Consider the following 288,358-nt stretch of genomic DNA (forward strand, 5'->3'; position numbering starts at 1 on the left):
CTGGTGGAGAACAGGAGTGACTAATGACCCGTGTATGGCTGTTGATTCAATCAATCAAGAAAAGGCTCTAACCATGCCAATACCTGGGTGAAACACACTCACACTCACACACACACACACACACACACACACACACACACACACACACTCACTTATTTGAGCCAGCCATTAAAACAATTGTTTGATTTGAAGTGCTCTATCGGAAACCACAGAGACGTACCACCACAGGTTGCCTGCGTCATTAACTTAAAAGTGGTTAAATGTCCCTGACATGCAAAACTAACCTTTGAAGTTTTGAAAAAAAAAAGCTTTTGTTTCATAAGACGCCAACCTCTGTATAAAAGACGAGATTAGTATATTTTCTCCACAGTCAATTAGTACTTCTAAGAGCTGGAAGGCATTTCCCGCTGCCATTACCAACTTTACTGCAGTGGAAATGAGAACTAAGTGTAGTTCTGGAGGCGTGCTTTTATGTCTGTACTGTCACAATAAACAATACATTAAGTGAGGAAACACAGAGAAGCCCAAACAGTCTTATGGCTATATATCGAGATCAACAATGCATTATTTAGTGAGTTAACTGCTGAGATTTGGGGTTCTTAAAAAATCTCATTTTCGCCCTCCTGCTGTTTTGAAAACTTAACATTTTCAGAAGCTCAAACATTGACACTAACACTGCCTGGTCTCTTTACACATCTCCACACTAAAAGCAACTGTGTAGTTTGCTTATAAATGACCTTACCCTTTACTACTGTTTCGGTTTCATCCTTTTTCTAGAAAAAAAACAAAGCTCATGCCTTCGTTTTGTTCCATTTACTGTGTTAACATGGCCATTGATAGTTTGACAATACCAAGATGAAGGCAATAAGAGATTACTGCACCTGCTGTGTAAACACTTTAACCAGATTAGCTCATTACAATTAAAGCTGACAGTGGAGTAATATCCTATTAAGACTTCCATTACTTATCAATATTTTTGAATTATCGCGGCATGTAATGTAATGTTGTGTGCATGCTTCACATACAGGGTCAGGTCACAGGTCACTGAGTGAACAGGGTGCACAGCAGTGGTAGAGATATAAGCTATTTCATTGACCCTAAAAACAGTCATACATTTTTCCTTCACTTTGCTTGTGGTGTCAATAAGAGGTTTCCTGTAGGCTACTTTAAAATGTTAACATGTTAAGTTATTGAACAAATAATTATGTTCTGGAGCGAAGTGAACTAGGACTCGTTTAGAGAGAATACAACAAGTACGGTAAAAGGGTTATTTCACAGCAGACATTTTAATGTCAATGAACAGCACAGTGACGTTATTAATGTTATTCACTGATAGCATGATGGCTCTGTTCTATTGAGGGTTTCAAGCCATGACAGAGAGTCAGCATGCACAATGCTCAGACCTGAAACAGTGGAATTCAGCAATCATTAAATCTATCATTCAAACTTGTGACATGACACAATGTCTTCAGTCATACAGGCCAATGGGTTCTAGTCAAAACACTCAACCTGACACTTCAGAATGTCTTTTTTGATTCAAGTTGATCGGGATAAAAAAAAAAAGAAAATATCTTTCACAAAATAAAGCTGCATACATTAAGTTCAATATATGCTAAGCCACCTATAACTGGGCTACACCTCATAATGCTACAGAGACTTCCTGTTTACACTATTATAATGTTTGCTTATAGCATAGCTTTTAATTGGATTACACATTGCTTATGTCTACCCGCTAAAAATGTTTGTATGGTGCAACTCGACTTTGTAAATACCTAGTTTGAAACTAGCACATTGCTTCAAAAGGACTCACCCATACCTACACCTTACTTGTTGATTTAGAAATAACTACTGCAGTCCATTCCTGATGAAACTGTGTCACTGTAAACCATGTCACCAGGTCTGTCTTACGTTACTCCGAGCTTTAGTGTTCAATTTCGATTTAATGCTTAGATCCAATTTGATTGTTTGGCTGTTTATTACTTCAAATGCAGCGAGCTGTGGTACAGATGTAAATATGGAGGCTACCAAATTTGCAAGCAGGTAACATTGAAAGATGAGTAGGAGGAGTGCCATGTCTTTAAATTTGGCTTTTTGCGGAGAGATGGTGGCTACTTCTGTCTGGAGGTGTTTGTCGATGCAGAGTTGGACCCAGGAGTGTCGTAAAAGCCACATAAATTCCGACACAAGTGTTTAGACTTGGGTCACATTGCAAACAAAAACAGACCTGTATCTCATTCACATGTAAGCCTCTCAAGGATGTTCCTCTCATGAGAGAGGCTTACATCTGAATGGAAAAGAAGTTCCTTTTCTTTAGCCAGAGAACTGTCAAGGGCTAAATAATAAATAAAGCCAAGAGCGGGGTTGGGATGTCACTGTAAGTGTGCGAGAAAACAGTCAATATGCAGAGAGAACATCTGAAGTGAATTGTAAACACTTACAAGCTATACTTGCATATATACTGCACACAAAGGATGTCATTATTGTATACCATCTGGAGGAATAATACACTCCAACATAACAAGTGGAGGCAGATACCTTGGCCTATAGGAGTAACTGCTCCGTCAACACTATACAGTCAGGGCCATAGCTGTGTGACTGACACAATTTTTCTTATTTTCCTCTTTACACAACTTTACACAGATTTGAAATGGTGCAGTCAATATGTGGTTGAAGTGCAGACTTTCAGCTTTTATTCAATGGATATAACAAAACTATTGCACTGATCATATAGGAATTACAACCATTTTTACACAGTCCCCCACATTTTCAGAGGCTCAAAAATAATTGGACAATTGTTTTACAAATGGTTTGATGGCCAGGTGTGGCCTGTTCCCTCATTATTTCATGACACATTAGGCAGATGAAAAGGTCTGGAGATGATTCAAAATGTTAAATTTGCATTTGGTAGCTGCTCCAGGGAACTCTCAGCATGAGGACCAAAAAAAGTTTTATGCAAGTCAAAGAGGCCATTAAAAGGCTGACAAACTACACAAACCTGGCAGGCAGATAGCAGAAACATTAGGATTGACCAAATCAACAGTTTGGTACATTCCTAAAAATAAAGAATGTAGTAGAAAGCTCTCCAACACCAAAAGGACCGGAAGACTACGTAGCAGAATTCTTTCTTTTCAGCCAAACTAATGGGACGACGCTTCTCAGTACAGATGAAAATTACCCCAAACATACTGTGAAAACAGCCCAAGAGCTTCTCAATGCAAAGGAATGGAATACTCTTCAATGGCCAAGTCAGTCACATGATCTCAACCCAAGTGAGCATGCTTTTAGTCTACTTCAGATAAAACTGAAGGCTGAAAGACCCACAAACACGCAGCAGCTGAAGGAGGCTGCAGTAAAGGCCTGGCAAAGCATCTCAAGGGAGGAAACTCAGCATTTGGTGGTGACTATGTGTGGAAGACGTCAGGCAATCATTGACTACAAGGCTGTTCCTCCAAGTATTAAAATGTATCATTATAGTCACTATTATGTTGGTTTGTCCAATTACTTCTGAACCTCTGAAAATGTGAGTGACTGTGTAAAAATGGTTGTAATTCCTAAACAGTTAATGCCATATTTGTGTTATATCCATTGAAATAAAGCAGAAAGTCTACACTTCAACCACATAATGAATGCTTTAAATCCATTGCAGTTGTGTAAATAAGCAACATTAGAAACATTGTTTCACAGTCCAAATACTGTGTATGCTATTGCTTATCAATATTGCTCCCAGAGGCTAACCGTGCATCATCAGCTAATTGAATCTGGACTTTAGGCAATGAACACATGCAGTCAATAAATACACCAATGGAAAAGTAGGTTTTATATTTTATTCCAAAACCTTCAAAATAAGTTTCAAGTTCAAGAAAGTAGAATAAGCTTAGACACAATGCAAAGCATCATATACAGACGGATAAAATACATTTTATATATTGCAGACAAGCCATGGTGGGTCTTACATATGTACAGTATGTATGTAAACTTGTATGTACAATCTTTTTTACATATACAAAAAGCCTTGTTTCTATTTTTCTTTGTATATATTTATATATATATATTTATATATATAGAGATTTTTCATATACTCCCCACTAGCATTTGTACTACAATAATGAAAAAGAAAAACATTTACATATATGTCAATCTGTTTTTTCTTTTTTATATTACAAATGTATTTTCATAAAAATATATCTCTGTACAAAAAAAGGTTTTTTATTCGTTAACATATTCTCTTTTCTGAGAGACACTTTCCTTCTATAGTTGCACACAGTCTGCTCCAGTCCATGTTTGTCCATTTCTTCACAGGTAGAAACCCTTTTGGTGTACAGCAAGACATTGACACTGAACTGTTGTCTTTTACTGTTTTGTTGTGGCGTTCAAGGGCCGTGTTGATTCTGCTTCAGCGCTATGATTTGGTGGGTTTTAGTCTTAATTCAAGGTTAGTTGAGAGATCTATTGGGCTGGTATGAAAGCATGTTCGGCAAAAGAAAAAAAGAAAACATGGGACCTTGAAATAACTTTGTAGCCATAACAAAAATACAGGAATGTAAAGTCTCCGGTAATAAAAAGCAGCTCTCTGTAAATATTCAATTGTATATAATAAATATAAATAAATTGGACATTCTGTTTTTTATCCCAAAGATGACACATCACTGCACACAGAGGAGCAGTTGTGGGAATACAGATATTGATCAAAGTATAAATGATACAGTCAGTGAAATGAAATACATTCAGCAGTTTTTCAGTAATAACTCCAGTGACCTGATCCTAAATCACGAAACTACTGGTTCACTCTCCATTTATAGAATAAAATGCATCTAAGCTCCAAAACTTAAAAAAAAACAACCTCTCCTTACCCTCTCCCCCATGCTCGAGTCCACTCGACACACTGTAATGGGCTGAATAGTGGAGGCAAATTGCATGGAATGGGCCTGAAAAACACAGCAGTATTTTTGGCTTAGTCGTAGCCGTCAATATGCGTTGACAATGGAAGATGGGAGATTACAAATAATAGTTGATGCACACAGCGTGACTGATGGATTGCTTGTTTTCCAATGCATGTACATCGCGATCTGCACTGCAAAGTGAGAGCACTATCTGCAGAAATAAATGGGAAGCTTTTGGTCTATTTCCTGACTGTGAAAGAATTCCATGAACCCGATGGGAACTCAAAGACCATCGCTGCGGTGTGTTTCATTATAGAGGAGCAGGAGAGAACTCAGAGCTGCGTCTGGCTGATAACGAAAATGAACCTCGTATGATCAGAGTTTCTGTCTTAAAGTATGCAAAGAGAACCAGGAAGTAGCCGGCTGCGATCAAGAAATATCTCTTCAAACTCTTAAAGCGCTGCTCCATCCAGAACTCACTGATCTTCATTTTCATATCACTGTACTGCACTCTCTTTAAGAAAACTTTCTGGACTAACCCAGATGGGTTAAAAAAAGATATGTAGCGCGCAAATTCCAATACTGCAAAATTAAAAGTATGAATTTTTTGAATGTTTTGTTCCCCATTAAAAAGTTTTCTAACTAGAAAAACTAAATGAATAATCAAGAACCGATTGAAACAATTCATCTTAATTTTGTAATTTTGCCTAATTCTAATTTGGTGAACTTTCAATTAATTATCAGCCAACATTGGTTGAAAAGGTGACTCAAAAACACTCACACTCATAGAATCCAAGACCTTAATCCTTGCATACACAGTACTAATAAGCACATTGCTCTTTTTGGAAAAGCAAAAAAGGAAGGAAATGTATGATCTTTTTCTGAAATGATCCTCAAAAGCTCAGTTCAAAAACACAGATGCAAAGTACATATGTGTGTCTGGGTTGTAGAGCTTGAGAGGATGACAACAACAGGAAAAACTGAAAAAAATAGATTAAATTAGATATATCTGACATACGAAACATTATAATCCCTCCAATTCTAGAAAGAAATGATGATGTTTGGAACTCCTGAACACCAAAATAGAGCAGCAGGTTCATCATATCAAGAGGGTGTACCAAGGCACTATAATGAATGTAAAGTGCTTATTGAAGACTGGAGGAGGGGAAAAATATTGAAAAGGTATGAATTTGGCCCTTTAAAACCATTTCTGAATTTCTTGAGACAAACAAAAACCCACTCATATTTGTGTGAGCGTATACTTATCTATTATGTTTCTCCAAATCTACAGTCTAAATTTAGTCAAATAGAATCAGTTCATTCTAGTCAGTGGGGGGCATCATGTCTTATTGCTCCAGTTAATCACATTTGTTTGTTTAAAACTCAACGCAGCTCAATAAAGTGATGGTTATAAGTGTGCTAAACGTTGCCAGGGGAGGAATGAACGGAAGGGGAAGACCACTTCAAAGTGGCCTTAACATAAACTAAATGGAACGTAATGAAGCGACTCTGCTGAAATATTTAGTGCAATTTCAGAACAAAAACAAATGAAATGCACAATGCAACCGCCACATCATACGACTATGAGTACCGAGTCACAATGCCTTCAAGATAATGACAGTGCAACTGCTCCTTTTCCCATGAAATCTCCAGGGTAATTCAATCGTTTCCTTTTCCATCAATTCTCGACCAGAGCAGGCAAGGGGCAATATTCTATCTTTACTGCAGAGATAAGCGAGAGCTTTAAAAGTAATACATTTGTAGCAAGCAATTACTGACCCACAGCAAAACTAATTGAAGGAACAATACAGTGATTGGTTTCGAAAGCCTGGATTTCTAAGGGAAATGATGTACTCGAGGTGACTTTAAAGACTGCTTTTGAAAACCTGTTGGTACAGTATGGAGGTTGACTTTGAATGTTACAGCCACTTTGTTGCATTTATATGTCAAATTAATAAAAATCAATGCAAGGCAAATTTCCCTCCCAGTTTCTAACACTTAAAAGGAAAGACTACATGGTGGAAAACTACGGATGTTTTCGACACTATGTAATTGATGGCCAGTCCTGCCGGTGATAATGGTAAGAGGAAGTCATGGTTCAATATGGGTTTGACAATGACGCATGGCGAAATTAAAGCAAATTGCATGTAATGGCTCAATTTTCTGAGATGAAATTCGAGCAATATCCACCTTACTCTGCATCCACAGGATACACGGGTATGGGGATAGTTAGTGAGTGGTAAATAGCCGGGAGCAGGGCGTTTGAAATCCTGGAGGTCGCCGTCCATCGACTCCATCGCTCATACACATATTCTACACACACTCACATTATAAGGGTCACAAAAGCATGAACGTTTTGAATGTTTCTTATTGGGCATGTCATACACCTGTTAAAAGGTAGAGTCCTGCTGTTGTAGCTATCGACAGTTCCCTCCTGTGTCTCACTTTCAAAACAATATTTCGGGATATCACTCCCCAGTTGCCACAGATTTGAGGCGTGTTATAGCATTAGAAGCATACAAACTGTTTTCTTATCATTTCAGATTTAATGCATGGGAGTAATCAGTATGCCTGCAGCTCCCCTGCTGTCACAGCTCTGAGGAAGCCGTCTGCAACAATTCCATGATGAGCGAAGACAAAATAGATCAACGCAACTGTTTTTCCGAAAAAGGACTGAGCTGTCAGAAGTTAACTTGGAGGAAACGACCTGCATGTAATCCAGGAGGAACATATCTCTGACTCATCCGTTCTTTAGGCTCAAGCGCCTTCAGTTGTACATTTTGAGGGAGTTCAAACATGGCCACACTTTGATCTTTGTTTTCTTAAGGCCAAGTTTAGGGAGCTCATACTGCATCTTGATCTCAGAAGAAAAGACAGCACCACCTTCAAGTTGCAGAAACACGTGATCCAGGATTAAACAGAAAGTCAAAAGTGGAGAATTCCCAAAGAAAATGTGCCACGTGTTTCCCTCAAACTTGCTTGGTGCTGTAGTTTTTTTCTGACTTTTGAAAACAATAAGAAATGTGGTCCCGAGGCGTTTACATATCCATGGAAATATACTGTATCGTAGTTGCCATGCCCACTTTGATCCAGCCAATGTCTTTTCCTCCTCAAGCGGCTCAGAGCGACAGTGGCAGGAAAGTTGTAACAGATGTTAACCTGAAGCAAATTTGAGAGTATTGCCTCTGGTTTAACATTTTGTTTTAGATGCATTGGTTAGAGAGGTGTTTTTTTCTTTCCACGCCTTCTTTTCAGTCTCTTGCAGACGTAAACATGGAAAGTGATTGCCCATGAACCACTACAAACAAAGAGAAGCAGATACAAGGTGGAAGTGGAGACTCACACTGCCTTTAGTGTTATCATATTCTCAGTGGATCTATACACTGTCAGCATTTTGTTCTGGTTAGCCTTTTGTTTTATCAATGTCCAGGGCACCCAGGTGGAGTGATAATCCTAAATAAAATAATTTTAGAAAGTCCTGTGTTTGGTGAAATCTTTGGGGCCAAAACAGACAGAAGATATTTTGGGTAGATTGCAGATGCCACACACACACACACACACACACACACCCTCTCTCACTGACATATTGACATAAATTCTCTCTACAACCTCAATAAGTGCATTTTTTTCAGTAGCACTAGCTACCGTTTAACCTGTCGTCTGGATACAGCTGCCTCCGCAAGCAGATTTCATTCCTGCTTTAAAAAAACTAAAAGTAATGATGCAATGAGTGTCTCCAACATGGCCTTCATAACTTTGTGATTTTTTTAACTCATCCACCGCCAGAGACTTGTGGCATCTGATCAAAACTTTGAACAGCCAAAGGAACAGACTGTTGGGGAATAACAGGGTTCCCAATTACTCATCACAGAAAGCAAGCAGTGTATACAAAGAGAACCAAAAAAAGCAAATGGAAAAACAGAGAGATTGAATCGAAACCGTCCAGACTGTCTCTCTCCGACTCATCCAGGCCAACATGTGGCTGTCCATCGTATAGTTAACTTGCACAGAGATCTTTGTCCGCTACAGGTCAATTTCCTGACTTAAAGTTGACCATAGAATTCCCTTTGGGTTTAGGCCGAGGGCGGTGAGAAAAGTCATCACAGCTTTGCTTCCAGCTTTACTCCTGCAGGCTGCAGTTTCAGAGTGAAGCTCTTCCTCAAAATGTGGAAAATGATGAAGAAACCATGTAAAGTTACAAAAAGCATTTTGTTGTTGGCCTTTGTTACAGTCCTTGTTCTCTCCACATTGTTTATCTTTTTTCTCGCCTCCTGCCGGTCAGAGCCTTTGCCGTTGGAGATGTTTCTTGAATGTATTACAGCAAATAAAATAATCTTTGTCTTGCCCTCTGCTCGAGGAACTATGGATGTCCTCTGTTGGCAGGCAAGCTAAGATGTGGTGCACTTCTCCTCCCCTAACTGAATCAAGGAGGAATGAATGGATGAAAGGGGCGTGTGGGAAAAGGACAAGCCAGGAGACAGTAGGAGAAAGGAGAGGAAAAGAGACAAATTAAAAGAAAATATACACGGAAAAGGAAAATGAAAGATAGTTAAAGAGATAGCAATAACCGAATAAATGGAGACAAAGATGAGGGAAATCACAAAGAAGAGAGAAGATAAAAAGATTAATATCATATTTTCATCAGAGTTCAAATTAAAATAAACACATGTTCTATCTCTTTTCAATAAAGCATAAACAAACCAAATGCAATTAATGAATGCAACAGAAATTAAAGATGCACTTTTCTATTCTCAGAAGACTCTAGAGGGACATGAAAGGTTTAGTTTGCAACTGTATTCTGAGAATCTGTGTCTTGTTGCTTGTGATTGACTCAAGCGAGCCTCAAGGTGATAACTTTCTCTATTTTCAGATGCCTGGTGCTCTAAGTTCTTACTTTATCATAAACCCACATGCCGTGGCGCCGTGTTTCATTCTTACCTCTGGAGGAAGCAGTTGCTATACAGCTGTGCACACTGTGCTGACTGTGAACTCTGTCTCATTGGCCAGGATGTCGGTGGGTTGGATGTTGCGGTCATACATCGGGTTCTCGAACGTAGCTCGTCCATTAGTGTTCTCATGGCCCACGTAACCATTGAAAGGGACTTTGGGTCTTCTCCTGAAATGAAACAAATCAATATATAAAACAATGAGATCAGTTCCCATAAGGGGTGGATACAGCAAGTATAAAGCAGAGATATGTGTAAAAATATGGATTAGGGCTGCAATCAACATGTATTTGATTATTTATTGATCCATTGATTCCTTTTCGAATAATTAATGAGTTATTAGTCTAGTTGGTGACATCTTTAAATATCTAGTTTTGCCTGACCAACGGTACAAAAAACTAAAAAACACTGAATCTGAAATGAAATAAAATGCCGAAAGAAATCTGCATATAATCGCATTTAAGAAGCTGGCACCAGCAAAGGCTTGTCATTTGTGCCAAATAAATGACTAATAATGAATTCACTATCAATATTTTGATAATCACGTTTTAGTTAATCGACTAATTGATTAATCAACTAATTATTCCAACACTAATATGGCTATACTGATTTGCATTTAGGGGAGAATTCCATGTGCAAATTGAGCTAGGTATTATACGTAGGTAGGTCACTCACTCACTCACTCACTCAGTGTGTGCAAATATGCATTAGTGGATTAAAATCATCCATATCAAGTTAATATATTCTGAAGGGTGAATGCAAATGAAATCAAGCACGATTCCTATCTGACAACAGCCAACTTTGCAGAGGAAAAATAAACCTTGACTTAGGATGCTTCCTTGTGAATACCAAGAGAAAAAGTAATGATATATTGTTGCTTGCGGATGAGGAGTATTGTGCAATAGCTCAATGGTATGAGCCTTACCTGTGTTTGTAGAGGTACAGAGCGAAGCCTGCAATGATCATGGCTATAAAAGGCACTAGGATGGCTGCCGCCACAGAACTGCTGTTGGATGCAAAGTTGTAGCCCGGGTTGACTTTGTTGGGATCTAAGCTCTCTGGAAGAAGAACAGATAAGATATTAAGCCCTTGTTTAAGCATCACTTCAGTAAAATACCACATTAGCAGTAGACATTATAATTATATCCCATGAATACAAGATTTAAAAGAAAAGAAAAGAAAACCATCCTCATCTTCTGCCAAGAACTTGTGATAAACATTTAAGGCAAATAAACAGTAACCAGAGTACAATCAAATTAATTCAATTGTAAAGGCTGAGGAGGTCTGCCAGGAAGGCTCCACTTATACATAAGAGACTGAGCAGATAAGTGATTTTTTATAAAAGTCTATTACTATACTTTATTTAAATCCCCCTCCCCCCCTCGGAATGTCCAATTTCATTATACTCGCAATGAGTCTTAATTACTGACATCAAACGGCAAACGCTATTAAGTCACTTTAGGTTCATTCTCCAATTTATGGAGGTGAGTGTGTCTGCAACAGCAACATTGGAGGAGTGACAGCCCACCTGTTTGCCACAGAATGCCAAAAAAGCTCCAATAAAGGACGAGTGACAAACAAGAAGGAATTAAATTAGTGGAATCTGTGGTGTTGCAAATCAACCCCTGCTGCATGAGCGCGACACACACACACACACACACACACACACACACACGCAAACAAACTGCACTCAAAAAAACAGGAAAACCTCGACAAATTGAGTAGGATTGTATCCCGAGACGTCCAACCCACCTCCCACTCGCTTTTCTCACTCACACACACACACACACACACACACACACACACACACACACACACACACACACACACACACACACACACACACACACACACACACACACACACACACACACATGAATGCCCTGGCACCGGCCCCAGCCCTCTGTATTAATAAAGAGCTGTTTGCTCAATCAGTGTGCTGTGGCAGGGAGAGGGGTGGGTGGAGGAGAGGGTTCTGCACCTGCTGTTCAAGCACCTCTCTCATTACAGCAGATTTTCACATCCACTTTCACTGTTCACACAACTTTCACCGTGCACACACTTAATCTGCGTTAGCACCAATTCCGAGTTGGTCAATTCCATATTAGTTCTATTTTTGTACCTACACTGCTGCTCGTGAGTCTGCTTTGCAGCCAATATGGAAGCCACTCCAATCTTGGTTTTGCTTTTTAAAAGCTGCCAAAATCTTGTAAAATATGTCAACCTCAAAAGCATTAGCAAAAAGAAAAGAGCAAAAGTATCATTATGAGCATTATCAGCTTGTCACAACTTGAACAGGGAATACATATGTGAATAATCTGAATATATATAATTTTAGCTCACGTTTACATGTTTTTTAGTTTTATCTCACAGAGCAGTTTTTGCCATTTCCTCCATGTATATAATCCCTACCTGAGTGCCTCAGGGATTTAGTGAGAGGCTAAGGCTGTCAAGGCCACAAGAAAAATGACAGCTTTTAATTAACCAACACTGATGGCTGACGGAGGGTTTCGTACTGGGAGAACACGGGTACATATTCATGCTAATGCATATCAGATCACACGGCAATCTTGTGTGTCCACTCAGGAGTGAGATTAAGTCCAACTTTTGGGATTTCATAAAAATTTAAAATTGATGATGAAGATGGAGATGAAATGATGTTTTAACGTTCAAAACTTTTTCCCGATCTCTCGCCACAAGACTGGCCTTGTTGCTGATTAGCAGCTAACTAATCAATTCAAATGTTTTCTTCATTCAAACAACCATGGTTGTTTTTAACTGCATTGTAACAGTGGGTGGCAGCAGTAAACCAATGTTGTCTTATAAGACGAATAAGAAGCAAATTCACTTTCTTTTTCCAAGTGTCAAAAAAACTGCATCTTTTTAAAATGCAACAATTATAATACACATCGTCAAGCAGTAGATGAGTAGAACCGTATATATTCTGTCTGTTTATGTTATATATCATATGTTTCTCTTTACCATGTGCCGTATACAGTTCAGGCAGAAGAATAGCGATTGATTGCAGTTGCAGGTGAATCAAACCATGACAATAACAAAATAATAAAATCATATACACAACTGCTTGACTGCAGCAGCCATCCAGAGTCAGGGTGTAAGCGTTCGCTGTAACCAAACTGTAGCGAGGAGGATCATATCGGTGGGATTTCTAGCTCACAAACATGAAGCAGAATTTTTGGATAGCTGCAGCCTTTTTGACATTTTCTTTCAATATCTATGACAGCATAGCTAAAGGAACCACAGAATGACACACAGCAAAGAATGGATGAGATGTACTGTATCAAAACGGCAGGATGAGCGGTGGCTTGATTTTGCGAAAGCTCTGCGAGTATCAACACACGACCCAACAACTCTTGAAGGAGAGGCTTTCTGTAGCTATGTTGTGTGTATAAGTGTAGTGTCTGCCGCTGGATGTCATTTTCTAACTATTAATCATGTTTTTGAACCGAGTTTGCCTCTTTATGCTGGATTTCACATCTGTGAAAGTACATAAATTATGATTCCAACACAGCAAATTAAAATATGTGAAAGCACTTGCAGCTCAACTTAACAACACACAACATATTTTAGAAGAAAGCTTTCTGTGATAGAAATCCAGAAAAACACAGACATACAGTCTTCCCCCAGGAGACAGCTTGGTCACAGTGGTTTCTAAAACCAAGTGGACAGCTTACTCACCCAGTCTTTGGAGACCAAATTGGCCAAAGCCTTTTCCTCTGACAAATCCCTGGTACACAAAGGAGTTGGATGAAGAGATGTAAGACACCTAGGGAGAGAGAGGAATAGAAGACAGACACTTTATGTCTCACATCCAGGCTTTACAAAGAAGAGTCTCATCAAAGTGTCAGCAGCTGGCGCGCACAGAAAATGAAATATCATGTCAAAGGAGCTTGAGAAGCGCTCTCCTAGCTGACATTTAATATGACGTTTTCTGCTCAAGAGCACAAACATAAACACACTCAGCCATGTTACACATTCTGCTAGCTTGTACGCACACACTCAAATGCTGAGAGGCTTGTGAAACATGCACGTAACACACACACACACACACACACACACACACACACACACACACACACACACACACACACACACACACAGTGACCTGCTTTTCTAAATTATATTTGGAGTGGGTGTGCATTAGAGGTGCCTGTGGTTGGGGGATAATACTGGAGAGAGGAGTGGAGGGGGTCTGTCGAGTCCTGATTACCAGGCAATGATTTAACTGACATTTTAATTAAAGAGAAAACTCTTGGTGGGCCCTCCATCTCCCCAGAGTGACACGGTTATATGTGGTCGTGCATATTTCACATAAAAGGTGTGTGTGTGTGTGTGTGTGATGGAACATCTTTGCAGTCACAAAGACAGGTCCTGTATTGAACCTGACCCTGGACTTGCACTTACATGTCCGTCCAGGGCCCAGTTGTCTTTTTTGAACTTGTTGACAAAGATCTCCACAGGGCCTCTGATGTGGTGGATCTGGAGCAGCAGCTGAGATTCCTCCTTCTTATACGTACCTAGAAGATAAAACATGTTCACAGTTAGTTTGGAGCAACTGCCAAACTGAAAGAGAGTATGTGTGTATGTCTACACACATACACAGGAATTCAAAAACTGAATCGCATCCTCCGATCAAGGCATCCACTTCCCCCATCATGTTAAGTTGACTCCTATCTGTGTCTGGCAGCCCTACTTTGTTATCTATGACAGGAAGTCTAACTGCAGTCCCAAATGCAACTTTAACTTTAATAGCAATACGAGCATCAACGTTGCAGCACACACCAGTAAATATCTAGATCAGGTTAATTTATTAGTTTAGTTGAACTTAAAAAACCTGTGAGCAAACAATGCATTTCCTATTGTGGCTTCCTCAAGTTTGCTAAATTCATTAGCACTGTGCTAGTGGGAATATCACAGAAAACAAATAAAACTTGCAACAATACCTTCAATCATGAATACATCTTTAATTTGCTAGAAGATGAAAGCATGATGCCAATTCAGCAAAAATGTATAATAAATGTATTTTAATTTAACGCATCTAACTACTTAATGAAGCAACATGTCACCCTGTGCAACAGCGCGGCTAACTGGCTAGCTCTATGGCACAGAGGAATAACATATCAGGCTTTGGCTACACTGGCAACACTTGCTGGTAGGATTCCTTTATGTTTTTTGTCTTTTTTGTATTCACATTTAGACAGCTATAGAGTATCATGATAAGTATCCTCTGCATAATTTAGGCTTTTTAGGCACAATAATAATGCCAGATTAAGAAATGCTAGCAAACGCGCTGGATTATTTATCCGAGACCGATTTGAAAGAAAGTGTAAATTGTGCAAATATGACAATTATCTGTTCATCTGCATTACTTTCACTGGAGAGTGGGGAAATTTGTAGCTGTAGAAAATTATTTTTACTACAATGTGATGAAGATTGATAGCGCCCAGATACGGAGGAGTGAAGTGTCCAAGCCGTTACGGATGCAAATCTGAGTCATAATGATCACAGCTGCACAGTGATTATGCGTCAGGGAAAAAAAATGTAATGTCTGCTGTTGTGTAACAGCAGCGATGATCTATTCCATGCAGGGACCACACATTTATTTTTTCCTCCTCCCTGGATCTTATCTGACATTGCTGTGTTTAAACCCAAACACAGTGAAGTCTGGTGTGTATGTGTGAGAATGCTTTCAAGGTCTTGACAGTGACTTCTGCTTTTGGTGTACCAACCAGCCAGTTTGAGCTCCACTCCGCTGTGGTCGATGAGTGTCCCGTTAACACGATTGCTGAAGGGCTCAAAAGCAGTGATGCTGAGCATAGCCGGCTGCTTCTTCCCCAGGTACTCATAGGATCCCCTCCAGAGAGAGTTCTTAGCAAATACACCACCTGGGACTGAAAGAGGAAAGGGGAGGATATAGAGACAACAAAGAAAAGTATGTTTTGTCAAAAACAAAGTTCAATGTGCCTACGTGACTTTACTGGATAGTATACCTTCAAGCTGAGTTGAGGAAATAATCATTGGAATCACATAACAGGTCGGGAGTGAATTTGGATACAAGTGCATTAAAGTATAGCAAAATGTAAGGCCCCCCCCATCCACAATACAGAAGTCAAATCTAAAACATTTTCAAATTCCCACGGAGAACCACAGACAAACCAAATGCATACAATAATTGAAACTAATATAAAGCATCTTAAAATATAACAAGGAAATGTCAAACCTGGTAATTTGGAGGGTGGCTCCTGCACTGTCCCCACTGGGCTCTTACCACTTGGGCGATTATCAGCTGAAAAACACAACAAAACAGAATTTACTCAAAAAATAAATAATCCCAGTTCATCCTGTGAACCGGTACCGGTGTATGCCTCAGGAAGTGAAAATGGAAGACACTTTCTCTTTAAACAGTCCTAAGGTAATTGCAGTCGGACAATGTTACCATCAGCACTTCCTTTCTACTTCCACGACTAATAAACCAAGTGATGGACAGAGTGGGGTCTGCCTGCGACGGGACTCGACTTGTGCCTCAAACAGCAGCCCGCTTGTCCCTGTGGGGCTTTTGTGAAGTCAGAGACGCAGTTTCACAGCTTCAAGGGAAGCGCTTTAATAATGCCTTACTGCTCACACGGGGCCATAGGACAACACCTCAGTAGTAAACATACACCCACACAGGCAAACAAGAGCGAAGAGGGCTTACATGCAACTACAAACAAAGACAGGTATACTGACGGTAGTTTATGAGCACAAAACATCACCTTGGATAAATGTAACAAACACAAACAAACACACACACTCCTGCAGCCTTGTGCTTTATTAGGTGCCAGTCTTTGAAGCTTCCCTTCCATCACTGCGCCCCCAGGCGCTGTTAATATCCTGAATGTGCTAAGGCTAGTTCTCTTTCTTTCCCTCAGTCTTAATGGCATGGCCTTAAAAAACACAAAAAACTTTATATTTCACCAACGGCTTGGCATGGGATCCATCACTCAGAGGTCCCACTGTTGTACGTCTTTCTCTTTCAGCTATTAGCATCCGTCTACCCTCGATAATTGTGTGTCGATGACTATTTTGTTCCTATATGTATTTAGGCCAATGCTAGAGGGTGTCTTAATGGCAGTCTATTTGTCTGCTAGACCTTGTTAACACTGCCTCACCATTTATAAGAGGTACTTCTGCAAACCTAATCAATGGGATGCATTGGCCTAATCAGGTTCTGCACCCTTGTTAATGTTTCAAAGTGTGTGTGTGTGTCTGTCTCTGTGCGTGTGTGTGTGCGTGTGTGTGTGTGTGAGATTGACTCTGTGTAATTACATGGAGTTCAATTGCGTGATGGATGAGCCGTCCTACCCTGGCATGTGTCTGAGAATAAGCAAGTGATAACACAGCTATTCGTCAACGTTAGCTCAATGCCCAATTTCCCAACCCACTTCAGTCCCCACTGAGTCCCAAATCAGCACAGACCTCAGTGGTTTCAAAAGAGACTGCTAATGGAAACTGCACATTATAAATATGAGGTGAAGTGTTTTAAGTGTTTAATACATCTGTATGGAAAAGTGGGTGGACAAGTGCACACATCTATAGTCCCATGAGGTTTGTTGAATGTGCTTGTTTGTGCCCATGTGCAAGGTCAGATGATAAATGACGTGTTAGCACTCACTCCACTCTTGTAAGTAGTATTGTAGATATTTAACAGCAGCAAAGGCAACAAGGGTGCACGTGTATGCATGTCTTTGCATTTTTATTATTGAGTATGCCTCAGTCTTTCCCTTATGGATGTAATATAACCATGTTTATACCTGCACAGAGAGGTGATTTCCCTGTCCAGCTCCCATCAGACCTGCAGGTCCGATGCTCTGATCCTCCGGCCAAGTAGAAGCCAGGCTGACATGTATAGATCAGTGTGTAGCCAAGGGATGGCAGTTCAATGGCTCGAACATCAGCCTGGGCTGGCAGGTCTGGCTGGCTGCAGTGGTGGGCTAGATAAAGAGAGGGAGAGAAGGATTAGAGTGACCAAAGAAGAAGAGGTTAAAGTTGGGTTGAGGAGATGAACAGGGAGAGGCTCTGATCAGAGGAGCAACAGATACGAATGCAAATATATATATATATATATATATATATATATATATATATATATATATATATATATATATATATATATATATACACATATATAGTGGAGGAGAAAAAAGTCAGCCCAGGTGGAGGTTTGGGGTCAAGGATGAATACAGGGGATATTTAGGCACCACATTTTTAGTAGTGCAAACTTTTACTCAATGTAAAGATTTCCACTTAACAATAAACATGCTTTTATGTTAAAATGAGCAGACTGTGTACTTACCAATGCACTCAGGTTGAAAACCACTCCAAGTGAGGTTGGGCAGACAAGTGCGAGTGATGGAGCGCTGAAGTAAGTAGCCCTTCCGACAGTTGAAGAACACAGTGCTGCTGATCTGTAAGAGGATACACGAGAGCATGTCAGGACTGGACTATGAGCATGCATATTATACATCACAGCAAGCAGATCCAGCACAAAGAAGAGGTGTTAGTTGTCAAAATCCATTGTTTTGGAGATTGTTAGTCCTAATGATTAGTATTTGTTGTTTTAAAATAACATTAAGTAATCAACTTCATTTCTACTTTATTGAAACTGTATTTAATTATTGTTGAAGCATTAAGCTGTGGAACAACACACCAGATGGCATCCTCCTTACACATTGTGTAGAAACAATTAATCAATCGGTTTTGAAAGAAGTACAGCACATACATATATAGCAAACAAAAAATACAAAACAACAACTGCCAGGCTTAAATGAAAATTGTTTTTTTGTTCAATATGAATTAAATGTCCTGAGTGACCACATATACACACCTGGTAGCCTTGACTGTTGTTCTGGTTTCCAAACAGAGGAGTGCCGGGGTCTCCACAGGTAGTGTGAGTGGGATCTGAAAAACACACACACAGCAGTTCTGTGATAACTGCTGTCACGTTAAAGCAGGTCCCATCTAATATACGCCACCCACAACAAATGGACATATCACCTTAGAGACACTGTCGGGGAAATTAATTTTTCACATATCTAGTGTGAAATACTGACTGTGGGAGTAAAGGCTAAACATTACTGTATCCACACTTACAGCACACCGACCCGAGTGAACATGCACAAAGACTTACATACACAAATCCTGCAAAAATATTTTGTGTTATCTTAACCCACTTTCTATCTGAGCAGCTTATAACATAATTACATTTTGTTTTTATTTATTCAGAATTGATTGAACCAAAAAAAGCCTAATTGAGATTAAAAATCTCCTTTACAAGAGTGTCAGGCCTTTTCAGCCCACACATGCTGTTCATCAGTCGAACATATTTTTTAAGAATGTGTTTCTTTAGATCTTCTTTCTCACAAAAGCGAATGTATTTTCTCACAAAAACAAATGTATTTTGCTCCATGAACTCCAGAGTTCGTGGAGCTTTTTGCATTCCGTTGCTCTTAAAAGTAACAGACTGGGTCACTATTTATAAAGGGGAACAGAAACATTGCTCATTTGAGTTTAGTGCAAAAATGTTAAAGAATGAATGGAAGATGTCATTCACAAGAGGTTTCCATCAGCTTCAAGTAGTCATTGGCAAATCTAGAAGTTAAACAAAAAGCCACAAGAGGCCAGTCTTTCCAGTGAAATTATAGCAACTAAGAGTTGTTTAAATATATTATGTAAAGCCATGCCAGTGGTAGCTAGGTACTGTAGATGTACAACACAGGTTATATTTCTAATTTATTACATCTCACTGAATCTATTCTTAACCTTCCCACATGGCAGGCATCATGGTTTTTCAACAGTAGATAAACAAAGAGGCTGATACATGATGAATATATGTGGTGGAGTTAATGATGACTTTTGGCTATAATGAATAGATGTTTAAACTAACCGTTATTGGGTCAAAGACTTGCTATGTGATTATGTTACAGCTCTTCAAATACCACAATGGACCTCAGGACTGACACAATACATTTTACGTTATTTGCAATTTGTTCCTGACCGCTATGTGATTTCCTTGAGTGCTTCTAACTACAGCCTCCAGATGTGTACCTTGTAACTCAAATGATATTGCTCTTCCTTGTTTCAGGAAGTATACTGCTAAAGATATTTTTATGACAGTCCTGGACAATATTTCTGATGACACATGGGTCAAGTTTATTAAAATGTTTTGCGCTCATGTTAAGCGCTGCTTACATGCAGGTAATAAATGGTGTCAGTTTCACAAATGTTTTGTGCTCATACGTGGGTCACAAACGCAGTGTTTGCTTGCGAGGAATTTATCTTGTAAATCGCAGTTTCATCCTGTAAATTTGGTGAAATGGGGGCCCCTGGTGCAGCCTTGACTGCACTGCCAGAACTACAGTTTCCACATTATGTCTACATCCATGGTAATTCTGAAATGCTAAGAGCTGGTTTAATTAATTACACTAATAAGAATGGAAGAGCAGAATCAATCTAGCTTTTTCGCTGGGTCAAATGCTTTTTGCATGCATTATTTTTTTGATTGCAAAAGGCAATCAGGATTACAAGGTAGAACATAATGGGGAATAATGCAAGTCAGCCAAGGGAAGGCCGTCTCTTACATTGAAACTAACGCAATATATGAAAATAAAGATATGTAGTACAACCACCATACCGATGTTGGAACATCATTGCTTTGATTATTACATCAATATGTTAGACGACACCGCAAATGGACAAACAATTGTCTTACCTATGCAAGAGGGTTGTGTGCCGCTCCAGGTGCCGTCATACTGACAATATCTCCTGGTGGAGCCCACCAGGAGAAGTGGAGCGTAGCAGGAGAAGGATACAGAGGAGAGATAAGTGAATCCTCGGTCCTCTCTCCTTCCCTGGGCCGGCATCCCGGGGTCTCCACAGAAAACAGCTGCAAAGATGAAGATGGAGGAAGAACAGAGAGAAACAGGGCAATATGAGCTGACCCACTAACCATGTTGGGTTTTAATTCAATGTCTTCCAAGGGGGGTGCAATGTTACACAAAGGACATGCATACATACTTGGGTGATAAAACTGTCAGAAAGACATACATGACATGTAATGTAATTTGGAATTTCCACGCTGTGCCACTTACGGAAACACTGGGGTTTCTCTCCACTCCAGTTGCCGTTGCCCTGGCACGTTAACACAGTGGGTAGGGACAGCTGGTAACCTTGGTTGCAGGAGTAACTGATGCTAGAGCCCCAGGCGAATTCTGTCCCGACAACCTGTCCATTTGGGATGATAGGTGGTGCACCGCATACGATCGCTACAAGGAGACAAAAAGGCATTGCAGGAAGTCATGGATTCTGCATATTGGATTAAATGATGTGATGCGTTCCAGTCAAGGTATTAATGTAATGACTGCTCCAGTAAGAACAATATATGCAAGATTCATTAGCTCCTTCCATAATCACTCCTTCCTTCCTAACCTATGCCATCGTCGAGATTTATCTCATCACATTCTCCACAACTTTACCTTTACAGTGAGGTTTGGTGCCATTCCAGGTACGGTCCTTGGTGCAGATAAGAGTCGAGGCCCGGTCGGCATCCATGTTGAAACCAGGAGAGCACTGAAAACTGACTGTGTGGTTGTAAATGAAATCATTGCCCAGCCTCACCCCGTTGGCTGGCACACCAGGGTCACCACAGTTGATTACTGCAGAAACAAATACAGAAATAAGATACAAATCGACAATGAAGACGGGCGTAGTGGAACACAAGGACCGAGATGCGGAGAGAGTTCGTTTGGATTCAAGAAAGAGAAGAAAAATCAATTGAGTAGTTGATACAGTTCGGTATTTCATCATGTCTGAGCCATGTTATTGCTTTTGATTGTACTTGGTAAAGCAGCAGATCAATATCACAAAGTTCACCTCACAAACACAATTTATCAATATTAAAAGCAACATAGTTGTTTGTCTTCACAGGTATTTAGCACTTACTTAATTTATGCAAAGGCACTTTTGGATTATATAGTTATTCTGTATATATGTTTAAAAACATGAATTACTTGGCAACTAGCCTTCAATCTTTATAACTCAAGAGTGTGACTTAATGTGTATTATCTGGACAAACTGTGCTTGAACTTCAATTATCTCCAGTTTAGAGCTGTTAGGGTGCAGAGAGACTAAATCATGTGATGGGTATCCCTCTTCAGTAGCTCCCTAAAGCTCCAAAACAAATCACATTTTTCTTTGATTATACGTTTACATCCTATCGGGAAAACAGTGTGATTGCATAACAACAGGAAGGTTTTCACTGTGTGACTCAGCAGCATCATTGCTCAGAGCCGCTGTAAATGTCTGAGAAAGGAAATCCAGGGCACGGGAGGACAACTTGCACTAAGTTGCCATGGGACAAAAAGGAATTATGAACTGCATATGACCAACATTGCAGCAAAATTCCCAGTAGGGTGAGGAAACTGAGCCTTTTGGAGGTATAGTGTCTCCCCTTGACTGAGCAAGCACTTACATTTCCCACCGGGCTGGTAAGAGTGTGTCGCCTGCAGCCATATTGTCTATCTAAGACTGTGAATCAAGTCACAATACCTACAGGGCGGCGATACAGTGAGATGAGTTCTCCTCTTGCATAACAATACTATAATACTAAGATTGTCAACAGCCACTGCTTCGGTACATGATACTAAAGGTGTCATTTTTCTTTTTAATGAATGTAAATTTAAGATATATTTAGTGAATTACAGCTAAAACGGAGAGGAGATTACGAGTAGCATCCCCGGTCAAATAAATCCTTTAGCATACAGTATACAAAACATTCAACTAGAAGTGGTCCTATTCACATATCCTTTCCTCAATAAAGTTGTTCTACCAAACTGCCTCAACATGTACCCTTTCACTCCTATGGATTACAGAGTTCTGAAATCCATCATGGGGCTGCTTGGGGTTTATCCACTCCATTCAGGAGAAACTGGTTCTCTTTGTGACCTCTATTTTCCGGGGTCTCTTGGCTCTGTATAGCAGCTGTGTATCTTTTGTGAGACATGATGATAAAGGGCTGTCAGTCAGGCCTGTGCCATTTGAGAGGGACCAATCCTCAAAAGCATTTTCCTTAAAATTGAGCCACACAAGTCATTCGTTATAAAAGAAAGTGTTGCAGTTACAAGAGATTGCACATCTTCCACGGTTTCCTGTTTCATAAACAATTGAACCTGCCTGCCAGCTTCCCTACACTATATTGATATGTATTGCAGTGGTATCAGACCTATTCACCATATTGCAACTACTGTTCAGGTACGAGGGTACGTTACACCCTGAACAGATCAGATCGCCAGACAGACAACCATTCACGCTCAGGTTAACATTAACACCTACGGGCAATTTACAGTAATCTAAGCTGCATGTATTTGCACCATGGAAACCGGAGAACTCCGACCAAACCCCCATCCAGTCCGGGATTGAACCTGGACCCCCTCTTTCTGTGAGGCGACAGTGCAAGCCACGGTGCATCTTCAACTAGGGCATGAATTTAATTAAAGACTGGACAAAAAGATAAGCACTATAGAGGCTCTTCCTCTGTAAGGGCTGTTAATTACCAGAGCACTCGGGCATGTTGCCGGTCCAGGACCCGTTAACAGTGCAGTGTCGGCTAAGCAGGCCGGTTGAGTAGTAGCCCTCTCTGCAAGCGTAAGTAATAGATCTGGAAAACGTTAGGCCATCGTGGATCAGGATCTGGGAATTACGTGGAGTTCCTGGGTTTCCACAGAAGATCACTAAAGACAAAAGAGAGAAAGAAAGGGTTTAGAGTTGGATTAGGTATTATTCATTTACAGACGAAAGCCGGATGGACCAGAGGAGAAAGTGTTAATTAGTAATCCGCGTGTGGGGTGTGGCATGGTGGAGAAAGATCGGGGTTGAGGGGAGTGTTGGCGAGCAAGGTTTAGTTTCTGAAAAAATACCCTTTACCATTGACTTTGATTTTATCCTGTTCGCCATATGTATGGGAATTGTACTTATTCAGTTAAACTAAATGTATGTACATTGGTTTTCTAATCCATTCCTGTTATATTACTTCATGTGTCTAAAATGCATTCTTATTTTCACTCTTATTTACTCTACACTCTTGTTTATTTTCCCTGTTCCTTCTGTTCTTCATCTGCCCACCCTACCACCACCCTCGTCTAATCCTCAGTCCTACTTCATAAGGAACTTGGCTATGATTGACACATCCTTTGCTCACAAAGTCCCTTGGTGTCTGTCCGGCCGCCAGCGATGGTTCTGTTCATTACAGTCTCCAGCTTGCCCCGGGCCCTCGGAGCCCCAAGGGCTTTGCCCTCCCGTAATGACCAGATGTGGCCTGGCCCTTGTAGTCTGTGCCAACCCGAGAACAGGTGGGCAACCTCAGCTAGTGGGCATACCACACACCAGAGAGGGAATGAGGCAAGGGAGAGAGGTGGTGGGTGGTGTGTAGGGGGTGTTAAGAGCACTAGTGAAAAACAGCCTGGCAGACAGAATGAAGCTTTAGGAAAAAACAAACTGTTTACCCGAATGAGGGATGAAAAATGGCTTTGTATTCATGGAGAGAGAGAGTAAGAAAAATAACAGGAAACATGAAATACAAAATAACTGCAAATAGAACTTTCCAACCTGAAGGTGGAAAACTGCAACTGCGAGTTTATGGGTGGTTTTATTATTTTAGTGTTGCTGGAGGATGAGTCAACACTTGGACACAATCTACCACCTGTTCATGCAGTATCAAAAACAAGCACCGAAATAACAACACGCAATATTAATACTTATAGAGTAGACTTTAAACCCAATATGAAAGGAAAATGGACAAGAAAGAATGACAGGCAACTAATTAGATGTTACAGCTGCAAGGACATTTTTGAAACACAAATAAACCATACATGCTATTGAAACTTGATTTGATTTAAAAGCCTCTTTCTATTTTACTCTTGCTACTGGATGCAAGATGTTTGACAGTAGAAAAAGAAGTGCACTCTATAGTTTTTTCCCACTGCGTGTAATTTCTTTATCCAGTCTCAGCAAAAATAATGGATAGTGTAGGGCCTTAAGACACAGATCGATTGGACGCACTCACTACACTTTCAGAGAATCTGCTTTTTCCGGTGTCAGCAGCAGACTGGATGCGATGTTGCACAAGGACAAAAAATTAAAAGCCTTATAAGGTTGAATCAATAAGAAAAACATTTTCTGTTATTTCTCCCATTTGTTCTCGCTCAATCGCTTTTTGCAAACACACACAAAACACATGCAAATGTGCAATGTGTCTTTCATTCAATTTGCAAAGTCAGAAGCTAATTACACAATCAGTGACAGTATAGATCTACAATCTATAGCTTAAAATGTAATGCAATTCAGTGGTGGGGCTTGTTGAGATCAGCTAGATGGGAAAAAACATTAAAATGTGGAGATGATGACTTGTAAATACTCAATAGCAAAGTAACCGCAATATCAAAAATATTCACAAAGGTCAAATTAAACTACAATTGAGGAATATGTCCACATACAATCTATGCATACAAATGCAGTTAATGCAATTAATCTTCAGAGAAAAAGATGACAAAAGGAAGTGTGACAAAGAGTAAACAAAAGAAAAGACAGCTTGAAAAAAATTAAAGTAACTGAAATATAATGTTGATGTCTTAAACATGTCCATAGTGCTTTAGTTGTTCATTGAACACTACATTCAACGTCAGTTACCGCACAATCCAAACTCAACAGCTGGCATATTTTATGTGGTATATATGGTCAGATATTGTGTTCATTCATTACGGCTCAGAAGAAGTCTGTCTAACCATCCATCCATTAATCTTTCAGCAGTTATCCAGGTTTAGGTTGCAGTGGTAGCAATTTAATCAGCAGCCCACACATGACTTTCCCCAGCGATGTCCTCCAGCTCCTCATAAGGAATCCCAAGGCGTTCCAAGGCCAGATGGGATATGTAATCCCTGCATAGTCTTCTGGGTCTGCTCTGGGGTCTCCAGTTGGACGTGTACAGAATACTCCCACAGTACGTAGGGGAAGACATCCCGATCAGATTTCTGAACGACTTCAACTGGTTGCTTTCAACGGAAAGAAGCAGCTTTTCTCCTTCAAGCTGTTCCGTGATATACAAGCCTCTCACCCTGACCCTAAAGGGTTGTAGTCTTTTGATCACTACCCGAAGCTCATAAAGCTCCTTTGCCAAAAAGTGAGAGTTGGAACCTGAATCGAGTGCTAAATTGAGAGCTTCGCCAAGACGCTCAGCTTTCTCTTCAACACAATTTAGCGGATGCCACTCCAATCTGCGTATTGATCTTATCTTACCCTCACTTTACCAGACGCTAACATACACTGCTCTGTTTTGGGGGAGAATACAGTACATATCATAAACATATTTCAGATAAGCTGTTCACCTTAAACGGTTGTACTCTTTTGGTCAATACGCACAGGCTTTGAGATACAACACGTGAACGTACTAGTATGCAGACACGGCTCCCCCTTAGGTTGCGCAAGGACTGGATCGCCAGGAACAATAATCTTAGTACCTAATATTCCCACAGCTACCAGCGCAGGACAACACATGCAAATTAGAGACAGAACCACCATTACCCTTCCAGCATCTGTGTGAGGGTGAAGGGATGAGAAGACAAGGTTGAAATCAATATTCATCCTCGAGAAGCAAATATCTGACGATTGGCCAGAGTCTCCTTCCAAGCACATAAAAAACCTTCTGAGCAGTGGGATCCTGATTGTGAAGCTGGGATCCATCGCTCCTTCTCTGTCCATGTTTGCCAGAGAAGAATAAATAAAATACTAGGGCTGAACGATTTGGGAAAATAATCTAATTGCGATTTTTTTTCCTCCAATATTGCAATTGCGATTTGATATACGATTTTTAATTTTTTTAATTTGATCCACTCTTTTCCCCAACAAAACATAATGAATGATTTAAATATGACCAACACAATATTAGATACATTTAGTGTAAAATGTTCTTTCCCATTGGCTGGGCCTATTTGTTAGAATTAAATAAAAAGAGGAGTGGGAGGAAATATGAATTTATTTAATCCCATCCACTTTCCACAACTCAACATAATTTATATATTTTTACACACGATAATTTACCAATGGAAGATGTAATCTGTGCCCAAAACACTGGAGCCTCGTCCATTCATTAAGCCGTGCAGCCAGCACCATATCTGTCGTGATGCAGACGTGTTTCTCCTCATTGAGATCCCGAGCTCCGAGGTTGAAATCTCCGTCAATAAAATGGACTGTAAGACTCTGGTAAGGCTCAGCTGTGCGGCTCGACCACACATCAGTAGTGGTAGCAAAAAAAGTCCAGCGTTGTAAGCTCCGTGGCGACTTTCTCTTTGCACTTTTTGTACAGCTCCGGTATGGCAGTCTGACTGAAATATGTACGGTGGGTATCCTGTACCGTTTATCAAGCGTTTTTATCAATGCCATGGACCCATGCTTGGTCACCGGGCTGAGAGGCATCATGTATTTGACTATGAACTCGGTTATTGCCCGAGTGATTTCCCCGCGTCATTGTGAATTACGTTCATATGGATTGACGCTTTCAAACATTTCAGTCAGTGATCCCTGTCTTGAGGTATTTGGCTTGTCTGGCGCTCTGGTGCTCAGCATCTTGGCCATACAACTGTCATACGTTGATTTGTGGTGTTTTTTTAAGTGCTGAAACAAGTTTGTAGTGTTACCCCGTGAAGTAGCAACAGGAGCGCGGCATGCTCTGCACATCACCTGACGCTGCGCAGCATCTTCTTTTTTGAAACCAGAACAGCACGTCGGTGGTTCCACACCACCGACGTGCTGTTCCTCTTCGAGACTAAAGTCTCAGCTGTGTCAGTTTCTGACTGTTCCGTGGAGCCAGAGGCCATTGCGCAACAGGTTAACGGGCCGCATGAAAAGTTGATGCAGCCGAGTTCTCCGCTCTTTCGCTCGCGTCACGTGATGACGTTGTAATCGCGCACGCTGCGGTTAGTAAATCTCGTTTTATCATATCGCAATATTATCGCAAATGCAATTAATCGTTCAGCCCTATGAAATACACACTTTAAGTACATTTATGTATTCCTTACCATGACACTCAGGTTGGGTGCCGAGCCAGGTCCCATTGGTCAGGCAAGTTCTCTCTGGAGAACCCTTCAGCACGTAGCCGGGCTCACAGCTAAAGCGGACCATAGTGCCAACTGTAAACTCTTCTCCCAGACGGATACCATGCACAGGAATCCCTGGATCCCCACACAGCCCAGTTGCCTCGCCTGGAAGGATAAAACAACAGCAAAATGCTGTGACATATGTAATGAAAAAAAAAAAAAACACTCATGTGGATACACACATTAGAAATGTACGCTCTACATTTGTGATGTAAAAAAAAAGACGGACAATAACAGACTGGACAATACCATTCCCCGACCTCTCTAAGGAGTGACTAGCCTCTCAAATACATTACACTTCATTAAATCTATTTGTTCAACATGCAGAAAATGTGCAATGAAATGGGATTTTTCATTCCATTGACCCAACATATATTTTGATACTTGCTTCATAATTCCATGTCCTCCATTCGAAAAACACACAAACCATTTAATACTGCTGCATGCTGCTCTCTCTCCTCATTTTACAAGGCGCTTATCAATATCGCTTCAATAGTGCATAGCTAAGAAAGTGCAAAAATGGTATAAAAAGGTTGTGCTCATTCTCCGTTGAGAGAATACTAGTAATCCTCAGAATTGATATGGATATCATGAATTTTGACATTAAACTATCAGCATGCTATGTTACTGTCGGTTTGTGGGTCTGGGCATCAGCTAGTTTGTGTGTTTCTGTCACTGTCTAGGTTCGTGGAAGTTTCTGTCACATCTTTGTAAATGCTTGTATTCACGTCCATGTACACTTGGCATCGGCGGACAGCTCTGTGGCTGTCCTCAGGTGTATTAGAGATACCAGGAGCTCTGAGGCAAATTGCCGTATGGAAAGAGAGAGAGAGAGTATAGGGGCTGATGTGTTTATAGTGCTTCATAACCCAGTAGAGGTGTGGACGCCCCTGTTACTCAGTGTAATATGAGCAGATTAAAACCGTTTTATAGAGGACATCTCTCTGCCCTTGAGGCCTATGGATCAGACAGGCAGTTCCATCTTTGGTCCACCTACTTTGCTCATTGCCTATGAACAGCTTCCACCCAAATACTTCTAGTGTGTGAAGCAATATTACATCTGAATAAAGCAAGGAGCTGGAAAGAGGATGAGACAATGGGCTCCACCTGCACATGTGCTGGTTCTTGTGGCTCAGGTTTGAAAGCTATCACAAAATGAGGCTATTTTTCAGTTTAATCTTTCCGACAGTCAATCTGGGTGTAGTTTTCCATACCGGAGCAGTGTGGTAGCGAGCCGCTCCACTGGCCGTCCAGCTGGCACATGCGCGTTGTGTTGCCGATGATGACACGCTGGCCGATGCAGCTGTAGCGGATGACTGAGCCTACTGTCCGACGGTCGCCGGAGATCTGGGCGTAGGGAGGCACGCTGGGGCGGTCGCACAACACCACTGTCCAATCAGAGCAGAGAGATGATCGACAGAGACAATGAACAAGTGGAACTACTCCGAAGGCAATGGTGAATAAGGGATGAATACACCACATATTGAAAAGATTAAGAAAAAACATACAGTGTAATAAATGTTGGCTGTTATTGGATTTGTTTGTTAGCACTAAATTTCAAAGCATCAGACCACATTATGTCAAAAAAAGTTTAGTCAGAAAACTTTATCACACTGACCCCGTTGAGAATAAAAATGCCAAATAAGATTTAATACTAGGAATTAAACCGAGCATTTTTTTACGGAAAATGCAAAACATTTCCAAATTTGCGCTCCTGATTTTATAGTAATCTTGTAATATCTTTTGGTTTTGAATGGTTTAAATAAGACAACAATAGTTATTTGAAGACTTACATTTAAGTTCAGAGAAACTGACATTTAATTGATTAATATATATATTAGTAATAATAAACATAAGGCACTAATCAGTAATGCTATTTGGGGACAAAAAAACACATTCAACAATTTTGCTTTACGGATATTTGTTTTGAATGATAAAACAATAATAATAACTGAGTGGACACAGTCATACTGTCCTCTTCTCCAGTAAATCAAAGGAATATGGAAATCATGCAGCCCCACCAACAACCAACCACTGAGGTACTCACACAGGCACTTGGGCAGGGAGCGGTCCCAGGTACCGTCCCCCTGACAGGAGATGGAGCTGGTGCCCAGCAGGTAGTAGCCCGGGTTACAGCGGTACGACACAGTGGTCTGGAAGCTGTAGCGATGCGGCCCGCTGGGCAGTATCTGCCTGATGCTGTTCTCTACATGACCCGGCTCTGTGCAGTTCACAACTGGAGAGAGGGATGCAACGGGTGGAAGAGAGTAAAATTAAATTAAAGAGAAATGCATCTTCTGTAAGCATTTGAGGCTCGAAGAAATTATTTCACAGGAAATTATTACTTAATTTTCTTTGACGACTAATGGGAAATGTTAATGGCAAGAAAGATGTGGCATGGTTTTGTTTGTGATATTATACCATATACTTTAATACGGTTAGATAACACTCACTCACACAGGGAACATGCCCATTTCATCAGCAGAGTTATTTTGCTTTTACTCTCTCTGTCCATTCCTTTCCTCATCTACTACTTCCACCCATCCAGCATCCATACATCCACTCCAATCCAAATGAAGTAGGAGGCAGACTCCGGAAATAAACATTTGCTTCATTAGAGCCAGTCTCCTGCTGGCCGCCGTGGTGCGGAGATGGTGATGGATGGGAAGCTCACAGGAGAAGAGGCACCATGTCAGTTTAGCACCAGATGGAGAGAGTTAGGGAAAGGGAGAATGAGGGATGAGCGAGGAGCGAAAGGCATCGAGGGGTGGGGGGGTGGGGTGCTGAACAGAGTTAGAGAGGAAGAGGCCCTGATGGTGCAGAATGTATTAGAATTCATGACAGAATGTCAGGCTACGACTTCTACCAGCACCAATCCATCTTGGAGAGCCTCAGAGACAAGAAACAAACCAAATCCTTACAATACCTCAACAAAATCAGAATCCAGTGAGTAACAGTTGCCTTCAAGTCTATACTGTGAACCACAACTAAGTATGCATCATGATGCCAAAACTCTAATGGCTTCTAAAACACTATCCATGCAGCCATTATGCCCCAGTTTGCCTCGCCAGTCTTGCCCCATGAGTGTGCCATTGCCACTGCCAAAATGAACACATTGTATGCTAATGTCCCTAAAAGCTTGCTCATTTTTATGCTCCAAAGTTGGCCAGCACAGCTAAATCACCCCCCCAAATACCTATTATAATGTATTCCTTCCAGCAGAGTGCTGACCCATGGTACCATCATTTACAACTTACCACATAATAAAGTGTTTTTGAAGCAGTGGAGTTGGTTCAGCACGAGACTTTCCAAGCTTGGAATTCAGCTTTGATTAAATGTGCTCGAGCATCATAGGCTCAAAAGCGATCCAACAGTCATCTAAAGCGACTGACTTCAGGTACATTTGTGTGTGTGGCCCAGTGGGCATGAAGAGAGGAAGTAAACGGATGAAAGGAACAGAAGAATAAAAGTGAGAGGAGACGATGGGCTGAGGTAATTCATCTCTGTCCCCCTCAGAAGTGGAGACCCCAGTCAACCTATCCTCCTCCTGGCCTCCTGCCAAGTAGCGGCCCTGTAAGTGGTGTGTCAGAGTTTGTTTTTTTCTGTCCTGTGACTCTAGCTTTTCATCGCTGAAAGACAAATAAACACACGAGTCATCCAAAGAAAGCAGTGTTGTGGCTCTGTTGCTGTGACTCAAATTGGTGGTGATTAGAGCTAGGCTGGGCCAGTGGTGCTCCCCTGCATAATTGATGGACCTACAGACTCATGTAGTTAAAATTTGGACCGTAGAAATCATTACTGTGTCTGACCGACTCCTACCCCACCCTTACCTTTTCCCCCGCCTTCTGTATCTATCCACTACTATATCTCCCTCGAAAAGAAAAGCCGATGGTTGGGCTTAGCTAAGGAGAGATGGATAAAGTGGATGTCATCCCAGCCTGCAGTGTTCCACTCAAAGGAGGAAGTACATGACAGGAGAGCGCATCTCACCAAATATGTCTGGAATGCTGTAATTAAGGTGATAAATCTGATTGACGAAATACCACTAAGCTACTTATGTCTCCACATAAACAGTGAGGATAATGTACCATCAAAACATACACACACTGCACCCTTACACACACAGCCTCACACAAAATGCAGCTCAGAGTCAGCATCTGCAGTGAAACAAGGCCAATGCTAAAATGACGCCACAACCACTGCAGACAGATTTAATGCATATATCTGCTTATATATGCAGCTTCCAAATGCACCTTTCTCTTTTCTTTTTTTTAACTGAAGAAGGATTCCTGTGAGACTTGCAACCTCCTCATCCCTTCATGAATGTCTTAAAAACTCAGTTCTCTCCTCATTTAAAACAAACTCATAACTCAAACTGTCACTGATTCTGTCACTGCCTTGTCACGTTCAGGGCCCGACCTTGCGAGCGGCCCCTTTCTGTGGCTGTCACAAAGCCCTCAGTTAGTGGGGGCTTAGAGACAGACGTGGGTGCCGAGACACATCGCTTGTCGCAAAAAAACACTGGCAAATTAAAAGTCCTTGCCTCGCTTCAAAGCAGAGCAGGGTACTTCTTATTCTGAGCAAAAGCCAGGATGCGGGTCTCATAAAGCTGCTGTCTTTCACACAAGCTCAAGGATCCTGTGATCGTTTTTGGTTGTCTGCATGCTTATTAACCAGATTTTCTTCACTGATAGACAGGTGAGCCTTAGGGTGTAACTGAGGTAGCTTGCGTAAGCGGAAATAACATCAAATGTAAATATGATCCGGAACCTCCACGGACCAAATGGTTGAGACCGCGGTAATTAAATAACCCAGGGTTCTCATGGCTTTTCATTTCAATTTCCCCTAATATGGGTCGTTTAAACTCCTTCTACCTCAGGATGTCTCTGCGCTTCATCTCCGCTCTCTCAATGATTGGGGTCATCTATGGTCACAGAACATATGACCTTGCACAATACAATAGGTAATTTAATACCTACCTTCACAGATGGATAAAAACACAAAACCATACCCCTACAGGCAAGTGTGTGGAAACGAGCATACGTTTTGAAAATGTCCTCACTCATTAGGTATGAAAAAAAAGCTAATGACAGTGATTCATTTAGCTCTCAAATTATACACAGCATGACACATGTAATAATGAACCAATGTGAAGGTTGCTTTACTACACCTATACAGTACTTATCTAGCTGTGCTGTGATCGTGTATTTGAACATTTAGATCGTAGTTGTACTTACAAAAGACTCTACTGCATCAAATGGTCGACAAAATCAGGTCCATATATTTCATCTGTGCTGGTTCTTGGTATTTATCCTTCTATTTATTGGCATATGAGGTTCTCCAAAAATCATACATTGACTGATGAGCTTTGGCATCTGTTTATGACTTACTTTTACACCTGGGGAGGGCGTTGCTCCACTGCCCATTGGCCTGGCAGGTAGATTTTCCAGCCCCCTGTATAACATATCCAGTGTTGCAGACAAAGCGCACAGCATCATTTAAGTTGAACTGGGTTCCTTGGGTCATACCGAAGGTAGGATTACCAGGGTGACCACATGTGATGGCTGTGAGAGTCCAAGGAGAAAGAAAATCATGGTTACACACTGCAGAGGAGTCTAATGAAATCTAAAGGTTTGATATCAAATAAATGAATATGGAAGGCCTGGATTAGAAAAAGTTCACAACAACAAAACTATACGGACACTACACTGAGGGTCGAATACACAAAAGAATTGCCCGGCTTTTGCGGGTGCAAAACCTGCACATAATACGACACAAAGAAACTTGTTATTTAACTTCATTAAAGGTCAGCTCAAAAATAAATTCAAATTTGTCTTGATTTGCAATGACGGTTCTATCTTTTGTGAATTGGACCTTGAGACGCAGCAGATAGCAGTTGCAAGTGATGCGCAATTCATGCTGCTATCAGCAGCCGCAATCCATTCTTTGTGAAGAATGGGTTGCCCGCTATTAAAATAATCCCGGCCCGCTATTAAAATAATCTTATCAATTAAATTGTTCTGTCGAGGAATACAGTGTATTATTTTGGAATAATGGTGGCTTTTAGAGTGAATTTTGGTTGTCGGTACAGACCTGGTATGAGCCTCCCTGGCTAATAAATGTCTGCAGTCATTACAAATCAATTATCAGCACAATTAAGACAAGAGTTTGCAACTCCAATGTGTTGTGATTTGTTTTTCTTTGCTAGATATCTTAGTATTCCTAGTGTATACTATTAGACTTAAGCCCTCCTCTGCTAATTTAAGTCTTTAACTATAGATAATACCACACATAGATTTACTCAAAAAGAACTGTTCTCTGCTGGCACTTACGGACACAGACAGGAGTACGTCCTGACCAGCGGTGATCCTGTTCACAGATTCGCACCGACACCCCAATGAGACGAAATCCTGGGTTACACTGGTACACAACGCTGCCTCGATAGTTATAATTCTCTCCATTGATCTGTCCATTCACGATGGGCTCCGGGGTGCCACAATGGCCAGCTATGGATGAGTGAAGAAGACCAGAGTAAAGGTCAGACATAAGTGTTTCTAATAATACTGCAAATGAGAAGATTTGATGAAGTTATACTCATATGTGGGTGCTGAGGAACTCACCTAGACACTGGACCTGTGTTCCACTCCAAAGCCCATTGGACATACACTCTCTTACCCGAGAGCCCACCAATGTATATCCTGTGTTGCAGGAGAAAATGGCAGTGGCTCCATACACAGTCAGTGTTCCAATCTTGTTGCCATTTGGCGGAGTCCCAAGGTCCCCGCAGGAGATGACTGAATAAGAAAACAATTTCATGCGTTACAACCCCACAGGGTCACAATACAATCAACAAGAATACTAATTTGTTTCGATTGGCTTTCATTCATTTGATTTTGGTTAGAAGATTAGTGCCTGTTTAGTTATCACAGTGGAATACCATACGTTTAGATGCAATTACTAATCATGCTTGGCAAATTACTTTTGAGGTACACAAGTTAACACAAGAAACTTGGAAAATTAGAGCATGGGAGGCGCACTATTACACTTACTGTCGCAGGCTGGCCGTGGATCTGGGTAGTTCCAGGTGCTGTTGGCCTGGCAGCGAATGACCCTTTGACCCCTGTAGTAATATCCAGGGTCACATATGATCATCATTATAGCCTCATATTGGTTTTGAGTACCATAGATCAGCCTCCATCTCCCATGTTCCACAGCAGAGTGGCCGATGTCAGGGCAGGTCACAGCTGGAAGGTCAGAGGAGAAACAAACATTATTAAATTAAACATTTATATGTGCTTGGTGCCAGTTACCTGTCGGGAATATTTGGGAATACCTTTGTTTGTTCTATTGATAATACTGCAAATACATAAACGGACAGTAAGAGGAATACTCACAAACACATCTGGGTGGTGCCTCAATGGGGCTCCACCTCCCAGATTCCTGACAGATCACTGAGGTGGCGACAGGCCCTGCAAGCCGAAATCCGGGATTACACTGGTACGTGGCCCTGGCTCCTAAAGAGAAGTCCTGCCCTCCAATACTGCCATTGATCGGAGGCACAGGCATTCCACACGACGTGACTAGAAGGGAACGAGGGGTGTGGCGGAAAGGTACAGTGGTTGGTAGAAGAAAAGCACAGGTAGCAAAGTGCATTTTAATAACCTTCTTTGTATGCAGAGGGTCTCGATCACAATAGGCTTTCTTTACAAACACACTGCCAGAGCCGGCAATGATGTGCAGTAAACATTAGCTCGGGTTGCCATCTGCACAATAGTAAACAATCAAGTCTAGAGAGAGCGCATGCAATTCATGTGGAGATTACACCTGGTGTGGACTTGACCAGGCATTGAATGGCAGCCCTGCTGCTCTCTTTTCACTACTATACTATTATTAACTCTGGTTGGAAACGACTCTGGAAGTAGAGCTTTTAGTTTTTATGCTTTTGTGATGGCATAGAAAAGGAAATCTGAACACAAATAGAGAATTTACTCAAATTAGCAATGAATAAAGTTAGTTCAACAGCATCTAAATCTAGTAAACATTAAAAATGGTATAAAGTAATACAAATAAAGTAACATTTTGTAACTTAAAAATATAAAAAATGTTTTAAATTAAAGTAGATACTTGCTCAATAGTCCCAAATAGCAATTACTTTATTTATAGTTTTTATTTCGTGAATTTGTTTCGTGTCAGTCTCAGTCTCAGTTGGTAACTGCTATTGTTCATTTCATCACCTAAAAAAATGACACGCAGATAACTGACCATACGACTGACATATCAAACAATTCAGCTCAGGTAAACCAAATATCATTAATCTGATGCAAAGTTATCTTCAGAGCAAATCTGAGGAATGGTGAAGTGAGCTTCCTTGAAGCATGCCTGAGGCTGAGGGTCTGTTGGTGATGGCACGTTGTCAGGCGAAATCACACTTTGATCCAAAGCAAATGGATCCAGTGATGTTTTAGTTTTTTTCAATCAACTTAAATCCGAATGACTGAATCTACTAAATACATTTGCCTCAAAAATGTGTACTTTAACTCAGCATGGCAATGAATGTTACAATCTTCTTTTCTTTGCACAGTTTTTAGATCCATTCCCTTACTTTTGAGAAGTGGAACTAAATGCTGAATGAGCTCAGTCGCAATGATAAATAAATTGACGAAAAGAAACTGAATAGAAGAAAATTCCTTGACATTATACATGTGAAATTATCCTGCACAGCTATTTATTTTATATCTTTCTAACTTAAATTCAGAAAAAAAAATATGAATTTAGCCTATCAAATCTGTTTTTCTCGTGACCTGCTGCTGTGACTTGGCCCTCCTCACCTTGGCAAAGTGGCACTGGTGCATTCCACTGGTAGATCCCCTGTGCAGTCCGGGTGCACGTGGCACTGCTCTGACCAATAAGCCGGAAGCCTTGGTCACAGCTGAAACGCAGGGTGCTGCCCAGTTTGGTGCCTGTAAGACTGTGCACTGAGCCATTTACAGGGTTGTTGTGAGGGCTACAGTAGGCCACTATGAAAAAAGACAAGAAATAGGTAAAGTTATAAATATGCATACCGATAAAATTGACAGGCATAACAATCCAATAATGGTGCAAGATGATGCAAGTTTTTATTGAGGAGGAGAAGGATTAATGCCCCTTCTTTAGCACAGAGCCCCGGGTCTCTTTTGCATCCGTCTTACATGCCTGACGTGGTAAAGGAGGATATATTAATATAAGCGCTACAATGCAATCTCTTAAAGGCAAAACCTGCAGACTAGAGAGAAGAGAAATTGATTAAAGGAAACTAATGATCTGCAAAGCGAAACAGGAGTTTGTCAGTGGCAGCAGAGGAGGATCATAAAAGTGATAGATACATAATAACGGGAACAAAGTATCTGTTTTTGTTTGTTGACTAAGTTGTTGGCTGCAAAAATCATGTTCAGCATCATCCCAAATTGTGCCAGCAACAGATCCACGAATTGCATTTTACAGATCTCGCAATGACATTACTACACACAAACAGTGCTGAAGAATAATTAAGAAGACACGTTGTGAAAACATTTAATATTGTGATGCAACAGGCTATGAGACTCATGGCTATGAGATTTGTGCTCATGGTGGGGAGAGATTAGAATGGAAGTGAAGCATGGACACAAAAGAGCGTATTATCCATTACGTTTGATCACAATGACCACATTGCAGTTCTATAAAAATAATGAAAATGGCCTCTCTTTCAAGTCAGCGGGCATTTTTAGCGCTATGCAATCAGACAGAACTCCCTTACAGCATAAAAACTTCAGCTTTGTCAAATTTATTCAGCATTTGGGAGATTTCTTGGGAGATGATACACAGTTGCTACCCTTCAAACTTTGGACATTAGGATAAGTCTGAAACATTTCACAAAGGATGTGCTCTCATTAATGCCGTCACAAAGGGAAGGAATATAACACCCACACACACAATGTTAAAATGCAATGATATTTAAAACGGCAATTGAGCAAATCCATTTTCCTTAGCAAGGCCTTCTCCTGTCAGTCACTGTGACTGGCGGCTCCCGAGCCACCCTTGAGTTCAATTCTTCACTTCTATCAGTGTCTAACTCATTCGCCCCTCTCTGTGTTCCTGGCTCCTTCCCTCTCTCTGCCTATTATAGTATACAGCTTGTCTCACTGCAATCAGCCCTGCAGCTCAGAGGAATAAGATCTACATTGGCAGGTGACTGGATTGGAATAGATAATAGAGAGGAGGCGAAAAAGGGAGGGAGGGGGTTGGTGATACAGAAAAAAAGGGAGGGACATATGAGCATAAGGAGATAGCAAGGAAGATTGTATCGATGGAACATATTAACCAAATGATGTGATAGAGGAACAGTGAGGGAAGCTATGGATGGAGAGAAGTAAAAGAAAACTGAGATGGCGGGCTGCTCGAGGAGATGTCTGCAAGTAGGTGATGAAAGACCGGCTCATGGAGAAAAAAAGATGGATTGATGAAGGACACAGCCGAATACATGAATCTGCCTGTGCCATCTGTTTATTTCCCCCGACCAAGGTAGTACAGAATGCAACTCCATATTGACCGTGGCAACGTGAGGGTTCTTAGCCATCACTTAGTCCGTCTGTCATTTAGTCTGCTAAGGCAAAATCCATCATGGCAAAAAGAGAAAAAAAGGGCAAAGAAACGACAGAACATCCGGTTGGGGAGACAGAGCTCCACTGAGAGGAGCGAGACGATTAGTCAATCTGGCTGAGTGGTGTTGATACAGAACGGAGGGAGCCTTTTAAATATTTACACAGTCATAATTCCGAGCCAGATATGCAGGTGCCGTAGCGACGACTCATTCTTGGGAACAGGACGGTACAGACGAATTATAAGCAACACATAAAAAAAACAACAACAGCGTTTACTAATTCCCAGGCCTGTGCTGCAGAGCAAGGAGAGCTGCAGATGCCTGCCGCCCCTGGTAGGTTGTCATGGAGATGGGTCATATTCATAGCAATTACAGCTACGTTGTTGGTCTTGTTGGCATAGAAGACTAAAGGCACCTCTGATGAGCTCTCACACGCAACAATGTCAAGAAGAAACAATGCTCTTCTGATAATCAAGTCTAAATGGACATTCATATAAAAAGTCTCTAACTTCAGGTGTGTGTGTGGGCGACTCACCCGAGTAGCGTATGCGGAAGCCTTTGTGGCTGGTCGTGTGATCAAAGGACCAGTGCAGGTAGACTTTGTTACTGGAGCTGGTGATGCTCAGTGGGTTAGAGTAGTTACCACTGAGGGTAATCAGAAGAGGGCTCTGTCTGGATGGGCCTGGATTGAGAAGGAAAAGAAGAGAAAAGACTATTATTAGGAAGAATTACATTTTTGAAAGTCTCATCACTGTGAATTATAAGAACACGAGTGCTAATACTATATAAACCACCACTGGCTTCCGTGTCTTCAAAAATAATGCCTCATATTTCATCACCGACACACTTGAACGGGTTCAAGTGTATTTTCATCGTAAATGTAAATTGGTAAAAAAAAAGTCTCATTTGGTACGGATGGGTTTTTTAAAAAGGTGAATTTAAGAAGATATTTAAAAATCGAGAAAAAGCCCTAAGACTCAAAAGTGTTAAAGTCTGAATATTGAAATGGATATAGTTTCCCCTAATCATGTCTTTCGAGGTATCGAACATTTTGTTACATTTGTGTTAAAATCAAAAGTTGCTAAGCCTAATTATGGAAAGAAAAAAAAGTCTTTCCATAATTGGCTCGGCAACCCCAAGGTTAGCAACTGTCTGTTCCCCTCCACTCGGCAGAAGATAAAAAGCACTAATCAGGAACAATAGCGTGTACGACCGCCATTTTCTCCGTGCAGCCTGGCAGAGTCGCTGTCTGTGCCTCTAATCAGATTAAAATGTAAAAGAGAGATGTAGATGTTCTGACACCCTGAAAGGGAGACTGGGATTTTCTGTTAGTAGATGCAGAGAGTTTAAGTAAGGGCCAGTAAATGAATCTGTCTGGATCATTTTAGCCTTTAATTGTGGATATTAGTGCAAATTAGTCTTTGGCCAAGGACATGTGGTGGGAGGGACTTTTGGATCAATAGTCTACTGAATAGTGAATGTATTGGGCATCACCCAGACCAGGAATGAAACATGATGCTCTTATTTTAGATAAATAGAAGTTCAAAATACATACACATAATGCCGCTCACTAAATTACATGATACTGTACGTTGGTGTACATATGTCCACTTACATAACAAAAGCAGTGACTCACCATCAAATATCTCAAGCTCATCAAACTGACGGATGGTCTGGAAGTGTTCAATCGTGAAGGTGATATTGTAGCCTGGTTCTACTTTGACCACCCAGGAGCAGGACTCAAAATGGGGGAAGCCGTTGCCTGGTGACTGGCTCAGGATGACACCTGTGGAAGCTGTCAGTACCTCATTCATGGGACAAGTCACTGTTGAGAGAAATAAAAGGCAGAGAAAAAAAAAGGTAATTTTGGATAACAGGAATAATGTTTTGTTTACATTTTTCTGTTCTTATAAATAAAAGTAACATATCATGGTTGCTCATTCTTTATAGTGAATTGAATTGACCTTGAAGCACATATGGAATTGGTTCGACCCATGTTGTTGTTGTTGTTGTTGGAGGGCAACTCGATGTGACTAAAAGCACAGCTAAGCTAAGCTAATTGTCATCCTGGTCCTGAAGCTTTCGCAGTAAACAAAGCTGTCCATGCTAAGTCAGTCCAAGAAAAGGCTTATATATTATGTAATATAACTGACTTGCCACGAGCATATTTCCTCCTCTTTGCTCATTGTCAGTATGTGACAGATGTGATGCTAACTTAACGCTTAATGCTCACATCTGCCTGGAAGTCCTATTGCTGTGGCATGTCTGGGCGGACCTCATCCATCCGCTCTTCTAATTCCCCCCTGCCATTGCTATTGTTGTGGTACATCTCAATGACATCCTTTGACATTTCCAAGGGGTTTCAGTCATTATCAGACGTTACATGGCGCTCCTGTCTGTTGCATTTTTTGCTGTGGTGCTGTAATCTGCCAGAGCTGTCTGCATACACAGTGGAACCTCAAAAAAAAAAAACTGTGACATGACAGGAGAGCCAATGCTGAAACGATGTCACAATGCAACGCGCCATTGTTCTTTTCCTTCATATTGTTTTTGCTAAAGAAGAGGACGATGAATTAACTTTTTCCACAGCAGAGAAATATATAGATGTGTTGTAGTAGCTAAATGAGATACCATTAACCCACATAAAGTCCACATTCTCCCTTCAGAAATTAACTGTTTTATTGTATATCACTGCTTCCTATATCACAAAGAATCCTAAGGGCCTACGTTGGCGTACATAATGGAATTAACTGATTGAACACTGAAAGCGGTGCTGGAACTCAACCCGGCAGCTTAATAGAGCGCTACGATTAACAAAAGACCATTTAAAAAAACAAAAACAAAAAAAACATACATTTCTCTTGTTAAACAGCAGCCAGAGGCTTTACTTACATTCATAGCAGAAATAACAAAACACATAAAAGATGCTTTAAATGTGATTAAAAAAACCTTTAAAATGCACGTGATTAGGTGTTTTTTGCATGACATATTGTGTGTGTGTGTGTGTGTTTGTCAACCTTGTGCAGCAGAAAATCTAGCCGTGGATGTAAATGCCCCAGTTGTTTGCCACAATTTGAATACTTGAGCCTGTTCTGCCTCAGGGTAAGACAGCACTTGGCACTTGCAGGCCCTTCATTACAGTGGTGAAATAATGATTGCTCTGAATCACATTTCAGCAGCGCCTCCTTTGTGGGACAGTGTGTAAACTTGTTTTGGTGTACGTGTGTTTCTGTCAATGTGTGTATATGTGTGTTTATTGGCTTGTTCAACCTCCTCTCTCTGTGTGTTCATACGGGAAGAGATTATTAAAATTGCAGGAAAAACATCAAGGCAGACAACCTAGTTTAAACAACATTTGCAAATAATCCTTAGCTTTTTTTTTCAATTGTGCTTGGCGTGTCAACCAAGTGGGATTTACAAAATCCAAATCCAAACCAAATTTTGCTACAATAGAATAAAACAAAATATCTGCAGATGTTTACCAGAGGTTAAGAAAGATGGGGAATGTCATGCAACTAAGGACTCCAACTGGAATCAAATCCCTCAACCACCAAGGCACCCCAAGAAAAAGGTAGTTGTTGCTCAGTAACATATAGTGATTATATATAAATTTAGCAGTTAACGTAGTTGTAGTAGTACTGCTAACTCAAAACATTAAGGGGACATTTTGCAAATTGGTATTAGAGGTTTGAGAGCAACATCTCAGCCAATACAATTCCCGCAGCATGAGCAATGCCACATTCTACAATACTAGTGCCATCATGTTGCATTATGTACTCAGAAATCTATGCAATTCTCTTAGCATCTAACTTTGGTAGTAGAAGGGACAGTAATCTATTATCATCCCAAAAAGACATTCCCCAAGTCTGTAAAATCATTTACAACATCAAGCACTTCAGTGGACGCGAGTCAAAAGGCTTGAATCCATCACTGACAGTTACACTGATTGTGCCGGGAAGTTGCATATACAATCTAGGAGTGAAGTTCATGAAACAATCAATTCTCTGAGGATCAGATGTTGTCCTTGACCTTTCAGAAAGTTCCAATGTGTCTTCAAAATGGCCTTCAGCTCGTCTCGGGCTGATGGAGAGAGACAAGCAGGGGCTCTTATCTATAGCTGCTACTTATTAAAACTAATCTACTTTGAAATGAAGCACTACTCTGTTTGGCTGTAAACAAAAGGGTATTAGGGGACAAATCTGACAGCTGGAAAAAAGGCAGCAACACAAAAGGTGAGATCAACATCGATAGAGCTCAAAATGAAATTTCCCTTTAATGAGACAAGTAATGGAATAAGCTGGTAGCAGGAACAGCAATTTGAGAGACACTCCTTCTGTCTGTGTATGAATTGCTCACGGTATGCAACAGCCTATGAATGAAAAACGCTATCGAAGGCTTCCGTGCAGACAAGCACAGATGTGCATCTGCATCCATACATGAACATTTGTGCACTCCAGTATGAAAGTATGGACGTGCATGAATCCGCGATACATCAAGCTTGAAGTGCTGCGGTGTTGCATCTGCCTTGACTCATGTTGGTATTTAATTAGCATAAGCTGAAGAGCAATAACAAGCTGATTGAAGGGGCCCGGGCCACAACATAAGCATTAGCGTGGATCAGGGCCTAACAGTCAGGGATGACAATTAAGAAGCGAAAAGAGGAGCAGCTGTAATCCATTCTGTCGGACTAAAAGAAGGGACTAGGGTGAAAAAATAATCTCGGGAACAAAAAAAGAGTCAGACGGAGAGGCGAGGGAGGCGAAGGGAACGAGTGGGATGAAGAAAGCGAGCAAGTTGGGAAACTAATGTGATGGGTGATTATACAGGTTTTAACCAGAAATCTGTCTGGGGGATAAACACAGGGATTTGGGATCATCAGAGCTCTTTGTGTTTCAATAATGATTTCAAGCAACACTGACGCGGTTGCTCTGTGTGTGTGGTGCCGGGGCTCCCCGTGGTCGCAGAGAGCAGATGAAGTTAAGGGCTGAGGGTCCAACACGACCCAGTTTAATCAAATAGCAGGGAAATCAAATAGTCCACAAATCAACTGGTGGCTCCAATGGTAAGCAATGCAATCCAAGAAAGGCTAAACCCATTTGCCATTTTAACTGGCAATAATTCTCCGGATTAAAAAAAGGAAAAAACAAGAGTGGTGACTTTTATCTATTGGCCTGTTTTGTCAGTGTTGGGAGAAAGAAAGAAGACAGATCTTGGTACTGATAGACACCAGTGGGTAAACGTGTGTGAATACCTTGCGGTGTGTTCTGTTTTGAACAAGCCAGAGAGAAAGATTAAAATAAAATAAAAAAAGGGAATAAAGGGTATTTGTGTTACATAAGAACAGAAGTCTGACGCTAGTGAGTCAGGGGAGAGAAGTGTCGAGTGAGGGAGGAGGGAGTGCAGACAGAGGGAATGCAGAGGATGAGAGAGAGGATACTGGCGCTGAGGGGCGAGCAACACTGCAGAACCGCCCGGAGGCTCCAGTCCTGCTCTCTGGTTTCACAATGACAACATCCACTGCTGTGGAACCCAGACACATGCCAGTGTGTATGTTTATACAGTATATGTACGAGGGTGTGATGTGTGCAGTCTGCAATGTAAAATTGTATGTGTGTGTGGGGGGGGCAGTGAGATACACATGGAGGGCTGGGCTTGTCAGCTAGAAGTGGTGATTTGATAGGTGCAGCTGCAGCCGGCATGTCCCCTGCATTTCAATGAGATGTGCACTTCGTCTCTTTGCTGCCCTCCAACTAAGTCACGTCTCTCCTTGCTTTTTAACGCCTGTCCTACTCTCACTTACTCGCCACCCTACTGCTCATTTAGCAGTCTCTCCTCCATCTTTGCAGACAGATTTACTTTTTTTTCTTCCGAATTCTGCTTGTTCAGAGTAATCTCATCTGCTCTCTTCCTATCCTGTACTCTTCCCTCCCCATCCAATCTTCTCCTCTTCCTTCACACTGGCATCAGTCTGTTGTCTTACTTTGCTCCATCAACCAGGTCTGTCTCTGCAGGCAACGTGACAGCTTGCAGGAAAACTGAGTATGGTGGAACTGTTGGTCCCCCAGTATAAGTGTCTCTAAGCTTCAGGTGAAAAATTAACGGGCCACACAAAACATGAACATAAGCCCATATTCCCAGCTGCAGATGTCTGCAAGTGCATTGAAAGGTTAGCTGGCAAAATGCAGAACTTCAGAGGAAAGAAAGAAATTACTCACAAAGGATTTTCCTGACTTGCTTTTTTCCTCACTTGCATTCCTCTGTATCCGGGGTATAATTGTTCCCCGTCTTTAAAATTAGCCCACACATATCTCCTTTGCCCTCGTTCTTCCACCAACTCGTCTTCCTTTTTCATCTCATGCTGAGAGCGTTTGCATATTTTTCCTATTTAGCATTCTAAATTAATTGCATTTATCAAATTCCACCTACTCTCCAATGTATACCACATAACCCACAAACAGAGTGAGTCACAACAAAATGAAAATGACAAAGCAAGACAGAGGAGAACTTTTTTTGTTTGTCCTTAAAGAACGCAATCATTTTATGATATGTGGCTGAGAAAAAACAGAGGGACCCCTCTATGCACCCAGTCTCTTGCATGGAGAAAAAGTTCTGCACACAGCATACAGTGCTATGGTGAGGCGGTGTGCTGGGAACACTGCACTCATTGATTCCTCTGGGAGGACAATATCTCAGCATGTAGAGGGCACCACAACAGCCACCCTCAGCCTCATGGGAGCCAAGTATCATACACAGAGATGGAAAGTGCTACCAAACTGAAATGCAGCTGTGGCTCCATGACTACAGGCAGAAAGAGTACCCACGGACGCAAGGAGTCAAGCAGAACTCAAACTAGTCCATGAGTCTATGATTAGAGTGGAATGATCATGGCAAACACTGCTGGAAGTAAACTCACAGAGGATCCTTTGGAAGAGGAAGACAGTGTAACACAATGACTTGTCATGTAGTCAATATGAAGTGTTGCCATATGTAGTAGGGAAACAAAGAATGCATGTTCAGCACATCATTTAACAGCTGCACCTATTGTTTCTACACTGGTGCATTGCGCTGCTGGTGTGATTTTGACTTTTAGAGATCATTGCTTTTATGAGTGTAGTGTCCTCTGTGTTAGCTGCTGTTTGATCAGCTGTTTGATCTGCTGCTGTCTGATCAGCTAAAATACGTTTTTTGGAGATAATGCATACATTAAGAAATACTGTATTGCCCTATCATATGGACAAACTACCATTTGAGCCTGTGGAGCTGAAGAATGCAAAAACATCTGTAATCAATCACGTATCACATCGGCCTATAACTAAACACTCAGCCATTTCTGAACCCTTTTACAGTATTTGTATATTCCATAGTATTATATATAAGGAGATAATAAGAAAAGATAAAGCAGGAGGAGAAAAACACACAAAATGCAGCTAAGAGGGAAAGTGTTATCAAGATGTGCAAAGGGAGAACGTATGAGTCAATTGACCTGCAGGATAAATATAGCCAGGAAAAGTAAAAGAGAAGTGCTGGCCTCTCCCACCCTCCCACCACTAAGGTGCTCTCGAGAAAGGCCCTTAAAGGTGCAGTGGCCATGGATGTATAAATAGAAAGGCAGTGAGATCCATGGAAAATCTGGAGGGGGTTATTTGTTTGGAGGTTGAGTTCAAATTTCAACAATCTGCGTTCAGAATCGTTCAAGTGGAGTTGCTTGGTGGATAATGGTGCGAGTGTGAAAAAAGGGAATACTGAAAAGGGCAGTTTCAAGCCTAATGCTGCGTTCACACCAAACACGGCGCAAATTTGACGCGCGACCAGATTAAATGCAAAGTCAATGCACAGACGCACTAGGTTGCGAAAAAGCATTTTTTACGCCGTGCAGTGCGAATGGCGCGTTTGAGGCGGGGCGATCAGAGCGTTCCAACTCTGCCGAAAAAAAATGCCAGTCGCTGAGTTTCGTCAGCCAATCAGCGTTGAGAAGCTCCGCCCGTCAAAACCGCCGTCTTGCCGTTGCTGAATCAAACTGCTGCTGGTTCGCCTGAAGTAGCGCTGATAGCGGCCGTCATTCAGACGCTGTTGTAGGACTACGGATAATATTATGAACTCAGACACGATGGAGTTTGATGTTTCGACGTATGTGGAATTTACACAACAAGGATAAAGCAGAACTAGTGGTTATTTCCATGGTGGATGATGGAAACGGTAACTGTTTTTACGGAGATAAGCCAGACGCAGTTTCTGGAGGAGTCGGTGAAATTCACCGAGCTTTGTGCGGCTACAGATGGTGTTATGAACCCAAACGCAAGGGCGTTTGATGTTACGACGTTTTTGGGACTTCCACAACAAGTATAACGTTTAAATAATGGTTATTTATTCCATGGTCGATAGCGGAAATGATAGCTCTTTTACGGATATAAGCAACGGATATAAGCCACGCCCCCTTTGACGCAGCGAATATTCGCGCCGCGTTTGGTGTGAACGAAGCATAAGGCATTCACTCACCATCACACGAGGGTGGAGGCCCCTCAAACTCCAAGTGTGTCCCCAACCGGCAGGTCAGGATGCTGTTCCCACTTAACTGGTAGCCTGGAAGACATCGGTAGCGCACTATATCACCTGAAGAGAGAGAGAGAGATGGGTGAGGGAGAGGTACAATTAATGAGGGATCAGAGATGGTGGCAAGAATCCATATGAATGTCTTCATACAACAACCAGGGCTCCTTAGTCAGGATACAGAAGTAATCATGATCCATTGTGTGTCTCAGTAAAAGCAAAAGTTAACAGTGGAAAAAAAGTACCATAATAAATCCTCACGGGATCCTATAGATGAAACACTATGTCAGTGTTGCTGCCTTTGTGTCTCGGAATAATAATGCGGCAAGGAGGTATGCAAATAAACAGATAAGGAGAATTAATCTTCATTGTCTTCTACAGGGGAGAGAGAATGAGAGCACCTTCCTCAAATCCCTCTGGCGTTCTGATTATTTTGTCATAATCATTAATTTATAATGCTGCCTCAAAATCCCTTGGGTTTTCTTGTACGGGTTGAGTCTGCATTCAGTACAATTGCCTTATGGGATATGTAGTCAGTATCAGAGACAGTAAACCTGGGGCAGTGTAAACCGTCAAAGCCAAAATGTGAACTGACAGTGGGATTAAATATTTAAAAGTCGCAATGGGATCGGCATACAAGACAAAGAAAAGTCAGGAGTGCCTAGATAGCAGTGATTGCGGGTGGGCACATGTGGATGAATATGACTTTTAGTGACAGAATTTCCACCTACCGATTTTAAACTCTTTGCTTGCCATCAGGATCTCTGCATTGGGAATGATGGGGGGAGGCAGGCAGAACTGCAGTCTGTACGCTGTATTGAGAGTATCAAAGACATGAAAGGAGTCAAACACAGAAATGTCTCGTAGAAATAATGATCAGGGAAGGAAAGCAATTTAAATACCTTGATAGCTGATACGGAATAGTCCACCCTTTTCTGTGTTGCTACGGAAACGTATCAGCACTTGATTGGATGTGCTACTGGGCGGGTCATTCGGCTCTCCATCAGTGAATACTCCAAGTTTCCTGACTGTCTCTTGTGGACCATCCCTAAAAGAAAAAAAAGGAAAAAGGTCACAGGTCAACTCAAACTTCAACTGTAACAATTCACTCGAGTAAAAATGATGAGAATTAACGATGAGAATATTCTGTCAGCAGCCTCTGCTCAAACGCTCACTCGGTTTCTAACCATAAAGCACCTTGAGGCTCTGTGACACATATCTGTGCGAAAACCAAATGAAGACGCGTGCCAGATTATTGTCAAGCAGATTCCAGCAAGAGTATAACCAAGCTGCTCTCACTTCATCATACCCAAGGGCAATTACTCTGGGCTGCTCGGGGTGATTATGTTGAAATAAGGTAAAAATTACAGATGAGCGTGGAATGACAGGTCTGGATTGCGCTCATCCTGCTAACTGCCATCCAATGGGAGTGTCTGTGGAAGCTGCGGCCCGGCCTTGGCAGTCCCCTGGCGTGGGCATGGCCGATTAAGCCAGCTCCCAGATTCCTGCCACAACCATTCAGTTTAAAAACCATCTGTCTTTGGCTGTCAGACTGGGCATGGGAGATTACAAGCAGCTCTGGAAACGGCTGGCTAGGGACTGTCGCCTGACAGCCCTCTGGCCAAGCCGCCATTACGGGGCCCATTTCCTTGGCTCAGTAGTTCAGTGGATAGATACACAACGGTGGTAACTGGAAACTGGGGAACATGATAGTCCCCATCTTGGCTCTGCATGAGCTTGTTGGGAAAGATCAGCGCGGTGGGGGCCGTTTACAGAAGATCAACAATACGCTAAAAAGTGGACATTTTGGCTCACTTTAGCCATGTGTACCTGCCGACAAAAACTCCCCATGCACTACAAAAATCTTCACACAAATTTCTACCAGCAGCCCAATCCATTACTCTAGATGCCACCCAACGCCATGTGGACTTCTCATGTATTTGTTAAGTTGCCAGGTCGACTGGCAGTCAGATCTCTGGTCTCGCTGAGAGCCGGGACCTTTGGTGCTTGTCTCAGGGAGAAGGGATCAACTGGGACTGGCAACCATCATGCATGCAAAATCCTGTCTTTGGTCGCACATATGGCAGGCCCAGCCGCGCATTATGGAGATGATGAAAGGAAGCTTTACCTTGATACTCAGTGAGGCAAAGAGACACACACCTACTACATACCTGTCCGAACACAAACATTAACAGCCAAAACCTACTCTCTCTCTTTTCTCACACATAGGAGAGAACGATATTCCACCCACTGCTTCGATTGGTCCTCCATGGCAGCTTGCATTCTTTACATGTTACTGTTTGCTATTTAGGAAATATTAATATATTTCCTTTTATTGAGATTGCATATGAAAAGCAGAAACCTATAAGCATTTGTCAAGATTGTTTTTTCCATTGCAGGTTTGGTTCACTTTATAGTTCCCACTTTTTTTGAAAACTCGTAAAAATATAATTTTAGTTTACCCCCAAACATAATGGAACATCCTCTGAAATTTCAAGGTGCATTATGTATACAGTATTTCATATTACTGTAGTTACACATACATAGCCCCTGGAAGCAGTCATTTCTTACCAGAGAGTGATGAAATCGTGTGGCCCATGAACCTGAAGCAGGGTGAAGTTGATTTTAATGCCGAAGCCATGAGCCACAGTGATCAGCCAGGAGCAGTCAGCTGAGCTCGGGTACTCCTCTGGGTAACCCGGGGAGAAGATGGTCCCATTGTCTGATGTAATGTTCCCACCGCAAGGCACTGAGGAAAGGAAGGGGAAGGGAGAAAGGGAGGAAGAGTATATATATATATATATCAATAGGACAAAAATACAACAGGAGACATCCATAATTCAGCTGCAATCGGTTGAAAAAGCTTTTCTTTTCATCCCCAGCTTCTTCTGCTTTGCTTCTCAGTGTCTCTCTCCCCCTCTCCTTTACTCTTCGTCTAGTGCCCAGGCGCTTGTCTGAGCTAAAGATTAGCCGGTAAAGCCTGTTAGCAAGTGGGGACTTGGATGGAGTGTTTTGCTCAGATAAGGCCTCAACCCTTTCCCACTGGGGTGAACAGAGACAGTGTGGAGAAGAGGCGAGGGGTTAGTGTGGACTGGGCTTTTGAGGTTGTGTGTGTAAACAGTTAGTGTAAGAGAAGTGGATATGTGTGTGTAAACGTATGAGTGTGAGTGACAGGAAAGGTTAAAGCAGCATGTGTATGTCAGAGCTGACAACACCATAGAACCCCCCACTTTCACACATGCCTGACTTCATGAGGTACAAAAAAATACAGTAACACTCACTCACACACATACAAACTACCCTGCACCCAGCATCCAATCTGCATGCATATAAATTGTAACTATATTTCAAACATTCCTCAGGAACTCAGGAGGCTCTAACCAACTTAACGATTACGAAGCTTAACATTCCCGCTGGTGCCCTGAGAGAAACCCCATGTTCACTGTGGCAAAGCATGAAAAATCAGGAAGGAGTGGTAATCGCAGAAGTGCAGGCATCTTAAGCAACCCAGACGAGTATTTAACTTAACGGCACACCCGTCGATGGCTGTGGGCATGTGATCTCTTTCCCAATGCAGAGATTGCATGTTGTATCCTTCTGTTTCTCTGTCAGGTTATCTGTGTGTACATGTTCTACGGCCGTATGCTTTAACCCTGTGTTGCTGCCTCACCTGTTAAATAAGCTATCAATAAGACTGATTGATTAAAGCCTGGGCACGATGGAGTTGCACATATGGCTGACGACATCAACCGGCAAGCTTCCTAAACTTTACGTGCAAAGGCCGGTGGCGTGACTGATGCAAACAATATAAAAAAGCAAAATACTGGCCTGCGAATATCATATGTCTAGGGCTTTTATTGTGAAAGATGAGAACAGAAGGAGTGGATCTGTTCTGAGCTGAGCTGCCTTCGTCAAGGCTGCTGTGTGGAGTAATAAAGTTTGCTGTCTTGGATCAGACTACAGAACCTTCATGTAATAAATATAGGCACAACTCAACCTGCTAAGCATATGTGATGCCTTCATTCCCTATACAAAAGCTCTGAAAAAAAAACATCCCTTTTTTGTTGTGTAATATTATTCTGTGGGAAAGTAGTTATGACTAAAACAACAGTTCAAAATAATAAATGGATATGTGGGGAAACATTTCATTTTTTTAAGCTTTACCCGTTCCTTTGGGTGGAAACAATAAAGCCATGTTGGGATGCTAGCTGCATGCGAGAAAATGATGATGATTCATTCTGGAAAAACCTTTTTGAATCTCTCTCTTCATCGGTTTCTTCTTTTTTTGGTCAATGATACAAATAATTAAAGGAATGCATGGAAACTATGGCAACTGCATGCCTTTTAATGATTTAGAAATATAACACAGATTCTGAACAAAATTTGATTTTAATGTACTAAATCATTGTAAAAATGTTCCTGTAGGAGCCCTCAACACTCAATTTGTGTCCTCAAACCTCCCAATTTGCAACCTTATACAAACATAAATGTACCTTAAAGGAAATGTAAAAGGGTTGACAAAGGAGCAAAAGATAAGCAAGGGTTAAGTGTCGAGAGAACTGGACACAACCAACAAAAGAAAGGGGACATTGCTATCATTTTAGTAAGAACATTGTATTATGATAATGCCAAGACAAGTAGGTGAGTGGAGGCCAAGTAACAACAATCAATGTCTCTCATCCCCCTCAGTGAAAATCTGTGCAAATAGTGCAGTGAGTGTGAAGAACATGCTGTACTGGGTCAAATAAACATGTAACAAAATGGTCCGCTGTCATGTAATAATAGCTATGTTTAGAGGTGGGAATAGAAAAGCTCAACAAGATCTATAAATTTACTTTGCAATCAAGAGGCAGAGAGGCATGTTTTTATAAGTGTGTGCGTGCATAACAATATCTGTAAAATGAACAAATAAAACAAAACAATATTCAGAATGATTTGGTCAATTTGCTGACCTAAATGACCCGTAAATGGCTAAACTGGGTCCCAACCTCCCAAACTGTTCAGACTATCGCATAAGCATGCACACACACACACGGGTTTAACGATGTAACAACCATTCTATGCAGGACCACCAGAGGCGGAACTTTAACACTGAATATCTAACGTGCATGTTGGCTTTCATGTCTATTTATAAAGCATTGGTAGGTCTATGTATTTGAATTGTGCTTTTGTATGTATTTTATTGTTTCATGTGTTTTGTACTATATGGACCTTGAGTCTGAAATGAAAGTTTAAATGATATCAACAAAGTCACGTGTGACCTTGGATGATTTATAATAACAGAGTCATGAGGAATCCTGAGTACCTTCCTTATTAAGATGAAGCAGAAGAACTTGGCAGGAAGATAGGAGACATTTGCTGAATTAGACAAAAAGTAGGGGCCTATTGGATTAGATTACTACTCCTTCGTTCGAGGGCTATTTGTAAATGCTGGGGTTGTGCATAAAAAGCCCAAATGCTGCATTTAAATACTGATTTGGACGTTGAATGGTTATAGATTAGAGTCAGGCTAGTTAGAGCCACATTGTGCATGCACATGCTTCTGCATGGCGTTGTACTAATCACCGACAAATAGACAAACATAGACATGTCAAATGTTAAGTAAATGATCACACAACCGTATGTATGTGCGCCTAGTCCTCCGAGTCCTTTTCCACCACTCGCATGTAAAATGTTCTTGGTTAATAATCGTTCAGCTTTTAACACCATGTGAATATTGAAAATGCTTATAAAAAAGAAATTGCTATGAAAGAATACACATTCTCCACTTTCTCCCTCTTAATTTTCACTCTGTTTCTCCGTATCTCACTTGCATTTATCTCCCCACTTGCCCATTCAAAGTCTCAGTGTCATGGCCATCACCTTCCTGTGTAATTTCGCCTGCCTTATTGAATAATCGACAGCTGGAGCGTGAGAATGTGGGTCAAGGACGAGGCAAAAGAAAGAGCACCCATTACTTTTCTTTTCAATTCCGTCCCTCTTTTATTCATCCTTTGTTTGCCTCCGTTCGTCTCCACGGCACAGTATTGATTTTCATTGAAGAATAATTTGCTTCATTAATGGGGGGGATGATAATTCAGTTTAATTGCATTATTCATAATCGATAATCATTATCTCCATAGCCCACTCCGCACTAATGATGCTCAATAGCTCACTGCGTTATAAACATGAAGTCATGTTACTACTTTGGTTCTGCCTTCATTAGTGTAGTCAGTCACTTGTTTGGAAGATGACTTAGTGTTTGAACGAGTTAATGTGTTAATATAATGTAATGTTTGGATATTAATATGACAAATCTCACGTCACCTACCTTCGCAGCGAGGGAAAGGGTGATCCCAATTGCGTGTAGTGCCGTGCTCACAGGTGAGAATGGAATGTCCCATTAGCTGATACCCCGGTAGACACTCAAAGGAAATGGACTGGCCCACATTGAAGCCAGCACCCACCACCACGCCGAATCGGAAAGGCTCCGGATCAGGGCACTCCTGTAGCTCATAAGCTGGGGGGAGAGAACGTCAACTATCAGTCTATTCAAATCAGTATACAGTTTTTTTCCCCAAAAAATAAATACTTTTATTCAGACTCACATATAAAAATTCACATAGCATTAAGACAAAAGCAAAAACAATACTGTTTTAACAAAAGATTAAATAGCGTGCCCCATACGCTCATTCTCTGTGACTGCAGCTTGCAATCAATTCACACCTTTACGGATATGCCTCAATACGTTCTGCTTTCTGATCCTGTTCTGTTCCTCCTTTTGCTCAACCTCCCACTCACTTCTCTTCCTACTCATCCTTCTGAGACAGGAGTTTTCAGAGGGAAAGAAAATGCCAGGGGCAGGTTTGACTTGTGCTGGAGGAGTATGATGCAGTCATCAGAAGTAGTGCGGGTAAATAATTCCTACTTTTCTTTTCTTCCTCTTGGAAAGAAAAGCAAAGCAGGCAATGAGCTTTGAAGAGCCAGGATATAAATATGACTAAATAAATTGATTTCTATGGATCACAGCTTCTCTTTGTAGGAGATAACTCATGCAAATACTGCAAAAAGGGGGTATTTGCAAATATAATGCTTGATTTATATGCTAATGTACACATAATTATGTAAATGCTCAATGCTACCTTCCGATTGCTAGTTTGTTTGTTGAATAAAAAAATACCAACTTTGTGTGCCTGTTGCATTTGCAGACCACGGCGATATATTTCTTGCTGCCTTACAGATATGCAGTGAAGCCTTTTATGGATACATGCTGAGGAAATCTTTTAAGTGATCAACAGTTAAGTATAGAGACATTTATAGATCTGTAGAATTTACTGGCTCTGTCAGCTGATTAGTCTGACAATCAGTTCTGGGGCCGATCCAGTAATGTTATGACTTTTCCTGCATACACCTCACACTGAAGTGCTATGTTACGGAACGTATTTCATCTTGGACTTTCTAGTGTATTCTGTAATTTGTGTCAATTCGGGACATAGCTCTGATCATTATAGTTATACGTTCTCTGCAGCCATGCCATTTCCGCGACAGCAAACTGGTTTGAAGCAACGAAAAAGCTGTAGTGACACTGAAGTAATTACTAGTTTTATAAAGCTGCGGAGAATAACGTAACTCATAATACTGATACTGCCTCAGCTCTGCAAAAATTAGCCACGGTGATTATGATCATTTTTATAAATATATATTAGCAGAGACTATTTTTGTCTGAGACAATCCTGGGGCTGATACTAATTTCACGCTTCAATCTTCTACATCTCGGAGTACACTTTCTTCAACGATATTCTTTGTCTCTTACCCTGGTACTCGAATCTGAACCCCGGTTTGTTCTGTGAATGGTCACTATGGAAATATACTGTGGTCTCATGGGAGGTGGTGAGAAGGGAGGTGGAAATATCCTGGCCGCTGAATCGACCAATCACTGCGCTTGTATCAAGTGGACCGTTGCGTATCTCAAGAAAATCATGGTTGGCCTCAGTGGAGAAGTTGAGGAACTGAAGGTTGGCTCCTGGGAAAGAAAATTAAGAAGCAATATTAAGAAAGATGTGCTAGGAAATTGAAAGAGCAAGGCCATCATGCTCCTGAAAATACCACTAAGGTAGCACAAGCTCTAAAATAATTCAAAGACGTGTATCAATAACTACAAACGTCGTCATTCCACACTCGAGCCCTACAATTTGTATAATTCAAGGTTCTCGAGAGTGGAAATGTTTTAAGAGCCTCTCACGATGCTCACCGTAACCAACGGGCAGGTAGATTCTCCAGGTACAGTCACCGTTGCTCGGGTAGTTGCCAGGGAAACCAGGGCTGAGAATCATGCCCTCCATCTCCTCCCGGATTCCACCACATTGAGCTGGCCGAGGGGCAGACGAAGCACTTTGTTAGTCCCACAGACACAGTTCAATGCACTTCTTTGTTTGTGATATTGGGATTCTAGAACAACTATAGTACTAATAGAAAATATGTGTTGACTTTATATTTAAAAAAAGTTATTCCTTTTAGTGTCAGTTAAAATGAAGCATATGTGAAATATTTAGTAATTTGGAACTCAAATATGACAGCCTGTAAAGCTGATGTTACAACTAAAGAAGAAAGAAGACATATTTTGCATGGGTTTACAGTTTATAGTGCTTCAAAGACATGAGATTAGTTTTTAATGCAGGTCAATGTGCTCCAATCTTTTCTTAATGAAATACTTAAATAAGGACATTATCCTTTTCCCTTTCATGACATTAAATATCAAACATTTCAATCAAATCAATGTGGATACCATTTTAATAGCAATGATGAAAACAATGTTCAAGATTTAATTCAATTAAAAAAAGGACCTACATTGTAAAAGTGATTCAATAGTTTAAATTGACATACAGCATCACAACAAACATATTAGGGAACTCTGGAGCTCTTTTCTTTCGACTTGAGATATTCAGGTGCCACGTGCTGTACTGTATATTTTGCTGCGCTTCATCCTTCTCCTTTCATCTTAAAACGACTGATGGATAAATGTTTTCATGAAGTGAGGACAAAAAAAGGTACCGAAATAATGAGTAAAAGCAATGATTGGATAAAGAAAGATGAAAAGAGCGAGAGATCCTGACACCAAAATTTAAAAAAAAAAAAGATGGAAGAATGCTGAAAGTAATTATAAAAGAATTTGCGGACTAACAGAAAAAAGAAAACAGAGGTACTGCAAGGAAAGAAAAAACACAAACACTGTGTGTGAGATTAAGAAATAAATGGGACAAACAGCCCACATAAGTCAAAGGAGGGTGAAACCACACGCAGAGAACCAGGGTGCTGTAACATTGTGTTAAATGGCATCCTGGAGCAGCACCAAAAGCCTGAGGTAATCAGGAAACTGCTGATGCTTGTGAACACGATGGATCTTCTCTTGACTACAACCAATCTCAGTCTGAGATGGAACTAATTAGGCAATAGTAGGTTGTTGCAATAAGTGGAACCTGTTTGTCATGGCACTCTCACAGGGAGGAAGACTTCAGGGTGAGAATAGAGAAGGAACCTAATGCAGTTTCATTCAGTGTGTGCACCCAGCATTCGATGCCGAAATATCAAACTCATTTTAAAAGTGCAAAAGGTCCCATCATCTCAAACAAAAACCCAAAGAAGGGAAATATAATCTCATATTCTTCATTTTTTTCGATGGATTAAAGGGCTATTTTATGCCTGCTATATAAACTGCGTATGTGAGTGAGCTGTGAAACAGTATTGAAAAAAAATTATCACCTATAGTACGTGGTATGATTTTCAATTCAGCTTTCATTTAAGGGCAACGAGTCTTCACACACATTAAGTCATTACATGTTACAAAAGGTTAGCTGGTGTGCACATCTTCAATGAAAGAAGTAATAATGTAGAACGATGTAGAGAAAAAAAATGAAAGCAAATAAAGAAAAAGAAGATATTGTTCACCTATGCAGAGAGGAGGTGGATAGTTCCACCGTCGGACGGTTCCAGGCATACAGGTGATATGCGAGTTCCCCTGCAAGGAGCGGGTAAAGAACAACAAAAAAGAGCAGATTAATTAAAATGTTCCACCCTCTGTCACTCAACTGTTGCTCCAATTGTTTGAATCTGTTGCCGGTCTCCACATGACTTCCTGTGGCGATGTAATGACTAAATCTATCTGAAGTGACAGAGAATAATAGAGGGGGAGCATCGCTTGAATATTAAGATGATCACTTACTGTTACAATGCCAAATTAGCATTACAAAACATGTTCAGAAAGCTCTGCATCTGAGTTTCAAAGCTAACTTGCCATAAAGATGGGGAACAAAATATTTGATTACAACAACAAATGATGTTGTTAGAACATAATGGGCTGACTCAGCTGACCTTTAATGAAAATGTGTTGTCATCAGAGAAAGGCTGACGCACACAGTAATGAGCCATAAGAATATGCATGTGTTTTAAATGGACACGAATGCAACAAGCTGGTGAAGTCTTCTGAACTGTTATAACGCACATTTTTACATATCTCACTGTTTAAGGAATGACACTGCAGTGGTTGATAAAGACTTTAGGTCTGCATTTAGGTTGGATCGAACTATAATGAATCATCGACTTTCAAGCAAAGGAAACAACGAGGCCCTTCTGCATTGAATAATATGGAGGATATCTGTGTTTTAACAGTATGACTAATTCAACCTGTACAAAAAAATGTGATTCTGTAGTCAATGTTGGCCAGATTTTGTTTTATATCTGGGTTATTTTACATTACTTCTCCTCGATAATTATTTTACTGCAAATATTGGGAGCAAATCAATATTCTGTTTATTTACATGATTGCAAGGGAGTAGCATGACTTAAAACTCCCTCAACAACAATTATTATTTGATTATCCGGAAAGAAGATTAATTTGAATAATTCCTGCTAACTGTTTTTATTAAAATCTAATTATTATTCTGCTGCAATCAGACTGAACACAACTCTTTGTTGCAGCAGTTGCACACGTCCTGATGGTCTTGTGTAGTGTAGGCTATGCAGATGTAGTTCATAGCACCACACCTTAGAGGCAGCAGATGGTTGAAACCTGTCCTGAGGCCTATCCTGCCTCTTGCTATACGTGTTTGAGCAACTTAAGGGGAAAACTGTCATACATCATAACATCCAGGATGAATGAAATAAATAATAAGCATCCCTTAATCATGACATTAACACATTTTGCAAAAACACTGAAGCAAGCACTTGCTTCATTTGGTTCCAATAAAAGAGATAACAAATAGGAGTCTATTCATACTCATATTCATATTCATTAAAATAAAAACCCAGTACTCCATATATTATTTAAAATATGTTGACATATATTGTATCTAATTAACATTATAAGAGCATACAGTTCAGTAGTGATGAAAAATGAACAGATAACTTTTAAATAAACTACTAAAGTGGCTAAATGATCCAGTATGTCTCTTTTTTAATCACTGATTGAGGAAATACCTGAAGAGGCCAAACCAGAATAAGCATAAATGGGTCATATACGACTCGATCATATTGGAAACTAGGAGATATTACCTGTAAAGTATATCCAGGTTCACACTGGAAAGACACCACGTTATTCATCTGAAGACGCTCCCCAACCTTGATGCTGTTCATAGGAACAACAGGCTCTGCACAGCTGGTCAGAGACACCGCTGAGAAATAGATTTAAAAAAAAGAAGACAACATGAACAGAGAAAAAGTAAGGGAAATGTAATAACTATACAAAATGATTCAAAATTACAATGAAAATGTGACTATAATATAGAAGGAGAAACATCTGACACCAGGGAGAAAGACAACCAGCAAGTCAAAAGATGTAGTCCTATTTGATGAATAGGGACAATGTGTAGGATGTGGTTGCTTCTGGCTGTGTGGTTGCAAAATGCAACCCACTGAATACCAATCCCCTCACTCCTCCCTTTGCAAGAATGAGTTATGAGAGCCACTGTTCTGAAAAAAAACCTGGTAAAGTCTTTTGCATTGTTCACAGGCCATCCCAACCATAATAACCCAAGCCTACTTTAGAAGCAATGGAAGTCAGACGGCAGCTTGCAGTGCAACGTTTTTCACTCTGCTGCTCACTTTACAACAAAGCAGACTCTGTATAGAGGACCCGCTCCCTTTGTAGATATGAACGATTCATTCCAAGTTATGGAAAACACAACAATTCTTAGTTTCAGGTGATTATACAAGTTATGAAATGTATTTTCAATTTTTTAGAATGTATCCCCGAAATGATACACACTGGTCCTTTAATACTTGTCCTCAGGGCATTGATACTTTACATCAAGTGGCATGAACTGGTTTTTTTTCCACTTACTTTTGTATTCCAGCCGGAATCCAGCTGCAGACACACTAATATCAGAGAAGAAGTGGAGGTAGAGCTGGTTGGAGGTGCTGTTGAGAAGAGCTGGGACCGTGGTGCCTTGGGGAGAAGATTAATGGTGTAGTTTAGCGATGCTATCTCCTGCATGGGCCGACTATAACAAACTGTAAACTACGGGCAAATAGCTCAAATTGTTTTTTTTTTATACATGTGTGTAGGGTGTGCGTGTTTGTGTGTACATGACGCAAAAATGCATGCATGGATGATTGTGTAGCGGTTTATTAGGATATTTAGAAAAGCAGATGCATAGCGTGACCTACTAATGACACAAAGAACAGAGCAATTTGTATAATAGGAGTAGGTATGTACAAAACAAAAATGTGCGCAAAAAAACAGGAAATAAAACATCACACACATGTTCTACAGATACCGTAAGTCCTAAAATTACTCAAATAACAAAAATGTGTGGGCCTGGCGTCTCTCTTTCATCTCGTTACTTCAGGGTGCATCTAGCATTTACTTTTGGTCAGGCTCCAAGCACATACAGTACAAAAAGGAGAAATCCCTGTTGCCGTATCTGCACTTTGAGGGGAGTAAGACAGATACTGTAAACAAAGGATCAATTCCTCACAGAAAAGGACACGCTTTGTAGAAGTGTACTACGATGTTCCAGGGGAAGCTCACCCAGTTTGGGTTTCCACTCTGTATTTGATGTCACAATGCCAACTGTGTAACACGAGGCCCCCGTTTTAAGTAGCGTACAATCAGTGTTAGAGGTTGTATTCTGCTCTGTGAAAACTAATGAGGCTATCATGTTGCTTTGACTATGCTTTTGGCAGGTATAGATGAGTGGTTACATAACATGATAAAGACTGTGCAAGAAAACAAATGCACACATGTGAGCAAACATACAGCAATACCTGAGAAGCTGCCAAGCATGGTGTCAGTATTGTCCCCTCCGTCAAACACTTCCAGCGAGTCCCAGTTCTGCTCTGTGACAAAGCTGATTACCTGGATCTGAGACAGGGAAAAAGAAAGAAAGTATTGGATCTAGGGAGCAGAGCAGCAACAGTAAGATCAAGGGTGTGTATGCGTAGAGACATCAATAATACGGTTGAAGGGTTGAAGATTGATTAGTAGGGGAACACAACATAAAAAAAGTTGCATCTGAAAAAGATAACACAGTGAAGAACTGAAAAACATGGCCATTTGGCTTGTGACTACTCTCCCCTTTAGAGTAGCACTTGTCTCAGCCATGACACTGAACTTCATGTCAAAATGTCAGCAAGACAAAGCTATGTCTATGTTCAAAACAGTATCCCAAAAGTCACCGATCTTCTCCTCTGAACTCATTCAGTGTTTCAAAAGATAGTTTAGAGTACCTTTAAAGGCACATATAACTTAATAAAGTATCTTTTTATACTGTGAAAGGTTCATAGAAGGTCAATTAAATGAATAAAGCTATGAGGACTTCACAAAAAGCTTTTTGTAAAAAAGAAAAATATTTCTCAATAGAAAGGAATAATATACATTGTGCAATATAGTCTAGTTTATATAGTATGCCTGCTTTTATATATTTCAAACTGATCATTTTGGAAGGCTGCAGTCAAGCGGTGGGTATTGGATTTGAATTTAAGAAAACTGTATGACAGCTGCAGAGAACGCTGGATGCTATTTTTCAAAGAAAGGCAGACTGAGACATCTAAATAAGTGCTTCTGTGTCCTCTAACAACACTTGAGGAAAAAAAAAAGATACCACAAACTTTAGGAATAACATTCTGGATTCTCACAAAGATTGCCAAAAACGTGGATTAAACAACTTATTTTGCTGTTGAATACTATCCAAAGGCTCACCCCAAATAAATACAATTGCCTAACAAATGAAAGTGAAGTGAGCGATAGAGCTTGTCCTAATTGGAAGATTGGTGATTTGATCCCCCGGCTGTGGAAGTGTCCTCGGGCAAGATACTGAACCGCAAATTGCTCCTAAAGGTGTTGCCATTGGTCTGTGAATGTGCATTAGCTTAGATCCTAATGGGCAGGTGGCACCTTCCATGGCAACCTCTGCCATCAGTGTATGACTGCGTAAACGGGTGAATGTTGACATGTAGTGTTCAGCGCTTCAAAGAAGAAAGGAGAAACTATTAAGTTCCTTATCCATTTACAAATGTGTAAAAGGGGCTAAACTGCCATCAACTATATCTTCGTCCTTTGTCTTAAGCTAAAGTCCATCCATTTTTTTCAACATTCTATGTCATTCCATTCTTTTACTCTCCAAGCCTCCCTTTCTGTTGCCTCTCACTCTACTACTCAGCCCTCTCCTCTGCCTCTGATGGTTATAGATCAGATACGAGCCAATTAAAGGGGTGGTTGGGGCTCTGGTGCATCCCGGGGAGACAAGACAGATCATAGATTGATCTTTCATTAGGGGGGCCACGACAAATGTGCAGGCAAGGCACCTCACTCCTTTAAGTTCTCTTCTGGATCGTGATCCTCCAATCTAATGTGTTTCTGCGAACTGGGAGAAGGGAAGCAACAGAGGGAAAGGCAATGACGGCGTGAAAGAGATGTGGAGGTGGACGAGGAGGATTTAGCTGTAGGGAGTATAGACACAGAGCAGAAAACCCTTGACAGTGAGCATGTCGGATTTTTTGGAAGCGCAGGCAGTGATCCTTTTGCAACGAGTTTGAGTGTGTGTCTCTGGGTGGTCCAAAGAACACAAACACTCATACATCATTTCCAAACGATACCGTTGTCACTCCGGCATATACACGTTCCGGTGTCATGCTGTTGTCCTTGAAAGTGTGCGGACAGCCAGCTTTCTGTTCTTATCTTTAGTCTATTTCACCATCTAGCCACTGAGATGTTAGTGTGTAGTGCAGCATGCTAAGTGCGCCTGTGGGCCATCTCGTGTATTTGACCTGCAAGGACAGCCAGCTGAGCTAATAGCCGAGGGACTGCACTGAGGTCATTAGCCACAGAGGCTGAAGCATCAGCCTAAAAACGTTCCTTTCGACAGATCCACAGGGACCTTGCACAGATTTCTTGGAAAGTTCCATCACACGTGCATCAATGAATGCAAATATGCAAACTGAATTAACTCCCAAGAAAGAAAAGTAAAGTAATTGAACAGGCAATTATATACAACTTCCTTTTTTCATTTTTAAATTGTGCAATCTTAAATTTCTGGTATAGTGATCTGCCAAATTAAATTCCGAGCCTCTGTATAGACTCATGCAGCAGCGCTCCCGTACCGTGATAATTGTAAATGCTACAACTTGATGGACTGTGAGTAGCTCTAATAATTAGCCCTTGATGAGCCAGAAACACATCATCACACAGGAGCTTGTTGTCAAGACCATGCACAGCTGTAAAGGTGACACGCTAAAGGTAAATACAATCCGGTATTTCCTTTAACAGCCTGACCAAAGACCGCTTTAAAACAAAAGGTAAGTCAATATGCTGCAGATTATCCTGTAATACTAATTTATGGATACAATCTGATAAACTATCTCTCTGACAGTAGGGAGACAGAAAAACACAACTCTGAATTTCTCTATTATATTGCATGCCTGTAAGTCAATTGTTATATCGTGTTATGAAATTGCATTATTATAACGCTTTTCAAATCTAGTCAACGTGAAGATAAGTTGCATTTGTAGTATAATGTAGTATACTTTCCAAAACTGAATTTCGCTTGCCCAGTTTTTGACTTGGCTATTATCCTGTGTTTCAATATTTATGTTCTACAAATGGTGCGTTAATTTCTTGGGTTCCATGTGGTTTGGAAATACGTGATTGTATTTCGGGATGAGTTAGAAGGGATGTAATGTATTTACACTCTGTGGTTAACACAGCTGAATCTGCCTCTGATTTACTCAAGATTGAACACATTTTTGCTTGATCTGATTATTACAATTCTGTCACACGAGATAACGTTGATGCCAGGGAGAAACTCTGTCATGCAAACCTGGATTCCTGATCCTTCAGGAACAGTGATCTTCCAGACACAGTTGAGGCTGTTGAGGTAAGGCTCGGGGAAGCCAGGAGACAAGATGGTACCCGTTCGGTGGGTCAGATTGCCTCCGCATGGAACTGCAGGGGAAAAGGATGAAAAAGGAATGAGCGGGATGTATCGCAGTGTGATGTGTACCAGTTTACCAAAAATGGCTGCAGACTGGATGTCAAAAGATGCAGCAAGAGTAGGTTAATGCATACATTTACTTTTGCAAACTATTATACAAATGTTAATGTGGCTTAATCTTCTTCTTTAATCCTCTTTCCTCAAACATTGATGTGACTCTGCTAGTACGATCATGGAAAACAGGATAAAGATCAAACAACAAGTCAGACAAATGATAAGCAAAAATAATGACAAAATAGTTCATTATAGTTATCACATTTTCAGCTTGTTTTAAGAAAAATTTGATTCTGCGACCCATTAAAATTGAATTATTAAACCACAACTAGACTGGCGTCTTAACCACACACAAACATACTGACGCATTATAGTAGACTCGTACAGCACATTGAAACATCTGGTGACAGCGTAGGAGCATCTGCTACAGCTGTATGTACGTGTGTGAGAGAGTGTTCTCTGTGTATATACAATACATATGGATATCTCCATATGAGTGTGTGTGAATGTGTGCATGTGTGACCCTCAGCACACAGCTGCCACCTGTGCACTACATGGCTGAATCTTTCTGTATTGCTACAGGCAATGGCTTCCGGCTTGCATCTGTAACAAGAGTTTTACACTCAATGACAAGTCATCAAGTGGGAGGGACACAGTAGGAGGAATGGAAATAAAGAGAGCTAATACAGTAATTAAAGACACAAACGAAGGAATGCGAGACAAACAAAATGCCCAGACTGAGAGGCGAGAGTTTGTGTCTGTCTTTGAGAATGCATGCCCTACCTATACAGCTGGGAATGGAGCTGTTCCATTGTGCCAGGGCATTGGGAACTGTCAAACATTCAATGGCACCGGGCCCCTCCAGCGTGTAACCTGGAGTGCACTCAAAGCGGATCACAGCACCAACGGCAAAGTTGTTACCCATACGGCGGCCATTCCGGGGCTCAGGGACTGAGCTGCACTGGGTGGCGCTGGTCCGCGGCACAGCTATGGAGAAACAGAGTGGAAAAAACAGCTGATTACAGGTGTTGATGTGAAGTCGTTATGCGTGACACTTCCAAGAAAATAAATAAGCATCTCTGTTGCTGATTATAGTCAGTGCACGATAGATTTAACAATGCGTTGTTCCAAACACTCATTTTTTCTGCATGCAACTTTAAGAATCTAAAGGATACTTGATTGAGTAATTCATTTGAAAAGTATTACTTTAAAAGTGAATGATCAGACTGTGTCCCAAAGAAATAATACGAAAAAATTGTGTTTTGCTTAGTCTTTGTATTGTGGTGGCTTCGGCTTACTTCGAATAAAATACCACCCAAAAAATATTTATTCATTAAACTTTCCCCAGAGCTGCTATTGCCTTTGGAAATGTCATTTCTGGTTAAGTGCATTATTTAAGGAAAATAACAGTTAAAGAGAGAAATGTCCCTCTTAGGGGAAGAGAGGAACACGAGAGTTTAAACAATCTTTTCAACAGACTGCTATAATTCGACAGTGTTTATGCTCCAGAGCACACGCACGCACACACACGCACGCACACACACGCACACACACACACGCACACAGACAGACAGTTGAAATAGTGGATGGAGGGGAATCCTTTGAAATAACTCTGTTAGAACAGATGGAATCCAAAAGAAGCACGATAGTACAGTTCATGTGTGTGTGCCTGTGTACACACTTACCCTGGTAGACCAGGTGGAATCCTTTAGAGCTGGATTGGCCTTTGGAGGTGAAGCGGATCAGGATTTGGTTGGTGGTTGCTAATGGCAATGACTCGCCTATAATGGGGAAAAGTTAAAGTCACAGTTTGTCACAATTTTTCGATCATCTCTATATAAGTGCTGCTTGACCACATTAGCCTTTTTCACAGAAGGACCTACTGTGACACAAGTACAATATGCCTAGAGGCCTTCCTAAGGCATACTGAGAGCATATCAGAGTATGCAAATGCATGGTAATTATTAAGGTCATCCTTATATTTCACAAACATTATGCTCATCTGCTATGCCTAATGGATGGCAACCACTTTACTCCAGCTTCTTGTGACTAAATGGGAGTCCTTATCATTGGCACTGGTAGCATTGTATCACATGTACGCCTCTGACCGCAGTTCTGGGACTTCAGAAGCTACTTTTCATCAAAATATGAGCCCTGAAGAGTATGTAAGCTCACTGTTGTCTTCTTGTTTTTCCCCAGCTCAGAAATATAATTCACGGTTAATTTCTTTGTCTTGTCCCAGCTGGACTATTGTGACTCACTGTTCACATACCCAATTAACAAATCATTACTGGAGAATGTGCAGCTGGTATAAAATGGTGCGGCAAGACTCTTAAGTGCCGAAGAACCAGCTGCAGAGATCACACCTCCCCTGACGTAACTTCATTGGCTGTACATCAATACGGAATCGAATTCTCGGTTGGGTTAATCACCTGCAAGGCCCTCCGCAATCAAGCTCCTGCTGACATTCAGGAAGTTTAACAGCATGCTGTGCAGACAGGAGGACTCCAAGGTCACCTGACAAGGGCTCAGTGGCTGTCAATCCGTCAAAATTCAAGACCAAGTTCCAGGTTTTTGTTGTTGTAGCAGGTTTTAGAACAGCTGTTGGGTTTTGTTTTCAATGGCATATGAAAACAGAACCAGACAGACTTTTTAATTTGTGGTTTGTTTGTTCTTTGTGTATGAAATTCGTTTTTTAACTGAAATGTAATTTGTTGCGCGGTTTGCTCTACAAGATACCATATTGTGGACAATTTACTGATACATTTCGGGGTTCAAGACTTTATGGGGCTGCCTATATGTTCACAATGAAATATTTCCTCATTCATTCGAATCATCCAACCTGTATCCGTGCCAAAATAGCAAATCTCTGACTATAAATCTGATCCTTCTATGTTATCGCCGAAATTACAATATTATGACCACCTGCTATACTCATCAGCTCATAGTGTAATTAAACACCCCCATGATGTCTCTGCTGTGGTGGAAAAGTGTTTGTTGACTGACGTCAAACATGACACAAAGTGTGAGCATCTCTGTCTCTGCCTCCGTCTGAATTTCTCAGTGTGTTGCTGACTGGCTCTCTGCAGTGGATCTCATTACTCTGCGTCTGCTTGCTGTCACACTGTAGTGTGGAAGTCAGACGTGCTTAACCCCAGAGGCAAAATCTGTGTGTCAGTGAGTCTATCCTGTGTTTGCATGTTTAGCTCGCGTTTTTAGCGTACATCAATATTTCTGCGCCTTTTAGTGCTGTGTGCTGAGATATATGCATGATATCCAATGGCACAGTTTTCCTTAGCGTGTTTCTTCATCATGATTGTTCGAGCTCCACTGTAGGATCCCCAAGGCATGCTGGGTAGTTTATTAGAAGCCCTTGCTGTGTGCTGTCGTGGTGACAGTGTTTCATAACGTGCGGGGCAGGTACTCATCCAGACCGTTCAAACATGTGTCAACATGTAACTTGTGAATGCTCGGGCCACTTTTCAGCTCCAAACCACTTTGCCCTAAAAAAGATTCTGTATGCGTATGAAAGGTCAATCATGACTTTGGCTGGAAGGCAGTAGCCAAAATTCAGCAGCAGTTGTTGGGATGCAGCAGTCATGGAGAACAGATGTCAGAGATTAACGCTGCAGCTGCTTAACCACAACTCAAGCAGGTTTAAAGTTGAGAGAACACTTTTATGAATAAGTGTTTTGCATTTATTCAACAATATGCTTGCACTGAAACTAAATAAACAAAAGCGGTCAAAGTTAAATGTAGTTGAAATAAGACTCACTAGTCACACTAGAAATGATGGCCAAGAGAGTGAAAATGACTTTAAATTAATTCAAAAATTAGCATTTAGATAAATATCAATGATTTCTTGATTCAGTCCTTTTGTTATTTCTGCCGACACGCTGTCTCCTTTTCTTTTCTCATTCCCACCTTTTCTCATTTTCTTGTTCAACTCTCCATTTCCTCATTGTGTTCTGTCTGTCACCACTGCCTCCGAAAATTCACAATGAATGCCTTTACGATTCAACACCAGGGCTTTGCCTCACCACGCATGATAGTAATGAAACTGCACCGTTGGATGCTTTACTGAAACTAAAATAATGTAATATGCTATTCAGGGTCAAGATAATCATCGGTGACTTCTTTTACGTTTTGACAATTGTGATTTACAATGCGTGACAATAATATCCTGTCAGCCACTAAAATTGCCATTACTGGCAGTATGTTTATTGCACATAACAACAGCTTGTCTATTAAACCGTATGGGTGAATGTCTTGCTTTATAAGCTTGCAGATGTGCATGTTAATCCATTTGTGAGCTTCGAAGCATCTGTATGGTGGATGCAGGTACACACTTCTGCCTAATTCATGCTAGTTATGCCTGCATGCACTGCAGTTCTTCAGCTGCACCGCCTCTGTGAGCATAAACTCTTTTCCCTTGCCAAAGTGTGCCAGCTCTGCTCTGCCATGCCTGGTTAGAGAGCTCTGTGAACCTGCCGCTAGGAGTCCTCATTTAATATAGCGACCTGTTTATTGAGCTGCGAACTGGATTTTCTGAGGGTACTCTGGACACAAACCAAAGTAACCATTTTGCTTTTGTCAAGCGACAGGGCTAGGGCAGGCAGAGATGGAGAGCTGCCCTAAGCTCACACACTTTTACACTCCACCCCTCTTGAAAGGTTGAAGCTCCCCTATTCAAGCTGTTTCTGTTGTAACACATCAATACGGTTGTGGCATTCATCATACGCAATTTCATAACACTGTTACAACAGAAATCATTCATTCTCCTTCACCTGACCGTTATCCCTTTTGGCCAGTAACTGCTTTATTTAAATATTGTTAATAGGGGCTGCATCCTTACTTCATATAGTCATATAGGGACTAGGTGAAACCAAGATTGTAGGTTTAAGAAAAAAACTGGGTTACCGTAATACTTTGATTTAGGTAATGTTTTTGTTAAGGTTTGAAATCCTGTTGCCAGTATTAAGGTCAACAGATGTTTCTATATCATTGCTGTTTCATAGAAAACACGGTTTTCTCACCACAACTGAAGTTTCAGCTGTGAATAATCATGAAAGATCTTGTCATTCTTTGATGTTTGTTAAATTATATTGTATGCTTTTTAAATAAAATAAAAATATAATAATATTTTGGTAATGGTATAATGACAAAAGTTATGATTTGTAAAATTAAAGCTGAGACTGTTGCATGGAAGCTGACAAGTTGAGCCACTATTTTTAACTTATTACCCATGTTTTAAGGTTGTTATTTCATATTTATGATAGTTCCGGTTATGCTAATGCATTTGAAGGAGTATTTGTTTCAAGTCTTAACGCTAAATATGTAATTCCCCCCCTATCTTATTTCCCTTAAACCCGGTACAGGTGTTTGAGTATGTGCGTGCGAGCGCTCTCGTTTGCCCACACACCTGCCTGCGCATATATCCTGAGAGTGAACATGTGTTTATTTATGTTATCCCTGTGACTCTGAAGTTGTTGTTGTTACTGTTGAAGTTTTTTTTTACAGCTCACTGGAGCCCACCTGCAGCCACGGCAGCTCTGCCTGTGTCAGCAATTTGTCCCCGAGTTTAACTGGATCCTTATGAAAGGGATATGGCCTAGACAATATTATATTTAGTCCCCTGTCATGTAAAAAATAATGGCCAGGAGATCAAACAGTCCAATCTCATTTGCTGATTCGGTAAATACTGGTGCTGAATATAAAACAAAACCTTAACAATTGTGTGGGATTCATGTCTGGCCAACCTAAATTTCAAAGTAAATAGCTTCTATTAACCACCCACCTTAAGTTTAGTATCTGATGGAATATCCCCTACAGCAGCTACCCAGAGTGTTTTTGTTGAAGTACCTGTGTGCGCTCCAGAAAGGGAGCTGAGAACACGGGAGTGCTGCGTTGGCCCATCATAAACCTCCACGATGTCATTCAGAGCCGTCTGGAAGAAGGCGAATTGACTGAAGACCACTGGAAAAGACAGATAGAGACAGAAAATTGACATCAGAGCAAATTGAAATCAGCTAAAATGTGTTGCTGCATCACAAGCTCACTGGAAACTCTAAAACCCATTTGAAATAATACAGAGAAAACATAAAAAAGTACTCTGTCGTATCCTCATTCAAAAGGATATTATCAACAGCAATTTCAAACCAAATGTCTTCCTTTAAAGCGAGATGGATAATACTGCCAGTTATGACAACACAACCAAAAAATGACATTACACGACTCGATCAACAATCCTGTCTGGGCTTGATTGCTTGTCAGTAGATGAAATGCTTTGGCAATGACAACCAAACTGTAGTACAATGTGCGGCTAAAGCTCCACGATGGTGCTTTCATCCTTTCTACTGCTACTGCATATATTCAGTCCTTTCACATCTAATCTTTGTCTAGTTTGCTTATATACAGCACGTTGAAGAGAAGGATAAAGAGGATGCGGGAGAGGGCAGAGGGGACAGAGTACTTGCGCTCTCCATTAGGTTTGATGGCAGCTACTCTTGAACATGACTCAGCGTCTGTTTTCTCCTACTCAGCTTCAGTAGTTCCCTTTATCCGTACATCCTCTTCATCTTCATCTAATGATAAAAGATGCCAGTGGTTGCAGTGGCAGCCACCCTGTCCTCTGTATTGGGGAAAATAGCCTTTCATTAGGGAAGGTGCATCAGCCTAATGAGAAGCGGCAAGAATGGAGGCGAGAATAATTGTGGCTCTGCACGACAAAGTACGCTGCCTTGGGCCTCCCTGTCATTTTCCAGGAAAATGCAAATGTGGACTTTCATAATTTAAATTTCCTCTCACGCTTTGAGTGAAATATGTTGCCGACAGGGTCAAAGAAGAACGGGTGCCCAGCCATTTTGGAGCAGCGCCAGACCTCTGAGCGGGCATCATGACCTCGACATTCAAAGGACCGGGGTTAAGTACCCAAACCACATGCCGGCCTCTGCTGTTTGGTGCAATTTAACAATGATACGACTTGAGCTTCCCCTGAGATGGGCACACTGCTGATAACTTGAGGAAAGAGAAAAGGAAGCAGGAGATAAAAAAGACTGAAGGACAGACAGAAAGTCAAGCCGTGAGACTTTGTGTAGGGTAACTAAGTGAAACATGTTTGCTTCTGTATTTGCATGTTTGAGCCGTGTCATGCTTCTGCATTGTTTCGCTTTCGGAAAATAATTTGCTGCTCTCACAGTATCAGATTACATATTGGAAGCAAGCTGTGACCTTTAAGATGGAAATGCCAAAACATAGTGAAACTCCGGGAACTCAGGATCTTGCAGACGCCAATTATTTGTTGGTGTGGGTATGTGTGTGTGTGTGTGTGTGTGTGTGCGCCGTGCGTGTGTGTTTGTGTGTGTGTGTGTGTGTGTGTGTGTGTGTGTGTGTGTGCGTGCGTGTGTGTGAGAGATAGACATATTGTATGCCTGGTGTGTAAGATAGTGATTAAATTGCTCTACCAAAGTAATGTGGAAATATGTGTACGGAAATAAGACACAATTGATATTGGAACTATCAATCACTGTGTGATTCTACTGTGTGTAGGAAAATGTGAAAAAATAAATTGCATTCAGTAAACCTCACACTGAAGCACTTTAATTGCAATATAAGAAGACAATGCGTGTGGGAGCTTTTACAAGTTTTCCACAAACCTGTTGCCTCCTACACCTCTGTCACGAAGAATAGTTAGGTGTGAGAAAAAAAAAGCAAACAAGTTTTCTGCTTACTTTCATGAGTTTGCACAGTGAAATAATATCTGGGATTTAGTCAGGCACCAGAGCATAGTTTGAGTCTGATATGGGCATTTTGTGCATTGCAGAATAACTGCACCTTAAATAAACACACATAATTATCCCCCGTGCACGCACTCACAGACACACACAAAAATGCACGACATTATCACGAAATACAGACATACAGTGCTCTTCCTTGGCTTACCGTACTCGTTGGGCACCACCACAGTGTACATACAGCTTCGTGCACTGCTGTAGTTGCCAGGGAAACCAGGAGACAAGACCACTCCGTCCGAATCCGCGTACTGTCCACCACACGGAGCTGGAGAAAGACACAGAGATGTGACGTGAAGAGACAGGGCAGACATAGAAGGACGGTCTAAAGCCAATAGTGCAAGATTCCATTTCTCCACTACCTCCTGCTCTTTCATCCCCTCTGTTCTATTACTCCTAAATTACTTCTCTTGTCTGATTGGGTTTTGGGTGGAATATGTCCCTGGTGTTTGCCAGAGTGAAATTGCAATGTTTTCCAAGTGTCCCTCTGGGTTAGCCTGGGTGAGATCAGGCCCAAATCTCCTCTCCTGCTCAAAGCCCCCTAAAAATGCTCTACGTGTGCTCTAATCTTTGTGCGAGTGCACATATGTCAGTGTGCTTTGCTTGTGTGAAAATAAGCGCTTGGCGTGTACATGTATCCCACCTGACATGCAACCGAGGCCTCACACTGCGAGAGCCAGATACGCTGGCGCCGGGGATCTTTCTTACCAGCTTTTCAGGGGAATATGCACAGCATTTGTGAGTCGTGTCGTGGGAATGTCAGAGAACAGCCGGGATGACGCAGGTTTTGCCGTGTGTGCGAGGAGCAGATATGCAAAATACGGTGCTCTCTTCAAACTGGGGATTAAATTAAAGCTACACCCTCACATCTATTAACATTAGCAAAACCCACACAGCTCTACACATATACCTGTAGGACATAGCTCTGCGCAAAATCCACATGATCAAGCGTGCGTGTTTACATGTGATGAATCTATAAGTGGCTTGTGTTCCTAACAGCTGTCTCCAGATGTCGGTGTTTACCAATGCAGATGGGTTTGGGTTTGTTCCAGCTCGGCTTGCCGTCTTCCCCCATGATGCACGTGAGGGTTGGGTCTCCCTCTAGCGTGTAGCCGCTGTCGCAGCGGTAGGTGACAGTAGAGCCCAGCTTGAGGTCGGCGCCCACCCGAGTCCCATTGCGCACCAGGCCCGGCTCGAAGCAAGACTCCCTGGGGTTCTCTGTGGAGAGAGGTAACACGGTGGAAAATCAGTGACAGAAAGGAAAGTGTGTTGGTATTCAATAAAAGGATTTTTGCATCAAGCTGCAGCGGTGGTGATACTAGAATAGAAATTGTTTTCCGCCTAAGGTTTCTGACATTCTCACATTCCTCACTTCCTTCCTTCCTTTGTCGCTTTCTGTGCTCATTCCCATTTTCCTGCAAGCCTGTGCTTTCCTCTTTCAGTAAATAGATCTCACTGACTGCCACTTTTCTCTCTAGCCCTTGACGGTGCCCTTTCATCTGTGGCTGCTGGAGGTATGTATGGCTGGGGAGACAGACAGGCAGCTGATTGAGAGTGGCACGCTCTGGCCCAAGGTCTGCTGACTGCACACAACCGCCTCTCACACAACGCTTCGCTGTGCAGTCAACTAGAGAAGACAATGCACATACGCAAGCTTTCTCTTGCGAACACACAAACACTCAGCCTCGACACACTCACACACTGTATCTAACCGTATATCAATCACCACTCCTGAGGTCGTAAGAAAGATGTCTCGCTCAATCTACCATCACATTGTTCTTAGGTTGAAAATGAGCATGTAAGAGGAGGCCTGTCAATTTGCCACACATCACAGCCTTACAGCTAAAATAGACGTAGGAGAAAATGCCCAAAGCAATTCAGTTCAATCTTAAACACAGTTCACTCTTGTCTCACAGCAAACTTCAATATTTGATGGCTTAACACGCACATACAAACGGGAAGGGGAGTCAAAAGTTTTCTTTTATCTGGAAAACTTCAACTTACAATTCTGTGCCTCAATATCTGCCAACTGAAATACAACTTTAAGTATGAAACACTGAAACCATGTTTGTGACAATCGGGACACCAACAAAGAAGGCTATTTTCTTCTTTCTCATGCAAATCTTTTTTTTTTTTTTAAACGTCATTATCTGTCTCAGAATTAATTGCGTGTGTCAATGACAAATAATTTAAATAGTTGAATCTGATTGGACAAGTCTTGACTAACTAGCTCATCAAATCTTTTTTATTTTATTTGCTCATTGACCTCCCTCTGTTGAAGCTTTATTTATCTATATAAATGACTATTCCGAAGCTGTTCTTTCAGAGTAATGGTCCGTGCTGTTTTTTTGTGTTTATGTGAGTGTGTCTGTGTGTGTGTCTGTGTGTGTGTGTGTGTGTGTGTGTGTGTGTGTGTGTGTGTGTGTGTGTGTGTGTTTGTGCGTGTGTGTAGAGACCCAATGCTGTCCATAGTACTGAATATGTATGTGAACCTCATATATCCCGAATGGAATGATCCTTAACAACATTTTTCCACCACGGAGACGATTCGGCTGAGAGTTTGGCACTCATATCAGGCTCTTTAAATCAAATTATTGAAAAGGCTACTATTCCGGGTCACTCAGAGAACTGGTAATGTGTTAATTTTGTGTAACCTCCCCTCCACTTATTTTCTGTTTTTATTTTTTGTCTTTCTTTGATTTCTCTGATGATGACCAACATGTGGTAGATGATTTTTATATTGTGTTTTTTTTCTAGTTCCACCATCTGCCAGTATAGTGGGGCTTAATTTGCAACCTCCTCCTGTTGTATGCCATCAAACTATTTTCCTTTGTGCTATAAAACAAGCATATTGCAGGCAAAATCAATCTTCTGTATACAGTAATTACAACAAAGTCTTTGTCTAAGTGAAGCTATTATGATTTATTGATGATAAAATGTACACATAGCACCTTGGCTAAATGCCTAGTTTCTAAGATGAAAGCCGGGGACCTGCTGACCAGACAGGAGGCTGCCCTTCATGGCTGAACATGGTGCTCGGGCCAGGCATGTGGCCTGTCGGCGGTCTGTCTCCTAGCGCACCTGTTCTAGACAGGTTGAGCCCTTTCATAGTCTGATGTAGACCTGGACCTTCCCTTGCTGCTTACTCCATTAAACCAGCACACCTGGCAAGAGACAGCGGAGGCGTGATGGATGTAGCAGCCGTTAGGTGTGGACCGGTCCTGGCCCCGAGCTTGTGGTCAGAAGGCCGGTCACTGCAGTGAAAATGCCAGATTTAACAAGCTTTACCCCAAGACATTTGTAGGTGTGAGAAGAAATGTGCAAGTGGCATCATCTGTTTTAGAAAATACTCAAAGGAGTTTAAGTGATGTGAAGTGAAAATGAGCCCAGGAGTTTGTGAAGGGATTGGATAAGACAGATGCGAGTATCAGGGTACTTGTATGTGTGTATCTCTCCATGTCTGTGTATATGCGCGATATCCAAATGTGGCTCAGGCATGGCAGGTTTTTTCTCGAGAGAGCCTAATCGGACATGGCCAGAAACACGGAAACAGACAAATATAACGATTGCTTGGTAAAGAGGCTGACAGCACCTCGGGCAGATTTTGTAATGCAATTTTCAGTGGCGGCCTCACTAAATACTGGCTGGGCCAACTCGTCAACCTGCTTGCTTCCTCACCAACCAGATCCAAACCCACAGCCAAACATGCTTTGTGCCATGTTGTTTGTCTGAAACTGAGGAGGTAATTTATGTATTATTTGGTTATGGTTCATTAGTGTGGAGAATTGGAAGTGGGGAGAGGGAGTTTTTCTGAGCCACACACTGAGTCCATCTGCCCCAACAGATTGGCCATACAATATCACACACTCTATCACACACACTGCAGAAAATATTGCTAGGAGTGAGTTAAGGGGTAGACGCTGGAACTCTGTCTTAACAAAACACTGTGCTTCTCTACATTTATGTGCACTTCTCAAATGAATCACCGCACTGCATGAACAGGTAGCGGTCCGAAATAAGTCGAATTGCTTATATAGATCAAATCCCACCACAACACGAGCCAAGAGACAAAGAGCTCAGGGTCGATCCGGAATTGGTTAAACGCCTGATACCTTAAACAGCTTTAATTGAGGCTGGGAGATTTAGGGAGATTTAACACTGTTCTCTCAAGCAAAGCCCTTAACGAAGATGCCCAGTCTAATTTAGATCTTCTTGAGCATCTGTATATTTGTAAAGGCTTTGACATATAGGCAACGAGAGCAGAAAACACAGATGTATTGAGTTATCCTTAAACTAACTGTCAGTCCGTCAAGTATGCATGCAATTATTCTCCACCATAAAACAGTACAGAGTACCTTGTGCAAAGCCATGAGACATGAGACAACCAAACGTTGTTTGCTCCCATTCATGAGGAGCGTTTTGTGCAGCTGATCCAAAAGTGCAAGGTAACACAAAGAATTAGAAAAAGTCAATGCACACATGCGGCTGGCTTTTCATTTTCATAATTTGTTACTCAGCTACTTGAGGCTGTAAAGATCAATAATGAAGCCGAAGCAGACTATAGCCAAAATGGGAAGGTGGTGATCAGGACGCTGCAGCACATCCCATTCTTTAGCTCAAGCAATTTTCACACCACTAATCTCACTTGCTTTGGAATAGAGAAAGTTAAAAAAAGAAATAATATGCAAGGTCGATAAGCAGCAGAGGGTAAATCCATCCTCACTCCAGAGGGAGAATTTTAGAACATGAATTGTTTAGGGATAAAGATTCACATACTCTTTAAAATTCACTGTTCTTAAGACGCTGGAGATAAAAACACTGAGGATGAAAAACTTCTAAACAAAGATACACAAAACGTGGGTTTCTACTAGTTTCATAGTTTTGTCCAATTAGCCTAATATTTAAGTCTTTCAACCTCCTTTAACCAAAAAGGTGCTCACCTGTGTACTGAAGAACAAATCCATTGCTGCTGAGGGAAGCATCGCTGCGGAAAGCCAAGAAGAGTGTGTTGGCGCTGCTCTCAATGCGATCTGGAACATCTGTGCCATAAAAACTACCCAGCAAAGGGCTGAGGGAGTCCGGTCCATCATAGATATGTAAGAAGTCATAGCTGGGCTCCAAGCTGAACCTGGTTAAAAAAAGAGTAAATAAAACCTATGTAAATAAACATTGCAGCATGATCTTTAGTAAGGTAAAAAGACACTTTACTGGCATCGATTTAAATAGGAAAATTCCCAATTATATCATATGAAGTAATAGGATAGAATAGCACTGAACATACATGGACGTGCATCGTGTTTGTATTGTGAATTGTTGTGAAAAATATGGAAGAAATGCAGTAATCAGGGTGCTACTGAAGCTTACTGGTTGAAGCTAAGAGCGATGACAAAGTCCAGTGTGACGGAAACTGTCCAGTCACACTCCCTTCCATGCGGGTACGGTTCAGGATAGTCAGGAGACAGAATCAGTCCACTGGGACCCGTCAGGTTCCCACCACATGGTGCTACGGAGAAGGAGAAATTGATAAGTAAATGCAGCACTAAACATAACGAAAACACAAACTTTCAGCTATTGTATATTCATCCAAACGTCTGTCGTCACAGTAAAATCATACAATGGTATATTAGGAAATTGTTATTGTTATTTTGTTCAAACTCATAGGTAGCACACAATTAGCTCATTGTTCAGACAACCGAGATAAGTGCTACTATTTCAAAAGAAAAATCTAACAGCATAACAAAAAGGGAATTAGTGGTAAGAACGTGCACACAAAAAATATGACATAATGTTTCCAAAGGTTTTAATCAACACCAACTTTCAAAGTAGCAAATACCATTGTTGAATGTCAAGGTTTCCTGTTTTATGTGGCAGATTGCTTCCCCATAGGAAGTGGTAGCAACAAACGCTTAATTGAGACGTAACGATTGCCTATTGACACGGTTTACCATAATCTCACCTGTGACCCTTTAGCACAGAAATGACCAAACTAATTAAGCCATGCATTAGTTAAACAAGGCAGCTAATTACGAGGTCTAAATCGCCATTGTGAATTTGCATTGTCTTATAGAGCACCAAGTGTGATCAAGCCTGCAAAGCCTGTGGAGGTCTGACTGAGAGGTCTGTGTTGCTATTGAGGGACAGGATAATCAGATCTCTCTGTCTGCTGCAGTGACATTGACTTCTAGAAACGCCGAGGGAAACACAGCTATCGGGTTTGCCACTTAAGATTCACTTTAGGAGTCTGTTAAGTAATCATGTTTGGAATCTGTATTGTCTTCTTGTTTCAGGACCAGCAAGAGAGGTGATGCGATAGACTGCATACGATCCTTATATTTGCCATCTTAAAACCCAGCAGTAGCAATATATATGTAACAAGCCCTGAGCCCCTGACTGGAAAGGCTCTATCCCCTTTGAGTAATAATCTAGAGGTTGGTTCAACAAGGAATGACGCATCCGCTGATCCGATGGTGCGGGAAGGAACATAGGGAAATAAGAGATCTGATAGATAATTTGGGGAAAGGCTTCCTAGGACTTTGTACATAACTGATAATATCTTCTAAAACCAATCGGATTTCAGGATTATTGGAATGTGGTCATGTCTCCTAGTTCCTGTCAAAATCTTAGCAGCAGACTTTTGAATGAGGTCGAGGCGGGAGAGTGATTTTTTTTGCTGATGCCAGAGAGCAAGGGGTTACAGTAGTCTATCGCCTAGTTACGAAAAGGCGTAGTCCATGCAGCAGGATTAACTGATGCTGCTTTGTTACCTGTGCATGTGGGAGGGTCTGGCTTCCAGAAGAAGCGACCGTTGATCTCCGTGCATGTGATCCGGTTGGCCCCCTGCAGAATGTAGCCAGGATCACACTGGAACACCACATGGTCTCCGGGCTCCCTGCTGTCCCCGCCGCGGGTCCCATTAGTAGGCATGCCCGGGTCATTGCAGGAGGTTGCAGTGGAGACTGAAGGAGCAAGCGGAGACTTATTAATCAACATGAAAATGATCCTCAGTCACATAATGAAAAAGTGGTATTATTCTCATAGTTCAGAGTTAAACTTGTGAGTGGTAATTGTTTTCTTCTCTAAACCCAGTTACGACCCAGCCATTCAACCAAAGTTCATCTCACTTTCTTTCCCCTCCCTTCCTCTTTTCCACTCACTAGAGAACTGCAGAGCAAAGCCCTGCTTGCTCGTGAAGAAGTCTGTGGTGAACTGCAGGCTGACAGTGTTGAAGGTGCTGTGGGCGTCCGGGGGCACCATTGAGCCACTGAGCTCCCTCAGCAGGACTCCGCCTTCCTGGGGCCCATCCCAGATCCGAAGCACATCGTGGACCTCCTCCGTGTGGTAAACCAGGAAATGTAGACTGTTAAAGACAAAGACAAGATACTTTAGAGGCCACGCCATTTAGTTGAAGAAACTCGCTCTGATGTTTTAAGGCTTTAACCCCCACACATCCCCTTACAATTCAAAGTCAGACGAAAAGCTGTTTCTTTTTTTTAGAGAAATATTTAAGTACGTGCGCTTTGACTATTGCCACCTCATGTTTATATTATATTTGTGTTCAAACAGAACAAAATTTGCTTCCTTTTAATGGACGGTAATTGAAACAGAAGTCCATATCTTGCAGTTTCCATTAACAGCTTTATTTGAGGGAAAAATCACCAATTATTGGGGATGTGTAAAAATCCTGTATCTTTCAAGAGGGCTACAATCAAGATTCAGTATTTTATTTGTATTATAGAGAGCCAAAATTAAATAAAAAAGCAGTAAGGTAATTTCACAGTTTCAAAAATGCAAATAAGGATGAATCAAAGCCGAGAAGCAGGACATAAATGGATTTCATAAAACGACTGAGAATTTATTTAACCAATGCACACAAGGTATTAATGTGATTAAAGGAGAAGCATATTAATAATGGAAAAGCAACAAGCAGGTAAAGGTCAAGAATAAAGGAGGGAAACAAATAGCATTTAAAAGTGAATCACAGACGTCAGATCCAGAGAATTCAATGGATCTTCCACAACGTCAGTCAAGCAGAAACGTCTGCCACGGCATTTAATAGTTTGAGTCTAGACATGAGAAAGATGATGCTGTCAAAATATCTTCCCTTCACTTAGGCACAGACAGCTGTCAGCCAGCTGGTGGTCCACTGGATGTGAAATGCTCAGTAGTTGTGTACTTGTGTTTGTGTGCACCAGCCTCACTGCAGTGGATTCTTAATGATATATTGCTTGGAGCCTTGTATGGGTTTTGGACAGGCTCAGCAAGACAATAAGGATAGAAAACGGTATTTTAGAAACAAGTGAGAGAGTGGTAGTAATGTTGATATGGGCCACTCAATATAAATAACTTATTTAATGACAAACAGTATTCTGAGCAGCGTAATCCTTTTGCGCAAATGCTTTATTTAGAAATTATTTAAATGTTTGTCAGCTAATTCAATTCATGCCTTAGATTTTTTTCTTCTCTGAAACATATTGATGTCTTGCATACCTTTAAAATAAGAGAAAACAGTGGAATGTACTGAGATGAAGGTGTACTCAAAATAAAGGGAAACAATGCGTTGAACTGAACTTGACTCACGTAGTTTACACACAAAGCGTTTATCAAAACAACACAGTTTTTTTTCTCTCCATATGTATGACAGGAAAAGAAAGCATCCTCTCTTAATGTTGCTTCAAATGCTCTACTTATAGATGACGTGTGACATCGTGTATGCATGTTACTGAGATACTTCAATGTACTGGGTGAATATGAGTTCAACCTAACCTCTTGGTACTGCCGTTACAACTTTAAAAGTTTTAACAAAGGCATCCCAAACTTATGAAAATGCATGATATTTGTGACTTCAAAATGTATTTGAACGATTCAAAGAGTTATACAAAATCTATTATGAAAATGATTTCATTATGAAAATTCAATGAAAAACATTTTGCCCAAAAGCAAATCCTGACTCGCCCTCATGTTTCAATAATTTCTGTTTTAATATAAAGCAAACAGCACTTAACAAAATGCTCATGCAGCACTTAAGTTGTTTTGTTTTTTTTGTTGAAGAGAGCAGTCTGCAGAGCTCTGTTTATTCTGTTACTTTGTCCACAAGCTTGATCTTATCGTATCATAAATCTATCCTTTCCAGTAGTCATTTTCTCAAAAACATGATTTCAAGTTTAACATGTTGAATGATCATCTCTGTCCCAGTAAAGCAGCGGAAACCATGCTACTTTTTGAGCTCTTAGTATCATGATCCCTGTACATACACTCAAACACAGAGCCTTGAGCTACAGATTATGCAGAGGAGAAACAGCAAGCCACTGGTATGTCAGGTTCAGCAACAAGTTTCCACCGTTTCTGCATAATTGGTGTCAGACTCCGATCTCCATACTGTCTGATGTGCGAGCAGCAGCCAGAGGCTAACTCAACAATGTGCTGTGTGTGTGGATACTGTACATAACCCACTTGACAAGTCCTGTTGTAATGCCTGTGAAAAAAGTGCACATAAAACAAACAGATGCAGACAGGTGCACGAGTATCTATTCAGGCAAATTTACACTGACGGGTATATTTGAAGGGTATGGTGCATTACACAGCCTTACATAAGCATCCCCGCCTGGTAAACTAATGCAGTGAGAGAGACATGCATGTACACACTACACACATTAACCTTCTTATCTCTAAAGCAGGGCATCACATGTTTCAAACTTCCATCCTCAAAGAAATGGCATGAATGCTAATCCTACTCTTTGTACCCTTTTTCCCCCTGCTTACAGTTCTCTTGCTAATATTCACTGAAGCATAAGTAATACCCTGCGAGATATGGTAATCATTCAAAGCTGTGAGTGAACCATTGCAAATAAATATATAAGTACGTATGTGCTGCAGAGGAGATAGAAGAGAGAGTAAGCTAAACCTGTTTACTTCTCCTCAGTGCTCTGGGCCTCACAGAAAACAGATGTTGATTTGGTACCAAACTTAAATTACAAGGCACACATCTCTGTTTTCTCTTGTGGCTTAGAGAATGAAACCCCTAAGTGTTTAGTTTATTAAGAGCTAGACAAGACACTCATTTATTTTACTTAGGGTGGCAGCAGCTTAAAGATCAGAGACATGGGTGTCAACAACTCAGTGGTTTGAATGAAAACAAATGTGGGTTTGAAAGTGATTCTTTTCTTTTGAGAAGATCAATTGACCCTGAAATGCACCAGTCCAAGACACAAGGTGCCATACCGTTTGCATGGGCCACGTTTTGCTATTCGATATTCCAGCATACTCGTACCAAATTTGTGCACAATTTCTCACAAAACTCTAATACCTGTAAAGGTACTCTGAAGCATTATATGATAAACATTATTAAGTTGAAGTGCTAGTAGAGAAGTGGAAATCTCCCACTACCATCCTGGCTAGTCCTTCTACTTCTAGCGACCAAAACTTATGTTGAAAGGCACCCATCGCTGTTTTGTAAGCGTCTCAGGCATTTGGATGCTTGCTATGCAAAAAAAAAAAATGCTGGCTGTTATAAAACCCTGAGGTACAACCATCATTTTATCTATGCTCCACCTCCTGTCCCTCAACAGGAGATGCTGGATTTTCCAGCATGATTAAAACAATAGAGCATGTTTTCTAATATATGTACAGGTATGTGGCTTCCTGCATAGACTATTAATGTGCATACAGTATGGACAGCATGTGTGCGCATGTATGCTTATGGAGACAGCTTTGAGGATGAGAAACAGATGGTTTCTGGGTGATTTGCATGAGAAATGTCGGAAATCAAGCGGCGGTCACGTGTTGGATCCATGCTTGTGTGCTGACTTCTCTCTTGTGCTAATGCAACCTTCAGGACTGTCAGACACCGAGTGGCATCATGTTCTACTTCCAGATTTATGTGTTAAAAGGAAGACGGAAAGGTGGGTGGGAAGGAAGACGTACATTGAAGGAAAGCAGAAGGTGAGGGAGGGAACAAAAACAGACCAACGTTAATCATTGCCTGGCTGCTGGAAGAAGAGGATGATGGCAGGAGGATAAGAGGTTGATGGAGAGCAGAGGAAGCTCTGAAGGATGGAGGGATTTCTGCTGAGCGGTCGGATGGAAAGGATGAACGTGGGCTGCATGTTAGGATAATTGGTTCCTTTTATACAAGATCTAAATAGCCTATCTCTCCTTGTCACTATCTGAAAGTGAAGGCTTGGGGGGCGGGATAAGGAGATAGTGAAAAAGAGAAGATGGAGAGAGGATTAGAGCGATGCAGGACGGTAGCAAGAAAACAACTTTCTTTGTGGCCATTTTCCTTGCTTTGTGATGCAGAGCCTGCCGTCACAGCTGGAGAGTCTGCGCACAGGTTTGCACTTGTTAAATGCAAACAAAATGCTTCACAGCTAGTCATCCAAATGTGTTTATTGCAAAGGAACTAGGAAGAGAAGTGTTAGCTTCCAGTGGGGAAAGTCCATCTAAAGACAACTTCTCCACTTTCCACACATGCTTTGGAGGTGAGGCGGAGTGTTGGGTGTGGGCATGGTACATTAGGGAGGAATATATAAAACTACAGGTTGAGAGAAGCGGAATTACTGTCTCACCAAGGAAAAGGAAATGTGTGTGCGGTTAATGTTTTGTGGAATCAAAGGAAGCCATGTTTTGAAGTTTACGGCTAAGGGCTCTCCTTTACACTTGTCCCCTTCTTAACGAGATAAAGTAGCTCAATCAAGTGTCAGAGGAATTGCCGCGAGGAGATGAGATGGGGAAGAGAGGGATGGAAAAGTTTTCTCAGGTCTCTTTTGATTCTGCCTAAACCATTTTGTATTCATATGAGAGAAACAGAGAGAGAAATAGAGTGCTGAGACGCTCACATACGAATACAAAATAGTCTAGCTGCAATCACGAGTCCTGTGGGGAGCCTTCCGAGTATGTGTATGTGTGCGTGAAGATAATAAATTAGTAAGTATGTAGGGGTGTATGAGGGCGTGTGTGTGTGTGTGTGTGTGTGTGTGTATACTACAGTGTGAAGGGATGAGGAAGAAGGGACATATAGAGCAAACAAACGTACACTTTCAACGTTCTGCTTTTTAGTAACTGATTGAGATTGTGTGTATAAAGGCAATGTCACACTAAGAGCAAACCTAATCAATGTGTGTGCATGTGGCCTCTGTGGGAGTGTCCCTGTGGGATCATCTGTCAAGGAGACACATTCATACCATGAACTTTAAAAGTCACCAAGCACATCAGGTAGTTCAAGCAACACGTTTTGTTTTTTTGACACCTGAACCAAGCTAGCCCGGTTCATGTACCGTCGGACACATGATGAAATAGCATGTAAAAAGAGTTATCCTGAAGATAAAAGAACAGTTACAATCATTTTTTAGCTGGGAAAAAGTGTGAAATTGGGAAATGAGTCAGTGAGATAAAAGTAGAGGTTGAAGAGAACACACACACCCTTCTACTGTATCACTCAATACTATCCTTAACCATCTCCTTTCTCTAACCTGACCCGAATTTAAAATGACCAACTATTCTTAAAATACCCACTCAAAAGGTACAAGCCAGAAAAGCTACACTGTGTAAAAAGAATCCGTCACACACACACACACACACACACACACACACACACACACACACACACACACACACACACACCCTTCTTCCTTAAAACCACAGACGCCATTTTCATTATCGCAAGATGTATGCATTCCTCTTTCTTTCACTCTCTCTTCATTCTACTTTTTTTTTACACACACACAGAACATTATGGAACTCTGTTTAGGGCTGTGCAAACCCAATGAAATATATGTGCATATTCATTTGAGACTGAGGGCACTATTTCTGTGATAGAGCATGACGAATGGGGGGGGAAGTGGTATATGCTTCTCCTTAAAGGAGGAAATCCAACCTAAAAAAATAGTTAAAATACAGTATGTATCTTAAGAGTTATTTCAAGCTCAGATTTCATCGTAGTTGAACAAGTCTCCCCTGAAGCTGAAAAGTGCAGACGGTACTGATAATCTAATTTAAAGACAAATCCTGAAACTGCGCCTTAGACAGTGAACGATGGAACAACTACTACGACACTATGGCAACACCATTGATGATATACTTTGTGGATATTTTGCAACTCAGTTCTTAAAAGACTGCTGTCAATGGTTGTAGATATCAATTTGGACTTCTGGAGCCATTCTGTACTTTGGACAAAGCCTAATTACATTGGCCTCCCTGCTCTTCACATACTGTGTTAGTCCTGTTGACAACAGTCACAAAAGCATCATTCAGTATCATAACCCACAGAGTATGCCGTGTTTTACAGGAGTGGAGCTGTCAAATGATAAGGAATATTTATTCACAAATGCTGAATACCAATTTTAAGATGAATGCTTATGGCTTTATTGTTCATACAGTGTACCATGTGGCCTAGATCCCTCCTTTGATCTCTGTAGCAGTAACCACTGAATGATCCATCGGTGAAATGGCTCATTGCCTCCCTTATCAACTCTATTCATTTTATATTCTTATTATCTCTGTATTACTGTATTCCACTCTCTCCCACCACATATTCTCTCTTCCATCAATAACTCTTGACAAACCAGTCCTTGGGCTTTTTTGATGTCTGCTGTCAGTCGGCACATCACCTGGCCTCTCATAAACTCAGTATACGGTCTGATTAGTGTGCTACCTGCAGCTATTTGACATACCACAAATCCCTGTGCTAATGCATTGCAAATTCTTCTCAATAATGAATTGAGTGGATAGGATCAAAGCTGTGTATATGGAACATACCTTGCAGAGGAATGCCAGCGACCCAGAGGTAGCGGAGGCACTAATGAACCTAAACTAGCAATCACGAGGGACCTAGTAGTGTCAGATGTGCAATCTATGGGGCAGCGTGCGCACACAAATAGATCCATGAAGACAAACAAACAGATATGCTATGATATTATGAAAATGACATGGCACAGTGAACAAACAATAATTCATTGCCGTTTGAAAGGATAGAGAGATGTTTTTCATAGTTTTTGTATTTCCACTAGAACATTGGATTTGAAAAAAGTGTTTGGAACACGGAAATAATGGTTGTGAGCCAAGACAGATACCAAACTTCTATCTACAAATATCAAAATCACGTTGATGTAAATTTGTAGAATGATTTCCTGTCCCATGAAATTGATTAGCTATGTTTATAAAATGTATGTACTGGAAGGATTCATGAATGTTGGATTATGGTGATTATGATCATCGAGGAAAAGTCAATGCAATTCATGAGAAGAAAAGGATTATAGCCCCCTAACCTAAACCATCTGTTGTGTTCTCTGCCTATCCATTCATCTACATACATACATATATACGCTATTGTTCAAATGTTTGAAATCAACTTCCAGGAAAAATTGATTTGTTACAGTCAGATGGCTGAGAGGACTTATCTTTCTTGAATGCTCCTTCATGCTTTGAGGTTATAGAAAGTCCTTTTTACAAATATATATTCTTTTTTATAAAGTGTTTTTAAATAAAGTGATGTTTTGTACATGGAGAACAAAACGCTGTACAATGGTTCACCACACACGGACAATTGAAAGGGCAGAAAGAGAAAAAGATCCCTCTTAGCAACAGTTGAATAAGAATAGAAGGAATCACCAGTCAGCTGTAAAAATACATTTGAAGCTTAGCATCAAAACGTGGGCAGATTTTAAAAAGGAGTAAGTTCCTGTTTCAGTGTCAAGTGCACAATAATACCTAGAAAGAGATGGAATATTAACAGGTAAGCTATTCTTAAAACAATTGAAAATGCAATTGAAATAGAAGGTTAGTATATGCTCAGCAGTATTCAAACTGGATGAAAAAATTACAGACAGACAAATCACAACCTATTCAGCCCAAATGCACCGTTGTGGTTAAATAATGACCGAGGGCCACTTACACTGTTCTGGACAACAACTTAAACATTGAAGGGTATCTTTTTGGGGGGAATGGTTCAACAGTAATTATTCTATCATGTAACACTGTGGACTAAATGGATTACTTTTTTAATTTTTTTTAAATCAATTAATAATTTTTATTTTGGGGCAATATTTGTATCCCTCCACCTTGTCCTGGGTTTTCCCCGGGGTCTCCTACCAGTGTCTGAACGATATTGTTTAAAATAGCCATCATTGAGGGACAGAAGAAAATATCAATATAGCAGTTGTTTCCAAACTTCTATATTGCATATATAAGAAGGCCGAATTCGAAGATCTCACAAGGGAGCAAGGATGTGTATATTTTGAAGGGCAAGAATAACAGCCAGGGCATGGATTGTTGGATCTTAGTGGGAAGATGTGAAGTAAGCAGTTACACATTACCATCTAATTAAATAATTGTCTGTTTGCATTAGTAAGATTGGGCAAATAAGGTTGAGGTAACGTCTCTGTTGTGTCGTCTGAAAAGCCACAGGAATCACACCTGTGCTGTTTGGCCCTGCTGCCACAACAACCCTGACCCCCATGAGTTGCGTGCCAATGACAGGTGTTCAAGATGTATGGACAAATTATGCAGGAAATATTGATCAATGCAATAAACAGAGCAGGAACAAAACATGGTGCTGGAGAATAACCTACGTTTAAATTGTCTGAAAAGGTATCGACGAAAAAACCTCGAGTCAAAACCATTCACCTTGCAGGATTTGTTCTAACTTAAATCTAATCAAATTCAGGAAAGTGAAGCATATAACACATGAAAGCCAAACACTTGACTTTCTTGAGGCTCTGAGGTGGCATTTCCCCTCACCCAGTACTAACTCAACTATTGGCCAATAGCAGCTCCTTGAAGATTGATTACACAGCAGTCTGTGAAAGTGATGAATACCACTGCAAAAAGGGGGGCTAAATTGGAAGTATATTGAAAGGTGGTAGATTAAAAGAAAGCCTGGAAAGAACAATGTAATCAGAGAGCTAGAAGGCACGAACAGACCTAATGGTGCTTCCAGGGGTGGCCTCAATGGTCCACATGCAGTGCAGGTTGTGTTCATATGGAGCTGGATAGCCAGGAGACAGTATACGACCAGAAGGCTCATCCTTGATGGTGCCGCCACACTCCGCTAGAAAGACAAAGAGAGAGATTAAGAAGGCGAGCAATGACTAGGAATAAAATAAAAGGAAGTGCAAAATAAGGACAAGCTCATCAATGTTCTGAGAGTCAAATTATTATAAGGTTACAGGAAGGTTAACACACTTACATGGCAGAAACCGGATTATCCCACTTCCAATAAGTAGAACACATCCGTTTCCTCTCATCATTATTAATTATTGACATAGCAGTCATATGCCTAAATGTGATGTGCTTCATCATCTTGCCTGCAATTTGAATGATAGGGGCGAGTAGCCAACCCACTGTACTCTACGTGTATCTCCTTGGCTCAGCGAAAGCAATCCACCATCTCGGCCAATGACCTCATCCCATTGCCTTTAGAAATTGATGGACTTGTTGACTGAACAACACAACATTCAACATATTAAATTCAGTGTAACTTTTGAAGAAGAAGTTTTGACTGACATGGCAAAATATCCAATGTATCTTCAAGGATAATTCAGAATATATATTGTACAGAACGAATACATAGCCATTTGGGAAGTATCCCTGATATCAGCATCTGCTGGGCGACATTGTAGGCTATAGATCACACCAAGAGAGTGTCATGACTCATTTGTTCATCAGGGGAATGTCATTGAGCATGCCTATAGGGGTGTTCATAGTAGTAGTACAAGTAGTAGGAGTAGGAGTAGACACCATCATGGTTCTAGTATAGTATCACGCTTCAATAAGTCCCCCTGAGGTACACAACATACACCAAACGTAAGCTCAGTCTCTCAATATATTGACGACAACAACAGAAACCCACATCTAGGAAACTACAAAGCAGAATCAGAGACCAAAACATTGTGTTAAGAGCCGTGTGAAGGATGACACTTTTCTTTCAGCTTCAAGCAATGAATTGCCACCAGAAATACTCTGACTGAAAAAGCAATGTATAGCCCTTCCTTCACTTAGCACCTCTTACTCTATTTAAAAAGGTGAATGAAACAACAATTATCTTCTCCATCAATACCAGATTTGGAGTGTTTTTGTTCAGATTTGAGGCAATTTAAACTGACATGGAGAGGATAAAATGTTCTTTTTTTTCTTTTCTTTCATTGACAGGCAAATAGCTCCTTCAAACAGGATAAAACGGAGATTGAGATATCATACTGATGATGATGGTAATGGTGATTGTTGTGAAATCCATCTGTGACAAAAAGACCCAGTGCTGAAATACAGCAGATTTGGCAGACCCTCCCAACCAGAGACAGAATAGAAGGAAGGAAGTAACCAACTAAGAACCAAACAAAATTATGATAACATTATAACAGAACACACAGAAAGAAACTGCGGTTTCTCCATCCACATTGTGTTACTTTCCATTTGACAAACACGCCTTTCCTAATGTTTGCAAATGCATCCTTCCTTTGTTCCTCTCCTTGTCTCCCTCCTTCATTCTCTCCATCTCCCTCATGCATTAAACATTTAAACAGCAATAATCACCAGAGCTGGCCTCTGATCATTTTTGCTGTCAAAGCATAAACACACAAAACAATACACACTACTTGAAATGGAGTTTGTGCTTGGTTGCAAAAAAATATATATATTTGAAAGATTTGACTGTCATTTTTGCTTTCACTATCTTGGAAAGAGAGGAAAAATGCAAAATAATGAAAGCGTGAACATATTAATCTTTAAACAATTGCTGAGGTTTTAGTCTCTCTCTTCAGAGCTTTTTCCCCTCTGTTATGCTTTTCTTGTTGAAAGAAACTTGCTGTTTCTTGGAGAGAAAAAAGAAGAGAGTGATCTATCACAGTACGACAAATCCATCTCTTTCTTCTCGCCTTATGACCTAAGAAACTACTGCTCAGTGCTGCCATGGCATTGTAACTCCCTCAGCTACTCTACCCTTTCAATCTATGTCTCCACATACACCTTTCTAAAATCTACTCAGGTTCTGCCTCTCTTTTTGTAGTTTCAATTTCCCTCTCCACAAGACATACTGTGTCAATGAAAGGTGTGTTGTTTAATATATAGAAACAATACATCTAGGTGACAACCAAATCAAACAGACACATGAACAAATAATTTACTTTAGCAACACGTGTCAGTTAGACATTATTAAAATGTAGACGTGTGCTTTGCTATAAAAATATGGTACATTTAATTGGATATGCACTGCAATATTAAGTTTCAATAAAATGTAACCTTGTTTTAAACTCTGTGTCCAACCCAGAGCTACTCAGTTATTTGGGATTGCAACTTTCCTCTTCTGTGACTTTCAGGATATGAACTCTCTCCACTGTTTTCAACCCAATTTCATTTTCCTCGCTCTATCCTTCTCATCTGTGCTCGGTTTGTCCCCACTGCTAGAAAATAATCCCACCATTACAAACAGAAGCAGTTCCTCATCTGCTCCCAAATTCACTCTGGCTGTTAGGCTATCATCTGCAGTGAAAGGGGCATGGGGAGGACAAACCTGCACATAGATATACAGTATGCTGAATCTTGTTAATACCAAGTCTTGAAATTACCTGTCAGTTTGGGTTGAAATGGGAGCCGAGCTATATTATTCAAATCACCTTGGCGGATGTCAAAAAACACCAATCTGCCTGTTTTCCTTACCTTACCTGTTTATGAGAGACTCTGTCAAATTGTCACCCAGGAGAAGATCCACAAAAATGTTTTTTACCAAGTCACCACGAGGCAGTATGCATGTGCATGTATGTAACTTTACTAGTTTCAAATATAACACATATCATGTTGTTGGCAGGTGCCAACAACAGACAGGTGAACTCTACAAAACGATCGAATGGCTCGTTCTCAGACAACGAGGGGTTAAACACCTGCCTATGTGCTGTTGATATGGGGAGAATCTTATTTTGGTAAAAATAAATAATATGAAATGGGTGGTTTGCAATCATGATGCAATATGAATATAAGGAGCTGAATAGAGCGCAGTCATTTTTGATGAGATAATGTACTGAATAAGGTGCTGGAAAAGCAACCAAATGGATGTCCCGAAATAGCAGCGCTAAATCAGACCGCACAGTTTTCCTCAACCTGCTCCGTCATATTAACATTGTTATTAGGATGAAGAAGGTCAGACATTTCAGCTCACCAGAAAAAAACTAAAACTGGTTCGGATTAGCAGTGTGTCAAACAGTACGGCAGCACCTGATGAATCCTAATATAATGGAATACAACAAAACACTGTTTCACGCAACTTTTCATACATTACAGTTTAATTTAATAAGTTGTTTTAAATTAAACAACTAATCTTTAGCTGTAACTACAAGCTAACGAGCTGCAGCAATAAACTACTGCATCATGATACAAATTCAATACTATTATGTAAAACAAATGTAATAATATAGTATAAGTGATGGTTGTGCATTATACCTATTTTTATTTTCTTAAATTACTTTTTGCTGATCCCACTTCTGTACTTCAAATATTGTACCGGGATGTGTTTAACATGGTGGTATAAATACTTTTACTTCAATAAAGGATATGACTACTTCTTGCGTCACGTACTGCCTGAACGTAACAAAGTTAGGTAACAATCTAAACTTAATATAATGCAATTAGCAAGAAGACACCAGCTGACGGCAACACATTATCGGCAAAAAAACTAATATTTCTGCCAACAGCATGGACACAGTCGATCTCTAACCCATTCAAGGAGCATCTGACTCACCCACACAGAGTGGGAGGGGGGTGTCCCATGCCCTCCTTTCGCCCCACAGGCAGGTCAGCACTTCAGGGCCTCTCAGGGTGTAGCCTGGGTCACAGCTATAGGACACTCTGCTTCCTGCAAAATGACCCTTATCCTCCCGCTTGTAGCCAAACTGGGGAACACCTGGATCCTCACACTTCACCAGCTCAAAACCTTGGAGAGAGAGAGAGAGAGAGAGAGAGAGAGAGAGAGAGAGAGAGAGAGAGAGAGAGAGAGGGGAATGTGAGATGAAGGACAGTACAAGGAGTGGGAAGGTATTAAGAAGAAAGCAATAATGTGGCAGAGGCAATGTATGTTGGAAAATAAAATATAAGCAAACTAACTAAACATCAATGTAAATAATACATGTAAAGAAAGGTGGGTGTTTTGTGTGCTACTCACTAATGAAGTGCAGTTCAAAGCCTTTACTGGTGTTATCCGCATTGCTGATAAACTCCAGCCACATGGAGCTGGAGGTGGTGTTCAAGGTGGTCTCGAGCATCTCGCTGCCGGTAAACACCCCCAGCAGACGAGCCTTATTACTGTTGCCATCAAAGACCTGGAAGGGAAGAAGGGAGAGTGGGAGGAAGCGTCTGAATTAAGACGACCGGGTTCTGCACACAGAGCGATACTAACAAGGCCGATATTCCCTCCAACCTCCCCTCACTTTGAGCATGTCATCCTCCTCAAGTCGGAAGTCTCGTGCCCGTAGCTGGATGCCTTTGCCAGGCTGCGTCTGGATGGAGTAGACGCACTCGTGGTAGTTGCCGTAGTAACCGGGGTAGTTGGGTGAGAGCAGCACCCCTTGCATGCCAGTCACGGATGAGCCGCATTCAGCTAGAGAAAAAAGAGAGGGAGCGGAGAGACCGACAGAGAGACAGAAGGAGAAGAGGAGGGGAGGCGGTGGTGGTGTTGGAGAGAGCAGAGGACATGTCAATCGCTATGTGCTTGAAGCTCACAGTGTATTCATTCATGCTGTCATGCAGAGGGAGATGGGAGAGGTGATGGGAGAGGGATAGGCTCAGTGACTATACCTGAATGTTGAGTGGCACATCATCATAATCACAATGCAATCTGAATATGATTACCAGTAATTTCAGCTCTATTTAAAATTTGCTTTTTGTTTGAGTCACTTCAGGAAGAGAGTGGGAAAAGGGGAAGGGGATGTTTTCTATAGAAAATATAGCCGCCAGAATTTAAATGATCACACATTTATTCAAAATATCCTCTTGTGTGGTGAGGTAAGATGAGGTGACAGACAAGGTATTTAGAGAAGTATTAAGCTTCAAAAATAAAGGTGTCAGAAGTGTGAAAAATAACTAAATGTTTTATCACTGTCAACCTTTCAATTCATCTAGAGGCAATACGGAGGAAAAGAGAGTCAAGTAAATGTTAACACGCTGAAATTGCTTGACCTACTTACTTAAGACATGCCCGAACTCTCACAACAAACATTTAGAAACAGAGAATCTGATCTAATTTGCGTGGGTGAAGAAAATAAATGTGACTTTATTGCAATTATTTGTTTCTGAAAGAGTGTCAAAATCTTAACGCTTACAAATGACTTACTTTATTTAGAGACACAAACAAATTGGCAAGTGGTATAAATACTCCCAGAGAATAATTACAGCTGTTCTGCAGGTTCTGTTTAACAGTGCATGTATATATACAGAAAAGAGCCATGCTAAGGACAATCATAAATAGATAAATCATTGTCATGGGCTGTGCTTTACCTATCATTAGGCCGATTAGGACACAATTTGTTTTCCTTTAACAATGTATTGCAACTCCTAAGGTTTGCTGCATCATATAATCAACATACTGACCTAAATCTGTCCAGCTTTACTCATGTTTCTCAGGCTTTAGCAATGAGCAACAACAATAATTAACATATTTAGGCTTGTTAATGTCATCCTCATTAGAGCTGCTGCTCTATAATATTTGGACAACGTCAAAAAGGCTGTTTCTGGGAAGCTACCCAATGAAGAGACATAACGTGGGTGGACGGAGAGAGATAATGAGGAGGATTGAAAGGGAAATGCCTCGTCTTCCAACGTGACAGACAGTTTTGTAAGTGGATGGGTGGGTTTATGTGAAAGGGCGAGTGAGGTGACATGGCATTGTGAGAGGGATAGAGAGGGAGTGACAAAAGCCAAAAATAAAGCATGTGACCACCTACCAACACACCTTGGCAGAGGGGAGCTCCACACCCGCCTCCTACCCCCTAAGCAAATCACCCTCGCTGGACCCTCCAGCCGATAACCCGGGAAACAGGAGAAGATGAGGGCGTCACCCACTCCGTACTGCAGGCCCTTTCTGGTACTGTATGGTGGGATTCCAGGATCCTCACATGGCTCCAAGTCATACTCTGAAAGAAAAAAAGAAAAGGTGTAAAGGTAATTTCTCCACAGAAGTACATTGAGATACCAGGTAAAGTGTGACATGTCTGTTTTGTTCTGTTCTAAAAGACAACATCATAGTTACTTGCATGTCCTGTGACTTTTTAATGTGTGAAAGTGTAAATTGAACTGGTTAAGACTTCTGTCACGCTTTGAAAGGTTGAGAACTTTTCCCCACTGGATAAACAGGAAGGTGAACCAGGCTTAAAATAATCAACGTGTCATTTATCAAAATCAATAAAGCATCACGTGCTAATGAGAGGGGTATCAACATGCAGGCCTCCTTTCAGACATAGATTTAGATCCATCCTGTAAAGCTTAATATTTAAATAAATAGGTGGTATTTGGTCTACTGGACTTTGTGATGATCTTTAGACTGAGTCTTGGTGTTCATATCCAGGCATGCTCTGAGAGAAACAATGCTTTCAGCGGGTAGAGGCTCATCTGTGCTCTCTCCTAATTGATTCATTTAAAATTAATTAATTCTCATGATGTTAACCATTTCATAATTCACTCTTGAGTGGTTGTAATTACATATTTCTAGGACGCATACTTAGATAAGTATTTGCTCCTTGTTTATGGTGGGCTCCTCCAAAATAAGCACACCTGTTTGTGTCAAAACATACCCTTGTATTTAAAAGTTTACAGTTAGTCACTGTCCCATACTCAGAAGCCTGAAATGTCCGATCTAAAAAATAGACTTAAATGGGTTATGGCTAGAAAAAATATGTCTTGTGTAAAACTCTTGAAAGAGTTTGTATTCTTCATATAAGTCATTTTTTATCTTTAAATTAAAACAATTTTGTTGGACCAATAGAGGCATCAGTATCACACTTTGTAGCCATTCAGTGCTTAACCTCTCGTCCTCAGCCCGGTCTAAAAAATGATGCATGGCTCCCTACTGCGATCCGCAATTGTTCCAGCTATCCCTCTTTTCGTCTCTCAGCACTTGGAATACCTAAATCCATTCTTACCGGAGAAAGTGATGTTGAATCCCTCGTAGGAAACAGAGAAGTCGGAGAGAAAGCGGATCTGGGCGGTGTAGTTTCCAAATAGGCCGGCGCTGAGAGGTGAAGGCAGTGTGGAGCCTGTCAGTCTCCACAGGGGCTGAGAAAAGCTGCCATTCTCTGTCACCAACAAATGATCGTGAGGGCTCTCCAGGTGGAAGGTGTGGAAAGTGAATTGGACACCTGAATAAGAGGAAGAAAGTGGTAAAATGGTAAAATGCACTTTCAATTGATGTACTTGGTATTCCCATTATCATATCTGTCCAAAGAATAAGTTGGAATTTGCATTCAAGTAAGGCAAACAAATATATAACACAAAATGCATCTTATTTTCACTACAAACAGGCTGAAGTCAACAACATATTCTCAGTTTCATAATGCATAGAGCATCAATTCCCTGTCTCCCCTCTCTATCACTTATCAAACACATTACACCCAGACATTGGGAGCATCTGAAAATAAGGGCGGTGTCAATTTGATGTGAGAGCACTACCAAAGGTGACATGACTGGAGCACCGTCCCTTGGCACTGTAGCCCTAGGCCAGCCTCTCAGCACGTCTTACAGAGACAGCATGTTCGGCAAAATACAAAGGCCACTCAGTAGGGGGAAATGACATTGTAAGGGAAATTGAATTTGACTGCTGCATGTGTTGACACAGAATGTCCCTGCTAACCTTTGCCATGGGAGGTCTCGATTATCCATGTGCAGTTCAGGTTGTGAGGGTAGAAGTCTGGGAAGCCAGGTGACAGGATGGTGCCAAAGTTGCCCTGGATATAACCTCCACACAATGCTGACGATACAGGGCAAACGGGTACAGCGGGCGATGGATGACGGAGAGAAATAAGAGGAGAGGCAAAATCAGAGGGCAAAACAAAGTGGATGAAGACAGAAATAAAATGTCCCCAAAAAATAGCAAAACTTCTCTGTGAATTAACAATGCGGTAAAACACATTTTACAAGAGGTGCCCTTCAAGGCGGCATAAAAAGGAGAGAGCGGTATCATCAATATCATTACAAAGTGGGCAGAAATCAATACTGTCCTTAAATATAAAAGCATTTACAGATGAGGGAAAAGGGAAACATCAAAGGGGAAGCTCAAGGCCCTACATATAAAACATTTATGATGAAATGAGCCCAAAACTTTTAAAGCCTAAAACAAGAGTTGCGGAAAGAAATGCTATCTCAAATGGATTTTATAATAACTCAGACATTGATGTGAATTTAAATGTGATGCAATATGAAGCAAAGTGCTCAAAAAGATGTCTACTGTTTCATCTGGAATAACATACAACAATTAATCCTTTCTATGAATAGGATGAAGTCTGGCAGGAGACTATTCCTTTCTAGGTCAATATTATGGAACGTACCATCGCAGCTAGGCAGGGGGCGACTCCACTGAAAATTGGGTTCACACTCTAAAGGCTCTGTGTCACTAAGTGTGTAACCCGCTTCACAGGTAAATGTCACCAAAGCGCCCACATAGAAGTCATTTCCATGTCGCTGCCCGTTGACAGGTATACCAGGGTCCACGCAGTGATCCGACTGCAACTGCAAGGCTAGAGAGGAACGTGATACAACATTAGAAATAATCAATGACACAGAAACACAGATACTGAAAATCCACCTGCTTGCAGTGTAATTAGGCTTGGACCCTGTTTTCAATAGGTCTAGTTGAGGTCAGACATGTTAAAAGGTAGTGTTTTCTCCGAAAGCATTCCTGATAAATAATTAACTTGAACATCCTTTTTAAACAGGAATAAACAAATGAGAAGTTTCAGCACTCTTTCCCACCCCCACGCATGGTTTCTGCCCAAGTAACTTTCGCAGTGAATTATTGAAGCTTTGCAGCGATTCATCACAGAGAAAGTGCAAAAGGTTAGCGTCAGCCACACAGGTAGAAATGAGGAAGGCACTTCTTTAAGGGTTGGATTTACAGCATGAGTGAGGACCGCTGTGCGTGGGTGCACGCAGGTGACAGTATATATGGCATTTTGAGCATGGTATTGTGGGCCAAGACAGACATATCTGCAAGGACTAACTCACCCCATTTACTTTCTAATTATAGGTGTTGTAATAAGAACTATTTCATGGTAAAGTTGAGAGCCTGCAGAGATTGTATTTACGACCAAGCTTGTATAGCTTTTACTAGTACGTTATGGCTGCTGTCTCTGATTCGGTCCATATTATAAAAACATGAATTTCTAGTCGGGTCTGTGAAGCATGGGTAAATGAGTCTATCCTTTACAGTCTAAATATTCTGTATCTTTGGGTGTAAGTTTGGTTTGACCCTGTGTTATTAAGTTTACAAACTCTAAGCCCTTACTTTCGTAACGTATCCGGAAGCCGATGTCCGAGTGGCTCTTGTCAGTCGAGAAGAGGAGAAACAGGAAGCTGGAGGTGCTAATGAGGAACTGAGGGACCTGGGTACCCTGGTAACTACCAATTAAAGGTGAGGAGGGAAAACGTCCATCGCGCACCTCAAGGACGTCATAGTTGACTTCGGTGCGGAACCTGAGAACAGAGAATTTGAAGAAAGGTTTTTATGCCTTACATAAATAGAAAAATAACACAGTATTTGTATTGTGATGCAAATACATATGGTAACATTAAGTTCCCACTTGGGATGGTATCAATAGGATGTTTACCGATACTACTACTTCTATATTAATAATCCTTATTGGTTTGGTTCTTTATCGAACCAATCATTACCAAATGCTTGCTTTTGAATATATAATTATTAGAATGTATTTACATACAACTGCATGTTGTTTCTAGAGCAGCAACAATGATGTGTACAACAGCAAAGTAACTTCATTAAAATCTCACTGGAAACAAATCAAAAATGTTAATGAAATAAGAGCAGGAAGGAGGACCACTGACATCAGTCAGTATCAGTCATTCATCCTGTCTCTCCTCCTCCTCCTCCTCCTCCTCCTCCTCCTCCTCCTCCTCCTCCTCCTCCTCCTCCTGATGTCTCTGCTTGCAGGTACCGCTGGCAGAGGGAGGGGAAACTGCTTTGTCTCAGCCAGCAGAACTGCTGGACTACATACAGACAGGCGCTTACAGTAACGAGCGTACTTGTTGTAGTTATCATCACTTCACTGTCTCTACTGCAGCCTTCCTGAATCGCTCGGTGTGTGTGAGCGTGTGTGTGGGTGTGTACATGGAGGTGCTCAGCCTTGTCACAGAGCAGAGGAGTTGTCTGCTGCAGTGTGATAATAATTATAACATAATATGAAAAAAGCACGAATACATTATTCAATAATGTTATCACTGATGCCCATTAAATACCGGGCATCAGTCTAGGAATAAGTCTATTAACTACAATTTGTCTAGTCAGACAATTTCATTGGTAAATCTGATCAGCGTGCTAAATGCATGTCTGGACTAGCGACCAGACATAGTGAGCAAATGTCTTGGGTACACAGACCCGAAGAGCCCCGGACAAAATTAGTTTGGTAATATGCACCACTTAAACTAAATATTAACTGAATAATAAAGGTCTTGCGGCTGTCTCACAGAGGAACACTGTGTACAAATTGACATGGCCCATGCTAAATACATTAGCATTTTACCAAATTACCACAAACAGAAGGCCAATAGCAAATTTTTGGCCTGGGCACCCAAGCGGGTTAATCTTCTTTTGGGTAAATGGGAAATACTTACTGCAATTCAGAATGAATAAGGAAATCTACTAATCAACCAAGACCAACTGCAAACCAGTGAACGTTTGGCCACAGTTGTATTTAAAATATTTTGACAATAGCATTAATTTCTTTATGTCAATGATTTGCTTTTAACCAACATTAGAACATCTAGGAGGGTTAAATCAAATCATTTATAATTTGCATATGCTGAGTTTTAGAAAATCCTTTGGCATTTCGGCACCGTTTGGTGAGTGTCGATCAATGTAGAATGTATACGTGTGTGTGTGTGTGTGTAAGTGTGTGTGTGTGTGTGTGTGTGTGTGTGTTTGTGTGTGTGTGTGTGTGTGTGTGTGTGTGTGTGTGTGCTTGTTGTGTGTTTCTGCCTTTCCTGCCAGAGCCACTTCATCTTCAAAGCCATGAATAAATTGCTTAGTTTCAGCACCATGTCATCTAAATGAAGTAGTTTGTAATATTTTATTGATGCTACATGAAAATTAAAGAGCAACAAACATTTATGTTCTATTCATTTTGCATGGTGTGCTATCGGGGCAGGGACGAAGATGAGATGGGCTCGCAAGGAAGAGCCTTAGTGGAACGCTAATGTAGCGTTTGATCGCATGACTGTTTGTCCCTCTGTCTCCCACTTAAACATCAGGAAAAATTCACTTCCCTCCATCTCTTCAGATCCACTGATACATGCATTGCATATGCATGTATACATTTACAAACTTGCAGGTCAAACTTGCAGGTCTCGTGTCTCGTGCTTTGTATATATGTGTATTTGTGTATGTACATACAGATATCTGTGGATCTTCAGGGAGCCGGGTTATGTTATCCTAGTTGGGGGTTTATGTTAATGTGAATTACTGACAGAAAGAAAAAAAAAGTGATAGAAAGCAGCAAGATGGTTGCTGAAATTGTGAGAAGGTAAAATCAAATAAAAATTCCAAGCTTGTTCTGAGAAAAAAGAAAGAAAACAGCGACGCAGCAGGAGTTATTTGGGTGACTCACTTGTCAAAGATGATCTTGATAGGGTATCCTGGAGGAGCCTCAATGATCCATTCGCAGTTAAGGGCCTCCTTATAGAGTTCTGGCCAGCCAGGGGAGAGGATGATCCCACTGGGAGCCTTCAGATCCCCTCCACATGGGGCTAATGGAGAGACAGAAGATATGGAGGGAGAGGAGGAATAGGTAGAGATTGAATTATGCATGTCTTACCCATCTGATGTATGACAACATTCATAGTTAATATCATGCATCAGGCGGGGCTCATCTCATTTCTTTTAGTACCTTGGTCTATCTAATGTAAATTGGTGACAGCTCACTTCAAGGTTAAGCATTTCTCTGAGGAACATACCTCTTCATAGTACGCGTGTCTGCATGTACACGTGTGTGCACAAGGACATGCATTACATATCCATGTATATACGTGCGTTTCCTCCCTATCCTGTTGTCTTTAAATCTGTTATCAAACCAAAAGTGCTGCTGACGTCCCCATCAAACAGAGAAAGGAGAACATCTTGGATCACCAGCGCTAAAGACACTTGAGCACATTGACCCCTCTCCCATACTCTCACCTCTGTTACTGCTCTGTTTGCCGTACATCTCTGTAACGGCCTATCCTTAACCAGAACACACAGGCACAGCGGACGGCTTAGTTACAGAGCCAGCTCCTCGCTCCCTTTGAAGTGGAATGATTTAATCAGCCAACTCAGCATACTGAAGGACATCTATAAAACGCATTACACTACAAACGCAGGGGTATGATAGATGGTCTCAGAGGAATACAACGCTGCTGTGGCACACAGGGGGAAGTGACATGTTTTCATAATGGTTTCTGCTTTGTGTATCTTGAATAGTGAGCCTGATTAGGCCCCTCAGAGCCAGAACCATGTCTGTGCTAAATGTGCTACGTTGCTGGTGTCCAAGAGCCTTAGCTAGTTAATACATAGCTTCATCTTATTTGCTGTAAATAGTTTATTGATATTGATTCAGAGAGTGTTAAAAAGGATGGTTCTGCTACCTGCATGCAACACATGATGCCTGCAGCAACAGATACAAAGCTGCTGTATTACCACCAGCAATCACCAGCCGTTAGTCAGATCTTAATGATCCCTGCCAATATAATGTATTATTATAGACATTGTTGATGATAATAATCAATTATATCTGCAACAAATGTAAAATATATATAATTAATGCATTCCAAAAGAAGCAGCAAATCCATTTAGATTGATTTACTGTCCTCCCTTTTATCAACAATAATCCATTTAATATTTGGGTGTGCAGAGTAAATGATCTCTTTACAATCCGGAGATGCAGTGAGGCTAAATTACGAGCTAAAGTAAACATAAAAGAGCATATTCCAATTTCATGGTTTAGAACAGTTATAACACAGTGGGCACCGAGCTAATGAGATGCTCGACCATGGAACAAATGCTTTCAAATCAAAAGCACATCTTCCCCTGAAGGACTTTGCATTTTTTTTGCATATTTACACTGGTGATATCTGGGTTTTTCTGTGCCACACAGCTAACTATGCCAGATCAAACATAATGTTAGATATTGGATAAAAAATACAGCATGGAATAAATCCCATCTCTCATCTTATTAATATTTACAACTACTATTAAAAACTGTGTCAGTAATTCTGAGGGACGATATTTTTCATGCACCCATGTGTGTCCCCAGTAATAGGCTTCATCTCATGCCACCTAATGAGAAAAACACTAGAATAATTGCTGGAGTGCGTAGTTAAACTATTCCGGTGAAGTAACAAGCATCCAAAACCTGTTGTAAGATGGCTGTCATGAAGGGCGACCACTTGTTTACTCACCCTCACATCGAGGCACTGCATTGTCCCACACCACGTTGCCATCCTTGAGAATGCAAGAGACGGTTTGCGATCCGTGGGTCTTAACAAAGCCCTCCTCGCACAGGAATGAGATCGAACTGCCCAGCTGAAGGCTCTCACCGAAGCGTTTACCATTAACTGGCACACCTGGGTCCGGGCATTCGTTGTGGCGAAATGCTATTGGAAATACAGAGAGGAGACGGTGTTAGTGTGAAGGAGAGGACAACGGTGTGAGGTGATAGTATTCATATGCTGTTCTTGTTGAAAACACAAGTGAGAGAACAGCTCACCTGTAGCTCTGCAGGTATTAATCCTTGTCGCTCATTGTGTTTTCCGTGCAAATATGCTAATTTCCATAGAGATTCTAAAATAATTAACTTAGTTTCTGGACAAAACTTTTTCGCCCTACTGTCAGCATTTAGAAGTGCCAGCATTTAACGAGAGGAAATTTGTTTCACTTAGTGAGTCACATTGATTCAATATGCTGCAGTGATTACAGAGGGTGGGAAACAACACCGAATGCAGATCATCAGGCCAGATGACACTGTTGAATAATACGTGGCGTGAACTCAACAGGGAAAAATTGTTTTCGTACGTCCTCAAGATGTTATCTATCAACCAAACTTCAAGCAGGAACCAGTTAGAAAGGCCTTGGAGGAACGCAGTCACACAAGAAGAGGCATAACCCTGGAACAAGGCACGTAAACAAATACATCACCTTCACCACTATCTCTTTCACCTACTCTCTCGCTCTCACTCTTGTACAAGCACACAGTTAGGTGACACGTGTAGGTGTTGATGAATCCCTCGTCAGTGTCCATTGGACCCAAACAGAGTGCCAGGCACACCTGATCCATCATGATCATCTTATTTATTAAAGAGCCAAAAATCCCCTCAATACAGTTTGGCATGTGCTTAATTACCATGAGTGATGGAAGTTGTCCGCTCGGCACGACAGCCCAAAAAAACAGGCCTGCAGTTAGATGACACTGTTCTCAGGAACAAACTGTCATCTTCAATTAACTGGTCTTGACATTCATTCACCATGCTGCATTGGTAATTTATATATTCATCTAACTTGCTAATTAATGCATCAGTTGCCATGTGTGGTCCACATTGCGGCTTTACGAAGGCACCTGGGTTGGCTTGATGACATGTCTGCAAATGAGCAAGAGCAAGGTCCCAAAAGCACTCGGGGTAGGCTGACGTGTGTTACTCTATAGCGAGAGCATCAATATTTTAGGAAATAGAAACAGAATACAGGATGAGTCCTTAGGGTGCATTGTAATTTTACATAACAGCTACCACAGTTTAGTGGATCAAACAAATACAACATTCAGTTTGTTGATTTCTGAGTTGAAGAGTTTCTCTCAATATTCTACTGTCAAAAAACCTTATCAGCTACATAGAAGGTATGAAGTATATAGGCCCAGAAAACACAGACAACAGTGTCATAGTTTAACTGTTAGGCCTTACCTCTATAATAATGCACCTCCAAACATCAGATATGAATGTGAGACGATCTTTTTAAAACCTTACAATAACTATGATGCTCAACACACATTGTTTTTGATGTACAAGGAGAGATGTCTGTTTAAGATTGGTACAAACCTAACCTACCGACATGCACACTCATGATGAACAATTAGAGTAGCGCCATGTGTGAAGCAGTTAACCAGAAGTCAAGGATATATCTGTGTGCACAGTTACGTTCAGGTACATTACCATTTGTAATAGAAACAGACAGAATTAGATGAGATGAAGACAAAGTCCATTTCATGTTCTACTGCTCATTATATGATGATTTAAGGGCTATGTGCTTTAGTCAAATATATTTCATTGTAGATGAGTTCTTTTGGTTGGATGAATACATAAAAACGTGAGCTGCATTTTTCGCATATTTTATTTGTCAAGCTTTGGACAAGTAATGTTGAATGTGAGAAGGTATGTTCTTGTCTTTTATCACATTCACATTATATTTGTTGTCTTATACTGTAAGTCCATGTGGACTGGATACTTGCATTTTGCGTTGTACAATAAACTAATTAATGCTTCCCCCCCAGTAGATCAATAACCCTATAATGATGTGGTAAATTCAAGGTGAGAAGTACAAAGAAGACGATACAAAAACATCCAACTGTAAAGGTAAAAATAACACTTTAATCCCTACATTAAAATGAGTAACTGCTACTAAATATATTGCCCAACGGCACCTTAAAGATTAGTATTAATCTTCGTGGCTTCATAGGGTTCGGGCTAGACACCATGGAAGGGGATATCTAATTTGGGATGTGCAAAAATGCAAAGACCAGGCTCATTACAAAAGGATGCATATGCAAAGAATGCTATGCCACTGCCAAACCCTCATGGTACAGTATATCCAAGAAATGGGTTTACCAGCGTGCAGCCAACGATTACTGCGTCAGAGTGCAAAACCCATCTGGAAGTCAGCAACTACCCAGAATAGAATATAATGAGCACTGCCGCAATGTATCTGTCAGGTAAGGATCCCGCGTCTTTGTTTGGGTTTTATTTAGATGTCAAGTCTCTATTTAAACAATAAAGACAGTTTTTTTGTGTGTCATTTCTCTATGGGACTATGTGTGTGCAAAGAATGTGTTGCTGATGGCTAGAAGGGTTTATGCAGTCAGAGGGAGGCATACATATGGCAGATGATTCATGCCTGTGCACACACATACACATACAGACACACAGTACATATGTGCAAACAATCTACAATACACAAAATCCAGTCAGTGCAGGAGTTTGTGATGAACTTTAAACACTTCCCTTTATATATTTTACTCTAACACTCAATACTTACTTGTAAACGTGATGTTAAAGCCTCTGTTTGTGTAGGTGTGGTCGGTCAGAAACTCCAGCCGGGCCACATGGGCACTAGTTGTTATAGGAGGAGGTAGGGTGTCACCGGAAAAGGTCCCTAGGATAGGAGATTCAGCCTGAAAAAAAAACAGAATCCGTTTTTGTTTATATATATATATATATATATATATATATATATATATATATATATATATATATATATATATATATATATATATATATATATATATACAGAGGTGTCAAGTAACGAAGTACAAATACTTCGTTACTTTACTTAAGTAGACATTTTGGGTATCTATACTTTACTGGAGTATTTATTTTTCAGACGACTTTTTACTTCTACTCCTTACATTTTCACGCAAATATCTGTACTTTCTACTCCCTACATTTTAAAAATAGCCTCGTTACTATTTCATTTTAGTTTGTTTTCATTCCGGCTTGTCATCGTTCAAAAACACACACACAAAAAACTCTCCGCCCCGTGGCTCACAGATACGTGCGCGCGCACACAGGTGAGCGCTGAGCACACACACCAGCGGACAGAGAGGGTCGAAAAATATGTCGCGTGAAAAGTAGACCTCTATATCTGCGTTTAAAACGTTCCCAGGGTGAAGATGCAACAGCAGCTCTCCTGTGAGGAGCAACCGGAGTTCTCCTCACACCCGAACAGCTCTGTGAACCCGGAGCAGCTCTCCTGCTCCGGATGAAAGAGACAAAGTGCTCGTGTCTTCTACCAACAATGAGCTGCTGGCTTCACATATTACAAAAGTACAAAGTACACGGGCATAAAACTAAGTCATTAATAAATGAATTGAGAGAGGCCGTATCAAATCTACAACCCCGTTTATAACATATGTGTCGACGAAAGCAGATCACTGCTCCACTAATACTGATACAACGTGATGGTTCACATATCTGTACTCATTCTGTTTTGTTTGGCAAAAAAAATGAAAAGCTTATTGTTTTCCACAATGAGCTATTTAGTAGTAACTAAATATTAGTTATTTTTTGCACAGATAGAACTTACACAAAACATTGTCTGATGGGGCATTCTGATTTACTTGTAAGTGCTTGCAATTGTCTTTATTCTGTTACTTATAAAAGCACAGATGAGTCACACAATTATGTTATTTACAGAAAAAGTTTGAGAACCACGGCTTTAAGTGTTTGTGTCGGAGTCGCCGCCGCCTATTTTGCACTATTACAATGCTTATAGGCAACTAGTTATGTCTTCCGCTCCATGAAACGCATGTTAATGCTCAGTAGTACACATGTGGTACTTTAATGTATTTGCATTGTAATAAAATGTGATCATTTTAAATGGGCATATATGCAGCTGAAACGGGTAGCCTAGTGCATCCCACATTTTTCAACATAACATTTTAAAACATTATAGTCATTACGGCCTTTATAAAAATGATTGTTTTGGGGGGAGGTGGGGTAGTGCACTATAGGCCCCTGAGACGTGCCTTAAGAGTTTGCCCTTAATGGGGGAAAAAATCCCCTTACATTACTTCTACTTTTATACTTTTAAGTAGTTTTGAAACCAGTACTTTTACACTTTTCCTTAAGTAAAAAGCTTGAGTTGATACTTCAACTTTTACAGAAGTATTTTTAAACCCTAGTATCTATACTTCTACTTGAGTAATGAATGTGAATACTTTTGACACCTCTGTGTGTATATATATATATATATATATATATATATATATATATATATATATATATATATATATATATATATATAAAAAAGATTAAAGGTATCATAAGTTCAAAAAGAAAAGAAGTCAGAGAGAAAACAGAGAGAAAACAGCTGCTATGGGGAGGTAGACAGAAAGACTAGCAAGTCCAATGATGCTGAATGACAGGTTTAGCTCGTACACATATTTATACAGTCTGCTTCTCCTACTGGCATGCACAATGACTGATCGGCAGGGCAATAGTTGATGCAAAAAGAGCTATTCAAAGTAACCAAGAACAACAGCTTCTAAGTCATCACTACCTTTCCACCATCTTTGATCGAGAGGAAGTCAAACTGTTTCTCCATGCTGATGTCGTTGAAGGCCAGATTGATGCGGCTTTCAGGATTGGTGATGATCAACCACACACAGTGCATATTGTTACCGTACTCCTGAGGGTAGTTGGGAGATAGCAGCACCCCGGATGGAGTGGTAAAGTTGAAGAAACAGGAAACTATAGAAGATATACAGAGATATATACCATGAGAAATGGAGAACAATTGACATAAAACAAAGCAACTGAGTATTGTTTAGCAGACTGGAAAATATAAGGGATGATTCTATTTACTTTTGCTGACTACAAGACAATATGATTTGATACATTGTATTGAAGGGAATGAGTGTAAGTGTGATGAAACTAGAAGAGGTTGCTTGTGGCTCTTGGACTATTTATCTACCAATATATGATAATAGGAACCCACTACAAAGGACATCTTATTTAAGTAAGCCTTGTGGAATGAAACGGGGATAGAGGAAGCCTAAGCTGAACAAAATCTGACAGCACCCAAAAAAACATTGCTTTCACGCAATGTCTAGCTATAAGGAATGTGTTAGCATTGAAAATCAAAGATGGTCTCATCTCCCTCCCTGACTTCTGTCAAGGATGTCACTTGATCCCAGTATCTGCAATGAAAGTGCGTAGAAGGCAACAGCACAATAGCTGGATGTTACTGGGCAGATGTAGCCTCCCTTGAAAAGTCAGCTCACAATTTCTGCTCTGTATGTGGTGGTCTGTCAAGGCTGAACAAGTATATGCCTGGGAATGAAAATGACAGCACCGCCGATGCTCTCCTTCACGGAGATATCTACATATGATGGGATAAACAGACCACTCCGCGGCTGTCATTGGGACTTGCCCCCACTTCTGTAACAAAGCAAAGGTTCTAGAAACTATTTTCTCAACTATCTGTTGGTTTGTACATAGATTTCCGGTACCAGTTCCACCCTAGGGTCCCCTTATTAGGGCACCCTAGAGTTCTACAGCTCATATGACCTTGATGTGAATACCAGACCCTATTGTCCTTGATCTCTAACGATCCGCAACTCCTTGCCTTTACTTTTTTTTCTTCAAATATTTTCAGTATAAATATGATCAAAAGTCAAGAGTCTGACCAAGATTCCCCAAAAATGACTCCTCGATTGCTCCCCAAGTTTATTAAACAAGTATTGTTCGGTGCCTTCAAATCCCACAGAGTAATACTGCACATCTTTAAAAAGAGTACGACCTAAAGCATCAAACTGCAATAATAATCACAATAAACACAAGCATTGACATGTTAGGAAGCACATTCAGTCCAAAAAAAGTGTTTTTCGGTTCAGAAATTGAAAAATGACCTTCTTTGACCTGATCCTTGCTCGCATCATAACAAACAGCATACCAAAATGACCCCATAATTCCACATGTGCCGTCTGACGCGCTTTCAGAAGAGACTGAAGACCACTTCCTAATACTGGTCAGAACATGATCTAGATTGATTTGTTCTACTCCCACAGGCCCGTACGGTTACAGGGATATGTCGTTTACTGACACTTTAAATAGCCCTGTCATGGAAATACATCTATCATAATTTGCAGCCAAGGTTCCCTTTTTGAAATGTATTATTCATTATTAAATGAATCATATTTGAATGCTTACCAAGCACTGCAGGAGCAATGCTGATAACAAATTGTATCATCCTCCGTCTATGTGGCTTCTGCTTCTAAATTTTGCACTGATACTGCCAATGGCTTTTTCTCAAAATTTCACTCAGTTCTGTATCCATGTGGGATTTCTTTATGACTTCATTCTTCCATTTCCCCATTAAAATTATTAGCGGACAGGATGTAATTATTCCTTATATCTAATTGCACATGTAAATACAAAAGTAGGCTACGAACAATGCATTATTATCTTGGATGATGAATACAAGCACCCTGCAGTGTGTCTACAAAGCTAAAATAGTTTGAACGTGTTCACTAAATAAACAATGTTTAGCAGTATTATTGGCCAAAGGTTGTGCCAGCAAGTCATTCACCTCAATGATGTTTACCTAGATACTTCCACTATTTGTCCAACCTATTATCTTATCAATTATATAAATAGTGGCCATTATCTGCATGGTCAGCTCTCTTTTCCCTTTGCCCCCACCCTGTAACTCTCTCATTCTCTGTGTTTGTCTTCCATGGAGTTAATTAGATAATAAGCACTCTTACGGTTTCTAAACCCACGGCCTCTGCTGGGCTAACTGGTGGGATAATCTGTTCATTTATTATGCAGCCCTCTCTGCACTCATCTGCACAAACATACATATGTATGCCCCTCTCGAATAGTGATGCACTTATGCACATGTCTGTACGTGGTGCATGTAGAATCTGAATAACATAAGCTATCCACGAACTTACAAACACAGCTGGGTTTTTTAGCCGACCACTGGTTGTTCTTCTGACAGGTGATGTTCTTCTTCCCCACCAGCTCAAAGGCAGGCAGACACTCAAAGTAGAGTCGGTCCCCGTGACGAAAACCGGCCCCTTCCCGTTTGCCATAAAATGGGATTCCGGGATCTCCACAACTGCCTTGGTCAATTTCTGTTTGGGTAAAAAGAAATACATTAGGTATGCAAATCAGAAATTCATAAGACATAATTATTTCCAATGGAAACATATTTCGCTGTTATACAAATAAAGACCTGCTCCAGTTTGAATCATATTTGAGATGCATTTAAAGGATACAATTTAATTAACATGAGGGAGAGAGAAAAGAGACATCTCAACTCAAACTCAGAGTTATTACTGACTGTAGCCTCCAGCTGATATTGACAAGATACTTCTACATATAGTCAAAAAGCGATATGAAGATGCAAGGCTTCACACTAAATCAAAACTGATAGAGCTGTTTCTCATTAATTCCTGTTTCAGGGAAATGTGGGTTCAGCTTATCATTACTGATTTTGTCTGACCCTATATTTTGACAGGGCAAAAGTCCTTAGATGGCCAATTGAAAAATATTTCCCCAAAACCAATTTATTCATTTACTTTTACATTTACATATTTTTTCTTTTGCTGACTCTGGAAGCCTGGAAGAATAGTGCAGTCCTGTAGTCTGCAGTCAGAGAAAAAAAGACTTCCCTTATTGTTCTATACAACGCTATTCTGCAGCCAATTCTCAACCGTTGGATGTTGGAACTTTCCACTAGCACATTGTCCACCCTTTTCCCACAGGGAAAACAAAAAGGTGAACATGACATAGAATAGGATGCGCTCTCCATTATTACCAGCTCTTATTACAAGAACACTGTGCCAATTTCCATCATTGGTTTGACATTTATATATATATATATATATATATATATATATATATATATATATATATATATATATATATATATAATATAATATATATATAATAATTATTCATAACAATTTAATAAATAGTATATGTGCTGGCTCAGCTGACGTATGTCAAGGAGGTGGTGCCTCAGTGAATTCTGGTATAGGGTTTAGATTTTGGTCAGACACACTTGACCGAGAGCAAGATGAGGGAAAAACTAATTGAACAATAGAGAGAAAAATGTTCAAGTCTTCTGGTTGTTTTGAGTCAGTGTGGCGTTTTAATCAGATATGGGATTTGCATGAAGTGGGGAATCTTGGAGAACTAAGCTGTTAAAGGTACATGTCCTGAACAGTAACCTCCGTTGGTTAATGTATCTCCAGCTAAAGAGTCTCCGGGGTCATTGCTTCATTAGTTCCTGGTTTTACTGCAATTTTGCATCAAAGACAGTCCTGTCTGACACTTTGAATGAATATATTAGCAATGAATGAATCAGTGAAGAGATCATTTTTGGGCTGACGAGGCAGACTAGCATTTACAATTCATGACATCGAAATCAATGTGATTTCCCGATTGTCCCTTAACAGGAATTACATTTCAGTACAATTTCATTTTTCACAGAGTAGTCTGTACTTCTCTTTATCCTCCGAAAACGTGAATCACTTACGTAGCATACCTCTCTCTCCCCCTGCAAATGTATCTTTCCCCTTACTGTGTGATGAACGTTCTAACTTGCGTTGGAAGCTGACCTGAGCACTTTAAGGTACATGCGCAAACACACACACACGCACACACACCCTTCTTCCTTAAAACCACAGACGCCATTTTCATTATTGCAAGATGTATGCATTCCTCTTTCTTTCACTCTCTCTTCATTCTACTTTTCCGAGCTTGCAGATTGCAGATGGGAATGCTGAGGCATCCTATCGAGGCGTCCGGATGGGGGAACGCAGAGAGCGAATACGCTCATCCATCCAGGAAATGATGGCAGGGTCTAATACGATTTTAAATCGCACCAGGGGCAGTGCTGGGTATAAATCCATACTCGGCCCTAATGATGATCATCATTTAGAACACATATTTAGAGCTCACTGCGGTTTGGATGTATGGCTGTCCTGAGGCAGCCTCATTCACAAGACAACTCATTGATCTAACGTGGAAGTCACCTTTAAAACAGGGGATGCTGAAAGCGAGTTTTGAGTTGGACCTGAGAGAAAATTGTAATATTAAAGTGAATGGAAGGGATTCGAAAGAAACTCTGGAAGAACACGCCAGATATAGGACGAACAAAAACACATACTGTACATACAGTACATGTGCAAATGCATTCAGGCACACACACACACACTCACTTGTTTGTCACTATAACAGACTCAAACTCCCTGCGGTACTTTTTTTTTAAGTGAGGCCTCTCAGCCTCATGGGTCCTTACAATTAGAACTTGGAAAATGGAGGCAATAAATAAGAGCCCTTTGAAGTGAGTGTGTACATTGGCTTGTGCTTCATGGACTGTCTGTGTGCATACATGAGTTTGTGAATGTATGTGTCTCTGTGTTTGTTGTGTATAAGAGCAGGCAGGAGTGAAGGCAACAGCATTTGATTCTCATGAATAAGCGAAGAGATATAATGGCATATTTGCTGTTCCTGTCTGTTTGACATTCCAGAGTAATCCAAGCATCGTAATGGGACTCAGACAGGCATTACTATCAACAAAGTCACTGCAATCTCCTGAGGCCTAAAACGACAAGAGGACTTTAAAAATAAAGTGCATTGGCGAAACACAATATCACATACAATATCTCAATGTGGCTTTACGGACCAATGTTTCCAATACCAAATCAAAGCCTTACACAGGCTATATGGAGTGGCCTATATACAATATTTGGACAATGTCGACATATATTAACTGCCTTAACTGTGCAGTTAAGCAAAAGTACTTGCATATCTTATCGGTGGGTATTAGCCATATTCAAGCACTGACAAAAACATTTTGCCTCCAGAAATGTTACAAGTAGCACATTTCCAACTTTGAACGATTAAAAGCTGTCTGATCAGGCTCTGAAAATCACACTGTTTAGAACTTAAAATGTCTGTTGAAAGATTGAGGCCACTGCAGAGTGTGTGCAATCCACACTCAAACTGAAGAGTAAGGTGGGAGTGTGTGTACTGGAATGACTGTTTGCAATTACACTTGATGATCAGGCTTAAAATACAAGTAATTGAGAATGCAAATTAGATTTTGGGTGCTCCAATCTGGGAGGTGAAGTGGTTCAAAGCGTTTCTTCCCCTTCATTAAGTAGAACTCATTGTTTTAATTACACTTTGTTTTAGCATGCTGCTCCACTTTCTCTGTTATTTTTACTGATAATAAATAAGCATCTGTGGGCAAGGGAGAAGACTCGCTTTGCTTCCGAGAGGCAAATGGCAGCCTTATCTAGGACTCCTCAAATTCACATAGATGCCCACAGACAGACGGAGCACACACACAGAGCTCGAGAAACTCACACTGGCACTTCTTTCTGTCTCTCTTGTCTTCACACATGCATGCAAGCACACACACATTTTACATCCCTATTCTTTTATGACGTTATTAAAGTGTCACTACAAAAGTCTTAGATGAGAGTATCTCTGACCCTTATGTTCTTCAAACTCATACAGGCAAGGACAGTAATACAGTCAACCGACACAAACTGTATCAGTGCCCAAGTTGTCAGCTTCGATCAATTAGTCGCAATGCGCGATGGGAAATGCCCCCCCCAAAAAAAGACACGTCGTTCTAATCGCGACTCTTACAGAAAAATACACTTTTTTAAAAAGCTGTCCGCAAGCCGGTACATCCCACTGACTGACGGTCACAACTTTTGAATCATCCTTACCTTCGAAGGACACCTTGAATCCCAGGGAGCCACTGGTGTCATCTGTTTTAAAGTTTAGCCACATCAGGTGACTGGTGCTAACCACAAGGTCTGGAGTGGTGGTTCCTGACAGGCTAAAAAAAAAGAAAGAGACAATAAGACAGGTTCTTCTAAGACTGTTGAGAACATTGTGTGCGTTGTGCAACCTATAGTGTGACTGTAAAGTGTGTCTGTTGTGTAACCTGGATACATTATTATAAGCAGTGTTTGCACTTACTGCAAAATTTGGTGTCACTTTAATAGCTAAAGGCCCTGATTCTACTGCATCATTAAAAAAACTTCCACACAAGCAGAAAAAAACAACACCTGAAGTTATATATTAAACTATCTGACTTTTCTCATCAAAGAAAAGTGTTTTAAAATGGTTGCAGGCAATTCTAGACTGAGAAACCTTTCTATTTCACCGTAACCCTTTAATTCAAAACAGTTGGGGACAAGGAAGTGGAAAATGAAGGCAAGATCAGTCAATGCCACAGAAGTAATTTAATCCCGTTTGAATAGTAATTCCCCCAACTCTAATTAGGAAGTGTATAGCTGTGGAGTAAGTGATTAGGGGATCTAATTTTAGTGATGGCACACACAGGATGGGAGTAGTAAGGAAGTGGTGTCTAGATATGTTGGGTCTGCATTGTTTCCTCACCTGCAGCCTTATGGTAATTTTTGGTGAGTTTCTATGAATTTGTCTATGAATAGGTGGGAGGAAAGATGCAATATGAAGTATATCCAAAAAAAGCACCACAGTGAACTAGATTGTGGGGATTCACGCTTGTATTGTTTGCATCACTAAAACTAAACTCATTTTTCAGATGATATATTGCCTGATTGACTAATATAATTACATGAATTACATTTCGTATACACATAGGTTTGCAGGTATGTACAATGTTATGGAGCGTCCAACCAAACAACTTTGGTCAGTGTGTTATAATTGACCTGCAAGCAAATCACTGTCTACAACACTCCCCTTGTTTGTGGGCCGTTTGGCTGTCTATCAGCTCATGTAAATGATGTTCTTCCCACTCAAGGACATCATTTCCCCTGTGGGAAAAGCTTTGAGGTTGACTTCCTAAAGTGTGATCTTCCATTATCAAACTGTCAAAGCACAGTGTCTTTCAAAGTGAAATGAGGGGATTTGATTCGCTGTCTTATTTCCTATTAACCACCATGCTTCTGATGTAAAAATTACACACAAAAAACCCTTGCCCGCACCACTGATTTCCAACTATAATAGAGACTAAATTAAACGGTGCAGATAGCTGCAGTATGTTCTCTAATATTTACTCCAAAATGTTTCTAGTTTGTTTGTGTGCAAGAGTGCATCCAATCTCAATGACAAAACTGCCCACTCTACTTTCATATCATGGAGAGGGAGTCCAGAGGGTGAGGGAGTCCTTAATTGAAAAGATTAGGTCGTTTTCTGTGTTTCTGTGTTGTGCAAGCAAATGCAGAAGAATATTAAAGCGAGGAAGAGCTACCCTGAACAACAAACCCCTCCTCCACAAATCTCTTCCTCATTTATCTCCCACCTCCTTCCAGTTCCCACCCCTGTGAGGCCATCTAGCATAAAAATTGATCTATAAAATCTTTATTAAGGTGGTACATTTCAGCACAATTAATAACAACACCCTGTGAATTGTTATGGAGCATCTGCTAGCGCAAACTCCATTAGGGGAATCAATATGCAGTTTGCAATGCTGAACCACAATGTTGTGATCTTGTTTTTAACATTGAAAAGAGTGATGATTGACAAGGTGGTGCAGCATCTATTTTGCATGCACTACTGCATCAAGTGGTGATGAAATAAAAGAGAAACAGCACAACAGAGAGCAAAGGGCTGGAGGATAAAGGGAAAAGGGGAAAGGGAGGGATGCTGCTGGAAGTGGATGAGGAGAAAAAGCAAGCGTGCCAACAGGAAGAAAGGTAGGAAGAGGAAAGAAAAAGCACCGAATATGAATACGTAGAGAATGAGTGGCAGAAAAAAGGAAAATACCTGAAGGAGACTATGGTGCGAAGTAAAAGCCAGAAGAAGTTAGAGAACAAAGGGAAGATTAAAGGGAAGAACATAGAGGTCGAAGGAGTCACTCACACGTGGAAGATGGTCTTCTGGTCTCCCACTACCTGGCCGTCCCCCACCGTCAGGGTGTCATAGCCTCGCTCCAGGTCAAAATCCTCAAATGTCAGCTTGATCACCTAGACGACAGCAGGGACATTGCCAAGACAACTGTAAACGGCAGATGCTTGAACGCTCTTGACATCAGGTGCAGAGGAGAGACCCCTTCACATCTGCGACGGCCCATCCCTCTGCCCATCCATCCGTCTCTTTTGAGTGTTTGTCTGGCACAATTCCAGTGACACACGTTGTCAATTTGTTCATTTTCCCTTAAATACTCATGCAATTTGACTTAATTTTTCTGATTCCAATTACGACTCTTTCAGTTCAATGTGACCACAGAGTTTTGTTGACGCATGTGACTATGTGAGCTACATCAGACTTCCTATCTAGTGATTATTAAACTTCACCCACTAATCAAATATCTGATTGCCTGCCAGACGGTCGGCATGACCCCTACTAGCTGGCTCATCAAATCAGCAGGTTGCAGATGCCTCCGTGGCCTATCAAGCCAGACTCACAATGACTTTAAGCACATGAGGAGATGTGTCAGGGAATTTAAGGTTATCCACAAGGTGAATATATAATCATAAAGGTGACACACAAGTTTTAAAAGATTTATGAATTGGATTTTAACTGTGAGGAAAAGGCCGACCTATTCACTTCATCTCATTTCTGGGAGCGTGGGAGAGAAGGTGGAACAAGGTAAGAGAATCAATAAGCAGGCCCGAGCTGAAGGAAGCAAGGGGCAACTCTAATAAAGACAGACAGACAAATACGGTTTGATCATGATAATGTAAAAATGTTGATACATAAAGACAAAATAGCAGGGTAATGTGGGAAACTAAAATATAAATAAATATAAAGTAAAACAAGAACTGTCTTTATCTCCGGTTTTAAATTGGCTGCCAATGATTTCCGCCAAATTCGTAATGTTTTCAGAGGGCTGAGAGAGCCGGGTCTAATGAAAAAGCTTATATAAATGCAAATTGCATTCTGTCCTATGTTAAACCCAGTGTCTAATGAAAATTGCCAAGGTGGGGAGAAGAGATGGATGGTGTGTAGGCAAAATAGGTCAGATCACTAGATAAATAGAGTTTCACATCACAAACTCATCTCCCATCTGCAAGCCAACAGGTGACGCAGGAAGTGAGGGTGGAATGAACAAGGAAAAAACGTACATATTCGTTATATTGTTTGACGTCATGTCTGACATTTTGGTTGTTTCAGTAAAGAGACCCCAGTGTCCCTGACAGTGACAGATAAACACTTAAATGATTGCCGACGAAAAAGCAGCTTCAGGACGTACCGAAGAAGCAACACTCGACAAGAACCCACATTAGTCATGATGGCACGAGGCTGCATTTAGGTCTTGAAGAGCAGAGTCATGTCCTACCCACATCCCTTTGCAGTCTCCTGCCTGACCTAACGTCTCCTCTGGCTGGGCCTATGCGGACGGGCAGAAATGTAAGCCCATTACATCTCTAAACAGAAAGAACTGCCTCGCTCCATCATCATCTGCACCAGACAACAAGGCGAGAGACAGCCAAAAGTACCGTTTCAGCAAGCTGCCTGTGCCGGCGTGGTATACGCAGAGGTGTCTATATGCGTGTGTATGTACGAATGCAAACGTAGGCTGGGGTTGGGTAGGTGTGTAGATTGTATCCGACGACCCCCCCTGCCTTGACTCTCACCTCACATAGCTTCAACTTAACTCGGCAAAGTGCAATAAGAGAACATATTTGAAAAGCCATTTTGTTGGAGTTCAGATAAGGATATTTGGCAAGAGAGCAGCTGGGTGGCCTTGAACACAACTACAAAGTCAATAGTCTGAACAGAATGGCGTTGACACTTTCATGATACCCTCCGAGCATGCTCTTAAATCCATTCCATTTTTACTCTTTTCTCCTCTTCTTCACCACAGATGAGTCTAAAAACTCTCTTGGTCTTCTGTTGGATCATTTACCCGACCACTTTCCCACCTCTTTAATTGCCCCTATGTCCCACATTTGTCTATGAGAGAGCTTCAGTCACATGGTGTGCTCAACATTCCCCAAAATGTCCTGTAGCAATTATCAAAAGTATAAAGGGAGTCATGTGTGTCAGAGCAGAGCTTCTTTTGGAGTTCTTTTTTTTTGTGCAAATGCACCAGTCAACTGCTTTTCAGTTTGCTGGCAGCTAAACACAGCACTTAACACACCGCTGGAAACAGCCGATTACAGTTGCAAAGCTAAATTAGCACTGCACTGTTGCTTAAATCCCATATTCAATGACTTTTACCTTTGATGTGTCTGAGGCTGTGATGAGCCAAGTGCAGTTGGCATTGTTGTCGTACTGGACCGGGTAGTTTGGAGATGTGATGACGCCACTGGGTCCTCTCATCTGTCCTCCACACATTGGTGCTACAAGAGAAGACACAGAAAGTGACAAGTGTTTAGTTTTTGACAGTTTAAACGCACACATTCTCATTTAACTATGAAAAAAGTAGCATCCGTCAAACCGAAGTCATTATGCTGTTTGACTACTAGTCCTACCTCAACGACCTCAGCCTCTACCTGTTAAGGTTTCTTATTACTTTTTACGTCATTTGAATTTGTGCCATGTGTATTATGTGTGGTCGTTAATGTTGTGGTGTGTTTTCAGATTTTCTGAAAAAAACAAAACTCCAGGCTAGTTCAAGCCTCCCAACTCAATCTTTATTCAGCGACATGGATAGCATACTAAAGAGAATCCTAATGAGCAGAAATGTCAAATGTGTATCAATTCAAAATGCATTTGTTCACCTTGAGGTTTCTTCAGTGTTCCTGACTAAACTGTAAACAAGCATCAGCTTTGAAAGTTGAAGCTGTTTGGCTTGGCAATGATAGATTGTACTTTTTCAACCAGCATCAACTGCTATGCATCCTTTAAACACTTGACTTGCCAATTTAATAATAATAATAATAATAATAATAATAATAATAATAATAATAATAATAATAATAATAATACATTTCATTTTTAAACACACTTTTCTTTCAAAAGAAACTCAGAGTGCCAAGTTAGTATGGCACCATGGACAATAAACTAATAATAGTAATGAAAGACCCAATCAAACCCATACATCGCAAATGTATAGCATACAATGGGGAATACATATTATCAGGGAAGAATAACATATAATGTGACATCAGACTGTCTCTATTATCCTCTGCTATTGTAAAATGTTTCCAAATCAATTTGGACAGTCATTAATATATAGTAGTTTGGTCTTTCCCAAGTATAGTGTAGGAGATTTGTATGTTCCTTTATCATAGAAAAGAAATACATCAGTATTGAGTTGAGCAGTTAGCAAACCAAGCTTTAAAGGACAGTGTGACTTTTTGTTTGGGGGCCTGAGGGTGTCTACATGACCGAACTGTTAAACACCACTTCAATTTAAAGCAGAATTTCTAATGAGTTCTTTAAGGGAAGTGAGTGTGTACGTGTGTACATATGTGGGGATAACCTGAAAGTGTTTAAAGAGCCTGAATCAACTACCCCAATTTAATGAGTTACGTCTGAGATATGTCCTACGGGTGTTCAAGCCCCACTCAGTGGCTCCACCCCTCTCCTACCAAATCACCCCTATTAAAATGTAAAAAGAACTTTGGCGAAGTTAAAGGGAAAATAAAGTAATTAATGTGAGCTGTGCTGACAGTTAGGGTGACCTTAACGGAAATAATGCAGCAGAGGCATTCCACTGAAAGTATCATATCCACTCCTAGCTTTTCTATTTTTCATCATCGTGCCTGATATACCCTGTGTGACCAGTGACAGACATACAAGTGTATCGGGAACATGAATGTAAAGAGAACCGTGGATGTCATGTCAGTTGAATGAATTTGCAGCCATAGGTTACTTTTTTTTCTCTGCGGTAATGATAGTGATGTAGAATTTAATGATGACTAATTCTAATTTAGGATACAGATATTCAATTATTCCTGGATGGTGTTTAATCTCCATTGAAGTAGAACAAAGGCGTAGTATCAAAAGTTAAATGAGGATGATGGAATGAGATATTTTTAAAGGGCACTTTCACTGACGTTATTCTCTCAAGTTTTACATAACAAAGAAAACCAACTGAATGTGATACTGAGGCCTCCATTCAAAAAGGCATAATCACTTCTCTGTGTTTTTTTTTTCAGTTCAAAGAAGAAGATAACACAAACGTGTCAGTAGAAGGCCTTCATTACTGTTTATTGTTAGAAAACAATATATATATATATATATATATATATATATATATATATATATATATATATATATATATATATATATATATATATATATATATATATATATATATTCTGAAATATTAGATAGACGAAGATTTATCAACCCCCAACCATATAACTCTTCTGAGATCATGCACCCTTCTTCTTAGGGCTATAATTAAATTGTGGTACGAAGCTGGATTAGTCCAAGACAAAAGAAAAAAATAGAGGTACCTGTGGAAAGCTTGAGAACGTATTAACTAAAGTGGAGTAACAACGATGGCCTATAGGTGACGTTAAATGGGATGCTGCAGGTGATTACATTAGACATGTTGATCAAAGAATAGGTTGTTAGATGGTCAAAGACCCTAATGAGCAGATTGGTATAAAAACAGCTGATGCTGGAGATGCTCAACTACAAATCCTGCTATGGCAAAGGCTTGTTTCTGATTGGCTAGTAGTTGCCTTCGATGGTTGAATTAGGTATGAGTGAGATTGGATAGATTTTCGATAAATGGATTAAGAGCTTGAGATGCAAGACTGGAGTTGAGCGACAACGTGCACAACCGTGTTTTTACCGTCGGGTTCTGAGATTGCTTACTTTTGCTCACCAAACGTTCAACCAAGTTATTACTACTTGGACTACAAACCAAAACCAGAATGCTTCAGAACACCTACAAACCTAATGAATTCAAATTATGAATGCAGAATCTGTTTATAGATATTATTATTGTAAATCCAAGACAATTTCATGTGAGCTGTTCTGTCAATGCACTCTCTTATGTTGTGATTCAATACCTTAATCTCACAATTGTTGCTAAATTATTTTTACAAACATATAGTTATGACTCAGCATTTTGTAATTGCAAGGTGTTTTTTTAATAATGATGAAGTATTACCTGCTGTTGTATAAATACAAAATTAAAAAAAAGATGTTGGTGCTGAGCAGGTGCTGTAAAGCGCATTTTTACAAAATTTTCACTGAAACAGCTGCCTGCTGCGACCAGTTCTGTGAAACAGAGGGTCCCCTTCATGTCCACATTGTTTCCACATTGTCACTTTAAACACTGTGATAAAACATAGCGATTAAGAGGCTTTTTCTTGTTGGCCTTTGCCAAATGTCCCCTCAACTATTTATTTAACAAGACATGCTGAATTTAAAATAAATATTTTTTTGCTAACCTGAGCTGAGTCATGACAAACATGCAGCTTTGCACTGATCAAAGATAATGCATTTTATTATGTTGTTCTGCCCGAGTGATTTCAGATTAATATTCACAATCAGAACTCTGTGTAATTGAGACCAGAGACGAATGCCTTAAAACATGTTTACATGCATTTTGTAGTCTTCTAAAATAAAACATTTAAGTAAGGGTCAGTTTGCTGAACATGTCTTATTAATTGGACATGTTGGGTACTATTGGGTTTTTTACTTGTACCCTCTAAGAGAACACTACCACTAGGTTAAAAATGAATAAGTCATGCTCCAATGAATACACTTTACAAGTCAGATACCCATCAGTTGAACCAATTATTCTACAAAAAAAAAGTAAAAAATCAAATCAACTCTGATTAATTCAGTTCACTCAGGCTGAAAACTGAAATTGAGGTGCACATGAGCATCAGGAACACCGTACAGGGAGTCTGACTACTCTGCCAATCACAACATGGTCAGAAGTGAGGAAGATATAAATGATGGGCAGCATTGTGACAGCAGGAAGCAAAAGGATGCCGGCAAAAGGTCAAAGTCAGGACAGTCACCATAAAATAACAAATACTTAATCACAACAAAAGATGAAAAAAAAGAAGAGATGGACTGGGCATCTGCACATAGACAGCACAGTCACAAGCAAACATCAGTTTGAAAATGTACATGTCAGTCACATTTAGACTACCACCATTACACATGTGCATAGATGGATAAGCAACATGCCCGTCCTTACCTCTGCATATGGGCCGATCGTCACTCCAGCCGACATAGCTGTCTGTCACTCGGAGACAACTGATGCTTTTTGAGCCCTGCAGTTCATAACCCTCGTCGCAGGAGAAATGCACAGTGGCTCCTCGCCTGCAGTCAGATTGCATAGAAACACATCAGTATTACAAACCTTCCTGTAGAAATCACCTTTTAGCAGTGGGAGTGCACATAAGCTGGGAGTACGAAGAAAGAAAAAGATGTTCACTGACAAAGAGAATAAATATTTTCTAAAACTCCCCGGGTGTGATTTCCAAAAGTCCTGCATTGTCGGAGGCATATGTTGCCCATTTATCTGTGTTACAGTTGACCACTGATAGAGACAATAGCTCTCACGGGAATGAAATTCCATAATCTCGCCAGTAATATGTCCATGCCACAGAGGAAGCCTATTAGTGTGCAGTGGCTCAAATAGGAGGGTATTTGTTTTAATGTTCACATTTCACACTTCAGAATTGTTGCAGTGGCTTTTATGGGGCATGCCATTAGGTAATGTGCTGTGTGCTCGAGCACGTTTTAAGATCCAGTCCCTGATTGTTATAGCACCCAGTAGTTTCCTTCCAGCTCACCGTTGATTCAATCTCAACTATGATAATCAATGGTGTACTGGGAGATCATTCGGGAATTAATTTGCAACTGAATTTAAAACGGCAAACTCACAAAACTGTGGAATTTGACACATTGATTAATGAACGTTGTCCCATTAATACAACAGTTAACTTTCCTTCTCTACTTTCCAGAGAAATTGGAAGTGGAACTAATTAAACCCTGATATTAAACACAAGACAAATTAACATTAAATGTAGAACAAAACTGTAACAATAAAATGTCACAGAGCACTCTCATACCCAATTAAGCCTCGAACACTACATTTGAAAACTCAAAACCTTGTGTTGAAGCTACTTATTTGAAGAATTAGGCAGGTGGATGCAATATCTACAAAAAGTACGGAAATAAATTACCCTGCAATTTTTTCAGAAGCCATAAAGACTTGCAAAGCCCAGGCCAGTATCGCTAATATTCGTATTATAGCTTAATAGGGTCATCATTTGTCTCAAAGGAAAGCAATTTATAGAAAGCTGATAACCATATTTTCTAACCAAATGTATTGTCTATCAGTCACATTGTGTCAATCAGCCTGTTCTTGTTCAGGGATTGCCACTTAATGAATTGCTCCGGAAATCATTCTCCACTCGCTCTTACCTGAAGTCTGTGCCTTTTCTTTTTCCTCGATCAGGGATCCCCGGGTCTGGACACATGTTGTGTCCCTGTGCGACACCCATCTGAGACACTAATGGGAGAATGGAAAAATGAGATTACAGATTGTCCAACAAAAGAAAGTCTTATCAATTTGTGATGCATTACGGAAGATTTCCACTCATATGAACATGCCTATGAGTTTTCACAGGCTGGTTGCACTACACTTACCTGGCCATTGTGAACATGAAAAATGGGGCAGTCCTTTAACCACAGCCCAATTTTAGTAAGAGGAAACATTCGACTTCTATTTGACACCACGTGTTGCCTGTGTTGTTCACGTTTGGCTAGGTGTCTTTGCAAAAGGTCTTTACAAGCATGGTTCCCATAAGAGGATAACACATCTAATAAAGAATATTAAGGCTCATTGTTATGAATGCATTCATTGTTTTCTTTCTGCCCTCTGGTGGCCAATAGTCCCTTTATCATGACAGAAGAAATGTAAAGATAATATTGATATTTGCTATTGATTGATTGATATTTACCGTGCACTAGCTATCAGTTAATTCAGCATAAACCTTTACCGTTCCTGGTGGTGCTCTGTTTATTCATGTCACTAGGTGCAAAAACGTGGAAGGACAAGTGCCAGAAGGGGTCAAATACACCTGGCCAACCCGGAAAGCCCAACTGACTGACTGGGAGGGGTCAAGGGTCTGCAGGGGCAAACCAATGTGACACCTGCTTATTGGCCAGGATCCCAGTGTGAGGCAAGACAGCAATGAATTTTAAACAGCTGGCGTCAGCAGAGGCGATTAAATTGAATGTATTTATCCAGACTGGTGTAGTCTAAATCAATTTTACAAATGCAGTGGGGGGGAAAAAATTAAAATACTTGAAAAAATATTTTCCATAATGTGTTGAAGTTTTGATTGAGGAATTATGTAAAATAAAATTAAGTATGGGAGACAAAGAACTTTAAAGTGGAAGCAGGTAAAGTGGAAATAAAAAGCATACAAGCAATGCAAATTCAAGAAAAAAGTTAACCTTTTGAGAGACGTACGGAATAAAAGTTGGAGGTAGAAGGGGATAAATGTAATTGTAAATGGCCTTGAGGCAGGATTATCATTAAGGCATCTCTTCTTTTTGTACAGCTTGTTCTTAAATCCTTTGACATCCCTCTGTGTCACTTTAGTCAGATGACTCATCGCTGTCAAGTTGTTAATGTTAGAGATGTTCAAATAAAGCTGAATGGGATAATAAGCGGTGAGCTCAGACAGAACAAGAGAAAGGAAGACATTACCGTGATGCTGACTTAGAGGTGCTTTCCATTTTGCCACACTGAGACAGGTATGTATCCGTCCACATTTATACATTGAGGTTTTCTTTAAACTTTTTTTTGAGGATTTGGTCAAGTGATTTTTCTCCCTTGTTTTCTTCGGGGACATTGCACTAAGTGAAACTATTCCGGTCAGACTTTGCAAAACAAAGTTGACTGAAGGTTTGCAACTTACACACTGATATCTTGTGGTGGTTGTCTTTGCTCGGCAACATCTTCACACCTCGAGACTTAAGTTCAGTCATCTTTTTCACTGTAGACGACAACAAAGCAGAGAGACATATAAGATCGCAGGAAGTGCAATATTGATGCCCACACAATTCAGCAGAGCCTAAAGGTTTGCAGCAGTCCATAAACTATTGCCTACACCCACCCAGATATGTTCACAGCAGTTTTAACAAAGACATTGAACAACAATGTTGTAAACTTGTCGAATAAAAAAATAACTGAACATTTTTCAACAATAAAAACAAACTTTTTCCACCATAAAATGATCTATATCATACAGTAGTATATGTAATGCTAGTCCACAACAATCATACATTTAGTTTAAATGGAAGAAGAAAGCTCAACAATCTTATCTTTGCAATCTTGTGGATATAAATAAAATTGCATTATGAGGATTAGAGGGCAGAACCAGGTAATTCAATTAAAGCTTTACACAATAAATATATTTGAAGGGTTGCATTTTATGATAATTGTGGAGAAAATAAACAAAGTCATCAGATCAAAGTAGGAGGCTCATCTAAATGCATACTCACTCACATATTTCAACAACACCATCTGCATTGTCTCTGCAACCCTTTACACTCATCCTATTGAGTTACTTTGACGGTTCCTGACAATGGAACTTAACATATTTTGCATAAATGCATTTTAATTCTTTGCTCAGTTTTTGGCTGCATTGTATTTCAAAGCCTATCTGAGTCATGTGTCAACAAGTCTGTCCATGCGTCTGGACTAAAAATGACAATACAGAATTGTTTTTAGATTTGTTAGAAAGGAGAAAAAAAAATGTTTCTAGTGAGGGAACTAAGCTATCAAGGGCAGGGTTTGATTTGGTGTGGATGTTTCCTATGCCACATCTAATGAAAGAACAGAAGAATAAAATAAGAATAAAAACAGAGCCTGAAGTCAATATATTATTCTAACAGCTGTTAGCTGTGGAATCACGGGAACTGTACTGATGGAAATGGGGGACAGAAGAGTGTTTAATCTAATTAAAGTATTAGCCTCCAATTTCTCTCTGATCTTCTAAACATGTTTATCTCAAATTGAACCTGTAAACCTGATAAACCCGCTCTTGCTCTCCCTGTCTCTCATTTCTCTCTCTTCTTATTCTCGTCTCATCGTCTCTGAGATTTCCAGCAGATAGCTGGAGGTGAGGTCCTTAGAGATCACCTTTTTTGTGGATGAACTAATCATTTTTCCCTGCTCATTCCTTTTCAAAGTTGATCCTTGAACCTAAAATGGATGCACAGGAGAGACACATTTTGTCCGTGTGTGTGTGTGTGTGTCCCAATAATAATAAGTCTTCAAATCCTGAAAGAAACTATTAGTTTTTAGGCAAAATAGTGATGCTGCAAGTTTTATTTTATAGGGTAAAAATCTTAAATTTATCTCATATTTCAGGAAATGTAAGCGTATATTCAGATTTTGGCACAAGGGAAAAGTTCAGTCGGTCACCATTAAGAGTCATCCTTCAAGGACCAAGAATATCTCAATCAAATATCATGAAAATCCATCAATTTTTTGCTGATCCCACACATTAATAATGATCGTCCTTTTGTGATATCAAAACCTCTCTTCATCTCACCTTGGTACTGAGCGCTGAAACCTCTCAACTTGTGGTTGCCATCAGAGGTAAAGTGAAGCCGAAGCCAATTCTTGCTGCTAATGATGGGTGAGGGAAGGTTGGGGCCAGTGAACCTGTAGACACAGAAACAGAGAGAAGAGTGCCTTTGATTATTAACAATTTACCACGTGACTGTTTTAATAAGTAAATGTGACGGAAGCAGATTGCAATCTGCGGTAGTATTTAGCATATCCCGTACACTCGTAAATGCTAAGGTTAAAAACTAAGCATGTACCAGTGCCATCTGTAGCATCAGTCTAAGCTCTCAGATGAAGGCTCCTTACATGGAGTCAATGTGTCCCTAATGAAAAGTTAACTTCATATAACACAGCTTTATTAATAAATGATGAGCTTGATTTGGTTGGTGATTATAGAATGGCATTATTAATGTATTAACCTGAAGATAATTGCTGCTCTGCCAAAAGCACGCCGTCTCTGTTTAGCTGGTCGGCATGGTCGAGTCTAGACAATGTGACTTATCGTTGGTGCAATCCCAGCAGAACTATGTGCCACAGCTGATCATTTGAGGGCCACTTTTGCTGAAAAAAATCTGTGTGCATGTGATTAACTCCGGTATCAGCAGATTAACTGGCTATCGGCTTTTCCTGCTCCAAATTATTGTTATTATATTAGCCTACACAAATCCTGGTTGACCGATATCTTTTGATAGACCCGAGTCTGTTTTGGGATAATCTCAAAGTCACTTTTTGGATTGAATTATGTAATTGTTATTTTGTTCGTCTCATGGACAAGTTAGAAGTAAAACATGTTACTGTATTGGGTATATTTTGTTGGAACTCTTACAACAGTAATTTCACTCTCTTCTTTTCAATCAATCAAATTCCATCGTAAGAAGGAATCATGCTTGCTTATGCTTTGTGCCAGTTATTATGTAATCCATCAGATTTCCAATAAAGTCAAGTCCAATGGCAGACTATACATTATAGAGGCTTGCAGAACCTGAAAGTCTTTCCGATAATTGTCTTGTTTGTTGATAGTAATTATACTAATGTTTCAAAATGAATGTGGCCTTGACTGAGATTTGTTAAAATGTTACACCTTAAATATCTATTAAATGGAAGGTCTGGTACTAAAGCGAAACAATAATGTTAACGACTCTTAACCAAACTGTGGCCCAATAAAAAAATGGGAGAGGAAATATCAGCATTGGCATTTGCAGAGAAAGGACAGTCCTTTTACTGCTTTGAAAAAAAGCAACAGTGAGTTATACTTCACACACACTTATAGAGTCTCCTGATCTGTATGCTAATGAGGTATGTTGCTTACCAGGCACTTCTTCAGTTGATAAAGCCAAAGTAATTTGGGGACACATCATATTTTATCTTGAGACACACTTTCATGCACACACTCATTCATACACAAAGAGTACATGTACCCATATGATCAGGCACACATTCCCACAAGTGACTACATTATTTCCAATTGCCCATCTGTAATTTATATTTCCCTAACTGTGTCCACCTCATTTCAGCAAACCTACATATCTGCTCCACTCTATAGAGTAGATTTGTACTGAGATACACCTCCGACCGGGGGGAATCCACAGGCAAAAAGAAAGCAAAGTGAAAATGTGATCAAATAATGTAAGCGATCTGAGAAATAGACTGGAAAGAGACATATTTTGCAAGTTAATGATTCTTCTTCTTCGGATGTAAAAATATTTTTCCTTCACTTGCCTTACTGATGCGGCAGATACAAAAGAATAAAACCGCTTTAAGCATACTGCTCCAACAAAAAAAAAGACAAGGATCTACTATGAGGAGACACTTAGTCCAGTGAAAGTATTTGGTTGAGATATGTGACTGACTACTCTGTAGAGCTCTCCTAGGATCATTTAAAAACATGTGGGTGTCTAGATGTAGACCGAATTAGCTTTGATTTTGATAAAAACAGGACAACTTGTTTATGGGGTATACACTTGCTGCAGTAGGGGCCTCAGATGCAGTAGCTCTATTAGTTAAGCTAAACAAAAGCTCATCTGAAGGACAGAAAGAGTGGAGACCATTTTTTTAAAGAGTTTTGGGCAACAGGCCGGACCAATTGCACCGGAGTACTGAGACAATGATTGAATGGGAAAGAGAGATGGCATATCAAAATGTCAGTGATTTGGCTTTTTCAGCCACACTGAACGCAGACAGCAGGAAGATGGAGCAGAGTGCAGAAAAGAGAGTATGCCACTGATTAAAATGGTGTGTTTTTCCTGTCTCCCATGGCTGCTTTCAGGATGTAGAAGGTGTCAACAAACTCTACCAGTTGAATCAAGCTTTACTAATTAAAAAGTTATGTTCAAGTCACAAAAGGTTAAGGTCAACATCAGGAGCCTGGTTTGAGTTGACCCTGTCCTGATCAGGCAAAGGAGCTCCTTTTCATACTTAGTGTCTTGATGAAAAGCAAAGAGGCCTTGGTGAAAGAAAGTGTGGGTGTTTAGAGTGTATATGCAAGGTAGGCGTGTGCAAAAGTGTTGATCACAGAATGTTGTAATGTGGGTTATATGTATAAGCCACAGCCTCTGGGACATAGTTGTTAACCTCTCATATTATCCTCTATTGGCTACACACAAACCACTTTTGCTACAACTAACAATTCAATAACAGCTCACTGTCCATGCACCAAGTGCCGTTAAACCCCTGCACACTGCATTTAAAGCAAAACAATTAAATGATATATAAATGCCAACTAATATGCCTTACATGCAAACACGTTTTCCAACAGGAAAGGTTGCATTATCAATGTTGAATTATTGATTCAATAAAAACCTTGGTGGTCCATTTCCTTCACTGAACATTCATCAACTCCCCCTGACTTAAAGCTTGACCCTCCATCTAAATCCTACTGGATGGGAAAACAGGGTAAACCAAGACAACCATATCGTCATTATCCCACAACAATTTAATTACACACACTCAGTCTTTATTGGCACTGCATCTTCTTTGTTCTATACAGTATATGGGCATAATGATGTCAATTTGCTGATCAGATTATTATTTGTTCCTTCATTTCAGTGCAGCCAGAGAGCTGCATGGCATAATGAAAATCCGGTGGAAATGTGAGGCCATGTTGTAAAACACTGGCCGTGATTTACAACGGCAAGTGTGAGACTCATACAGAGAATCGGCATGCCTCAGGAGATGTTCCATCAGCTCAAGATGAAGTATTGAGGAATGGTGGGTCATGTAGTGTCTGGCACATGTGCATTTGGAGTGGCGCTACTAGATTTGAGACCGCCAGAATCCTCTTTGGCTACAAGTACATAGCTGGGTCCTGAGACAGCTCAAAATCATGGGCACTAAATCTCAGAACAATGAATTACACTTTGATCCACATAAAACAGCCTCAAATGACCAGAGCCAAGATTTTAATGAAAAAAATCCAAGTTGAAGTTACTCTTGTTTTCCCCATGGGGGGGGGGGAATCAAAATGTCCCTTTGAATTAAAGGGCAATATGAGCTGGAATCAACTTTCATTACCACACAATTGGCAAGCTAAAGACTGACCTAAGGTTTTGATAAACTGCGGCAATGGCAGAAGATACGGAATTGATCTGTATGCCATTAAGGATTTGGATTAATAAATGTAGGATGAGAGACAAACACACCACCATAAATATAACTTTGACCTAGTGTCACCTCTGCCTTTCCCCATTTCACTGTCCTCGCCTTCTTTTGCTGAAAACATTAAAGTTTTAGGGTGAACTTGACCATATGGGAGCAACAGAAAAAGTCCTGAGCTGGCTGATGGAGGTCTCCTGAAGGGTATTGCTGCCATTTCTATAGTTCCTTTTTCACCTCACCCTATCACGCTCCCTCTGTCTGGCTGACCATATTAGATGTTATGCGGAATTGTCTTGAGAGTGCAGTGCTAAATCAGTTTCCATTTCCAGGCCCCAAAGCTCTCCGTCTGAGTCAGACTTTTGATGATTGTCCAAGAAATGTATTTTGGGCAAGGCAAGGTGAAAGAGGCAGTCAGTGGTGTTCTTGACTAAGGGGACTGAGCTGTGACCCACACTCAGAGTTTTCTGGAAAACAGCTTGGTTCTGATGGAGCTCTTTCACCTCCATTGCATGTTATCAACATTCATAAAAGACTTGAAATGGTTGTATGGTTACGCAACTTAATTGGCAGATTTGCAAATCCTTGTTGCATAGACTTGTCTTTCCTTGACATGTTTTGATTGAGGGTTTTAGGATTATACAAGACCGGCCAGAAGACATTTATACAACACTGGCATCGAGATACTTTCCATACTGATGAGATGTGACTCATTAAATTGTTAATGCCTTTCAGGATTCTGAACAAAGGTCATCGTCGTCATAACGCAATTCAGCAACCCTTCCCGGTGGAATGGGTCTGTTCTTCTGCTCTATATTCATCGTTTAATGTCATCTGTTTTCTGTTCAAGGGGCGAAGGTGTCAAATTACCCAATGCATAATCAGTGATGGGCAGAGTTGTAGGGGTCAAAGGTGACTAGCTCCACATTAGGATCAAACGCTTGAAATCACCGCTCACCGATCTAATTCATTGTGATATAGCATCAGATGACCACGTATGCGTTCATGTGTGGGCGGTTGCATGCATGCGGTGGGTAACTTCTGGACGAAGAACGTCCCCATTAATTGCAGCTACTTAGGTAGATCAATCAGAGCTCTGCTTAGTATGCAGGTCCTGGTGCTTACAGCAGACCGGGGGTCACAGTGACTTTAAAGCCAAAACTTTCAGCATTTTAATGAGGCAATGTGAATTATAGCACAGGCCAGTTTATCCAGATGTGCATGCAGGCTAACAAACCACCACTAGCAAACACATACGCACATATCAATACATTATCTCTCACTTTAACAGTCTATGATACTCACTCTCTCTCCCCCCACCCCCCTCATTCTCTCTCTCTTCTGGGGTAAAACTAATCAGTGGGGAAGACCCTTAAGTCCAGAAAGGCAGTATTAAAGTATATGTGACCTTCAAATGTAACCAAGACCAGACATACACAAGGGGCTTGAATGAACCACTAGAGCCCCCTTGCTCCAAACAACAGAGAACCCTCAACACCAGTCCTTCATTTCTTTAACCAGAAAACACCCAGGCAGTAGAAACCACCAACCTTAAACTATAAGTCGGAGCCAACGTATTAAGAGAGGCCTTCAGGCCAGTTATGTCTCATGGTTCTGTGCACAAAAACATGGCCTGGCAGAGGTGTTTGAAACCTCCACTGGCCAAGTCAGTGAAACTGCAGACCCATCAGAGTCAGCATGCTTACTTTCCCCTTGGACTCCCTGGTCCAACAAGAGCTAAAATGTCTGTTCCTCATCCTCTTTCAGCCCTCATGTATTATTCATGAGAAGACCTCTGGCCTAATCAGAACGCCTTGTTAAATCTTCTGAGAGATTCCTTTCTTCCTCTTCCCACAACTAATTTTCTGCCCTCATAGAACACATAAAATGGACACTGATTGAAAAAAAAATCCTTTTGAGAAGAACAACAACCCGGCAAAAAAAACATTTATTCAAGTCTATCTTGAAGCTTCCTACAAATGCACTTCGGTGAGTTATTTTAAAAATAGTGTCAATAAAGTAGATAGACATTTCAAGCTTAGGGATAACTCTATGGGTATGACTGCTATTGGACTTCCTATGCTGCTACCAGTAGTTAGGTTAATATAGGTTTAAATTAAGTCAGTTTAGGATTGTTGAGTTCATTGTTATGGTTAAATTGGATTGCAATAATCAATACCTTTTTAAAAGTTTGAATTGACCAAAATAAAGCTGGTAGAAGTGACTGTGATCATCTTAAGACCAAACACAGGTGTTGAGCTGGCTTCAAAGGCTGAATAGGCCGAATTAATTTATAGGGGACAGATCGGGGACCCAGTGACTCCTGGAATAAACCACTGTAACAATTAACAATCATAGCATAACAATCACAGCATGTTAAATTATATTTTCTCAAAACATTATCACTTTTGTAATTAATGTCATCTTGGGAAAACAAAAGAGATTATTCATATTTTCGGAACACAATAGTTAATTTGCATATTGTGTAGGAACAAATTGATTTATGTGAGGTCATGGAGATATGAGTAAAAGTATGCCCCTCGGGTCAAGGAGTGACCCAGTTGATACTATTATGGTCTTTCTAAGATATTCTGTGTATTCTGAAAACAGCCAAAAAGGCACACAGACAAGCCGATGACATGGGGCAGAAACATAAACTAAAGCAGCTCAATTCATGCAAGTACAGAATTTAGTGCCACTCGTTCTGTAATTGATTCCAGTGTCAGTGTGATGTATTACTCTTCTTAAAAAAGTCAAGGTAGATGTAGGCAAAGTCACGGAGAGCAAAGCAATAGGACTAAACTGCTATCAAATGGACTGTGGAACAATGCTGATGAGGAAACCATACAGAGCCTAATGGCATACATTATTGGATGTTTGCCTTTAACAAAATGACCCACACAGGCACAAATGACTTGTTCAACTAAGATGAAGCAACTGACGAATACAGACAATGTCCAACGAGTGGCTGCGCTCGCAATTTTTTCCCCCTTTTGTTTAATTCCTCTCAAACCCGGCTTACAGTACATGACACTTTGCTATCATCACCGAGCAAGGTTGCGGAACACACACACACAGACAGACATACACAGCATCAATCACATCATACAACTGAGAAAGAATATGTGTGCACTTCTCAATGGGTGTAATCGCCTGCGGGCGGTATTGAATCTGTAGTTAAGGGGAGAGAAACTAATGAGTTTCCAAGGTCACTCTTAAAAGCGGCAGTGATAATTGAGCCCTCCCTGTGGATCTATCAAACACAACAATAAACAAATGCCTATAATATCCTACAGCCGTCTGCAAGGGCATCTTCCTTATCTTTGACAGGAGGTTTGAGGAGAAATACACGGAGAATCATTTGTAAACAAATCCTTCCTAAGGTCAAAACGTACAGTGACTGCATTTAGTAGGTATTACTCACTAATAGTACTTCCCACTACCATCAAAGCTCACTGAATGATTCTGACACCAGCACTTCCAATGTCCAACTAGTTATATTTCTCTTCCATCTAGAAAGTCATGCTCTACAACTGTTCAGAAGCAAATAGCTTTCGTCAAACATCAAAGAATAAGCAACAATTGCTCACAGAACCAGTATCAATATCTGCAGTACAAGCACTGCAAACTGAAGCGTCAGTGATTGCTTTGACGCTTCCTCCAAAGAAATCTAAATCAACAATACATTTCAACAATTAATACATTTTCATCAAAAACTAAAGCTAACCTGGCTCTGTCCAAAGGTAACATTGTATGCCAACCACCTCAAAAGCTCATCAATTATCACAATGACATCCTGTTTGACTAAACCTTAAAGAGCAGAAATGTAAGTGTATTGATGGAAGCTTCTGCTGGAGTAACCTCCTGTGAAACATCAAATTGTTTTTATTGTTAGTTTTTTGTACGTGCCAGATATACAAAACAGATATAACATGTTAATTAGTCAGTTTCAGAAGTGATTGAAGGATGAATGTGTTACTTCTAAGCGGAGCCAAGCTAACTGCTTTCCAGTTTCCATTCTTGCTGGAGCTTAAAATTTACGGAGCAGACATGAGTGGTATTGACTTTCTCAACTGATTCTTGGCAAAGAAGCAAATTAGTCTATTACAAACTCCACCTTTAAAGCAAATATGGACATCTTAACGTCTTACCCACCCTGTTAAATTAGCCTAAAGCTAAACAAGGCATAGCCATAGCTTAAAATACTGACATGCATGGTTTGGGTCTCTTTTTGAAAAATAATGTGAAAATGTATATCCTGCGGTCACAATTACTGCCACTAGCTATTGACATTATAAACACACTGAACTTGAGGGGTTTTATGTTTAACTGAAAATGTTTTTCAAAACAAAAGCTTGCAGATGACTACAGATGGGAGTTATTAGCTGGAAAACACAGTGGGACCACAGCATGAACCAAGTTTACATTTTAGAATAATTACAGATATTTTCTTCTCAGAGTATATCAGTACATTTCTAAAATTACCCTCAATAACTATGGTCACATACCTAGGAGAAGGAAATGGGGCTCTCACAAAAGTTGCCACTTAAAGGTATCCCATATCCAGATCAACTATTAGTATTGCTGACACAGAGTAACTAAACATACTATAAACAAAAACAATATTGTGTTTTTTTTTAAATGTTTTATTGTACTCATAAATGAGACACCAACAAGTTATATGTTTGGTGGTGGTCTGACAAAGGTGTTGTACATGATGTTGTAAGTGAATCCTGACATTTCCAGATATACGTTGCATGAGCAACAACCTAAAGATAGCAGCTGTGTACATGGCATTGTTGTGCACTTAACACAGTGTTTAGGGATGTTCACTTTTAGAAATGCATATTTGCAATCAAAGCAAGTGAAATTATCAAAGCCTGCAGCTGTTTTCACTTGTTGAAATAATATTAAGAACTGGAGATTCAATATCAGTCAGTTAAGGTGGACACCTATGCTTTGCTGGACAAGTTCTCCCTCTATGTTCATGTCTCTCTCTACCCTCTGTTGCTTGTGTGCATGAGCTGTTAGTTTTTCAGACTGATTCTGAGATGACGCAGTATGCGAGCAGACAGGTGAAACCATGCTAATGATATTGAACCTGGCAACACTGTCAAATCCCCTAAACACAGACGGCACATTGTATTCCCTTGATACCGGAGCATCCTGAAATAACTCAATTGTTATGCTTCTAGAAAAGCATCTCTGGGTTATTGCATGCATTTTGGTTTTAATTATTTGTGAAATGTGTATGATTGCAGGGTTTCTGACAGAAACATTGGATGTGTCGGAGCCAAGGATCGTTTGACTAAGGCCCAATGCAGACTAGCGACAGATTGATGGTAGCATGAAGGTAGTTAGGTAGCTATAGTTTCTGTGATAACAGTTACTTAAGGTTGATAAAGTTAGCTTGTGATAGTTGCAAGAAAAATACCTCCGACCTGCTGTTTTGTAGTGCTTTCACATTTTAACCAACAAGCCTTTTCAAACCATTATATCCATGTTTCGAACCGAGCCACCCCACTGTTACTGTAGTTTAAAAAAAACTCTTCCAAAAACATCCTTGAGGCTTAAGCCTGGCGGGGGCGTCAAGGCATTTTCTTTTGGTACAAATTTGAGAATTTTAATATTCATTCCCATTTTTAAAATATAACCTAAATCTTTTACATTTACTTAAATGCAATATATATATATATATATATATATATATATATATATATATATATATATATATATATATATATATATATATATATATCATTTTTTAAATTATGTTTGAGGTTCATATGGTCATTAAACACATGCATGATTTAACAGGAGCCCATTACAGCAACTTACTGGCATTCATAAAACTAAATGGCTTATAAACCTCTGTTGCTGTACAATCTGCCCCTATGTGCACTTTTTATAATGAAGGCACTGAATAGTGCAGAGTCAGAATTTCCCCTTTTAAACAATAAGCCCCAAGGCTCCCACGTATTAAAGGGTAGTACAGTACATAAAGGTCGACATAAAGTATAAAGCAAACTAATTAAATACGAGTGGGAAAAATATACAAAGTAATAACGACCGTTAAAATCCAAATCCAATCCAGCAATTAACACATTTATTTTGAAAAGTCTATATATGAGGAATCCAACAGGTTATAAATTGACCACCGGACCCAAATCTTCACACCACAGCCTGCTTGAATCAGCAGAGAACGAGTGTGAGAAAAAAGACTAGCAGAGGATTAATGACAAGGATAGCAAATGCAAATACAATGTCTATACTTGGATACCATTTTTTAATTAATAGGTTACCATCCACGCACTTCACCTTTACTCTAAATCAACCACTCCAATGTACAACTACTATTTTAGCAATGGTCTCCAGTGTTAGCTCTTTGTGATTCCTTACTCAAATTGCCACTGCACTGCAGTTTCTGTTATCTTTTCAGTTGGACCCTGAAAAGGCTGCCTGAACAGAAATAAATAACACTAAAACTCTTTGTTGGCCAAGCGCTAAGTTCTCAACATGGACAACATGTCATTTAAGTCTATTCATGGTGCATGCACCTGTTCCAGGACCCAAAAGCTCCCCTTGATCCAAGGCGCATAGTGTAGAGAAATTGAGGTTGCAATTATGCAGATCGGGTGGTGCAGTGTAGGTTTTTGAACGCTTTTTGGCAAGTTGCGCACATTGTAACAAACACCAGATTAGGACCGGTTTAACACGTAGCAATGTTCTCATCCTTCATACCCACATTAAGGTTATTATTACGGAAACAAAACACCTAGCAACTAAATGAGCACACTATTCTAACTAAAACTCACTGAACTACAAGCCAAAAAAAGAGAACAAATTAACTTAATTGTATACAGCCATAACCATAAAACATGTCTTACCTTTGATGTTTTGATATTAAAGGTTGTGTTTGAAGGAATATCAACTCTGCTAATGGCTACTTCAACTTGAGCCGATTCATCTCCTCTGTATTCATTTGAGGCAAATTTACTCTGCTTTCTGAGAATACCATGTATATTCTTGTCAGCTCCTTCCAGCCTATTAGGAAACTATCTGCAGCTTTTAAACTAGAGAGGAGTTGATTTTGAGGCTGATCATCCTTCTCAGCCTCTTTTCCAGTGTGTGCTGTGCTGCTCCAGTATCACTGTTGTGCCTATAGTGACCAAATCTACAAAATTGATCACACTCGTATGTTTCTATTCTAGGTTTGTGCTTGCAACTGCGCATGCAGCTAGTTTCATAAAAAAAAACACAACGAATCTTTCAGTTTTAGCTGACGCAGCAGACACAGTAGTTACACACACTGGCCCCATGCACATAAACCCTTTTCCCTGTAAGAAATAACCACTCAACTAACTCCTTTGCAAATCCTTGTTTCGGGCTGGGTCCCACTAAGGACATGAGCCAATAGACAGAATACAGTTAGGTGTCAAAGCCAAGATCTGTGAAGTAAAAGCCATCTACATTAGGATAATTACTCAACACAATCATGGCAGGAAGACAAATAACACATTGCTCAAGCAGCAAAGCTGCAATGCCTCTCACATATACACTTGTGTATTACTCTGGCTTTGAGGCACAATTCCAAACTCTTCATGTGATTCTCTTTCAGATGGACAATCTATGTATGATGACAGTGTGATGCTAAAAGCCACTACAGGTTCAATTGTTTCTCCATAATTTTCTAATTTGCACCGGAGGACTCCCCCTTGTGCGAAAATGCTTATTTAGACTTAGAAAAGGGATTTTCCCATTCAGACTGTGAAGCCACATGTTTGGCTGTTTCCTGCATTTGGTAATGAGCCACACGGACAAGCTGGAAAAGGACATGGGATAAACCCGAGTTGGACATCTGGTGTCCCAGTTGGTCCCCTCTCATCTCATACAGACTCCTCTGTCCCTTGTGGTATTGCTCACTCAACATCTGCCCATGTAACGGTGCAGTTATCTTTCTCTATGGTTCTACGAAGAAGAGAACTTCAGTTTGTTTGTAAAGATTTCTCTGATCACGTACCATCTCACTGAGGATGTGAGAATAGATACGAGCTCTTAGATGTTCATTATGGGGGAATGGCAAATGTGGGAGAAAGATGGCTCCATGGTGAAAGGAAGAAACAGGCAAGAGATAAGTAACTTCCACAGTACATAGGGAATCAGTCACGCAGGCACCAAGAGCTTCCAAAACATAACCATAACCACTATTTTCAGTTCTGCATTATCCCTCCTGTTGAGTACAGAGATCTGTGTCCTTGTTTTCTTTTAATTAGTTTGAGGGTCGCTGACAATGCCATTTTACTGTGAATCCATTCAAAGATAATGCATGACTTGAAAAGTATGGGATGCAAAAACGATAAAGAAGGCCTCTATTCCACCACTGTGTTCACTGGCCCTTTGTCTGGCTTCCATAGTTTATTTTTTGGAGATTAGCATTTGTTCTCTCTTTTTTTGCCATCGCTCCCTGTAATCCCTCCCTCGGTCTAAGTCTGCTGCTGCATGCCTACTTTTGGGACAATATACAATCCAAGTGGATGCAACATTCAGTATTATCTGCTGTGTCTTATTCTTTCTTAAACACAAGAACCAGAAGAAAGGAAAGACGAGGATGAGAAACAAAATGGCAGTGAGCGGTGTACTGCCTGTTGAGTCCTACAGTTAGGGGCTGAACATTATTTACGGTAAAAACTACGTACGCTTTCAGACAGTTGGGGGACAGATTTTTTTATTTGATCAGAGAGGTGGCCGAAGAGAAAATGCTGATCCCGAAACCAGATGGCTGGCTCTGCAGAGAGTGAGATGGTGAATTGAAAGTGTTCAAACAACTATTATGGGCTAGCAGGTGACTGAGATGGGAGCTTTGATGACAGCCTCTTCGAGCAGTTGATGGGGATATCTGAAGCTAAGGAAACTGAGTAAGACAGATTCATACCTGAATGCAGACAGATGTTTCTTCCATATTTGGTCTATGAACAGCATAAACACATACGGTTGCATACAGAGGGATATGTCAGCAACACTGAAAGCCCCTCCTGCCCAAAGCCACACCCCCAAAATTGAAAAAAAGTGCCAAGCTAGCAGCTTGTGGAAGACTCCGCTGATACCCGGTGAGTGCATGGGCAGAGCATTACACGTATTGATTACAGTTGGGGTGTAAAGAGAATTTCAGCAAATATAACAACATTATGAATACCCACTCTCACGTCTATCAGCTCAAATTGGGCTTGTGGGTGTTTTTTGGTTTCAATCTCTTCAAAGCAATCTGTGATCCTCCTTCCACATGTCACACTAAACTACAAAACACCAGGTATAATTAAGCCTTTAAGTTATCTGGGCAAAGTGGAAGTGGGCCAAGTTCTCTTCCATTACACAGCAGAGAGAGGAGAGATATTCGCTGGAGCTGATAGAGCCTGATCTCCTCTTCCATTAGCCTTTATTGGTCTTCCAGTGTAAAACCGTTCCAGGGAGATAACATGCGCTCATATAGTCTTTTATGGTTACACACTTTATTCAGCTTTAGAGGTATTAGTCATAGTATTTCATGAGTTCATGCTTTATTTTCTTTTAACACCCTACCCAATGTTAACAGAAGGAGATTGCAGGTAAATATTAAAGTCATCATTCAGTGGTGAAGAGAAAGTATGGAAAACACCTTGAGGCAGAAGAGAAGAGTTATCTTTTATACATCACCCGTGACCGATTTGTTGTGAAACCACTATCCAATTAAAAGATGTCTCTCCATCTTCTTCCTCCTGAGTCAGCGCTGACCTTTCACCCTAGCCATGATATATCCTCTGCCTCTGCTCACTAGGTGTGTGTTACGACACATAGCAAGCATCCATTAACTAACTGAGTTTAGCAAAGCGGAATACATGGAAATGTAACTAATACATTATAAACTGTTGATGTGTAGTCATACCTGAATGCCATTACTCAATGTAACACAACGATTAAGGACTGAGTTGATAGCTCTATCAGTTATATTGTACTGTTCTTGACTGGTTACACAGCTTTGTGTGAGTTAGCAGGAATTGCCTGCAAAGAATCAAGATGCAAAGCGTTGACTTTGGGTCATTTTGCCCCTCAGCAATATTTTCTGGGACATGCCATTTGCTTGTTTACACTATCTATATTCACCCCTCTCATGACAACAGAAAAAATTGCCTTGGGCATAATTGACTTCAACTGCAGTTCAGTTTGGGACAATTCCCAGCCTTGCAGTGATTTAAAGGAAAAAATGGTGCAATGTCAGCGTTTGATTTGTTACTCCTTTTTTTGAAAGATGAATTACCCACTCAGAGATGAACACCAAACACTTAACCACACATTAGACATGAGGTATCAATTTGAAAAGGTAAAATGGCGTGGTTTATGCAAGTTGAAAATGAACAAAATAAATGACAACTTGACAAAACTACTGTAAAGAAGTAAAAAATAAAATATATTACATAATGCAGAAGAGAAAAACCTGACTGCATCCTCTGGGCTTGTTTCAGACTTTTTAATAAGGAAAATATCTCAGAAGTTTGGTATGCATGCTGATTATGATGAATATGATGATGATAATGATCATTACAATGCCTGTGTGTATTCATGCATGCTTGTGTATGTGTCTACATAATTGTATGGTGCATGCAACTACTTTAAGCCAATCTCAGAGGGAAATAGAATACTCTTTATCTGTCACTGACAAATTCCCACCCTACTGGAGGATATATATATATACAAGCCTGGGTCCATAGAGGACATTGCAGTATGTGGGCAGACTCATCATCCCTATATACATTCCCTCAGTGTGTGGATTAATGAAGCATTAATAGCCCATGTCATTAGGGTGGGTGGCCACTGACTAGTCTTCAAAACCCTCGGGATTCTTTCATAATAATATACTGCCGGACAATATATAGACATAAAGCAGAGGGTGAAGCCAGAATGCTGACATATGTAAGTGTTTTTCTGTCCTGTCCCAAAGGACTTGTCAATTCATCTGTCAATCCAAGTGGACATTTTAAAAGACGGATTCAAGCATTGCCTGTTCAACCTTGAATTCATCTCTATCCAAAGGTTGCAAAACCCCTGATACAATGACACTCAAAAAGGTGCAAACCTGGCTTTCACATTTCCCAACAATTACTTGAGTCGTTAGAGTGGAAATACATAAATCATCCCATCGACGTGAACAGTACAGTATGCATGTGCACACGTATAGTCAGTTGACAAAATCTTTGGCCAGGAAGGCACACAAACACACTGAGACAAATACTCTCTTTGGAGGGTTTAACTATGTTAAATGACTAGTATTAATCACCTTTCTTGGTCTCCGTGGTGATTATGAACGCATTAATCAGCAGCGTGTCTGCCAGATGGAAGTGAGCATGCCAGGCCAAGCAAGGGACGTAGGAGAAAGAGTGAAGTGGAGAGAAGCACTTGGGGGAATGGAGCTGGGTTTTTCTTTTCTGCATCAAAACAAAGTGCATGCCACTCGAAGTAGAAATAAGAATAAGAAAGAGACAATGACGAGCTGGAAAAGCAGCTGATTATCATTATTCTGAGTAACCCACACCAACCTTCTGTGGCTCTCAGCAACACTTGTGTTTGGACGCGCATGCATCAAGATGTTGCCTCCCGGAAAGTATCTAGACGTCACGTCTAACCCTAAGCCCTTCTCAAAAAAGATTTTTTTTTTTTTTTGCATCAATACACATCAATTTTTTTCTCAATCAAAGCACTTGCCAACATCGGTGTAATGACACAGTCAGCTCACCATCTGGTACAATGCACAACACAGGGCTCACAGTTCAGTTATGACACTCATTTATTCTTGGTTAGGTGTAAAACAGTCTTTCCAGTTTCACCATTCTTGTAGTAATCACATAATATAACCTTAGGCAGACACAATCCATATGTTATACAGCACATGGTAGTGTATGCTGCTGTTCATGCCTGCTTGTGCTGCAATGTTGTGCATTGCTTTTTCAAAGTTGCATGACAAGAACCGACCTCACTGGTGAAAGTCAAACCTCCCTGTCAGACCTCTGTATCCAGTCCATCCTTCACTCTCACATCTATTTGAAGCCAAAAAAAACATTGTGTATGTGTACAAACCCATTGGCATACACACATGTGCTATGCGTATAGACACGGACAATGTTCCCGGAGATGCACACATTTACATACACGCACAGGTATAGCTGTAGCAGTTTGAACTGGTGTCATGGTGACAGCTGTCTGCCTGTCACGCTACTATACTCAACTTCCATTCCAATCACGCAGACCGTTTTACTTTTGTAGCCAGCTTTTAAGTCGTCGCAGCACTCATCTGCTCAACAAACAAACTTTATTTGCCCCCATCAAAATAGCTCCAAGTGCATAATAATTGATATTCATTTCAAGTTAAAAATTCAAAATGGTAAGGCACATTAATGAGAATGACAGCAACATCAGTTAATTGGGACAGGAGTAGCCTAATGGCAGCGCAGTGGCGGCTGTCGCTAATTTCTCTCTCATTAATATTGTCGCCTCAAGCAAAAAACACTTAAAAGGAATGAAATAGGTTGTGTGGGTGGATGGAGTGGCTTTGACTGGAACTGAATCACTATTCAGTGTATAATTCGGCAAATTAAAAATTAAAAAAATAAAAATCCACTTCTTTTGAATAAATGTATAGTTGGATGATGTACTATACAGAAATGTATAGTTGCATGATAACTATTCAACATGATGCTATCTATTAGCATATACTGTGTCATGCAGAGGAAACCTGCTGAACTATAAGTCAATTATTATTACTACTATATATCAGTAGTATTCATAACTCATTAATATGTGCAATGGAATCAGCATATTTTTACACAGTCTGCACTTGTCTATTGGCATGTTACCGTTGACAGCCAAAGGAATTGCAAAGAGCAAAATCAGGTCAAGCACAAGTATTGCTATTCTTCCCTTCAACTCTTTTATCTTCTGACTTTAAGGAGAGGAACTTTTTTTACCGCTATAAAAAGGTTTTGTGTGGAGGAATGGTAACATGGCTCTAGAAATTAAGCATTGATCAGTAATGATGCAAAGATGTGGTATTGGATATTGTCTGCTGGAAAGCCAGGTCTGTCAAAAGGTGGCAAACAAATGGAAAATTTAGAAGAAGTATAAACCTATTATAAACCTTATTTGTAAGAAGCAAAACAAATCACATTGTAAAATTATAGAAGCAACCATGAAAACACTGCACCAGACCCCAATGGTACAGCCTACTTAAACTCCCCTATATCAAGACTACATTATGGAAAAAAGATATATCTTTCATGTAGTTGATACCTCTAGGCCATCAGGGCATCAAAGACTGAGTGTGCGTCAGCCTTACCATGGCGAATGTGATTACAGTAGCTGTGACAGAGACCTTGTGTAAGCTGTCAATCAGCATCAGTTTTTCCCTGACAGACAGAGAGCCTGCGGTAACACAGTCACACAGGGTGAAGTACTGTGTGTTGCTATCCGGAGTGAGAGGGCAGTGGTAGAGCCGTGCCTGACTCTGCTATCCTGTGGTGAAATGGGTCAAAGTCACCAGGGGATAGTCAACAAAAATAAGGGGGGTTACGATTTGCCTCTAATTCCCACAACTCTTCCTTGGGATACACGACGGTTACTGTAGTCCAACAGACAAATGGTCTGGATAACTTCCCTTGAGGGTGAAGGTGCAATATACATCAATTATTTATATTTATGTTATTGTAATGATAGTCTCTTCAAGGGAATTGGAGAAGTGGTATTTTAGAGTCTGGTATAAAAAATAAATAAAATAAAAAACGTAAATGTCTCCTTTGGTTGGAAAACATTTATAAAGTAAAAATATCACAGATTACCAACACTTTTGAAAATATAATTGATTGAGCCAAGTTCTGTTCCTACATGCTTGCAAAAATAATGGATTTAAGAAGTTGTAAAGATGAATTATGGTAAGATTGAAGAGTGGAAAAAGAATAGGGAATACTTTCTTTGAAGCCACAGAAACTTGAATTACTTGCTAGTCATTCCACTATATTTTTACGCCTGAGCTCTTAAGCTTCCTTTTTCTTAAATGTTTTGTTGATACTGTGAGGATGCCAGGCAATAATCTGTAAACAAGGTGTAGAGAAAAACACCACGGCAATGCCAGCCTGATTGTTTGAGCGATGCTAATCAAAAGCAAAATAATCACTCAGCAAAAGTCTTTACACTTAACAATAACTGATGTTACACCTCTAAATGATATGACATTCAACAAGTATCACCCAACGCACATAGTTAACCACCACTGACAGGTACTCGTGAGTCATACCTATTCCATGACTATACCTTGAATAAAGAAAGTAGCACTTTAGTAGCACTTAAATGACAATTACTTTTAGCACTTGTAGTTTTGCTTTCTTGAAGAAATTGTACATGCTTGATTCTTGTTGTTCTGAGTTTGTACTTATGGTTGAATGCACTGGCACTGCACTGAAATGCGCACTGGCAGATACATGCATGGTTTTGTCGTATGTACATTTCTTTATTTGTACATACGAGGATATTTAGAAATGAGAACCCTGAAATGAAAACAAAAAATACAATAAATAAAATGCATTGAATATAAAAGTTAAGTTCTGTCTTTCTTCCTCCACCCTTTCTTTGCTCATAAATAAAGCTCAGTAATAACAAACAATCCCCATGGACTCAATTAGATACAGTTAAATAAATGGTGTGACTTTAATGCCCTGCCCATGAGCACCCACATATCTTCCAACTAAAAATATATTTCTTGTGCGTGGATATGTGCAGGGGTGCATGCATCTGTGTGTGTGTGTGTGTGTGTGTGTGTGTGTGTGTGTGTGTGTGTGTGTGTGTGTGTGTGTGTGTGTCTGTGTGTGTGTGTGTGTGTGACTATGTTCACACTTCCTATGTCTTGGGATCTGCCATGGAGCTTCCTGAGCAGCAGTGTGTGCTTAATAATTAGAGAACACATGCCTGGTTGGCTCAGGGAGGGCTGCCTTAGGGAAGGGTGAATGCTGTGACTATCATTCACTGTACCTGTATCCAGTGACAACTGAAAGAGATCACGTTTTTTGGAGGGAAAAGTAAATCTGTATCGTCTTCCTTGTTAATCAGGCTAACCTCTGAGATAGCAGCAGGTACAAGGTGATAACTAGAAACCACCAATCTGTTTGAGATCAAGCAAACATCTGCATGTTCTCAACACTTTAACAATAGTTATTTTCAGTCTCAATCCAGAATGCAACAGTTAATTGGTCCTTGTTTACTCATACCATTTGGCCAAAATAAAGTCAGGAAATAAAATAAGAGAAATAAAGGGTAATCATGTAATTATGCCTCTGTACTTTTATACTTGTATTTCTTGTGTATTTAAACAACATGTAACTATCTCTTGGTCGCCTCTAAAGCTGAATGTGGACCATGTGATGCTTTAGCTGCTTTGGACTGGCTTTCAACATATCAGGAGCAGACAAATAATGGAAGCTAGCTTCCCATTCAAGAGGTTTACCTTTCTTTGAGATGGTAGTACATGTACACAGTGAATATTTCTATACAATCTGAATGAGGCCATGGGCAAAATATAGAGCATATTTCTGGAAGTAGTAAAGTGACCTTAAATGTAGAACAAGCGAGTTTCATGTCATCCGGTACAAATACCGTATATATTACCCTGTAAATATGTGATTGTAGTGTCCCATAGTTAAACAATATTCTATATCATAGTTTCTAAATTGGCATATAGTGTTTTTCCCAACTATAATGATCACATTTTCCCATGAGATCATTAATGTTTCATCCACTCTAAGCCAGTTTAATTCTGACAAGGAACATCAATTGCTTGGCTCTGGAGAGTGTTTATATTCTACTGTAAACCCCACAAGACAAGGGTTAAGATTGTTCAGTGTTAATAATTAATATGTCGCTGCTCTTAATCCCCTAGTAGTACACAATGGTTAGGGCTCATTGGGGGACTCGGCGAGGGTAAAATGGTAAAAACAAAAGTTAACTAAAGCCATCGTCAGATTCTCAATTGCTGAGGAATAAAAAGAGGAAAATAAATTTGATCTGGCAGCCATAGTAGACAGGGTAAAGCAACCAATGCTAGCTACAGAAACACTATTGAACCATCGTCTGGTCTGAATACCCTGCCTGTGCCTATTAATTCACTTCAACCTTGCTTCTTTAACAGTCTCCCCCTCCCGGTCTGTTCCTGTGGTCCGTCATCCTCCACATATCTTACTCAGCCTTGTTCCATGTCCTCCTCTCACCCCTTCCATATTGGTGCCAGAGTTTGCAGTCCTGTCTCTCTGCGCCTCTGCTGTTTCCCTCTTCTATCCTTGCACCTTTGATGTCAAGACCACAGCTAAAGCCTGAGCTAATCTGCTGTGGGCTTCCTGAGCTCTAACCAGGCCAAGGGTTGGAACCAAGAACATGGCACGGGGGCAAAAGGAAGAGAGAATGAATAGACTCTCTCATTTGTTTTAGACATATTGCATTAAGCATTCAATTCCAATCACTTTTAGATTAATACTATTTAAAAAAAATAAAGTTACAGTTGTATGAATATTCATATTGAGCATTTTAGATGGCAAAGAATGGCAAAAAACCCCAGAGAGAACCGTATGGCAGTATGTAAAGTGTAAGCCACAATCTACACTGTTTTTAGAAGTATTAATGAGGGGATGAATATAATAGAATGGCTTACAGTAGTCCAATTAAGGATCCTAGAGAAAGAGTCTGCTGTCAGGGGAACATTGTTATGAAGGACGGAGACAAGATGAAAAACCGCCATGAGAATGCTATATGCTGTAATGACTGGGAAATAAGAGAATTGAAGGAAGAAAGTCCAAAGAAAGACTGTGTCAGCACACTGCAGGAAACAGGAAGGATGCTACGGAGGAACTAAATGCATTAGCTTTGGTGTAGCTTTTAGCCAGCCCTCTCATCCCCTCCCTGTGGCATCCACACCAAGAGAAGAAAAGGCAGAATAATCCCTCAGCAACACCATTCATCTGTCTTGCTCTGATGGTACTATTTATAGCATATTAAAGGGGTGAAAACGCCTTTTTTCCACCTCTGACACAAAACATTAAAAAGCCTTCAAAGTTAAAGCTCTACTAACAGGATCAAGTGTGTAAGCAGCAGCAACTCAAGCAAGAAAGGACAAAAAAAAGAGAAAGATGGAACGCATCTCTATGAGTCAAAGGTTATCCAGAAACATATTCTTTAAATAAAATGCTTTATCGGTGAAGGCCCATTCAATTCTAGATTTCATTTTAATTTACACTGTAAAGGTTATTCATAACCATATTCAGGAAACAAAGTTTAAAGCAGCAAAAGAAAATTGACCCAGTAATTTCACAAAAGCAAACTTTTAACCACAAACACCTGCCAATAACATTTCAAAGAGATATCCTTGTCCACGATACATTGAGCATCTGTTGCAGCTAATAGGGCAATTTAATCAACCACGGTTTGCTTTGTAAACACATCCACAGGGTGCAGTATAGATGCCATACTAAGGATAAGATAGGAAATGGCAACTTGGCAACTTGAGAACAGCAGCACAGGATCAAAGCAAAATATGAGAATATATAATATTAAATGGGAGAAAACAGAAAGAGTATTGTGTTGCGAACTCAACAGGTCCGACATCTCAAACCAAGGCAAAGACAAAATACATGCTACCAACCTGCACACATACAAACCAATAGATCCAGCCTATTATGCAGTATTCAGCACAGCGCAATTATTTGGCATGACAGCACAGTGTGGACACGGGAGAGGGGAAACCTCACTACAGGGCACAGTTTGGACCCAGGGCTGCAAATATGGCCACTCTGCTTCCCCTACCATACTAATTCATTTTTGTATTGAGCTACTTTATTGGCTCCAAAACTGGCCTCGTGTCAAAAGATCGGCTTCCACGCTGATCTCTATCATGCATGCAAAGAGCGCACTAATTAGCCATGCTAAGACAAATCGCACTGTTTTTTCTTGGTTCACTGACCACGGCAGCTCCCATAATCCTCTGTTATCACACAGTTGGGGAGGATAGTGAAGCTAATAACACTGTGATATTAGCAACACTGATCTGCCAGTGATAGAGCCAGGCAGCACAAGCTAATTCTGCCTGCATGAACCCCAGACCAGACAAATCCCCCTTTTCATTATTTTGTTCTCCTTGCCCGTCCCTCTTGTCAATGTTCTCTCATCGAACCATCTAATTAAAAAAGGCATGAAAAGTGGAAAGTTGAAGCAGTGATGGCAAAGACATGACGAGGTTTACATGTTGGTAGAGGATGAGCCTGATAACCTGTTTGACAAGGTACATGGAAATTACCTGCATGCCTGCTGTGTTGGCGTGCCCCAAAACTCACTTCAACCAATACCTTGCAACTTCATTAGACCAACTACAGATTAATTTGAGCATTTTAGAATAATTTAAAGAAATCAAGTATTTGTTAAAAGTGAATTTGTTGCAAATGCAAAGTCCTGTCATCAGCATTGTCAAGATACAACTTGTTTTTGCTTGTCTCTCTGTCTTTGCTTGTGTCTCATTCTCTCTGTGGGGAAAGTGAGATTAAGAAAGATTGCAGTGCTGTGGGATCAATATAATGCTAACACCCCTCTGGCACTCTCCAAAAATCTCGACCAAGCAAAAGCGCACTTACAGAGGGGGTCTAATGGATCATATATCCACTGTATCACTTTAGCTTTGACTTAACCTCTGATGAAGCAATAGCCTTGTCTGCAATGAATATTAGTATTTAAAAAGTAAAATATGACTCAACTTCTAACCCACACAAAAACTCATAATATTAGAACTGCTAATAACGAGATGAAAAAAAATGCAATAAAAGATCAATTTCATAGCCTTCCTATAATAAATAATGTCGTTACTTTTTTTTACCTACAATTTAATACGTTTTTACTTTTTATGGTCTGAGGCATTTTTTTATGAAAAAAAAATAGTGTTAAGAATTAAAGTGAAATATCAGAGGTCTGGTCAGCTATATTTTTACACACATACACACACACACATATAATGTCTGTACAAAAACTTCATAATGTATATAATGTCGTAATGTCTTAATGTATAAACTTGTGTTATTAGTATAATACTACATAGTTACAAGATAATGTGAGCACACTAGTTATTATCTTGTCTGCAAAGGAGGAAAACATTAAAAACATATTTCTGGACTTGGAGTGCTCCACACAACAATGTAAAGACTTAAACTTTCTGATTTTTCCCCCCAAATTGCCGAAGAAAGTTTAAAATCAAGACACTGACTGTCCCTCTCAATGTTCAACATTGCAGTTAAGGCTTTTTACGGTGAAGGCCCCCATTGCCTGTCATCCTTTGCTGCCCCACGTTTATTGATGTAATTGAGAAGAGTTTTTATGGAGGCACGCTGCTGTGCGGCCTGTAATTGCCGGTCAAAGCACGCTCACCAGAGTTCATAAAGGTTCCTCTGTAAATATATTCAGGTTGGCCTGGTGTCACCTCAAACAAAAAAAAGACAGCCTCTGTCTGATGAATGGGAAGAGAAGAGGTATGTCACTGCCACACTGCACACACACACAAACGCATGCACAGTATCACCAGGTGAGGACTGAATGCCTACTCAGTGTACAAACTCACATGCACACATGACCAACCTGTCCTAGAGAAGATTAAGATATATTACACTCTCAACCAGCGAGCCACGTCCTTGTTTTATTTCACCTTGCCGGTTCCCTCCTTCTATTTTGATCCCTCTTTTCGTCTTACATTACGAGCCACAAATGAGAGTTTCCCAACCTTAAAATACAGGAATATTGTATGAATGAACCTGTGTTTCAAAGAGTAGAGCAAGGCCCCCACTGCGTGAGTAATATACCATTGTCTAAAAAGAGCAGATCTCTCCACTAATATCAACGACACAATGGCGCTTGATTCAACAAAAGCAAGCTGATTTGCACTGGAAAGGAGGGGAATTATCTAATGCCCTTGGCTGATGGTGTCACGTTGAATTACTTGTCAAGTGGGCTAGTTTTTCACAGCATGCTTTACGCATTTGGTGTGTGTGTGTGTGTGAAAAAAAGGAGGTTAGAGACCGAGAATAGGGATGTGTTGTGGTTGAGCAGTGAGCCGGATCAGACAGTGACATCTCCGTCCACTCGGGATGCTGAGGAACAAAATGTTCTGCTGTTACTGCAGCAAACAAAGACCTGTACCTTTGAAGCCACTCAGTTTAGAATTTCTCTATATATGTTGTTTAAATTAAAACAAAAAGAAGTATTGTATGTGAAACAATGATAATAATCACTACTTGTTGCTATGTCATGATGGAAATGTTTTCTGAACTAAAAAAGTACAAAAATAATAATTTTCTGTCCTTAGCTAATAAACATTTCTGGAGAGTGGAGAATAAAACTATAAAGGTTAATAAGCAAATTAAAATGATGGCCCTTGTCAAGCTAGACTGTCACTTATAGCTAACACTCTCGAAGAAAATACAGAATTCAGCTCTCTGGTCAGTTGTTGGGTTTTATTCTACAGCAGGATTTAAATTTAGAGTTTAAGACTGAATACTGGACTACTTTAAAAGGATTTGTTTTTGCAGTGCAGCAGAACGTTGTTAAGTGCATGTGTGTGCGCCATTACACAGTCAGATGCAATACAATGAGTTGGCATTAAAGGGATGCGTGAACTTGCCCTCGCTGCCCTGCTTTTACAATCTAATTGCCATACTCTACAGTGTCCTCTACAGCAGACCACTGAGTGCACATAGCATTTGGGCAATTGATTTCATACTGTATGTTGCTTTCCTTCTAAGCCTCTCTTCTCAGCCCTCCCTCGTCGTCTTCCTCTTGCTGCATCTTGGCTAATTACTGTGATTGATTCATTGACTGGTGTGACGTCTCTCACAGTCCTGTGAAACTTAGTGTGTCACACCAATCACACTCTCAAAGATTGAGGGAGGCCAAGGTTAAAGGTATAACAATCTGGCAGAAAAAAACAATGTTGACCAAGCAAGGCACAATCTAATTTCCATAAGGCCGCTATATCTTTCGATCGCGCTATAACAAAAAGCCACTGAAGCATGCCATCCTTCTTTAGATTAGCGGCCCTCGACCCAGGAAGTGAATTAAGGGATCAAAGCGGGCTCGAGGATGAATCATCTGTGGAAGCTGCTGAACAAACACAAGTGTATAACTATTGTTTTCAAAGAAGCGACAGAAGATGAAAGATGGGGAACAATAGATTAATTGTAGTTTTGACTAAGCTGATCCTTCTACTTACAGGATCCCAGTTGGTATTAATTAATAGTATACGCAGGCAGACATACAACACTGTTAAGTAAAGAGGATGCTCTAATCTTCTCAAGCGCAGTGTTTTGATGAGATAATCTTCCAAAAATGTATTTTCTAGCTGTCATGGAGTCAATGTATTACAGTGCTACTGAGATATGAACATTCAGTATTAAAGTTCTACATCTAAAGGCATCCTCCAAGACCAAAAACATGCCTCCAATCCATTTACAGGCCCATGGCGCCAATGTGCATTACTTCAAATATGTCTCTGTGTACAAATCATAAGCCATTAGTGCATCTGTGGGATTGTAAAAAGCGGCAGATTGGATCCCAATGGTGCAGTGCTTAGTAAACATAACTAAAGAGACACCCAGTCAGGGCACAGGGATCTGGGCCATTACATCTAACCTCTGCGTGTTCTCTGGTCTCACTGGGATGGGGTGAGGTAACACATGGCTAAACATGCTTACACAAACACATTGCTATCCAGGCGGCCTGCCTCATGGGAGCTGGTTTATAGGTTTGACTAAATATTGCCCAGTAAATTGTGGCATCTGCTAAACATAACACAGATGATCAATGACAAAAACAAGTAATAATAATGAAGAATAGATTGCATTCCCTTACTCGTCTGCTGTGGTGTCGGTTTTTTTCAACACAGCCTAACTGAAAACACACAAGCACGCTTTGAAGTGTGCTAAAGTACATGGGTATGCTTTGGCCCATGTCCACTAGCCTTGCTTTCTGCTACCCCTAATCCCCTCCACAAGTCTTAGCCTGAGCAATTTGACAGAGGGAGTAACAAAGTGGCGAGTGCTGGGGTGAGCCAATCTGCAGCAAGGCACCAGGTGTTGGAGATAATGTTCCGCAGGAGCATTTATTGCCGTGTGCCGCAAAGTTAATCATAACTGCAGTTTTGATCGATGGCAAGTTGCAGATTGAGTCTTCAACCAAGTGCTGCGGTTAATAAATCCTGACTCAGACAAAAGGGGCTGTAGCGGGGAGACTGGCAAAGACAGCTATTGATCTTTTGGTCAAGCACAGGCCGATAAGAAAAACTATGGTTTTAGATGTATAAGGCTGACACTGCAGAACAAAAAGAGTGAAAATGGGGGGGAAAGACATTTAAGAAGACGGCAGAGGTGAACTTTTGAAATGTTTTTGAAAGCTATTATTTGGGCACATTGAAATTGAAATTGGAAGACCTGGTTTTACAGACAAGCAAGTCATGAGTCCTTTCTAGAACACATGATATTCAGAATAATCCTGACATTGATTCTTTTCTCAGACTAACTCATATATTTATTCAAAAAAGACATACAGTATGGACCTGTGTTCATTTTGGCATCTAAATGGCTTATTCTCTTAGTTTTGGCAGTTATTTTTAAGTCTTAATGTATATTTGTTTCTGCTCTAGGACATCTTCCTAGAAATGCTCTAAATAATCTGTAAAAATAAATAAAAAGTAAGAAAAGTGATGAAGAGTAAACAGGAGGTTTATGAGGAATGTGAAAGCTTTAGACCATCGTCGCCTTATCATCCAGCTGTTGGACCCACAAAATTAACTTTTAGTATATTTAATGTTAACCATTTCTGTGTGCCATCGCATGAAAAACAGGCAATATTGTTAATTATTTTTTTCTTTGAGTGATAAAGAGAAGACAGGGCCGTGGGTCCAGTTTGACAACTACCACAAAGGACTAAGAGGAGGAGTTGCAAATTGATTACAGGTGTTACTGGTGTCTTGATGTTTTGTTTTGTCTTTCTTTTAGCATTTTTTATTAGTCTTTTTTTAACGATATCACTGAACAAATCTCTTCCATCATTTGTTCTGATTAGATGTCAAACAGTAGATGACGTTTTCAGCCATTTTCAACCATAAATTGCAGATTTTAATCAATTTGGGAAGAGACGTTGCTATTAACACAAGCACTGATGTATTTCATCAAAGTACAGTCATATTATTTAGTTTACAGCAGTGAAGTGTGTGCAGTTGCTCTTTAAAGGTTTGATTAATTGAAAATTCCGTCAGATGCTGAGCCATGCCGCATGCCCCCTGGCGATAGCATCGCCGATCTGCGATCTTAAAGAACCACGATTGGACAGTAGGAAAAACCTGTTCATTACTACCCACAACTTTGCAAAAGTGGTATTGTATTTACACTATGTCAAACTCCAAAAGTCAAAAACTAACTAAATAACAAAAGTCTATAAGAACCTTAGCAAGATCAGCTGCAGGTCTGAGTCATCTGCAGGGTGGGGAATAGGGAGAGGGAGTGGTAGATGAGAGGTAGTGGTAGATGAGTTGAGAGAGTTTGAAGAGAAAGACATAGAAATAAATTTGTAGGTCAGAAAAAAAAAAAAGACAGGGATCCAGCAAGATAAGATGATGTGATAGATGCAGTTGGTATATATATATATATATATATATATATATATATATATATATATATATATATATATATATATATATATATAGCCCCTCACAACGCGATCTGGGGGATCTTCTTTAGTTGTCTTTGATGTGACGATGCTTGACGTGCATCAGGGCTTTATTACCATCCCTCACATCAGCGGTGAGACATTTCCATCTCAACCAATGTTTATCTTCGCATGAACTTTCTCCATTGTAAAGTTTAGAGAAGTATGGCTGTGGGCTTTCAGATATATGCATATCATTCCCATTGCAACAAGCAAACAAAGTTAGGGGAATACACGAGTCAACAGTAACCGGTGTTTGCGAATGCACAAATCAAAAGCAAATCTTCTGACATGCACTTCACGAATACACTGGGCTGCGTCTCAAACTCTGGAATCTGGAAAACTTTACAGAAAGCAAAGAACACTGTTCATTATCCTTAGTTTGCTTTTGTTTTAGCTCGTTCGTATGTGGGTTTTATGAAGAGAGCACCACTTCCAATAAACGACAATAGGATGTATGATGATAGACTATTGACTTTCATGAGACAATCAGATCAAACTATCCCCTCAGATGCTTTATGACACCCACATAGCAGGAGAGAGAGAGAGGGAGAAAGAGAGAGAGAGAGACTGACTGAGACAGATAAAGAGACACAGCGAGAGGGAGAGAAACACCACACTCAGACCGTCCTATACGTGACCAGACTAGTGATGTTGTAATGAATTACCGGTAAAGCTCCATAGCAAAACTCTTCCTCTACTTCACCAGTCCGTGTTGTGAGAGACAGGCCACAGCATAAGAGATAGAGGGCAGGGGGGGGGGGGGGACAAAATGTATTGAACAGTCACCCAGACAATATATGCCCACTCAACCAGCGCACAGTATCCATTTAAAAACACATCTATGCAAAGTGCCCCGGCATACGCTGCCAATACTCTGCACTCCCTTGCAGAAAATAACTGCCATAGTGACACAACGTTCAATAAATGATGTTTTCAAGCAGGGGATGTTTGCAATCACAGGTGGGAAGCCACATCTTCTTGTGCTGGCAGGCAAACAATGGTCAGAGGATATGTTTCACAATCAATCGCGTCCATAATCGCTCTCACTGCCTTAGCATTAAAGGAAATTCTTAAAAGCAGCATACATCTGGCAGTAAAGAGATTGACATTATGGACTGCAGTTTAGTCCCAGTAGAAGAGAGTATGGGACGAGTGTGTAACCCACATGGTAAATAGCATGCACACAAACACATTTCCATGGTTTTATGCATACCTACAGTATATACCACTGCACAACAATCAGGCAGTGGATAAATTAAAACATAATATGTGCTGCAGTACAATTTCACAAGCCCTAACATGAAAGACACATCACTCTCTTTGAAAACACAAAACAAAAAGTTGAGGCATTCATCTTCACAAAAATAAAACATACTCATATTGCTGTAATTCCCAACGGAAACTGGAGAAAACTGCCCCTGGGCTTAAAAATAGCTTTTCTGAAGAAGATTCACTCACTTTCAGGTGAGTCAACCTAACAGCCAATCAATATATATCCAGTGTTCAGTACTCTCCTGCAACTGCTCTTTATCTCTTTCTGACTCTCTCACAAGCACAGACGTGCTCCCTCTACGGGTTGGGACAAGCTGACATATATCAGCACTGCAGGGATAATCCATAGCTTGCTGAATGTCAGTGTCTCAAGTCCATAAGGTATAAGGTTAAAAGAGAGTGGACAAAGGATGGGAGGTGACCTACAGGGATCAAAACCCTGTTGGGCTCTCAGATCTCTTAACAGGGAAAAACAAAAGTTGCATTCACGCAGGATGCTTTGTGTTGTCAGCAAAGGCTTGTATGGAAAAAAAAAGGAAAAGAAAGAAAGAAAAAAAGAAGAAGAAGATATCCCTCAAGGGAAATAGAGTTCGCAAAAGTTACCAGAACGGAAAACAAAGACATAAGTTTTGTTTGGGAACTCTTTCTGTAAAATGCTGCAATCATTGAACTGTGATGCGGCTATTTTCTTTAACAGAATGGCTCTTTTTTTTGTTTTAGAGCCTCGGGAGTAATGTCAATACGCTGAATGGTTTCAACTCCAGTTTCCGGCAAGTTATACTCTCCATTTACAGTATCCAAGGTGTTGTAAAAGTTGCTCTCAATATCTCAAGGGAGCACTAGTGCTGGATCAAAATGGGTTATGCCTCTTTGCAAAACAATTGAGCGCCAAAGACAATTACAAGTCAAATAGATGTGAGTTCCACTTAGTAGCAAGCGGGCGAATGAGCATCTGGCAATTGGCGAGCGTCAGGCGTTATTTACATTGCCTCAAAGTGGATGGTGATGAGGAAGAAAATCAATGTGGATGCAAACAGCGTAATGGCGGAGTAATGTGTTCCCCTGGGCAAGCAACAACGAATAAGTCCTGTCAGGGTGATGCAGAGTAGACGCGGTATTCAGTTGCCGTTTTTACCAGCCCTCCCCTGCTGCCACATTCAATCCACATGCACATCTCAACTCCTGAAGTCAGTCTTCAAGGCTGTGTTCTCCGGCTGCCTCTTTAGAATGCTAACTCTGCAGGGCCGCCAATCAAAGCAGAGGATGGTAAACAAGAATGTAAGGGAACAGGATCAGATTTGCATATGCACGAGGTGACGTTCTGGATGGTGATTGATGTTGTGTATTCTGGGCCGTTCCTCTTCCTCTCAAAATACGCACAGGCCCACACACACAAGAGAGCAGGGAGCATGACAACTTGACCTCTTTTCTTTGAGCTGTTGTGGATCGATCAGGGAAGCATGGTTTTGACCCTGATCCCTGGCCTCTCTTCTTCCATTGGACCACTCAACCTGTCCGTCAGGTATCAATCAATACGGCTCTTAAAGCGCCGCGCAGTTTGATCTAAGCCGCCAGTGAGGTGCCAACACTATATACATAAAGGGTTTGATATGACAAAAAAGGCAAGAATCCAGGTTTAAATTGCATGTCTTTCTCACAAAGTAATGCTTATGTATTTGTACCATCATCCTAATGAGACAATACTTTGATCCCAGATTGTGTTAATTCACAGTTAATAGTAGACCTGAAATAAAGAAACCATACTTTAAACTGAAACAGAAGTAAGCCCTGTACAAACCAGTGTGATTAAATTACAGACCAGTCCAATTATATGCAGAGAGAGAGAGAGAGAGAGAGAGAGAGAGAGAGAGAGAGAGAGAGAGAGAGAGAGAGAGAGAGAGAGAGCACTGAGCAGAGGTGTCACGAAGCCCTTCACTGAGAAGATGTGTGTTTTCGGTCAGCACCATCAGAGCACTCCACCTGATCTCTCTAATTGGCCACCAGCTGGAGGTTGTTCGCCCTCCACCCATCTATCACTTCCACGTCCATCCTCCCCGCTAAAGGTCTGGCCCTCCCCTCCACTTCTCGCCTCTGGTGTCTGCTGATTCTTACTTGCTGACCCCTGTCACCCCCTTTGTCTGTCCTTACTCCTCCCTGCTAACTCTGAAATTACAGATACCCAACCAAGAAGAGACCTAAGCAGAGATGAAGCTAAAGTGTTGAAAATAGACTTCAGTTTTTTTTTTTTTACGATTTTGAAGAAAACCACCAACAGATTTGGAGTCAATACTTTGTGCGTAAAACATACACCAGCATGTTTAAAGAAAAAACAATAGAGGCAAGTTAGCATGTCTGCACCATGCTGCCTTTTTCTTGCAATGTGCATGATCAACTGTGACACTTTCCAAAAGCCCTTCTCCCTCTTCACTTTCTTCCCACGGTTTCCCCTTGCTCTTTAAGACATTGCAGCCATGCTGCAGGTGCACCACCATAGGTGCCCCTGGCAACAATTGCCACAAAGATGACGTACTCAGTAGAGATTTGGGCGCCCGATACGACTACCCGGCGCAAATCAAAGTCTGGGACAAGAAGCTGATGACATCGTAAAATGTGCAAAACAAGCAGAGTCGGGCTGCAGTCTGTTGGGATTCTGGGAAACGATCAACTCTCAGTTGGCCAAGCAGAAATTTCAAAGAGACTTTAATATCAGGCTACAAGGCACAATTCTCAGTTTTAAGACCACTCAGAGTCAATCAAGTTCTCCTCGGAAAGTGTTTTTGCTTAACTACTGAGTGAATGAGGGAAACTGACACAAATTTCTTGGGGCCATCTCACTCTAAGATGACTTCTCGTATATTCTTTCTGAACCCGTTTCCTTTATCAACAGTCCTTCATCCCTCTGTCTTTCTCTGTGCTTCAAGTGTTTAATAGCTCAGCCGAGGCTACCCCTTGTCCCTTTCTGCCAACTGCCTGTAGCTGTTACTTCAAAGTCTCCCGTATCTTTTCTTATTTATCCAAACCGCCCGTCTCCTACATGTTACTGAAACTAAACCTGCATTTTTATATTTCATCGGAGACAAATAAAGTGCAGTGGATTTGCCTGTTGTGTAACAGCTGCATCCATCCACCTGCAGGTAACCATTGTATATTTGTCATGCTAACATTCAAGTCTTGTGAGTGAGCGAGGGACAAAGTGAATGATTACATTTGTTCGCACAAGTTCTTAGAGTGCCAGCTCAAATATATGGAAGTCTTGCTGAAAGGGTCAATACATATGTGCACATTTCCATTTCTGCCTATATGGGCTCAACTGTGTGTGTGTGTATGTGTGTGTGTGTGTGTGTGTGTGTGTGTGTGTGTGTGTGTGTGTGTGTGTGTGTGTGTGTGTGTGTGTGTGTGTGTGGTGGTGGTGGGGAGACAACACTATACGGCTGGCGGTGGTAATCAAGCTCACTAATTACTTCCTGAGCTGAGAGAATTGTCACAGAGAGGAGGAGCTGCCACAGATGGTGAGAGACCCACACTGACACCAGGATATTCTACCTCTTCATCATTAGAGCTGAGCATGTGTGTTTGTGTGAGAGTTATTGAGAGAAGGAGTCAGGGTGTGTGACCAAGATTGAGTGTTCAAATTACACTTTAAAACCACAGACCACATGATACACCCCGGAGGGTAAAGAGCTAAGAACTAGATCAAATCAATACTATATCCTTCTTTATATTGTTTTCATTTTAATGATAATAATAGTAATTGTTTGAATCAATGCCTGCTCCTCTGCTATTCCCCAGATACATCGCAGACAGCTATACATCTAGATACAGTCACTTTAAGCTGGCTAAGTTCCAATAAACCTAGTCAACACCCATCCACTTCCAACCATACTTCAACCAGCCCATCTCCTTATTCTGCCGAAGTGCCTGTCAGCAGGTGGTGTACCAGTGGACTCCCCTTCTCTTACGTTCCCAACCTCAGCTCACTCTCCAGACAAGAGTGCAAGAGACTGACCACTCACCACTGTGAAGAGCCATCAGTGCCGCTGACCTCGAGCAGGTCATAGTCGTCCTCCAGCTGAAAGTCAGAGAATACCAGGGCAATGGTGTCTCCTGGCTCGGCCAGCACAGTCCAGGTGCAGTCAGCATTGTTGTTGTACTCAGCTGGGTAATTGGGGGTGGTGATCACCCCACTCTGACCCCGCAGTGTCCCGCCACACCCATCATCTGCTGCAGGGAGCACAGGAGAGAGAAAGTGCTGAAAAGCTGTATGTAATGGAGGGAAACGTTAACAAATATAATCACATACTTGTGGCGCAAAAATAACCTGAAGACAAATACAACCAGGCACGGTAGTAAAAGGCTAATCATCACAACCTGCAACTTAACTGCAGCTAAAGGTCAGGTTTGACCCGTAAGCATTCATATTAAATTATAACTGGCTATTGTAAGCTTATACGTAATCAGTACAATAAGTGGCCCAACTATTAAATGCCATGGATTAAATTAACACTTAATGTTACGATACTCAAACACTGACCCACGATACAACAAGTAACAAGCTCACTCTGAAACATAAGAGCTAAAACTCACTCAACTGGAGGAGATCTTCTGACGTAAAAACATAGGCACATTATGTGATGAAAAACACAGTATATCAGTTTATATCATTTCCAAACAGAAATGCATTGGCTGTACATGGTCAATACAGGCATTACATAAATGTATACAATGTCGAAATAATAATTGGATTGGACAGATAAAGATAAAGCTCAATTATTAGCAAGCTAATAAACCACTTTGAGAGCATATCAAGATGTCAGATTATGCTGATGACTGATGATACTGAGGAGGGAGACGTAATGATCCAGCAAGAGAAGTCTTCCAAACGATGTCACAGAGGCTTATTTAATTAAGTGGGAGAAGTTTTACCAGGATCGTTTTCTGCTTCATAAATATGTATTATTTATAAAAAATGTTATGGCCACAAATTATAAATAAAGTGCAGATTTTTAAATTCAGGGGCATGAAAATGTGCAATGACTTTAAGCATATTTTTCCTTTGTCTGCAATTATTGCCATAGGCCAAAGAGACACCAATCGCAGGATTTCAAAATACCCTCGAGTGTTTACCATCAGTACAGAGCCGGGTAAAGGGTGTGATGCAACTTAATGCAATGGAGTGATTAAAGTCTGATTAATTCAGATTCATGTAAATCAACACAACTCTTCCATCCACAACACTGCTTTAAGGAGACCATTACATAACAAAGCATGCATTTAATTGCCAGGGTAACTTCCCTTCCAAGCTACTGGCCTTTGAACAACAGAGTATCATGTGATATCTGCATTCCATTTCCTATGTGGACTTTGAGGAATATTAAAAAATATATATTAATAAAATATTGTGTGCATACGTCACGACAGTATTTACCAGTGAAAAAAAGGAGACACTTCTGAAGTATTACTGTTCCTGAAAGTATGTGTCTAAATGATGTGTGCCTCTCTGCCGGGGTGGCGCGGAATTAATTTGTGGGCGGCCCGCTAGCTGTGTGTGAGGTGTTTCAAAGGGGGGATGGAGGAGCTCAGAGGCGCCAGGCCATGTCTATCATCCATCCTACCTGTCACCACGGCAACCCCCCTAAGGGAGGGCAAGCGAGTGTACGGACGAGCGGAAACTTGTGAGGTGTGAACTTGAATTGGAGGGAAACCACGGCAGAAGGGTAAGAAGAAGGGGATGAAATGGATGACAGGTGACAAGCGAGGACGGGCGAGACAAAAGTGCAGAGGGAGGGTGGACAATGAGGAAAGAGAGATGGCGAGAGGGGTGACAGGTGATTGTTGCAATGGGAGTGACAGGAAGTAGAAGGTAGACAGACGAAAGGATGAGGAAGTGCATTGATATTCCACACAAGACAGTTTCTTCACACTTGAAGGGACGTCTCTGGCGCTCCCCTTCACCCAGACTCTCTTTGTTGCTCCCTTTTTTGGCTTGCAAGTGCTCTACGGCAATTGAAAACTGAATGGCTCGACCATGGACTGTGTGAAACCACCAAAATCTGAGGTGTGCAAATTTATCAATTTTTACCTCGGTTGAAATTGGTTGAACAGTACATATTTTCAGACTGTCACTTAGGATTTCATTGCTATCCATAAAGTGTAAGGAACTGGTTCAATTCCTCTGAGTGTCATGGGAAGCATAAGCAATGCATGCTAGCTATAAAACAATTGATGCTATCACAAAGGCATGTTTATGTGCACCAAACATTCACACAGCAAAAGCATGAAAGCTATATCTGGGATTTTAAATGTGACAACTAAATGTGACACAATGCCACTAAAAATCAGAGCGCCTTTGTAATAGGTAGAATAAAGCATGTGCACAAAGCAAAGATAAATGTGTATGTGTAGACATATGTATGTATGTATGTATGTGTGCTACTGTAGTTATAGGCAGTGGCATTTAGAACGTGTCGGTAGTAAGGCTTGTTCTGGAAAGATATGCTTCGGGGTTAAGAAAGTGTCAGCAGCTGAATAAAAGAGTGATGTTTAATCACGTCTAAGTATCCTCATGACAAGTTATGCAGTTTTTAAGATCATAGCTAAGAGAACAAATTGATGAGTATAAGACAGGATACGTAAAACATTATCTATGCCATCAATGTCTGGCTATCATTCTATGGCTCGACAGCGCTGGCACGTTTGCCCTCTATTGAGTTCAGAATGGTGGCCGGGCCAAAATGGCCCCCCCTACTTCCAAAGTACAGCGTCACTTCAGCTTTTACAATTATGGAAAGTCTCTATAATTAGGGTGACATTAACTATACACTTATGCATTGTAAAGGAGCACTCGAGTGTACACGTAGACGTTAGTGTGGCACTGGAACACCACAATTAATCACAGGGAAACTTGATTTGTTTCTAAAATGTGTTGGCATGTAATTTCTGCCGAACAGGTGATATAATCACATCCTTTTAGTGCTTAAGCATTTTCTTCCCTCTTCAGGAAGGAGCCTGGGTGGACATGGGGGAGGAGAATAAAAGAGCTTAGTTTAGATCTGCACAGCAAATTGTTAGTGAATTATGGAGAAAATAAGAGGGGGAGAATTCTTCACAATTTCACATAAAATGGAAGAAATTACAGAAAATACTGATTGCAAAATGTGCACATAATTTCACATTTGGATGTAAAGTCCAGGCATGTGATTGGGTAGGTGGGGACTGTGCTGGCGAGTGGTGCCCTGCCATGTGGGCTCCGATGTGGGCTTCCTGACTCCCAGCCTGGTTGCAGATGGCACTGTGTCTCAGCGCTCCGCTCAGCAGGCACACTGACACAAACCATCGGCCACATGGACACAGCAAATGGACATACACATGCAAACTGTCATTGTATATGACATGTGTGTGCATTTTAAATGTGAGAATGTATTTTTTTTGCAAAGCAAAAATCCTGAAAGATTATGCACATGATGTAACCGCATCAGTGAACCCACAGTGAACCATTTTCAAGAGCAGTGTCATGCTAGGTCAGACAACACACACTGGCAGGTGTCGCTGCCCCAGGGGTGCTCGCTAACTGTGAGGAGAGGACAACTGGCACAAGCACCAGACTGGGAGCTAACACATGAGGTCCTGTCATGGTAAATAAGATATCAGTGTAACCACAAAAAAAAATGTTGTGAAGGCATGTGTAAATACATGCCTGTGAGGGTGGGCTGGAGGATGGGTTTCATCGATTTTTTCATTAAAACACTATGTATAAAAAGGTTGATTACTCCACGTTAAGCAATACCTTCGTGGATGTTCATTAGGATATTTTACACCAGTCATTCCATTGTTAATTGGTATAACCCTTTAATCCAGTTTTATTGTTGATGCCAAAATAACCTGCCTATGTTTTATCTTTGTTGTTTATTATTTTTAAATGACTTTAGTAATTAATAAAATATGAATCAAACATTATTGGATTACCTGTGGCATACTGTATCTCTGAGTTTAAATTTGATGTAATGTAATGTAATGTAATACATTGTGGACAAAGGGTATTCCAGATTTAGCCTAAAGACCTGTTCTGATTGACAGTTTTCCACCGTTCCTTCTACATACCTCTGCAGTAGGGAAGGGGGAAATCCCAGGCAGCAGTACCCGCTGAAGTGGCAAGACAGGACAGGGTGGTGTGACCCTCCAGCACGTAGCCCGGGCTGCAGCTGTAGCGGATTTTGTCCCCAATGTTGAACGTGGACCCCTGCTGGTGGCCATTGAGCAGCTGTCCAGGATTACCACAAGTGTAACTGGGCAGAGCTGTAGAGAGAGAGAGAGAGAGAGAGAGAGAGAGAGAGAGAGAGAGAGAGAGAGAGAGAGGGACAGAATAGACAGTTAATGAGGCAGTCTGTGGCTCTGCGTCATGTTAGTACCAGCAAGAGCCAGAAAATCCGGGGGAACATACAGAAATAGTATGGTGGTGACAATCAATGGCCCACACATATAGACTCACACAAAGTGCTGATGCAGTGCCACAAACCAGACGAGGTTATGGAAACCAGCACAGCATGTAACGCTACCAAGATATGTAACAACATTATTTATTTAAAACACTGTATATCTACTGAAGACCTTGCATTTCAATACATTTCTCCCTGAAGTGCTTCAAATAACTATAGCACTAGTCGCTCATGGATGCCATGTTGACCATCTCCGCTTGTCCAATCATGTACCTGCATGCGAATAAGCGAGAGCCCAGTATTGACAGAACCTTGTCTAATTGTGTGTTATTATGCTAATCAAGTTCAAAGGAAGTTCAGTCTCTTGCTCTTGAACCTTTTTGCTTCAGTCTAGCAGTTGAAAACATGCGATTGTAGCTTCTGTTCTCTGTGGTGACATACAGTAGAACGCCTAAGCTCAGAGTACATCGGCTAAAAATACTATATGGGTGTGTAGTTAGATGGGTTTGTTCTTGCTGCGTCATACAATGAATCCTCAGAGTAAGAATAAAGCTGCCATGATCAAAAACCCATTGCTACACACACACATACACACTCTGTCATTCAGTGTACAGCCCCAGTCCTAGTCACACACTCCCACACAGTGAGGGAGCTGGCCAGAACATGTGCTGGACTTTGGATGAAACTCAGCCTCTCCACATGGACTGGACTGAACCCCGGAGGGGAGAGAATGGTTCCTATACAGCAACACAGCTTACTGGCACCTCGACATCACACTCAATGCACACTTGCTTTTCTCGTGTGTCTCCAGCTTCATAATGTACAACAAAATAGTATAATATTTCAAAGGCTTTCAGTTTTTTTTTTCCGGCTGGTCCAATTTTAAATCATAACAAATACAGCCCTTTGAAATTGGAAAATGTTTTTCCTTTGTTTTAAGATAAGCAAAACTAATGCTGCGTTCGAATTTTCGTAATTATCCGTAGGCACACACAGCTTCGACCTCTGTCTGAATGACTGGTGCTTCCAGCGGTACTTCAGGCGGACCAGCAGCCAGTTGAATTCAGCAACGGAGCATCTCAACGCTGATTGGCTTTCACTTGAAACGCGTCATTCGCGCCGTGTTATTCGCGTCATTCGGCGGAAAATTCACCTTTTCGCAACCATTCGACTGTGCATTGACTTTGCATGTAATCTACTCGTGCAAATAATTCGCATCGCTTTTGGTGTGAACTCAGCATAAATGACATTAAGATGCGTGAAATCGCCTTCGTAATAGTCTGTTTTGTATCTTTTCCTTTTCATGTGTGCCACGCCAAAAAAAAGGCTTTAAAGCAGAGTTAATTTTAAGTTAAGTATTTTTTCCCCTTCTAGCCCGGTAAGTTAAGGCTTCCTTACAGCAAGGTCTAACAAGGACAGATCAATCATTTTATCCAGCAGTGAAAAGGGCTTCAGCTGTGGAATTAACTGTCTGGTAAATAAATAGAATGCAAACAGTTTGTGTCCTGTCCACCATCAGACAACAAACATGACCTCTAAGTGCTTGGTTCTGGATGTGTGTGTGTGTGTGTGTGTGTGTGTGTGTGTGTGTGTGTGTGTGTGTGTGTGTGTGTGTGTGTGTGTGTGTGTGTGTCCCTCACAAAGGTTACTTTAGCTGTGAAGCTGTGTGTTATGAGACAGCGCAAGCCTTTACTGATGCTATCTCACAGCCTAGATATTAATTCTGACTGTTTGGTTTCATATTTGGAAGTATATATTTATAGATGGCGTGTTGAGGGGTTTGCAGATGAAAGAGATGTCTAAAGCAAAAAAAAAAGGCATTACTGACAGAGAATACAAATTGATATGCATATCAAATGTCAGGGAAAAAAATGTGTGTCATACGTATTTAAATTCACAGATTTTGCATGTAAATAAAAGTGTTACAATTTATGTGTGGAGATGGATTTTGGTGGCAATGGACTTTCAAGCACAACGTAACTTTAGTTCACAAATACTGTTTCAGCATACCATCCGAATCCTTCTCGTCACGCATATTTTCTACGTTTTCTGAAGAAGCTCTTCAAGGGTAAAATCAGCAGTGACTCACGTAGGGCAAAATGTCTACTAGCATCCCAATCAGTGATTTCACAGCAGCTGTTTACCATCATCTATTGAAGTTAGAACACCTGCTCAGACATCAAGGAATCGGCATTTAATGACTCAATACTGATATATCTGGTGCAGTACGTGGTTACTACTTGGACACTATCCCTTTGGCATAGCGCTATACACTGATGCCAGACTGACTTGTCACTTTCATGCTCTACTGTGCCATAGCCTTTATTTTGACCAGCCAAGGCCATCTTATTACAGCTTCCCCTCCATCACTACCACATTAGCATACACACAAGGACGCTGTATGATTAGCATATAGTGTAAGCGACTGGGATGCAGCATGGCAACAGGGGCCCCTGCATGGCGCCATGCTGGTAACAGCATCGCCCCTGCGGTTGTGACCATGTAAGGTTGGATCAACGTAGATCGTGTCACAACCGTTTGAGCCTGAGCAACCTTTAAGAGATTGAAGAAGAGGAGGGTCAGCTCGGATGAAAGGTTGGAGTGAGACACAGGAACAGATAACTTTGTCACAGCAGAGGTTTTGACTTGTGCCAGTGCCGGGGCCTTGATATGCACATGCTGTCTTATCGGCATGGATCACTGGCACGCCTAAATGGAATGGAGCCATCGTTAATGATATTAGTTACACTTGTGCTTTCCCTGCTATGATAAGTCAAAATATCAGCTGCGAGAACACCTTATTTTTCGGGAAGAAACAGAAAATGACTGAAGCATGACAGGGGAAACATATGTGAGTGTGTCAGAAAGAAACCCTCATTGCATTAGAAGTGATTGAGAGCACGGCACTGTCAGAGTGTGGATGTGGATGTTTTGACATGTGCCATATGTGAGCTTTTGTGTGTGTGATTTTCTGATCCCACTCTCTATTTCGGGTTACTAGTTTGGGCTAAGTCTAAAAGTGTCATTACAGGAAAGTGCTATGCCTGGAGCACTGAGGCGGAAAATACTGTTTTAACCTGCCTTGAGAGTCCACTCTCTTCATTCCCATAATGGGAATTTATCTATCACTAATAAACACATTGACAGTATTTGATCAAATGCATCAAGGCAGTGATACTCGTGCACAATAGACCTGAAAATATATATTTTTTCTTTCCCAGCTTTGTTTTCCGACACAATTATTTTATCTCCAAAACTAACTTGATAGTGGTATAATTTTGATTCAGTCAAAAATACAATACAACTACAAAAGGTAATGTCTCTCTTTACATACAATAAAGCAGGAGAACCTGCTGAGAGCTAAGTATCTTTATAACCACAAATCAGGAATCCAAAACAGGTGTGTATAAAATAAATAATACTTTTTTTTGCACTGTGTGGTTTAAAGTCATTCATCAAACTATATTATATTTGTTCCTGCAGGCTAAATCCTAAACAGATAGAGTATAAAGATGGAGAGGAAGAAAGACACACACACACACACACGCGCACACACACACACACACACACACACACACACACACACACACACACAGACGAGCATAAAATAAATAATGAGAAAACAATTTCAAATATTTGCGAGATGACTTCCCATTATTCTCCATTAATTTCCTCCCCTGCACACACTTTTATACATCAGAATTATTTCACAAATTATTCTGCAAGCTTCACAGCCTTCATGGGAAAAGTGTTTTAGAACAAAGAGGTGGGTTTTCTTCCAGGGGGTCTGGCTTCTGTGGTCATCACGTGGACTATTATATCCCATCCCCCTCCGGTCAAACCCGCAACATCAGCCCTTGGGTGTTTCTCATGGCAGGTCCATAAGTCACGAGGATGGGAGACTGTGACATGGCCCGTCCCTGGGGACCCGAATGCTTTAAGCACTTCCACTGCTGAAATGGCAAAGGATGTTCCTCGTCCATCAATGCATTACTCTCTACTGCGCACACTGGCCAACAGTAGAAGCGTATGAACACACTCAAGTGTGAACAAACCATGTGTGCACACACACACACATACACACTGGGAGCAAGGAGCCATGCCATCCATCACACCATCCATCCCTTACATCACCTGCTCACATTCCTGTATTCCTTCCAATCTCGATTGGCTAGGACAAAGGACAATGGAGAAGTAGAAAGTATGAAGATAGTCTCCTGTGGGGTGACCTTTGACCCAATTAAGTCTCCTTAAGCCTGTTCCTCAATTTGTCACCCTCTCTTTAGGAAAAGGGGATAGTAGTAGTATACCCTTGCATATTGTAAAACCCATTTGTCAAAAAAATGTTCTTTAAAAAACGCTTATGCTGCAAAATAAAGAGATCATTAATTTATTCGCACTCTCTACCAAAAGGTTTTATCTCAGGAAGTCTTGCCATCTTTAATAGACGGATAAATATAGTTGCTGCAAATGGTAGATGATGAGATAGTAGAAGGATAGAAAATTGGATTTCTCCTTGGTGTTCAAGAGCAGATTTGTTATTATTTATTGCGTCATACGACTAGTTGAACGAGGAACCAAGTCCCTGAAGTAAATCAGAAGTAATACACTGAGGTTAGGGAAAGGGCACGAATATAGAGGATTAAAGAAAGAGAGAAAGTATGTGAGCTACAGAGGAAAATGTGTAAATGACAGTTGGAGAGCCAAACCTATTTTAATACAGTTGATCCACCATCCCCTGTCTGGAATGTATTGGACAGCTGCAGAAGATGCAGCTCAGGGAGAAAAAGCACTGTCATCAACAGGAAGATGCTACACTCTGCAGCAGCTCACTCAAACTTAGTTCCCAAAATAAGAAAGCAGGAGACACGAAAGACGACGAGACCATACATTGACTCACATGTTGGTGGGAGAAACATAACCCGGTTTCACTCCAGACTGAATGTTTGCCTTCAACTCGCACCCAATATTTATGTTCCTACTGTACATCACTCTTTCCCATCTGTCTTTCTGATTTCTTTTCCTGGGCCTCTTCCTTTTCTCACGTCTTCCAGCTGTGCATTTAGAAGTGAAATTGCAAGATCGATCCCAACACACAGGTGCATTAGCTCAATAAGCAGTTTCTGCTTTGTCAAGCAGCAATTCAATCAATGCCTCCTGTTCCTTAACACATGGGCTGAACAAAGGCTGGCAACTGCCATCACTTCTGGTTAGAGAAGCTAAGGAATGCAGGAATCAGCTCTCCTTTAGTTCTAAGAAATAGATAGCATCCTATGGTTGAGAGTTTGCATGTGCGAGTGTGTGTGGGTGTGTTATCTGCATTTTAAGGGGGGTGAAAAAGTTGCTGCTCAAAAGCAAAAGTTTTGAATAACAATGTTGAAACCTGAATTGATCACATCCATGTTTGTTAGCAAGCAGTGTTCTTCTCTCCTGCCTTTGTTGTCACATTGCTGCACATCTTGGCTCATTACAGCCACCTATAGATAAGATAATTAATGTGACACCATTGGACAAAAAGAGTATCCCATCACCCATGTGCACACACTGCTTGTGCATGAGACAAGCAACATGGGGACCCACAGTGGTTATGATGTCAATAATGACACTTTTAAATGCTGACAGAACAAAGCTCATGGTGTTAACAAAACCATGGAGCAATTATCGGTCCTTTTTGGCATCATTCTTGAGGGATAGCTGATTGAAACTGAAGTATTTCAAATAGATGGGGATTTCATCTTATATAATGAGGAATTAAATAAAATTCCCAATGCCGCATTGTTGTCACGGTGTTTCTGTCCCTATTTAATCTCAAAGTGAGCTGAGTTGCATGTTTTTTTTGAGACTATAAAAGAAAGAGCTTATCAAAATGACTGTGTCACTACTACCTTCCTGTAATGCAACAAATATTTTAAGGGAGTGGAAATAAACACTTTGTCCAACCATTTTAGATTCAGATACGCAGGGGAAGCCCCTCGTCAAAGTTGCCGAGTGTAAACACATTTGAGTGTCTTTCTATGTCTGTGTACCTGAGTGTACTGCGTATCGCTGCCTGAATGGTTTGGGGTTTGAGATGCAGCTTTGAAAATCCCCGTCTGATTTTGAACTAAGCTGCACATAAAGCTTCCCTAACTTGACGACAAGAGAACTTCTCGAGTGAGAAAGAGGGTTTGAACCTCAGTACACAGGCAATCAGACATACACACACAAACATGCATACGAAAACAGACTGGAATGAACTCGAGATATCCTCATTTCCCACACACGCAACAGCAGGTGCAGTAAAAGGGCCAGTTGCTGTGTGGGAGGCGCTGAGGTGTGAAAGAGCTCATACAGAATTTATGACTACCGACAATGTCTGCAAAACGGAATAATGTGCCATTCAGTAGCCATTCACTATATATGAGACTAAACTAAGAGGGATCAGGGAGCATGAGAAAGGAAGCCAGAAGACAGATGAGAGACAGGGCCGGGGCTGCTGGGAAGAGAGATCAACACATCTGTGTACAGCCTTGATTCTGGCTGGCTTGAAACATCTAAATCCCTGTGGCTTTTCGGGGCTTATCTCTCTACTGACATTACTCTTTCAAACATAAATCACAGAGATCCCGTGGCCACACCTGCAAGCTCAAGTACACAGGTGCGCACCCAACCACGTTTATCCAAAATCAAGAAGATTATATGTGAACACAAACTGCGCTGCTTTGCTTAATAGACAGAAGTTTATCGCGGGGTCAGCTGATGGCTTGAAATACTTCCTGCAGCATGTCGTCTGTTAGCTGCTACACAGATGCAGTGGAGTCTGCAATGCAATACCACATGGATGCAATAGGAAGGAGTCTACACTTTATCAGAGACAAATTCATTTCAGAACAAAAGGTAATTCAAATGTATTAAAGTAATGGCATCATCTTTGCTATAGGAGAGAAAAATATGATCAGTTCATTTTTGGACCTAGTTTCTTTTTCTTTTTTTATGTGTTACCCATGAGAGTTTTTATATAGAAACAAACCAGTTTTGATTATTATTTAGCATTCATCCTCTGGGAAAGCGAAAAAACTAAATGAACAGCAATCCGACAAGAACTTTTAAGCACATTGTTCCACACCAAAGCAAGACCAACATCCTCATGCTGCTGTTGGGGAAATGAACTAAACGCCTTCTACCCTGCTATCTTGTTTTCCTGCATTTTGTCTTGCTTTGCCCCTTTCCTCAGCCAATCCTCTCTTCCTCGCTCTGCAGGTTGCCTTGGAAACAGTAAAGGCTCACCAGTGAGGACTTTGTGGAAGGGGACGTGTCGATGCGTAAACATGCAGGTTTGTGGGAAATATGTGAAAACAAGCGCACCTCTTCTCTTAGAATGAAGTAAACCTGTGAATCCTCCAACATGTGTAGACCAGTTGATCATATACTCATGACTATCCTGGTTGTCTTCCACCCAGTGTTAGCGAGTTTAATTTCATACGTCAGATATAAGAAGACTAAGAAACCCCCTGACAATTATGAAGAAGAGTTCCTCACCTTTTCAGGTCAAATGACAATTCAGACTGAAATCCCATTAAAAGTGCATCAGTTGTCAATTCCGTTTACTTACCTAACTGGTGCAGAGAATAGAGTGCAAGTGGCTTGATGAAGCAAATGTGTGCTGGGATGATTAATCAATATCTTTATTTAACCTTGGCTTTTCCGCTAAATGTCTACAGTTCACTCACTTTCTCTTCCCTGTCACCTCCTATAGTGTAAGCCTTGGTAAGAAAAGCCAAGGTTCAACACAAGCTGAGATGACGGGCTCTCTCAATCTTTTTAATTTCCTCAGTTAGACAATATACATAGGCAAAGTAAACATGCTCTCGTTTTCTTCAGCAAAACAAACGGAATGTAAGACACGAGATTCAATGTTATAAGTTGACTACAATAATCAGAACTATATGAACATTCAGACTCCCTCATGTGGCTCAAAGGTGCACTGCAGATATAAATGTTAAATCAAAGACCATGGAAGACATTTTGCAAACGGATTTATTATATCGACCCAATTGAAGTCTCCTGCGTCCCACCTGTGGCTCCCGACCCAGTCTTTGGTAATGACTGCTGTAGAGTACACGGAATATGGAGTAGGTTTCATACATGATTGTCCAAATTTGGCAAAAGACATGTTCATTTTGTTACTAATTTGATAGATATATATGTAAGTAAGATGCCAAGTAAGTGACATGCTCAGTCACAAAAACGCCAAATTTCAATCCACTTGGATGCTGCTGTGGTCGTTATTTCTACTCCTTACTCTTTCACTAACATGTCTATGACATGTAGCCAGAGTGCGAGTTGGTTTACTTTTCCTTTTCTACGGTATTACACTGACACTCTCTGGCAGCCTGCCAGCGGCTGTCAATCAATGACCAACTCTGTCACGCCCCTGAGACTAAAAGGAGCATTTTCTGATATTCCTCAAAAGACTGGGATGACTAAATGTGATTTCAGTTGGACTTTAACTGACCTCCATAAAAGATTGTGTACTTGCTTTTATTGGCTCCGCCTGGCTGAGTGCTCCGTTCCAAAGATCTGGTAAAGAAAAGCACCTCTTCACTGCATCTATAAGCTGTTGATTCATGACCAATATAAATGTATAAATCACACAGTTAATGTAAAGAATGGGGGACATTCTGATGAAGAGCTTCATGGACAAGAGTTCAAAGGGATTATTTTATTCCTACAGAGCGGGTAGCTTGTGTACAAGTGAAGCTTCTTAAGTCCATGCAGTTCTGTTTTTGGCTCTCAACTCTTAACTCACAGCACTGCCTTTAGTCTGCACGCTCCACTTCACCAGTTAAATCATCCTGTCATCCTTATTTCTTATGCTTGCAATTTTTTAGAATGAACTGTATGAACGCTGGCAATGCATCACAGTTTATTTTTAATAGAGAAGCTTCAGTTGCCTTTGCTACCATATGAGACAATAATGAGACATAAACTAAATCAACTAACAATTTGGAGCTGTGAAAGACCCCTAAAACAATTTGTTGACAATCCCATAGTTTCTGAGAAGATTCCCGTTTTGAACGGACTGCTCTACCGACAATACAAGTGCTTTGACTGGTTCCATTCAGAGTTTCTGTTCCATTAGCACCCTGAAATCATCATCACCTTTGTATTATAATTAGTAACATTTGGCCAAATATGAACCTGTACTTATACAGGATGAATCATGCAAGCAATACATGCCTAGTGGTCTGTTGCATGATACATCTATTCACTTCTGACTCACTATATTATGATCACAATACCACAATCTATCAGAACAAGCACTCCTCTCCTCTGTTTAACATTGTATCTTCTTCCCCCAAAGATTTCTAACCTTTTTTTATGTTATTGTACATTCCAGGCATGCTCTACAAGTTGCATCCTATGCATCATTGTATCTCAATACTCTGGAGTGTTGTTCTTCCTCTTCCAGCCCCAAAAGAGTAAGGGTGACTTAATGTGAAAAGAGACGCTTTCTGGTATTACTGCTTCCTTGATTCCTTTAAATCCCACCCTATATTCCCCAAGCTAGGCTCTTCTTTTGATTCCAGGCCTTCTGTGGGGGTATAGTTCCCAGGAGATAGACCATCCAATAGTCAATGTTTGCTCTGTCCTTTATGTTTCCTTTCAACATGAGGATCATAAAGAAATAGGGGTGGGTGATATATCAGATATTCACTGTATGGATTGTGGCATGTTCCAGAGGGGATGTAGAAAATGACAATCGCGAACATCAAGTACACATTTTCACATACACCTGTAAAGAGAGTCATGCCAGCGTTATGGCATTTCACTTCTCTCACTTTCTTCGATTTACTGCATGTATAGATTGAAGATCCGTCAACACTTCTACCCACTGTACAAAACCGAAGTCAAAATAACCTTGTGCTGGGCGAGCAGAGAGCAGCAGCATGTTGAGCTGTCCCATGTCAAGGTAGACCCACCAAGGCTTCAGCCCTTGTCCACTGAGGCAGCGAGGCCAGATATTGTGCTTAACATATAAAAAATCCATAACACACTATCATGGACGAATATGCAGGTGTGGGAAGACTAGCTATACATAAAGAAAGCAGAGAGAAACTCAGATTTTCCCACACATACAGAGTGTGTGTCTTCATTGTCTGCTCAGGACACCATTGCTCCACTTTATCTTCATATAGTAAACATCTGTTTTCTACACCACCTCAGCGTGTCAGAGTGAAACCTCTTATTTAAAAGACCAATTACACAAAATGAGAGCAGGCCACCTCAGAGTGTCACGTTGACAATATCAGGACATTCTGATGTGACATTTCAAAATTAAAGCCCTCTAAAATATAATACAGCAGCTTTTTTCCCCTCTAAATTAAGATTACTTCACTGGAACGATCCCACTGAATATTACAAGTTTAATTCACTAATTCATGTTATTTTAGAGGAAATATAAATTATAAAGATATATATATAGGTATACTGTGCCTTGGCCTTAACAACAAATATATATATATATATATATATATATATATATATATATATATGATTTTTTTCAAATACATTATTCAGATCCACCAAACTCCAATCAAAATGAACGGTTCTGAAATAACACAATTCTGTAAAGAAAGCTCTTCGCTCAATGCTGCAGATAAATCCAGTGGCATTTGGAGGTGATCCAAGTAAACCACATAAACATGTGATTTGTCACTCAAAACACATGCAGGCTGTACACAACTGTGCAATCAGAGTATAAAGGAAACACCCGCACTCTTATCTTTCACAAAAGATGCCAATTTGACTCCCCGTCCACTCTGACAAAGATCGCTCGCCCAAAAATATCCACCAGCTCCTCCCTTTGACAGAACACCTCAGCTTGTTCCCAGTCTTTTGCCTCATTATGCTGAATTTCAACTGTGAATTACGGCCTCAAATAGAGCACGCAGCAATGCCAAATGGTGGGTAAGAGACAAACACAAAACAAACAGGTGTGCCTTCACGTTGCGCTTCAGTGACGGCGAGTTTGCGCCGTGAGCTTCAGCAAGAGCTTGTCAGGCACACATGGAGGCAGGCCGGGAGAGAGGGACAAACATCAACACAAGGATAAACACAAATCAGCTAAAAGCCCAGTTTCTGTGTAACTTGTGGAGATATTAGTCTCCTTCCAAGCAGTGTGAGCAGGAAGGTTTATTTCTCCATATGACACCTCTCAGTTGTCGTTCCTCTCTCTAGTAAATCAACCTTAAGTGACCCGGGCTGTTACTCCGCTGTCAGTGGAGTACAGCAAACATTGATTCTCTATAAGTGAAGAAGAAGTAGAACAAACAAAGTTGACCCATGTGATTGCGTTGAGGGAATAATATTATGCAGTGCTTGTGCTGTATGTTTGGTCAATGTTTCCCGGCGTATGTTTAGAGATGCACTGATCAATCAGCTGCCTTTCAGCCATGACCGGTGGCCAGCCAGACAGTTTCATATTTCCGATGTTTTTTTTGCTGGTCACATTTGCCACATGGTGTTTTACGTTGCACACACAGAGGCACAGACAGTAACGTCGGTGGATGAACAACCTTCAACACATTTGGAACAACTAACTTATTGTAATTGATATATATATATATATATATATATATATATATATATATATATATATATATATATATATATATTATATTTATATATAAATTGAAAAGATTCAGCACTGCAGTTTATCACCGTATAGTCTGATTTATTCACAATCCGATACAGAACAATCAGCAATCCTATACCCAGTGACCATGACTTCAATCATATATATATATATATATATATATATATATATATATATATATATATATATAAAAAGCTTTGACTACAGTCAGAACTTACCAGAGACCTTAAACATGACCTTTATCATTTAGGGGGCTAACAAGTGAATACTCAACGGTCGATCAGGTCTGTAAGGGATGAGTGGAGGCATCTGGCCTGATGAATGGCTGCACATTAGAGCAGCCTAGTAAACGGAGAAATGATTAAAGATAGCAGCCAAGCGGGAGCTGCTTGGTTGATATCAATTAAAGCAATGGAAAAGAATGCAATGGATACTGTTCATAACTGTTACTGGGTATTTCATCATGGATGATAGCATGCATGCAAGGCAATCTTAATGATGTATTAGAGTGCACTACTCCTTCATGATAAAAGCAGGTTTATTAAAGTTGTCCACACTTGAGTCATTAGTAAATACACTTTAGGTTGTTAAAAGCTGAAAACCAATCATACTAATAGGGAAGACGCAGTTGAGGGGAAACAAATACCTGACACAAAAGATAGGACGGCCAATACACTCTCTCTTGATAACTTTTAACTACAACAGCTGAACATTTTCTGGATCAATAAACTGTCACACCAAGTTACATGCAAGAGAGGAGAGTAAATAAGACAATAAATCCCATACTGTAACAAACAATAGATGAGAAGTCTGATATGATATCGCCTGGAATTTGTTGCGCGTCTCGATAGTCACAGCGTCCCTGCAGGCCTGTGTCTCCCACCCGCTGATTGTCTCTGTCACACCGAGCTAACGTGGAACCCCCACCGTGCGATCAATACAGATACCTCCTTTAATAGTGTTATCCTCTCTCTCCCTTTCAGTCTCTCCCTTTCTGTGATGAGTGACTGAACATGACATTAAAACATGACATTAAAACATGACAATTCCATCACAACTCCCCTTCCTTACACCCTCAAGGGCTCCTTTCCCCCGTCAGTCTGACCTTCAATTACCAATGCATAAGTGGGCACTAATTCGCTCCAAGTTTTATCAACCATATTGCTTACACCTCGCACATACTCTTGCATCGACTCTTGGCAGTGAAGAAGACAAAGCACGTAAGTCGCAGAGCTTTCCATCAGGCACTACAAAGCATCCTGCTTTGTGCAGCTTGCATGTTGTAAAAAAAAAAAAGCTTCGTTGTATAAAAAGGAGATTCATCACCTCGGTCTCAAGTGGGGATACACATTTGCATACGATGTACAAACGCACTCATACGCATATTTAGAAGCAAGTTTCTTCCTCATCCCAGCTCAGAAACAATGACACCCTAATCCGAGGACAATACGGGCACTAATCCACACAAAACAGGGATTGTATGAAGAGACAAACGTGGGAGAGAGGGAGAGAAAGAGTCAGCACGCTAACAAGCAAAGGAGGCTAATCCTGATGAGAGATAGAGGCTGGGAGAGAGGGATAAAAAGTACTGCTAGGGAGGGCAAGACAGATGGAGCAAAGCAAAAGTAGGAGAATAGGAAGTATGGAAAAAGAAGAGGAGTAGAAGTAAGGTTCAGAGATAAATGGTCAACAAGAAAAGACAAGTACATTTAATTGTTACTTTGTTCAACGCAAAGAGTAATGTAAATATGCAACAACTGATAAAGTCAACCAATATCAATGTCCTTTTCAAAATCATTGGCTGCTGGCTAAAACTGGGAAACCTGTGGATTGCTGATTGACTGGGAATAAGGGTGTGTTACCTGCATGTCAGATTAATGACAGCACACATGGCCAAATAAATCACCTCCTAAATCACCTTATGACCAGTGAATGACAATGGCATTTAAAAGTTATTATATACATATTTTAAATAAACAATCCGGCAGAGTGCTCGCTCTACATAAAACACACTGGGGCTACTATACATCACTTCCAGCTGACTTCACAGAGAACAATGAGGGCAAAACAGCATCACCGATCTGATTTAACAGAACCTGGTCTCCCTCAGCTATGTTAGCATAAAAAAGGTAAAAGGAAAAGAAGAACAGCAAAAGATTAAATAATTATCAATCAAACTAGTTGCAGACCAGTCATGGCTCAACTTTTTTTTTTTAATTAGTGTGCAAGACGGTGCACATAAACAGTGGAGGAATATCAACATTAGCAACCTTTTGAAGAAGTCAAACAGAAAGCGGTAAAGGGGAGGAAGTGTTTTGGGTGACATTTCATGCTGTCAAAACCCAATAAATAAGTGTGAGTGTCAGAGGAGACGTGAGAGCAGTTTGGGTTCCTCATGCTTTTTGGGAAGATGAGTTTACTGACTAAAAAATGCATGGCTTTGGAGAGGATGAGTGCTGTGCATGAGTAACAGTGCAGCAAATGTGCCATGTGGCGTTCCTTGAGTTCCTGTCGTACTGTTTGCAGGAAAATTCCCTCACAGCTAAATCCATTACCTTACAGCTGTGAGTCATCCTTGTATTTCTTTCCCTCACATTTCAAAATCATTATCTCTATTCCCATTTTTCCTCATCTCTTATTCCATACGCTCCATCTCACTTCTTTCTGTGGCTAACCCCTCTCCGCCAGCTGATGTCTCTTTTCCTGTGTCTCCCCCTTGTCTTCCTCACAATCTCCCACTCTCTTTGTTAGGATGCAGTGAGGGTAAGCCCTGCCAGTGTGTAGTCCGTCAGTGTGGAAACAGGAGGGAGCACAGAGAGCCTTTCACAGAAGCCAAAATAAAGACAGGCATGAGAGAAGCACCTCAGTGTCCACTCTTCCTGACTGCAAAACAGACAACTTTGTATGTGTGTGTATTTTAAAAATGCACACACCCTCTCTCACACACACACACACACACACACACACACACACACACACACACACACACACACACACACACACACACACACACACAGCAAACACTGTCAAAACATCCCGCCCACTGCCCTAGTATTCGCCTCAGTCTGTCTGTCACTTTGTGCCATTGTCACACAGCTCACACCTTAGCTGCTTCCCCGCAGTGGGACAGGCTCCCTTAGCTGCGATCGACCAACATGTGTTCAGCCTGTTACAAAGTCTCACACACACACACACACACACACACACACACAAACACAAACACACACACACACACACACACACACACACACACACACACACACACACACACACACACACACACACACACTCCCATACAGGCAAGACACATATGCTGTTTGCTCCAGGACACTCAGTCAATCATCCCCATACCACAGGGTCACATTTCCAGGGAAACTGCATGTTTCTTTTTGCAATTGCTCAAAGTCTTCATTAAAATGAAGCTCATTTCTAATCATGAATTGATTTTAGGGCTGCATTTTTTTTTGGACACCAGAGAAACAGAAAATATGCAACGCTTCAGGGTAGATGGGTTCCTGCACATAGATGTTACTTGGGCGAGCTGCCTCGGTAAATTCATCATCACCATCATGCTTTTTTATTCATTTTAAACCCTGAAAAACACGTTAAGGGATTTTCATGTTCAAGTATGAATAAAAAAAAGGGGAGACACAAATAGCAATGAAGAAGACTGCAATTTAAAAAACAAACAGTTTGGATCCAGTGATCTTAAGGCTGAGTGATATACTGCATCTGAAAGTTTGCAACTGTAACTGGCCGTCCGCCCATAAATAACATCCCTGCGGTCCAATACATGAAGAAAAACAGCTTCAACGTTACTTTTACTAATAAATAATGAAGAGTAAGATTTATTTATAAAAATAAAGCCCAACTTCAATCTCAACTTTGTTAAAAATTAGTAAATGTAACTGCTTTAAATCTAATAATGACCCAAAGAACCAACATTGGAGTAGTTGAATAATTGGGTCCGGCCTAATTTATTTATATTATTTATTTATTAAAATTGTATTATTGAGAGCAACGTCGTTATAGAGCTTACTTTTTCTTGCATCAACTTGTCTCTTCTATAAAAAGGTGAGTATTATTCATTAGAGGCTCCTTAAAACGTAAACTATATTCAGTTGTGTATTACTGGATGCATAGGTCCTCAAGGGAAGTGGTCTAAAAAAGAACATTTACATCCCCTGCTCTTTCAAGAACAGCTCAATAATATATATACATATATATATATATATATATATATATATATATATATATATATATATATATATATATATATATATAGAATGTTATGATTTACATACACAGCTTATGCCTCCATTTTGGGTGAGTTAATTGTTACTTTTATACATAGTGTCATCCCTTGTGAGAAATGCATATGTAGTCGCCCACACAGACCGCTATATAGTGGTGTTCTAGATGGACAAATCCACACACTTCTTGGGCTGCTGGAAGGAACAGCAAATAAACTCACCCGAAGCCAGGGAAGGTTGACCTTTATGCACATGCTCCACTGCGCAGCGGATGCATCATGCTATGTTTGAGTGTGCACTCCTGTGTCCAGTTGTGTGAATGTGTGCGCTTGAATGTCTTCGGTGCAGATGTGTCTGTGTGCAACTATGGTGTGGGAGTGTTGTTTTCCACTCCTTATCTGGAGAGCAAAACAACAACTTGTCCTGACCGCAGACCAGACCCTGTCTTGCCAACCATTCACCCAGAAAACAAATAGAGGGCAAGATGGAATGATGGTAGATGCCCAAAAAAAATGAGTGTGTCTTGCTGTGCTTTGCAAAGCAGATGTGCCTGGCCAGGACTTGTGGCAATGAAAACTTCATTTTAAGTTAAGAACAATATAATGCATGAATACATGTGAACGTATTCTTGAGAGTTTGTGTTTAACTTCACTCAACATTCTGTCAAATTATTCAAATTGTTCACAAATCAAAAACATTTGACTATCTATGGAGCATACAGGATTCAGAGTGATAGAGCAAGAAAACAAAAAATATGTAAATAGTCATCTCAAGTTACTAATATAGTCGTGAAGATGAAACACAAGACTTAAAAAAAAGAATGCACTATCAGTTGCACAAAATCCATCGACATGTCTTGAGTGTAGTCTCGAATGTTTCTGGTGCATTGGAATATCGACATATAGTGTGTGTTTATGTAAAAGTGTGTGTGAGCAGAAACAGTTATCATTAGACTGACGGAGAACTGCCGCACAACAATCAGCCATTAATTAAGTGTCAGAAGCATTTAACAGTCAGACACGCTGGTGACCAATTACCATGCCAGACTCTAATATCAGCCACAATCTGCCAGAGAGGAAGCTCTGCTTACCCGGACGTGCCCAACAGCTCACATTTTCCAAGAAAACGTGTATACATTCAATAAAATTACAGCCATAATAGCTGGGCTTCCAATTAACGGCTAATAAGAAGCACTTCTTACGCTTCTTACAGTCACTGCACTTACAGAGTCTCTGCACTTACAGAGTCTCTGCCTGTCACTGTGGAGTTCAATGGAGTAAAAACTGCACCACATACACAAATACATCCAATATACAAAAGGAAACCATGTGTTGCTCGGAACAGATGCAGATTTATTTAGCAACTATATTGGGCCTGCATTCTCGAGGAAAAGTGATTGAAAGGGTGTAATTAACAGTCCCACCAGAAACACCAGGATTTTGTGACTAATATGTCAAAAAAAGTGACTGCATTTGTGATGAACTGTGCAAACAATTACAGCAACTGCAGTAACACAAGTTCAAAAGTTTTACTGAAGCTGGTGTTTAATAGAGGACCATAACAACATGCATCGAAGGCTCCCGGATGAACCCAGAGCTAACCACTTCTCTCGGTCATGATCAGCTGAAGACCGGCCTGTTTCGATATAAGCTCTCCTGGTGAGCGAGGTATAGTCATTCATACAGCTTTGCCCGGTATAATTTAAGCAAAATACAGAATCAAGATTTGACGACACAGAAATGCACAGACGAAAACCGTTTTGTTTTATTTGCAGAAAGGCTAGGTGAGGTTTTTCACCCATATGATTTCATGGGAAACACAGCGGTGAGTCACTACTTGTGGGAGAGCAGACATCAGTAAAACAAAAAAATCATCTTGATATGCCTGCAAACACAAAACTGAACTGGGGCCAAGTCTGAAGGCATCTAGGCTACATGGCCCTAATCTCGTACAGTAGGTTTTTGATCAAGGTTCTATCAAACATGGTTGGCATTGGCAATGCAAACAGAAGAGTTGGGAGAGTATTACTCATTCATGTTCTGCCATTCGGTATTACCTGGCAAAAAAACACTTACTCACCAGCAGGAGCAGTGTTGAGCACTGATATAAACACTCACACACCTCTTATCTAAAATAAAAATAAATGGTTAAACCAGTTGGTTTTAGACATTGTTTGAGCATAATTTAGAGCATGAACAAGAAGGGACTTCCAAAATATCCCCTGTTGTCTAAGGAGTTGGTGAATATATTACAGTGCCAAAGTCCAACGTTAGATAAAAAGGTAACTGCTCTCTCACTCACACACACACACACACACACACACACACACACACACACACACACACACACACACACACACACACACACACACACCATATAAAGTGCATTCATAAACGCCCAGCCCAGCGAGAAGTCAAGGTATTTAGACTGGAAAGAATTACAGTCAGCGATGTTTGAGCTGAAAATGATATCAAAGCTTGTCGGAGACAACTTTTAAACATATTTATTCTATTATAGATGATATTCCACGGCATCTATTCAACAATATGTGTATCATAACAAACTCCATGCCGAATGTGGTTGCCAGCAGTTTAATACTATGTTGACATTTAAACTGTGGCCTTCCCCGGTCCCTGACCTTCTGCCAGAGCACACTCACATACCATAAAGCATGTTAAGACCATATATTTACCATGAATAATGTACTGAAGTGGGGAAAGTTACTACTACTACTGATTTATTTATGTTTCATAAAACAGTCGCAGCTCTGTATACAGAAATCCCTGCACTAAACAGTGATAAAGACGTGTTTACACATCTTTCATGATACAAATATCATGTAAACTTATACACAATTAGTCTCCATTCAAGCCATTGAACATCAGCAAGGTCTCATGAGATATTTAACGCAAATTGAAGCTAAACGTGTTGTGTTAAAATGTTAGCAACAACATCGTTTTGTATATTTATTTTCTACAGTTACAGTGTTAAGGTCTGATGAAATTAAACCATGCTTTCAAATTGTTTGTACAACTGTTGGTATTAAGTACTGATATGGGTACTCAAGTGTAAGTACTTGCACTTAGTCTAAAAACAAATGTAATATTGGTGCATCCCTGATTATATCATGTTTCCCACTGTAGCTCTTGTAATCTAAGTATTGCATAACACATAACTGTAAACCTCCCTGTATAGTTAATAAAAAGAAAGTTCAACATTCTATTTGTGTCCACACTTACAAATATAACATTACACAACCTTATGTTAATGTTAATTTGTTTCTGCAGCGTCTTTTAAAAGCATATTCATTATTTCAAACTCAGCATAAATTAACAACATGAACATATGAACATCTCCATGACTTTGCCAAAAAATTTGGGATTTTATGTTTTTCAAGGACTTTTTCAGGCCTGGAAATAACCATTTTAAAAGTCTTTTCCAGGTTTTCCATGACCGTAAGAACCCTGTTAATAGCAGACGGCATTGCTAATATTGTGAGACATCATAATACATCACAAGTGAAAAGACAGGACTATAATATTGCTACTGAATGATGCTGAATATCTAAACAAAATCATTCAAACAACCCATGTAAATTGCTCTTTGTCAAACAATTACTGTTGTGCATCTCTCCTAATCAAAGCCAATTTTACCAGAGCGAGCAGCAAACAACATCCAAGGAAAGTATCCCATAGGAGCTCAGAAGGTTATAAAACCCTCGCAACCCCTCCCTTTAAATTACAGCTGCAGGCACAAACAGGGCCATTATGTGCCCCTAAGTAAAATGTGTATTAGTTCCTGTCGAGGAAAAATATAACATTATGGTTGTAGGATTTGATCCACGTCTATACTAGTCTTTCGCCTCTGTCATCACACATTTCATTTGGCCAACTCCCCGACTTAAGGGGACGAGCCTCATTTTTCAATTAGGCACTAGACTCACTCATGCTTCACTGCTTTCTCATCACCCTCATCTACTCTGCCCCCACCTTCCTCTCGTATGCTAATAGGAAAGAGGGCGAGAGAGAGGGGAGGGGTGGTCGAGGGGGAGTAGATAGAGACGCTATTGTAGATTGGCTCTGATGGATGCAGAAGGAGAAGGATGTGTTGCTGGAAGGACTCCCTCTGCTTCTCCTTTACTCACTTTCAGAAAAAACAAACACGTGATTGCTTATTATCACTAATTGTTACACCAAACCCTTCATATATCCATTGATTGACAGATTAACAATGTATTTTGATTTTACGTTTTAAAGCCCCCTGCTTCCTTATGCAATACTACCAATAGGTTGCCCAAATGTTTTATAATTCAGCGTAGACTGAAGATCTTACGTAGTACGTAATGTATTCATTGGTGGAGATAAGAAAACACGCAAAACTGTTTAAAAAAAAAAAAGCTAAATTACTTACTAGTGAACTATTATGTGCATGCCATTTTTTCCTATTTCAGACACCTGCAGGGACTTAATGCTGAGGAGGCAGGCTTTTTCAGTCGAGCGGCAGGGTTGGCTGTGTTTTCTTTTTTTTCTTTTTTTGGCTGACCCAGTTGGTAGGCACATAGAATATGCAACTAAGACACAGACGGAAGAAACAAACATCATGGTGCTTTCACATTGAAGAGAGGTAGAACGAACGATAGCATTAGGGAAGAGGCAACAGAATATGGGAGCCATGAACGTTGAGATTCGCAGTAGAGCAGACTAAAAGGGAGAAGAAGAGTAAGAAAAGAGAGGAAAAAAGATGGGGAGAAAACAGGCAAAGATGGAGCGCAAAGAATGTAGTAAGACACGCAGAGATAAGACTTCTCTTTTATTCCCAGTAGATATTTTTCAGAGGCTTTGCAAATGTTTCTAATTCCCTTTGCCTCCATTAGCCTCCTTCTCCACAGCTACAGATTAAGCATGAATATAGAGTTTGCAAATAGATGAAGAAGGGAAAGAATAGAATAAGACGGGATCAAGGAGTCTGGTGGTTGCCATGGTGATGGGAGGGGAGAGATTCCAGAGTGGTCTCAGACATTACGCAGTGTGTTGGGGAGATGGACTCTGCAGCACTTAGGCTTATTGCAGTGTGGGCTGAACAGATATCTAATATAGACGAGACAGGCTCGCACCAAAATGGTGGATATGGTAAGCACAGTCCGAATAAGAAGAGGCTGTAGAATACGGAGGTTTTACTGCCAAAAGCTGGGCTGAGAAAAGCCAATCAGGCTAAGGAAAAAAGACACTTATCCCATTTTGAGAAAATGGAAGGACAACCAGTGAGTAAAAGCATCACACACATGCCCAGTGACGTCTACACAGAGACAGACTAATACTGTGTTCACGGCTAACGCCTTGCGAATATTCGCGTCAGTTTACTCGCGCCAGTTTACTCGCGTCAGTTTATTATCGTCAGTTTATTCGCGTCAGTTCGCTCAATAATAATGCTGCGTTCACACCAAACGCGTCGCGAATGTTACTCGCGCCTGAAAGGGGGCATGGCTTATCTACGTGGCTTATCTCCGTAAAAATAGTTACAGTTTCTGCCATCTACCATGGAAATAAGCACTAGTTCGCCCCATTCGCGTCTGTGCATTGACTTTGCATGTAAACTACTCGCGCGTCAAATTTCGCAACGCGTTTGGTGTGAACGCAGCATAAGGCACACAAAACAAATCTCCCTCTACAGCGAAGTACAACCACTCTATTGGTAACCAAGAGCAACAGTTGACATCATTGGCTAGGGACTGGGTCATATGTAATAAGCAAGCACAACGACAGCTAAAGAAAGGACAGTAGCTAAAGCATTAAACATTAGCATAATACAAAAGGAGCGAGATCCTAATTCAGAAACAATCTTTTGTTATAACCATTGCGTACTAGAGACATACTCCACTTTGCAAGCAACAGTTGTGATCTATAAAAACATATTTGACAAAAAGATGTGTGCACCTATGTGAAAAAAAATTGGATACAGGGTCAATTGGCGACACAGGTAGTGAGGTGGTGAATGGATATCAAACTGAATAATGAGGCTTCTCACACATTCAATTTCACTTTAAAAGAAATACTTCACCCACAAAATGACCATTTGAATGTCAATCACTCACCACTTGAAACCTTGAATTATTGAAGAACACTTTTTTCTTGCTGGCCCCTCCACGTTTGAATGGAGAATTGGAAATAAAACATAGTAAATCCTTGATGAATTGAAATTAAATAAATTCCTAATTGGGGTCTAGGTGTCACACCAGCAAAGCTACGACTGGATAAATGAGACTAAGATTATACTTCACAAGCTGTGTGAGAGTTTGTTAACAGAGTTTTGCTTTTGTTAAACCTGGACCACATTTACATCAATTAATGAAGGATTAAGTGCAAGAAAATCAACATTTTCTTCAATAATTCAAGGTAACACGCAGTAAGTAACAAATGCAATGTTTTTCTTTTGGTGCACGCCATTTTGCTGCTTATTTCTGTCACACTTTCACTGGAACCATGACCACCGGAGACACGACACAGCTGCACCACATCTGTGACCAATCTGCATTCTGGGAAATGAGCAGAGCAGAACAGTGGCTCTCTGCCAGTGGTTTCTGGTCAAACTGACTTCAAACAAAGCAGCACAAAGCAGTGTGTCAGCTTCTGCAACATCTCCCTGGTGTTTCTCAACTTCCTGGGTAGTTTAATACCATAAATGTGATTTGAAACAGCCTCATTCTCATTGAGGCTGCCAAATAAAACAAGAAAAGATATGGTCTCGAAACAAGGAACATTTTATATTTGAACTTTAAATCTAATTTGATCTCCTCCCTAAATGTTTCCGACATCATAGAAAAAGGCTTTAGGGGTGTATTTGTTTTCCTTTGGCCAGCATGAAATATACACGGAATGCATGTTGTGTTTGTTTACCTCGGCTGTTCTTACCATTCAGTTGATTTTAAGCATTGTGTTGATTGTTATCATTAACCAGATAAAATATGTCCAACCAATAGCCACAGGGTCAAGATTCATTAACTCTGGTGTCTGTGCCAGGAAGCCCTAGTGGAATGTCAGTGACACAGAAAAGTAAAAAAAAACAACAAAAAAAACATGCGTGGCATGAGACAATTGCCAAAGAGGTTCAAAGGAAAAGCAGAATTAAAAATGAAAAATAAAGAATAAAAGGAAGTAGTAAAGGAATGCGGTTTCAATTCATCTGAAGAATACGTAATGTGGTGCATGTGTGCATACTCTGTATAATGTATTACATGTCAGCCGTGAGTGGTCTTCCATCCATTCAGTTACATTCAGTACTTTCTCCTGTACCTCTCACTCTCCAATTAGCATTCATTCTAACCTACAGGGCATTGCCACATGTCCGCACCACGGGGTCTCTCCCCGTTCCCATGTGACATGGGCCATTGGACTCACTAGTGTCATGTGAAGTGGGTGACAGGTAATTATGGCTTTGCACTCATTTCCCCTGGTGCTCAATGGGCTCAATTATGCTTGATGTATGTGTGTCTGCATGAGTGTATAACTGCATGGAGCACAAAGAAAGAATCCCAAAGTAGTAAACATTTTCAAACCACCAACATGATAATTTGCAGTGTTATTTAATATAGCTACCTGCTTTTTAAAAGTTTTTGCAAACATATATTTGAAGCAAGAGACAGTTACATCATCCAAGGTCAGAAGCTAGACAAGTATGACAGCTTTGTTTCCACCAGTGAGAAAGAAAGGCACGATGGCCCACTTGCCTCCCAGTGGAGTTAACAAACAGTCTCTTTGCTCTTTTGTCTGTGGTTTTATCTAGTCACGGAATGTGGTCTTAGGCCTCCCGAGTCGCTTGATGGGGCTTCACCGAGCCACATGCCCATTCCCCACGTTCACGATATCTCAAAAAGACTGACAAACTCCTGTCAGGTAATTAGCCTAATTAGTCACTCCCTTGTATCTCCTTCCCCTCCCTAAGCTCGTCTTTCCTCCTGCGTGGGTTTGATGAGTGCCATCATTAATATCATCACGCCATGGGTCATAAAGCATTCCATGTCACCATGAGAAAGGTCCCAGTCCTGGCATGGGAAGGACGATAACCTAGCTGGATATAATGGCTTTCAATTAAATCGCCTGAATTTAGTTCAGTGCACACTAGCTACTTTTGAACTGCAACATGAGTCACAGTAAACACAGCATCCTCTCCTCCTCACTTTTTTTTCTTCCAATTTGTGGCTGAAAATGTATTGGCATAAATGACTCACATGAGTGCAATGTATAAATCAATTGAGGAGACTTTGACAGTTTCAGAAGAGAGATGTGGCATTTTTGACAAGTAATTTGAGATTGAGCTTAAATTAATCATATCCAGATTTTAGCCGTCGGCAAATATGTCACAACATGATCATTTGGCTCAAAAATAAACAACATGGACGTTGTGTTACCTTCATAGACAGCGTTAAATCCCTGCCCGCTGACGGCGTAGTCGGACAGTAGCCACAGTGTGAGCCTGGAGCCTGTACTCACAATGGGTGAAGGCAGCTGGAATCCCGTTAACCTGAGAACAAATGGACAGAAGGACAATAACAGTCAGACCCAAAAAAAAAAAAGATCCAATCAACAGCACAGTTGGTTGCAAGGTCAGGTATGAAGCCCACTTCCATCAAACCAGCTGTTCCCTTCAGCATTCAAGGATAACTTTTTGTATAACGAGGCTCTGAATCATCCACAAATTATTAAAATGCCAAGACCTCAACGATACAGAGAAGCTCAACAGATTTTTCTCCATCAGCAAGAGACAGAGTAACTGCAATCATGGATCCGCAGTAAATTAGAAACACAGCAGCCAGTGAGGGAATGAACAAACAGTTGAACAGATAACAAACATAAAGTTGTCAGACAGAGTAAACAACCATATCTAAAATATATACCATATCAAACTAGTAGCTTTGAGATGTGGACTTCAACTGGAGGAGAATATTTGTTTTCTATTTATACCTGTAATGTCTATCCCACCATGTATCAGTCTCAAAGTATCTTATGTACTGAATGTTCTTTTCACGTTGGTCTTTAAGGCTTGTTTTACCATCACTCTAACACAATTCTGAAAACTCGCATGTTAATGAGGGCCATTTTAATTTGTGGGTTTCCATTTTCCACTTTACTTAATATAACTTAAATCAATAACAAAATATATCAATTGTTACTCATCTGGACCTGTATTTAAAAAAAAAACATCTAAGAGCATATAATTGCTCCCAACTTCCTGAAAATCATCAGATTACCACGTATTTAAACCTATTTTTAAACCTATTTAGGATAAAGCAGTGCCTGTGAGGAGTTCCCAACAGGTGAACAGTGATAGGAGAAACATCTATATACATTCATGCCGGTGTGGAAATAAGACATTGAGATTGTTGGTTCAAAGATTATTGTTGTTTAAAAATGTGCTTAATTGTAAATGGGAAAGTAAAATAAAGCATTGTATGGATTGGATTACTACTTCAAGCACAGGTGAAGAGGACACATGCTAATGTAATCCATACCACAGTATCACCACAAATTTGTTATGCATGCATGATCTTTGATGTTGTGGCCAAGTGGCCCAGGTGCACATGGCACACAGACACCCCCGATCTATGACAGCAGACCAAAGGCAGCACTATAACCGTGCCAAGGCCTATGCACATTTAATAGGATGTCTTACAAAGTAAACACAAACATAAGACCAAATAGACTGTTTGCTAAATTTAATACAACGTAATTTGTGTAATTGTGTTATACCAACAAATTGGACAATAAACTGAGATAATGAACTAGGCTTAGGGTTTGTGGTACTATTCCTAGTCTTAATAAAACTTGCAACATCATTTTGATTTATTCGGAGGGACTGCCTTAAGACTTAAGTTGAATTTTGTGTAATGATGTCCTTACACGGATCTAAGAAAACGGGCAAAAATCTATGCTATACATAGGATGTTACAGTGATTAGTTTGATGTTTTAGCCGCCTCTAAGTATATATGTTAATTAACTGTCTATGATAGACACAAGTTAACTGACACAAAACATATCCAAAACATATCACTTTGAATTGTGGTACCCATCCCTCTTTTTATGTCTCATTACTATTGTGTATGAGACGTCTCAAACACATGAATGGCTTCGTGCATGGACAAAAATGCATGCTGATTTGACAGAAAATCTAATGTTAGCTAAACTTTAGCTAACATTAGATTTTCTGTCAAATCAGCATGCATTTTTAGTCATATATATATATATATATATATATATATATATATATATATATATATATATATATATATATATGACTATACTGACTAGTGTGGCAACTACAACATCTGGGGGACTAATAACCAATGTATTATGGAAACAAGTAATATACTTTTGAGTTATTTGCCTTGTCTTATTGGAGCCAGCTTTCAGCAGCAGCTTCAGTTTCAGTGAATTAAAACCATTTAACATGTTTGCAACTCACATATACACATGCACAAACATGTTAAAAAACAGGTGTCCGCTTATCATTTGTTGCCAGTCACTACAGGTTCATTGATCTGTGCATAGACACAAATGTGTGTCCACGCTATAGACTACTGATTTACTGATTTTAATAAAGGATAATGTTGTCACCTGACCTTTATCTAATCCTTAAAATTTCCCTTCCCGAGTGCCACTTTAATTTTCGTTTTATGTTCCCACAGGCACTCTCTCACTGCATGTGTATCCCACTTTTCACAATCTATTACATCCCTCACTTTTATCTCTCAGTGTTAAGAGAGGCCTCAGTGTTTCACTTAATCCTTAAGTACCACAGTGGAGGTGGGGAAAAATTGCAAAACATCAGTACTGGAAAGATGAATTGAACCAAAAAGAAAAGCGGACTTCAATATATGCATGATTTCACTCCTCTCTGTGAGATTGTCACGGTGGGATATCCGCTAAACTATGGGACACATGTTCATGCAAATAGCCCCTTCGCTGACCACAAATTGAGTTGGAAGGCAGCCATCTTGGTTCAGCAGCGCACTGCAGGGAAGGGGGGATTGATAGAGGGTATGATGGAGGGGCTGAAAGTGCGGAGAGGAGGGGAGGGGGGGGGGGGGTCCACAAACTGGGAGGGATTCTTGCCGCATCCAAATCATGATACGGGCCCAAATCATTTTTCCAGGCTAAGAGAACACAAAATGGATACTGTCAGAAGACACACAGAAACTGGCTTCACATGCGAAGGGAGATTAAATATTGCAATGTGATATGGGCTGTGGCAATCTGAGGCGTGCAGCCGGTATTGTGAAAAAGCCAGCTGGGGGATTGCCTGTTATCAAGGAAAAGATTTGAGATATGATTGCAATAGAGCGACATACAAAAGAATGGATTTGCAGCACAGGTGTCTCGAGTGGTAAATTGATGGAGGGAGGATAAAAGAGAGTGATGGACAGAAGAGGATCGAAAGAGAGAGAGATAGAGAAGTTAAGAAGAGTAGCATGTTATGGGAGATCATTGGCTCTCATTGATACTGTATGGAAAGCTGCGTAATCCCAGAAATGAGGTGCCTCTGAGGAGAAGAATAGGTGTTGGTGTGCATGGCTGCATCCACAATGAACAGTATGTGTGTGCAAGTGTTTGCATAAGCATGGGGAGAGCATAGGTCTATTAAGAGCGCTTTCCACCTGACTGGCCTTGGCATCATCTCAATGAAGAACCTCTGCTTCCAATTATCCGACTGCAACCCGTGGGACCGAGAGAGGTAGAGGCAGACAGAGAGGGACGCAGAGCAGATGTGCAGAAAGACGGACGCATAGCAAAAGAGTGGCGGTATTGTAATGAGGAGATGGCGGTGCTGAAGAGCAGGTTGAGGGAGGGCAGACTATATGAAAAGTAGGGAGGTGTCTCTCACACATCAGTATGTAGGAACCCACAATGAGCCTGAGTTGACTGAGGATGAGTCATGGTGAGCAACCAATTCATTAGGCTCTACAGTTATAGGGTTTCACGCTCACACACTCATGCGGTTTTATTCATCTGAACATTTCCATGCGTGTGTGTTTGTGATCTCCCCTCTGAAATATATGCGTGTTTACAGCTGTAAACAGACAGAGACTAAATCAGGTCATTTCGTCCTTTAATCGTATTCAGTGAATGTGTGTGTGTGTGTGTGTGTGTGTGTGTGTGTGTGTGTGTGTGTGTGTGTGTGTGTGTGTGTGGATGTTCTCAGGGTTGGAAGGTAAGTACAGTGCTGATGCAGCTGATTTTCCCCCAGAATGAGGGAAGAAGGGTGTGGGGGGAGAAAAATAGATACAGCAGCAAGATTTTTGATGGCTGAGTAGAAGGGAGACATTAGCCAATAAATGATGGGTGGTAAGAGAGAAACAGGGGAGGGAGTTGAAGTGTAAAGTTGAGAACTATGTGCGTATTTCATGTGTTTTTGTGCGAGTATTCTTTCTATACAGGACCCTGTGCAGCTATAACTTGTCAGTGGTCAAGGCCAGGGGCTGATGCGCCGTTGTGCTCTGTAAGCTCTAATTCTCCACTGACTGCCTATCATACTTACAGAAATGCTGAGAACTAGTGCCCAGCCATTGAAACACACACACACACACACACACACACACACACACACACACACACACACACACGAACACAAACGTGTTCCAGTTACAGCTCTTCAGTGTGTTTTTGGCAAAAGGAAAATATTATTAAATTGCGAAATTTGGCTTTTTTTCTTGGATGTAAACTGTTGCTGCTCTGTGTGTGTGTGTGTGTGTGTGTGTGTGTGTGTGTGTGTGTGTGTGTGTGTGTGTGTGTGTGTGTGTGTGTGTGTGTGTGTGTGTGTGTGTGTGTCTGTGTATGACTCATCGTTGGTTCTACTTACAGCGAAAAAAGCTGATCGTGTTGCCTAGTGGAGGTTAAAATGGCACTCCATTCCCACACACATGATTTGATTCCACCAGCTAATAGGGAGACTTTCACAAGCAATTAGACTGTGTATCCATCAGCCGTCTTATCTTTTCTTTTTTTGGTAAGCTGAAATGTACCGCGTCACTTTGCCCAAGGGAGTGATCTGGCCTTGATGGAGTTTTATGGTTAGCCTTCAGTGCTCTCAATTTCAGTTTAAATGTGTGTAATCCCAAAGCCTGCAAACGTGTTACCAGTGATCTTAGTGGTCTTGCAGGGGAAGAAGACATTGCAATCTCAAATACACTTACTGTATAACTGCAAATGGGGTCTTTATAATGTGGCACTTTTTTTCTCTCACTTTTTTTAAAATATTTCTGCTAGTTTCGTCTGTTCCACATTGTCCAGAAAGCATGCAGCTCCACAACAAAAGAGAACCAGAGGCAGCAGCAATTTGCAAATCTCATACTGTACAAAGCTTCCCGCAGATCCCACAACTCAACAATATTTCAAACACGACTGACATCTTTTTGAATAGAACTGGCTAATTATTTATGTCTGCCTTGAGAAGAAAGGCGGGCGATAGCGTGCGGTTGCTTGTTAATATTCATACGTGTGTGACATCACAAGGTGTTTGCGCATCGCGGCTGAACAGCATGGGTGGGAGAGTCTCTCAGATGTCACTGATGCTGAATGCTGATGGTGGGATAATCAACCGCAGTCAGCGCCAACTGAGACACAAACCGCAGTGAAGTCATTAACGAACCAACGTCTCCAGAGAAAGAGGGCCGGTGATGGAGAGAGAGGCAGATATAAGGGAAAGTGGCAGAGTGAAAGGGACAGGTGAGAGAAGGAGTGGGAGGAGAAAATATTAGCAGTGACTTGAGGAGATTTGAACGTCTGAAGTACGCCAGAGAAAGTAAGAACAGCTAAATAGAAAGGGGGAGAAGGGTCATTATATCACTGTCAAAACAGATAGAATGCCTTACTCATCAACTGTGTTCAGTCCGGGGCCATAAAAAGACACGGATGGCAGGACTGATTAGCTGTCTTTTGCTGAGCAGAACAGTTCAAGTCATCACCGGCTAAATTAAGGGATGTGTGCATTGGAATGAGTGGAGGAGTTGTAGACTACCAATGGCGTTACCAGAGATAAGTGTTCCATAGTCCTAAACTGTATCCGTTTCAGAAAATCAGATTATACCTGAGGGTTGGGATACGTATGGAGTCATGGTTTACACACACACACACACACACACACACACACACACACACACACACACACACACACACACACACACACACACACACAGTCAGTGAGTGAGTGATGTGATTGGTTTATCTTCAGGCTATCTGCACTCCATTAACAGTGTGTTACATTGCCTGATGCCTATCTGCATCAACACCATAGATACCTGTGAGGCAAAACAGAGGGTTTACTAATACCTCCAAGTTACGTTACACAGTGAATATTAAACTGATAATGCAAGAGCGTAAATCCATGCATAGTGCTTGAATTACTATTTAAATACTTCAATCCTTGACATTGCTTGTTTTGATGGCAGTATTTGATGTATTATATAACAAAAATAATTGTATAATCGGGTGCCTCGATATATAATCTGCATATGAACAACATAACAGCTCTGAGTGTAGGGGACAAGGAAGGGGACAAGGAAGGGGACAAGGAAGTTTGCATGCTTTGTTCATTTGTTCCCCCAGTTGTCAAGTCAATTACACTTGCAGCAAACAAATCAAGGCTGACAAATTAAACAAGGTGACGTTCACAAGTCCACTGTGTTTCCCTCTGCTCCGCTCAAATCGCTTTGCAATAATCCTCGGGCAGAAAACAATTAGGGATAGAACAAAAGTAACTCAATGTTGTGCCACTCTCGGCCCTAGGAAAGTGACTCAGCTAAATGGTAGCCATGAGATATGCCGTTGTTTACTCGCCGCACTGTTGTGCAGGTCTGTGTGTGTGTGTGTGTGTGTGTGTGTGTGTGTGTGTGTGTGTGTGTGTGTGTGTGTGTGTGTGTGTGTGTGTGTGAGAAAGTAAATAGAGTGATTATGACACAAGTATGTTGCCATTGAGAGAAGAAGGACAGAAGTTAGAGAGCCAATTGTGAGCAACCACGGTGAAATAAATCCTTTAAGAATGAGTACAAATATTAAGTTGCCTTTACTTAAGTTTTTGACTATTGATATTGCCTTTAAATGTACTGTATGACAATTATCTCTAAATCTTCATCAAGATAAAAAGGTGTTTGGTTTTAGTTGTAGTGTTCTGCACAGATAAATAATTACACGAAAAAAAATTATACGAGCAACAATAGTGCGAAGGTCCAGTTATCCCTAAATAAACATCTTATTTAACAGAGGTCACAGACAAGAACGGAGAATGCGTTGATGTGTCAGCCTTACACTTTTTGATGAGTAACAGACAGAGTTGGTTAAATGTAGTCTTGAGTGCGGCATGATGGAGATATAATAATAATACTTTGATTTTATACAGCGCTTTTATGAATACTCAAAGACACTTTACATAGGAATCATTCACCCACTGATGAGAGGAGCTACCATGCAAGGGGCCACATCAGGACTATCTAACATTCATACACCATAGGCGCAACTACGGGAGCAATTTAGGGTTAAGTGTCTTGCTCAAGGACACATCGACATGGGCTAGCAGATCGAACCACCGACCCTGCTCACCACTGATCCACAGTACCAATATGAGGAGATAAGATAAACAAACTACTAATGTACAGTGAATGGAACGGCTGAGTGAAATGCTGCCTTCCCAGAATCTACGATTAAAAAAAAGATGAAGTGCAGCCGTTTGCCAATTAGGAAAGCACCAGCTGAGGCTTTTCACTGTAAACTGCATCTCCCTCTCAGACTCATCCTCTCCGCCTGCTGCGTTCTATGTGACTGTATACAGCCAAAAGTATGTGGACACCCATGTCCAGCAATGTGGAAAGATGATGTTGACAATCCAAACCGTGCCTGCAAAACTCTGATTAAAATATTGTTTCTCCATCTGGAAGAAATCCTTATTAATAAGCAAATTACCAGATCTAACTGAGTGACCCAAAACAATCTGAGATGTGGACAGCAATTAAAAAGTCGAAGACCATGGTTAGTACCAATAAGGGAAACGACACTGCACTACAAGGCAACATATACGCCATTGAGGTTTTTTTCCCCAAGACAGTGCATGAAGCTCTAAAATATTCAAAATGTCATCATTCGCACCGAAATCTCTCTCTCTCTCTCTCACTCTCTCTTTCTGTGATCTTCAGTTTCTCCCTGGCAGAGGGATGGCACTAATAAACTCCAAAACAAGGTTGGGGCAGAATATCTGATTAGCCAGCAGGGCTAGCAGGGACACAGTGACCGATGGAGCACCCAACCAATGCCATTTACTTTCCACCCGTCGCTTTGCTTTCATTCCTGTGGCAATGACGATCAAAGAGCAGCTGAGGGAAGGAGACGGCGAGGGAAAGAAGAGGAGAGGAGGGTAACAGTGTATTTGTGTGTGTGTGTGCATGGATGTTACTGAAGTACAGAGCTGGTACTGAGCTAGAATTAGCTGCAGGCTCTCACCAACACTGAGTCGCTCATATTCCATTCGTCTTGCTTCTGCATACGGTCGGTCGACGATCTCTCCTTTAGTCCCTCTGCCTGTTGATCTGAACTTTATTGTCAATCTCTTAATTGTGCCTTTTTTGTTCTATATTCTATTTCAGTCCCCAACATCTCTGAACTGTCCTGTATGTCATTTCTATATGACTTGCATCCATCATTATGGAATACATGACGTTATGTTTACAGCAAAATGACTTTCACCTTTCCAACAACTAAATAAGCACAAGTGAAACTGGTCACATGCAACAAGTGTCTAATTACATGCCAGGCAAATCCTTTTGACACAGTGTGCTAGTGTGTGTGTGTGTGTGTGTGTGTGTGTGTGTGTGTGTGTGTGTGTGTGTGTGTGTGTGTGTACGATATGGGCGCTTTATCCATTATCACGTTTCACAAGGTGTTTGGATAACTAATTTGACTGCTATGCTCCGTGTCTCCCAGGGATGAACAAGAGAAAACAAAGGGAAAGGGTGAAATCAAGGCAGAAAAACGTGACTGCAGCAACACTGAGGAAAAAATCAGCAAAATCAACACAAGCTATAAAAATATGCCAGGGATTTGCTTAAGCCAGGAAACAAATGGCGCACAAGGAGACCGTCTGTGCTTCACAGTCCCATAGATTATAGCTAACGAGAATGTATTTTTTTTTTAAGTGCTTTTTGGATGATTTTTTGGTGATAAGCTAATTAGAAGAATTAAAAAGAAGGCTGTGCGATACGTGTATGTCTTTGTAGATTTACTGTATGCAATTTATTATTCCACCCTGTTTGGCCATAGCTAATTCGTCATTGAAGACAAACAGGAAGTGGGCTGCAGATCCTCAAGTCGTCCCTTAAATATGACTGAAACTGCCCAGCAGATAGACACGTCCATGAGTGTGCCATGTGCTCTGCTTCATGTGTTTTAGTTTTTCTCTTGGAGTCACTGCTTACAGGTATTTTTCTCAGGGAAGCAAACCCCATTTGAACGAGTCACTATGGTAGACTACATGATGCTGAATGCAAAAAAACATTTGAGGCAACAAGGATGTTGTCCATTATCAGACCACCAGATATTTGAGTCAATTTTCAAAGGAAGACATGAATAACATCATACATGACAACAAAATTGCAGAGAATGTCATATTATTTGGAAAAAGTAGTATAAAAATATATTGTTTGCTGTGGGGAATAAGTATGGGGGAGCTCTAGAGATGTTTATGAATTCATGGATAGTGCTTCAGAGCATGCCAATATGTGTTCATCACTACTTGTGTATGAATGAGGGAGAGCATTTATATATAGACAGCATACAAAGTGTCGTAGCTCCATAGTATCACAGTACTAAAAAAGAAGATATTTGAATTGCATCCACCTTCACTCTGAGTGAGAAAAGCATAACAACCACCTCCCACCATCCCTTAGGTGGTGTTTATCAATTTATATCATGGCATTATTGGCTTTGTCTTATGTATATGCTAGTGCTCTGTACATTGAATACCTGGCAAGTTCAACAAATTACAAGCATTTAATTAGAAATATTGCAAATCAACTTGTGCTCATTAGCTTTTTGTTTACAGAACTAATGCTAAATATGACCTTGCGTTTGTTTAATTATACAAGTATTAAAAAAAGTATTGAACATTAGCTGTATAAAGCTGCTATGTTTTTTATTATATTATATGACCTGTTGAACATAATATTAAAGACAGCTTTAACAATATTTCTGATCTGCCCAAGTCTAATTCTGCTTCACATGCTTCATCTGCTGGCATGGGCACCACTGTCGGGCCTCTACTGCTGTGCTACCCACATCACTTTCTAACAAAACCAGTCCTTAGTTTTAAGTAGAATATCAATTTAGATTACTTTACTTAATTCAGATTTGATCTCTTTTTCCATGATGCTCTTTACATAAAATCACATAACAGTCAAAACAAGTCCATGTGTATAATGATTTAAGCTGTACATGGAGAAAAAAAAACTAATAACTATGTATTTTTCTATTTTTTGAGGACACACATTGGCCAAAATATTAGCAGGGAGGACTCCATGTGCATATCACACGTCTATTTTTAGTGATTGTGTTTTCATCCCTGAAGGTTTAAACAGCCCAATAGGCTCCCAAACATTTGGCGCATTGTTTTGACTCAAGTGTGTCGCCAAGCCCAGAAGGGCTAAAAAAATGACATTTTTTTGAAGGGGTGCGCTGCATATTCAATCTCTTATCTGGGCAGGAAAACATTTCATTTCATGCCGCTGCTGAAGTGTATCCTGTTAAGAACATTGATAGGCCCGGGGGTGGGAGGAATGTCAATAAGCAATACACACAATGTACACAGGATGTGGCATATAAATTCACAGCCATCTAGTTGATTATTTCTCTAATCTGGGGTTACAGAGCCTAATAATTCTGCCTCACAGGTGAGTTGATGCCATAAATCTCCAGATCGTTTCACTTTTTCCCAGCATGAGATGATGAAAAACAAACTATCACTCTTCCTCCTGTTTTCAGCAGACTGTCGTTAAAGCTGGCGTTGATAAGTGGCAGTCTCTCCATTAACAACCCAGACTCAAAAGGACCATAAATTCTACTGTGTGTGTGTGTGTGTGTGTGTGTGTGTGTGTGTGTGTGTGTGTGTGTGTGTGTGTGTGTGTGTGTGTGTGTGTGTGTCGAAGCCGTTGAGAATAAGATGCCCAAACGTGAGCAGCGCAAACAAATACAAAAATACATACATACATTCTTGCACACAAAGAGTCAAACACTCCTCCTCTTCATTTAGATATGCACTCTTTGCATGGATATCACACAGCATGTTAACACATAAGTACTTGCAGTTCAGGATGAAGAGACAAAGAAGAAACGGGCTCATGCCAACACACACTGAACGCATGTTCACCACAGGGTTTGCTTTCTGGAGTCAATCCGCCAAGTACGTGTTGCGGAGAGATTAATGGCCAATGCCGTCACTGGCGAAGAATCACTGTCGTGACAAGTGTTCAGGCAGGAAGTGCTGTTGTACGTCACCCACTCTCACCCTGACTCGCGGCCGACTTTGGCTCTTTACAAGCTTGACTCATTAACTAACACTGTAAGGCTCTCAAATGCAGTACGATACATGCACACCAAATGCTGAAGGAGATTGGAGACTGAATGTATGTGAGCTTTCATCCATCCAATCATTGCTATATAATAATCTATAGAAAGTGTCTGGCATGCACTTCAGTTAGAAGTGATAAAATAAGTACAACCTCCCATCTCATCTCACCCATCAAGTTGAAATCTTCAAAAATGCTTGACAAAAAAAGAGTCAGACTCAATTTGCATTGTATAAAAATAAGTAAATCAGCTAATCCCCCCATTTCAGAAGCTGTAACCAGATTTCTGACATATTCACTTGAATATCTTTAAACAGTACAATGTTTTTTCAACTAACTATCGACTAATCAACTATTAATCAAAGTCCCTATTTGTTGTGTCTATGTTGTTGTTGCTTTAAGGTTCAACTGGCCAATTAGAGAACCTTCCCAACATCTGGGGGTATTCCTTCACAGTCTGCTTTCAAGGTCCTATTTTTAGTTCAAAGGCTATTTCCGCAGCTCAAATCAACACTTTGAACTACAAGCAGAAGAATATGAAATCACGTAAATAAATTGTTTCCCCCTCCCATGCACATACTGTACAACCTCTTGTGCTCCTGAGTGCTTGCCAAAAAGCAAACACATTTCTGAAACCTTGTGTGTCTGAAAAAAAATTACAGTTTTCCAGCCCACTGCCTTTTAATCCGTGCTTAAAAGTGTGTGTTTATCCGTGTGTTTGTGAGTGTGCATGGTGTTCATTTTATCTGTATTCCAATAAACCTTGATTTTGTTGACACTGATTCAGCTCGCTGGGATGGGCTGCACCACTCGTCTCGAGCCCCTTTTGTAAGCGCAGCTGAACACGCACACACACACACACACACACACACTTCCTCTCTCTTCCTCCTCCACACACAAACTCATTTTGTGACACTCTCAGCACCGACGGCTGACTGTAGTGTTAATGCCACTCCCGGCACCATGCACTAGTGCTCCTTATTTAGGTCCTATCGAGCCCGTGGGCTGAAAATCTGTCCCTTTCACGCCTCCTCCTCCCTCTCTCACTCACTCACTCACTCACTCACTTCCCCGCCCCTGCCAGACTGCTAGGCCTTAAGTCCCTCCGTTCCATCACTCCATCACTGAGAGGAAGGCATGTGAAGAAAGATGCCTTCACATATTCCAACAGCTTTTCCCTCTGCTAAAATGTACTCAGCTTTTCCCAATTGGCAGTTACAAGGTGAAATGTGACACCAAATTGAAAAAAAAACATGAAAAAAAAGATTGCTTTTTACAAGTAAGAAATGTGACACTTGTACAGAGTGAAAGCAAGAGAGCTGGTAGAGGTTCAGTGTCTCGCTTTAGGTCAAGTTGGCTGTTGCTTTAGTCATGGGAAGTCTGTCTGACTACTGTGTAACAGTACCACAGGCCCTGTTTACACCAGGGTTACTGGTCTAGGAGGAAGCTAATTTTACTACTACTGGATAATCATTTTACTACAATTTCACGGAAAACTATTGCTAACTAATTTAACAGCACACAAACAGAAATGCAAAAACTAAAATAAACTAAAAGCATAATACGAAACGATGTGGTGATGAACAAGAGCCAGGCTCAGTGTGCACCTTCACTGAGTTGTGTTGTCACAGGGAGGTTGCCAAGTTGGGTAAATCAGAATGATCCAGATAAGTTCATCAGGGTTTAATTTTTACAGACTCAAGGATTTGTCAGGAAGGACTGTGACCATCAGAAACATTTTATTTATAGCAAAAGAAGAAATATGCTGACATGGTAATGCTTTTGCGATAAAGTCATTTAATATATAAGTACATAACATCAAATTGCAATGTTGTACCTGGACATATTAACAACTCAAGACAGCCAAAAACATATTTAACCCTGAGGTTAGTTTTGCTGCAGTTAAACTGTATATACTACGTGAAGTCACCGATAGCTTCTGCAACACTGAGGGAGCAACAAGACGGACTTAACCACTTAATCACTGCATCATTGCTGGAAATGCTTCGCTTAATTAACAGCAATCAAATACCGGCAGCAGCTTGAGCTTGCAATTTGGGACATATAATACTGCATATACATTTCCTGTTTCTCCATTTCAAACTATTGAAACTTCTGTCAAATTCTCTCTCTGCTTCCCAGGTGTCAGTTGTGAGTGCAGTTTAATGAAGTGCTGCAGCAACAGACTGACTCAGATATGCATTTCTTGAGGAGTGACTGTGACTCATAAAGCAACTGCTACAGGAGCATACACACTTACAAACACACAATTGCATATATATATATATATATATATATATATATATATATATATATATATATATATATATATATATATATATATATATATATATATACACATATATATATATATATACATATACATATACATATACATATATACATATACATATACATATACACATACTGTGCTGAGCTAAAGCACACACACATATGTAGCTGAACTGATTTGTAAGCCAGCATTCCCCTGATTACTACAATTTGCTGTGACAGCAAAGAATAAATGAATAAATAAATCACAAAAATCGAAAGAAAAGCGATTGCTTTGAAAAAGAAATCAAAGGTGATCATTTGAATATGAACAGAGGCAAAATATTCATTTTCGATGACTGCTTGAGATTAAACGAAATACTCCAAGCTCCACAACCTATAGCGTGGTATTCATGAAAGGCTGATCAAATTCAGCAAAAATAGGATACAGGAAACTAAATAGAGAACAGGCAGAAGAGATAAGACAAAAAAAATAGGTGAGGAGGAAAGGAGGAGAGGTTGAAAGAAATTGGGGGAAGAGGAGCAAGAGAGATGGAAATAAAATTACTTTTGACACAAGCGGCTGATGAGAGCAAAGGGAGGGTAGAGTAGCATCTCAAAAATGTCCTAAAAATGTGTATGTGGTGTAGATGGGTGGTGTGAATATAAATATACATGCATGTCCTGACAGCCTGCTGTTGGCAGGTGAGAGCTTCTTCCAGACGATTCCCGCATCTCCAAACTCACTCAGACAATGCAAAGAAATGCCTCTTTTGAGAAGAGAAGAACTCTGGTCAAAGGTGATCCGAATCTAAAGGAGATATATGTTCCTTATAAACCCTCCAAACCCCCCTTTTCTTAAAATTCATTTTCTTTCCTCTCACTTATTTTTAAAGCGCTTAGACAGAAAGAGTGGAACGCTTTGACCCCCCCCACCCTTGTCCCGTCCCGCCGGAGCATCAATATACAACAGAGTCCAGAGGTCCAAACAGGAGGCTGAGAAGAGCAGCGCAACACAAATCCATAATGGATTTTCCTTTCTCTTTCATTCGCTTTCGGCAGTGGAGGCACCGCTGGCACAGAATAGAGGGAGAGAGAGAGAGAGAAAGAGAGAGAGAGAGAGAGAGAGAGAGAGAGAGAGAGAGAGAGAGAGAAAGGCTGTCGGAGATTCAAAACAGTATCAATAACAAAATCCTTTACGAATATTCCACTCATCGGACTCTGGAGGGCTCGCCTAACGCATCATTTACACTATTTGCAAGGCCAAGTTTAGGCCAGAAAGTGACAGGAATTAAAAGGCCGCTTTGGTATATAGCTTCAACTGATCGGATGCAGAATTTGCCGCTAATTAAGTTAGCCTGTAAGTGCGGGACTGCCAAAAGGTCTGAGAGATATTAGGCTTCAAGCTATAATAAATATATAAATGCATCAGTGAATAGCAGCTCTGCGGCTGTATCTTATATTTGCAGCCATTACAAACAGAACTCTGTCTCTTTTAGATAGACATTCAGCCTAACACTATATATTTGAACATGTTTAGACTTAGTGAGCATGAAACGCTGCAAACCAGAGAGCGTATTTCAGGACGCAGTGTGAGCACAGTGCAGCCCTCTCTGAGGCTGGTGAATTAAGTGTTGAGGACGAGGCTGTTGATTCAGAAATTGTTTGATTGAGCCTTCACACCCAAGTGAGCTTCATTTCATTTTGCTAGTAGCTCTGAAGCACAGAATGTACAAAGTCAGTGAAAAACGTTGGGTGCTGTCACAGTGTCAGAAGAGTCAACCTTATAGTCACCAACGGATCTGCTTCAACCGCCTCTGAATGCATCGCTGATAACAGTTTTGATTACAGTGCTGCCTCTTTTTCAGTCTCTAGTCCATTTACTTTATCAACACCTTTAAGTCCAAATAGCTCTATAAAGGATATGTTCAGTTTAATACGACGTGGGTCTTAATTGAATGGTTTTGGCGATCTGTTTTATTGGTGACAAGAACTCCCTACAGTATTCAATGAGATTTGGGAAAACAGTGACCAAACTATCATGAAATCTGATTGTAGGAAGGTTGTGAGCAAGATTTTCGTCAGATTTGCACTTTTCAATGTATTTTATAATCAATTTAAGTAACCTAAAATCGCACTAATAAGCATACCTTGTGTGCACGCTCCGCTTCTGTACGTGTGGGTTAAAGTTGAATCAGGATGTTTATCTGTAAAGTGTGATGGGTTTTTGCGACAGACATTTTGAAAAACAATGTTTTCTTCTCTCTCTCTCTCTCTCTCTCCCTCCCTCTACCTCTCTCTCTCTCTCTCTCTCTCTCTCTCTCCTACAAAAGTTTTGCTATTGTGGGGGTTTGTTTGAAACCTGCCTGAAGGTCTGAATGCTCACTTTTCTTGGCCTAGTCTGCCTTTTACTGGCAAGATAGTGTTCCCAGATCTCATCTCTTTAGCCCCTCTGGCCTGCCTCAGCCTGGAGGACACGCGCACCATGTAGAACTTTCACGGACTGCGAGTGCTGCAAAAAAGTCTGAATTTAAATATGTAGACGAAACATGTTTCAAAAGTTCAAAAGATTGCTCTCTCTTCTTTTTCATCTTTGTGATTATTATCAAAAATAATGCTCTTTGAGTTTAAATAATACAGTAGCAGAGCATGCAACTGCAACCTTAACAATATATAGTGTTTCCCAAGCTTCAAAGCATACTGGCAGGCCAACAATGTGGTAAATACTTAATGGTCTTTATCTAAAGCGGGGTGGGGGCTAACTTACTGGATACAGTGGCATTAATACCAATATGAATAATTTCCACAAAATTAAAATAAGACTGAATAATCCTGAATGATCCTTTAAATTCCCCATAGCCTTACTTTTGTCACTTCAACATGCTGCTATTCTAGCAAATTACACATATCCTTCAAATTGTTGACGACACATTTAAAAAAGCTGGTTTGGTACAACACAAGCATGCAGATAAAAAGGCTTTACCTTGTCCGCAGGTTCCCTGGGCTGGGTGGTCCGTCATATACAGACAAGAGGTCAAAGTCCTCCTCGAGGGCGAACCCTTGAAACACCAGCTGTATCCGGTTGTGCTCCGCCGCCACGATCACCCATGTACAGTTGGCATAGTTAGGATAACCGTACGGGTAGCCGGGGCTTTCTATCGTCCCGTTGGGAGTGTGAAGTGTGTAACTGCAGTTCTGAGCTGCAAAGAGAAAAAGAAACAGGCAGTTATTAAAAGGGTGTAAGGTGTGTTAGAACTCCTAGCAGAGTGTAGACAGTATTTATAGAGTATTAAAACAAATAAAAGACACACCTCTGCATCAAAGAATAGAAATTATACAAATCCACAATCATACTTAAATGCACACCCACATTCAAACAGCACCAACTGCTGCAACATCGATTATCACCTAGTGCGTGCCGCCTGAGCCATTATTTTTGCAGTGCTAAATGGCTCACCCTCTCCCAGCTTTACCCACCTCTACCACCTCCATCATCACACACTTGTTCACTCACTAGCCCTTTCACCACATTAGTAATAGGTCCAAATATATAACATAGTTATAGAGATGGGAGGATGAGAGGACAGGAGAGGAAGCGAACACGAGTACTACATTAATTCTACTCATCATTTAAACTGCCTTCAGTCTTACATTATAATTGTGTATATTGCCAGGCGTCAGAACTGAGCTCGGGGTGGATGTGTGGAGTGTGATCTATTAGTTGTAATTAATCCCTGAATGGAGTGACGTGTGATCGCAGTTATATTTTGTGTAGCTGGTTGTCAGTGTTGATGCACTAATTGGTGTCTGCGTGTGTATGTATAGGTGTCACCCTGCAGATCATAACACACTCAATTAGCTCACTCAACATGTGAATACATGGGACAATCGCACACCATATAAATGTGTAATCATTTAAGTAATAACGTTTAATCTAATACAGCATTAATGCAACATGTTCTGAATTCTATTTCCCTTTGCAGAAGAAAACGTAGGATCTCATAAAATGACCCTGCGTAAATACATATTCCTTATAGAGCGACTGCATTACAAAAACATGTAAGAATACATGCTATTTATACAAATAATGTGTATTTCCCCTTTGTTTGCGTCAGCCACGAACCTGAATGATAATGCAGCCGGATTAGAATGTAATTAGAAGAGTATAATTGGAGGACGTGTGTTATCTGCATAACCCACATTATTCAACAATACAAACGCTTGCAGTAGATATCATTTCTGGTTTGTAAATTTGCATCCATACTCTTAATGGTGTAAATGTCTGGAATAAATAAATTCAATGAAATTAGCTATGCAACCTGACGGCATTAAGACAGGGCAATAAAAAAACAAGAATCTTGAGTAAACAAACTGCAGCTTCGAAACATGTAAATTCCTCCAGGGGGAATGTGTATTCCTTATCCCATGCTTGTGAAACATACAAGATGCTGTGCTACTTTGAAAGCGCTCTCTGATGTGAAGCAAGAAATCTGTCCAAATATTCACTCTGAAACGTGCCTGAAACCAGCAGGGATTAACAGGTAATAAAGGAACCATGAATCAACACAAGACAAAAGAAAGGAAATAAATGGAACATTTTCTTTTGACTATGAACCAATATGAACTTTTTTTTTCCAAGTGAGTACAGAGGGAAAAAAAGAGAATAATTTGCCAAAAATTACATATGGACAGGGAAACGTGGCATTTGTTTTCACAGCAATAATCAAGAACGTTGTTTAAGATTTCAGGGGCTCCATGCCACAACGGGGGGTGTTTATGAATTCTGAAATGCCGCTGGAAAAACACTGGCTGACACAAACAAATGCACCCAAACAAACAAAACCAATATTAACTTATTTTTCTTTCCAGGCAGCAAAGCAAAACAGTATTACAATATGTTTCTTGGGTTGGGGAAAAAGGAGTGACAGTGTCAGGAGGTAAAGATCCAGACTGTCTGAATGGCATCAGTAGGAGTGGAATGATAATAGCATCTCCATGCCACTGTTGACTCCCTGGAGCCTGTCTCACACCCCCCAAAAAAAAAACAGGCAGGGGACCCTTTCAGCTGTCACTTTTTAGCACTTCATAAGCACTTGATCTCTTCCAAAATATGCTAATGTGTGTGCACTTGAACCCTGGCCACTTGAATACACTTTAGCAAGCTGCATAATGTTGCACTGGGAGTTGAGCTCGTGGAGATCTGCAAGTGTCGCATTGCAATCTTTGGAGAAAAAAAATGTGGGAAGAATTGAATAAGATAGTGTAAACTGTGATGTGAACAGAAACTAAATATGACCTATATACTGATAGAATGCAGAAAAAAATCTGAGCAACATATTGTGCATTCATGTTTATTTTCCCCTGTGTATTCTCCCAGCCCTCTTCTTTAACCATTAGCATGACAAAAGGAAAAAAGATCAAATCGAAAGCTATCTCCATCGAATTTTTCATTAACGCCTTTAGCGTTTAGCAGCAAGTGAGCATGCACCTTCCCAATTACCTTCATGTCAATACTAATATCTAGGTAAAACCTCCATATCCACCTCTCCCACCTGATTTTCATATCAGCAGCCTGGTCAATAATCTCCTCATCATCGCCTTCATTCCAAGGCCTCTATCCGACAAATGCCAATCAATGGCTCACACAGCGGCTAATTTCAGAGCTTAATAGGGGTCAGAGTGGAACGTGAACCTCATGTACATATGCAACGAGCTAGAATGTGTCGGCTGGGATGAATTACAAAACAATACCAGGGGGGTTCAAGCGGCTACATTGTTATTAAATTTCAGGACGGACTCGAAAAAAAATATTCTGTGACTCTTCAGGTTTCAAGGACAAATCATTCATGTTAGATATCAACATGTTTAGAGTGCAATAGCCCCCCAGAGAATTAGCAGCTTAAATGAAAAGCGTCACCAAAGGAGTATGTCTTTGCAGCTGAACAAAAGTGCTTCATATCATCATACTGCATGTGTTAATAGAGGATGGACAACGCGTTATACATGGTGATGTATGGCATGTGATAAACCAGGCAGGAAAGCAGGCTCTGTCTTTTATGGGCACAATTAAGCGAAAACATCATGACAGAGAATAAGTATACTGAGTCCCCCAGAGCTCGGCCGAATGCTATTTTGAAGTGTGAGCATCTGTGCCAAAGTGACCAAGTCTTAAATCGATAATGACGCACACAATCCGGGACAAAAGACCACGATAATGCTTTTAAAGAGCCTGCTGTTTTGGCTGCAGCCAAAAAGATTCAATTCATGCTGCAAAATAGATGGTAAGAATTGAATTGGGCACAAAGCAAACACATCAAAGTTCACTTGAGAATACACGTTTGTGGGCATTAAGAACCGATTTACAACATCATCAAGTTTGATTGTTGTATCAGTCAGTAATGTGAGGATGTTTCTGCCAGATGTTTGAGCTGCACCGTGTGGTCTTAGAAGGGCCGTTGAGGTAAACCTGAGGTACTATAAGTGTGCTCAATCTATGTGTTGAGAACCCAGAGCCGTTGGTTGAGTCAATCCTTCACTTTGGGCTCGGTTCAATTATTTAAGCCTCGCCCAAGGAACATTATGAAATTAGCTGTTGGGAAGTGGTGACCCCTTGTGTAGCCCCTCAGTGTAAATCTATAGGGAAGAGCCCATCCTGCAGTTGACCCCACTGACACACCATAAAGACCACATAAAGAGACTGCTGGCCGTGCTGTTTTAGCCCAGTGGACCCCCGGTAAAATAGAAGGTCATATTGCTCATGTGAACCATTATGAATATGGGGTAATAGAAAATACGCTGGTTCAGCAATTAGGAAAATTGCCAACTGGTTTTAGTGGATAGTGTATTTTATCCCTCAGCATGTTTATGGGAACTGTTTGCACTGGCTTGTATTGGAATGTTAACTATGCTCGATATCTGTGGATGTTCAACAGATACGTTGTCCGCTGCTTAGCCCGCTCTGCCACTGGCAGCATCGGCTTGGCACTAACAAAGTGAACGCTGCCAAATGGGTGTACAGGGAGAGGTATGACCTTGCCGGGGCAGAACTCCAGGTTCCTAATGCATATGTGTGTGGGAGAGCTATTGTTTGCTTTGCCAGGACAGTTGTTTAGTAGCGGGCATACAGAGCTGCGGCAGCGCGCTGTGACACTTTGATGAATCGATGGTCACTGTGCTGTACTCTGGCAGGGCAGCAACCCCTCAGAGCGGAGGAAGGAGGCAGAGAGAGACCAACAGAGAGCGATAGAATGAGGGCTACAGGGGCAGACAGACACAAAGCAGACTGACTGGCTGACTGAATGTATGGACATATGAGAAAATAGATCTGGAAGATGAGGGATAATAGAGGCAACTGTGAGGTGAGGGACACACAAGAAAAGCAGCAGAAAGGCAAAGAGAGGGAGGAATGAAAGTGTGCGAAAAAGATTATGTCAGAAGAGCACCAAGAGGAAGACCAGTGATTTTTTTTTACCTATTATCTTGTTGCCCTTCTGTGCTGAGGTCACAGACAGCCAGTGTGACTTTCACAGCAAAATAGCGCTTAATCTGCGATGTTAGCAAAAGCATAGGTCTATTTTAAGGGATGCTTAATCAGTGCATTTGTATGTGTGTATTCTGATAATGTGAGTGTGGAGTGAGACACACCATGTCTGTGCATGGAGGTATCATGGAGTGGGTATAGTGTCACATATCTGCATGTAACTCCTCGGCTGAGATGCGGTTACAGTGACAGCGACTCTCAAGGAAATCTCATCTTGGTGAACATAATCCCGACATCATATTCACATAACACCATAAAGACACAAACAATAGTTGCAATTTCAAACTGCAAATCTGCTTTCTGGACTCCAATCTTTTTTGTCACCCCCCGGCTTCTGCCTGGTCTCTTTATTTCAGTTCACGTTTGCCTTTGGACAAAAGACAAAGCTGTAGGGAGCATCTTGTTCTTGCATTCAATAATATAAATGCTTTACCTATTATATTGCGCATAATGAACAATACTGAAGAGACTAAGACTTTTTGTTTGAATTTTGAGAAGAATCCAGAATTACTTATTTATTAGCATGGAACTGTGTCTATGACATTGTTAATACATGTAAGGATACAGCTTAGAAACACTGAGGAAATATATTGAAATGATAAATCAATGCAACAGGAAATTACTATGTATTGCAATTGTTCCAACATATAACAGTATATCTTCAGAAACCTTGGTCACAAGAACCACACACTCATCCATTAAATTGGATCATAAACTACCTCTTCCAAGTCTCTCCCATCATATAGCTAACAAACAGAGTTCAGCTATTTCCTTATTCTCCAGAGAAACCAAGAAGCCTCCATACATGTGGTGCATCATGGCCTATAAATACAAGATAAGCATCCCACTGGAGCAAACAGTGAATAATTTCAAACCAAATAAGTCTGTCCCTTTGGGGTTATCGAGTAACAAAGCTATCATTTATTACATATAACCTACCCCATGAGTAAACTTCAAACAAATGTGTTCTGTGTGTGTGCATATGTGTATGTGTGTGTGTGTGTGTACCAGTAACTGCCTTCCTGGTGGCAAGATAAACCCTTCCGCCCCATAGATCCTCTCAGCACCACTATTTGTCTCTTGACGTGTCAGCGCATATGCGCGCCTTGACCGCATCATATCCGAATTAACCTCTAGATGGCCGCCATTAAAATGGAAATGGGTGAGCTCTGCGATCCCGTTTGCATCCATACATTAGGCTAATGCCTGGGCCAGGACGACACCGACTGCCATTACAGACAAGCCAAATGCAGTGGAAGGCACTTGCGATAGGCTTGCTCCCACTTAGCCCACTGGGCTGAACGGTAAAAGCCGTTTCCTGCAAAAGGCCACAAAAATGGAGGTTGCATTTTCATAATGGTTCACGATCGAAGCTTGGAATTGCCTCAAGCCGCATGAATGTGTGGAATAAAACATTGATCTGTGTAAACACATACAGAGAGAACACTTAGGCAAATGCATACGTAAAAGCATTTGCCACATCTTAGTGTCAAGGGTCTGTTGACTCCAGTGGCGGGCGTGGATTTTCTACCTGCACTTTCAGTCATAGTCTATCAGCTGTTCAACAGCTGTGATTCTGTTTAGGCCAGCAGAGAAGGCTTAGAAGGCCCTGATGGCCCGCCACTGGTTGACTCCTATGGCAACACATAGTTAAACACGTGCCCTCACACACACAAAAAGCATTGTCACAGCGACATCACTGGAGAGAGAAATGTGTTGGGTTTGGAAATAAACAACACCCACGCGCAAACATGCAGCCAAAGATTAAAGCATCAAAGAAAGTGGCTGCATGGTAACACATAGAGGAGGAGGCGCATGCAGAAATGCTTTCTCGCATGAGTGCATGCACACATCCCTCCTGTTGTCAGGGCTGGCTAAAGAGGCACAATGGAGCATGTGTTCTCTCAGACAGGGAGGAAGAGAAGGAGGGAGCCAGGCAGTTCCTTCCAGCTGGGTCATATTTAACCAGCAGTATCATCATGCCAGCCAAAAACGACCTGCAACACGGCCACCCACCCCAAAAAAAAGCCACCCACACACTTGCACACAATTTCAGCCCATCTCTAAATCTACACAAGCATTTACCCAGTTCAAACGATGCTTTGAGATATGATTTTGTGATCTTTATAATATTATTTTTCCTCCTCTTCGTATCAATATGCATTAATAGCCCATGGTATGTTTGGTGTTGCTGTGAATGACACAGCTCTTCAACAACCCACGCACAAAGGCCTCACGCTGATCGATACAAAATAGCCCATTCAGAGTCAAAGCATGTTACAGTTGATGTTCTTCCGTTTCAGACAGACCCCTCACTTTGCGGGGGAGTTTATTCATCACTGATACAAATGGGCCTCCCACACAAAACACAGGGAGGCTAGATGCCGGGAGGAATTGTGCTTGTCAGTGTGTTTTTATGACTGTGTGTGCGCATGCATTTGTATTTGTGATAAGAGCTATAGCACTTGAATGCAGGCCTGCTTCCCAGTACTCAGACAGTGGCCCTTCCTCACTCTGCCCTGGTTTCTCCTCACCTGAAAACACTCTCCCAATGAGCCACATGCTCATGTGGTCGGGAGCTACCTAGAGATATGTTTGGAGTTTTACAATGAATTTAAGCTAGTTGTTACTGTATTTTCTTTTTTTGCAGATAAACCACATTGACTATGGGTGGATTTGTCACATGGCACGGCTAATTAATTACAATTGCTCTCTACAATCTTAAAATAACCTGATTTTGTGTCTATGTTTTAGGCTGTTTGACCTATTCACCTCCCTTGGTTTGCTGTGTTTGATGGTTGTGCAGAATTGTACTCAAAGTAAATTTATGTGTATATATATATATTTATGAATTGAATCACAAAGAATAACATACAAATAATACACAGAAGCTGCATGTTATTCCAAGGACAAATGAAGACTCATCTTGTTTTACTCTATTATTCATTACACAGGTATGCACATACAGTACATCTAAATGTGCACAAACACACTCATGCACACATACGTGCCTCGAATAATTACAGTTTTCTCTTCCATTCTGCCTCGTACTTATGAGGAGAAGCACAATTGGGTGTGCCACTAATGTGTGAAACACTGAAGGTCAATTATCGCCTCATTTCCATTCTGCTCACATCTGACAGCCGGGCTATTTGATCGACGTTAGACTGAACTTGTGCTGAACTGCCAACTGTAACTGTTACATCCTGCAGTGCATTTGCACATACTGCACCAGAAATCAGTTAAACGTACACTTTCTGGACTCTAAACAATCGATAGCATCAGCATGAGGTGGCCTAATGCAATTCTGAACGTGGTAAATGTACGACATGCATGCTGATGTGTGTTAGTGAGTGGGTATTCATGAACATTTTATCCTCTCTGAGCAGTGTATATTAAACCCCCGAGAAGAAGCACTGATGCAAAAGGTCAGGTCATGACCGTCCCAGCAGGACTATTCCATCCATCACTGAGAGATGGATGAGCAGCAGCTAATCAATGAGCCTAAACTCAACGTACTGTAGTACCCTGGTACGCTGCCCCACAGGTATGCTCCAGTGTCAATTGTTGACCACAATCATGATTAATGAGCTGCATGTGTCCCTCTCAAATGGATGGGTATTTATTTTAAAGAAAATTAATCTCTGCATATTGCTTTTCTACAATGCTGACAGCATTAGATTGGGAACTGTTGCATTGGCAGTATATGAGTAAATTAAAGCCAATGTTGTTTCAATTATTAAGATAGTGAGAAAAGCAACATATTTTGGCACAGTGTTGGATGAGCAACTATGTCGACACATTTAAAATCAAACCATGTTATCCTATTGTACTTCAAGGACAAGGTTGCATCAAGCAATGTTCAATTGATATTTGTCTCTTTGTTCATTTATATCATTAATAGGAGAAAGCTTTATAAATAAACATAAATATATGATTAAACGTTCCCCAAATGTGATGTAAAAATGTCTTACATTTCAGAATGTCTTTTAATATGCCTATCTATGACACTGTATTTCTTGACTGCTTGACAGATAATTTAGTCGGGTCCATTGCTGTGGAGAAGACATCAGGAGGCACTTTCCACTCATTTCCACTCATCAGGATTTTGTATTTTTCCCCTGGCAGGAAAACACTTTACATGAGCCAGCACACAACTGCTGTAACATTCAGTTAAACTGGTTTAGACACCAGCCACTTTGAGGGTGATTAACTCTCACAGACACACTTTAGCTTGCTAGCCTCGGCATGTTATGGCCGTTTTCATCCTGTTTCCACTCTTTGGGCCAAACTAAACTAACCGGCCACTGACTGTAGCCTGCTATGTACTGTACAGAAAAAAAGGAGTGGTATCAATCATGTCAGATATCTCCTGGAAAGAAAGAAAATAAGCGTAATTCATAAAATATATAAATATAAAATAATTGAAAGCAACAACAACATATTAACCTCGAAACACTCAAATTAAAGAGTGCATCATATTTCCTGTATATGTAAACATCTTACATAAACGTACGAGTGAATATGCTTTAGATTCTTCACTTGAAATGGACCTCACAAGTGTAGGAATGCACGACAAACGCACACACTCACTGCCTCTCCCCACTTGATGACTCTGCCTCTTTCCCAGAAAAAAAGACCACTGACAGATTGCCTATACGTTGAATAGAGCGAGGAGCGGTACAGGAAAGGAAAAAGACAAGGACAAGGACAAGATACCTCGTGCCAAGGATTTAATCTTCAATCTCTGGGATCACTGATATCTGATAAGAACAGTGTAAATCAGGAAGCAAAAGAACCCCCTGCCTGAGCTGTGTGTCTATACAAGACAGACAGGGCGTCTACATCCGTCTCGCACTTTGTGAGGATTTATGGTAGCTCCAGCAAATTCCTACGTCTGATAATAACGGGACGAGAATCTGAATCAAGATCGAGTCCTCTGTCTTGTAGCGTTCCTCCCACACATGGCTCAAGGAGATGCCAGCCCTGGATTTGTTTTCTCCATTTATCAATGTGAATCATTTTCACCTGTAATTACCTGGGGAGGATTGAACATAGTTTGACATGTCTTGCCTCGCAGCAGTTGCATTCATATCTTGGAGCTGCCCAATACAACCAAGTTATTCTTCGGTCTTCTACTGGGGATTGTGTGTAGGAAAATGAAAACCAAGAATCATTGCTTACATATCCACGAGCAAAGCACTTTGCCATAACTCCTCCATCCTCTATCCAGTGTTTTTAATAGAGCTGAGCTCCTAAAAAGATAACTGAAGAACACAGACAAGCTCACAGGAGTATGTTGGGAGTGTAAAGCGTAGGCACTGTCAATACAGAGCCAAATGTAAATCCCATTGATAAGCCAAGCAGCCGAAATATACATTTATTAAATGAACGCGGCACTAAGGGACATGCTGAAAGTGATATGAGAAGGAAACAAGTATTTCTCATTTGTTTTCCACAAGATTTTCATTTTAATTATTTACTTTGTCAAATGTGGCTTTGTCATATATGCATCGTATTTAAATATTTAATGAAAGTTAACAATTGTTTTACTGCAACACCATACAACGTAATAGATGAAGGGGAAGCAATTGAATTATGCTGAAAATTAATTAGATGGTCCTCATCATCTCATTAGGTGTCACTTTAATCAAGAAATGTTGCATGTGCATCTGGTGTGTGTGTGTGTGTGTGTGTGTGTGTGTGTGTGTGTGTGTGTGTGTGTGTGTGTGTGTGTGTGTGTGTGCGTGTGTGTGTGTGTGTGTGTGCGCAGCTGCAAGAATGCATTCAAGATTTTTTTTTTGGTCTGTGGGAAAGTCTGCATAAATTAGCAACTGTGTGTGTGTGTGTGTGTGTGTGTGTGTGTGTGTGTGTGTGTGTGTGTGTGTGTGTGTGTGTGTGTGTGTGTGTGTGTGTGTGTGTGTGTGAGTGAGAGAGAGAGAGAGAGTGAGAGAGAGTCAGTGTGGATATGACCAGTGTGACGAAGCACAGTGACAGAGCTCTGGCCATCTGGAGACGGATGACAGTTTGAATCACCAGAGAAGAGGATGGAGGAAGAAAGCGGAGGTGGTGGGATAAATGGGAGCAAAGGGGGAACAGAGGGAGAAGGTATACAAGGGGAAGACAGAGAGAGGAGCAGGATGACGGATCAGCAGGTGGGTGAAACAAGGACGAACGCATGGACACGCACACACACGCACACACATTACGTCTCTCAGTGGCCCGTTGAGCTAGCTAATGACCTGCTTGTCAACACTTTGGCCTAATCATCCCAGAGTGAAACAGGGTGGCAACTCACAGAATCACACACACACACACACACACACACACACACACACACACACACACACACACACACACACACACACATTGCCCAAGAGCTTACTTGCACGCTGTTAGTTGTTGTAATACAAGTCAGCTTGATGCCTGATAAGAAAATTAGCCATTCCAAATAGAAAAATCACCCAGCGCTCAAGAGGCAGAGAAACATAGGGCTCGGATTTTCTGTCAGCTTGTGGAAGCTTATCGCCCCTCTACTCCAACACTCGTCTTCCCTCTCTGCCTCTCATTTCCCCTCACAGTTGATTCCGTCTTGCTGCTTTGCCATTTTCCCCTCCCTGTGCAACCTCTTTATGATCTCCATCATTATCTTGACCACCACTCTTCATCTCACTCCAAAGTTCCCTCTCCTTAGCTCAAGCAGGCAATGAGTAAGTGGCAGAGTGGCAATACACAGCTACTTTGCATTCCAGACATTTCCTCTGTTTTGAGTAAATAGATAATATCATCCATTTCTCAGCTCCCATTCTGTCCTTTATTGCTCAACGGTGAATGTAGAGAGCAGATGGGAGATGGGATGCAATGGAGCGTGCAGGTATAGTGGATGATTCAAGATTGAGAGTAGGCAGACAGGTGGGAGATAAGTGAGAAACAAAAGGGAAGTGAGAATGTATATATATATATATATATATATATATATATATATATATATATATATATATATATATATATATATATCAAATAAAAACAATTAGTATGGACAACATAAGACATGCACCAGACCCTGTGTTTGCTAAATTTGTAGGATTTACAGGGAGAGGTGTGATCAAGTGTCTTCACACGACCCCTAAACTCTATTTTAGCTTCCACATATCAACCAAACATTTAACACAATGTCTCTATGATGGTGGTTTACAATGTGGTGTCTGTGTTCTACATGAATCCTAAACTCAGCAAAACTGAGAAATGTTGCTATAATAAACTATGGGTTGAGAGGTTACCGGTACCTCGGCAAGCATTGAATCCTAGACATCCTAGCTCTTGAATGCTACGCAGGACGGGTCTTGCCAAGACAAAAAGTGAGATTCATAAAAAGCTAGGACTAAATCTAGAGATTAAGTTCATTACCAACCAATCTGACAATTTTCTCAATTAATCATGGGTGATAAAATCAGAATTTCAATGAGGAAAGTTGGCATCTAGGGATTGCTTGTTTAGTTTAACCGTCAGTCCAAAAATAGCTAATCTTCTATACCTTCTTTGCTTGAACTAGGTCGTGTTGGGTCTTTTTTTTTTTTACCTTTTAATGACTTAATCAAATTAGTTGCAGATTACATTCCTGTCTAATTGTTTTAGCAAAGAAATAATGTCTGAATATGACTGCCCGTTGTCTAGAATTCACTTTTCACAAAAAAACGTAGTTACTTAATTCAGGACCAAATTAACAGCAGAAAACTTGCAATGTGATCTTGTCAAATAGGGGTCTGGAGCCTATGTTTAATTGAGGTTTCAAAGCCATGAAAACATTGGAGAAATCCCAATATGATAAGCCAGCTTGCCCTCCACTGAGGAGCAGCTGTTGCTGAGGCTGCTGGAGCTGTCCCTGGTGCTGAAGAGAACTTCAGCTGAGCGGAGAATTCAGCTGTGCATGTCGCTGTCCAAGGTACTGAAAGTGTCACCCTACGGTGAGTTTCTGGTCTCCCATTTGTTACTGAAAGCCCCCGCCAAATTAGCCCATTAATAATTGTATTTCGATTTACCAAAGTTATACTAAAAGTGTTTGGGAAAGTCAATCAAAACGAATAGATTATACTCTCATCTCTCATTGTAGTCTGACGTAAAGTGAAGATAGTGGATACTTCATTACTAAAAGTGTTTCCAAATAGGTGTTCCCAATTAAAATTATATCAGTTAGTTTTATGAGCCTGGAGGTCTTTATAATGAAAAAGTGCAAGTATGAGTTTGTCATTTTTTGATTTGTGCAACTTCAAAACCGACTTAATTCCAGGTTGTTGTTTTTTCTCACTGTGTTATTGCCTGGAAACTAATGCACGCCCGCCCACATGCGCCCGCGCGCTGCTTTGCCCACAAAACATCTGCGCATGCACAAACGCGCGCACACGCCTTCGCCCCGTCTCTTTCTTCAGGGGCACCATGACTGTGCGAATATAAACAAATGTCATGAAGTGAAAAAGATAAAACGCAAAGGGGCATCAGGCCCTCCAGTCTTCACAACATTACTGCAAGTTGCATCATGAGCACAACGCTCCCTTCTATAAAGGAGAGCGTGATCTCGCGTGTAAATGGACACGATGAGCCCCTGTCTCATGCGCTGCTGAGGAATGATCTAACACCGGTCGTGTTTGGCGTGGAGAGACGAAACGTGCAGCAGATAGGCAGGCCACGTCATCCCCAACCTGCCTCCTCTTCCTCCTCCTCATCATCTCTCACCCGGCTCTCGCATTCTCTTCTCTGTACGATTAAATGAATTGAGGTTGATTACCGTTTATTGAGCGACGAGTCCGCTGGGACAGCTGGTTTTGATGTCATGGAGACAGCGCGCTTCAATATCTCCGTTTAAAACCTCTCACTTATATCTATCTGTTTTCTGGCCCTTTGTGAATGATACTTGTGTTGAAAGGGAGACTGACAATTGTTTAAAGCGAGAAGGAAGACAGTAAAGCCACGTTATACATCTGAGACACGGTGCGTATGGACCACAGCCTGTCCATGCCGCATCGCATGGCACACCTATATCTGTTGGTCATTAATTGACAAGTCTTGCTTTGGTTTGATAAAGTATGTATAGGAAAACGCTACGAAGCCCGGGTATTCTCTTCCCTCTCCTCTCCGCCTCTCAGCATAGCGTGAGGCTCTGGTGCCGCTCAATGGGAGGACGGGGCAATTGCTGGTGGCTGCGGAAGCACCGAGGGACGCGCCAGACCACTTCAACGCCGGCGTGCTGGTATTTAAACGTATTTATGGACACAGTTTAAAGCAAACGTTGTAACAGAGGGCAAGATATATAGTGCGGCTATTCCTGTTCTTTGTAAATATGTGCAATAAGTTAAGAGTCGCTTTACTGGCTCCAAGAGTATAGACTCAAACGTCAAGAGAGTGGATGGGCAATAATAATAAAAAAGCTCCCCGGACGCAAATGAAACAAGATGCCTCCTACGAATAAAGCCGCAATGAGATTTACTCCACATGAAAGTCGAGAGAGATTTGTCAGTATCATTGGCACTGAGCTGCGTGTGATAAACCTACATCTCGGAGAAACCATCTGGGTGCACGGTTGATGACACAAGTGTGATCAAAAGTGGGTGACACGTGGGAGAGAGAGTTGGTGGGAGACGTGAGGGATGATGTTTTTTGCTAAATAGTAATGATCAAGCTCAAACCGCACTTATACAGCATGAGACGACACGGCCTACTGTGCTTTGGTTTTGCTGAAAATGTGCCCAGTTTTCACTCACACTTGGATTATGGGCTGTCCAACCAAAAGGTATGAGTGGGCGAACACCGCGCCATGACTCACTGTCAAATTCATATTGTGGCCGTGGCAGTATTCTTGCCTTTTGCTAAAAATAGGGCCCGTGCTGTGGTGTGGAGCCAAGACAGTGATAAAACGGTTGGCTCTCTTTGCCAAAGAACATGTTCGGGATGGCAAACATTCGTGTGGCTCTACCCCGAAAAGCAATGGGCTCTAAATAAAGCCACAGGCTTTTTTTGGTTGATTTATTTTGGTCACGCATGCCCACGGAAAAGAAAGAAAATAAAAGTAACAGATCAGTAAGCGAGTCTCTCCTTTCACAAACCCATTATGTTGAAGACGTGGAAGTAAATGAATAGTAATGATAATCTGTTGAATGCTAGGCTCTGGTTGCAAGATTACCATTTGCAATTATAAGCGTGGACAGGAACCCCAGAGTCAGTTAATTAGGCCTTAGGCTCCCCAAACACGTAAGCTCGCGTACACCGTGTAGCCCACACACACACACACACACACACACACACACACACACACACACACACACACACACACGCACACAACAAAGGGAGACACCTGTACACAACATGGTATTAATTGATGTATAGGCCACTTGGGCAAGTGGAGGGTCTGATGGGGTCTGAGGTGGGAAACTGAGGACCGTCAGAAAAATAACACCCCCTTCACTCCCACACACACACACACACACACACACACACACACACACACACACACACACACACACACACACACACACACACACACACACACACACACACTCATTTGGACTCTGAACAGTATAATGACCAGCCTCCTGCTTGACCAACAAAGCATAAGGTTCCTTCTGTACCTGTAAGACCTCCTCTAGGCAGCAGGATTCACACAATATGTTTAATTTAATCATCACCACAGCTCATTAAATCCACCCTCATTGCCTCAGAAAACACCTAACACAGTCCTGCAATGAAACGCAGTAGAGTCAAGGAAAGGGGAGGCGGGGGTCTCAGTGGTAATTCCAGAGGAACCGCTGTCACCAAAATAGCCACATATCCTCTATTAATAACTTTGGGTGCCAGCACAACGGCATCGCAGCAAGGTGGATTCTAAATGCCCCTTTAGGTTATAATTGCGCGTGTTGCTGATTTGCATTCAGTCGGGGATCGTGGAGGGTGGGCGGTGGAGTGGGATCAGCCTGCTGCATTTTGTATGTCTCCAGCGTTACAGATGGGGACTTACCCTTTGCTGAGGCGGCCAGGAGCCCCATGTATAAGAACAGCACCCGGCTCCAATGGTGCACCTGCACTCCCGCCTTCATTAGAGAAAAAATCCGTATTCCGTCCCCTTTCCTGCATGAGCATTCCGGTCTCCTCGCAAGTCCCGTTGCTCCGTCCCGATTTGAAGCGGCGGTCATGGCAGGGCTTTTTTTTTTCTTCCTCTGGTCCGGCAGGCACGATACTTCTCAGATGGTCAAAAAAGGAAGATTCACTCGGTGTCGGCGCTGAGAAAAATCCCAATGCATGGAGGAGGCTCGGATCTCGCAGCTGGACTGAACCATGTCATGCGGGGACCGAGGGGTTCAGAGTCTCTGTCTGAGGGGATGGATTTCACACCTAGAGGGAGAGAGAAAGGAGGGAAGGCGAACCGAGTGGGAGACGTGATTCAAGTGGTCACTGATCTACCCGGCGCGCGTAAAAAAAAAAAAAAAAAAAAAGAAATCACGAAAATCCCCTCGTCTGCTCCACATATGCAATTGATATTACCAGTCACACGTCAACAAATCAGGAGATCCCTCCTTCAGGTCGTCCCGCAGCACTTATTTGTCCGTCTCTTTATTTTATCTCCCTTCAACAACATTTGCGGTGCCGGTAATCCACGTTTAAACTCGCCATTAGACCCGAGATTCAAATGAGCCGACGCGGAAAGATTGAGAGCCACACAGGTTATCCGGATCCAAGACCAACAAAAAAAACCCGACTCGTTCTAGAAGTTCTCCACCGCCGTAGTCAGTAGATCTGAGTGGACGGAGAGAAAGAATCAGGATGTATTCCCAGTATCGCAGCGCTTGGACAGAGCGTCGTCTCGGCTCTGTGCGACGCCAAGAATCAGACTGCAGACTCTCTCTCTCTCTCTCTCTCTCTCTCTCTCTCTCTCTCTCTCTCTCTCTCTCTCTCTCTCTCTCTCAGTGCGCGTCTCTCTCCCTCTCTGTGCGCGCGTCTCTCTCTCTCTCTCTCTCTCTCTCACTCACATTTGAGATTAAAATAAAGTCAAGTTAAAAGGCCAATAGCCAACTTTTTAAGCGAAACGAATATGTGTGTTCGCTAAATATTCCTCCGCGATAATTAAAAACGATATAATATTCATAAGAGTAATATGTTTGATTAAATAGCACGCAATTAAGTCCACCAATGTGTTATGGTAAAAAAAAAATACCTAAGGGTCCAACGAGGCCATTGTCTCCATCCATTAAGAACAATCATGGGACTACCCGACAGTTTAACATAGATGTCCATTTCCTTGCTCACTAGACGTGAAATTGATGCTTAACAGGCTGGAACCCTCGACCGTAAATTTGAATGTCATTTCCGCTTTTGCATATGACCGGGATAATTAGTTTTTCCGCAATGCACCGCGCGTGGAAACAGTCGGCGCGTTGGCCTTCGACCCTACATTTAAGATGGGATCATAAATAGTCTTTATGCCATATTAAATTTTTTTGTTTTTACTTTGCCAACCCTGGTCCTGCACCTCCTGGTCAGGTTGTTCATAGATTCTACAGACTAAAGTGAGGGATTGGTACATTATACGTGCATGAGGTATAATTAATGTGTGTCAGTTGAGGGGTATTGCCTCATTCTATTGCTCTACTTGCGCTCATGCTCTGTCTGTGGTATTGTCAATTTGAATGAACACGTACACCGTCAGCTTGTTACATTTTCACAACCTTTAAAAGTTTTAATTGAGTCAAGGAAGTCGTGAGCCGGAAGCAGAGGCAGGTCGCCTTCAAAATAAATCAATTTAACAATCAATTTTAGGAGAGCTAAATTAAATAAATAATCGAATAGCATGACAAATGCACATACTATATAACTGTTATAAAGTCTATCCCATGTAAGATATTTTACTCTTTGCACGTTTCTATAAAATAAACACTGAATACATTAACGGTTATTTAACAAGGAAGCAGTAATAATAGTACTACTTAATAATAGATGACAAAATAGTCTGAAATTAAGTTTGTAGATGGGAAGGAGTTGATTGGCTGTCTTAATATCCACGTTACCATACTGAAAACCTCTGCAATTTCTTAAAAGTAAATACATGTTAAGAGTGAAAGTATGTTATATGTTATTATTGGAAATAGTGTAATACAGACCTGTGCTGTGAGCCATATCTGTTGGAGACTGTTGTATTGAGAGTAATGATGATGAAGCACTTTATACACAGCCAATCCTTCAAAAAATATTTTTACTTAATCAATTATTGTATTTGATGAAGAATAGTTAAAAGTGAATACACTTGAAGGATGTGCACATCTGATAGTTGTGTCATTGTCAAATGTCAAATTGGCAAAGTAAATCAAACTCCTTCACAATCAGACTCTTCACAAGTCTCAACACCATATAATGTAACATTCACCCAAATAGTTTGAGAATGCTTTATTTTAATTAATAAATAGATAATACAATGAGTCATAACAAAGAGACAATTCAGTAATCACACAGTTTATTCACGTTACATTGTGGGAACATGGCATACATATGAAAGTCATATATAATATACATGTTCTTTGTTTGTTTCTTTAATTTAGTTTCCCATAAACTGAATGTTGGGCACATTGGAAAACGCGCAACCTTTACTTTGAAGGCTATATCTGTCTCTGCTTCCGGAACTTGACTTCCTCGGCTCCATTTGAAATGTTTCAAGTTGTGTAAAGTAACAAACGAGACAGTTTTAGTGCGCACAATAGGAACAAACTCACAGAATACGTTTGTAGACCAATGAAATGACGCAACACCCCTCAACTGACATCCGGCATATCGTTGAATTATCATTCTAGAATTCCAACTTGCTGCTATGACAACCTCATATGTCTTGTCAAAAAAAGCTGGTTGAAAAAACTAAACAATTGGGACGCCGTTAAAAAGAGTGAACAACACGGAGAAAATGATGCCGGCAGGAAGTCCCCGCGTGTCAGCAGCTCCGAAACACTTCGCGTGTGCGCTGGCGCCGTTTCCGCGCTCCACCTGGATCCACCCGCTCGTCCCGCATGACAACTTTGATCGTGTCTGCAAAAACATCTGTAGAAGAGCAAGCGAGGCCGAGGAGGCGCTCGACAGAGGACAGAGGTCACCCGAGAGACAGAGGAATACAGACCGCAGGGCACCAGACGACACGCCGAGTCACCGGTAAGGCTCGGCACGCGCGCGCGCGCGCGCGCGCACACACACACACACACACACACACACACACACACACACCCCGGGAAAACCGCAACAGTCGTCCATGAAAGTCACGTTTTTACCTTTAATCTACTCTCATATACGCCAACAGCGTTGTATCCCGGCCCGGACCGTTTGGAGCTAACGCTCCAATAAAATGCCACTTCAAATACGTTTTCAGCTGATTTAATGGTGTTAAACTCCACTTTAAATTATTACCTTTCGAGCTAAATATCGTTTTAATAAGCTTTTGCCTTTAATAGAGTCGGTAAAAGGGAACTAACGACACCAAGGCCTGGTCCAGACTAACTTCTATCCTCGTTGTTAACACTGTGACTGGGCGCTGCTGGTTTTTAGGAGATGATAACTTGTTCCAGGGTCACCAAAACCACCAACCATCATAATCAATGCTGTCAACACATCCGGGACCCTAGTTCTGTCCTTCACAGTAAGACATCACGCGTCAACAACTCTGAACTATGCAATAAAAGCTCCTTCATTTCCATTTAAGTGTATATTATCACCTGCTGGATGTTTTGTTAAACTTGCAAAACACCAGCTGATGCATGGAATTAAACAAATATCCACCCTTTATCCAGGCTAATGCAGCTGCAATAGCTTGGTCTTAATTTTGCCATCACCTCTGATTATGGAGTTATGAATTATGAGATAAGAAATATGATTGTGGATAGTCTTATTAATTAGTCACGGTGCTGCTTTCTATTAAAGACCCTTTATTGAGTTGGTAAGTAGTATAACATGTATTTAATGATTACTTACTGTTGTTTTGTAGATCAGAAACAAATAACAATATATACACACTATAACAATTTGAGTTCATCCTCAAGGTTTTGACCTAGAGGCTGTTTTGTTGTCAGTGACATTTTCAAAGTAGCTCAGTATTTGCTTATAGAACTATAGAAAATGGTCGAAGTTCTAACCCTGATCTCAACATTGCAGCGTAGGGCTGCTGCGCGATCATGGACCCGCTGCATAATGATAATGTACACCATCTGCTCACCGGCCGTCCGGGGCTCCCATGGCGTCTCCGTTATCATAAGCGTCCCCGGTCCCACCGGACCGTCTGTTCCGCATCGCGGCTCGCCGTTCGACAGGATGGTGACTAAAGAGTAGAGCCTCATTAAAGTGTCATGGTTTGAAGCCAGCGCCGCGCCACACACACACACACACACACACACACACACACACACACACACACACACACACACACACACACACACAGGATAGAGCCACAGACACAATGATTGCTGCTCTTTGAGCAAGACACTGGGTTCAAACTAAACGTCCGGTCAAATGTGGCAATAATATTAAGGGGACTTGCACAATATCTACTGGTCTAACTGGTCACGGGCCTCTGCTTTTCATCGGTGTATATTGTAAGGTCAACCAGATAAGAGAGGTATAGTATTAGTTCTTAAAGCTTGATGAGGAAAACGCAGGAAACTCAAACTAAAGCTGTGTTGAGCATGTTCATGGCACAAGTGACCTTTACTTTATACTATATGATGACGATCAGATTCTAAAATAATCTGGTTATAAAACTCCTAAAAAAATAAATTGGAGATGTGAAATTGCTTGACAACGCAATCATTTCTCCTTCTTTATGAAAAGACTGCATGAGCAAATTAACCTTGTGGTGGTGGTGATGGTCTGTTACGTATTAAAGTTGTGCTTAACCCCGCCATGTCTCTCTGTTTAGGGCCGAGGAGCAGCGGGAAGAGGCAGATGATTTGGGTCTGAGCACACGATATGAGGAGGACAAGCGGCAATACCACACAGCCTTCACCCTTCCTTGCTCTTATCTGTCAGGCCACAGACATCCCCATGTTGCCAAGCCGGCACAGGAACTGACCCCTGTGATGGAGGAAGAGATGAAAGGAAATGAAGCGGCAAAGGGGAAAACTATTTTGGTGAGCATGATGACTTTATTGGGCAAAAGCTTAGCCTCTAGATTTTAAACAAAACATATCAGAATTGTATTATTTATAAAAAACAGACATGTTTATCAATATTCTTGTTATCAACAATTCCGTCACGTCAGGAGGAAGATGCCGGAGATAAACAAAGCAGTGTGGCAAATTCCGTTAAGAAGAGTTGGCTCCCCCAATCCAGCAGCAGAGTAGACAAACGGAGCTCTGCACCGGAAAATCAACCTCTGGCGACAAATCCCGTCTGCTCTGCCGCCGAGGACCACACCCTGCGCCCGGGGGATGAGGAAGATCCTCAGCTGGCTCCATGCAGAAGTGAGGATGTGAAGATTACAAGTAGCAGTTCTGACAGCAATTCTAGCGATGATGACAACGATTCTCTGACTTTACCTGGGGTGAGAAGTCGTGGCACTGATGACAGCGATGGTGACTCAGCGAGTGAAAACAGTGACTGTGATGAAGAGGGAAACACGACTCCACACTCATTTGATGAATTAAGCTATGACAGAGAGCAGGATTCCCCATCTTCTTGGACAGAGACGGACCTCCCAGCACTACCTACCATACAGGCTGGCATTCTACCACCTCCCACTGGGCCTCCAGCCTCGGGGAAGATGCACTGCCAGTGGGAGATGCCCCTTTCATTCTGTCCACGTGACATCCCCGCTGCCACTTTGGCAAATGGTGTGACCGCCCATGCAGAGGCTCCTGTCCAAAGGCTCCTGTGGAAAGCAAAAGCACCTCAGGCAAACTCTCGAAACAAGGCACCAGCAGCAGCGAAGGCGGCGGCCCCAGCACAGCAGGATGCTTATGACCTACTGGCTGACTTTCCGGCCCTGCAGACCTCGAAGAAACCTCTAGCATTGGGTGTATTCCGTGATAGGAATCCCAAGACAAAAGGTGCAGAGTGGAAAGGAGGGCATACTCGCGCACAAAACCAATGCCAAGAGAGCAGGGCTTCCCATCAGAGGAGGATGGAAAATGCGCCCCACAAGGTCTCCTCCATCTGTGCAGGAGATCACAAATATGTGCTGGACCTTCAAAGATTTGGCCAAGGCATCTCTCCTACCATCAGCTGTGAGGAACCGAAGGCTGAAAACCAGCTGCCTCCTGGAGGTAATAAATCTGCAATGTGTTTCCTCCTAGCCGTGCTCTTCATATGCCTCTACTGCTTCTATCAGTTAGTGTACATAATATGGTTATCGTTAATATCATTTTATGCCATTCTTAACACCCTCTGGAGCAACAAATGCACAAACATCCCTGTCTGAGACTATTATTGATATTAATGACACTGTCATACTCTGCTAATTAAAGGCAGGGGAGAGAAGCAGCACCTGTCCCGAGCACAAACGCTGCCTCTCAGAAGTTGCCAAGTGCAATTTTTTTTTGCGAAAGTCCAGCTCACATAGCTTGACCCTTTTCTCTCACCCTCTTTTAAAAGTAATGTAATGAACTTCTTTTGTTTCTGCCACCTAGCAGGCAGCTTCGCTTCCCTGCTTTGTTTACTATTCTGAACTTGAGACCTACTTCGTGAAACAAAGTTGTGTCGATGGAAAAAAAAAAAAAAACGACCAAATCAGAACAACCGTATGACTCAAGGGGCAGCACACAGTGTCACTTGTAATCCCGGGCATGTCTGCCCACCCACCCGCGCCACCCACACACACACACACACACACACACACACACACACACACACACACACACACACACACACACACACACACACACAGACACACACATACATGCAAACATTGCGTCTCTGTGTGTAGGTGTTGACACGCTTTGTGACTCCGCATCAGCGTTGCGGGGAAGTACTTCCTCATTCGGATGACTCGGTGGAAAATGTTTTCATAATGAGGGGATTATTGTGCAGTGGCAAAGTGAATTACACGGTGAGCCCTCCATACTGGCTGTTGGTGCAGAAAAGAACATTGGACACAGATATGAATTTCGTCAACAGTAACTCAAGGACACTGTTAATTTTTCATGAGTGTTGCTTGTACAGTAATACAGTACACCCTGCAGGGGGCTCATTCCTTTACTATTGTAACTATTCATGATTTAAAACAAAATTCTGGCATATTTAATGCTTGGATAATATATATAACGATATATATAAAATGATATGATTCAGTTATATTTAGCTTTGTTTGAATTCCCCTCTGCTTCTTATTAACAGGTGCATGGCTGCACCTGAAGCCAGCTCTGCTCTGCTCAATAAGTGTGCATATGTGACACATACTGCTGGCACTGCTCAAGCAGTTTGCAGCGTGATAACACAGCCCTGTTGATTTAATGGCACTTTGTTGATCCCTGGAGGGGGCGCTGCTAAAAATTCCCCTGCAGAGTAAAATAACACTGTTCTATTAAGTCTACCATCTGCGTCTGACTTATCATGACACAGACCAGACAAGACGATGTGCAAGTACAATGGGTATACTGGTAATCCTTTCCCACCCTTGCTGTGCATATTGCAGTTGCGGCTACAGATGGCGTGGATGCTAATGGGAGGTCCTGGGCTAGCGCTGCCATGACGGGCATGAAACAAGCAGCTGCCCCTCAGGAGAAAGCCAGACCTTATACCCTTCAGCAGATAGTTACCATTAACCGAGCCAAAGGTAAGTTTATATCCTGGCATCTTTTGGCAAAATGTGTGTGTGTGTGTTAATGTGTGTGTGTGTGTTAATGTGTGTGTGTGTGTGTGTGTGGTATTAAGTTTCACAGTGGGCACATGAATTTATCATGATCATCTCTGGCTGAGCACATTTATTTTGCAACAGCAACTGAGCTGATGGCTACAACATGCCATCTTGGCCTTCCTGCACTGTGCTTCAAAGGTTCTTGTCTGTAGCATTTTTAAACATCAATATATCACTGTCAGATTAATTGTGATATTACATTTTGCAATGCAAATGAGGCTGCGGTTTGGGATGATTGGTGGTCTCCATCTCACACCAGTGGTATTGTTACCGTTGGTGACATCAATTAATCTGGACCTTTTATCAAAGCTCAACACCGAACACCGACAGATCTCTGGCACAGTTTGATCTGATATCAGTATGAATGATAAAGATAAAGTGACACTTTAACAAGACAGACAAGTAATCTAGTCAGCTATAAAGCATGGATCTAACAAAAATGTATAGAAGAGGTTTTACTGTATATTGTCGCATCCTATTTTCCATAAATCCTCCTGCTTTAATATGTTACACATCTAACATGGCTTTGCTGAGCAGTTCCCGTAGGCATGTTCTTGTTTGAGACTGGAACATATTGAAACGTTGCTATCAACTTCTCACATCAAATGTGACTTGACAGCGCAGACATTATGCATTACTATTGATTGTATGTGTCATATTTCCAATTTTGCCTGATCAAATTTGCAAATCCGACCTGACCATCACCTAAATTAAATGATCCAATCAGTTTCCTCTGAGCAGAAGTTACTTCATGATACTGTTCATACTAATAGTCTAAACTGGGAAGGGACCGTGCAGTGCAGCCTGCGTGGGAGTTTTCAGTGTGAAGACGGATTTCCATCATGCATGTTTGAATGTGTTGTGCGAGGACACAAGTTAATTTACGAGCTGTTTGGAGTTTACACTGAAGCAACCACTGTGGAAACTCAAGTCAGTGTCTTTTTGTCCTTTCACAGCCAGGTATTCTGCCGCTCCTAACTTCCAGAACAAAGTGATTCCCTGCTATCGGGCAGCAGCCCCTATGTGGCAAGGGCCCCGACCTCGCAACCAAAACCCGTTTGTTCGACCTGGTTACCCTCCAACACATCAGGTGAATATTTTATCGAGTTAAATTGATCAACAAACACACACTTTAATCTGTAAATCGACGTTTGCAGCACCACTTTGCTACTTTTAAAGCTTACAACTGACTTATATTGGCTACATCTATCTGGATTCCCAAAGCTTACTGATTATAGGCAACCTTAACAGGACTCAGAATGAAGAAGAAACAGGAATTAAGGGGGAGGCTTGCTTTGAAGTGGATATAACTTTGCAGTGACCCCCACAATCACAGCACTGCTCATCCCGTATTATTGCTCGGCTATACACCATTCACAGCTGATCTGAGGCTCACTCTAATATCGTTTAAACCGAGCTCTCAGTCCAACAAAGCTATTGTTGCTACCCAGCTCTCCCTTGCCATGTTTACTTTAACTGAACCAACACCACAGTAAAAGACTTATCACATCTCTGTAGTATATATATATATATATATATATATATATATATATATATATATATATATATATAAAATATTGTTGCGGTTCCGACTAGCACAAACAGCATGCTCACCAAGAACATTTCTAGTCTTTTCCACATCTTGATTGCTTCCACGGAGGTAGGACTGTGTTGTGCATTAGAAATACTTGTGAATGTAACATCTCTCGGCCAGTCTTGAAAACCACTCTTGTGATCTACCCAGTGTAATGTTGACTGGCAAAATATCCACACACTCAAATGAATGAATTTTGTTCTCCTTAAGTGAAGAGTGCTGGCATATCTTGTGGTCTCTAGGATCCAAGAGCAATACGTTCATCCAGGCGAAGCGGTACTTACACATGTTTCCAGTGACATATCAGTGAGATTATAGAACCTCTTTCGCCGATCACCTTGAGCAGTCAGAACAGTGATGTAACTCTACTTGTTAACATGTTTTCAGTCAAGCCTGAAAGACCAGTTAAATTCATGGCATTTCATTAAGATACCGCTGGATCCATCTACGGTAAAACGACTATGCACACCTAGGAGCTGTATGAGCAATCCAAATCCAAAATGCCCAACAAATGTAGAAATGGGGCTTGGTAATCTCCATAGTTGAGCAGTCATTGAAATGCCAAACATTAAAGGTTTCAGGTAAGACATTTTGAGAATTACATTCATTTGTTTTCTTACTGAGAGTGAGATGGAAAGACAGATACCACTCTCATGTATGCTCAACATGTAGCGAGAGCTTGCAGGTTGTTAGCCTAGCATAGTATAAAGACTGGGAACAGCTGTTTTTGTATGGCTTAAAAAAAGGAAAATATAAAATGTGAAAAATGTGTACATTAGATTTAAAACTATGCTTTTAATGGCTAAGGTCCCTTAATACAAAGTTTGCATTGGCAGTTTGAAAGAGCATGTGGAGTATTTATCCACCACTACACTGTAACTCTGCTCTGTAGAGAATCTGGTTTCCCAATTTTACATCTGTGAACACACAGCAAACATGTTTATTGGAGCTTATAAGAACTTGTAGAGTTTGACCCCTCACAGTGCTCCGACTCAAACAACCACTTTCCTGCCGTTCTTTAAACTTAATTTAGGTTTTCGTTGTGATTCAGTGAACGGAATATTTTCTTCCCTCCGTGTAAAAAACGCTCTGCCCTTTTCGTCTATGACCTATTTAAATTTGCTTTGCACACCGTGTGGCGGTGACAGTGACAGCCAGGCTTACTGCGCTCTGGGGTTTGCCCCTTTGGCCTCAGCATTTCCCATCCAGCAGGATAATTACTGAATGCACATTCCCCCTGGGTTGAAGTGGCAATACGGGGTCTCTTGGTGTCCGCTGAGAAATGAGATGCAAGAAGGTAAGCCTGTGGGGGTCGGGGGGTGTGAGAGAGAGAGAGAGAGAGAGAGAGAGAGAGAGAATATTGTAAAATGTGGGATGGTGATGAAGAGAGACATTATAAAAGTGTAATTTTTGGCAGCAAAACAGCTGATGCAGGGATACAAGTAATGTTTATAGAGAGAGTGGAAAAAAGTTATGAGAACTCTCTCTCTCTCGCTCACTCACTCACTAGCTCTGGTTGACATGCACCTCCCGGTCTTGCTCTGGCGCTGATCATAAACTAAATATTCTGCTATTAAAGTTTTACAAGGAAAGAGAGAAAGGTTACGGGGAATAAAGCAGATACGAAGAATCTAACGACCTTTTTATCAACTGCAGGAGTTTGGATGGGAATGGGCTGTGAATGGGTGATCGGATCAATTTGGGGTTCTCTTTAAAAACACCACGGTCTCTCAGGTAGAACCGAGGTCCCACATGTGCCCTCAATCTGGATTCTGAGTTTTTTTATTCGTAAAGCTTTTCACTCGGCCCCCCCTAACCATTGTTTATCATTGATCTAAAACCTTTGCTGCCTCAGTAATCAAATCCAGGATATTAGATACTGCCTCTAAGAGAGAGCAATTAAGTGAATATCCTTTTATTGTGTCAGGGAATTGGCAGTTCAGTGCCACAACAGCCGCACACACACAAAAAAAGTCAACAAATTGACAATTAAAAATGTTCCCCTCTTGGCAGACGGGAAAAACAAGTGAGTGGCCAAATGGTTTGGTTTAGCAGCCTGATCGATGGCCTGTTGCAAATATAGGTTTGTCAGGAACACGGTGTGTCTGGAGGGGTGTGAGAGGAGGAGGGCTCTGTGTGAACGAGGCTTGTGCATTTGAGCCTGTGTGCCCTTCAGCTCCTGTGAGTGGCAGAGACACAAGCCAAAGTTTCCCCTCTTGCATTCCTCTCTCCTATCCAGCTAATACGCCTGTCTCCGAGCTGTTGCTAGGCTACGCAGGTCTGTTGTTATTCTCCGGCAGGTGGCCTTTCCCTTCTTCACGTCTGTGCGTCTGCGTTCATAAACTCAAGTGCGCATTGACACCAGTGTGTCGTCCAGATGAAGGTACGAAGAGACGGAAAGGTAAAGTGTGAATGAAACCAGATCCTCATGCTTTGGTTAAGTGTGTGTGTGTGTGTGTGTGTGTGTGTGTGTGTGTGTGTGTGTGTGTGTGTGTGTGTGTGTGTGTGTGTGTGTGTGTGTGTGTGTGTGTGTGCATATTTGATATGTCCATGCGGGAGGTGCGTTTGTGCGCATGTTAGCAGGATGTCCATCTCATCAATAACGCGTGGATTCTGCTCATATGAACTCATTCGGCTCAGGCAATCTTCAAAGTAAGGAGGCTGAAAACGCTTGTAACTAGGCAACAAAACAAGGTTCAATGTGTCTAAAGGAAATTACTGAAAAGCCCTTCAGAAATATGGGACAGTTGTCCCTCCTGTGGCTGTTTCATGAGAGTGGAGAGAAAGCGAGCACAGGATCAGCCTTATTTTCATGTGGGCACGAGAGACACGGACTTCTTTATAGCTCAAATCAATGTTTGTTCATCATCAGGAAATCTGAGACACATGAGACCTCTCTGAGCTTCATATGAAGTAACGATTTGAACATTAAAAAACAACAACACAGAGAGCAAACTAGAAACCAGTGCAACAATTAAGCATCATTCTTACTGCAACAAAGCACAAAATGACCACACTATACTTGCCGTGACTTGTTACTAAAGAATCAAAGATAACTTCCCAGGTGTTGTTTCTGGCTTTCAGAGCTCACTCTCTCAAGTCCCCCCCGCCCACGCTCTGGCATTTTCAAATGCTCAAAGATGGAGGATGGTGCTGTGAGCGAGCACCTGGCATCACACGGCATTTTGTTCTCCAGCCGAAATGCAAATGGCAAAAGGACATTATTATTAGTATTACTGCATCAAGATAGATGGCCTCTTCACTGCAATTGTCAATGGGATCTCTGCTCTAATTAGCTAATGTGCTCACCTGCGGTGGAAATATGACTTTATGATTAATATAATTTACAGCCCATCAAAAAAATATAATGAACCTTGATTAATGGTAATTATTAAATAATAAAAATGATTAAACTTGAGCATTGTTTTTATTATACATGGTGTCTTAATACAGGTCTGTACAAGCAGTAAGCTATTCAGTACTGTGTGATGTGCTTAAAGTTTCAAAAATACTTGTCAACACAGTAAAGCTCTGCTGTTTTGGCAAAAAAAATGGCAAACGTTATGCAAATACCTTAGCAAACTCCTGTTTATAATAAATACAAAAACTTCAAGCTGTTTCTCATTGAATAAAACCCCCTGCGAAGATACTGAGTGAATGTTTACGCAACAAGTGACACTAAGATCTCAAATTTAGATGGTAATATACATTTAAATGATATTTTTCTGTTGCTCACGTATTTATTCCAGACCGTTCCAGTACAGACATGAGAATGGTTCTTTTCTGTCGTTGGTCATATGTGTTTGTTTTTTCAAGTGGCATGCAGGTTGCATTTAATTGGCCCACTCGTGAATAAAACATGTTTTTTTATTTAAATAAGGTTGATATCAGACAGACTTGTGGCTTCTGCATGAGCATATACTATCGTTTCACATTCTCATAGCGTGTGGCGAGTCTACCATGGATGATAACAACGTTATGCTTAATTTATGGCAATTTAGAATACGACTTGGATTTTCACTCCCGCAAGCTCACTGTTGACCTCTATAATATGAAATATTTTTAAGGACCCATATGCTGTTAATTTCTATATTTCAGTAGCTAATGAAGCTTCCACATTTTGAGTGGAATACATTTTTTCAATTCATCCAGCTAATCCTTAATAGTCAGACAACACATACAGACAACTATTCACGCTCAAGTTCACATGTACGGGCCATTTAGCGTCAACATTTGACATAAACTGCATGCGTTTGGACTGTGGGAGGAAACCGGAGAACCAGGAGGGAACCCACAATGACACGGCGGAGAACATGCAAACTCCACACAGACCGTCCCGAATATGAACCCGGCTCCTCTTGCTGTGAGGTGACAGTGCTATCCACTACACCACCACGCAGCGCTCGTTTTTAATTCAGTTCAGCTGTAATATACTTCCATACGAGAAATGGCAGCTTTTAATAACAGAAAGAGACTGGAGCAGTGCCGCACACTGTCGTGACAAGACAACTCCATCAGGCTTTTCAGGAGCATTGGCATTGATGTGACATTGCTGTGTCAGAGTTTTGCTACCTTTCTTTATGGAAACTCCCAAAAGTCGTTTGTCCAAATGGTTTTCCTGAAAATGTTGCTGTATTTTTGTATTTCACTTCCATGGTGTTTCTGAAATATTACACACAGACAGTTCACGGGATTCACCTCTTTACTTCGAGATTGTCGAGGCAAAGATGAACATGGTGAGACTGTTTATCTGTGAAGGAATACCTCACCCCTACTCCTTATTGACACTTTCTTGGCTTTCAAACTAGCTAAACATTGATTCCTTCTCTCATCCTCAGGATATTATTTATCGTCGTTTTTTCTCCGCCTTTTTCTCTCTTTGCGCTATCTCTCTCGCTCTCCAATCACTTGTTTATCCTCTTCTAATCACTTATTTAATCTCCTCTCTACCTCCAGCATTTTGGAGTCCAGGCTAACCCTGTCAACTGTCATCAAGGAGTCGGATTTCCCCGTTTTACCCTCCAACAGGTGAGGCCGCTAATAGTCCAATTTTTTCTTCTTCTTCCTGTCCCTGAAGTTTGGAGCCAGTTTTAATTTGCATAGCTGAATTGACGTCCAATTGTAATTTATGTGGGAGTCTGTGTATGCACGCTGCAGCTGCGACTCAGTCCTCCATTGATTCTTACTTTATTTCATGAAACTGTCAGCTTGTATTACAAATAAAAGTGCTACCATTGTGCAATAAATCTTCCTCAGTAGAGATTAAACAATCCTCTGTGAGAATGATGCTAAATATAAGTCACATTAGATTGGAATGCACTGCACACATGAGCATGTGCGCGTGTCAGTGCACGTACATTTGTGTTTCCTGCGTGTATGTATGGGCGCGTGTGCATTTGAGTGTAAAAACCTGCCTCCCGCTAAATAATTGAATATGGTGAAAAAAGGGTTTTATTTGTCCCGGTGTCACTCCTGATGGATGCCCCTCATAAGACAAGCACAATCAGGGATCATTCCTCATCTTTCCTCCCACTCCTTACACTTCCTCTCCATCATATTGTATTCCCATAGCCCGACCCTTACTCCCCCCCCACCAGCCTTTTCTTTCCCTTTGGCACTGGTAGCTAGTGGTGTCACAGTGAGTTTCATGCTGCCACATGTTGTGTCTGTTCTGTCCTAGATGAGGGGGAGGCAGGCTGTCTTTAAGTATAAGTCCTATGACCATCACAAGGCAATGCGAAATGACTTAACTTTAGAACAGACGGCTTTTTGGTTTGCTCCACCATCATATATACATAATTTTCCCATTCTCAAGACTATGCATTTTGCATGGGTGGGATCAATGAAGAGGCTCTTTAAGGCCACATTATTGTTGTATTATAGTTCAGTGGTGAGGTAACAGCTGATGGATGTAAGCTGTTTTTGGCTGCGACCACACAAGCTCCCAGAGTTGAACCATGTCTCACGCCGTGTACACATTCACACATTGTTAGACAAACAGAGAACGGAGGTCATTCATTCAAACGGAGGGTGAACGACGGACAGTAACAGACTAGTGCCCCCTACATTGGATTTCTCCCGAGGGCGATCATCATAGTCAACTGTTGGTCACAGAGGTTTGTAGAGAAAATGTTATCCGCACCTCCCAAATCAAATCTAAACAACACTTTGAGCATCACAATGTGTATTGGGACAGGGGCGCTGTAACGCTTTGTCGACATGGGCCTTGTAGTAAAGCAGAACGTCAGCAGCACAGCAGTGGCGTCATATCTTTGAAAGCTTCTAAGCGGCGTGCGTTCAGCAGTGGCTGTACTCACAGCTATTTACACAATTAGTATAGTTAGACAAGAAAATAGACAAATTATGAAAGTATGCTTTCGGTTGCAGTTCCGCACTCAAGGTGTTACATGTCCGCGGTAAATAGCTGTATTGATGCAAAACATGTCTGATGAATACAGCCTGTGAAATAAATCAACTATCTCTCTGCCAATTTGCTCAAGTGCTGCCCATGTTTCAGATTCAACGATTTAGTTAACTTGTTGCATTATGCGTGACTTTTGTCAAAATGTCATAAAAATGTCTGTTATGTATCTCAGTTCCAAATATGAGTACATCTCTATGAGTTTCCTCAATATGGATGCAGTCCATTGTCCATTGAATGCATAACATTTTTGTATTCTTATTTTTTGGGCCCTTGCATTGTAGCTTTGTGCGTATAGTTTTCACAACCAAAGTAAAAACACCATATGATGATGTTGAATGATATCCATAGCAAGAGGCATCACCAAGCCCCCAGCTGAGCATGTAGGTGACTGTTACAACATTAGCAGAGTGCTTATCACCCATCTATATACCGTGTCACATCTCTAGAAGGAACACTTCTTGCTCTCTCGTTAGCTGTGCCAGAGGAGGTGACAACTGTATGTTGGGTGATCACAGCCATACTGACTTTGCCACAGTTACTGTTCTGATTGCCAGGTTATCAGCTATCAATAGTGACAAAGACAACGCTAATTTGTTTTTCTTTATTGATGCGTCTCTGTTATTCAAAATTAAGCCAATTCATCAAAGCGGTATGAGCCTCACAGTTGCGGTTATTATGAGTACAAATGTTGAGTGCATATCTTTGAATCATCTTATTTTCCGCTGAGCACAGCATGTATGCGAGTGCATCTGCATGTAGCCTCCTCCCTCAAAGCCACTGCATGCTGATTGTTCTCTAAATGATGGCGTTATCCAACAAAATACCCTCTCGCTGTGGTCATTAATATGCATAATTTGTAATTACTGCGAGTTCAAAGCTGATCCACAGTAGGTCGGGTCCTGCACTTTCAGTGTTTCTGTGTGTGCACTTGTGTCCCCTTGATGTGTCTTACGTCTGATAGGTGGGTATAAAAATTTGAGTGAAGTCTCAAGCGGTCCTCATTTACATTGTGTGGTGAACAGCAGTTGCAGAAGGGGCCCATTTATCAGTTTGCTTCAAACTGATAATATAATAGCTGCTGAAAGGACACATCCACTTCACACTCTCCTTTCCTTTCCTCTTCTCCCCTTCAGTAAGGCAGATTTGACTGAGTCGATAAAACCCATGTATTAATATTTAACAAAGCTTTTTAAACTTACATGGCACAACTGCCTAGCTGAACCAAAAGAGAGGGAGAGGAACAACTGGGTAGTAAATGAGAGGGAAAAAAAGGGCAAACGGAAAAGATTGTTAGAGTTCTGAAATTTAGGAGTAGATAGTTGGATTTTTGGCTCCTAAAATACTCGTCTAAACTTGGAATAATGATGCTGTACTAAATAAAGCCTAAGTCCCAGGCAGCAACACTCGGGTTCCCAATATGGATCACATGGTGGTATCATCATAGTAGGAGAGAGGGTGACAGTTTTCCTCCACATGTCTCGACATGCTAAATGAGTAAACATGCACCCTGTGGTGCGTGAAGGTGCACGGAGCACAGCGAAACTCGGCTTATAGCACACAGTTATGTGGAACGCCTCCACCCACCTCTTCGCTTGGAAGACAGAGGGGAGGAGATGAAGGCAGAGGAAGAGAGCGATGAGGTAGATGAGGGAAAACAGGGTAGGAGAGGGGAGCTTAATAGATTATTCCAAAACATTCTCTGTGTTTATCTGATGATCTGATTAAAGCCGAGTGTTACTGCCGTCTGCATGTTAAAAAGCTGGGTTCAAGCACCCGTGTATTCAATCTATTAATTTGCTTCATTCTTTTTTTTTTTTATCCGTCTTTCATTACTAATCACATGTCCAGTAAAACAGCCCCTTATACCACGACATACAGTTACCTAAAAATATGTGACGCTTGTTATTTCGTGAACTTGTTTTTTGAGCAAAGTAATGTCATTCTCTCATCTTCCAGAGATCACATTTATGACTAGGGTCAATTCATTTATTGGACATGTGGGTAGTAATAAAGTGTATCCTCTTTGTAGATAACATTGGGGGCAATAATACTTTTCTTTTTAATTTAAATAATTAAAGTTGGTTCTATAGTTGTGCTATGCCGTAGTTGACATGCGCCTCTAATGACTTTCTGATGCCAGGTGGGATTGTTGGCAGTGAAGGTAACGTTAAGGAAAGACAGACAAAAAACAAATTAGCAAAGCAATTTCTACTGCAAAGCTTCTGCTCGGTTGTTGATGCTCAAGCCAACTCTATTCTTTCCTCTTGAACAAACCAAACCGTGTCGGAGGATTTTTTTCAATAAAAACGATGTGAAAGGCCTCCATGTACTCTCATAAAGCGAGTAAAGGTGAATCACCTCAGCTGAAAGAATGCAAAAGTCGCTTTACTTTTTAAATGGATTACTCCAAAAGGATGAAGGAGAAAGAACTCGGCCTGGAGGCAAATGTCCAATTGATTGTGTTTTTATAGAAGGTTAGTTTTGTTGCAGTATTATTTGCAGAAGCAGGATGTTTCATGAAAAAGGAACCTTGCAAATCAATTCTCTTTTCTATCATCAAGTGGAGCTCTGTTCAGTTGCATCAAAGGCAGTGTATGAAAAATGTCTTCAAAATTAAATGGTTCAACCTTTTTCAATCCCTCTTAAATTCCACAATGCTTTCCATCAACAATCTCTTTGTGGCACTGTATTTTCTGCACATTTTCAAATGCCATTTGCTCCCTGCCTCTTTTTGCGCACCTTCAGTGAGCATTTAGGAGTGAGGCAGGCGACAGCAGGCTTGATAACCGGAATTCCACACCGAGCGGAGGGGGTGACTATCGGTGTCTAACTGTCGCAACCCGCTTTGTGTCAGACACAAGGCAGGTGAGAGGTGAGCGCTGCGGCATTTTATGGTTCAGCAGTGCCATTTCGGGGACACAAGAGGGAGAAAGAAAATGAAAAGAGGGACACGCTACAGCCATTAGAGCCTTTCTTCTCAGTCTCTCCGTCTTCGTGCTCTTTTCTGCCTCAGTGCTACCTTTTCTCCGGGTTGCTCATCTCAACTGACCTCCCTTTTCATCTCCCTCACGCCGTTCCCACACCCTCTTGCTCTTGTCCTTTTTTTCTCAGCAGTATGTGTATGTTTGAGTCTCTGCATGGGTGCACTTGTCCATTGTGTATCTTTAGCCCCAGATGAAACGCAGCATGCGAGTCAATGGTGGTTCCAACTAGTTTGCTCATAACAACGAGCCTCATTTACTAAATTCACGAAACTCGTCAAATTCAAGTTTGTTTGTAACTACGTGCGTATGTTAATGAATCGTAATCCTTCTGAATTGACAGGCTATTTACCACCAGCATACTACCACACCCCATTTTTTTAATAAGGAAATATGTTTGCCCATAATTGTATCGTGGAGAAAGCAGTTAAGTTATCGTAAGTAAGAAGCATGCTCCCTAAAGGAAAATAATGACACAACATTTGATATATATATATATATATATATATATATATATATATATATATATATATATATATATGCAATTTCATGTCACTAGAAATTAAGTGGGGGAAGCTGATCATTACAAACCAAGTTAACTAAAACTAAAATTGTTACATATCTATATGTGGTTACAAGTGCAATGGATGGTGGGTGGATGTTACTACAGAAGCTATTTTAACTTCTCTGCTGATTGCAAACACATTTTCAAAAAAACTCTCAATTGCAACATGTGGTGTTAATTACTGTACTTGCACTGACTCAGGTTGACGGGCAGCTCACTGGTTATTGTACATATGGTTTAGATTCGTATTACACCAATGTGTAATCATATTCAACAATTTTTCTTTCCTCAACACAAATGTGTGGAAGTGTTCTTCAAGCTTAATTTCTATTGTGTTTGTTGAGTTTGTACCCACTCCCTGGATTGAAAGTACCTCCGGTTGAGAATCGCTGGTTTTGATTAACAGAGGATACAAATATAGAAAGTTGATTTGAGATATTCTTTCTGGATTTGTGGATAGAGTTGTGTTTTGGCAATGGAGCTAGTGAGAACATTTTGTGTGTGAGGAAGTCAGAATAAGAAAGAGAGTTATTTTTTTTCTTTTCTTCTTTTCTGTTGACCATCAAAGTGACAGCATAAAAGGCATATCACTACCAGGCCAATATCTTCCTGTCACCCAAACAGCATCCAAATGTTATCCTCGCCTTTTGTATTCTTTATTTGAATTTCGTCGTTTGGACGTGAGCGAAGACACAAAGACGCACGCAGCCGCGCCGTGATGTGAGCACACAGAGTGACGTGGACGTGCTCGCACAGATATACATATGTATGAGATCTCTTCGTCTGTCTCTCTGTCAAAGACAACGGAAATGCACATGCCAAAATACACACAACACCAGCAACCCCATCGTAAAGCGCGCACATAGCTAATCACTCCACAGGCTTGTGCGCCCAAGCGCATGCAGCACCTACACTACAGATGAGTGAGCACAATCATTCACTAATAGCATCTTGTGACTGCTTCCAGATTTCTTCCCTTTGCCCTCTAGTGTCTTAAATATTTAGACTGTTTGACATCAAATGCATTCATGAATATCAATGAGGCAGATCGCAGTCCCTTAGTCGCGTGCACCCACACACACACAGAGAGAGAAAAGAGTGCGAAAAAGCAGCGGGATCCAGTCAGAAGCAACTCATCTCAGAAACCAAAGACAGGAGCCGGGCCCTTTGTAGTTTATGGCTTGGTTACTGTAAAGTCGAGCTCCATTTTTGGACGGCTTGATTCAAGATAGGTCGAAGATTGCTTGTGGACTCAGTGCAGGCCGTGAGTGATCTTCTGATTGTTACATCAGAAAAAATTGTCTCTCTAGTCTGACACACAGAGCGGGGAAAAGGCGGGTTTGAAGCATCGTTTTTATGGTGGTGTCTTATTCTCCTTGAAAGTGAAACTAGTCTAGCCAGCCCGGACGGAACCCTCTGAAGAGACTGTCTATCAAGAATCTCATCTGGGACGAAGCCACATATTCAGTTCCTTTAGCCCCCTGACAATTTAACATCCGCCTCCATTTATTGTCGTGGCCATGAATTAAAGCTCTAAAACAGTTACTGGCCTTCATATTCATCTGCCAAGGCTTTTGCTTATGCCAGGGCTCACAAATTTTTATCGGGAGTGCACATTTATGCACTCAATATCTTTTATGCATCCAAGGAACTCTTGTGGTCAATAAATGTGTCGGTCATTTGCAGTAAAATATGTTTTAATCTGTTAAATACTTTGGGTAGAGTACACACTCTACAAGTCATGAATACAATGATATGTTGCTTTTTTTTGTTGTTGTCTTTTTTCTTTACCTTGTTCCGACTACACAACCGGATTGCGAATGTGTCTTTTGTATCAGAAACCTCTTATTCGGTCTCAAGTGTGTTTGTATAGGGCGTCTAACCGGCTGCATCAACAGAGTGACGTACCATGTAATCAAACCTGTGGAAAATAGCATCTGCAACAGTCAAGATTTTATTAAGTCAAAGGGAAGATTCCACCCTGTCAGACCTCTCGACTAGAATCTCGAGGAACACTACACAGTCAGTTCTTTTATCTGGGTCTGTGGGAGATGCCGAGTTTAAACCAGGCAGTGAGGACTCACCCTTGTAAAACATTGAGTAGTGCACTTTAGGAAACCGGTCCCTTTAAAGAGACGTTCCCAGGATAGACATGCTACATCAAATCACACTCCTCCCTGCACACTGCCTCGATAAAGATTGTTTGTTTGAGTCGAGAGCATGTCATTGTTTGTGCTACGCAGAGCTAAGCGCTGCGCTGGGTATACAGCTCGATGGCAAACACTGGAGCCTTTGCCGATCAAAACCCTCCTGCTTTCATGCAATTACATTATTCCTGTCCGAAAGATTTCTGTGCAAATATCAACACATTTAAAGCAGTACTGATTCAACGCCAACACCATGTGTGTATTTGTTTTTGTGTCATGATGTCTCAGAAATGTGTGTAGTTTGTCAAGATATGTTTGCAGTAATGCCACTACATCTAGTTTGTGTATTTGAAATGTGCTTGGTGATATGAAAACCATGTGAAAGGGAGAATTCAAATACATAAATATACATACAGTTTCATCGACTTCCTAACAAACTAATAATTACATTAAGCAGCTCTAATAGGTGTGAATGAACTTCCCAACCTCTGAACTGGCATTTAACAGAACTGAAACTAGTTATTACATTACATTTAGCTGACGCTTTTATCAAAGCAACTTACATGTTTGCTCTATACACCGTAGACACAGCAATGGGGAGCAATTAGGGGTTAAGTCTCTTGCTCAAGGACACAACAACATGGACTAGCAGAGCCGGGTCCGGGGCGTGAACCACCCAAACCTCTGATTGAAAGACAGGCATGCTAACCACTTAGCCACAGTCACCCAGTCACAGTTATGGTTAATCCATTAGGCCAGGTAGCCGCTATGAGTGTAAACTCAGCTGGCAGAGCAACAGGAAGCCGTAAACGAGTATACATGCCTTTCTCTGCCTCAAATATGTCTAGAGTTATACTTTTAAATGACATTAGCATGTTATGTTCTAAGTTAAGAGGTAATATCAGGTCAAAACAAATCACAAGGCGCAAGTAATACGCCGGTTTGTGGACTCGGCCATGCAGGGCTTTGATTTTCACAGGTTTTTACCAAGGTAGCACTTCAAAGTGAGAGCATACGCCCACTGACACTCCCCATGAGTTACATGTGACTAATACTTGACCTACAGCATGCATGTGGCAAATGATGACATAAATAATAAGAAAATAGAAGATATGTGAACTAAAAACTTAATTTCTTTCAACAATCATTTCAGACAGAAGAGATGAATATTTTAGGCGAAGGCTTCTTATGAATGTTTTACCTAGGCTTATTTCTGAGAGCATCTGAAGTTATGCTTTTGGGAAACACTCCTAATACTTAAGAAGGTTTGTGACAGTAATCTCAGCCTGAACATGCTTTTGGGAAACGGAGACCAGGTCAGAGTCACATTACATCAAAAAAGGCAAGAGCGACTCTGTATGTGTGTGTTGTACCATGTGTGTGTTGTACCATGTAAACTGTAATGATCCTTGACATTTTTTTAAAAAAAGGACGAGCGAGGGCCTTTTTAATTTAAGATCACGCTCCATATTTGTGTGTAAAACTGATCACATTGAATTCCATGTGCACTCAAATCCCTCTCTTTCTGTTTTTCAGGCCAGGGGTCAAAGGGCTAAACACATGTGACGACAGCCCGGTGTGATCGTGTTTGTGCAAGACATTGTCGAACAATAACAAGTATCTAAACTCTGTTATTTTCCCCCTGTAAGCAGCCTAATAAATATGTGTGTCATGCAACTGTAGTTAACGTGTATGTGTAATCTACTGCTCTTGTGGGACGGAACCAGTGAGATTCATCAAGTGAAGCAGAGGCAAAGGACACAACCGACACCAGTCAGTGCCTTCGTTCATTAGTGAGCATATGCATGCTGTGCACACACAAGTGAGGCCCTAAATACAAAATGCAAACTGTATGCACTTTGCAAATGAATTGAGTGATGCGTAGTAATAACAAAATCTCATTGTACTGTGGTGATAGTGAAATGGCGATTATTCAACAGTGCAGTCCTTTTTGCCAGCGGACCTTCTCATACATAATGCATCCAAATCATTGCATTTTTCCTCCATTCTGGGCTACAATGCATATTTCATCAAGACAGTGAAATATTAAGCACTCTTACAATTTGATATTCTCTTCTAAAGGGGATTTCAGTCTATATATTTCCTTCACTTCACGTGTGTCTCCTCCGGGAACAAACTTCCGGAGGGATGTCTTTATTTGGCATGTTTGTTTATTGGAGAGAAGTTTGATTGGTTAATGCTGGAGTAATGATCAATGAGCCCGCCAATCAAGTCGAGCGATTATCATGGCTCAGAGGCCATTGATCTGTGAGTGGGCTCAGCGCTGAATGGCAGGTTGAGCTCATGCCAACTGATTTGATTGAAATTAGAGAGGCTCAAACTGTGCGGCTTCTCTGCCTCCTTTGGAATCAAATTTCAAACGTCAACTGTTATTCAGGTGGAGAGATTGATGAGGAATTGGTGGAGGAGGAGGAGTGAGGGGTGTGTTAGGGGCATTAAGTCAAGTATATAAAAGCAAAGGTCTGCTTCTTTCCCCACAAACTTATTTTCGAATGGAGGATTTTTTTTAGAATTGGATGTCAAATCTGTGCTTTGCTAAATATGAAAAGGTTTCCGAGTATAAAAGTTTCAGAAGATGTGGTGCAAATCTGACGTTTGTGTTAAACATTGTTGTCATTTAAAAAGAAATCACCCTCTGGCAGCGGAGCAAGTGATGTTACTTTTAGAACCATCCGGCTGAGAGAACAGATTTCAGGGAAACTTGAGGGATGATTCAGTGAGATTTGTGCAATATACGCGGTCAACTCACAACACTGTTATTCATAATGATAAAAAAAAAAGCAAATAAGAGTTAGATGAGAAAACTGACACCACTGTCATGTTTTTATGCTAAATTATGCTTCAACCAGGAGACAGTTAGCTTAGCATAAAGAGCTACAGCAGGGGGAATAGCTAGCCTGGCTCTGTCCAAAGGTGAAAAAAAAATCCAGCAAGCAGCATCACTAACTCACTAATTAACACATTGTAAATCGTTTGACAGGGACAGGCTAGCTGTGTCCCCTTAGTTATGGTCCTGGCAATAGCCTTACATTTAATGGGCAATTATGAGACACATATTGATCTTGTCATCTAAATCTTGACAAGAAAGTAAGTATTTCTTAAATTGTCAAACTATCCCTTTCCAACATGCATTCCTGCCATTAGATTTTTACCAAACCAAAGCGTCTTCTTTCAGCACTAAAATGTATGAGCATTTGAGTCCTCGAGGCAGCAAACAGCATACTAAGAACTAAGCGCATCTGAACTCATTTTTTGTATTCATTCAGACCGCAGTGCATGTTAGGTCTTGGAAATGTTTTTAAGCAGCCTTTTTGAATAAACTGTTGACTGTGTTGAGTATTTTCTTTAAGTTGTTAAAAACAAAAGTCCTGTCAACACCAATGCCAAACAGAAAATACCTGACAACTGACTTGTCTCAAACAGAATGGATGTTGAGACAAATAGTTGCAACTAACCAAGTTTATTATGCTGCCTTAATATCAGGTAGCGTTAAAATCATGGCATCCGATGCTCCTGTATGGACCTCGGGCAATTATGCACAAAAAAAAAACATACATGTATTTATTGTTATCTCCAACAGGCGTAAGCCCAGGGCGAGTTTTTTTTTTCCGATTGTGTGTGCGTCTGTGAGCGAATGTGCACCTCTGTTTTTGTTTGTCCATGGCTAATCTCACATTCTGCTGCAGCGAACTGCATAATATTTTGTGTAGCCAGCTTTTGGCTGCATGGTTAAGGACCTCTCACGGTTGCTGTGACCCACACTTTCTGAAATCATGTTTTATAGCCCGTTTTATACTGCCATGGTCTGTTTACTCCTCACTCGCCACTCTTAACCGGCCCCCGGCTGGTAAGGGCCACTAGTGATAACACAGCCGAGTGCATCTCTGACCCCCAGCCGCTACTCTGCGCCCAGTCACAGTGGGGCGTGAACAGTTTGCACACCGTTATTGTTTTGAACGTGAGTACAGCTAACAGCTAACCAAACTACGGTTAACTGCTAACAGAACTACAAGTGCAGACACTGCTGTACCTCACGTTCACTCAGCCGCTGCTAAGCAGCAAATACGGCTTCATCCCAACATGAAGCATACTTCCATGTATTATCAAAATCAGATTAGAAATGTAGACATTTTAATTCATCAAAGTCAGAAACTGAGTGTCTCTCTCAGGACACTATGATGTGTCATAACAACAGAACAAACACTGACAGCCTTCTAAGCTGCATTACATGTAGGCCTGTGATGTCACCTGAGATATAATGTCTGACAGTCAATCAAACACAGCCATTGACGTCTCTTTGTAGGAGACAATGTTGTTCAATTAAATCTGTTCTTTTCCACAACTTCTGTCAAACATGCATCGTTACCACCGACCATAAATAAGAAGTTATGTAATCGGGATCTGCTGTTTTTAAGGAAAAAGTAAACTGATATGTGAGTAACAAGAACCCATTGGTAACCAGCAGAACAAATGTCTGACACATTTTGTTTGACCTCATTGTGTCAATTAAGCTGTAGACTAATCTCCATAATAAAATCTGTACTTTCGAAGCAAGCGCCTGACAAATTGTCTTCTGTCTTGGCAATATCCATTTCATTAAAATGACACTCGTATTGGAATACAAACAAGGCTGCAGTTGTCTCACAACTCGGGTTGCCAGCGTGGCAGGTGCTCAAATTGATAATATTGGTCCAGCTGCAGCTGATCTGAGAAACAACAGAAAATGGTGTGACTGAAGCGGTTTGACAGACTGTGCTCAAGTCTGAACCGTTCCTTTCGTAGTGATGGGCATTAAAAAGGGTCAAGACCGCTGACGAATTTGTATTACGATTTTCTTTTGTGAAATAAATATTCTAAGACTTCTATTACAGGCCTCCAAACTAAAAAAAAAACACTTTCCATGCAGCCTTGTAAATAACTGAGGGACTCTCCTTAAAGGTGTTAAATGCAATATTCAGATTGAGAGATTATCTTCACGCGAATAATCTTTTAGTGTCTTGTTTTTTCCTTGCAGTGGCGGAAGAAATATGTAAATCCTTTGCAAGAATATGGACAGTAAAGCTAGTCATGATACAGAGAGGCCAGTATCACATACATGTATGTTTGTATCATTATTTAATTTAATATTGGTGAAGTATTAACTTAAATGTTGAGTGGATCATATGTTCTAAAAGGGAATTAGTAATTATAGCTCTCAGGGAAATGCAGTGAAGGGAACACAATTTCCCTCTGACATTTAGTTGAACAGAAGTATAAAGAAAGAGAAAATATGAGTATTTAAGTGAAGTACCAGTCACCTCAGAAATGTACCTTGGCACTCAAAAAAACAGAACTTGAGTAAATGTACTTGGTTACTTTATAACATTGCTGACTATTTTAAATAACATGACTACAGTTCACTGCTACGCACATGAATGTCATAACCTAAATAAATGCTAAAACCACCGTTTCACATTCACACTATAGTCTGGTGGAGAAGCACCAGCACCAGCTTTTCGTCACAAAAATCTAAATTTTAACAAAATCTGGCCCTTTAAGACGGGTCTAGACCAGATCCCAGACAGTTTAAAATGGTAAACAGGCAAACAAATGTAATTCACCTATGATACATGATACATGATGTCAATAGCATACCCTATCATATCAATTGCATTTATTTTCGACAAAATGTACTATGATTTCTGTGTAAAATGGCACCAGAAAGCAAAGTGATGGCTTGCTAAAGAGCACTGTTCGCTGGCATTGAACTCAGGGATAAGTAACATAGATCTGAAAGAGCTATAATAATCTATAAAAGTGTTCATTGTTTGACTGAAATGCCAAGTCCTTTTTCAAGAGCAACTCCGGCGGTGGCAATTTCTCATTGCTGTTGCATTGGGAGATTGTTTTTTTTTGTACATTCATTTGTAACTTGCAATTAGGTTGCGAACAAGTTACAAGATCAATTTTTAATTTTTTTATTTCCTAATAAGGTACCTTCACTTCTTAATAGGTTTTCTTATTTAAGCCCCAATACATGCGTTCGTTGAATGAAATGCACTCGCGACCTGAACCATTTTTTTTCTGTTATATCACGTCAACAAGCTGCATGAATAACGGTAGTTTTCTCTTTCTCAAGAATGTAATTTGCAGTGGTATTCATGGCAAGATACCATATGTACAAGGTCTCGGCTAACTTCCCCTTTTTTCTGAATACATATTGCGTAATAATCACTTCAATTTCGGAAAAAAAACAAAGTAGTTAATAGCTGTAAAGATTTTTTACCACTTTGTCCACAAATCACAGTGACCACCTGACCTCTTTGAATTACACAAGCAAGCCGGACACATTTTCTTCAGCTGCATAAATTGCTTTGGACATTAACATTGGAACTAATTATTTCTCATGGTCAAAAAAAATATAAAAACAACTGTCAAGAAGCCTATGGAAGTACAAACTCAATAGAGCAAGGACACCATTTATGATTTTGAATATCCAGGTACAGACAGTACTGTGTGTGAGGAAGAGTCACAGCTCTTGTGTATAGAGCAAATATTAAAAGACACAATTGCATTTCTTATTAAACAAATGGCCATAAAGTCTGTTGACATTCTTCAAAGAGGATAATGGCATCAGTAAATATATTTCTAACAGTGCTATTGACATGAAATTTTCACCAGATGTTGATGACAACCCAATTAACCCAAACATACAAAGAAAAACAAACAAGTTAATCAATTAAGTTAAGTAATACAATGGAATGACACAGGGGGGAAAAGCTCATCATTTTTCTTCACTTTGTCCGTCAAAGCACTTTGTAAATTCTTAGTATTTTTTTTATTCATTATTTTGATTCAATGGCTTTGCAGTGGTTCTCAATCTTTTTTCAGTGGTGTACCCCCTGTGAAATATTTCTTCAGCCAATTAAGCCCTAACCAGCGCAAAGCTTTTGTGGTTGAAAAAAAGATGTAATACACAACGCTGTGCCATCAGTGTCTTGTTTAATACAGAATATATACAATTCTGTTTATGAACTTACACTTATATTTTATTGAATACAAAATTATTATATACATATTACATATGTATTTTTTTGCAAATCTCATATACCCCCTGGAGTGCTTTCATGTACCCCCTTTTGGAAACCGCTGTAGACTATAGATTCCCTAATGAGGGCTGTACCTTAAAAAGCTTGGCATTTCCAGCCGCAGCTCCGCTCCATGCACATCAACTTGCAGATGGCTTTCACAGGCTTCCCTGAGAAAAGGATGCAACCAACAAGTTGAAAGAAAAGTCAGCATTAGAGTGACTCTGCTGGCCTTTCCCATCTTCCCTCAGTATCATATGTGCATTTGTTCTGGCGCCCCTGAGGCCTCACCACCCTTGGAGACGTGAGAGAAGCCCTTATATAGCGTCCTTCCCCGCAAACAAGAGAGGGGAAGGCAGGACGGTGGGAGGGAGGGACAGGGGGAGAGAGAAGGAGGAGAGTGCAGAACATGGGAGCATAAAAAGCATTCAATTAAGACATGAACTGCAGGGTTCATTAAGCATGAGCAAGCCAATGAAAATGACCATCCATCAAGAGAGAGTGCTGTGGCAGCGCTGAGAAGCTCATGCAGGCATGCGCCCATAGAACATACTCAATTACTATGGTAAAAAGAAAAAAGGCTCATACTTTCCTGTTGAAGAATGGAAACTAATGGCACACATTATACCACTGGTCTGAACTGGAGTGAGTTCAATATTGATTCTACTATAAACGTTGTGGCTTTTCTCCACTTAGTCTCAAGTTAAGCCCCAAAAAGGAGGTTTTAAGAGGGAACAGGATTTTCACTCCTAAAATACACTTTTTCGTTAACCCTAGAACACTAACGTTAAAAATAGTCACACAATCACTAACGTTGAGTGAATTTCACCCGATATAATGTTCCTGATAAAATATACTTCTCATCTAAATATATTCAAATACAACAATATAAGGCAAGTTGAAGTACTCTTCTTTTATTTTACGCTATAAAACGATAAACAGGTATCACGGGGAGACCCTGAAAAAAGGCTCAAAATCCGGTGAGAAATTTGGGAATCGTCAATAAAACATGATTAAAAATATAAATAAAGGAGCTATGAACTTGTTATTTGGTCCACATGTTCCTGGGACATGTGAGTCTTGTTATGTGAAGGAAAAGTGAATTAATGTTAAAAGTCAATGTTAAAACCCATCTGGAAAAAATAGTCACACTATCACTAACATCGGGTGAAAATCACCGAACAGGTTTCTGTCGAAAAAAACAGTGATTGGAGCAGGAAGACACGCCCACCTTCACTAACGTCTGTGAGCAGCATGAAGTGACAGAAGGACCCAAGCATCAGACAAAAGCAACACAGTGAAAATAACGTAACAACAATCACTCGGGTGAAAATCACTAGGGTTAAGAAATTTTAAATAGTCTACCTTTTGGCTATTTATTTTTTGCATCTACTTCAGCAGTAACAGGTGAGTGCTCATATGAGACAAAGGGATGCATTTTTAAATGCTTTGCTTCTATGCAGGTGAGCAAAAATATTCAGTGAGATGGCACTTTAATGGCAAAATATCAAGTTTTGAACAGGATATAAAACTGTCTGTTAGAGAGCAGGTATATGCATCTCCATCACCTCAATGTGTGTGCTGCATGCAGACATGTAGGCCTGAGGACGTTCTATATATATATATATATATATATATATATATATATAGAACGTCTATAAGTACATTTCCAAAGACGTTATATCCCGTCAGATTAAAAATAACAGATCAGCAGTTGTAGTTCTGAAAGTGTCATATTAAAACAAAAATAAATTGCGTGGGATTATTGTGACTCATGTCAACACTCACGTCCCACCCACTTCCTCAGCACCCAAGGGCGCACACGCATACTGCCGGGCCGCCCCTTTTCTATTCATGCATTATAGTTGTTTTGCTTTTTAACTAACAACAGTATTAGGATGCTAGGGTATACGCAGGTATGTTTGGCAGCGATACAAATGACAGAAGACAGAGAGCCGTAAAACTTGAATGCCTGTTCTGCTCTCACCATTATATGTATTGGACTGCTTTGAAAGGGCTGCAGGCTCTTTCTATCTAGTAAGCAATCAAAACAGCTGCTTGCAGGTGGCCTTGCCCTCCAAAAACTCAAAGCTCTCACTCTTTTCTGCTAAAACTGAATTTACTATGTGTTCTTAAACCGACAGCATACACCAGATTCTCTCTTTTGAAATTCATCTTGAAAAAAAGGACAGAGCAACTACCTTTCTTTGTTTATAGTTTTGGCTTTTTAGTATATTCTTTGAGAGCGATGGTAAGCTTAGGAACCTATAAAGCCCAATGAGACACTGTATGTGACTGAGATAGATGGTTACAGCGTCTCTTTGGTGCCAAAATGTATCCACATGTACGTGTGCCTCCTAAAGCACTTAGCATTTGTGCATGTGCAATTATGTGAGTGTGTCCTAGCGTGTACGAGGCATAATGACGTGTGCTGAAAGAAAAATGCCTGTTTTTATAAACTCATCCACTGAGTGCTTTGGAAATAACTAATATACATTTTCTTTCGAAGGAGCCTTTATTTTCTCTTACTTCCTCCAGTCTAAATCAGAGGTCATGTGGCTGTCAACAAGTCTAAAAACATGCACTCCTGCTTAGTAAAATCACACTTAATGGGCCCTGTATTGCAAGGGAAAAACAATCTGCGGCTAAACATAACCTGTTTGAGGGGAGAAGAAAAATGTTTGCTTATGTATGACAATTGTGTTCTTGGAGGTCGAAGCTGTATCAGGCAGTACTTGTTAATCCCATCACCCAACTGCTGGCGTTGGCCTTTTTATGAGATTTATTGATAGTAAAAATATAACAAAGTTATTAAAAAAGATGGTAATCTCTTTTCACCTATTTTTGAAAGATCAGAGCAGGACGGAGCTCAGCAGACGGACAGTTTCAGTGGATACTGGTCACAAGCAGTCCCCACTCAGCTCTATTGGCTCCCATTAGCTCTCTGTTTATTGTTCCAGTTACTGAGTTGTTGTGGCTGTATGACCTGGCTGTAACCCAGCTAGACTATATGTTGTAGCAATGCAACATGCTGATATATAGTTACTTTGACGTATGTTTAAACATTGCTATGTTTTATAAAAATGTCCCTTTATGTATCCTAAAAGGTTAAGGCAATGTTGTCCACACTTTAAACAATTAGCCCACTGTCCTAGGAATTATGGAAATGTTGATCTGTAGATCAGGCTGCACTCTCAAAGGCCAAAACAACAAACAAAAAACCCCATACTAGCTAGAAAACTGTCTAGCCACAAAACAGGAGAAAACAAAAGTGAAAACAAAAATGGCAGAGAACCCCTACACAGCTTCCCCCAAAATGTCATCAACGGTAGCCTGCACTCAGGCACCATCCAAGCTCCAGTTCGACCGCTCAGAAAGGAAGAGAGAGAGCACTGGATCTGGGTCTCTACATCTCCAGCCCACTGATTGCCTGATGTCTCTCAGGTGGTCTCCCGCTGCTCCAGGTGCACCAGATCTGCCACAATTAGACAAGAGGGCGGAGTTAAATCAGGGGGCGTAACAGTTAGTGTTACACCCAGTCTATGGGAAGCCTGAGCGCAGCACAACGGCCTTTCTCCTCCACTCACAAAAAGGACCAGTCCCAAGGTGATACGATCCACAATATGTATTCATTAAGATGGTGATCACAATAAGCGTCAGGGGGAGAAACAATAAACAAAACCATATTTACAAATAGCCTCACTTACCTATCCCACACAACATAAACCAAAGAAAGTACAGGTATCTTACCTGTACTTTCTTTGTACTGTAAAACAGGAGAAAACAAGTGGAACAAAAAGGGCTTCTCACCCCTACTACTACTACTACCCAGAGTGCTCGATACCCACCCCTCCCCCAAGGATCAGTGAAGTGCAGCATGGCCTGGTGAGGAGCTGAAGAGACAAGAGAGAGGCCGCCAGCCTCCACAGGTTCCTTCTTAAATCCCTCAGTCCAGTCACCTGCAACGCAACAGAGCAAAACATGGAAACAATGTAACAGTACCACCCTCGGGCAGGGAGGCGAACAGCATTCCTGTTCATCGTCTTCATACGACGCTCCAAGTCATAACATTAGACAAATCATGTAAATATCGTCCAACCCTACACATTCTGTGCTGCGCTGTGGTGGCGGGACAGCACGAAAAATGAAAGTAACTTTGAATGATAGGCGCTTGGTTTGGCCTACTGAAGTGTGATAGTAGTCAAATATAAACTTATGAACGTCTTGAAGTGATGGTAATGAGATCTGGGAATTGTGTCTCCCATTACCTACATTGGAAGTGCATTTGGAAGGAATTTCTGAATGGCCAATATGACAATGCAAGCTAAAGTTCAAATGAGCACTGAACGGCTGTTTTCAGACAGACTTGGAAAAACTGATGCAATGTATCATGCTACAATATAGTCTATTCACTCGATTAACTCAACTCAGGTCATTCAAAACAATGAGAATATCATTAATTATATAGATTACTGGAACTAAAGATTTGAATTGTGCACTTAAAAAGTTAGATAACTGATATGGACCTAAATTGAAAAATATAAACAGCAAATCAGGTCTACCCAGTGTTTTGCACGAAGTCTGTGCTTTTTGCATTTTAATTAGCTGGAGCAGAGCTCATGATAAAAGAGTGTAATTCAACAGCTAAATGAGAACGGAAACTCAAGCAAAGCAATTAGTATTCTCTAAATGTCACGTTTTTGTATCTGGGTACATATTGCACAACATGTATTAGTCACTCTGAGGCCTCACAGCGGGATTGTTATACAATGTTGGCACACCTTGGGTACTTGTGCTACCACAGCTGCCCTCCATTGTCAGAGATATAGCACTTCAAGCTAAAACCAACAATCCCAAATGTGTCTGTTTCCACAGACTAAATAATCCCACAGGGACTATGAAGAGTGCAGAGGAGCCGTCTTTTATTTTCTCTTTTTTATTAAGTTCTAATTCACCTTAAACCGAAAATGAATACAGATGGAAAGAAATAAGAGCGAGTGGTTGCCTTAAATGCTCTGATTTACAAAAAGAGCTGTCCAAATCTTGCAATTATACAATATCCATTTGCAAAAACATCATTATTAATGGAGGAGTAAACAATCTTAACTGTATGAAGACTCTCCTTGAAATTACACAGGATTCAATCTGTGAGGCGTTGATGTGAGATTACGTCAGATGGCACATTTAATGCTAAGGGGAAAGGAATTAATTATTTAAAAGGTAACTGTCATAATTTCAAAACAGTAGTTTAGATCATTGGCTTCAAACTTTAATTTGATCAAACTTGGGAGTTCTTTACAGTAAAGTACTAGTAGATAAATTGGAAGTTGTACATGCAAGTTTGCTCAGAGAGCGAAAAAAAGTAACACAAAGTGCCTCAAAGGAGCCATAAAACATACCACAGGTGGTTGCAGTTCATTTGGCAATTAAATATTGAGAGAAAATCTACAATGCGTGACCTGCTAATGGTGTTTGGGGTCTATTATTAGCTCATTTATTGCAATTCTAGCAGTGGAGGGGAGGTAAACAAGATCAGAGTGTCATGAGTTTAAATAACACTCCCAGTCATCCCAAAGCTAATTACACGGGGGTCAATGAGCGGAGGATGACCCCAAAAAATAAATGGGCGTCAGCAATCAATATGTCACGCTTAACACACAGACACAGACACACATCCACGTACACAGACACACACTTTTGCGCGTCGTCTCTGCCAGGGAACGAGTGGCTAATCTGTACACTCCTCCGCTCTGCTCAAACAGAACACGAGGCCCAAATTACATTTTAATGGCCTCTCTCTTATTAGCGCCACGGCGGCTTTGAGTGTGCGAGAAAACAATGAAGCTTTCAACCTCTCTCATTCCCGTGTCATTTTTGCCTGACTTGATCAAGGCTTCCGGCCGACGCACCAACAGCCTCTCACTCATAACACTGGATTTACACATTACCGCAAAAGTCAAGTGGATTGAATCACAGTATGTTCAAGAAAGTTAATTCAATACATATAAATACATTTTCATATCATGGTGTAATCCAATTTCTGCTACTTTCTACTCCTCGACTGTTGGACGCAAATATTGTACAGCTTCAATTACTATATAGACTAGATTATTTATACAAAATATAAATCAATTAATAATAAATAATTATGTATTCTTATGGATAAAATGGTCCAGCAGTACATATATGTGAAACTAGCTCCAACTTTTCTCACTGACATTAAAATAAAGTTTACATCAATGTTTCAATAATTAGAATCCAATAATATAATACATATTATTTGTATATCACCCATTCTGCAGAATTCATGTTTTTACTTTTGGTTATTTAAGTATATTTACATACAAATACTTTTGTTCTTTTACTTAAGTTAAATGTTGGATGCAATGTTTACTTGTAACAGAGTATTTCTACATGTAATAATGTCAGAGTACTTCTTCCACGACTGGAAGACACTTGTCTGTACTGAACAGCATGGGAGCGATTCATTTTCATTGTGTTGTCCTCTGAAAAGTACTATTGTGTACTAAATTGCATTTAAATGGTGATGTGAAGTTAACAAACAACATAGTGAGTAACTACGAATGTACTATACCGAATTAAATGTTTAAAATCAGCAACCGGTTTCATGATTCCCACTACTGCTGTGATTGAACTTAAATCGTGGGAGCCAGTTTGGTGAAAAGGACTGACCTCAAAGCAGGCTCAGAGTAAAAGTATTTTTTCTTTCCAGTAAAATAGAAAATAAAATAATTTTCTTTTTTCCCAAAAAGTTTTTGGGAGATCCATAATTCAGTTTTGGCAGATCTCCTCTGCATGCATGTCATACCCTACACATACTTATTTTAGGTAAACTCACCAAAACCATCACGTTTCGGATTCTACAGGCAATAGCTTGACCAAAAGTGCTATGGAAGTACGTTTGCCTTCTAGGCTTTGGCTCACTCTCAAGTTATGATACCAGACAGCCCTTCACGCCTGACCGATTTTCCTACTGCGTGACTCCTTTACTGTGTAGGTTACTAGAGGTGAAATCTGAGATGAGCCAAAAATGCTTTGTGGTTAGATATATTTTTTTTAAAGCAGTTTTCAGCATGCTATCTTTTTCTTTTAGTTTTTAAAACCATTCACAATCATCACCTCTCAGGAATAATACACTCTGTGACATTTAGAGTGCTTTCCAAACTTAAATTTGCTCGCCACACATCCCCATGGCGTAATTTACATACAAATGCAGGGACATGTCCAATATTTTGGGAGGCAGAATTGTCCCTACCAATATTGGAGCTAACTTTTTCCATTATATTTTTGGAGTGATTAGATCATTCTGGTGTGCCCTCTCTGAGGCTATAGGTCTCCAAAATGACTTAACATGATTGGCTGAAATGGAGTGGAAATGAAGCGGACTATCTGAGGGCTTACGTCTTGTGCAAATATTGTACTTTCCTGACACTGAGTATGCGAGAGCTGATCAGTGTACTTCAGACATTTTTACTTATAAAAGCTTTGGACTGCAATATGGCCTCGCTTATAGACACCTTTGCCCTGTTTGAGACTGTCTCTCTTCTCCAGCATGCTTCCCACAGAAAAGCTTGGGAAAGTGACATTGTGCAGCATTTCATATTAAGTGGTGAAGTTACATTTGTGTAGACAATAAGCCACACAATGGTGAGATGTATGCCTGATCAGATAACTAGCGGTGCACAACCACTTCCTGAATCTTTGCCTCATGCAGAGTGAGTCCCAAATGACAATTATGTCACTCTGTAGTGGCATGAGTCGCTAGAAGGTAACGTTAACATCATCCAGGCTCTTTTCCGAAACCCATGTGGTTTTATTGCCTAAAACTAACATTAGAGGAGTACCGAGTGCGTTAATATTTGATGCCAACAGTCACTGACTAAGCGGCTGCATTTGACGAGTTGGGCGTGAGATTTAGTTGCTATTAAAGTCGAAGGGGTTTATAAATTAATTAAAATGCATAAACGTATCTTTGAGGTGAATAGGTGCCACATGCATTTAATGAGGTTACTTCCCCAAACAAAAGGGGAGGGATGTCTTAACCATGTGTGTTGACTATGCAGGGAAAACACTAAAAGAGAAAGTTGATCTACAGGGAAAATATATTTTAAAGTAACACAGAATGCCTGAAAGCCTTACTGCATTATATTCCATAATATTTTGAATTGTCACCTGGTATTTGGCATATGATGTTTCCACCATACATTGGTGCATACAAGTCAGAAAACTGTGCATACATATTCACCAAAATGCAGGAAATTAAGTGTTCAATGCTTATAATTGCATGGTGTAGGACCACTCGCTATATAAGTGTCCTTGCCAATATTGAAACGAAACAGACGTCCTTGGTTGTCCCAATACACAATAGCTCTTTGGTCCCCACTGTGCTTCATATTAACTCAGTGAGATCATATCTGTTCAAACCTGATCAGAGATTTTAATGCATACGCTGTTCTCCATCCATGCCCTATTTATTAAACCTTTGGATTCAAGACATCAGTATGAGGCAGTATGAAGACAAACGACACGCCGAGATAACGAATGAGCCACGAGTGTAACTGATCAATGATCCAGCCCATCAGTTGTGCTTAATTGGACCCAGTGAACCTATGAAATTGATTTGTTGAAATTTGCTTTGACCTTTGACCTCTCTGTGAGCTGCAGCCCAAATAATGATGTATTCTAATTGCATCTAAATAATCCTTTCCTGCTCCCAATAAAAAAGAAAACATATTCATGAAATCAAACATGAAAAAAAGATAATACCTCCACAGTGCTTGCCCATGGGTCTCATCGTTCTTTCACTTTTTCTTGCATGGGCGACTGTGGCTCAGAAAGTAAAGCCCTCTATCAGATGATTGGTTCGATCACTGGCTCCTCTAGTCCATGTCAATGTGTCCTTGGGTAAGACACTTAACCCCAAATTGCTCCCGAAGCCAGAAGGCTGTGCCATTGGTGTGTGAATGGGTGTGAATGCTTAGTTGGTCCTGAGGGTGCCATCAGTGTATGAATGGATGTGACTTGGTGAATGGCCTGTAGTGTAAAAGTGCTTTGAGTGCTCGGAAGACTAGAAAGGCGCTATACAAGTACAAGTCCATTTACCATACTGTCTTCGACATCGAATATTTCTGAGTTTAGCTGTTTTGTGCATCAAAATGATACCGTACCCATCCCTTTGACCGCCAGTATCATATGGAGCTTTACAAGAAGGATTCTGAATCAGAACAAGAATGCACAATAATAACGACATTAGAGAAGCGAAAGAAAGCAAGGACAAACCCAAAGAAGTTGACATCATTCCATGCATTCCTTTCAGTCGGTGCTCATATGCTGTTCCCTTGTTACCACCATATCTGGTGTCAAGGATAGAGAGTAATGCTTATTATGAAACGAGGAACATTTGCACCCACTCGTCACCCGCAATCAGCGGAGAGAAGAGGGCCCTAATCAGAGAGCTACTTGACGGCAGAAAAGCCTCTCTTCTAATGATTCAAACTGCTTCAGATGCTAAGACGGGCAGATAAGCGCGGCATCTCAGTGGAGAACTTTACCTCGCTGAGCGGGAGGGAATGTTATGGACGGCAAGTGTTTTAAAGTTTCACTTCTTACATTTTGCATACAGAGTTCAGTCACAGGAAAAGTTAAATGGCTGGCAGCTGCGAGAAATGCAATTCCTTTGATACATTTAATGTTCAATGGGATTGATAGTAAGCATATTTTAAGCCATGTTGGCATTGTGATCCAAACGTCCTGCAAAATAATGCAACTGGAAGTGGTGCATGACCGCTGCCTCGCTGAAGTGCTGCGGTCCTCACAACATTGCTGCTGCGATGCGGTTGCCAGCCCTTCTTTCCCCATAAAGTGAACCTTTCACAATGGCCAGAACGTATGTATTATTATTCATGATAGATGTCATTTAAATTAACCAAGAAAAGGTTTAGATGTGTGTGTGTGTGTAGAGTCAATTATACTCTTTTAATTACCGAAGTCATGCATGTCCCTGTATTTTAAACAAATAAAGGAATTGGGTCAACATAAAGATTAGACATAATTTTTTTAAATGGAGTGTTCAAAATCAAATACTAACCTTTTTTTAATTTTTGTGACATGTTCGACCGATGAAGACGTCAAAACTGCTGATGTCGATATCGAGTGAAAAGAGAATTTTCGGTCTAATTTTGCTGTGAACTGCGAGCAGCACACATGGCTGTCATGTAAACACGTGTGCCAACCACAACATCAAAAAGCATGACTATATGCCACGCCTGTGTCTCTCTGGGACGAAACGTAGTCTGGATTCTTCTTGGTGAAAGATCTTGTGGGTGACCACCCCTGTCGCCGGTCAGTCAGGCAGTGTGAAAACAACAACGACTTAAAGACAAGACAGCAAGGTGTGTATCGTGAACAGTACTGACCACTTTGAATGCCGTGTGGCGTGACCGTGACATACAGGTGCAGACGGTAGGATTTGGTGGCATCAACCGGTGAGTTTGCACCCAAGTGAAACTTCTCTCATGTGCCATGTGTGTAGGGGAACCAAGATGGCCGACGCAAAAACAGGAATGTGCCCTCTCTGAAGCCAATAATTAAGTTTGTCCAGTCTGGATGGAATACTGTTGTGAAACATGGCGGTTGGCTTTGTGACATGGACCGTATGCAGATAAACGGCTTATTCTACGGTAACCAAAACACAACAATTCTCATTTTCAGGTGATAACACATCTAAGAAAGCGTACTTATTAATATTCCATTTCTGCCAAGAGATCCCTCTAAATGCTACACACTTGTTTCTTTCGAGCTTGCAGCTGGATTACCATCTTGGCATGGATCAGCACAGCAAAATCAACTAAAACACTCCATAAAGATCAGTGGCAAAATAGAAAACCTCTGGAGAGAAAACGTGCCATTGTCAACGTTAGCCAACATACCGGAATGATTTCAGTGAAAACGACCGGACACCAACTGATATGAGAATGGATTCGGTATAAACACTCACTCCAAGTTTAATTTGTCTCTCTTGGATTCTCTGTATGTTATTTATAGTAATAAAGCAGACGCACTGGGAAAAACGATTTGCTAATCAGTGTCAACTGAAACTGTCACCACAGCTTCACAGCTGTCAGATACACTACTTTGCCTGAGGACATTAGAAGAGTTTGTTGTAATGCGTTAATCAGGAAAGGTTGATAGCAGAAACTGTCACATGAACATCTTCTCAGATATTAGAGGAACAGATGGGATACGTTCCATCGTTTAGATTAGGTTAAATCAAACCAGTATGAAGTGTAATATTATTTGTCCACTGCAGTAGTGTCCAGTGCCCTTGTCAAGTTAAATCATATGGTATGAAAGAGTGTATGCTGGACCGAAAGGGCCTCCACCGCAGAGAAGACAAAAAGTTACAGTATATTGTGTATCAATTCCTTTTACCAACACTCTTTACATGCTTTTAGACACAAAGACATCCACATAAGCCGTGGCAGCAGCTGCATCGCGTTTGCTGTGTTAGCTGTTGAAAGCGCTAGTATAGCAGTTTGACTTAGAATCCAGCCAATGACGGAGATCATCCGTTGCTTCAACCCCATAATCAATCCAAAATGGAAAGTGTGTTACATTCGGAAATAAAACCTTGCAAAAATCCAATGATTGTCCGTCTTGATCGACTAAAAAACAAACGGCAATTATCACCAGTAGACTTCACCCAGAGACACAAACAAAGTGTGACGTGTGTCACGTCTTGTTCCTCATTAGTTGATGCAGCACAATTCTTCCAATCAATAAAACAATTCTGTGCTTTTATAACTGGAACAACCTACCGATCATGGCGAGGGTGTTGATCCTGCTTCCATTCCACTGATTACGCATAAGAGATCCGAAGGACGCATTTTGACCCCGACACGCTCCTCCTCCACCCAGCCCACCCCGCTAATCGATGAGGGACGGCTCTGTAGTTGCTCAACCTTCCTGGTTCTCCCTCTTGAGAGCGTGGAGCGGGTGACACATCATATTAATAAATAAATAAGCAGGGGGAGTGGAGCACTCATCACGGTGCCAATGATGGGACAATTATCTCAGAGCAAACAACGCTCTGCCATCACCTGCCACAATCGAAGGAATCGATAGGACTCGGAGGGGAGGTGGAAAGGGAGGGGTGTGTGAGGGCCTTGGGATTGGAGGAATACAGCGGTGAGGCAGAAGGAAGGAAGAGAAGAGGAGAAAAGCAAATAAATATTGGACCATAAAAATAGGCTGTTTTGTAAAATTCCTATTTCCAAAGTCAAGAATGAACTTTTATTCTTAAATGGTATTAGTTCGTACGCTAGCTAAACCCAGCATTATGAGGAGTAGAAAACACATTATGATAGATAAGGCCAGGTGTTACTTTTGGAATAGCCTGTGAACCAGCTAAAAAGCTCTGAATAACCAAGCGTACACTGCCTGCCCAGCACCAAACAGCAGATAGAGGGACTGGCAGGTCAGCGTGCCTATAATATGTGTAACCTTTATTATTGCCATCACAGTCGCACCTCTTGATAATGTTAATAATGATAAAAACATAAACAGCAGTAATAATAGTCATAATAATAATCCCTCGATTGACTAAAAAGGATAAACTATTACAAAAAGGATGGATGGATACTATTATTATTAATAATAATATTAAAACATTTAAAACGCACCCAAAAAAACACAGTTAATATCATCATCGCCATGAAATCAGTCAGAAGTAAGTACAATAAGAATCATGATTCACATGAGAAGATGAAAGGAAAACAAATGCATACAAAAAAACACTTCATCCACGCTCTTTTTAAATATCTTTACAACTTTCCAAGTATAATCTCTCCTCTGCCGCGGTCTATGTTCATGGCTGGCCACTTGACAGGCCTCAGTCTGCAATGTCTGTAAAACGTAAACCTCATCAGTCTTAAACTTTAAGGAAATAGTGAATGATATTGGCAGCTGAAAATAGATGAATGGAACAATTTAACTAAATGTTTTAGATTTACTTCAAAGCACAACAGGTTAAAATAAATAGCCGTCGCTATAAAGCCTAGAAATAATCAGCCTTATTTTGCAACAAATTTTCAGACTTGACATTACTCATCTGACCTACACCCACACTGCAGCAAAACTTCATGGCATCTGTTTCTCTGTCTGGTTGTTAGAAATATGACCATTATCTTCACACAGCGAGTGGAACTCCCGGATAACGCCTACTGTGGTTGCCATGCAACACAACAGTAAAGCCTCGGTACACAGACGTAGCTGTGCGCTACAGAACACGGGGTATAGGCAGAACGATTTACAAAGAGCAGAGGCGTGACAGGGAGAACTGCATCAGAGAGGAGACAGAAGGGAGCTTGAAAGAACGAGGTACAAAGATAAAGCCAGACTCCGATGGAGACCGAGAGTCAGACTAACTAACAAAGTAGAAAACATCTTTTTAGCCCCGTGTGAGCCGTAATCTCGGTCGGTGATCAGCGCCTGTGGTCACAGACGGACATTTAATCCAGTTTTGATGAAGGTGGAGGGGACGGTGTCTTTTGGGTTTCTGTTTGTTATAAATGGTTTCAAGTTGGACACATCTCCCTGTAACGGGTCCGTTTATGAATTAGGGCCAGCGGGTGAATTTTCTTTCCTCTATTCTTCCAGGGAATTTGGCTGTAATGAAAGTGAAATGGCACAATGGTTATTTTGTTCCCTTTCACTGTTGCTTCGGAGATATTTCCATGCATCGTAATATTCATCTCGTTTCCAGCGAGTTGTTAGGAGATATTTACTATTCATTAAATGTCACACACCAGTGTTGTACAGTTGGCATTGTATGTGTGAATTGTTTGCCAAGATTATTATTAGTTTCTTTGCGATATTGAAGAAGATGAGAACTGATGCTAACAAGTGTCTTTGTCTCTCTTACACTCACGCATAGATTATTGAAGTCAATAATATAGTGCCATTTTACACAACATCACATGTTATGCGTTTCTGATCTCACAAACTGATAGCTGTGACATAAAACAACTTCTAAACCCCGGGGGTTAAACATTGATGACCTCATCGTTGTCACTGTGCATTTAGAGTTAATTTGATATTAATAAAAGCTTAAATTAAGACTGCAGACTCGAGCACTTGAGTTTGTCTTCTCAAAGTCAGGCTGATGAGCCGTGAGGACTTGTCATTGTAATGAGGAACCCTCATTATGAACCAAATCACCCAGTTCTCCAAGGAATCCAGCATGAAGAGCACTCTTTAGATCATTAATCCAGTACAGTGTTGTATAAATGCTGCTATCAGTGCACACGCATTACTGTACAAGGCGCCATTAGCTCACTACACCGGTGAAGGGTCAAAAAATATGTTGAAGGAGACCAGCGCAGCTTCCATTGCTTAAAATGTCAAATCAATGGATTCAAAGGAACAAGGAAGGGCGGAAATGCATGAATGAATAGACTGACGAAAGTTTTCTTGTACAAGACGACACCCTTGACAAAAACAGGGACACGGAACATCATTCACTGTTTAAAAAACAACATGTGTACTCCACGAACAATGGGAAATATTTAAGTGTCACGCAGGAAAGCTGTCACTTTCCAAACACCATTTTAAGTTATCCCATGCAACGCCAATTCAGGGTATCATTCCAGTTGTCTTGTTTTGTTTACTCCTCCATGCTTGCCAGTTCAAATGACAAACAAGAGATACGCAGGGAGAAGAACGCTAGAAATAAAGAAATAATATCTTCTCTGAGGAAGCTGTCATCCAGAGTGCTGACTTGAAAGTAAAGCAGGACAAAGGGTATTGTTACATGCTACAATAAAAGATACATTAACTCAGAATGTTAATGTTTAATGCGTCAGAGCTATGGCTACTCTGACTCCACTTTAGATTTAATTATTAACAGAACAGAGCTGATGACAGCTAAGCTTCCTGTCAGAGGAACATGGAGGGAAGAAAATACAGACGTAGAGAGAAAGGATTCTAAAGGCATAGCTTGCAAGCTATTTGATCTGATGCAAAATGTGTGTGTGTGTGTGTGTGTGTGTGTTAATGGAGGCACACCAGAGTGTGTTTAGATGGGGTTGATGACTGTGCTTGATGTGGTGGCATCGCCACACCTGCACTGCCATCTGTGCCCCTGCACCCCCTGTGCCCACTGTGACTCCTGGCACACAACAAGTGGCGCAGAGAAAACCTGATGAACACGTCTCACTCTCCTGCCCTCTGCAAGGAAGAGACAAAGACTTTGGATTTTCATAAAATAGAATCAAATATAGCTTGATAAAATTGAAATTTTTATATTTTTTAGATATTCTCTTATACTTCTACTCATCTAGCTCTCTGCAAAAAAGAAAAATCTACTAATCAAAATGTCGAACTATACCTTTATCCTAAAACATGTACCGGTATTAAGCTCAAAAACACATACACACACTTGCGTACACTTGCATGCACATCGAACACTTTCGTAAACAAAATCCACACTATACACACTGTGTACAGTCTTGCCCACTCATACAGATACACATGAGCAATGCATATCAACATAACAGAGAGAATCAGAAAAGGGAAGAACAAAAGAAAAACTATAAAGGGAAAGAAAGAGAAAAATGATAAGGAAGGAATGAATAAAGATTAAAAGAAAAAAGGAAAAATAAACTTATTGTGCTATTCATTCCAGGATATTTTCTCTGAAAGTGGTAAAAAATCTCCTCCGGCCTGAAGTAAATAGGACATAATGAATTAAACAAACACACAATGTTCCGACAACACAGACGCAGATGCACACTTACACGCTGACAATGCAAGCGTCTCAAACAGAGCCACCTCTGTCGTCTAATTCTGTCGCTACGAGCAGCACCGTTTCATCAGCGTGGGACGGTGTCCTCCCGTGCACGCCTCGAGCATGGAGGGATACGGCTGGAGCATTTAGTGCACTGCCCACATCTACAATAGCAAAAGGGAGCCACCAGAGAAGGCTGCCACCCCGAGGGGCACTATGCACCTCCTAAGTGGACCACTCTGCGTTGTCACAACGTTTCTCACAAAGCTTAGTGGGACGGGGCTGTGTGCTTCTTTCATCACCAGCAAACCTAAATGTGCTCTGTCAGGCTCGCTAATGCACGCTGGTGGCTCTGCGAGTTGTGCTTAGTGTCTGCACACGTTCGTGTGTGTGTATGTGTACATTCTCTACTGCGCGACCACTGTCTAATGGAAGGATGGAAATGTCTTTAAACATTCACCTTGATGCAGTAAGAGACTATCGTTAGCACCCGCACCCCATACCCCCCACGGTTTGTTTGCAGTGCGGTTCACAGTGTGGTCAGAGCCGGTCAAGGGCAGAGTTGGACACTGACTCAGCAGGTCAGAGGCTCTAATTGCTGCCGGTCATCGGTTAAATGTTCCCCCGGTTGGCCTCTCTCGCCAAGAGGAGACATTATAATGATGAGGGTGAGAGAGGGAGGAGACGATGGAATCAGGGATGAAAACATTTTAAAATGAGATGAAGCGGCAATGAGGTTAAAGTGAAGTGAAAGAAGACAAGTCAGGGAAGGAAGGTTAAGCACAAAGCTTTTGAAGACACAGTATCAGAGTGGAAACGAGGGAAATGATGAGTTAATGATGAGGATGGTTTACTAAACAGAGGGCCACAGGATCACATATCAAACCGGCCTTTTGAAGGGCAATACATCCTCTCCCTCTGAAAGCGTCAACTAAATGTAAGATCACAAAGACCGTGATGAACACGAGAAAGGAGGTAAAAGGTTTTGGATGGTGACGGATTAGGGCTGATAACGGGGGTTGTGACAGGTGGACTGTAAAGACAGAGAGTAATTACAACGATTGCTCCGACGCTTTCACTTTTAACCACACAGTATTTTCGGCTCTCCAGGTTTCTTGAGGTAAACACAAATCTTGTGTGATTGAGTGCATTACTCTCCGGCAGGCTTTGCATTAAAACACATTTTTCCTTTTCTAATCTGTAGCCTCATTACAATATGAATGCATGAAAGACGCCTGTGTGGATCTTTGCTGGGATGTCAGCTGAGGATAGCAGAGGTGTGGGAAGAGAGGGGGCAAGGGAGGAGAGAAGTTACAACAACCCAGGGTTAGTACGGGATAATGATACAGCTTTGATGTCTTGTACCTGTGCCCTAGATTGCCCATGTAAAATCCCGTAACAAACTGTATACATACAGTCGCCGCATTATGTGTAGCATAATATTTAACTATGCTAAACACATGTGCATTTTGTCTTTGGACTTGTGATATTATATAAGTGTATTATTTAAGTGTGTTATTTATTTTGATATCCTATCCCTATTTATCTTGCAGAATACATTTCCCTCTATTTCAATAAAATTCCTTCTCCGTTGCACACAGAGAGACATGCACACGCACACACACTATACCTCCCTCGCCCTCTCTCTGATATCCATCTCTGCAGGCTCTCTCCTGGTAGGTGGTTAAACCTTAATCCCCCCGGTGTCTGGGTCTGATCGCTCTCACTGCGCTCTGCACCCATGACCCCTTGGCGTAGACTTGCATTCTTCACATGAACTTTACACGCATGCACACGCACACACACACACATACCCTCTTTTCAACTGCCTTTTTTCTCTCTCACACAAACGTATTACTCACCTCTCCTTCCTATCACCCAAATCCTCTCATTTCCCTGCTTTCCCTCTCCCCAGCCTATTACATCTTCTAGTTTCTGTACCCTGGTTTGACCTTAACATCACAGATGAAACTACAACGTAAGACCGTGAAGATGTATGAGAGTGTCTTAGTTGTATAAAGAACACATTTCTCCAGAATCCAGTGATTATTTGAGCTGCATGCCAACACTTGGACTAATATAGACAGAGTTTGTCACACAATGTGGATTGTATCTGCTTAATTAGTATTGCAGCACATTGAGTGGTTTATCTGCTTTATGAGATACAATTGGATTTAACAATCAATTCCCGGTTGTCATTTTCTCACTGTGGACTGTCCGTTGCATTAGGAACGTGACGCATCAGTTTATTTCTTTATTGTGTCATTACTTTTATTATATATTTTTTTATCGTTGTTGCCGATTGTAAATCACACATCGGATGCAACCCGAGCTAGTGTACCACTAGAACTGTAAAAGCATTTTTACAGGCAAAGTTTGAGCCTTATAGCTTTTGTGGAAAAAAAACATCTAAACCATTATAATTCATTTCAGGAATATATAAAAGAGCTGTGGGAATTTGACATTTAGAATTTGATGTCCTCCTTCCCTTCCGCTATCTGCTATCTATTTTGCAAGGGCATCAATGCGCCACTGTAGATGATTGTGATTGGTTTAAAAAAAAAAAAATCAAACACGTAGAGCGTTTTTCTCTTCAAGCAGAATGGTACTTCTTTGTGAAGCCAGACCTTTCTTTCGACAACGTTCTGTGGCGATGCAAGACCCACTCTCCAACCATACCTGGCTGAGAGCCGCTCCACACCTCATCCTGCAGCTCTCCACTAATGACCGTAGGGAGAAAGCAACAACAGAAGGAGTAGAGAAACAAATCAAAGACATCCAAACCCACGTCAGTACCAGTGCACATCTAAATATAGCACAGACAATCTTTGCTTATATTGAGTTTAACTTTCACAAAGAGGACATCTGTCGCTTTCAGTGATGACTTGTGCATGCATAAAACAGCGACACACAGGGTAGTATTTTCTGTCTGGATGCCGGCTGACAAATGTGTCATATATTTTATTCATTCATAATTATCTAGAGGGTATGTGTGAGTCAATGTCCGCTTTTGCTTCTCCATGATAATGTAGTTTCTGGGTAGACATGTGCAGCGAGTCTGGTGAACAACAATTGAAAGGTACTTTTGTTGTGTTTTTTTATATTAGTTTTGTCGCAATTAAAAAAATTATCAACATGTTTAAAATTCTCAAAATGTCATGCTTTGTTAATTGGAAATGTCAATTTTTAGGTGACATGGTTGGTATGGCAGGTGAGTGGACTGGCGCGCAAGCGTAGTGTAGGGGCAAAGAGACAGGAAGAATATGATTGAAAATATCCATGTAATGTTCAAAATTTAAAATAAAACTTCACAAGCCGCAGATGATTTATGCCGCTTTATTTAAAAATATATATATATATATATCTATATATATATATATATATATATATATATATATCTATATATATATATCTATATCTATATCTATATATATATATATATATATATATATATATATATATCTATATATCTAGATATCTATATATATAGATATCTATATATATATATATATATATATATAGATATATAGATATCTATATTTATATATATAGATATACATAAATACCCTGAATAACAATGTCCTCCACACTTCAGTACCCATAGATAGTGTTTTAAATATCCTGTCATCACAGAGAAATGCTTAATATATGGCATTAAACAACTCTGGCTCTTCAGCTTTACATTAAAACATTGTGGCCAAGACCTGCATGCACAATCACATACAAACATAGATGTACCAGAAGATGAAGAGCAGTGGGTATAAAACAATAACAGGCAGATACACAGAGTCACACTGTACTGCCACGCGGCTCGTGTTGGTCTATAACTAGGCCGCAGGGAGCCACACACACACGCACACAGTAATTTTAGCGTACAAAAGAACCAAGCTATACGCCGACTACCTTCTTAATGCACCCTGACACAATCAAGGCCTCTTTGTCTTTGTCTGTCTCTTGCCACTTTGTCAGCTCTAAGAGAGGCTTCAGCACAGAACAATCCAAGGACATTCAATGTAATAACTTTCAGGGATGAGGTTGTTAACATGCTACTGTCTTTTCTATGGATAAATGAAGCAGCTAAAGATCAGAAAACATTGGGTCAGAAAAACAAAGACTCTTGATTGTTATTCCAATGTGCTGCTATTGTGTATTCTTCCAAAGATAACACGGAACATGAAGAAAGCCATACATATGCAAGCACATAAACTCTAACACACATAACGGCTTTGCAGATACTTGGCTACTGACAAACTGCTTACACACCTCTCTGGGTGCCAATGCCTTGAGTCAAATCATCCAACACTTTTCACACAGGGAGCACTTAACCAACTCTCCCCGCGGGGCCAACATTGAAGGTGTCCTTTTTGCTAACAACACCATCATGGACACACTCATCTACACACATGCGCACACACATTCCTGAACACTCACACCTGCACACACTCACACGTAGACACACAACTGTGTGCACACCGGTGGAGTAATTACAGACATTTTAATCACTGAACTCTACTCCTGTGGGGCACAGCAGACATAGCAGGGTGTGGGCAGAAGAAGAGGCCCTTGACTGATTTCAACCTTGGTTTAATGATCGTTGTTTGAGCCTGAATGCTTTGCTGCAACCACTATGGCATATACCCCTTCATTTCAGGGATCCGTAGAAGATACTCGGCTATGTAAAATAGGTTTAAATAAATGTGGCGAATTTTCTCGGCTTCAGAGAATAATAATCATTACCAATATTTCAAAAGCTGGAAGGTTTGTTTTAAACCTTGGGCATTATGACAAGATTTAATTAAATTAAGAACAAATAGTACATTTTATTTGTGTAATCGGTAAAAAGCACTTATGGCACTTGTATTGTTCACATCATAAACATACAGGATTTGCCAGTGAAATAGCTTAATCAGGCTGAAACCAAACTTCCAGCTTTAACTCCTTTGATTCTAGTTAGCATTGCACAAACACAAATCAGGAGACGGTGTGGCAGGATAAATAAAACCCCTTTGTTCAACAATATTAAAAGTGACCCACAATATACCACTTTTCCGTCACATTGCATACAGTTCTAACTTCCCCTCACTCCCTTATCTAAGGTAGTGTACTGGAAGTATGAAAAACAACAGGACTGGCTTCCTGGGATCATATCACCTGTGTTGTGTTCCACATTGGTGGAGGAAGAGGAGGAGAAGTACACAATGCCAGGAAGTGCGTCTTAGATTGCCGGGCCGAGCTCCCCAAGAGGACGAGGCCTCTCCTTGACCCCCCCCTGTGCCTTGCTGTTCAGTAGATTAGCTGGAGCGCAACAGAGGCCAGTGCTATCGCCGGCTTGCAGCCTCCTCAGTCCCACTGGCCACACAAGATATCGCTCACCCACACACACACACACACACACACACACACACACACACACACACACACACACACACACAGCTACACAAACACACAAATTTGTTCACTACTTGCGCTGGCCACGCATGAGACCCCCCACCCACACACATACAATATATTTGGCCCTTATTCCTGTCACTGTGCCTGAAGGTTCATTAGTGACACTGAGGCCACTTCAATAGGAGCAGCACTTTCCAAGCGCCCTGTACACACATTAACTCAGAAAGGCTTCGCTGATTCATATATATATATATATATATATATATATATATATATATATATATATATATATATATATATATATATATATACACACACACACACACACACATACATACATACACACAGAAGTACACACATATGTATGTCCATACTGAATGTATATGCCTTTGAGTTAACATGTGTACAGGGATAAAAGGATATTTGTCTTTCTAACCCTCCATCAAAGAGTCCATGTGACTGCAGTCGTGCAGTGCGCCTCTGAACTCGCTTAAACCAGCAGGACTTCATACTGTAAAAACTGATGTCAGGATCAACAATTCACTATCTAATTACTTCAAGGTCAATTACAGCAGCACTCCTTTGAAGTTGTGCAATGGAACATCAAAGGTGTTTTTCTTTTTTCACCTCAGGATTTCAAAGCTGCAAGGTGCAGTAGAGTAGTGTAAAAAAAAAAAAAAAAAAGGGACGGATGTGAAAATGAGGGTAGACATTCCGGATACACAATTCCAATGCAAGGATAGGGAAAGAGAACAGGACAGAGAACGAGACACATTTGTCATATTTATTTCATAAGATATTGCATGGTACTTGTCGTACATGATGCATGAGGTGAATGTCATGTTCGTACACCGGTCTCTGATATAATCCTCTTGAGAGCAAGTTAATGTGAGGCAAATGCAAAGGCAACAGTTAAGAAACGGGCAAAAATTGAGGCTGAAGTTATAGTTGAAGGATCATTAAGTAATCCTGCTCTGATCAAATGTAACACCTGTTCTGTAATTGCCATTTGCTTTTAGTCTTTTGGCTTATTTTGTAATGATGCCGAGCAGTTGACTTTCAAATGTACACGCGGAAGAACGTTGACTCATTTTGAATAAAACCTCATTACTGTACCGTGTAAATTACTATAATTTGGAATAAGAAATAATAACCGTAAAACTATTAGAGGATGGGATTTGTGCAAGTATTTGACTTTGGACGTTTTTTCTATTAAGATTGTAATGTAATTTCTCAAATTATTAGTTTAAGTGGCCACGCCGAGGCTGTTCCTGCAGTCTTAAATACAGCGATGGTTTGTGTATCACCTTCTGCTGGGCATTATAATACCATACACTTCAGGAAGCCTTCACTGGGCTGCGGGTTTTGATAACAACTGGCAAAACAGAGGTCACAATCCAAGCTGAATTTCAATGTGCAATATGCATGTGTGATGGGGGAATGAAAGTAATTGCACATCCCTCGCATCTGTTTGCTTGTGACATTTCACATCTTGTTTCACATCTGCCAAGCTTCATGAAAAATGCTCACTTAATGTGAGCAAAATTACTCGTGGTGTCTAACAGTGTTAAATTCAAAAATGAAGAGGGGGATTGGACTTTTCCAAAGAGGCACTCATTGCATTGCAAAGAATATACCCAACCTACACACCAACGGTAATTGGTTGGTCTTATGGATATGGTTGTAACATAAGTTGCGATTTAAAAAAATGTCCAACTGCATATTGTGCAGTGCTGCAAAACAGACAACTGTATAATAATGAAATATGCCTGAGGCACCACAAAACTGAATAAGCTGTTTTACTTAGAATGCCATGTGCCCGTTTCAGAAAAAAATACTTAAATTTAATGGATGACGGTGTCAGCAACCCAGGTAAACAACTAGTCTGCAGCACTTCAGTAAAAAAAAATATGATTCTTTATTCATCCTTTGACTGGAGCCATAAACAGTGTTACGCTCAATCACCTTTAAATCACTTAGCAATGCTTTGTATTGTTACAAAGTTGTTGATTGTGTAGCATAGGTGGCCTCCTACAGTAGATGTGTCTCACATTGTTTGAGGGACCCTTAGTATCTTCAGAAGATGTATGACAGAGGAATGTAAGGTGCCCAATCAGTTAACAGTTCATTGTAGGAACAGTGAACGGCTCGTCTTTCGTGCCTCGGCGGTCTCCACTTTGTAACTTCCCAACATGTAGAAAACCACTAATCACATCGTTATTTACCACCTTATTGGGCCCAGCTCATTCTCATTCCCAGCTTTGTCACGCCCTTCAGCGCCTGTACGAGAAGCATTGGGCCTTTAAGTTTCTACAATGTAAACCCATCCACGTCATCATTAACCGCTCAGAAAAAATACTCCAGGAGTGTGATGACGTAGTAAAAAAAAGATTGAAAAACCCACACCTAGCAGGAGGGATTGGAGGTAGATGGGTCAAATAAACACATGACTTTCAAACAAGGGACAGTCGTTTGTGACCCGTGTGAATCCAACAATGTGTTACAACCAGCTGTTCATGTGCCATGCATGTTTTTTTTTGTATGTAGTAATTTGACCCCACTCCGTTATGTTTTTTTTTTCAAAAACCTAACTGATGCCAAGGGGTCCTGGCAAAGCGTCAGTATGTAGTGATGAGTTGGGAAGAGAGCGTTTTGAGATGTGTGTGTGTGTGTGTGTGAGAGAGAGAAAAAGCTAGTGAGGTAGTTCGTATGATGAATCCATCTCCCTGCACCTCCCAGCATTAGCATTGCTAATGTGAATAAGTGGTTTAGGAGTGGTGCCATGAGGAATACCAAGTCAATCTGGCCACCAGTGAAAGTGTAGGGGTTGTCTGCATACTTCACGCTCACCCCCACACACACCATCTTGAATGTCAATGAACAACTGCCAACAACACCGCTGCTCCTTCATCTGGGGTCACACATGGAGATAGAGAGGGAACTAACTGCAGGCTGTGTGTGCGTTTGACACAGTCTGTGTATCTGTGCTGAGTCTGTCAATGTGTGTGTACGGTGTTTGCTTGTGTCTGCATCTAAGTGTGTGTGACAACAATGTGTCCCATTGCTGTTTTTGGAATGTGGAGGGGCGTTTCTTCCTTCATCGTCTCGCCCTTGAGCAATAATCATTCACGTATCCTCACAACATGTTCCCTGTGCTCTTGCCATCATACCTGATGATGCCCTGTGACGCCATCCAGGAAAGCACAGATTGTCGCCTCCCTTTTCTGACAGCCCACAGGTTTTTCAGTATCCATCACCCCCGATTCCCCCACAACGAAGCACCTTCCTACAATGCCGTAGGGCAAGATGAATGAGCATGTGTCTCAACACTCCATAGGGTGGCTGACAATCCCATGAGCACCACAAAAAGCAACTTCTGGCCCGTTATGGCCTGATACTTCTAAAGTGATGTATGGGATCTAAATACTGTGCGTTCTGCATATCAGCCAGAAACACCATAGATTTCCTGCTGGGTGACTTTCATAACCCAAGTTCTTCCATCCTAAATAAGGTGACTTCAGAAAGTAAGGATTTCATTGGGTGTGCAATCTGCGATGCGATAGTCAAAGCACTTTGATAGATAAAAAATGTGAAAGTAGCCTTTTATAAAAATCCTTGTACACAGAATTCCCACAGGGGATTAAATCCCATACTCTTAAGTAGGTGTGTTCTACACACACATGCAATATGTTAAAGTTGCAGAGCAGGCATGTTTAACATCCTTTCAAAATGAAATGGAGCTGCAGCCTATTTCCAGCTACATGACTATGATAATATTTAGGATAAAACACGTAAAAGCAGTGGTGCCTTGCTCAGGTCCGAGCTTCTTTGTTGTAATCACCTCGATTCACACCGTCCACCAATTACAGAGCGGTGTGGAGAAAGCGAAAGGGAGAGAGAAAATGTACGAAAGTGAGGGACAGCGCATTTAGAGACCGTCTGAGCCTAAACTTCTTATGTTAGCTGACAGCGATTGTTAAAAAATGGTGCTCTGTCTATCTGAAACTTGCACTTCTGATAATTTAAAACTATCTGATGCGAGGGATGCTAAGCTACCATACTATACAGCACACCTACACTTTATTTAAAGCAGTTTGTCTCCGTCTCTGTCTGAATCGCTCTTCTCCAGTAAAAGGCCTGTATCTCTTACACAACATGTATCCTCAGTGACACCATATATCTACACATTTACATGTCTGCTGCCATATAGATTGACCTTCACTCACCATGTAGAGTGTAAGTAATTGTGATTGGTAGATACAGCGATGTGACTGTCAGGGGGAGTCAGGGAGGTTGCCAGTCTGCATGCATTATTTAACAGAGGGGCAGAGAGGCGGACACCAGGTCAGGACCTGGTGTGGGAAGACCTGAAGCTATGCGAGTCTCGGCCCTGAGCCAGAAGTCGCCCTCCTCTGGCCGGAATTATTTGGAATATATAAATAAATTTGCACTTATGTAAACAAATAATTAGTTTTTCACCGGGTCTAAGATAATAAGTTTCCCTTGCAGACTGTTGCAGATGGTACTTTAGTCTTCAGAAGCCATATTTAGCCTGAATGTAAAGTTACATTAGGGGAGATTCCATCTTATATAAAAATATGAAGTAAAAATGTATATATATATATATATTTTTTTTCTTTTGTTATATTGGTCTACTGGTTTGAACTGCTAGCTTAGCAAGGCTTCAGCAGACCAAGAAGAACATCCTCGTCTCCCACAAAGTGTGTTTACAAATGACTAATTTGCAAATATACAATGTCAATTTGAATTTTGAAGAAAACATTAATTAATGTATCTGAGATGGCGCAACGTGTTGATACTGAACATATGGGTAACACACTGATAACGCATTTCATTTTCTACAATATAGTTGCAATAAAATACCGGCTTGTATGGGAAGCAAAGCATAAAGTAAAGCAAATCCCGGTCTTCTGTCTGTATTTCTACTACTTTTACTCTTCAACCAAATTTAAACCTCGAGTTAAAATGTGTCTTGTATCCAGACTGGGTCTAGATATATTTTAACTTAATTACATTTGCACCTGGTAATAATATGTATCTCTAGAGTCCACATTGAGTTCTGAATCGCTCTGTCTGAAAGGGCCTCCGAGGCGGCACGACACACAGGGTTGCAGACGGGCACTGCCGAAGAGGCGGTGTGTAATGTGTGGGGACGCTCAAAACGCCACCGTTTAGGGAGAGAGGGCCCGCAAAAGGGACTTTGAAGTGCGCCTGCACTTGCACACAGAGAGGGATGAGGAGACACTGAAGGCAGAGAGTGGTGGCGGTGATCTCTCTGGTGACTAGAGAAGCGCTGCGAGTGCACTGGAGGTTAAGCCCTTAATATATGACATTATGGTGTTATCGGTGCTTATACTGTTCGTGTGCATGTAATATCCTGTTTGTTTTGACCCTCTCCATAGAAGAGATGATGGCAGCTGATAAACAAGAGAAGCAGGGGGCTGAAATCACACTCACGTAAACTGATTAATTAGATCCATTAGTCATCATAATGAATATGCTGTGGGACTCTGCAGCATCTGCACTTGTTGAAATTACCAAATGTGTTTTAGATGGAATAAATGAGGTCTGGATATTGCCTCCACATGAAGCGGCCCATGTCTCAAGTGAGGGAATGAGCAATATTCTGAAATGAGCGTTCTGAGGTATCCGGCCCAAATATTACCCAAATGGGAGGGAAAGAAAAATCTGTGCGCCCATAAATGATATATATCCATGTGACAATAGAGAAGGAAGATGAGACCGCAGAGCAAGGCAGACGATTACGTGTTAGGGATGGACTGCAAATAATGTAGGGGAAAATAGATGAAGGATAAAAAAGAGAGAGAGCGTATAATCACAAATGAGGAGGAAAGGGAAGAGCAGAGGTGCACAGTGGCAGGAGGGTAAGAGGGGAGGAGTTCAGAGGAAGTGTGTGAGAGAGGAAAAGTATTGGGTGAGAGACAAAAAGAGACAGAAGAGACAAAAGGGTGGGTCCGAGGAATGCTTGGAGGGCCTCCGGGGTTGTTAGTTTTAATTGGGCCTCAGGCTCCGGGACACGGCGCGACAACATCAAAAGGTCAGATATACATCAAGCACTGCTGGGAAATGTCGACCAACGTGGGGAAGGGCCGCAGGGCAGAGAGAGGAGGAGAGAAAGAAATGCCATTGCAGATACATTTTTGAGAAAAAAAGGAGCTTTTCTAGACCTAATATATTCGGCAGAGGGAGAGATGGGTAACAGACTTGAATTTGAAGGATAATGCTGACGACAAATGCCATGAAAAGACCAAACTAACAATGAATGTATCCTAAGTACTGCCGGTGTGGCCAAAGCCTGATAAGGCTCATTCCTTTGTGCCATAGACTTCCATTCTGGTCCAAACACTATTAACCCTTAAAGTTCTAATGAAATTACAGTTTGAAGTCTTTGTTAAGGATTTTGTATTATTAAGACGAAGAAAAAGGGGAAATTTGGAGAAATACCAGAAGTGCTCAGTTTTCTCTCACCTGGCTGAAGAGGCGTGGTGATGTCTTGTTGATTGACAGCAGCTGGCAGGCTGTTAGGGGTGCCGCTGCTGTGTAGAATACTGTTTTGCCATTGATATGCAGTTTCCCCTACCTGAACCTGACTTTGACGTAATACTGGTATTACATCTTAAGGAATAAAATACAAAAGGAAACTAAGTTTAAATTTTATTTGATTATATTGAAATAAGGCATCCATCTATAGTGGACAGATACCGGTATTCCATCAAATTAATGCAAAAGTAGTAGGTGTCATTATGAAACCAAATTTATGTAATATAAATTACTGCTTTTTGGTTACATTTTCTATCTCTCAAAGAAGAATACCGGACACATGTTTTACAGCATTTAAAAGGCTGAATGAATATGTACATTCTGTAGCAGACATAAACAATGCAAATTAATTTCAGTTGAAGTTGTATGCTTGAACACATACCTCGGGTCTGTGGAAACTCTTATCTATTTCATTAAATCCATTCAGCATTCAAATCATTGGTATTTCCCAAACTATTTATTTCTAACAATTTCCTGTTGTCAAATTGTCAAAAATAATTGTTATGTTTTACAATTACAGTGCCCATCTGTTTTAAAAAACCTAGCCTCTTTACAATGTGAAAATGTGTATTTCCCTTTTCCACAAACACATTTCCAGATGTCTATGCCTGTGTCTGAACTATTTCTCTCTTTGAATGAACGCCTTCCAAGAGGAGTCTGAAAGTGTTAAATTCTAATCCCTTTAGTTGAACAATTGTCGCATCCGGCACCTCTCCGTGACAGCTGGCTTTTCATTCCCTCAGGAGTTATAACAGGAATTACATTTAATACATAAAAAATTCAAGAAAAGTGCTACACTACACAATAGATGATCACATACTACGTGCCACTAAAAGCATACATTACCAAAAAAAAAAAAAAAAGACAGCTGAGATTATTGACGCACCTTATCATTTTCTAAATCTCCTGACACCGGGAGCACATTGTGCTTAAAACTATTCGAATGGCATGTATTACTGACAGCCACTTAATTTCCTGAGAGAACAAAATAAACTGGAATGGTGATTAACTCTGTTATAGTTGTAATGATGGAAGCAGTGACAGGTTAGTTGCTCTCAGGGAGATAGTGAAATTGTGTTAATTGACAATGGCCTCTTCAATTACTCTTGTGTCAAAATTATGAGATGTGAGAGCATCTGTGTGAAATAGGGGTGTGTGTGTGTGTGTGTGTGTATGCGTGTGTGTGTCTACAAGGCTGACGATTTCATACTTTTACAGACAGGATAACATCAGGATTAACCCAAACTGACACTTTCTGATAGACTTCGTGTCAGCCTCGTCCTCTGCTTCATTACGCCCACTGACATGCACACAGGAATGCACAAACACAAACACACACACACACACACACACACACACACAAACATTCCCTGCTGCTGTCTACTATGTAACTTCATAGGATTGGCAGAGTGAGCACAGCAGGAAGAGGCGCAAGGGTTTTGAGGAATAGAGAGACAAGGCTGACTGTCTTTTATTCACAGCGATGGAATCAATCATTGCTCCCAGATGGCTCTATAATTTATGATTAGTGGGGGTACGGATTGTGTATTTGAAAGAAGTACATGTTCTACACAATCCTGTGGTGCATTTGTGATGATGACATATAGTTGGGGGTGTAACATGACATTGATGGGCTCTGGTGTAAATCAAGTTTTTTTGGGGGGGCGGGGCGGTCCTCCACCACATCATATGAACACTGACACTTTCTGTGTAAAATATAAATGTGTAGGCATGTCCGTCACATACTACATAACTGCAAAAATGCGACTGCGAAAAATGTATCCTCCTATCTAATGTATCCTCCTATCCACATGTACAAAAAAAAAAATACTTCCTGTGCTTAACTTTTGCACGCACAAATCACCAGACATGGTGTGGATTTGGAGGATTTGGAGTTTTGAAACTCTTCACTTCCTCTGATCCTCAAATGTTGCGTTTGGGTACTAATGGAACACGTTCCATTTTTCAGGGCATTCAACTAATCATGGCTTACTTAGAACTAATCAGCCTCTTCTTCAATAGAAATATAAGTGATGCTTGATGCCGTTGACTCACCGTGTGGACTGTTGTTGGATGAAGTTGCAAAGGTCCAACTTGGGAAATTCCCGGTTTGTAAAACTGCAGCATCGTCAATCCTTTTGACAATTCCAGCATTGACCTTCGTCAGCCAAAAATGGAGGGGGAAAAACAGAGATGGTGGATTTTTGTCGTAGCATGATTGAGATATGTAATTATGCTCTTGCCTGCCTCCAATTAATAGCTTAAGAGGAACCACATAAGATAAGAAATATGTTCCTGCGAAATGAATTGCTAGCTGGTAGTTGTTTTGGAACACTAATTGTGTAATTTGCCAGGCAAACACTACTTCTCTAGTTATCATGTTTGAGTGGTGACGGATTCTAGTAGTGACGAAAGAGTAGGAAAGAGTAACTCTGACCGCAGAAGACAGATGGGCGTCTTTGTTTATGATCATTTCTGGAAACAGGCCAAGGTATGACCTGGCATGTTGGTTTTACCAACAAAGCCAGATAAGTATGATGATGTGGGCTTTACAAAGTTGACCCAACAGAGTAGCAATACCATGCTAATTGCCCATCTAGACCAATGGTTCTCAACATTTTTGAGATGCGACCCCCAAGAACCTCTCTCACACTCTGAGCCACGTTATTTCACTAGGCAATGTAATGCAAAAACTATTTTGGAGTCTAAACTGTGTTCTTTTTATTTATTTTCTCCACAACCAGGTGACCCCCTGAAGTTAACTCCTCACCCCCTTAGAGCTCCTGACCCCCAGGTTGAGAAACGCTGACCGAGACTCACCATGAGGTTATGTTATGGAGATAGAGCGGTCATTTTGGTGAGTAGTGAATATAGACAAATGAGAAAACTGAGGTTAGCTATATAGAAAACATAGGTGGCTAAGCAAACTGAGCACCAGCCTTTTCAGCTCGCTATCTCACAGACGCTAACAATCTGTGTAAAACTAAATGTGATTAACAACAATTCTTTAGTTAGTTATTCTAACAAAAACACCTGCATTTTGCAGTGTCACTTCAGCAGTGAATCGTATATGGAATCCAACAGAGCGCAGCTTGGCCGGTGCTCTTCGGTGTCCGACACCGACTCATGGCACTCTATAAATCGAAAATACTCAAGTGAAGTACAAGAGCCTCACATAACAGCGTTTGTATGCTCTCTGGGGAAAGTGATGACTGAGCTTCAAAGATGTTGCACACATAAATACAATAAGAAGTGGATTACGTTTTGTACATTTAACTTTCTCTTATCAGCTACATACTGCTCAGTAAAGAATACATACCATTTTCTTAAGTAATGTAGACTCTGGCAAAGCTGAACATCCCTAAGATATGAAGGAGCAAAGTGTGCCCCCACCCACCCCGAGTGACTGACCTAAATTTTGTCTCGACACATCGGAGCACTGTGGTGATACATGTAGCACCAAGGGGAAATGAAAAAACCCGTTCAAGCAGGATTTCTTATTTTATTTTCTCTGCATCTATGTAAGAGCTACTGCAGTAACACAATAGTGTTATTTAACTTTAAAATCCTGACATTGGGTATGAGCAAAAAAGGTTCACCGACCAAGCCAAGCTGCACACTTCTACAGCCCTCCGATTATAATGTAATGACTCCCGAGTACTGCTGTTCACATGCTGATTATGCACGTACAATATGGCACATATTGTGAAGATGTGAGACTCTATGTGACAAATGAGCTAACAGAACATCCGACTGTGGTAAATCCTGAGTAGCCTATGAACCACCCCTTGAGAGCAATGGGAGCACCCTGTGGAACACGTGTGTGCACTATAAATGTGGGCACCTGAGATGCTTGATGCAGGTCATTATTATCCATTAGCACAGCGTAAACAAACATGAGGAAGACTGACTTCAAGAGGTAAAGTCAATATTGTCAATGCTGTCACAGCTGGTGCAGTATTTGTCCAGCTTTTATTCATAGTGTGTAAATGATGAACAGCGATGCGACGCTATCACACAAAGCAGTCTAGCACTTCTCAGGGTGTTATTTTTCAGGGCAGCGTTTGTGGCTTTTCCTTCTTCTCTCCGTGGGGCCAAGAAATCACACAGGCAAGATTGTAGAAGGTGTTCACCATGGGGCATGACACCTTCCTTCTGTAAGTGTGAGCAAGTGTGTTAAGATCTGTTCCACCTGATCTCACTAGAGGTTGAGATAGAAGTAACGTTTTGTAAAGATCTTGAACAACAATCAACATAGAAATATTCCCACCAGGTGTGACGTCTGTCAGAACATATAATATGACCAGATTGTATGACAGCATTGAAACATGAGCTCACTCCATCGGTCTGAGTAAAAGCAACTGGCAAACAATAAGGACAAGTTAAAGAAGTGAGCTGCTGAAGTAAATGTGTTTGGTTGCATACATTTGTGAGATTTCAAAGCACCATAGTCTATGTTTTTGTGTGAAATGTGTGCATTTATGGGTGCCATAGATTGGGTTATTTTGCTTTCACACAATCAGAGTCAGTTATAACATTTGAAAAGAATTGAGCTTTTTTGATGGAGGGCACCATCGACTGATTGATCCCCCAATATCATTTTCAGAATTTGACTGCTTCAAAAGGATTGGAAACACACCAACAATAATTGGATTTAACTTTTTACAATAGAGTATTTACTGTGAATGTGACAGAAGCAACACGTCCCAGGAGATTACTGCATTTGTGTATTACATTGTTGAGAGCCAGAGATAAACAGTGCTTGCTAAAAGTGAACTAGACTCATTAGCGTATGATAGATAATCCTAGCGCTGATAATTACTGTGCTAATTAATAGTAGAAGCATTGTCGGTACCGACCAGCAGCAACTAATACAATTCAAATTGATTTCAGTTTCCCTTGAAGAAGGAGGCATGTGAAATGCCATCTTAAAATAAGATTTTTTTAAATATATTTTATATTGATCCACATGCCCTCTACTTTCCAAATTCAACTTAATTTGACAACATAAACAGTCTTAAATATTGGATATTTAGTTTCCTAAATATCCAATCCCCCCACCTCATACAAGCAAAATGGGGACATAGATAAATCATACAGGAGAAGTATGGATTTTCTCAAAAGATGAATTCATTAGAACCATTTTTTCACCGAGTGCGACACTGATGTTTTGACATCAGCAGCCGTTATGACGCAGCTCTGTTAGGCTGCAGGTCTTCTAGACTCTGAGCAGCTCTGTCCCGACACCCTGCAGGGTGTCAGCAGCCGCATCGCAGCTGGAGACTCTAGTCAATGTTTCGAGCACCAGCTGGTTTGGGACACACTCTTTGCTTTCCAGAGGCACCTGTTGGTTCATTTGGGGACACAATAACCAATGCAGTTGAGTGTAAAGTGCAGTACACACAGAGGCGTCATGAGGCAGCTGAGGAAACAAACAAAGAAGATTAGCTGCGTTTCAGCACTAAGCCCGGCTGCAGTGATCATCGGGAGAAAAGGAAGAGACAATGTGCTTTTTAATCCAAGCAACAGAACCGTTACTTAGGACAGATACACATGTTGGGTAAACGCAACAAATAAAGCCACACAACCGACATTTGCCAGTCACTTTGCCAGTCACTCCAGCCATGGATGATTGCATGATGTCATCTAATAAACATATTTTTCTGTCAACAAGACTTTATCTCTATGTATTATGCCCTAATATTTTCAACATGGCAGAGATTGGCTGTGTAGACTAGTAGCTGAAAAACTTTATCTGTTGTTTGAACACCATAGACCCAATTGGGGTCGTTTTTCCTTCTGTACCTCTTGTTCCCCATGTTCAAGTTGTCATATGAACCCCAAATGAGTTATAATACTTGTGTTGTTGTATATAATTTTGTTCAACATCCAGCATGAGTATGAGCAAGATTTGCCAAAAAAAACTCCTTGAGCGGTCCTGAGTTTGTCCAACTCAATGGTTCAGGACATTACCCACATACTAATAAACACACGTTTTTGGAAAGATTAGGACCTAAATAATCTAAATCTGCAACAAAAATCACTGCAAAACAAAGCTTTGACACATTGGGAAGGTGTTTCAGTAAAAAAAAAAATGTGTTGTTCGGTTCAAAAATAGAAAAGTGACTTGTTTTATGGAAAAACATTGTCAGATTTTTGCATGCTGGGACTTAAAATTTGCAGGAGCTTTCGCTTGTGCTCTATGAATATCAGCCGGTCAGGGAAGCCTCAGCCCTCAAAAGAAAAAGAGGAGCTACGGCCGTTTTGTGACTTTTCAGGTACAAATAGGGGGTTTGTAAGGCTCATATTTTTCTGCCAGACTCCCACAAGCCTTATGGTTACGTGGATGTGTTTCTTAGTGAAATCCGATTTTGTTAAGGGGTACTTATGAGTTTAGTGAAACGTTACGGCCGCCGCAGCAAGTTAACGGAGTTACACAAGTACTTAAACTTAACAGTTACTTAAAAAAATAATGTAAACCAAAGGTATCTTCTCACACGGGTTACAGTATTGTAACAATTTAAATTAAGTTAATAAACGTTGTGGTTGTGGAGATAATTCAGTTTAAGTGCTAAAGCTTGGTGCTAATAAAGTGTGCGTATAGAAATACATTGTGAACTTGGCACAGGTAGAAAAGTGTTTCTGGTTGACTAACAAGCGGACAAAGTCTGACAATCTGATTTAATGATTGACTGATGAGTAAACACAGGGCTACAGGCAAAGCATACGGCAACATTCATCATTCATTAATATTCATGTTTTTGCAAATTACATTCTCTTCTTTTATTTCATGAACTCAAGGGTGCAAATATTTGGATTAATTAAACATTTTAAATCATTAAAATGTAGACTCAAAAGAAGATCAATAAAGCACATTAATAGTTCTTTTGTTTTGCTGAATGTTGTAATTAAAATATAGGCGGTTGCTAAATATACAATGATCATCCTTTCATTTATGGAGTTAGAAATTACTTTTTCTTCTGTTATTGTTGAAAGTTCATTACTTTTACATGTTTTTCTTTTTTATGGGTTTTTACTTGTTTCTGGCTAGTTATGCGAGGGACTTGACTGGTAGCAGAACAAACTCTGAGAATAAGTCCACAGTTGAGTTTAAAGAAAGCAGAAAAAACAACATACATTTCCTGCATCTTAATTCAAAGTTTTGAGCTAGGCTTTTTCAAAAGTGTTTCTATGTGCCCCACTACATTTGGAAAGAAACAATGGCTGTAGGTATTTTTTTGAAAACAGATGTTTTATGCATACATGATAAGCTCATGAAATACAGTGGATTGTTTAAAATGTAAACTACCCAAAAGCATGCAGAAGAGTTTGATCACCAACAACATTAAAATGTATTTTCCAAGTTATAGCATCATTAATTTAACACTGAAGCTCTAATTCTCCAGAATAAGCATTTTTCTTTTTTGTATTTTACCACTATATCCAAAATAAAAAAAGGGCAATACTATATTGTGGTAGTGATTTTAATATAATATTTGAGTTTATTTTCTGGCATTGAACCTGTGGTTAAAGAGTGTTAATATATATGATCATGTGGAGGTGAAGTAACGCTGCGCTCCCACATATCTAAAGGGTATTATTATATGTTAACACATTCAAATATTATGAATATCCCCAAGTCACCAGGACCAAGAGAGCAGAGAGGAAAACCAAACACCCAGAGACAAAACTGAAAAAAGTGAGTTTGAGAAGAAAATTAGGTTAAAGAAAAAAAGAGAAGCTACATGAGGACTATTTTGCTTGCAATACAATTTGACAACTAAAGACACCTGGTTCACTCAACCATATATTTGAAACTCTTTTCATTATGGGACATAAAAGTATTTTCTGTCAAAGTAGGTAGCGAGAGAGATTTTCTTCTTTTTTTCTGTACTTCTTTTTACTAAAAGTGGTGCCGTTTGTGTGGGGAATTTCAAAAAGGGCTTTCTTATGAACTCTTTAGACATCTTTATATATTATGAAACCTTGAACCAGAAGACCTTTGCATTGGCCTGACATACCATAGGCATACAATTCTGATAAAAACGTAATATACGACACAGGCTCTCACACTTGCAAACCCGCTCAACTTCACACACAATCTTTTTTTCCTCCAGCTGCTTTGGGAGCACATGGCCTGTATACTGTAAGGAAAAAGTAGTAGCAGGCAAACTGAGACGGTCAATACTCCTAAACGCCCTTTCTTCCTCACATTTCGGCTTTGGTAAAGATTTAGAGGGATTCCAGAGAGGGTGCTGAGAGATCTGACTGACCTCAGGGTTTGTTTGAAAAATGGTCTTTTCTGGGGACTGGCACTAGTAGTTCATACTCCTCCTCCCCCATTTCGACTCTCTTCTGCCTTCTTCATTGGTTAGGTTTACTTCTCTCCTCCTTGCTGTGACTGACTTACTCTCTTCCTACAAATGAGTCTACATGATCTCACGTTGGCCTTTCCCGTAGTTGGAGTCTTCAGTGGGAGTTGCTTTGCGTCGTCTTGAGCCGTCACTTTTAATCACGCAAGCGGCATCTTTTCACATCGTCCTGTTTTCTGCAAAAGCTCTGAAAGCCATTGCCGTACTTGCTCTATACCAAAAAGGTTGAATTAGCAACAAACGGGTAAAACAATATTTTAGCAGCCAAAAAGCCAGAAGCACAACTCCAAATGAATGTTAATGTTGCTCAGAATTTGCTGGATGTATGAATAAGCAATAGTATGCAAACAAGTTTGCCACATCAATTTTAAAGTTGATTAATATGATATTCCTGTCAGTGGTACATTAAAGCAGATCAAGTGTCTCCAAGTACGACATATAAATGAAAAGTGTGTATTAGTGTTTCTTTAGCGTGAATACAGAGTGGGTGAACTTTTAAGATAGTTATACATTACATAAATGACAGGGTGACTCATAAGTGTTAAGCTGAGCTCTCAGCAAAGACAGCAGCGGGAGCAGCTCATCCTGCTTATCATGTGTAGACAGCCTTACCCGTCATCTTTTCAACTCCATGATTGCTCTCCTGTTCTTCTGCATGGTACCCTCCTTTCCTCCCTTTTCCTGTTTTTTTTGTTCCGACTCTCCATGGTACTGATCCTCTTTCCCATTTCGTCCATCACTCTTCATTGTCCACATGTCTGTGGAAGGTCAATTGATCTGGTTTGGGACTGTGGGAAATGTTTCAACTGATTGTTCATGACACACACACACACACACACACACACACACACACACACACACACACACACACACACACACACACAGGGATGCGTGCGCACACACACGGACAATGGGCCCTTCACTTTATCAAGGGCGGAAGATAAACAACTCTGGATAGGGTGAAAGACAAGGTGGGGATGTTAAATGTGCTGCTCTTAATGTCTTCACACATCGCCCGTTAACTGATGCTGAATAAGGGCATCTGTCCTTCTCCCGGAAAGATGCTGGAATGGTGTGTGTGCGTGTGTGCGTGTGTGCGCGTGCGAGAGATAGTTGGTGCTTTACGGGTGAACATATGACCTTTGAAGACTTGCTGTGTTTGCATTCTTTTTCTTTGCAAAACAATCGAGCAATAAATCAAGAGGTCAATTACACAATTTATTACAGAAATAGCATGTTTGATCTGAGTTAGAGCAACAATGAAAAAAAAAAACCTGACAAGGAATCAAATGCAGCAAGATTAGACATGCCGTAATGTAATGTTCTCAACTCCTACCATTATATTTTCTAACAAATAGTATTTGCGTATAATTAATAAAGAAAAAACAACACTATTGCTATATGGCACAAGTAGACCAAACCCAGAGAAAAGCAGCTTTCAGTCATTGCCATCAGATAGGGCCTTCCCTCTTCACCTAAGATTAAACAAAGATGAACTGAGAGTGAAAACATGTTAATTGAAAGAGCATTTGACCACCAAAAGTACTGAAGAGTTCCCACACCCATCCATTAAACTAGTGGTAGCAGCAGTAACTATAGTTATGTCGACATTATTGTTATGTGAATACAGCATGATTGATTGCAGTTTAGTCTCTGACCTTGTCACACCCTGCAGGACAGATTTAAGCCTGCAAATGGGGTGCCTGGGGAGTGACATTAACACATGTCGTCTCCAGTAAGACAAGAATCAAAGCCTAAAGGTAGAAATGGAAGTGGAGGTGATTTTGATTCAAAGTGATAAGGAGCAATGACGAATATGGAGAGTGAGGCTCTGGCAGCAGAAATAAATGAGCAGGGCATTGACATTTTGAACACAACATGATTTTGAAAAGGGTGTCATGAGTGTGTGTTGCAGTGAGAAAAGGGTGTCACGTGTGAGTGTAGCTTCAGTGGTCTGCCCTTACTAGCGCATACGTTTTGCAATATTAATACAGACAAATGTTTAGTAGTCCCTGCAGTATTAGTAGGGGTAACAACAATAGTGTTGGAGTACTAGCAACAGTTGCAGTAGTACATTTAGTACTGTTAGCCCACTTTTGCCTGCAGGGTATCACACTGACCTGGACTATTGTGGTCCTGCTTGGTAATTGGGGTCCACCGTGAAAGTAGTTTGGTGAGAAATAATGAAAATTGTCAAATTTCTTCAGAACCCAAAATAAAATCTTAAAATTCCTTGTTTTGTTTGACCAATAGTAAAAAAAATGGATAGATTGTTATTAGTTATAGAACACCCAAAAAGACAGCAAATCCTCACATTTGAGAAGCTAAAACGAGATAATGTTGGACTTTTGTGATTGCCAATTGACTAAAGCAATTAATTATTTTCCTAAATCTGTTGACAATAACATTTCTGTCGTTTTACTGATTAACTAATCAACTCAACACTCTGTTCCTGTGTATCTTGTCACCGGATAAGTAGTTTTGAGTTTCACTCTTTTGTTCCTGCTTGAGGTACATATCTATTACATGAAAGTACAGTGTATCCTGACTGCTTTCCTTTAGCCAAGACCGAGCTGGTACTTTCTCTGCTTCACATTACCAGCTGAACCACAGGAAAGCTCCACGTGTGAGGCACCTGTTAGGAAATGCAATGCATTTGTTACCAGCACCATAAGAGTAGCAGAGCTTTGTAAGACGTGCTGTGGTTTGATAACAACTGGTCTATGTCATTGATTGTGCTCTGACGGGAATTCCCATTGTTCTCGGTATGACATTGTCTGTTTAGCTCTGAGGCAGACAGAAGAGAGATGAGCAAGTAGGAGGCTAAAGTGGAAACAAGTGACAAAGGGGGTCAAGGACGGGAAGAGAGGAAAAGATATCGGCGGATACAGAGAGTGGAAGGGTTCGGGATGGACAAGGACAGAGCGGGAGCCGGGTGCTTGTGTGTCTACCTCCTCTGCTGTACATTTACAAAGTGTCTCGCTTCAAGGTGACCTCCGTCTCACATTTAGAGAGAGAGAGACAGGGAATGGATATAGATGGATGGTTTCATGGCCTTTGCTGTGCACTTGTCTGCAGGTCAGGCCAGGTTTTGTCCTGGTGCTACAGAGAGATGGGAGGGGAGAACAGGAACAATGCCCTCCCTGCTTTGTGGGGAAACGGGGTCATGTAAAAGAGAAGAATATCAAATCCACTCTCCATCATTGGCTCCCCAAGTGATACTTTGGTACCTTAAGTGCACTCATATATTCATCTGAACTGCATTACAACCATGTATAGACTAATCTGCTGGCTGATTTGTGTGTTTCACTCTCTAGTTTTACAGTACAACTGACTGCTTCACTGACTGCGCAGGCTTTGGGAGACAATATAACAGTAATGTACCATTTTGTTTGACCTCAAATGGAAAGATGTAAAAGTTTAGTAGCATTAAGCACTAGATAGCTCATCATTATAAATCAAGACATTTGCAATCCATTATTTTCAGAACTGCATTCAGATAAAATATGTAATTAAATAAACTTTATATATATATATATATATATATATATATATATATATATATATATATATATATATATATATATATATATATATGTATATATAATTAGTATACAGAGACATTGGTTTTGGATAGAGCACGAGCAGGCGGCAACTTTCGGGTTCAGAAAAGTGAAACCCAAGAGAAACTACCATAAAGCTGCATTCAAGAGCCACTGTTTCTGTTTGCAAAAATATGTCTAATTGTACAGAAGTCTGAGAAAATGACGCTACCTCTCACTTATATTATCACCAAAGTAAACATGAGTTTATGGTCTCAATCACTAGTTTAAAGTCTTCTTCTATACAGCACGATGTTCATTTTGTAAATGATGGCCTCATTTAAAGTAAAATAGACAATACATTCTCTCCAGCCATATTTTGATACTCGCTTTGAATCGAATGACTCCCTATCGTAAAAGGTTGGTTAGTACAGTAGACTTAAGAGAAAATCGTCCTCACAGTTTGCAGATCTATGCAGTTTTCAGTCACTTTCAGGTCATTAGTTGATTTTTTATTTTAAGTACTACATTGTTGCTATGAGACTTTTTTGTCATCTTGTACTTTTTGCTACGTAATTGTAAAACAAAAAACACAAGATCTGCATTGCTCAAGAGTTGCCATGGCCAAATATTCCCTAGAGAGCTGACATTTCTCACATTCTGCATTTCTCTCTCTCTCTCTCTCTCTCCCCCTCTCTCTCTCTCTATCTTTCTGGCTTGTCCCCGTATCACTCCTCTGCTTGCTCCAAACCAACAATGACTGTTCAAAGCTTCATCATGCAGAAAGTCTCCCCTACCGTCTACCCCTCCATCCTTCGACAGTCTGCAGATAACAATCCATAGGTTCAGCACACTCCAGATTCCAATTCTCCACCCTTCTCCTTTTCCCCAGTATTATGTATTTGTATGCTTCCACACTTCTTGCTCCCCTTTTTCTTAGGTTGTCAAGTCTATCCATTTCCTCACAATGCTAAGAAGAAATAGCTTCAGCAGTCTTGCTAGCAGGTAGATAGCTAGACAGACAAATCTAGACAGCTAGATAACTATAGCTGATAACTATTCGGATAACTAGTTTGCTCGATAATTAACAAAAGAAAGCGAAGAATAAAACAATGAAAGATGGGTAAAGATAGCAGGGAATGAGTGTAATACAGCTGTGTGTTGTGTGTGCTCTCACTATCCGTCAGCTTATGGTTTACACAAGCTTTTCTAATGCATCAGTGCCCTCAGCCTGTCATAGCTTAGCAACGTGCCTGCCCTTAAATATATGAAAATCTGCTCCCTTCGAGCGTGCAAATCAGCATTTTTGGAACACGCACAGGCAGACATGCAAACACACAAACCACAACATTTCATCCGAGATGCACATTTGAGCGCTCACCAGCATTACACAGACCCTATGCCATCCAAGCATAAACCCAGACACACACACGCGCACTCTCCCTCTCTGAAAGTCACATTGCGATGGCTTGAAATGCCTTTTATGCAGATTGAGTACAAGCCCTCAGCTGATCAGAATCTAGCCTTGAATTTGATATGCAACTGAAAGGAGCAATGTCATTCCAGCTGGGCAGGAGCGCCTGTCAGCCCACACAGCTGCCGATGCAGCCAGTGCTAGGCAAATCAATTGACTTTCATTATGTTTTGGAGTGTTACTTACTCCATATGTGTGTGTATTTCTGTATTCGGACTTTCTATTCTATCTCGGACTTCTGAAGAAAATCCTTCAAACATAAAACATTTCACCGGTTCTGACTCCTTATTTG

General features: G+C 40.8%; 1 protein-coding gene across 1 annotated transcript; it reads right to left on the reverse strand.

Moving 5' to 3' along the window:
* Positions 1–9,836: 9,836 nt before the first annotated feature.
* csmd2 (CUB and Sushi multiple domains 2) lies at positions 9,837–218,419 on the reverse strand (the record flags this gene model as incomplete). Its single annotated transcript, XM_079232352.1, has 71 exons — positions 9,837–9,996; positions 10,752–10,884; positions 13,526–13,613; positions 14,252–14,364; positions 15,577–15,738; positions 16,068–16,133; positions 17,638–17,817; positions 18,180–18,291; positions 18,711–18,784; positions 20,595–20,768; positions 20,974–21,147; positions 21,358–21,537; positions 23,434–23,610; positions 27,949–28,131; positions 29,241–29,414; positions 30,074–30,262; positions 33,417–33,590; positions 34,359–34,532; positions 34,647–34,820; positions 35,076–35,270; positions 35,421–35,606; positions 36,855–37,043; positions 39,177–39,323; positions 40,278–40,466; positions 47,138–47,251; positions 47,920–48,000; positions 48,091–48,236; positions 49,760–49,937; positions 53,499–53,687; positions 54,981–55,190; positions 55,419–55,535; positions 57,113–57,182; positions 58,715–58,833; positions 59,502–59,606; positions 60,428–60,524; positions 63,478–63,602; positions 64,429–64,632; positions 65,331–65,426; positions 69,508–69,621; positions 71,587–71,703; positions 72,459–72,653; positions 76,376–76,563; positions 76,800–76,938; positions 78,200–78,391; positions 78,590–78,792; positions 87,351–87,477; positions 91,156–91,347; positions 91,576–91,732; positions 91,841–92,010; positions 93,353–93,541; positions 94,547–94,762; positions 95,254–95,370; positions 95,948–96,136; positions 96,904–97,091; positions 99,239–99,377; positions 101,064–101,258; positions 103,906–104,041; positions 105,928–106,118; positions 108,326–108,508; positions 112,127–112,239; positions 114,252–114,355; positions 116,556–116,677; positions 120,454–120,578; positions 121,689–121,776; positions 123,194–123,271; positions 124,835–124,947; positions 157,524–157,731; positions 161,608–161,802; positions 186,238–186,350; positions 202,683–202,899; positions 218,245–218,419. The coding sequence occupies 71 exons, from the start codon at positions 218,417–218,419 to the stop codon at positions 9,837–9,839; spliced, it is 10,806 nt and encodes a 3,601-aa protein (XP_079088478.1).
* Positions 218,420–288,358: the final 69,939 nt, after the last annotated feature.

This window comes from Taurulus bubalis, assembly GCF_910589615.1.
Source record: "Taurulus bubalis genome assembly, chromosome: 16".
Lineage (NCBI taxonomy): Eukaryota > Metazoa > Chordata > Actinopteri > Perciformes > Cottidae > Taurulus > Taurulus bubalis.